General features: G+C 44.3%; 9 protein-coding genes across 16 annotated transcripts; 5 read left to right on the top strand and 4 right to left on the bottom strand.

The window, feature by feature from the left end:
* Positions 1-44,280: 44,280 nt before the first annotated feature.
* Positions 44,281-48,744, top strand: HTR1D (5-hydroxytryptamine receptor 1D). The gene is made up of 3 exons (XM_056330241.1): positions 44,281-44,323; positions 45,686-45,832; positions 46,199-48,744. The coding sequence occupies exon 3, from the start codon at positions 47,069-47,071 to the stop codon at positions 48,203-48,205; it is 1,137 nt and encodes a 378-aa protein (XP_056186216.1). The 5' UTR covers positions 44,281-44,323; positions 45,686-45,832; positions 46,199-47,068; the 3' UTR covers positions 48,206-48,744.
* Positions 48,745-48,816: 72 nt separating this feature from the next.
* On the bottom strand, positions 48,817-51,656 carry LOC130145461 (uncharacterized). The gene is made up of 2 exons (XM_056330242.1): positions 49,244-51,656; positions 48,817-49,149 (listed from the first exon to the last, which is right to left on the bottom strand). The coding sequence occupies exon 1, from the start codon at positions 51,654-51,656 to the stop codon at positions 50,706-50,708; it is 951 nt and encodes a 316-aa protein (XP_056186217.1). The 3' UTR covers positions 48,817-49,149; positions 49,244-50,705.
* A 284-nt stretch (positions 51,657-51,940) lies between these two features.
* On the top strand, positions 51,941-91,214 carry LUZP1 (leucine zipper protein 1). Of its 2 annotated transcripts, none has more exons than XM_056330237.1 (4): positions 51,941-52,092; positions 76,861-80,137; positions 84,574-84,738; positions 86,331-91,214. In XM_056330237.1, exons 2-4 carry the CDS (start codon positions 76,979-76,981, stop codon positions 86,367-86,369), a joined length of 3,363 nt encoding a protein of 1,120 aa, XP_056186212.1. In that variant the 5' UTR covers positions 51,941-52,092; positions 76,861-76,978; the 3' UTR covers positions 86,370-91,214. The 2 variants fall into 2 exon arrangements, with proteins under 2 accessions (XP_056186212.1, XP_056186213.1); XM_056330238.1 differs by lacking the exon at positions 51,941-52,092 and adding an exon at positions 76,375-76,586.
* A 719-nt stretch (positions 91,215-91,933) lies between these two features.
* Positions 91,934-129,569, bottom strand: KDM1A (lysine demethylase 1A). Of its 2 annotated transcripts, XM_056330239.1 has the most exons (20): positions 129,244-129,569; positions 126,292-126,457; positions 121,264-121,323; positions 117,458-117,591; positions 114,120-114,198; positions 113,338-113,430; positions 112,473-112,579; positions 110,532-110,613; positions 108,921-109,015; positions 106,709-106,851; positions 106,075-106,165; positions 103,439-103,573; positions 102,078-102,151; positions 101,275-101,386; positions 100,751-100,883; positions 100,341-100,528; positions 99,778-99,892; positions 99,148-99,275; positions 95,485-95,631; positions 91,934-94,340 (listed from the first exon to the last, which is right to left on the bottom strand). In XM_056330239.1, the coding sequence occupies exons 1-20, from the start codon at positions 129,526-129,528 to the stop codon at positions 94,155-94,157; spliced, it is 2,553 nt and encodes an 850-aa protein (XP_056186214.1). In that variant the 5' UTR covers positions 129,529-129,569; the 3' UTR covers positions 91,934-94,154. The 2 variants fall into 2 exon arrangements, with proteins under 2 accessions (XP_056186214.1, XP_056186215.1); XM_056330240.1 differs by lacking the exon at positions 121,264-121,323.
* A 2,216-nt stretch (positions 129,570-131,785) lies between these two features.
* ZMPSTE24 (zinc metallopeptidase STE24) lies at positions 131,786-152,068 on the bottom strand. The gene is made up of 10 exons (XM_056333856.1): positions 151,908-152,068; positions 150,229-150,375; positions 147,313-147,399; positions 146,552-146,668; positions 142,686-142,838; positions 139,738-139,879; positions 137,145-137,305; positions 135,606-135,710; positions 133,483-133,626; positions 131,786-133,171 (listed from the first exon to the last, which is right to left on the bottom strand). The coding sequence occupies exons 1-10, from the start codon at positions 152,022-152,024 to the stop codon at positions 132,947-132,949; spliced, it is 1,398 nt and encodes a 465-aa protein (XP_056189831.1). The 5' UTR covers positions 152,025-152,068; the 3' UTR covers positions 131,786-132,946.
* A 10,977-nt stretch (positions 152,069-163,045) lies between these two features.
* On the bottom strand, positions 163,046-204,851 carry RLF (RLF zinc finger). 5 transcript variants are annotated; one of them, XM_056333851.1, is made up of 8 exons: positions 204,655-204,851; positions 199,186-199,340; positions 191,185-191,266; positions 184,046-184,178; positions 175,500-175,702; positions 173,039-173,175; positions 170,708-170,849; positions 163,046-168,198 (listed from the first exon to the last, which is right to left on the bottom strand). In XM_056333851.1, exons 1-8 carry the CDS (start codon positions 204,805-204,807, stop codon positions 163,459-163,461), a joined length of 5,745 nt encoding a protein of 1,914 aa, XP_056189826.1. In that variant the 5' UTR covers positions 204,808-204,851; the 3' UTR covers positions 163,046-163,458. The 5 variants fall into 5 exon arrangements, with proteins under 5 accessions (XP_056189826.1, XP_056189829.1, XP_056189827.1 ...); XM_056333854.1 differs by lacking the exons at positions 199,186-199,340; positions 204,655-204,851 and adding an exon at positions 184,919-185,134 and having other exon boundaries at positions 191,185-191,241; XM_056333852.1 differs by lacking the exons at positions 199,186-199,340; positions 204,655-204,851 and adding an exon at positions 186,753-186,991 and having other exon boundaries at positions 191,185-191,237.
* Positions 204,852-208,773: 3,922 nt separating this feature from the next.
* Positions 208,774-216,312, top strand: GJA9 (gap junction protein alpha 9). 2 transcript variants are annotated; one of them, XM_056333484.1, is made up of 2 exons: positions 208,774-209,890; positions 214,018-216,312. In XM_056333484.1, the coding sequence occupies exon 2, from the start codon at positions 214,039-214,041 to the stop codon at positions 215,593-215,595; it is 1,557 nt and encodes a 518-aa protein (XP_056189459.1). In that variant the 5' UTR covers positions 208,774-209,890; positions 214,018-214,038; the 3' UTR covers positions 215,596-216,312. The 2 variants fall into 2 exon arrangements, with proteins under 2 accessions (XP_056189459.1, XP_056189458.1); XM_056333483.1 differs by lacking the exon at positions 208,774-209,890 and adding an exon at positions 211,856-212,722.
* Positions 216,313-218,217: 1,905 nt separating this feature from the next.
* On the top strand, positions 218,218-223,364 carry MYCBP (MYC binding protein). The gene is made up of 5 exons (XM_056331787.1): positions 218,218-218,345; positions 218,556-218,628; positions 220,022-220,070; positions 220,801-220,930; positions 223,266-223,364. The coding sequence occupies exons 1-5, from the start codon at positions 218,250-218,252 to the stop codon at positions 223,308-223,310; spliced, it is 393 nt and encodes a 130-aa protein (XP_056187762.1). The 5' UTR covers positions 218,218-218,249; the 3' UTR covers positions 223,311-223,364.
* Positions 223,365-225,301: 1,937 nt separating this feature from the next.
* RRAGC (Ras related GTP binding C) lies at positions 225,302-239,983 on the top strand. Its single transcript, XM_056331786.1, has 7 exons — positions 225,302-225,608; positions 231,601-231,804; positions 232,508-232,707; positions 233,562-233,676; positions 235,206-235,348; positions 236,784-236,932; positions 237,947-239,983. The coding sequence occupies exons 1-7, from the start codon at positions 225,342-225,344 to the stop codon at positions 238,096-238,098; spliced, it is 1,230 nt and encodes a 409-aa protein (XP_056187761.1). The 5' UTR covers positions 225,302-225,341; the 3' UTR covers positions 238,099-239,983.
* The last annotated feature ends 39,729 nt before the right edge of the window (positions 239,984-279,712 follow it).

The following is a 279,712-nucleotide window of genomic DNA, read 5'->3' as shown; positions in this document are numbered from 1 at the left end:
TTTCTCATCTGTGATGTATCCTGCAGCGCTGCTCTTCTCTCTGTTACTCGGATGCTATTGTTTCATGGGGATTTCTTAGAGATACTAGTACTTTCGTGCTTTTTTCCCTTGTAAATAATTGCTGTTGATTTCTTTCTGTATTAAAAATAAGATTATTCTGTAATTTTTCAACCAAGCCCACATAAATGTCTTTGTTTCTTATGAGGAGCAGTCATTGAGTTAAATTATTGATGAAGGTAACGGGCTGCAGGGTGAGGGCCATGGGCACGTGCCTGGGGGTGTTGATCGTGCTGGGGAGGGGGAAGGGGGGAATGGTTGGTTGGATCCAGCAAGTCCTCCCTGAGTTAACCAATCCTGGTCACAGCTCCTGGGCTCAGGTAACCTGGCTCTTAGAAGGCCTTTTCAATGCGCATCTCAGTCCCTCTTAAAGCCAGGCCAGGGTCTGCTGTGCAAAGCACCATTTCAAGTGCATCAGCATCAGTTCTGTGAGGTTTGCAAGCCATACCACACTTTGGTTTGTTTCATTCAAATATTACTATCTGGTTTATTTTAACATCCGTTTACTGAACCTGAGGAATACGGACTTGTGAGGAGAGACAAAGGTGCCGTGGGTGGAGTAGCTGGATGCAGGTAGTTCAGGAGAGACAGGAGAAGGGGGGGGATGCTCTGTGCAAAGCAGTGGCTGGAGAGCGTGGGACAGGCGAGGGGCCAGCCAAGGACTTATTGGTAAAGCTCAGAGGATGGGCCAAATACAAATAACCATTGCCTGGTCAAGGAGATGGAGCAAATGAAACCCTTTGGCTGGAAAAAGCCTTGGAATTGCAGGTCCTGGTGCTCATCATGAACCTCAACCATGTGGAGTGGGCCAGCGGGGCTGGGTGCAGGCAGTGCGGGAGACTTCTAGGGTGTGCGGAGACAATCTCTTCATGCTGATCATTGATGAACCAGATGTGCTGCTGGATCTGTTACTCGGATACAAGGAGGAGCTGGATGGGGGTGTGAAGGTGGGGATGAGCCTTTACAACAGCAACCATAGGGTGGTGGAGTTGAGCATCCTTGAGTGGGGCAAACACAGAATTACAGCTATGAGCAGGAGCCCTGTAAGGTCTTTGGACCCATAGGGCTAATTAAGGAAGGATTTGTTCCTAGGGATGAGTTTCGTTGTTTCTCATCCTGTTCCTGATTTCTTGGGTCAGTTTGGGAAAGCTCTGCCTCTCGATGATGCTCAGGTGTAACTGGGAATAAGGATGCCCATTCCAGGCAGGTGTGGGCTTGCACATGAAGGTGCTCCCAGGACTCAAGGCACCCCTAGAGGGAACCTCGGGCCCCAGCAACAAAGAAAACATTCGGCAGCTTGGCTGCTAAAGAAGGTCACTCTGGTTTTGCACTTCAGCAATTTCGTGTTGCAAAGCTGGGTTGCCTCAAGGGCTCTCCAGTATCTGACCGCTTCTGAAATAGGACCAGACACTTTGTGGCCTGGAGGTAGGTAGCACTTCCAATGGAGAACGGTGACCTTGGAAAGGCAGTGAAGGAGAGGTGGTGGAGAGAGCTCAGTAAAGCCCTGAGTGGGTTGGCTCTGTCGTAGTTTGTCCAGAGTAAACCTGGCTGAAGAGTAAAGGGCAACGCTCCCACTTTCCGTGCTCACACCCTCATCCCCTTCCCTCGCCAGGCTGTGCTGGGATCGGAGTCCCCCAGGCTGCAGGTGGGCTTGCCCCGGGGTCTGCCTCACAAACAACACCGGCTTTGGGGTCTCCCAGTTAGATCCAAGCCTGGAAAGCACTGAGCCATCGCTCGGACCCCACACGCCTCAGGTTATAGTCTGCGGATTAGCAGTAGAGAAGGTTAGCAGAGGTTGCATGGCCCAAGGGTCTGGGAGGGAGGGAGGGAGGGGACACTGGTGGGGAGAAGACCAGGCACCTGGTCAGAAGACAGCACCGAACCACTCCTGTGCTGACACATGAGCACTGAGGTCCAAGGTCCTATGTCTTATTTAGGGTAGAAATTCCTGTGCTGCACCCACCGTTCTCCCCAGAGAAAAACTATGACCGAGGCAGCTGTAACTGCCATGGGGGCAGAATACAGGCAGGTGTGTCTGGGAGCTGGTCAGAAGGTATTGCCAGTATCCCGTGCCTTACTGTCGCATGTTGATAAAACACAACACAAAAGAAATCTTTGCTTCAGTGAGCCCTGCTGAGTTTGTGCGGTTGCATTGATCCTTGTAGCCACCCCAGGGACAGAACTTGGTCATCACAGCAGATGACAGACTCCACTGTTTTTAGAGATGATGACCATCTGTATCCTCACTTGGGCACGAGCTGGATTTGTTTAACAAACCTTGCTGCTTTCTAGATTCGCTTCCTGAGTTAATGTGGACTCAAATCTGAGAAGCCGTGCCAGGAATTCACAAATATTTTGAAAGTGGTGCAGTCGGTGCTGGGAAAGACAGCTGCCACTCAGCAGTACCTCAATAAGCTGTAGGAACGGGTCGACAGGGTTCTTGGGAAGTTCAACACAGGCAGATGCCTGTTCTTGCCCCCAGGATGGAATAACCCCGTGCAGCCAGGACAGGTAGGGGACTGCTACTTGGGGAGCAAAAGCTCTCTGATGAAAGGATGATGTTTAGTCAGTGCTGGCTTTGAATAGTGCAGTCCCTTTGACTTTAAAAGAAATGAGGATTAGGAAAGGCATCTATTATTCTCTGAAGGCAACACATCCTGTATGCTGCAGAAGGAGTATGGGCTGGAAAAGGATGCAATGAAATGAGACAGCACAATAAGGTGTTAACAGATGGGTAAAATCTATGTGCTAACTGGAACAGAAGAGTGAGCAGTTCAGCTCGTCTGGCTGTGCTGCATACCTTAACTCCATTCTTTTCCTGCAGCACGACAAGCATCATTTTCCAGTATGTGCCCTATCGAGACCTGTGCGACTCAAGATCTAGTCTGATGCCTTTTCAAGGTGGGGTTTTGCTTGTATTTTAGGTAGTCCTATTCAGGAGGAAGACGTTTCTCAAATGCATCTAGTCTGCTGAAAAGCCAACGGCTAAATGTACCTAACACAGAGGCCATCAAAGTCTGGGATTTCCTGAGAGCACCCCTTGGCTCTCAGGCAGTGCTCCTAGCTGGCCCTCTCATAGTGATGTTGGATTCCTCTGAGTCTTCCCATTCCCACCTTGGGCAGGTCCCACCTAGAAAATCCCCTCCACAGCCTGCCCCTGGCCAGGCGCCGAAGGGAAATGCTTCAGGGGAGGGTATCAAAGGAGATGGTTCCCCACACTGACCAGCTACCCCCAGCCTGTCACCTCCACTTCTGTCTTCAGAGTCCCTGTGAGTGAACTCCTTGCCCGCTCTGCATTTCCTCTACAAACCCCCCATCTTCCCCAGCTTCATTATTAATTTTGTACCTTAACAAGAATTTTAGTGAAGTCCACACAGAGGATATTTACCATAAAGTCGAACAGTGGACATGTCAGGTTTAGCCAAAGGTTCATCTCCCTGAGACGCTCTCTCTGCCAAATGCAGATGTCAGCAGCTGGGCAGCAGCTGGGACCTGGTATGAGAAGGAGCAGAGTGATACCGTCATTCTGGGCTTTCTCCTGTAGTTACTGGGAGATAAAATGGAGCTGCTGGGGATTTCTGCAGGAATGGGGAGCACAGGAGATGGGATAGCACTGCCTGCTGCCTGCTTCCTCGGGGGGCTGTGGCTGCTGGCTGCAACGGGAGCGGCCGCCACTGATGTCCAGAGTGAGATGGATCCCACCACGGTGTATCAACATCATTTTCATGACTGTTACTGCAGGAACCACCCTTGTTATCTTGGTCGCTGCCAGGACAGTTGGGACTTCCCTGACTTTCAGCCAACTGCACAGAAAAAGGCTTCAGAGAGAGAAGGGAAGGCAGGGCCCCCTCCATCCACTCTTGGCTTTTGCTGTCCCTGTTTTCCCCTTCACTTTCTCCTCTGCCCTATAAAGGAGGCTTATGGTTTGTACCTTAAAAGGGGAGATACGTTGATCCTTACAGGTCCCTTCCAGCTTGAGATAGTCTATGATTACACCACCCTAGCCACTCATGCAGTTCCTTTTCCTGTGATTTCATCCTTGCTTTCCCCTGAGGACAATTAGCTGTTCTTTCTTGTCAGCCCCCATAACCATTCTGTCACTGGTGGCAGAGCCAAAGTAGCAGTTTCCCCCTTTTTAATCTCGATCACGCAGTAACAACCACAAATCTGTGAATCCCTCTGATGTTTCGCTCCTTTTGGCCTCTATGCGTTGCTCTTTCCTTGCGAAGTGCCAGTGCTGCCCTGAGCACACGAGGCCACCCTGCTGTGGGCAAGGAGACGAGGAGGGGATGGAAATTCCTTTCCAGACTCAACCTCCCTTAACAGTCCCTCCGTGTTCAGGTCAGTCTCCAGAGATGCTGAACACCAAGCCCGCAATGCAGGCACACCCAGGAAGGGACCTCAGAGCCTGGAACCTGGGACGTTGTTGTCTCCTAACGTGGCAGGAGGATGCAGGGGAAGAAGGGTAAGGACCACAGATGAAAATCACAGCTCACCACAGTGGCTGTACAGTGTTGCAGCCATGGGCCACGGCCCCTTCTTTGTGCTAGTCCCATCTGTGCAGAGGTTCCTGGCCAAGAGGCAGTGGAGAAGGGGCTCCCAGGGCTTTTTTCATCCTTTTCACACGCCTGGAAAAACTTGGTGGTCAGGTGTCCCTGAGCTCTCTCCTCTCTTTCCTACCACCGCTTCCCTTCCTCCTTCACCCACAGTCAGGAGTTTGGTCTCCCTACAGGACCCCCCTCCTGCCGGGGGGTGTCCCCCCATGCCACCCCTCAGGCTGCTGCCTTGGAGCACTGGGCAGACTCCAAGAGCACCCTGGCTGCATGCACTGAGACCTAAACATCTCCCATCTGGTAGGGGGTCCTCAGCCCCTCCCCATCCCTAGCTCCTCGATACCCTGTACCACCACTCAGCAGACACTGAGACCCCCACCTCAGCCCAGACCCCTGACCTCCCTCAGTGCCTCCAAGCTCATAATTTGTGATCCTCTGGAAGTGTCTTCGTGTCCCCTTGGGCTGAGTGTTAGGTTGGGTCACGTCTGGGGTGATGCTGTGCCAGGGTTTTATCCTATCGTTAACAGGGTGGCAAAGCCCAGCACACAGCCCGTAAGGTTATTTAGGAGAAGCAGCACCTTACGGTGGGAAGGAGGGCCCGTGCACCAAGGTGTGGGTCAGATGTTCAGTCTTCTGACATATTTAGAGGACTTTCATGGTTAGGGAGTTCTCCAAGGGAGGGTGCTCTCCTGCTTATCTTAACCAAAGATGAGGGGCAGAAGGACCAAGCCACCATGTGTGGCATCTCCAGAGCCACCCAGCCCCTATCTCTGACAACTCCACAGCCGTGCTCAGAGAGCCAGAAGGGAGCCCTGACTCATCTAAGATGTCTCCTGGCACCAGTGCTGCAGTATGCTCTGGATTTGGCTCCAAATGTCTTTCTGTTTTCTCAGCAGGGAGAACAAGAGATTAGCTCTCTTCACAGCACATCATGAGACTCGCCCACCTGTGTGAAGCGTTTTGGACTCCCTGTACTCGCAGCACTGGTTTTAGTATTTAATGAATGAGCCTTATAGGCAGCACGATGGTTTGGCTCCATTTGAGGGCTCCAGTTTTCTTTTCCTGTCTTTCTCGAAATGTTTTTCATCAGTGCAGCTCAGGAGGACAACGTTCCTTGGGATGTCTGCTGCAAGGAGAAACAATGCAGGAACACACTCTATGTTGGGAATACTGCTTGGTGTTTCAAATTATTTAAAGATACAAATTGAGATGACTGTATTGAAATTAGAGCTTAACAGATTTATGTTTTAGTCTGTTTATATTTCCTTTGGCAAAGCTGGAAGCTGTGGGGTGGCAGAAAGTCACCGAAGAAGTTAATCTAAAATGATGATTAAAATGTGAAATAGGGAAATGGACTTCTTGGGCAGTCCAAAAAACATTGCAGTTGACTCAAAATAAAGTGTTTGCTTTTGAAATATTTGTAACTAATTAAAAAACAGTGATGGGCTGAGTTCCTGCAAATGCTTAATAGCCCAGGTCTTCAGAAGGGACCATGGTCACCGTTTCTTCATGAGAGGCTGTCAATTTATTCCATCTCAGATGAGACAGGGGTGCTTTTCATTTCTTAGCAGAACTGCTTTCCACAGTGTTTATTATCCCTCTTTGAAACAGTAGTTTTCCATTTATCTTCTGCTAACAGAAATTTTCCTAAGCTCCCAGAGCTCGTTGGCCAGCCACTTTCACAATCAGGGTGTTCTTGCAGGGCATCCCTCTGTATTTCAGTAACTCTCTTTTGGGGAAGGAGATAAGAAAACCTGTCACCTCCTCACAGAAGAGCAGTGGCCTGTCTTTTTGATCCTGGCGTGTTCAAGCTGAGCTTTGCTGTAACCCCTTTTTGTAAATCAGATGTTCGTCTGGGAACACTGAAGTTCTGTGCCTGTGGATGACATCAGTGTGTTGCAGGAGAGGCAGGTTGCTAGACAGTCTGTAAAACAGAAAATAATCTTTATTAGGCATGCAAAGCCCCAGCCACTTACTAAAGCACCCAGGGCTTCCCTTCCTGGCCCACCTTACAGCAGAGTTTGATGACAATTTCTCAGATAGGGAAGTCTCCTCAGGATGGTGACTTTGGTCACACCATGGTAAGCCCATCAGTATGTGCTCTTCTTCTGCTTGGTAGATTCAGTAGTCAAAAGCAAGTAAAAAGTTTTAATATCAATAGCTCAAGTGAGATCATCAGCATAGCTGTGCCAGCTTCCCCTGGGCTCTGCTCCACTGTCTCCTGCCTCATGCTCATGCTGTTGCTTCCCACAAGGCAGTGAGCAAACACTCAGATCCCCTATGCCCTATGCCAGGCTTCACCCACTTGCATCTCAGAGTGTTTGTTCTCTCTAGATCTGGCCTGCTGGGCCCCCAGAAGGCAGGGCAGGCTCCACAGGGGCGGTAGGCTCACAGGACCTGAGGGGGATGTACACCGCACGTGGCGGAGTTCGCAGTTCTTATTTTTTAATTCAAAACCTGAAAGTTCATGTCCCAAAGACGAGCTGGGAGTTAAGTCTCATTTGTGGATCCTGTCAAGACCATGACACGGAAAAGGCACTGCATCTGACTCACTGCAGCGGCAGAGCCACGTATGACGGTCAGTGGGTGTGTAAGTGGTGAGTGATGCAAACCTACAGGCTTGGGTGCTGGTTTAGGGCATTTCAATGTTAAAAGCAATTTAGCACTAAGTGGGTACTAAAACTACACCCTGAATCTGATTGAACTACCACAGGGAAGGAAAAACAGTGTTCAGATTCTTTTGGACTCTTTGCTCTGGAAGTTTTAGGACCCTCCCCACAGCAAAATGCAAGAGCTCTAGTGCGTGGTGCAACCAGGATGCTAGGACGTCACTGGGAGGACTGAGCAAGCTCACTTTCTGTGGGTGGTCTGGAATTATGGCTGCTCCGTACTGTAGGAAATCAGGTGATAGATCTAAGTACTTACAAGCAGCTACTTCGAATCTTTATTGTGGGTATCTGAGTCTGACATGTTGGCCAACTGTTTCACTCAAAGACAGCAAGGAAGTCTAAAAGCCAACAGCAAGTTGTGTAGGGCTTCTCTTATCCATACTCAAGCTTCCAAGCTCAATTCCCAAATCTGAGCTGTCAACATGACATTGCTGGAAAATTCAAGTTACCTGCACTAGCAACTTTATTTTTCTTCTCTCACTTTAGCTAGGACAGTACAGAGGAAATAGGACCCAAAAGAAAATTCCAAAGCAGTGACTGCTGCTGGTGGTATTGGGATGGAGCTTTTGAGGGCAGTTTTCAAATCTGGTCTGTCACGTTTCTCATCAAAAGAAGTGATGCTGAAAGGGATCTTCGGGATGAACCGTTCAGTCCCAGAGCTCACAGATGGCAGTGACAGCCTCCTCTTCATCAAACCCTTGATCCAGCTGTGCTGTTCGTTGCTGTCTACCCTGTGGTAAGGTGGTTCTGGGTGTTTGCTGATCTCATGGTGGGGCATATTTGATTTCTAGTGTAAATTTATTTATGAGTTACAAACACGTAAGTTTTGAGCTTAAATCAATGAGTTCTGAGTCATCTTTGTCCTTTAGTTAAGGCAGCTCAGCCTTTCTCCGCTTACTCATTTGATGTACCCAAAAGAACAATTATGGTCCGGCTGCTGCTCTCTCCCTTTTGGGGCACCGTTACTCCCAGTGCTGTGATGGCTTTTTGGAAGCACAGGAGGAACTAAGCAGTGGCTGGTTTGCTAATCGCTGCACAACATCGTTCTTCCCGCTGGCACGGCTGCACAGGACATTCATGGCTTCATCTCCAACCTTGTTCACGGTCTGGCCTTCATCTTCCTGTCTCAAACTGTTCTCTTTCATTTCCTGTGGGAGGAAGAGACTAGTATGTGGAAAAATCAGATATAAGTTTATTGGATCCTGTTTGCTTACAGATTGCTGGCAAGATGAATTTTAAGAAGAGAGAAGTGCCCGGTGTTTCAGCCAAAAGGCTTGGCTCCATAAAGAAAGGTAAGAGCCTGATGCTGTCAGATGAATTAAAACCCTCCGGTATCTGCTCCTAATGCACCCCCCGTGATGCAGCCTGTTCGCTCTGTACAATGTAAGTACTTGTTCTGCTGCCAGACTGGAAAAAGATAATGCATTATGACTAGCTGATAAATAGTTTGTCTTTAGAACAGCTTGAAGTGGCTGGCCAAGACCGCCCTGTTCTAATCACCTTTCTAGCATTTCCCAGCCTTTAGCCAGTACCTTGCTCTTCCCTTTATACACCGCAGCAGGATGTGGAAAATCAATGACACGTTTCTCAAAAAACCCACCTTGGGAGAGCGAGCCCTAAGAGCTAACTGTGACCAAGGTCTCTGTAATTCACAGACATCAAGACTAGAAAAAAAAATGGTGATGATTTATTTTCCCTTGGCAGTAAAGTCAGCAAATATCCTGTTGTCTCATCTTGATCGGCTCCTGCCTGAACAGTCACGGTCAAAGGGAAAACCAAGCACGGCTGAGGACCTGTAGTTAGTGTGGAGTTGTTCCTTAGCTGTCCGTGCAGGAGGTTCTCTGAAGCGGAGGTTTCTAACCCTGCTGCCCAGACAGCCTCCTTTTACAGGGGTATTCCTAGAGCCCTGTGGACTGGAGTCATGGTTAACCCTGAATTTATTTCCTCTTTCTTGCCAGACCTGGACCATGATCTGTGACTCAGGGTGGGCAGATGAACATGAAGCTTTCAAGTACCAACCAGATTCTGCTTATTTTCAGCTTTCCCTGCTGGGAGTGTCCTTTGGCTGTGCTGTTAACACAGGGTGTTGTTTGTCTGGATTTTTCAGCTCACGGGTCTGTGCAGCACCCTGAGGGTAAGCACACAGCTCTTCACTAGGACCTGCCTCTGACTCCTTCACCAGCAAAGGAGCTTTCCCCATCTCCTTTCCTGGCTGTCCGGGTTGCCTTCTTGAACATGTCAGGAGCATTTCCTTGAAAGGGGGAGCTGTATCTCCGTCTTATCCCAAGGGAGGAAAGCAGCCTTGGAAGTTTAAGGATGCCATCTGCTTTGGCATGTGAGCTGGGCTGCCTCCCTGCTGGCTGGGGTGACAGAAGCACCCAAACTGGGTGCCAGCTGTCTGGCTTCCACACAACCCTTCTTCCAGTCCAGGAGGGAGTCACGGGTTATTTTAGTGCTCGGAGAGACCTAAGCCAGCAGGAGGCTGAATGCAAGAAGGTGGAAGTGCTGTTAAGGACCACTAGCTAAGAAGTTCCTTAGCAAAGGCAGGCATCACTTATTTGGGGGAACAGTACAAGAAATAAGGTACAGAGAGAGTGATGTCATCCTATATATCCTTTCCAAGCTTCTGGCAGCCATTGCTTTGGGAACACCCTGAAAAAGGGACCAAATTAGCTACAGGATTTATTTACATCTAATGGAAATTTTTTCCCCTCAAAATTTTACTTTTTTTTTCTGGGGCGGTAAGCTTTACAACAAAATTGACAAAGTGTCCCCTGTTTCTGGTTTTAAGCCCATTACCACATAACTTTAAGGAAAGGCCTCTGGTCTTGGAATTGCAAGAAGGTAAGTAATTGTTTCCCTGTTGTCTTCTCTGCAGTTGTTGTCTTCTACTCATTTGTCCAGCCTGATGGCTCCTAGTCTGCTGAGTCTCCTTTCACTGCTGATCTTTTGTCCTTCTTTTCAAAGACCTTGTACCCATTTGAAATAGGAGCACCAGAACTCCATCCAGCATCAAAGGTGTGTGCAGACAAGAGGCGGTGATACGTGTCACCACTTGTATTTGTTCTGTGTTCTTCTACTATCAATTCCGTAACCTGATTTTGAACTATAGCTGAGCACAAAGCTCCTTCTTGCAGAAAACTGCCCCCACAAACTGTGTGTGAGTAGACAATTTCTCTCCATCGCAGCTCTTCAGAATTATCACTTCTGCATCCACGGCCAATTAAATCCAACTGCTGTTTTCCTCATCTGCCACTCTGCATTGTGATGTGCTCTGGCAGTGTTCCTCAGCGTGCCTCCCCAGGATTGCCATCAGTTACCCTGCATCACCAGCAACTTTTCTCACCTTGTTTGCGAGCCCTTCCTTTCTCCCAACTTAAATTTATGGGACCTGTGACAAGATGCTGCTGGGGAAGAGGCTCAAGCAGTAGCAGAGTAACTTCTGTATTTTTTTATGTGCTTGGGAAAATTATTAAATCTACCCTTTCAAGCCCAGAATAATGTAATAAGAATGATGTAACAGGCAAGCCAGGACTATGGGTCACAAAGCTGGCTGAGCAAGTCAACCTAGTGGAGACTGAACGGGTCTTGGAGGCCTTGTGCTCCTACTTGTGACCTGAGGGATTTATCAAGGGACCTGAGCGAGGGATTTATCCCTTTCCAGCAAAGCAGACATGTAAATTAAGCAGTGCAGCTTGGGCCAAGTGTCCTTCCACTCCTTTGGCAGGCCCCCTCTGTTGAATGTAAAATGGTCAGCCACCATGCAACCATAGTGGCACGTGTTCTGACCATCAAACACTCACCCCAGTGCTGAGGAAGCCCGGTCAAAGTTGGAAAGGTGCTTATTTTGTCCTCCAGAACTGTATTGCACTGGGTGTCCTGTGCTGCATGCATACACTGCTCTGTGTTGTAATGCTGACATTACAATGCCCTGCCAGCTGAAATGCAGCAGGATGGAGCAGCAAGCTGTGGAAGGCTGTCACACATGTCCTTAGGTGAAATTTAGCTGCTTGATGAAACAATGAAAGCCACAGCAAAAAATGCATTTGAACCCCTCATGTCATCAGGGATTAGCACATGCACTAATTACTGACAGTTCATCAGGGACAATGATACTAGGAATCATATGAATTAATGGTAAGAACAGCATTTCCACACTTTGTCTTCATCTTCAGACAAGTGACGACAGCGTCAGTGCTAATCGAGACACTCTCCTAATGTGACTCAGGACTGGCCAGACAGCGGTCCCTGCGGTGATGCTCTCCTCTCTGACAGCAGCAGTACCCCTGGGGCAGCAGAGCCCACTCTCTCCCCATCCATCCATCTGCCAATATTTGGCTCAATTGGTTTCTCCTTTTCCTGGCAATGCCTATTATTATTAGTATAGTATTTCAGGAGGAAATAATTAGCAATGCAGTGTCTGTGGAAACATTTGGCTGAAGGACAGTCTGAGGCTTGGAAGCACTGGGGTTCAGGATTCAGGATGTTATTCAACTAAACTTCCAGCGAGAAGTAGGGACCTCCTCTCCTTGCAGCCTACCTTGACATGGGATTTTAGACACACGCTTAAACTTAGAATGTCAGGAAATGTTCCAGCTGTTCTAGCATCTGCATCACTCCAGGCGCTCCTGAAGGCTACAGAGAGGGCTGCTGCTGAGCCGAGCTGCGCTATTCCCCCCACTCCTTCTGCTTCCCCACTCAGCACTGCTGCTCTTCCCATCCCCAGGGAGCCAGGCAGGCAGCGGAACGGGCAGACGTGTAAGCCTGTCCAAAAGGCTGAACCATTTTCTGCAGGCTGGGCTTCTGCTTTCTCTCATGGCAGAAGCAGACCAAACCTGTGTCGACACAAAGAGAGAGGCAGCATCTCTGGTGGTGGCATGAGGTTTAGCTGGCCTGTCTGAAGCATCACATCACAACCTTAGTCCAAGGGATGGGACTGCCTTGAAGAGTGCTTCAAAGATGACCAGTAAGAGCTCCAGAAATGCTGATTGGGTGCCACTGGTTCATTTGGGTGGAAAATGCTGAGTAAGACCAGTTCTGAGTGCTACTTTATGTGAAAACAGTACGTTCTCAGTTGAGCACTTGCATTTTGCATTCTGTCCTGTTCCATTTTCTCCTTGCAAGGTTTAAATGTTCCTGTTTTGCTGATGTAAATACACACCAAAAGCATTAATTGAGCTGGCTTTAATGAGTACTTGGCTGCTTAAAATCAAGGATTGCATCTGAAATGCCAGCAAAAACCTCTGTCAGTTTATTCCATAAACTGTAAAGGGTTGTTTAATAGCTCATAGAATAACAGCATAATATAGGACGGAAGGAACTGGAAGGGACCAGTTTTAACAGTTTGCTTGGGACTTTTTCCTGTTGGGACCTCTTGAGAGGCCAGTTCACCTATGCAGCCACTCACTCAAGTAGCAGAGGAAGCATTTTACATATCCAAAATAAACCAAAATCAGTCGTTTCAGATGCTAGTCTTCAGCCTAAATTTAAAAGTATGTGTTTAACTGTAACTTCTATTATCAAAATGCTCCAGATGAGAAATCTCCCTAGAAAATCTATGATGTTACCTATTGAAGCCATTTCAGTACTCTCTGATTATGGCTGTAAAGTCCCAAGAAAGAAAAGAGCAGGTCCACCAAGGACATTATCAGGCTTCCTAGCATCCTGTTTTCTGAGAGTCAGGTGCAATGTATCGACTTCGGGAGATCTGCGTGCAAAGAGGAGTAGGAGGGTGGTTGTGCTACAAGGAAGGAACATGACTATTTGCTGATGTCAGTCAGTTTAGCAGATAACCTTGGTTCTTACAGAGCCCTGTGTATCGGATGAGCAGTGCCTTGCAAAGGAAAGTAGCACCAATTCCCATCTTTGGTGGCAGCTTGGATGTCATTCCCAGAATAACCACAACATAGTTTCACCCAGGTTTGGGTGGCAGGTCACTCTCCAGACAGTCCAAAGAAAACCCATCTGAGTTAGCTGATAACAGCTTCCTGAGCTGTTCTGGGTAGAAGCATCCAAGGATCCTACAGTCTCCAGAACTGCAGTTATTCTCTCCATCCAGTTCTTCATTTCACATGATCCTCTTCTGCTTCTGCCTTTGTCAGCTGTTGTAACTTACTATGCCAAGAAGGCACATTTCTAGTCTTACAGAGTTGCCCTAGCCGTTTTACTAACTGGCAGCTCTGCAGGACTGCTGAAACCAGCTGGGCTTTGCTCATTACTCTGCAGCGCTTTGGGCTTCCCTGCAGGCAGACAGCATAACTGATTGATTGAGCTGCGTCCCCAGCCACCGCTGCGTGCGGATGAGCTTCAACCTCTAGAAGCCCTAAGCATCTGTAATGTAAAGGCCAACAGCTCAACAACAGCTACAGATAGTACTCCAAGAGGAGATGATGTGTGCCCTGCCAGTGCCTCCATCTCTGCTTGGTGCTCAGGTACCCCAGACACCTGCCGTAGGCTGAGTGAAGGCTGCCTGCTCTGTCTGCCTTCCACCGCCTCCCTCCACTGCACACCAACTGCTGCGTTACAGCCGAGGCAATACGCATTGCAACCATTTAAAATAACGCAACTATAGGAACATGCCTTGAAAAGATTTTCTTTTACTTACCAATGATGAGTTTGTTATTTTCTTTGCTGAGAAAATTGCTGACAACTTTGTTGTCCCCAGAGCAGCTCTTAATGTCAAGAAAAGCCCCCAGGTTGCCTCTGAGGGCAACTCAAAGCCAAGCACAGCAGGGTAGTGCTTGTGCCTTTGCAGTGGTTTTTAACTCAGCTCTGAAAGTGCTTTCAATGTGTGTTTCAGTGGCAGGAAAGAGAATCAGAGTTGGATTACCTTGACTCACTTTTGGGGTTTTGATCAACAAAACACAGGCTAGATGCTGAAACTTTAAAAGAGGCAGCCGTAAACAGAAGTGACAAGGGAACACAGCAGAGAGGTGGCAGTCTTGCTTTTCACTTACAGGAAGACAAAACTTGCTGGGATGTACCAATAGTTGCTCCAGGACCAAGTGCTTGAAAGTCACCTGTCATCATCTGTTAGAGACACGTGATAACTGCTGGCACAAAGGGTAAAGGCTGCTTTGGATCAAAGAGCAGAACTCCTCTGAAGAGCTACTGGCAACACCAGGAGCGGATCGCAGCCCTCTCCAACCTGGCTAAGATGCTTTGGTGGTGAGTGAAGTGTAAACAGACTACAAGGCAATGGAAAAATTGGATCTTGGCAGCTGTGAGATAGATACATCCTGGTTTAGAGATTTGTAATAGAAATACAGGCTCAATCCGAATTAATGGAAATGTCTGTGTGTGAAAGCACCAGAAGAAAAGCAGGGCAAGGGCTGAGCGTACTGATAACCACAGAGTCAGATTTGGTTAGCACTGGGAAAAATGTCATTTGTAAAAGAAGATGCAGATGAGTTCAGCAGATCACAGGCACTGCGACAACAGAAGGATGGCAACAGAGTACCACACATCCCATACACCTTTCCTCTTCCTGTTACGCTGACGGCGAGAGAGGTGGTTGCTGTAAGATACCCAAAATGAGGGAGCGCAAAGAAAAGGGCAGCAACTTTGACTGACGTATAAGAAGAGCGGGGTCAGCACAATAACTTTTTACTCTCAAAGGGTGTAAACAACTACCCAAAACTCCGTTTGCTGTTGCCCACCAAGGAGAAAGGAGAGACATAGTGAGGACATAATAGTCTCACGTGTCCTCCAGCTCTGGACAAGTGATCCTGTCCAGACCACCTGGAGAGAAAAGATTAACAAAAAATTAAAATCTCCCTCCTCCGAAAGATCTCAAGCTGAGTTTTGTCACATCAGCCTCCAATACAAGAAAACTGTATCACCTGGCAATAGGAAATTCAGAGCCAGCACAGCCGATGTCCTGGGCGGGAGCACTGTGTTGGTGGGATGGCCTGGCAGGGCTGGGAAATAGCAGCTATTTCTTGGCGATAGCAGAAATCCTACTGTCTGAGAGAGCAGAGGATGATCCGAAGCCCGGGGCTGCCTCTCCAGGCAGGCAGATGAGATACCCTGTCCCACACCGGTGTTACTTGTCCGAGCTTCATCCACACCGAGAGCTTACTTGTGAAACACACTCTTCTGTGACTGGAGGGGTAAATCTCTACAGGTGCAGGTCTCTTGTGCTTCTGACATCGGATTATAGTTGGCACAGAGCCAGCCTCTTCTGCGCTCTCCTGTCTGTGTGCAGAGATGCTCCAAGGCACCCTGTTCTGGGCAGGGGCTTGAGGTGCATAACAGGGTCTTCCCTTGCCCAGCACGGTAGTTTGAGTTTGTGCTGTCTCTCTTGCATCAGGGCTCAGACCAGACACTTGAAATGGAAAATTAAGTGGCAAATTCTTACAGCTTCTAACAGAGATAAATTGTTCCCTTGGAACAGCACCTCAGCATGACAAGTGGATTTTTTCTGACATTTTGAAACAGAAGCATTATTGTTTGACATTTTCAGAATGAGGGCTTTTTTCCCCCATTTTTTGCATTCGAATGATACTTTTAATTAAAAATCAATCTAAGCGGAAAGCTAACTGTGTCAACAAAAATAGGCAAATAAGCCCCCTCCCCCTCTACACCTGTGCATCCTTCCCACCCCACCACTCCTACAGAAATCAAATACTATATTTCAGATCAAACAGAATATTTTCTGGTGGTCCCAAAAGAAACATTTCTCATTTTCCATGCTGCTGAAACTGGAGTATCTGCATTCCCTCCTGTGCAGGTGCAGATGTTTCAGAGAAAGGTGCAGGAATCTATTTATGGCAGCGTTGCCCCAGCCGTACCAGATCAAACCATGTGCCTTTGGGCTGGACCATGAAAGTCAGAGGATCTCTAAAGAGCAATATGCAACTTACCCCCATGGGCTGCACACAGCTGCTTCTAGAGATCCCAGGAGCGTTTCAGTGCTCAAGAGCTTCTCTGTTTTGCCAAACTGGTCCTCGGTCCTGTTCATTGAGGTATGTTGCTCTCTAATCCACAGAGTGAGCATCACAGCTGTTTGTATTTGCCTGCTGCAAAATGTCTCATTTCTAGCTTGGCCATGGTACCAGGGATGGTGTGATACTTGGGGCCAGGTGAAGGCAGCACAATGCACCTGGTAAAAGTGACCACTGATTCCCTCTTCATCTTGTCACTTTTTCCCAGTGTTTCCAGCCTGGCTGAATTACTGGCTGAGGCAGTAGGGATCTTGGTGCCACCTGCCAGCAAAGCTTGGCTGGGTTCCTCTTGAGATGACCTGCCTGCCTGGCACCACACTGACCCCTCCCAGGGCATGGCCACTAAGCCCCTTTAGAACAGGCTTAGGCTGGGTGAGAGAAGCCAGAGCACTGGGGGGGATGCAGACCCCTTCACGCTGCTGGGATAAGGCCAAAGGCATCCGCGGGTCTCACAGACAGGCATTTGTCAGTGAAAATCTTGCTGCCTAACTCCGGAGTGTCAACTGAGTCTTGCAGAGGAGCTTTCTAGCCGAAGAGAGCCCCATGATGCAGCACTTGGATCTATATTGGTGCACGGCTAGGAAAGTTCATCCACTCTATGTATAGAAAACCTAAATGTGTCATGTGTGTCAGCTGCTTTTTCTGTACGTGCTCACATACCCGCTGCGACAAATATAGGCTGTTACAGAATCATTCCTTCTCCTAGACATCCCAGACTCATGCTGATGTCTCATTCCTACAGTGGTTCTATCCCACAGGAGAGAAGGGCCAACACAATCATTCCCCAAAATGTGTCTACACCTAACCCTGCGTAACCCCCTATGAGTCACCGTCACCTAAATCTCATCATGCAAAAGTACATTTTTGGCTGCGTGGTCAATCCAAGCATCTGGTGGAAAATGCAACCCAGAAAGAAGTCAGGCAGAAATTTTAAGGAGATTTTAAAATGAGTAAACCTAGTGCATTTTCTCAGCCCATAATAAATATTCACCTTTGTATTCTGGGGTTAATTAAGCCTTTCACTTTAATAACTTGCATTGGACGTTGTGTCAATTTTTACATGAAGCTGTTTTTTCTAAGCAAATGTTGAATATTTTCCTTTATAAAATTTCTGCCCCAAAAACTTTCCCAGTTTGTCTTTTTGTGACCTTAGGATTTAATCTGTATATTAAATGTAATTAATGAAATACTATGTAAAATATAAAATTTAATCACACTGATTATAAGTTTAAATAATACATGTATTTAATAAATATTATTTTAAAAGCCTAATTTCATAGGCACTCCAGTAGTCATCAAGATTTAAGGAGCTTTTCCCTTTCACCCGCTCACATGAAGGGCCACGCTGAAATGCTGGTGGCAGCGCAACCACGCAGTGCTGAGGGACGGAGGTTTCTGTACAGGTTATTTTTCATCAGGATTTGTGGTGCAACCAGGGGAGAGGCTGGTGTCACCTGCACTGGCGTTGCTTCCGGGTATGATGCTCCTGGAATGACACCTCCGTCGCACGCTGTAGGTGCTGCAGACCTGCAGGTTTGACCCTGCGCAGGAGAGCAACCAGGAGCAGGCTCTGCCAGGACCCCCGTGAGAGGAGCAGAAGTTACGTTCTCTTTGTGGAGAGGTGGAAAATGAATGAAAGGGACCAGTGGGAAGGTCCAAAACGTAAAAGCACTGGAAGCATCTTACAGCCCAGCGCAGCCCCATCTCCAGCAGCAGCAGGAGCCGACACCGGCGGGGAGTGCGTGAGCCTGGGCACCCGCAGAGAGGACATCCCTGCCTCGTCCTCCCGCATCCACCCGCGCACCGGCCTCTCCCCGCAACCGTGTCCCGCCCCGGCGCGGTCGGCAGCTCCCGCCCTGCCGCATGAAGGATTCTCGGCTGTCTCCCACCGTCTCCCCTGAGCTTCCGAGCACCTTCAGCCCGCGTGCGGCAGGGCTGGGCGAGCAGCTCCGCTGTCAGCACATCCCCTGCCTGCAGCACTTTGTGCACCTCGACCACAGTACCTTCCTCAGCATTTTCCGCTTCAAACCGAGAGTCCTAGCTTTTTTAGCCTTCCTTTGGAAGGCAACTACTCCCTTCTTTAGACCATTTTTGCCGTTCTCTGTTCCTGTTTGGCATGCAGAGACCTGAACTGCAAAGTGGGGGCCTTGAAATGAGGGTGCAACAAGGCTTTAGGTAGGGCTGGATGGTGTCCTCTGTCCTGCTCTCCATGCTCTTCCTGGTGATGCTCAAGATTTACTTTTTTTTTTTTTCACTACCATTGCACACTGGATTGATGGTGTCAGTGATGCTCCCAACATCAGTTTCCTGAATTATAACTCTATGTTCCTGACTCCACGTTGTGTAAATATGGTTTAGATCATTTTTCTCTAGATGACTTCCTTCACATTTATCTGCGCTTAAGCTCATCTGCCACCTATTTGCCCAAGGTTGGTTTGTGAGATCATCCCATAGGTCCTCACCATTCACCATCAATGTAGCATTAGGTTACTCCAAAGAGGTTAAAACCAGTTTTCATTTTGTTTTGTGATATTTGGAGTTACGTCTCTTAAAAGAAAGGTGAGAAAGCTTTAAAGCTCAAATAATATGAAAGGACAAATCAGGCTTTTGAAATTGCTGAGGTAAGTGATCACCCTAACCTAACTGGTGCTGGGGTGCCAGTCTCCCACCCGAAGAGCAGGTTTTATGTGAGAATCATTGCTGAGGTAAGAAAGACTGAGTGTGGTCCTTTGTGTTGGGAAATTCAGACTAAAGGGTGGGTCTTTGGAGCATCCAGAAGGACTACTGGGAATTTTAGGCTACAAAGTCAGAGCAGTGAGCAGGTCTGGCTGTCTGGTACAGGCAGTCACATAGCTTGTCACCCATGAGGAGCAGGGTGACTCTGCAGGATGTGGGGAGCAGCTATTTTTCCAAATAGTTTCATAACCAACAGATCAACCAAGAAAAAAGGCTTTAAGTGCCACAGCTATGTTTTGGAAGATGAACAGCTGCTCATCACAGCACCTCATTTATCTTCCTGTTCTCCTTGTCTCTAACACACCGCTTTGTTAAAATCCTTGCGTCATCACTCCCAAGTACATGTAGTTCACAGAGCTCCCAAACAACTGAGTTGATTTTCTGGATGCGGGCTTGGGGCAATGCTTAGACATGAAAATATCGGTTTATAACCAAAGAAACCCAGCATGCACAAAACTGAGCTGGAGCTTTCTCAGGGAGAAGGATTATCAGTTCAGTCAGACCCAGAAAGAATCAATGTCAGCCAAACATCTTAGTTCTATTAAAAACAAAGACTTGGGAAAACCCATTGAGGTCTATAAATAAAGCTCTCAAGCTTGTAGTGGGGAATCAGCACAGCTGGGTGCCTCTCTGAAACGCCTCTGCGCTAACGCACACAGCGCAGGGATCAGCGGTGGGAATCAGAAGTGTGTGTGCAGTTACAGGGCTGTGACCCCTCAGGATCATGGAGACATGGTGGGATGGCTCACGCGACTGAAGTGCTGCGATGGATGGGTAGAAGCTCTAAGGAAGGACAGGCCAGAAAGAGGAGGCCGTTGCCCTTTATGTGGAAGAGCAGCAGGAACACAGGGAGCTCTGCCTGGAGCCAGCGGAGAGCTTGTGGGTCAGGTTTAGTGGACAGAGCAACATGGGCACTGTTGTAACATCTTTCTGCTATAAACCTACTGATGAAGATGAAGTAGATGAGGCCTTCTTCAAACAAACAGAAGAAGCCTCACGTTCACAGACCATGGTGGTCAGTTTTAAGGGTTCCTCTGCAACTGATCTTGCGCTCTCATCTTCTGCCTGCATCTGAAGAAGACACCCACAATTCCCCCCATTTGTGATGAACCTCTGTGATCCATGGTTGTAGAGCCTGCAGATGTAAGTCATGGGGTTGAAGGAAAACAGGGAAGTAAAGGGGTGCAGCTCCCAAAAGCTGTCCTGCATGAAGAGTTCAGTTGAAAGAGAGGCTGGGCTGTCCGAGTGCAAAATGAACCATTGCACAAGTGACCCCAGTGCTGAGCAGGAGACAGAGCCGACGGGTGGCAGGCAGAGATGGACAGAGAGACCTGAGGGGATGCCACATGGCAGGGGAGACCCTAAAACACTGCCACCAGCCTCATCCTCTCAGACAGCCTTGACAGGTGTTGCCCACCTGTCCCTGCTGGCTGGTAGAGTGGGAATTGTTTTGAACTTTTTGCAGAAAAATACTGCAGTTGTGCCAACACGGATGCAGCAGGGTCTCTTGGCTCCCCCAAAAGGCGATACTGTCCCAGGAGATAGGATGGCACCTTTGGCTCCAGGGAATCTTGGTGCAGAGCCTGCTTCAGCTCCCAGCTCTGCTCCCATGAAAGCTCAATCAACCAGATCCTGTAGGAGCCACCGTGGGCTTTCATTCCTTGCATGTGGATAGACCTCTGCACCCCAGAGTCTGCAAACGTCATTTCAGAGTGACTGGATCTGCCTAAGCTACAACATGTCTGTCTGCTCCTGTACTACTGGGCAGATGGGTATCTCGCACTGGGTGCGAAGCATCTGGCACCACTAAGGGTAAGTTACCAGATTCTGACTTTATCTGGTCACCTGCTGTAGAGGAATGAAGGCGGTGGGTTGATTAGCACTGATAACCTGCAGCTGTGGCCTTGCCTCGGAGGCAGTGGGTTGATGGACATGGATGATGTGCAGCTGTAGCTTGTTCCTGCTAAGTGGTTAAATAGCCCTGAGGAGTGTGGGAGGAGTAGGTGGTGGCACAGCACAGACAGTAGAGCCTGACTAATGGTAAAGCTTTGTTGCAGTCCACTAGTTTGATTGTGCTGCAACAATTGGCACCTGTGTGATGCTGACTGAGTTGGACTCTGACTATGACAACCTGGGATGTTCCCTGCCACAGGAGGGCTGTGATGAAGCTGGTTCTCATATCAACGATGCCTTACCTTGCATACAAATGTCCTCACAGGCTGGTAGGATAAATGAAAGAGGTGAGACAGCTGGCAAGTCAACTGGCCACAAGAGCTCCCCCAGCCTCTTCCAGCGAGTGAGTCACAGCCCATGGGCTCAAAGCTGCATTGGGCATCTCCAGAGAACACAGCAAGGAATGCAGGCTAACATGTTCTTCCCAAGAAGACTCTCTCTGATAATCTGGATGCGTGCTGCCCAGTTTGTGCTGAAAACCCCCCTCCACAACATGAGCAAAATGGGCTGTTTATTTAATTGCAATTTTCACAGGCTTTAAAGGAGCAGGAGGCTTTGATCTCATTTACTACTTTGAGTGCTTTACAAACTTTTTGAGTCTTGTAAAACAGCCAGTAGTCTGGAACTTGTGGGCTCAGGCAGTTAGAGGGAAATTAATGATCAGCTCCAGGTTTCTAAACTCTAAATCTTCTCACACTGAGGGGAGTCAAGCACCGGAAAAGAAGCACAGTGAGGCTGTGGAGGCTCCATTATTGAAGATATTCAATATGCAAGGTCTGCAGCGACCTGCTCTATTTCAAAATTAATCCAACTTCAAAGCTGGCCCTGCTTTAGGGAGTTGGTTGGACCAGATGGCAGCCCCCAGAAACCCCTTACAACTTACATTATTCTGTAGTTCTGCAATTCATAACTGAAGAGCAAACGATAATGACTTGGTCTTTCAGGTTTGAAGTCCCAAAGGGCTGCATGGGGAGAAATACGAGGCTGTGATGAACTTTACTTTGTATGGGATTTTTGCACCTGTAGTTCTTGCCAAAAGCATTGCCAGCATGCCGTGCGCTCATGCCAGAGCCTTCTCCGCACAGGCCCTTCCTCAAGCAGCATCCTCAGCTAAAGTTAAATTCAGCTCCCTCCTTGTGAAGTTAGCACATCTGACAAAACGTTGGCTTGCACTTCTCCCACCAGCGAAAAAAAACCACAGAACTGCCTTTTAAAAATGATTTTTTCTGGCATAGTGAAGACTGATTAAAATACGACATTTCTGTAAATTGGTCATTGTATAATTAGAAGCTTAAGGTCAATATATTTTTAATATAACAGATGCAGTCATCTCCATCGTTCCATTTAACAGTAGGAAGAAGACTGCACAACTGTGGGGGGAAAAAATGGGTTCTCAGGAATATTTAGTGCATTGAATGTTGTGAAAATCCCCCTGCGTTAAAGCAGTACAAATTCCCCACCAAGTTACCAACAGCTCTTGGGATAAGACAAGGACAATTCTGCGTCTACCAGCTGCACATTTCCACTTGTAGCTGTGTTTAACAGAGGTGAAAAATCCCACTTTTCTTCTCAGACATCTTCTGATGAACTATATACGTATAAGGAGCAATTTTAAGTCGGGTGGAGCACAGTTCTCTAAAGCAGTGGATCACCAAGTGGTCTCTGGCCATTTAAATGCTGGGCTTGTCATCTTCATAATAATCCTATGCCCTGACATCTTTTGCAACCAAAGTCTCTCACACTGAGGTTTTTGAGTCTACTACATCCTTTTATACTTCAGTTTTTTCCATATTTAAGGCAGGTAATTAAAGCTTCTGGTTTGTCCTTTAGGCTTGGACCCATTGGTACCTTAAAAATGGGAATTTCCAGGACATCCTGACACCACCAACTGGGCCTGTGTGGTCTGTTGCTAAAGAGTAATTATACGAGGACCTCGCATAACTTACTCTGACAATTCCCTTATGAAGGTCTAAAGTGAAATGAGCCCACGCTTGGTATGTGGCTGTTGATGGACTACTGTATTGCGTTTATAAATATAGTCATTCTTGAGCAATATGAGGGACAAGATCATTATAATGAGGCCCCACGACAGCTAAGAAATCACACCTCGGGCAAAACCAATTTTTTTCTGGTTCAAAGCCTTTTTTTTTAACTGATTAAAATAATTTGTGAAGTAGTTATTGAAGAGACTGGAAAATAAAAGGTGTACAAGTGGCTTTACAGGAAAAAAGCAATCTCCATGGAAGTGATAATGCTCTGCTGGGAAAGTACCTGCGGAGCAGCCACAGGGAGCAGGGAGCTCCTCCTGTCCAGCACCGGGCTGTTACATGTAACTTGGACTCACGTGCACCATGCAGGATGCCACGGCACCCCGACCTGGCAGATGACCAGAATTCAGTTTTTCATGGAATTAGAGCCACGAGAAGCAATCACAGCTGTGCCTTCTTCTCATTTCCTTCTCTACCAGGTTCACAGCCTGATGATTTCAGAGTAAGATGCTCCAGTCTGACTTTTAACTCGAGCTGATCATGCCTTTTTTACCCTCTGTTAGAGCAAAGGATAAGCTTGTCGCAGGAACACGTTTGCACTGCATAGGAAATATTCACACCCTGTTGGCAGTAGAGTGAATCAGAAAGTTTTGTAGGAGTGAGGCTCTGACACAGCTTAGGGATTGAGAGTGTGTGCAAAAATGATAATTTGAACGCTACTATCCCAAAACACTGAGATGTAAAAACTCTTCTTCCTATCTGCTCATGGAGAAACCCCCATGAAGTACACTGAGCCTTTGTGGCTTGTCACTCCAAAGTCAGGCAGAGCAAATGTCTTGATAGAAGGCATCATTCTGATAGAGGTTTATCACATAGCTGCATAATTATTTATAGAATCCCCTTCTTACACCTCTTAAAGGGGGAGGGGGTTTGCCTTATGTAACTCTATGTAATTCTTTTCATTACCAGAGGGACAGATCCACCTCGTCCTCCTGATGATGAGGTGCTTTTGCAGCCCAAGCACGACCCTCAGCTCTATTTGTTCCTGCTGCCTCCCAAGCAAGCCCAGAAGGCCAGCTCGGGCTGTGACACCCAGCTCTCGGGGGCTGGGGCCAGACCGTCTCTTGCACGGCTGCTCAGGGCTACCACCCGCAACGGAGTAAGGACCACCTGCCCCAAAGCAGGAACCTGGGTTTGCTCTGGCAGTGACCGCAGTGCTTAAGTTAGCGAAGGCACTGGAGGTGACGAGCACTTGCAGCTGATGACTCAGATCCCTCACCTGCCCTCTCCAGGAGACAGCTGTGCTGCCATGGGTGCTTCTGTCAGCAATTTACATGCTGTGTTAGTGGCAGTTCATCAAGGACCGAGTTCCCTCTGCTCCTTGTGAGCTGAGTGGGTTTTGTCCTGTGGGAAACAGCTTTGAACCCTTCTGCCAGCAAGAAAAAGAAAAAAAACTGCCCTGGGAAAGTGATCCTTGCGGGATACTCTTCCGACTGGAAGTGGCTTGTTCTGGCCTTGTCCACGAAGATTGAGGTGAAAGGGGGTCGGCGGAGGGGGAGCTGGAAGTTGTGCCAAGTGTGCACCCAGGAGGGTGGTCTGTGCCTGTGAGGAGGGGCTCTGCCATCCAGGCAGAAAGCGCAGCCCGTAACTGCTCGGCAGAGGAGTTATCACACATTGCCCTGTGGTGGGTTGACCTTGCCTGGATGCCAGGTGCCCACCAAGCCACTCTATCACTCCCCATCCTCAGCAGGATTTGGGGGGGGGGTGTGTGTGTGTGAAGAAAATAAGATGAAGAACAAGCCTTGTGGGTCAAGATAAAGGCAGTTTAACGAAGCAACAGCAAAGGTTGTGAGTGCAGAATTGAAGGAAAACGAAAGATGTTATCCTCTACTTCCCATCAGCAGGCGATGCTCAGCTACTTCCCAGGAAGCAGGGCTTCAGGACATGCTCTGGAAGACAAACAAGTAAATAAACAAACACTCCCCCCACCCTTCCTCCTCCTTTCTCTTAACTCTTATATCTGTCATAGGGCATGGGACATCCCTTTGGTCAGCCTGGGTCAGCTGTCCTGGCTGTGTCCCCTCCCAAGACCTTGCCCACCCCAGCCTGCTGGTGCAGGGGGGGAAGCTGGAGGGTCAGCCCGGGTGCTGTGGGAGCGCTGCTCGGCAGGAGCCCAAGCCCTGGGGTTGTCACTGCCCTTCTCACGCTGGTACGAGCACAGCGCCCAGAGGGTGCTGCCGGGCTCAGCCAGACCCAGCGGTGTACACTCAGCTCCCTCTCCCAGTGGAGCACATCGTGAGGGTGAGATCACTGGAATGTGTGTTAGGGAGAAGGTTTATGATGGGTGAGAGAGATTAACTTTTGCCCTTTCAGGTGTGCATTCTTATTTTTTTCTTAACTCTCTGCCTTGAATTAACCATTTCTCACTTTTACTGTTCTTAACAAATTGTATTATCAAGCTTCAGAGTCCATCTGAATTTGTCACGGCTCATTTTTATGGACTTCTTTAAAAAGAGAAAAATGTTTATATCCCAAAAGAAACTATCTATTAATATAAAAGCACTGTCACAGCCATACACAATTTCTTCCCTCCCCCACAGTATCTTCAAAGGGTGATCTATGGACAAGAAAAGGAAGTAGTAGTTGTGGAACAATTCTTTTCCAGCTCTGCTACAGATGGTCAATACAGAAAGAGATCTTTCCTCTCATGGAGGAATTGTTTTCAGCTAAATACCCTATTTTCAGTGGTTATCAATTACTCCACCCCTCAGCTATCTCTAACACTGTGCTGGCTGGACAAGGAACAGCAGACCCATTCCATGTTGTCCTTCAGTTCTCCGGCAGCTTCTCCTCTTCCAAGGACTACAGAGAAGCTCACAGTCATGGGAGACTTCTGATGCTCAAGCTACAGCCTTCTGCGAAGAGCTATGGTTTGTGCTGCTGGAGTTCCATTTGATGCCCCAGGGATCCAGCCTGGCAAATCAGCTCTTTCTTCTTCCAGAAGGATATTTGCTTTGCTCGTTGAAGATCTCTTCCTCTAGATGTTGACAAGTCACCTCAAGGAGAAAATATTTAGGGTAAGCATGAAGAACTGCAAATGCAAAAGTGTGACTAGTTTATTAGAAATTCAATGAAATTACAGAATAACGTCACCTGTCTCATAAAAGCCTTGCAATGGTACTTTATCAAGGTGACAATACTGCTTTCACTGAAGCAGCGTTTGATGCCAGAGACCCGTCAGTGACTTGCAGTGGCATTTGCATGCTTGGTGAAGTCTCGTTCTAGTTCTAATGATCGTGTAACACAGAACAGACTGGTTTGCATTTTCTTGCCAGTTGCTCCTCAGAGGAAAGTTTTCCTAGGCAAGCACAGGTGATTTCTACAGCTGATGGCATAATCCATTTGTCCCCACAGCTTCCCTTTGCTTTACCACATCCGAAGTGACAGCGCCCTGCCTGCTTGGGAAAGCAAATGCGACACACTTGGCACAGAAGCACAGCCCCAGTCTGACAGCAAGGTTGTCTTGACTCTTGTTCACATGTCCATGGATTTCAGTGAAGCTGAAGCTGAGAATCTCCGTGGAGTTCCCCACCATAATGATCTCTCCGGCCCTCCTGGGCAGCACTCCGTGCAATTTCTTGTCCTGGAAAATACCTGTTTGGGAACTGTGATTCCTTGAAACAGGGCAAGATTCTGGTACAGGCAGGGCAAGCTGCAGGCTGGGATTTCTGCATGACTATGCCAGAGGCTCTGCTATAGTTATAAAAAATGTATTTCAGAAGAAGAGGATGCTGACAAAGCAATTCCTACACATCCTAAACATTCTGACCCATTATTATAAGCTCACGGGTCCATTACTTGAGCGTCTAAATGAACAGCAAGCTCAGTTAACTTATTTATTAGCAGTCTCATTTGCACACCTTCTTTAGATTCTGCAGGTTTCACCAAGAAAAAACATGAAACAAAAGAAATGCAGGAACACGTGTGCCTCCTTGGAGGTCAGACCTGAATGAGTGCTGCCAGTTTTCCATCACAGTCCATTTGGGATCCAGACAAAGGGGCGGGCACGCTTTTCCCCATGGATGCTGAGAGGTGACCCAGGAGCCCCAAGGAGAGCTGGATGGCAGCTCTGTGGATCTGGGAGGGTCAGACTAGCCAAAATGTTCAATTTTAAATACCCAGATTCCTGCAGGCAGAACTGCTGGAAAGAGTCACGTTTAGCAGATGGCTGGCAGGGTACTCTGGCGCTCTGAGCCCTGGTCTCACCAGGAAGGCACCTTGAAAAGCATCCTAGAAATGGAGACACTCAGAGAGGCGTACTGCGAAACAGAGATTGGAGATTGGTTTTATCCTGGCTTTCTTCTTGTTTCCAGTGATTCATCTCCAAGTCTGACCTGAGACAGTACTAGAGCAGTCTTTTCTGGTAAGTCGTTTCCAGAGGCAGCAGATTCACGTGGAAAGTTGCACGTAGGCAGGTCTGAAGAAGCGGTAGAGAAAGAAGCTCAGGAGAACATTTCCCGGTGCTTTGCAAAGTGTAGTTTTGTTTTGCTGTCAGCTGAGATTTAGAAAAGCTTTTCCTCTGGTGGAGGCAAACCAGCACTCCTTCTCCAGAGAAGCACTTATACCTCCAGTTAAACCCCAAACGGCTCAGAAGACAGGATTATTCCCCTTAAAATGCAGGGATCATGAAATTATAAAAAAGTTAATTTTGTATGGCTTTGAAGGACAGGTGGCCCGGACAGGGCTGTGCAAGTCCCATCTCCCTTTATGATGTTTCCTGTATGATGGACCCACTACTACCTTCTCCCTCCTCACTGCAAAGCTCTCCCAACCTCTACCCATGGCAAAGCCAAATCAAGACCCCAGTGGTAAGGAAAAGCCCAAGAAACATCATGGCCAACAGCCTGGGGGATGGTAAAGGAAACTAAGCAGACTCTCCCACAGCCAAAGGAAGGTTTTGGTAGGTACTTTCAGCAGACTTGTGTAACAGGAAGGCATCACACATCACACCTGCCTCAGCTCACCTGGATTATTGCTCTTTTCTGTGTGTGAAGAGCCAGCAGGTCCAGATTGCCAGGCAAACACGCACCCACGCTCCAGGCTGAGCAGCATATTGGCACTCTGCTCTTGAACCTGCTCACTGGAGCTTTGCTTGCTGCCCTGCAGTGTTTTCCTGTCACCAGTGCTTGCTAGTAGATCTGGATTGCAAGTACAGGGAGAAGCCCAGCTGAGGTGGCAGTCCTGACTCGCTCCTCCCTTGCTGTGATGCAAAGGATGGTCGGTGGGCCATCCTCCCCGGCACGTGGTTCCCAGCTGGCACATTGAAGTGGTGCTGCAAACGCAGAGCTCCAAAGGCTGTTGTTTCTTCTGCTCTTCTGCAGGGCAGCTGCTGGTGGCAGAGGCGCGCTGGAGGGTGGCCCAGTTGCACTGTGGAAGTGGTGGGTGAAACTGGTAGTTGTGCCCGTTCCAGAGCTCCCCTTAGCAGTGAACTCAGTGCAGTTAGCCAAACCCGAGGAGGACCTAGATCAGACCAGTCACTGCCTGGGGGAGTCTACCTCCTGCTGACCGGCCAGGGTGGCTCGTTCAGACAGCTGCAGTGTAGAGGCTTAAATCAAGCGATTGAATCCTGTTTTATGAGAAAAGCTAAAAAAAAGGGAGAGCAGAACAAGGGAAGGTAAACGAGCAAAACGGGTGTGACCTCACCCCCAGCAAGGGTGACAAACTGAAATCTCTGCCGGGAGAGCTGTACTGACACTGGGCAGTACCGAGCAACATGCCACCGCTCACTTTGAAAGGAAAACTGATGGTAAGTCCTGGTGCTGGCTAGAAGCAGGAACCAAAAGAGGAAAATGGAGCACCACTCTTACTTTCTTTGCTCTGTGCAAAGTTTGTAAGGAAACTCACTGTGGGAGAAAGCCCTGCCCAGAGCCAGAATCTTTCCATTCTGAGAACAGAAGTGTCTACGGACTGCTGGGTAACCACTGAGGAGCTTTCCTGCACCATGGAAGAACTGAAGCATTTTCAAAGCTAGTATTTTCTAGGAATATGGGCCACTGCCACTGAATATGCATGACTGCAGCCTCAGTATTCCCACAAAGAAGGAGTGTGATGGGTGAGTGTCTGAGTCCCCCAGGCAGCTGCAGTGCCATTTCAACTCACCCACTTTTCCAGCAGATTTTGCTGTTGGTAAGGTACCTGCTGTGCATGCAAGTGTTATGGCAGGCACAACAAATGCAAGAAGAAAGTAATAATTAGGAAATATCCTTTGGGCGTTTACCTGGCAATGCTCTGTCTGCTACCTGCTCTGATTTGCTTTGCGGATTTCACCTTGCTCCCGGGCGATACTCACACGTTAGTGATCAGGGGAGCTGCTGGGCCAGGTTGAGTAACTGCAGTTCTCTGAGAGTAACACCTGGAGACCGTGTTCTGGATTACGGTCCCTTTAAGCTTAATCCTTAAGCCATGTAATATAAGGCAGTCCTTACCTTCATGCGTGTGACTTGAATGGAGAGGAGAAATGCATGCTCCATGCATCACTGCTAGTGCTTGCCCCATCCCACCTTTTTCTAGCAGAGACTAGCCCCACGGCAGTTCCACCTGTCCAGTTACAGTTTATCTCCTGACTGGGAAGTAGGAAGCACAGATGGAGTGCTCTGGGTTTGGAACTGGCCTGGGTTTGGAACCACTTCTTTGCACCAACTTTGTCTCCAGTCTTTGGAGCCTCCAAAAGCAGCAGCCCTTTGCCCTGCCTGGGTTGTGTAGAGCCAGCTGCTGCCATCACAGGGCATCACAGCCCTGTCTGAGAAGCTGTGGGCCAAGTGGTTTTATTCCTAAGGCAAAATTTGATATTTAAATGTTATTTTAATGCTGAGCTCTTTTTTTGCCGTGCTTAAAGGTTTCTGAGGTATTTTAATCCAGTGCTATGAAAATGAACAATGTCTTTATCTGTTGAACTTCATGAGCGAAGCATTTATCTACTCTAGCTGTCTGCAGAATTTTAGAAGAAGTAAATTACTAAATTCCTCAGGCACTAAAGCTTCATTGTGAACTGCCTCAGTATGGTTGGGGGCGCTTGCTAAACTTCTCAGGAAAAAATTGGATCAGACCCAGGGGAAACATCCAAAATACCTTACTTTAATGACAACGCCAGATACTGAAGCAATTATTTTGAAATCATGGAATTTAAATATGATATTAAAGTGAAAGTAGCTCCATAGTTATAAAAAGGGAGATGATAATATATAAAAACCTCTCTAAGCTCCATCAACAATAGAAAGCAGCCCAGACTCAGGTGTTATCTAAGGTATGATATAAATATAACACAAAAACTTAATAAATAGCCTGTTGGCCTTGTGTCAACATTCACCTCACAAGAAAAACAACCCGATGGCTTTGACTATCTCTTTGCTTTGTGAACTAAGCAAAGCTCTGCCGGCCCCTGGGTGGAAGGGGTCTGGCTGGCAGACAGCCCCAGTACAGCTCCCCAGTAGAGTAAAAGGCTGGCAGCTACGTGGTAATGTCATGTCTGGGGGCTACTGCTATGGCTTTGGAGGGAGAGTGGCTGCTGCCAAACGTTGGTCCCACCCTGTTTGGGCATATGGCCCTATATTATTCCTTTATTTTGCTTTTCATGGAGGGACTGACAAAAAATATTCTAATTATGGGCACATGCTTAGGCATGAGAACAGATAGCCCATGGCTGGTGTTGAAGCATGAACTGGAAGAGGAGAGGGGGCTGATGCCCCTTATTTTTGTTGCATATTCTTCTACGGGACTTCTAGTGGTGTGGAAGCACCATTTCCTCCTCAGCTGCCAGCAAAAGTCTGGCCAGCTCTGTAGATCTGGGAAGAAGCCAGGGCTACAAACGGTCTGCGTGTAGCCACGTAGTCATGAGTTAGCATGTTGCCCATGGACACAGCCATGAGCAGGCAGGTGGCTTTGTGCTGTGGGACTGCAGGGAGCCCCAGAAGGAGCTTGTGCTCTGATGCTGGGTGCACTGGTAAGAACTGGGCAGCATGGAACAACCTGAGTACTCCAAGGAGGGGTTCATTGATATAAATGAAGACGTTAGCTGTGCAGCCACATTAAGCTCTCCTGTCAGTAATACAGCCAATTAGCAACATCTACTCCCTCTACTGAGAAGGATCCAGAACCTAGAACTCATTTCATCCTTAGGCAGATGTCCCCAAGGCTGATCAATGATGCTACAGACCCTAACAACCACCCTATGCTCTGCTGGCTGAAGCCATTTGTGTCTGGAAAAGGAACCTGGAATGGCAAGATGTAGGTGTCTAAGGTTTTCATCGAGTATTGCTCTGCCTGGATGGGTCTATTTGGAATGGACCACCAGGTCATGCACAAATATTCTCTCACAGTTTTTAATCTCCTACTGGAGCAAACAGTTTCTGCAGTGAGGTCCTCTGTGGGGGCCTTTCCAGGGTGTGTTTTTTGCCATCTGTGTCTTAGTTGGCTTTGGTTATATTTTGAAAGGAATCAGCAATCGGTAAATCTCTAGAGCCAGGGAAGCAGGGGAGCTATTACTGCTTTTCCATTTCACATTCTGTATAGCCATTGCTAACTAATAGGTTTCAGTAAAGTGTCTTCAACATGTAATCCCTTAACAGTTTGCCAACTTTTTCAGGAGCTATGTCACTCAGACAGTCACATTTTCCACCTAGGCAGTCTCTTAAGGTCTGGTTAAGCTGTGCCTGGAAACTGGGAAGTATGTACCAAAGGAAAAGCTAAATAATTTTGGCTCCCTAAACTTCACATCGTTCTCCAGTTCTTCTTCTTCTCAGGCCCCCAGCGCCCTGACACATCCTCACAACACACCCAGGGCACATCTTTAACGTTGGCTTGTGGAACGGCCACCCTGGCACACGGCGTCCGAGCCCTTGCAGCTGGAGCGGGAACCCACACGGTACGTGCAGAGTCACCGGGTGGGCTCCTGTCCCCGTTTTGCGTGGCAAGGTTTTGGTGACTGGGCCGCTGCCGGGGCGGCTGCGGAGCGAAGCTGCCATGAGCTCCCCCGTGCCCCACGGAGCCCACGCAGCCAGCTCCCAGCCAGGCCCACCGATGGCCGAGCCCACCAGCGATGGTGGCAGCACCTCTGGGACAGCAGGGTGAGGGGGGGGCAACAAATGAACAAACCTGCACCAGCGGGAGAGAGCAGCGAGGCCGTGTGAGAGCAGCAGCCCTGCAGGCACCCAGGGCAGCGCAGGGGGGGCTCCAGGCGCCGGAGCAGGGGTTCCCCGGAGCCGTGATGAAGCCCCCGGCGAGGCAGGCTGTGCCCCCAGCCCGGGGAGCCCCCGGGGAGCAGATCCCCCCGCAGCCCGGGGGGGGACCCCCGCTGGGGCAGGGCAGGGTGTGAGGAGCAGCAGCAGGGACAGCGTGTGAGGGACTGACCGCAGCCCCATCGCCCTGTGCCGCTCGGGGAGGGAGAGGAATCCGGAGGGGAGTTAAGCCTGGGAAGAAGGGAGGGGTGGGGGGAAGGTGTTTTTTTCTGATTTGAATGGTAATAAACTAATTTTCCCAAGTCGAGTCTGTTTTGCCCACGACCGTAATTGCTGAGTCCTTTGAAAGATTGAGAACAAAGCTTTGTAAAGCCAAAATACACCCTCCGTAGAGAAGCAGTGCCTGAAGAACTCACCATATGCCAGTGTCTAACTGCGAGGTTTGGAATGTAACAAAAACATGGAATTCATTACTCGTGTAAGAAAAGTAAGTACTGTGAGCTTCCTCCGGTTTTGGACTGTCCGGGTCTTTAGTTCAGTTTTCAGTGTTAAAAGCGAGGTGACATCGAATACCAAAGAGCAGAGAGAATTTCTGAACCAAACAGGGGGACCTCACTGGATGCACCTGCCTTCCTTAGACAAAGTAAATTCCTTTGACAAGAAGCCAGTACATTTTGTTGACTCAAAAACCAGTTGGCTGGTTAATCACAAGGGTAAACCTCAAGGAAGGACATCGCTGGGCGCAGAAGAAATAGATGCAAATTAGCAATGGGCAAACTTAGGCTGAAAATGAGGAAGGTCTTCTATATTAGTGTTCTCACCGTAGTTTAACAGTGAGCAAAAGCAGTTTTGAGGTACTTATTGTAATTCTCAGAATAGTATCAGCCTCCCCGTTCCTCTCTAGTCTGGGCTTGGCAAGATTTACAGAGGGAAAAAGCATTATCTCTGCTCGCATAAGCAATGGATCTGGCTGTGATGCATCCGCAGGGAGCCAAGCTGCTAATGAGGAAGGAGGTATTTTTACTTGGACATCATCCAGGCCGTAGCCATTTTAATGTCATTTCCCTTCTTCCAAGGAGGATGAATTCAGGTGGTGGTTTCCACGCTGTTCTGAATTCACTTGTGCTGCTCTGCCTGCTGACGTCCCCATCCGTGGGGCCGTGTGGCCATGACAGTGTCAAGCTCTTGCAGAGTTTCAACCAGGGCAACAAAATAATTCCTGTCTCAGAGATTTGGTCTTGACTTGTGCGAGTGGTGCTGGTGTTCAGTATAACACAGCAGTCCAAGTAAGGCAGAAACAGATTGGTTTGTGCATATGCACAGTGCTGCAGAGCTCTATTACTGATTGCCACCCCTCCCATCAGCTCAAACAAGTAAAAACACTCCCCTAGCATGTCCGGAAAAGTTAAATAATTATCATTACTCTTCCCTGGGGAGTCACAATAGTCACAGCAGGGGAAGAAACGTGACTCTGATATATTTGTTTGATTTTGGGCTAGATCAGACCAGAGCAGGGCTCACAACCCAAGATCCTGAGCTCACTCCTAAGACCCGGCAGACAACACTCTCCTACCCTTGAGAAGGAAAGCATGCATTTTGTCTTTAATCACCTTCCAGCTACACCAAGGAAGGAAATTATTTCCCACACTAAAAATCTCAAGTTTTCTGTCTTTCTTCTGCAGCAAGGGAATAACACCCTGAGCCTTCTGAACTCCAACACCCAGGAGATGCACTTCAACACCTTAGAGCAATCAACAGTCTAGGCAATACTGGTGAGGCATGCACTCCAGGTTCTGAAGAATAGGTTTAATTATCCTTGTACATGTCTGCGACCTTTACTTCCCCCAGTGTCCCAGGGACCCAAGGCTCAGCTGCATCACAACTTCGGCTCAGACTGTTGAGGAAATTGTTAAGCTGTGACAAACAGTAGTGAGAAACTCTTAAGTTATGCATAATAGGAAACAAAATTAGAAAGGCAGGACAGTTGAAATGGCCTCAATTTGAAAAGGAAAACTGGGATCAGCCATGTGAAAGTCAAGTAAATGGATGCAAGGAAGAAATTCACAAAGAGCTGTGTGTGAAACCCAGACCTTCTCCAAAGGACCTGCCTCGGACAGCACTCAGCGGTTGCAAATGTACCCGAGCTACTGATGTACAGCTACAACTGCTCCAGCATGGGAGTCTATGGGCTGAGCATCACCACCACACTTCTTGTGACTCCGTCAACCTTGCCCATGCAGCTGTATCTTTTTTCTAATGTTAAACCAAAGAGTAGACTCACTTCAAAAGCTCCTTTATCTGTATATCTGTCTGCCTTATGTGCACATTCGTACTGTCTCTGGGCATATACACAAACTCTCTCTGTGCCCCTGCCCTGCTGAAGAAAAAAAAGATAACATATCTCAAAAAAGGACAGTTGCATTATTTTCTAAGCAGGACATTCAACACAGGATATTAAATACAACACTGATTTTGACCTTAGAAAGCATGAGTGAAATGAGCTATAGCTGTTATTAGGCAAGAGGGTATCTGGATGACCAAAGTCAGAGGGAGAAGAAAAATGTGTTTTTTCTTTTTTAAAAAAATATCTGAAGACTAGTTTTGCACCCCAAAATTCTTTCTGGTTTTTTTCCAGCCAGCCTAAGAAAAGCTATCAGAGACTTCCTGATAATAAGTTTCTGAAAAATATCTAACATCTGTGAAGCCCTGGCACATGAGAACGACAACTTTACAGAAAATGTTTCTCCTGTGCTGTGAGGAATCTGGCCTCTGCCTCCGGCACGTGAGTTCCCAGTGCTGAGTGACCGCAGGACAGCAGGAGCTGACCCAGGGTGGGACAGACCTCAGACCAGCTTCACCCTGCTGCAAGGTTCGGCAAGATCCCCTGAAGGATCTATTGCCCTCAGGATGGAATTTATTCCCCAGTTGGAAGTATAAAAGAGCCAACCTCTTTCCTTGCACATTGTCACACCAAACACATTTCCACCCACGAAACGACACCCACATTGTTTGGAAGGAAAACAAACTGAGAGGCATCTTCTCTAGGCTTTCGAAGAAAATCTATTCTAGCTACACTCCTTTCAGTCTGTCTCTAGGAAATTCTGGAGGCTTAAAAAATTCACCACGTGTCCTCTCCCAGTTTGGAAGTGATGCTGCAGGGAATTTTTTGGTTTTTTTTTTTAATAAGGTTTACACCATAGTGGTGCAGTTTGAAAAGCCCCCATTTTTCTCTCATCCTTAAGTGAGGCTGTAGCTTTATGACTTAGGTGATACCCAGCCTCTTCAGGCTGGAAAACATCTTCTGAGTCCTAAACTGCAATGGAGAATAGATTAAATGCTGCTGTTCCTGGGAGCAGCCAGCTGCTTGAGGTGTTGAAGTTGGGAAAAAACCCTCTAAAATATCCGGAGAGAGCAGGACATTTCTTCTGAGACTGACCTCGGGGCAGCTGCAGCACTCGGGCCCAGGCAGGAGCCTTTTGAGTGTTACCGAGTCTCAACCCGTCTCACTGAGACAAAGCGGTGTAGACAGCAGAGCCGAGTTGTCCGCGTTTGTAAGCGTTCAAAACCCACGCAATCATCTGCTTTTTGAAAATAATGCAATATGTGAATTAGCTGCCAGAGGGAAATGGAGACAGCTGGTTGCAACGGCTAATTTAAAATCTGTTGAAGGCCAAACGATGCTGCGAATGGGCTGTGCCTTCAGCATTGCTCTTTCAAGACCTTGGCTCTGTTTGAGTTGCGTGTATATAAATGTTTTCTCTAGCATGAGTGAAGTTTCTGCTTCTCTGAAAAAATTGCTTTTATTTCTCAGTAGCAACCAAAAGCAGTTAAGAAACACCAAGACAGTGGGAATTCACGGGCTGGGGCTCGGGGTGCGGGCGCGGGAGGGCTGCGCCGTAGCAGTGAGCTCACCGGTGCGGAGCCGGTGCGGGACTGATGCGAGCGGCCGCGCCGCAGCCCGGGCGAGCAGCCGGCGAGGCTCCCAGCCCCCCCCCCCCGCTGCTGGCCACAGGTGACGGTGCCTCCGCGGCCCTTCGCGGCGTCGCCGTTGTCTCGCTGGGCCGTTTATCTTCAGAGCAGCTGAAATAACGCGGCGGCCCGAGCGATGTGTCGCGGCGCCGGGGGCAGCGCGGCCCGGTGTCAGGAGCACCCCGGGGGAGCGCTGCCGTGCTCCCGCCGGAGCTGCCCTCCGCCGCCCGGGCGCGGGGGCCGGTGTCACGGGGGCCCCGCTGCCCCGACCAGCCCGACGGGCAGAGCCCCAGCCCAGCCCCCGGGGCTGCGCCAACCGCCGCCGCGCCGAGGAGCGCCCGGGCCCGTGGCGGAGCGGTGCGGAGCGGAGGGGAGCGGTGAGGTGCGGAGCGGAGTGGAGGGGTGCCGTGCCGTGCGGTGCGGTGCGGAGCGGAGCGGAGGGGTGCGGTGCGGTGCCGTGCGGAGCGGAGCGGAGGGGTGCCGTGCCGTGCGGTGCGGTGCGGAGCGGAGGGGTGCGGTGCGGTGCCGTGCGGAGCGGAGCGGAGGGGTGCCGTGCCGTGCGGTGCGGTGCGGAGCGGAGGGGTGCGGTGCGGTGCCGTGCGGAGCGGAGCGGAGGGGTGCCGTGCCGTGCGGTGCGGTGCGGAGCGGAGGGGTGCCGTGCCGTGCGGTGCGGAGCGGAGGGGAGCGGTGAGGTGCGGAGCGGAGCGGAGGGGTGCCGTGCCGTGCCGTGCCGTGCCGTGCGGTGCGGAGCGGAGGGGAGCGGAGCGGAGCGGTGGCGGAGCGGAGCGGGACGCGCGGCGCTGTCGCGGACGAGCCCCGCCGGGGCCGCCGGTATTTAGGGCGGTCGCGGGCAGAGCCGGGCGGCAGCGGGACGGCGGGGACGGCAGGTGAGTGCGCGGCCGCGGGGCGATGCCTCCCCGCTGACGGGGCGGGTCTCCCGCTGCCGTTCGGCCCGGCCGGGCGGGGGGCGCCGGCTGAAGTCGGTTCCCACGGCGGAGCCCACCGTGCCGCCCGCGCCGCGGCCCCGCTGGAGGGGACGGGCCGCTCGGGGCTGCCCCGCCGCTGTGCCCGGCCGTGCCCCCGCGGCTGCCGGGGGATGCTGGCCGCCCGCCCGGGGCGCGCCGCTGGAGGCCGGGGCGGGAGAGGGGAGCGGGGGGGTGGCCGGGGCCTGCGGCGGCATCTCCCCGGCTGGTGGGCGCCGGCGGGCGGAGGCGAGCAGAGCTCCCTCGTCGGCATCGCCCCCCTGAGCCCCGGCGGAGCGCGGCACCGGGCTGCGCCGGACGGGGCGTCCGTCGTGCAGGCTCGCCCTGCGGGGAAGCTCGGCTCTCCCGGGCGGTTTAGCGATTCAAAGGGATGTTGCAGGACCCTTCCCCCAGGTGTAGGGTGATGCGGAGTGAGGTGGCTGCTTTACAAGTGTAATTTCCTGTGGGTTGCCCTGGGGTAAAGCTTTGGGTGACCGTGGCTCTGAGATTTGTCTTGTTACAATTGTCGCATCCCGGTTTGTGTATCACAAGCCACCCAGCTGCCTGGCTTCTTCCTCGCTCCTGCTGCAGTTACAATGGTGACCAAATGTCACCCCCATGTAGGGGCTGGCGCAAAGCCAGGAGTCCCACTGTAATGTTGTACTCCTGGAGTCGTCACCCATCCATGCCTATGTAGCTGCTTGGATGCCAGCCAGGATTTCCAGGGCAAAGCCTACCATTTTCTCACGTGGAGCTAATGGACTGCCACCGTGTCACGTGCTGCAGCAAATGATGAAAGTGAACCGCTTTCGGGGTGAGCTTTGGTACTACAGCAAATTTGAGGAGCCGGCCAAGGATAAGGACTGCCAGCATTGCCCTGTGACCGTGAGATGGTCCTGATTTTTCTGGGATACTGTAGGCAGTGACACATGAGTCTTGAACAAGGAAAATAATATTTCCACAGAAAGACAGTCCCTTTCCCAGTTGTGAGCCTGACATAAACCCCAAGGAAAAAAACTCTTTTGCAAAACTAAGTGGACAACTGACTTTAGAGTGGTGAGAATTGCTTTGCCAGTAATTGTAACTTCCTCTTCACAGGAACTTTTGTCAGTGGAGTATTAAACAGATTATTCCAGGAAGCAATGCTGGGATCTTTGAGGTTTCTCAAGACAAATCTGCTTTTGTTTTTCATGTTCTCCCTGAAGTTAGGGCAGCATCATAACAAAGGATTTAGGCTGTACATCATGCATACTTTTCAAATACTAAAATGAACAAATATCAAACAAATTGTCAATCTGTGGTTTTTCATGTTGCCTGTAACACTTTCTGGGTTTTCCATTTACCCCCCCCGATCCTGACGGTCTCAGAGCAGCATCCTCACCGGTCATCACTCAGCCATTTTCCTGAAATCACAGATTTTCTGTCTCCCTTGCAGCTGATGGTCACTCCTGTGTCGCACTTCTGAAGGGCTGGGAGGAGATAAAAAATTGAGCATGTGTAATGCAGGCATGAGTGAGTAAATGGCAGAGAACAAGGAAATGAAAAAAAAAAAAAATCAGATCTTCTCTGTGGTGTGAACAATGCTTGTTTGCAGCTTTCTTAGAAATCTGGGAAGTGTATTTCTTAAATTGAGACATGTCAAAATGCAGGAAGATGTGAGGGGCCTGGCTACTTTTGGTGTCTAACACAGAGTAAGTGTGTTGGTAGTGCATTGTCCTCACCTAAATGTAGAACAAAAAACAGTGGCAAAGATTACTCTCTTCTGGCATGTGCACAGCAAGGCAGTGCAGTTTGCCTAGCTAGAGTTGTCCTGCATGCAGCTCTGAGGGGATGCATCTTGATATAAAAAGTTGGCATAAAAAGTTGACTGTGTTTTCCTCTGCCTTTTGAGTGAAGATTCCTTTCCACCCCCTTGGCGATGCACTTAAGAGATGCGTGTATAGAGAGACAGCCTTCAGAGTGCACACAAGTGAGGATCCACCCTCCGCGATCCCCAGAGTTGCACTGCAGTACTCATTTGAGGTGGTCCTTCTGCCTGTCCTGCCAGCTCCCAGCCTGCCCATTATCAACCCTATATGAGCACAGAGATATTGTGCAGAAGAGGATTTAGAAATTTTACCATCTCTGAGCTCACTGAAATTGGGGTGGCTAGGGGAGTTTAGAATAAACCAGGGAAAAAAAAAAGTATCTTCATTGCCAATAAACACTGTAGTCAGAGCAATAACTGTTCAGATTCTTATTTGCCTAGGTTTCTATAGCTGGAGAGCTCTTAACGGGTCATATATGGGAACGCTACTTCATAGTGCCTTACAAATATTCAGGAATAAAAGGAACAAGCATTCAGAAATACTGATGAATACATCTCAGAGCAAAGAAAGGTCAGGGAGGTGCAAACTAGCTGTGACTGGAGTATTAGAACTGTTTCTTGAAGTATATTCCAGTATCAAAAAGTTGTTTGGTGTTGATGCAAAGTACACCCGAGATCTCAAAAGCATCTGAATAGTCGGAATAACCAGTCTAGCAAGTAACACAGTGGCCTTGCTGCTCCCTAAACACATGAGAAGTTCATGTGCCAACTCATGCCCTTATTGATTCATCTCAGAGTCTGTTTAATCATTTATTTTCCTAACACAGGTACCTACAAAAACCAGGAATCGGGATCCTGGGTAAAATGTCTGGGTGGAATCGGTACTTTTTCATTTATGTGAAAACTACTCCCCAGGTGCATGGAGGTGTGAGTAGGGCAGGTTATGTGCCTGGATGTGCATGCCTGCGCTGGCCAGTGCCTACGGGGTGTGCACTACCTGCCTGGCACATTTGTAGGAGGAATTCACCCTTGGTAGGAAGAATTCACCCTTGGCGCTGGGAGAGCCTGCGGCAGGGGCAGGAGGCCATGCTGCCACCCCCAGCACGCAGCCCCGGGCAGAGGCTGCGGAGCACAGGGAGAGCCCGAGACCCTGGGCAGCGCCCGTTTCCTCCTGCAGTGAAAGTCGTCCTGTGCTCTGCAGAGCTGAACCTTGCTCAGTCCTCCGTGGCTGGGGCACAAGGCTGTGGAGGAGCTGGGGGCACAGATGTAGGAAACATCACCCTGCCGTGTACATCAGAGGGTGAGAAGAGGAGCAAAGGCAGACCTTGCTGTAGGTGTGGCGTGGCTTTCCTGCGGCCTCAAGGGTTGCCGCTTCCTGCTGGTGCTCTTGGCTTCTCCCCAAAACTGTGACATCCTTCCAGCTCCTGACCCTTGCTTCTGCAGAAAGCAAATGAGCTGCTGCAGTTTGCTCACCCCTTTCTCCCAGGGATTTGGCAGCTTGCCTCAGGGCAACTGGGACGATTTTGTAGATTCCCTTTGTTTTGCTCTGCCTTTAGCAGGTGTAGCCAGTGTTGAAATTATCTCCTCATCCTACTCTTACTCCTATTCTAGATTACTCTGCTTTCTTTTCAAGGTGCTGACTGTAAATTCAAACAGCACATTAGCTTATGCATGACAGACAGCAAATAGCCAAGCACCCATTACAATTCTTAAACTAATCCCTCCAATAAGTTTTCTTCTTTATTTGTCGTGGCAATGGGGCAGTCTTTTCAGTACATAGCACAGCCCAATCCTACTTTACTGTGCAAGGTGTGCATCAGGTTTATTCTGTTATTTACAGCTTTTGCAAAACATTGTGTGTTTCAGACAGCTTAATCCAAAGCTAGAAAACTGGTTAGATCCAGTCCTTTATACTGATGCATGCAAACCTACTGATATTAAATTTTAAAGATTTTTACTTTTTTTTTAAACTTTTACACACACCACCTTTTCTGTGGATCTCATTTTTCAGTGCGATACACTATTGGCATTGCCTTGGTTTTCTTCCAGAAGCTGCATCCTGATTCGATTATGATCTATGGACAAGCTGATTCCTACAGCTTACCCTAGATGTATTTCATGATGCTTGAAAAGGGTTCTTGTCTCCACGTTGGACTCCACTGATACTCTTATGCTGCATGCTTGAGTCAATTGTCCCAAATATGCGGGAACTTATTAAAAAAATTCTCCAATGAAATCTGTCTTTCGAGGCTGTGATTCCTTCAGGAGTGCCATCTGGTGTTTGTCAGCTTGCACAGGGAGTAGCTTTGTTACTGGCCAAGGTTTCAGCATGGTAGAATATACCTGGTTTATTTCGGTAAGATAGCAGATTCGACATCTCAGTGAAAAATTAGACTCGGCTACAGAAAGGTGGGAGAGAAAATGGATTTTCAGTAGCTTGCTGCAATTCAACTCTGTTCCCGGCCATGCCTTTGCGATTCCCCCGGGTTGTTACCCAGTGACAAGAGGAGGGTATGAATTCCCTAATTCCCTATTTCCTCTAACTTCAGCGTGAACCTCAAGGAGACGTTCAACTTATTAAAAGGCGGGTCATGGTGTGCTCCTTTTTTCCTGTTCTGTGCAGTGGAAGAGCAAATTCTGTGCTTGCTTTTCGACACGCGATGTCTGTACACACCCGCAGGGCCGCCCCGCCGTGCAGCGGTGTCTGCAAGCACCGCCCTGCGCTGCGCTGCGGCAGGGACCCTGTGCGCTCCGGGCGGGGTGTCTCGGGCAGCCCCCCGCCGCCCCCTCTCTCCCCCCGCCGCCCCCTGCAGTACCCGCAGTTCCCGCACGATGGCGCTCGGCCCCCAGCGAGCCTCCCGCGGCCCCGCTGGCGGGTGCGGCCGCTCGCCACGTGCCAGTGCTCGGGCTCCGTCCCGGTTGGCGCGCGCTGCCGGGGGGCGGGGGGGCGGCGCGGGGGCGCGAGGCACCGCTTAAGAAGAACCTGGCTGTTGGGACGGACCCTGAGCTGGCAGGCAGTGCCAGTGGTCGCCACCGACAGCCACAGCGTGTTCCCTTCACGTCGTGTGCCCCGCTCCACCTTCCAGAGCCACCTTCTGCCGGGTCACAGCGCTGCCCTTAAAGCCACGTTGCTGTGCAAAGGCACCTCCCGTCCTCGTGATGCGTGAAAGAGAATCTCTCCAGGGTATCCAGGCATGATTGCATCTCTCCTCACCTCGTGGCCTTACCCACGAACCACTGGGAGCTGAGCAGAGTGCCCGTCCCAGTGCTGCTGGAGCTGTGTGTCACTGGGGGACATGGTGGCCCAGGTCAGAGTGTGTGTCAGTGGGGGATGTGGTGGCCCAGGTCACAGTGTGTGTCACTGAGGACGTGGTGGCCTAGGTCACACCTGGGAGCAGGAGAGGGGCAGCTGCAGAGGGCGGCCCTGTTCTGGGTGGTCCTGCAGTCAGAGGTGCTGTTCCCTCGGCACTGGCTACAGAAGAGGCACTGGTGACCGTGCTCCTTCCTGCGACATCACTGTCAAGTGTCCCAGGGTCACTCTGTGCCTTGCTTTCTCACCATCCTCGCTGTGTGGGTCTGTTCACCCCACCCTCCCTTGACTGCCAGATCTGCACGCTGCTCTGGGCACGGTAGCGTGGATAAACCACAGGGATGGTAGTGTGGATTAAGCAAATTAAAATTTTTTTTATTACTTCCCCTTCCCCCATCAGGAAAATCATTTAACCTCTATTCAGGATTTTTTTCTTCAGTAAAAGGGAACTTAATTGAAATATTACATTATTGGGAAGGCATTCATTTTATCTAGATGAAGTTACCTTCGGTATAAGGTAACTTAATTGAAATATTACGTTACTGGGAAGGCATTCATTTTATCTAGATGGTAACTAAAATTAACTGCATCCTAATATACGAATTCTAACTGGAGTCCTATTACTAAACTATACTTATTATATCAATGGTAGTGATCACCAGCTCAGACAAATAACAGATTGTCTAAAAAAGGCATCACAGGGAAATACATTCATAAAAAAAATTTAGAAGTAGATTCAGAGTCCTTGATTCCTAAACACATATGTAAGCAATTAACTTTGGGTTCTCAGTAGTCCACTGAATTTAATGGTTATTTGTAGAGTATATGAAGTCATATCAATAAGCAGGTGCATAAGCCATTGCAACAGAGGGGCTATAGATGTTAAGAAACTTTAATGACCATCCCGTCTGACCTTGTGCACACCCCCGAGCAGACCTCTGCCTGCCCATTTCATTCATGCAGCCCAAGAGCTTCCAACCAGCTGAAGTGGGTTGCAGTTCTTTTCACATACTACACTGTTGTTTTTTTATTTTATTTTGCATATTTACAGTTCCATATATTATACTACATTGTGGCACCTTACTGATTGTAAGGGAAGGATTATTTTGACTAAGCATTCTGCTTAAGTTTATAGCCCCTGGTGATAATTTAGCACATGGGGAATGCGTTTTGGTGTTAGCACAGTGAACACCCAGGATAAAGCTCTAAGTAGGGAACAAAAATTCTGTCAGGCCCACGTGCTCTCATAACCTGTTTTAATCTGAAACCAACGAATAATACTGAGGAGCTGCCTTGCCAATCGGAATGGATAAGAGCTGCTTGATGTGCTACATGTATTTCTTCGTGAAAGACTCACAACCGAAAGATTTCTTCTGTGTGTACAAGCGTATGATCTTCTTAAACTTAAGAACATATGCTACTTTAGATTTTGAGGACCCCTGTAGAAATCCTACAAGATGTGTCTGTTGTGAGGTTTAGAAACCGGACCTGGAGTTACTCTTGAAAATTACTTTCAGTCGTGACAGCCTTATTGTGAAGCAGGAAACAGCCAATGCACTCTTTCCGAGTACGTGATAAATAGCTGACTTGGAGCATTTTTATAACAAACCTGGTTCTTTTCCTTTGGTGACCCCATCACAGGAAAACATCATTTGTTTATAAAAATTAATTCAGGAACTCAGTATCTGTTGAGTCATTTTTTGGTTCCAGTAAGACTTTCTCCCACTGTCAGGCTGTCCTCTTTACTGATGTGTTGAAGATTAGAAATTCATCCGAACTGTAGACTAGTTCGTTTGTCTGAAAATCCCATGTCTCACATCAGGTGTTTTTTTCCCCACAGTGACTGACAGCTGTTGGAAGCAATAGGACTAATGGGCTTGTTCCTGTACAGGTGGGCGGGTGATGTGCACTTCATTGCCTTTGACGTTGTTGGAATTGTTCTAACACTGAACAAAGCCAATAATTGCAATATATGGGAAAAAGGCTCAATACCGCTTTTCTCAGTAACTGAAATCAAGATTGGACTTGGCTTTAGTTTTTAAGTAATCCAGTCATTGTCTTCAATATTACTAATCAGTCTGTCTGGTGTTTTTGGTTTAGATTTTCTCCTGCGTGGGATGTGCGATCAGCCCAGTGTTCAGGTAAAGAGATTTCTTATGCTCTAAAAGTGACAGCTCTGAAGTGAGCTATTACTGAGTCACATCGTTAAAGGTATGGGGGAAAAAAACACTCCAGAGAAGATAAAGTAAATTTATCATAGAGAAACTAGATCAGCTTTAGCATCCCTGTTCACTGAAGAGAATTTGGAGGATGTTTACAAGTGGAACCTTTATTTCTGGCCAAAGTGAACACCACCAGCACATCTTCGCTATCAGACAGACAAAAGAGTTCGGTTCAGCTCGGGATCCAGGGTGCAATGGTATCAGCGGGGTGTTCAGCCACTGCTTAACACTCCCTTTGCACCTGCATCTGCAGGACACTGCTGCAATGCCCGTTTCCAAAGAGATCTGGGCATCTGCTTGTCCATAAGCCTGATGCCTGTACCTAGCCAGTCTGCAGGAATTGTAACAATAGTCTTACTGTATGCTTAGTAAATATGGTGTTTGGGGGAACAGTCAAAATGGCTTTTGTAAAGGTAGGTTGTGCCTCAAAAATCTGTTGAAGTAATTAAGAAAAGCTGATGAGTATCTGGATTGAGTGAAGTCCAACTGATGTAATTACTTGCACTCTCAAGAGGCTTTAAGTGATCTGGAAAGTACATGAATAGTGGGGTGATGACATCTGCTGATGAAGCAAAGCTCTTCAGGGTAATAAAGACAAGGACTGACCTGTGCAGAATTGCACAGAATCTTAGAAAGTGGGAGAAGGAATACAATACAGATAGATGCAAAAAGTCAACAAACATGAAAAAATGCTGATGTTACCACTCATGGCTTTGCAATTATATTAACTGGGACTGTGGGAATCTGTATCAGTGCTGTGTAATGGTTAAAAAAGCAAAGTAAATCTCAGGAATCATTAGGAAAGAAAGGAGAAGAGAACAGAAAATACCATTGTGCAGCAGTGTAAGTCTATGTTGCATCCACACCTTCAACGCTGTGGTTCTGGTCCCTCTGTCTCAAAAGGAACGTATCAGAGTTGGGAAAGTGTCAGAAAAAGGCAACAGGGTTGAGCTGAATGTGTGGGCCATTGTCAGAGACAGTTGACTTGATTTAATGGACTTTGGTCACTCTGGCCATTCTTATGTTCAAAAATTCTTAGAAGATGAACCTTTGCTTAGTGTCACAAAATGGTCATTAGGAAGTTAGCCTTGCAGGGGGTGGGGGCCGGGGATCAATAAAGTAATGGTGTGAGATCTAGTGTGAAATACGAGACTATTCTAGGTCCCCTGACTGGAAAAATACAAAAGAAAAAGTGTCTCTAAAAATAAGTTTGACTCACAGAAGGTGGATGTATTTAAAGAAATCAAACACGCAGAACTGAAGTGCTGTTTCTTATGTTAGGATGCAGGAGCTCCAGAGAGGCTGTCTGACACCAAAGTGCTGGTGTTTCACGTAGAATATGTGATGCTCTTGCTCCAGAGATCCCTACCTGCCTGACTCTGTTGTGTGTCAGATGGCATGAAACTGTACCAGCTACGACCCACAGAGGTACGTCTCCTTGGTGGCTGGGAGGAGGCTGGCCTGGTGATTATCTTCTTGGAGAAGTCTGGCATCTCTTTTTGGCCCTCACAGCGTGTGTCAAAGCAGTTCATGGCCCATATTCAGGATCTCTTTCAAGAAAGCTTGGGCTGGCATAATGTACGTGCCACGCTGGTACTCATGGGTGGATCTGAGTGGAAGGTCTCAAGGAAACCTGTCTTGGGATGTTTTCTTCAGGTTTGCAAAGATTCCGAGTTGCACTAAGTGATTCTAAAGAAAAGAATGGAAAGCTTGTAGATTGTATACTGTGATACATCAGCTTCCATAACTCTTGTATCACCATTCTGGACTGAAACTTTTGCTTTCTTTTTCCAGATCCCCTTAACCAGTCTATTCTTTCGCTTGTGAGGGAATCGCCACTCCATGAGTCATTACAATCATTCACCCCGTGTATGATCAGGAACATCTCAGTACTTGGAGCATGCTGTGAGCTTCAGCGCCAGTGCATTGAATTCTGGTGTCCAACACCTGACTTCAGTGTTTGAAGACTGAATGTTGAAGAGAAAACCTGAATGGTCTCTAGGAGTAAATGAAAACAGAGCTCTGCACTTTTCAAAAAAAGTCTTAGTTTACCAATCTGGCAGAAATTATGTTTACAGAAGGAATCCAGACAGTATTGTTTTATAACTTGAGTGCTCTTACTAATGAAGTGTCCCTTATAAATATCAAAAACATGACATTCAGCTGTTAGAGAGAAAGAGAAAACACACTTGAGGAATAGCTTTGTCCCACCCACAGGGGCATCAATCACATGCCCAGACTGGGTATTTTTTTGGCCTCTTGCTCTTCAGTATTGATTTATGCAGCTTTGCAGAAGATTAGTTCAGAAAGGAGGTGTGACTAAAAGGTAATAAAGAATGATTTAGTCATCTGCAAGATGAAAATGAAAAACACCTGAATTCCTACCATGTATAGTAGTGCTTGTATTGTTATACAACAGAATCATGTCTGGATGATTACGTTAATATTTTGTTTTAACAGTGATGCCATTGGTGCAATGTGATGGAAAATCTAGCTTAGGAGAACACCTCATCTACTGTGCAAGCTGAGGTTTTCAACAAGTTAATCTTTCTTCAGTGTTGGACTCTAGTATGAAAAGTTCTATTTCAGCAAAAAAGTAAGCATCTTTCGTCATCATCCCAGAAAGATTACCCTGGAAAGTGAAAAGTGAAATCAGAGTGGAGAATGACTCAGTATAACCATTCAGCAGAGCTCTTTCTCCAGAGCTCAGCAAATAAGACATTAAATTTCACTGAAACACCGCTGGCTTTGGATGAAAGGACACTATTAGGGCTGAAGATTTCACTGTCAGTCCTTCTCTCTGTTATAACTTTGGCAACAATCCTTGCAAATGTTTTTGTTGTTATTACAATTTTTCTGACTAGAAAGCTCCACACACCTGCAAATTACCTCATTGGCTCCTTGGCAGTGACTGACCTGCTAGTGTCTGTCCTAGTAATGCCCATCAGTATTGCTTACACTGTCACCCACACCTGGGCCTTTGGCCAGGTGTTGTGTGATATATGGTTATCATCAGACATCACATGCTGCACAGCCTCAATCCTGCACCTCTGTGTTATTGCACTGGACAGATACTGGGCTATCACAGACGCTTTGGAATATGCCAAACGCCGGACTGCTGGCCGAGCAGCGCTCATGATTGCTGTGGTCTGGATGATATCGATTAGTATTTCTGTGCCACCATTTTTTTGGAGGCAAGTGAAAGCTCATGAAGAAATTGCAAAGTGTACTGTGAACACAGATCAAATATCCTACACAATTTATTCCACTTGTGGAGCTTTCTACATCCCGACTGTGCTGCTCCTGATATTGTATGGCAGAATTTATGTAGCAGCTCGATCCAGGATTCTGAAGCCACCCTCATTATATGGGAAACGTTTTACTACTGCACACCTGATTACTGGCTCTGCTGGGTCTTCCCTCTGCTCCATCAATGCTAGCCTTCATGAAGGGCATTCCCATTCAGGTGGGTCCCCAATATTTATCAATCATGTTAAAATAAGACTTGCAGATAGTGTCCTGGAAAGGAAAAGAATTTCTGCTGCAAGAGAAAGGAAAGCTACCAAAACTTTAGGCATTATTCTGGGAGCTTTCATTTTCTGCTGGCTGCCTTTTTTTGTTATGTCCCTAGTCCTACCGATCTGCCAAGATGCTTGTTGGTTTCATCCCATCCTACTGGACTTTTTTACATGGTTAGGTTACTTAAACTCATTGATCAATCCAGTCATTTATACAGCTTTTAATGAAGAATTTAAACAGGCTTTCCAAAAACTAATACATTTCAAAAAATGTTTGTCTTGAGCCTCTCCTGTTATATCACTGACCCTTGCGCAATCTTGCAGCCTAGCTGGAAACTTTCTGTGCTTTTATTCCTAAGGTACAGAGTGCTAATTGCCGTCTCTGCTGCTACCCTGTGCTATGCATGTAACTGGGAACTTCCTGCCAATTTGGTACTTTCTGTCTGGAATTCTGTATCCCATAACAGAACTTGTCCGTGATCTCTGCAGTGATTGTTCGTGTATATAAGATCAACACCTGAAGTAAGCTTTGTAACAAGTGAAGGAGTGTGGACCAGAAAGCTGAGTTTGTATGATGAGATGACACATATTGCCCAGTTCTGCCATGCCTTTGTAACCTGATGGGAGGAAAATGTGTGCATAATTTGCAGGTCATTGGTATTTCAGCTGTACATTATTAACAATTTATGTAGGCTGAGAAATTTTCTGGAGAACTGGATCTGATGTCTACATTTTCTGCAGCATGTATCCTATCCATTTGAAATTGGTAAGACTTGTAACTTTTTCAGAAGTTGTGTGACAGCCTATGTATAACCAGCAGGGCATAGAAGGCATAGTGTGTATGTAAGTTCTGTGATTATTTCACAAATACTGCACTTGAAGCTATGCTCGTGGTGAACTGTAGAAAGACGACAATTTATTTGAAAAAAAATTTTAACACATTTTATCATTAATAGAATAGCCAGGGCAGAAATACTACAAAATAAATAGCATGTAAATTACTGAAAAGCACCTCAGTCTTCTACTTCTGTTACTTAATTTTTTGCATGCACAAAACTGAAACAGGAAAATACGGTTAGTGCCAGTGTGGAATGATTGTGACCTCAAAAAAGAGCCAGAAGTGTGCAAATCCTGTTGTTTATTCCCACCAACTGCCACTCCCCATCCAGATATGTCAGGTTTTGGCTTCTTATGAAGCTGGTGAAGACAGGTACGAAGATCCTCAGGCTGAGGAGGACACCACATTCTCACTGTAGTGCCATAGCATATGCTTTTTGACCAAGGGGAAGATGGCAACAGTATGAACTGAATAAGACATCACCTTGCTTCTGATGTTGCTGCTTGCTTCTCAGCACCTTTGTTACTGTACCTCGATGTGGCTGCAGGCTCCTAGGGGAGATAATGGTGGTATTTTTCTGATCCTAGAAACAAGAAACAGTTACACATGCACAAACACACAGACAAAACCCCAAACCCAAGAAAACTTACGTTGGTTGCCATATAGAGTGCTGATAATGATGTAAGACTAGCAAGCTATACAGCACTGCTGCCCATACAGGCATGTATCCATTTCTTTTTTCCTGCTTACTGTATTTAGTAATATTCCTAAACCGTCTGGCACCTAGCACAGCCAAGGCTCCAGCTCTGTCAAGAGCTTTTAGAAACTAATTCAGTAAATATCAGGATCTTATCATGACTCTGATGTTATAAATACTTAAAAGCCTGAAAACCTGGAATCAGGTAGTAACAGGAGAATCTTCACTGAAAAAAATTCTAGACTTACTTTACAGAGAGAAGCAAGAAATTTTGATTTGGTGGATACCACTGGCTCAGAAAACAGTGGGCTGATTGAACTCACTAAACTGGCAGAAAAGCTTTCACCATGCGTTAATTTTCTGCCAGTTTAATGAACTGAACAAATGCCAGAACTGGTACAACAGAAGCAGCACAGATGCACAAGTAGTTTCAGAAGGAGGGAAGCAGAAATGCATGTATCATCACCAGCATGCTGTTAGATCAACTTAGATGTCTCATTTGAATTCACCATAGAAACAGGGCAAGTACAGAATAGCAAGAATATCTGAAGAGTCAGTTCAGGGACTTCATGAACTGGAAGAAGACTCAGATTGACATTTTTAATAGCCACTGAGAAATCTGTTCTCTGTGAGCTTGTCTAATTCCTTTTCAGCTTCATGCCTCTGGTGTTTGTGGAATCCTATAGCCATCCACTTCTCACGTTATCAAGCTGTGCATAAACTGCATGAGCTACTTTTGTTTATTTAAACCTACTACACCCATATGGGTCCTCTGTTGTCAGATGTGCTGACAGCTTCTGTTGCTTCCCCATATTCTTCATGATTTTATGGGCGTTTGTCACCCCATCATCTCTGGTCACATTTGCACATATTACTTACACCCTGCACCTTGGAACTAAACCACCTTTCTGTCCAGTACCATAAGAAGAGGAGGCTGTCACGCCACCAATGATAACCTTCCAGGTAAGAAAGAGATCGCTGCTTACCTCCCAGCTTTACGCCACCCTGCTATTCATATCTGCCCACAAGCAGAGTGGTCTCCTCCAGCCCACCCTAAGCAACTGCGCAACACCAGCAACGTAACCTCTGGCATGCCTCCTCCTCCACTCCCCTGCTCCTCTACCCCTCTTCCCATTCCAGCCCCTGTGTAGTTTTCCCCCCTCCTGGTTTCCTTTTACTCTTCAGGGTGAGTTGGACTCGAAGCACCTTTGCTATTCTCTGAAACAGAACAGTTTTGGAAATATGATTCTAGCTAATGCACCTACAGGCAGCTGGGGACAATGTGTTCCAGGACCGCTGGGCACAGCAGCAGGGCTGGGAGGCTGGAAGTGCAGGGAGGCTGGAAGGCAGGGAGGCAGGCAGGGAGGCTGGAAGGCAGCAAGGCTGGAAGGCAGGGAGGCAGGCAGGGAGGCTGGAAGTGCAGGGAGGCTGGAAGTGCAGGGAGGCTGGAAGGCAGGGAGGCAGGCAGGGAGGCTGGAAGTGCAGGGAGGCTGGAAGGCAGCAAGGCTGGAAGGCAGGGAGGCAGGCAGGGAGGCTGGAAGTGCAGGGAGGCTGGAAGGCAGCAAGGCTGGAAGGCAGGGAGGCTGGAAGTGCAGGGAGGCTGGAAGCGCAGCAGCAGGCAGGGAGGCTGGAAGCACAGGGAGGCTGGAAGTGCAGCAGCGGGCAGGGGGGCTGGAAGCAGTCACCAGCCGCCGACTGGGCCACTGTTGGCTCAGCAGTGCGGCCGCAGCCCTGTGCTGTACAACACGCATCGCGCCATCGCTCCTCAGCGTCTGCCCCTGTGCACCCCCCGGCCAGTGCCGCACGCGTCCCGCTGCTGCGCTGACGGCCCAGGCAGACTCGGCGCAGCTCGGCGCAGCCAGCGCTGGGAGGTCTCTTCTCGCTGACCCCATCAAACACCCTCGGGCTGCACATACCGGAGGTGGGACCCACCCCCGCCGGGTCCCCGCTCGACGCCATCCCAAGTCCCAGACCGTCAGAGGTGACGCGGCCGGGGGACGCACCGAAGGCGCCGGAGGACGAGCCTCCCGGTGCCACCCGGCGTGCCGCGCCCTGCCCCGTTCCGGGGGAGCGGGTCTCTCGTACGGCCCGGTGGGACAGGGGGCAGCGCCCGCCCCGCCAGCGGCCCCTCGGAGCCCTGAGGCGGCGGCGGGGCCCGGTCCCCGGGGCTGGTGCCGAGCCCCCCGTGCCACCAGCCATCACAGGGCCTCACCTGCGCGCTGCCCCCCGGCCCGCTGCCGCTGCCCGGCGCCCGCCCGCGGCGAGCTGCTCGCCCCCTCCCCGCTCCCCCCCCACGGCCCTTCCGAAGGCAGCAGCCCCCGGCACTAACGCAGCCGGCCCGCCGGGCCCGGCCCGCTCCCCCCAAAATGGCCGACGCTCCCTCACCGCCCTCGCGCAGCGCCGGGGGAGGGCGCCGCGGCGCTGCACCGCGTCCGGGCCGGGCACGGCAGCCCCCGCCCCGCTCCCGTTGACGTCAAGCACCGCCCGGTACCGCGTCCCTCCCCTCATTGTCAGCGCCTGCACCCGCCGCCGAGCCCGGAGCCCCCTGCGGGCTGCGGCTGCCCGAGCCCGGGCTGTCCCGCCGGCCGGAGCGCGCCGCGGGCGGGAAGGAGGCCGGGCCGCTCCCGCTGCCCAGGTAGGCAGAGACGGGCGACGAGCGGGCGGGCAGGGGGTGCCGCAGCCCCGCCAGACCGGCCGGGCGGGGAGGAATTCGAGGCATCCGCTTTGTCTCCGCGGGCGGCAGAACCGCCTTCCCTGCCGGCGGGCGCCGCGGGGCCGGGCCGGTGGCGGCGGCGCAGTGCCCGCAGTCCCGGCCGCCGTCACACCGCGGGCGACCCGGCCCTGCGGCGCCCGCCGGGGCCTCGGCCCCCGCTCGGAAATGGGGCCGCCGTCGGGCTCCTTCCGACGTGACCGGAACCGCCGCTTTCCTGACCGGAGCGGCCCGGCCGGCGGCCGCTCCCCGCCCGGGAAGGGCACGGTCCCTGGGGCGCGGCGGCGGCGGGCTGCCCTCGGGGGTCCCACGCCCTCGGGGGTCCCACGCCCGTCGGTGCGCACCGCCGTGCGGTGGTGCAGCTGAGATCGTGGAGGTGTCCAAGAGGCGCTCAGAGCGTCAGATTTCTGTGAATACCCTTTTTTCTCCTTGCTGCAGCCATATACTCCTTTTCCTGTTGCTTATTTCTTCTGAATTCCCCCTTCTCTCCTTAGCCCGCTCACATTTATCGTACAATCAATACTGTCGTCCCTCTTATATGTGTGCTTTATCGATGCTTCGCCTTTGTTAATTGCTTCAGCCTTCTTTTCTCCCTGTCGTGAGGGAATTTGTTGATGGAGTGTCGCGAAACTGTTCTTTTTCTGTTAGTAAAATTTCTTTAAAGTACCACATTTGGCTCTGCCAGGTGCCCCACGTGCTGGTATGCAAAGCAAGTGGAAGAGCAGACCCTTGGTGGTTGTCCTTGGTGACTGCACTTCCATTGCAAAGCTGCGTAATTTTTTTTTTTCCCTTCCAATGCTACATCTGAAGCCCTTAAGGCAGTTAGACACAAGTTAAAGTGACCGTCCTGACCGATTGGCACGTTCCAGTTTGGCACAGTGGGATTAGATTTTAATTGGTGTGTAAATTCTGTTGAAATTTTCCACAGAAATCCCAGGAAAAGAGCGCTAGTTGTTGCAGTGCCACTGTTTCCTACGAGTCCCTGGCTGAGCCGCCTGGGCGGGCGGGCGCCTGGCTGAGCCGTACCACACAGCAATGACAGCGAAAGGGGGAAGCATTTTTACAACCCTGGAGTGGTCTCAGGCATTCAGGGTTTAGGGAAAAAATGCAGTTACTTACCACATTCCTACGTCTCTTGGCAGAGATACACATCTCCTGGCCCACTGGATAGTGAGGAGGGACAGTGTTCCTCAGTGCTCCTGCATTCTGCACGAGTACAAAGCCCAAAGCTGTGTGCCCCAGCCAGTTAATGCAGCCTGTGGCCAGCCGGCGCGTTTCGGCAGGGACGGCGTGCTCTGCGGCCGCTTTGCGTCCACGGCACCTGCAGAAGCATAATTCCTCCATTGTGGCAGCTCCGTGGCAGTAAGGAGGGCAGAAAATGCTCAGTGCTGCCTGCCACGCTGACTCCCTGACCCCAGGGCTCCAGAGGCCTGAGGAAGTGACGGTCAGGCAGGGGGCTGGGGTGCAGGACCCCTCCCAGGCGAGGCACTGCAGGGAGGAGGAGGAGGATGTGGAGAGCTGGTTGCTGTGTTTCTTTTGGATGTGTGGCTGAAAGTTCCTGTGGGCAGGAGTGAATTGGGGCAAGGGGGTGAGGGAGAATAGAGGAGGTCCCATTAACTAACCCCTGTGTCTCTCTTCTGGTCTGAGCTGCCCTTCAGCCTCAGCTTCCCCATAACCCTATAAACAGTAAAGTTTCTTCAGTGCAGTATAGGGCAAGTTAAAATAAGTTATGGCAAAGTGGGCTCTTCGCTAGCCCTCTGGATTTCTCTGTACCCTGAGAATTTGGCCCAACTGAGAATGTTACTGTATTTATTTATGTAATGTGAGTTAGGAAGTGTAGACAAAAATAGCTTTTGTTAAAAAAAGAGTACTGTCAAATGTGGCTGTTACCAGAAATGGTAATGTTTAAAAGCCCGGTATGCCTTGCAATCTAGACCACATTATTTTGTTTGTTAAAATGTGTTGGTGATCACATCTTTGAGTATGACCTTACCATAGCATTGTACACAGGCACTCTGAGGTTGTGCTTATCCTCCACGAAACCTTTCCCTCTCACGGAGGTCTGCTGTCAATGAGGAACCAGCCGATGTGCGCCGCCTTCCTCATGGAAGCTTTTCAGAAAGTGTGGCTGGTGTGACTGAGCCAAATGACAAAATAGGACAATTCTGATACAACTGTTACGTTAAAACGAAGCGAATAATCTTTTTAGGGTGCCATTTGGGTTGGAAGGTTCGCATGATGGTGATGATTAGTAGCCTGTAATATGTTTTGCACTAACTGGTGCAATGCAGGTCATAGGAACCTTTAAAACATACTGTAAGGGAGAATGCTAGTTGTGGTCATGGCTTTGTTCATTATGTCTTCGCAAGTCTAAGGCACACTGCTGTACAGTCTTTTTGCCTTGGGTAATGTTTGGATCTGCACATGTGAAGTTGGAAGCATGTGTTTTCAAATACTTGGTGACAGCTGATGAGCAAGTGCTGCTTGCCTGCACTTCCTGCATCCCTGGTGCTGGTGGTCTGCTTCATCCTTCCATACTGTATTCCCTTTGCTTTAGGCAGGCTGCATCTTTGGAGGGCTTTGAGTCCTTTAGTTTGATCTCTTCTTCTCTCTGTAGTCACCCAAGGTGGGTTTCATCTCCCTAAGCTCAGCTGTTTGCCAGTGTAACAGGAGAAGGCAGCTGTCCTCTGATGGCGGTTGCAGCCACCCACTGCAGACACTGTGGACAGTCACATCTCTCTGGATTTGAGGGTTTAGAGCTGGTGACAGAATCCATTTGGTAGAAAACCCACAAATCATTTGCCTTTAATTGTCCAGATTTAGGAGCCTTCATAACCACCCTGACTCTGGGAAAGCACAGTGGGCATGCCATTCCCATGGAATCAACAGGGTTTGGGTTGGTTCCAAAATCAGAGCACTTTTTGAGATGATCAAGTATGAAGTGTGGCATTGGATGTCAGCCACCAAAATGTGACAGTTTAGGCCTCAATCTTTTTGTCTCTCTGGCTTTGTCGTCTTAGGTTTTGGCAGTGATGTTTCCCTGCCAAGGCCCTAATCTCAGCTGATAAGAGGTTCTAAGGCGCAGTTCAGCCCTGTGTTCTTTAACCCCCTCCAGGGTGGAGTAAGATGTGCAAGGTGCAACAAGCAGCCTTACCTAAGCGCACCAGCAGTATGCACAGGAGCGTAAACACCATGCACAGGCAGTTTCTGTTTCCTTCTCTGTAAAACAGAGCTGAGACTATTTCAGCACTTCCTTGCAGAGGTTGTGCAGCAAGTGTAACATTTGCGTTCCCGAACATTTGAGATCCTCAGCGCAACACAATCTGGAAAGGACTGAAAGGAGAGAGGGTGCCTAGGAAATACGAGTTTTAATGTTATACTTGGCAATCAGCCTGCTATGCAACCTTTTGCATTGAGAGCTGGATAAGCTCTGGTGATGGTGGAACTCGTTAGGACCCACACCAGTAGCCCCAGGAGCAAAATGTATCATTTATTCACTTCGGAACAAAGTTGCCAAAATATCCTATAAAGTGTAAGGAAACATCAGCTGGTAAGTTTGTTTCTGTGTGACAGCTGGCAGATGAGAGCTCCTGCAACTCTGTCAACTTGGGAGGAGAGAGGGATTTTCACATCCTTCCCAGTCCGTTTTGGGAAGTGCCAAATCAGTGCAGGTGGGTGCTGTGGCTGGAGGAGGTGGGTTTGCCTTTCCCGTCATCCCAGCCATTCTCCTCTGGGTGCCCATTCTAGCCCTACTTCAGCTGACACAAACTCTGTTCAGCTGTGTGGAGAGAGCTGATCTGGGTGAAAATTAACCATCAATGTCCCCCCACCCCCTTCAACCCTGCCGAATTCCCACCCTGGCTGCAGGGTTGCTTTTGTCTGGCCAGGGGAGAGGAGCACGGAGCTAGAAGGGGGCAGGCGTGATGCAGGGCCACAAAAATGGCCGTAAAACTTTGGCCTGAGGATCTGGTCCAAAGTCTGTGAGGTCACTTGTGCAGTGATTGCATCCCTTGAGCATATCAAGCATTGCTGCCTGTGATTATATCTCTGCCACCCCCTTGGCTTTCGTGGTGACTTTGGACATGCTGCCTTAGCAAAGTTCCAGCTCATGCAAAGTGCTGCCTTGGTTTGGGCAGCAGGGGTAGAGATGGCGCGTTTGGAGGACTTCAGTGGAAAAGTTTCTGTATTTATTAAGTCCCAACAATTCTGGCCCTGTTTGTCAGAGCTTCGCTGGATTGGGCAAACCTCACATATCTTTTCAAAGTAACTTCTGAGCTGTATCATCCAGTGTCTGATCAGCTGTATTGAACTTGAGCCAGCCAAATGCACTGATCTTTCAGCAAAATGCACTGGTCTCGTGTGTGTAAACACTTTCTGTGAGCTGGAAATTTCTGTATTGCTGCTCCTTGGCCCGCTGCAGCTAACATCAGCCATCCTGGACTGCTTCATCCCCTGTGCTGCCCTGGCCCTTGGGGAACCAGTTGTCCACAGCGCAGCCGTGCTTGGTGCCAGCAGGCATGGGTGGGCTGGCCTGGCTCCCTGGGCAGATCCCACATCTCACAGGTGGGCTGCCGGGTGCTCCAGGATGAAGTAGGGGGGGACTCGTGCTGCTAAGTACAGGCGCTACCTCACCACCCCTCACCGTCTACCCTGGTTTGGGAGGAATGTGTGGTGGTTTTGCCCCTTCCAGTCTTGAAGGGGAATGTGTGGGCTTTAATGATTTTAATTGGTACTGGCCCTGCATGTAAACATTTATAGTTCTGAATTTACTTCACTAATTGGTTTCCAAGTCATAGATTAAGTCATAGTTTGACCTGCCATACAGCCCAGGCCATAGTACTAGACCTCATTTAGTATCAAATTAACTCATTAACTTAGCCGTTTTTGAGGTTTGCAATTTCAGACTTGATGGTGTGTGTGTGGTGAATACAAATAAGATTTCTTTTGCCATGAAACCCCATGTTCCTGGGTTGGATTTGTGATTGGCTCAGAAGCAGCAGGACAGATTTCATTTGGACACCCTGCAAACAGCATTGTGTCCAAGACCAGGCACACATCCTTGAGTGTGCACGGCATGCCTCTGAAAAAGCAGAGCAACAGGAGATGAGAATGGAGGCTTTCGTAGCCCAGGTAGGAAATGTCTTCAGTGGTTAATATTACAAAACCCCTGAAGCTTGGGGCTCGTGTGTTAGCCTGCATGGCAGGAGAGAAAAGCACCTGCTTCTGTAGGCAGGTGATGTGAGAGGGCTTCCTGACCAGCATCATGGCATAGCAGTCCTGCTGGGCAGCTGAGGAGCATGCTTTCTGGTGGCATACCACCCTGTCAGCAGAACAGCACCTCTCCCACTGCAGGAGCCAGTGGGCAACACATAGCAGGTCATCCTGTCAGCTGCTCACATCTATGCCAGCCGTGCAGGAGCAGGCAGCAGCAAGCACACTGCATTGGAAGTGCAAGAGCCATGGTAGGAAAAGGTGTACTAGGGGCAAAAATGTGAGCACGTTCTTGTGTGATGTGATCAGAGCTGTGTCTGTACTCCTCATGTATGTGTTGCAGTGTTCTAATTGACCTCTAAAGTGGTAGCTTCATCCTGAGCTGAAAATGTGCCTTTCTACACGACTGATCACAATGAACATAAGCTCAAGCAACTTTTTAATTAGCTCAGGCATGTTTCTCTTTACCTTGAATGTTTACTTTTCGTGTTTTCCTCTGTTGCTGCATGCAATCCAGGTGCTTGCAGAAAGGTAGAAAAAGCTCAGGGCTGTGCAGTGTGGGCTTCTGGCAGTGTAGCTCTCTGCTTCCTGGTGTCATCAGCTCTGCCACCCTGTGCTGCATGCAGCACAGCATCGTACAGCTGGGAATGACAGATTTTGCTGCAGTGCTGCATCCTCCTTACGTGTTGCAGCAGAATCTGACAATTTTTTCACATTCATTCTTAAAATTGCTTTTATATAGATTGCTTTCATATGCATTATCTGGGTTTTAAGCTACAGCACTGGCTTGTGGCTTCCCTGTTGGGCTGGTTTGAAAACACACAAGATACGTTTCCAAAGGTGAAAGGAGGCTGCAGAGGCTCCAGGCTTGTGCTGATCATCTGATTCCACTGCAGCACTTTCAGCTGCTTGTGCCTTTGAGGTGCTTGTGCCTCACGTGGGAGTGCAGTGGGTTACCTTAAAGGGAAAATGTGATGAAACTGCTTTAAGAACTTGTTGTTACATGTGATATCTTAGTGGAATTTACCAGAATAGAAAGGAGATTCCTGGCCTGGGATCTGGAACAAAGATGCAAAAACATTAATTCCCCAGGTAGTGTGAATCATTTGGAAATGTGTCTTTTTACTGGAGAACAATAAATAATTCCTATGTGATAATAAATAGCTGCTAGTACTGCACTGTGGTGAGAGTTTGAACTTGGAGCAGTCAAGAAATCCTAATGAAGCTTCTCACTCCTTTGTATACCGTTCTGCATAGCTACTGTTTGGGGTTGGGGTTTTTTAGTGGCGATATTTTTAGTGGTGTTGAGTGTGATTAATGTTTCAGTGTAGAGGTATCCTGTGTAATATGTGGGTGTTAGTGTTTCTATATGAGATTTGGCTTTAGTATGTTATAAACTGCTTGCTTTAAAATTCTCTGGATGTTGTCTCCAGGTAGCTTTTTGCATTGGGCAAAGCATAGCAACCAGAAGCGTAGTTTGGAATAGGGCATTGCTTTTTGTCTGAAACGAACTGTCACAGGGGGACTGTAAAGGGGAAGAAAGCAACTGTCATCAATGTTTGGGAAAAACTATGAAGCTGCGTGTTTGAAGGTAAATGCAGGAGCAATGCTACAGTCTGCTGTGGAAGCAGGGGACTTTTTTCCTGCAGTGATTGGAAGACGGGGAGCTCTTTGGGTGCTTAGTCTCCACAGAGCATAGAGGGCAAACGGGCTCCTCGTAGCTGGGTGTTAAATAGCTATAGATGTGAAGCTGGCTTTAGGCTCAGGCAGAGTAAAACAGCAACTGCTGAGTGCAGAAAAAGTTGTGCCCTGTTGACTGCCTTGATTGCCGTGTGGCGCCTCGATTGCCATGCGGCATTCCTTGAGCCTGGGTCACCTTCCTGCAATTTCCCCCAGCAGTAGTAGTGGCAAGCCCCATGCTCTGGCTTTCTTTCTCTGCCTTACAACAGAAATATGCTCCCAAGCCCTTACCCACAGATCATCTCCATTCACTTTTTCCTCTGCTGCCTACATTTTGAGCTGATTTGCAGAGCAGGGCTCTCTTTCCATGGTGCACATGCACATGTGCACACACACACACATACAAACCCACCCTTCTTTTTTTAGCGTTCTCTTCCCTGTGTGCCTCCAGTGAGCGCTGTGACTGCTGTAGCATGTGGCTGAGAGTGCTCAGGCCAGCCCTTGCCTTGGAGCCCAGCTGTGCTGCGTGTGAACTGGTGGGGCATGCAGAGCACCTCTCCTCTGCAAAAGCAGGTCTGGCAGCAACAAGCTGGACAAGGTCAGCAAAACATCATGGCAGTGACTGCACATGGGGCTGCGTGAGTAACAGCACAGTGGACAGGTCAAGGTTGTTCTGCTCAGTACTGGTGGTGTATGCAGTGTCATGAAAATCAGGTGGATCTTTCACTAGATCACATTGCTCAAAGCCCTATCCAACCTGACCTTGAACACTTCCAATGATGAGGCACCTACAACTTCTCTGAGCAACTTGTTTCTGTGTCTCACCCCCCTCATCATAAAAGATATGTTCCTTATGTGCAATCAAATCTACGCTCTTTCAGTTTGAAATCATTGCCCTTGTCCTGTCACTACAGGCCATTTGTCTGTCTTATAAATCCCCTTTATATATTGAAAGGCAACAATTAAGGTCTCGCCAGACTGAACAACCCCCATCTCTTACTGCCTTTCATTACCAGGTGTTCCAGCCCTTGGATCATTTTTATGGCCTCCTGTGGACAAGTCTGGGGTCTCCAGGGCTGGATGCAGTACTCCAGGTAGGATCTCACCATAGCAGAACAGAGGAGGGCAGTCACCTCCCTCCACCTGCTGGCCACACTGGTTTTGATGCAGTCCAAGATATGGTTGGCTTTCTGGGCTGCAAGCACACGCTGCTGGCTCATACCCAATTTTTCATCCACTAGTACCCCCAAGTCGTCCTCTGCAGGGCTTCTCTCAAACCATCCATCCCCTAGTCTGTACTGATGCTGGAGATTGGCCCAACCCAGGGGCAGGAAGTTGCAACATGATAAATGCTGACTGGATGTAAAGGAAAATAATTTTCATCATGCAATTGATTTGTCATGGGAACAGGGCACCAGGAATTGTGGCATCTTCAGCCTTGGAGATTTTCACAACGATGCAGTCCTGAGAAACCTGCTCCAGCTTTTGACACTAACCCTGCTTGGAGCAGGAGCTGGACCAGGCTGTGACACTTGGGGTTAACTTCATCCCCTTACTGGCAACCAAGATGAGACAGAAAATGTGAATTTCCCACTCCTCCTCGTCTCTGTAGAAAGAAAGAGTATGGTGGGGGAAGTGGTGTGTCCTATCTCAGTACAGCCAAGCCAGTCCTTCCTGTGAAACATCCTTCCTTCCTTCAGTCCAGGGAGTACAAGGGGAAAAAGGACACATAAATAACAGTGCAAGGGAGTGAGGTTAGCCACCCATGCCCTGGAAAAGTGCTGGAGGGAGACCCTCTGCTTCCATTTGTGGCTTATGCTCGGTTTTTCACTCTCCACTTCTTAAACGTGCTGTAAGAAAAGCGTATGTCCTCTTGGCTCTGATCTTCACTTAGGATGGGATTCAGATGAATTAACACTTGGCATTAAGCCTGCAGATTTCCTCATTAGCATCTTGTGTAATGCTTGCAGGAATGAGTGTGCTTCAAGAGCAATAGAATTTGTCTTTCTTCTGTCCAGAGTACCTGCTGTCCATTAGGTACCAGTGGACTTAAAAGCAAATGCAGGCTGCCCAGTAGAATTGCCTCTTTCTTGTTAATATAGGATATTTCAAGACTGCTGGTTTTCTAGCATCATGACACTGAGAATTTGGAACAAAGTTCTGCCATGATAGTAATGAGCTGGTTGGCATCTTTAACACTTTCTTGCCCTATGGACAAGAGGCTGGTAGGAGCTGGATGAATTTTGAGGTTGGTGATATATTCAACCCTGTCTATGGGAAAACTACGGCTCAGCACTTTCCTGCTGGAAGTCCTGTCCCATGCTTCTGACACCAAACAGCTTCTTAGCTGTGTGCTGAAGGAGGCAGCTGAATGCTCAGCGTGATCTCCTCCCTGGGAAGTTACGGCTATTCTGCTGCTGTGGCAGTGCCCACCCTTGTCAAAGGAGTCACTTTATGCAAGTGAATGGGGAATAACTCCGGCTCGTTTTTGGGAAGAGGGAGCAGAAGCCAGGTATCTCTCTGCCATCTCTTTCTGCATAAAGGAGAATCCCAACAGTGGCTGCTGAATCCCCTGGCCAGTCACCCAACCTCAGACCTCTAACTCGTGGAGAGTATCAAGTCTTGTTTCAGGGCTCTTTGCCCAAAGCAGGTTCTGCAGTGCAGTGTATGTGGCTGGTCTCTGCCTGCCAGTGCAGTGAGTTGTGCTCACCTTTTTGGCCCGTTTGCCCAGCTTCTGGTGCAACACTGTATGTCCCATGTGTGAAATGCCCGTTGTGCTTTTAAGACTCTCAGTCTGCAGGTGAAAATGGTCTGTCCATAAATTCATCAAGGGTTTTGAGTAGGCTGTTTTCAATGGCATAACTACGGTGTTGTAATACCATCCTTGCAGCTTGTCTTAGAGCCTCCCCATTGTCCATGGAGCATTAATTTTGAGCTTAATGTGTTGAAGTCCCCACAGCTACAGGCATGCTGACACAAAGGCAGCGTGTCCCTTAAAAGATCCAGGCTGTGATCTGTTTGTGAATGTTATTTTATTTACTTTTTTGTTACCTGAGGGTATTCAGCAATAAATTGAACACAAAAGAGTCCTGTTAGAGTTTCCAATCCACCCAACTGTCTTCATTGAAGATTTAAGAGACTCACATTTAAGAGAGGGACATAAGCTCCTGAATACCTCCTTTCATTTCACTTTGCGCTTGCCAGTGAGCAAAAAGGTATATTCTGAAGCTGCAGGGTGGGAGCTTGCAGGGAACAAAAATGCCTGTCCAAGATCACAATATTTGTGGTATAGCCAGGGGACAGGGTTCCTGGGACTTTGTGTTGGGAGGCCGTGAAGGATCTGGAGATTACTCGCAGTGTAGTTAGCCAGCCAGTCTTCATTTCCCCACACACGCTGCTGTGAAATGCTGTACCTGCAGTCCACCTAGTTCAAATGACTTTGGGGAGAAACCACACAGGCTTTGGCTGCGTTGCTTGTGAGTCAGTGCGTGCGGTGGGTGGGGTGTCCGCTGCTCCTGCGCAACTGATGGCAGGGCTTCCTGCTGCGGCATCATGCCTCGTCTCGCCTGCCTGCTGTCCTGCCTGCTGTCCTGCCTGCTGTCCTGCCTGGCTCCCGGCCTTTGAGGGGCTCGCTTGGCTCAGCTGGCTGCTCCCCGCAGGGCATGCCGAGCACTTGTGGAAGAGACCCCGGGGCCTGGGTTTAGTAAGAGCACCCAAGGTCTTGTTTTAGAGCAAAGTGTGGATTTCATGGGTTGCAAAAGAAGCAGATAGGAGACAGTCTCCTCCCTGTGCCAAAAGGTTCGCTTCAAGCCTACAATGATGCTGGATGCTGCTGTGTGGTGCCACAGCATTGTTCTGCAGGCTGCATGGTGTAACCCAAGCCGGCCAGCCTTCATGCCAGAGTCATTTCAGATGGCTGACCAGTTCTTCCTGTGCTTTTCCTGCCAGTGGGGTTAACCCTTGCTGTTCCCCAGCTAGCTGATAGTCTCTCCCCTCTAATAAATGCTTGTCCAAGAGCTACAGAGTCACGCAGTGTTTGTGGTGCTGCTGGGCTCCACGTGTGTGAGCTGCTACAGCCCTGCCGCTGCCAACCTGCATGCACGCAGCACATGGCAGGTTCCCACAAAGGCACAGCCGCGCCACTAGACGCTTACAGTCCAAGTCTAAACCCTGGTTTACTCCAGAGGCAACACCAATGGCACCTGTAACCTGATTGACCTTCCCTGCCTTCCTCAGGGGCCTTTCCACAAGCCTGAATTGCTGCTAATTGCAGCCTTCATTCAGCCCCGTGTGTGTTGGCTGCCAGCACAGTGCAGGGCAGGCTTCTGAGCGCGCCTGCAGAAGCACTGCTGTCCATGTGTCCCAGTGTAGTGTCCTAAAATGGTGCCAGCAATTTCATCTGCATCTGCATCAAGCAGGGCAAGTGTTGAATTTGCATCAGGGAGGCTGTGTCGGATGTCAGCCAGGCCAGGGCAAGCTTCTCAAAGACGAGCCAGGGGAAACAGCAGCATACCCTGAAGAAGGATCCCTGCAGCAAGAGCAACTTCCCAGAGACTTGGAGTAAAACATTTACTGGTTTGGGGGATTTTGATAATCATGTTTCTTTCTAGCGGCAGGGCTGTTCTGTTCGGTGGGTGGATAGCAATGCTGATGATTTATGAAGTGGACCTACAAGGGAGCAGTTAACACTGGCCTGTGCTTGAATATGGAGTTTTATCAGAGTAATTAGTCCTAGATGTCTGCTCAGGGTTATTGAGTTAAAGGGCTGTTAGTGAAGATTAATGAAAAATTAAAATCTAGACATTTATTTACATCTGAATGATAATTTTTTATTCAGGTCACATTTTATTTCCTTGTGCTGCTGTGCCATCAGTCTGAGGGTCTGTATGGTGCCTGCCATGCCTGCTGAGAACAAGTCCCTGTGCGCAGAGTGGAAGGAAGTGCAGGACAAGGTGTGCAGAGAGGACAGGGTGCCTTTGCTGAAATGTAGCTAAAAGTTGGCTGTCTAAGCTGTTCCTAAAAGATTTTCCCCATTTGTACTAAGGAGTGCTAGAGGACAGTCCTGAGCCACGGATCGCCATCACCAATGCTGCTTTATGTTTGTGTGGTCCTTGGCAGGGCTTGGCCTGGATGTTCCCAGGCATCTCCTGGCGATGGCTCGGGATGTCTCACTTGGGGGCAAAGTGGTTTTAATAGTGCGGGGGGCTTGTTCAATACTAGTTGGCCATGGGGCAGAGGGCGGACTGAAGCAAGGCTCATGTACTGATACAGGTGTAATGTTAAGTGCTCTCTTTGGTCAGCAGGATGGCAGTGCAGTCTCCAAGGGGCCATTTACCCACCCAGCCTTAGGCAGCAAACAGGGATTAGTTGAACAGTTTTCTGACAGTGCTACCCACTTTCTTTCTTTTTTTAATCTGTGGTGGATGCCTGGACCCTTTTATATTGAATGCATAGCTTTAGAAGGCTAAATTTTGTGGGGACAAGTACTGTCCAAGGAGATGGACAGTCCTCTCAGGGTTTAAAACCCCAATGACAGGAACAGGTCACCAGTGTCACCTTGTGAGTCTGCTTCAGGCTCAGAGGATTTACCAGCAGAGCTGGATGCTGGATTTGCTTTGGCTTTACCTTGTGGCTCTGCCCGCCTCCAGGAGTGTGTCGGAGGCCGATGTGTGGATGAGATGAACCCATTCTTTACCCCTACTGTTAAGCCGCGCTGTTGTGCAATGTGGGAGCCAAGGCTTTTACACCTGGTTGAAGTCATAAAGCAAAGCATAGCTGCTGCTTGGCCTGGCCTGCCACAGGGGGCAGAGACCGGTCAATGAAGAGCCACTATCTGTGGTTTCCGTGTTTACCATAATCCTTGTTTCCTCCAGCTCCTGATGCAGATCTAGCACGACAGATCTTTTCCTTTTTTTGTGATTGTAAGCTGGCTTGACTTTTCCACCCAAGGCCGTTATGTTTGTCCTGGATCAGACCACAAGTGTATCTAGCCTGGTGTTTTTGCAGTGGCCAAGAACAGGGCCCTAGGGAAGGGAATTGAAACAGGGAAAACCTGCGGTACATAGTTCCTGCATGCTCTCCCAGCCTCCGGCCCCATGTGGCACAGGCACTTACAGACCTGGATGTGGTTTCTGTGGATTTACCAACCCTCAAAAGACATCTGTGTTGTTATTTTATCTGTTCACCCCAAACCCATGAAAATTTTAGTGTCCACAGCATCCTGTGGCAGAGTTCAACAGCTTATCTCCACGCCATGAGGAGCAGTGTCTTCCTTGTTTGTCACTGCAGAAACAGTGAACATTTGATCATATCCCTCTTCTCCAAACTATTAATAATTTTATAGATATCTCTTATTCCTCTTGAGTAATTTCATTTTATTAAATAGTTCTTGGTTTTTGATGATTTCCTCTGCAGAAATCATACTTTTGACCACCTTTGTTGCATAGCTTTTCTAGCTGGCAGCAGAGGCTGAGATGGGACCAGAACTGCAAACAGCTTTGGAGATGCTGGTGCACTGTGGGGTTGATACAGTGGCAAATTAATGTTTTCTTTTTTGTGTACTGTACTTATTTACTAATAACTCATAGCATTAGACTTGATTTTTGACCAATGTGGGGCAATGAGCTGCTATTTTCCTGAATAGTTGTGGTAAGCTGAAAGCTTGTTATTTTACATGTAAAGTTAGGATGTTTTTTACCATGTCTGTAACTTCATGCTGATCTGCACTGACATACATCTGTCATTTCCCTGATGAGACTTGGAAGGTCCTTCCATAGATCTTCAGAGTTAGGCTTTGCCTCTGTGACCCTGAGCTCGGAGTGTCTTCCGCTGCTTTTACTGATGTGGTGGAGGAATGCATTGATGTGGGGTGGCAGTGAGGGCAGGGCCTGCATCGCTGGCGTCACATGGGGATACTAGCTTTTCCAGAAAGGTGACAGGTCAAAGTTGAAGTGCAGATCCAGGAAGCTTCCTGGAGGTAAACCTATTTCTGCTGAAGTGCTTGTGCAGGTGAGAGCTAATAGGAGCTCTGCCACTGCTTTCCTTAAGAAATGCTCCTGGCAGCTGTGGGCTGTTGGAAATCTCACTGATGGAGAAATGGTGCCGCTTTCTGCCTCTTCCTGTGCTTGCTCCTGTGCTGCTCACTTTCACCCTTGTTCGTACATTGTACTCCTTTGTATTGGGACAAGCATTATTCTGTCTACTATTTATTACCTTAATGAGGTTAGTTTTCAGCCCGGATAACTCCTGTGTGAGTGCTTGGGATAGGAGTGTGTGTAACAGCAGGGAATGTGCAGCTGGGAGTGAGAAAGTATCACATCCAACTCAGCCAGCACGCACTGCTCCAGCATCTGCAGTGTTAGGACAGTTTGGGACATCCCTGAGCAAGACCCAGTATTTGTTTAAATGGCTGAAGCAGAACAAAGTGTAGGAATCCAGATTGTGACAGAAGCAAGGAAACTTCTGTTTTAATGAGAGCATGGACATAAGGAAAGACTACTTGTAAACCTTGTAACAAATGGGCAGCAGAAGAAAGAGGACCTGAGGAAATCCTTGAACAAATACTAGCAACAGGTACCTTTTTGGGTAACTCAAAAAACCTGGGAAGTTCCAGCTTCCTTCTGGAACATTATCGGATAGTCTGAGGGCCAGAGAGCAATTTCAAATGCAGCTTTATTTCAGTGGGATGTCCAGCGCAATGTTGAAAATAGGCCATGGGACTAACTGGGCAGCAGTGCATCAGAAGACCGTCAGGTCTGCTGAGGAAACCCAGTAGCAGTGGGTTGGGGTCCAGTATAATGCCCTACAGCCTTTTTTTGGCGAATCAAATGTGCCACTGTGGCTTCTGGAGTTGCTCCCCAGCAGCCTGGAGCCCTGCACTTCAGGATGATTAGCAGAGCTACTGCTTTGTTCTGAAATACACTTCAAACACGAAGGCAGCAGCCCTGCTGGTCCTAGAGAAAAAAAATTGGGGCATGCATTAGAAAGCTAGGAGCACACACTTATATGTTGAATGCTGGGGATAGCTAGGACTGTGTGGGTGCGGATGAGAGGTGCATCCCTTTGTTCTCTGCACCGTTGAACTGTACACCGGGAGTTACTAGGTGGTGGTTTGCTGCTTAGTGTCCCCACAAGGCTTTGTCCTGCAGCCACCTTGCTGTTTTGGCCTCCAGACACTGGTGCAGGTGTGAAGTGTAGCTTCTTTTGGGCCTCTACGCTTCCTTTTTCCAAACTGCTCTGTCCTAGCTTTTGAGATCTGCTGGGAGTCTGCTGAATTGCGTTTGTCTGCCAAGGCTGGGCAGGCACCCACACACAGGCTGGTTGCCTGCTTGTCCTTTCATTTCTGTCCAAGGCAGAAAACAGATGGTTCAGTAGCTGCAGTAGTTCAGGGCGTTCAGTAGTTATGGCAACTCCCCAAGCTGTTCTTGTGGCAGGCGTAAGGGAGCTAAAAAGCTTTCGGTTTAGCACTTACAAACTTCATTGATTGAGTTCTCTCAGGAAGAAAGTCGCAAGAACGACCGGTTTCCTGGCTACTGGGTCCAAAGCTCGTTGTTTTGGGAGGGCCTTAGGAGCAATCCCCATTTTCTGCAGGGTTTGTAGGGACCTGTGTGGAAACATCTGAATGGCTGAGCCAGGCTTTTGGCCAGGAAAGCTCAGAGCAATCAAAGGAGTGTTCCTGCAAAGGAACTGGCTCGTATGTCCTTCCACCGCTCTGTTAGGAGAATGGAGTATCCTGTATCACGTGGGGTGCAGAGAAACATACAGCACCCTGTAATTTTCCTGCCAACTAGGATATACGAGTGCCCATGTGGCACTCTGGTATAATGCTAGGAGGAATGTGAGGGTTAAAGCTGCCCACGCCTTATGAGCAAGATGATTCAGAGATGGTTATGGGTACTTGAAGCTGATCTCATTAGGTGTATCATACCAAGGATGCCTTTCCCAGCTCTGTAGATGTTGCTGGACAATAAATTGTGTTGGTTTATGCTTTTGGGTACTTAGCCCATTTGTAGTGTGGCACTGGTCAGATGTGCAGTGTTAGTTCTGTCTGACCTGCATAGGCGCTTGGGATGGGACAATACAAGAGCTCAAGAAGATGATGAGAGCTCTACTGGATGAGAGTGAAGGTTTATCTACTCTGTATCCCACCTCCAGCAATGGCTAGAAATGGACTGCCAGGGAGGACAGGAACAGGGGGAATGTGCAACAGTGCAGGCCAGAGGATTCTCCCGTCCTCCAAGTTTTGGCTCAGAGACTTGTTGAGCTCCTAGCTCACTAACCCACTCCTAGTGGGTCCCTGTCCCTGTATGTATGACCTTGAGGGTTTTTTCTTCCATAGATTTGTCTAGTTGCTGCTTTATGAACCCACAAGGACTTTTAGCTTCCACAGCATCCAGCAGCAAGGTGTTCCCCAGCACAATACCACATACAAGCAGAAGCAGAGCATTGAACAGAGCAAGCCCAACCAGAGACTCCGCATTTACGTTCCTCCTCTAATACTCTGTTTGGTTTTTATACTGCTGTTAACACTGAACCCATGTCTTCATAAATACTGCAGTATCCATGAGGAGTCCAAGGCCTCTTTCCTTGAAAGGGGCAATGCTGGAGAATTGCAGATAAAAACCAATGACACCTGGGTACAAAGTAGAAAACACTAACAGACAAAATGCTGGCCTCATGGCAGGATAGTTGGGAAACTTCAGTTAGTCTGAGATTCTCCTGAAGTTTAGATCCCGTGGCTTTCAGCCAGCCTGTGGGTGGTTCAGCTCCAGGCAGCACCTTGATGCTAGCACAGGTTATGTGATGGTGACAGCCATGGCCCCTAAAGCCCTTGCCATGCGGAGCTTGGTGGAGGTGGGAGGGAGGGACTGAGAGGTGAAGGAGGTGGAAGACCTCCACATTCAGCAAATATTACAAAGGCACCACTGAGCTGGGGCTGCTTTTCCCATGCCATCCGCAGGATGCTGCCTATTTTGTGGCTCGCTGGAGAGATGCCCACATAGTGTTTGTGAAATCAAATGTGACAGTAAAATCTGTTTCTGAGGACAGTACAAGTAGCAGCATGGGACACTGAGTTAGAGAAGAAAAAATCTTCCTCAGCTTTGATTCTGCTGCAGAATGGGGCATTTTTCTTGAAACATTGTGAAGAAGGCAGGAAGGTAGTTCTTGAGGTTTATGATGGGATGAGGTTCCCAGTTGTCCCACCAACTCTTTTGCTTGTCTACAATACATAAAGATGAGTTGCTGAATTCAAATATAAGTCAAATCTAGAGCTTGTCAAAATGGGTAACCTGTCTGCTGCACATACAAGGTATTTTTTGGTACCTGGCAGATAGGAGCAGCATGCTGATGGGCTTTGAAAGTAAAAATCCATTTCTGATCAAGAGATCCGGAGTGCAGGTAACATCCTTCTTGCCATGGGGGTCCCAGGGCAAAGATGCCACCAGCTGCAGGGCTCTGTATGGCACTTGTGCGGGTTACCACCGTTGTACATTGCTGGAAGGAAGGTGCTGCACCTAGTCGCTGAATGCTCAGTCCTAGTCTCAGCAAGCCTCTACTTGCAAGTCTTTCCAGGGCAAGGCAAACAGTGATTTCAAAGGGGAGCCAGAGGAGTGCAGTAGCAGCTCTGTAGAGAGAAGCAAAATCTGGGCTGTGCACAGTACAGCAACAGCAACTATGTCTGCTCAAACCCCAGTGCTGCTCAAAGCATTTGCTGTGAGCAACTGGGGGTGGCTTTACGCTCTGCTTCTTTTACATTGGCCCTGCCAGATCTGTGTAGAGAAATTCCTTTTATAATGCCAGTAGCAGAGCAGCACTGAGGAGTTTGGTGGATGATTGGAGTGTTGGCGTAGGGTCAGTGTGACTTGGTGACATGCCAGATCCTCTTCTGCATCTGCAGAGTCTAGTGCAGTCTCCCACACTTGCTGTAGAAGTTACTTGGTTTCTTTGTTTTAGTCTCCTTGAATGTTGTGGTTGCTGTGGTTATTTTTGGCTGCTGTCTCATTATTTCACGTCTCTAGTCTAACATTGTATTAGTCAATGTTCAAACCACTTCCAGATTGTTTAGTTTGTTCTGACTTTGAGAATTTCCTCTCCCACGAGATGCAGACATTTCTGAGACAGTTCATCCCTCAAAGTACAGACATCCCTAAAAGTCACTTAACATTTTGCCTTTGTGTTCATGGGGTGAGGGAGGGTGCCCCTTTCCCCACCCTGTGTAAGCAAACACATCCTCTGCCTCCCTTCAGCTGCCCCAGGAGGTTGTTAGGTGCCTGCAGGTGGTGTGTGGGGTTGATGACACATGGTGGACTCTGGCTTTTATTTAGTCTGAGTATCTTGTTTTATACCTTTTTTTTTTTTTTTTTTTCCTGGAGTATTTTTCTCCCATTCCCATGACTGTGTATCATTGTGTGGGGTCAAGAACCAGGTGCTGGAAGGAACTCATAAAAGGCAAAATCAAATTAAGAAAAACTTTCCTTCCTTCTGTCTTCAACTGACTGAAGGCTCTGGCCACAGTATTCTCATCTGCTGCAATTTGTGACACCCATGTCCTTTTTCTATATAAATGGCAGAGAAATTTTGCTTTACAAATGAAGAATGACAGGCTGGACTCCCTCCAGCCCCATTCCACCCTGGGGCAGGGAAGAAAAATCCTGCTGATGCTGTCACCACGTTGAGCTGTGATACAAGCATGAATCGGCAGCAGTGTTACCACATTTGAGCATGACATGTTCACACTCCCTTGCATACGTGTACAACACCAGAAACCCTTTAATTAAAACTGCAGATGTATATGCACATGGAACAGAATCCAACAAACACATCTTACCTATACTTCAGATGGAATTAGAATCAGAGCGTATTGTAATCATCCCCCACCCACCCCAGTCCTGCTTGGCCATCTGGGACGGCTAAGAGGAACCCCCTTGCTGCCCCAGGTTCTGCTGATGTACGTCGGAGCTGTCCTTATGCCTGAAGTGACTGTCAGCCTCCTAATGCAATTTGAATACATCCTCTGGAGACCTGCATTGCCTGAGGCTCCCTTTCCCCAGGTGTGTGCAAATACTCCCAGCATTGTGCTCGGTGCAAAAATACAGTTCCCACGGGTATTCTGAGTAAAAATTTAGCAGAAAACAGAACAGGGAGGATCTAAGCTCACCCCAGCATTTCGAGAGATGGGAGTGAGTAGTACCAGCTGTACATCCCATCCATAAGAACATGGACAATAGCCCCACTCTGCTCCCTCCCCTGAAACTAGACTGCCTTTCAGCTGAGGAATGCAAAACTCTTAGCCTGTGTGGATTTGACAGTTCGAGGACCCCAAGGACACCAACTACAACGGCACAAATTACTATTCTTATCTCTGATTATAGCTGTGTTTGAATCTATTGATTTTCTATTGCCTGTGATGAATGCTTCTCTCCAGAGTCTACTGGAACCCCCTACAGGTTCAAGAGCAAAAGAAGAAATGAATAAAAAGTGGCTGTAGGCCAAAGCAATAATAATTCTCATTCATATTTAGGATTGGGTAAGGCTGAAACTTAACATGTATGATATGACGTTACCCTTTTGGTGATGGGTACTGTGGAAGACCAGCAGTGCTGTCACTGGGGGCTCTGGCTCCCGCAACCACTGTGAGGGATGTTGCATTATCAGTGTAAAAACACAAGCAAAAAGATTAAAAACCCCAAAGATTAAGTGCAAAATGTGCTCGTGAGAGATTGCAGTCCTCTAGCACTCAACAGGCATGCATGGCAGCTGGCAGCATTTTTATCTTGGCATTGCAGAGAAGGAGTGGGTGCCAGCAGTTATTCCCACATGAACGTGTTGGGGACATCATGAAACCCTGAGTAGGGGGTACCTGTGGGACTCCCACCAACCACCAAATCCAGAGCAAGGAACACTACATTAGGGTAAGATATTTCTGTGCGTCTGGAGGGGAACAAAGTCATGGTCCTAAGGAGTGCTGGCAGAGATTATCTGTGTAGGTCTCAAGCAGTACTCATTTAATTGCTGTTCTGAAATAAAAGATGGTTAACTCCCAATTCATGAAGTGTTTCAGCTAGCACAAATGTTTCTAGCTAGAGGGTTTTTGCCCCTGTGTCCAGCTGTGAATTGACTGTGTGTGTTTTGAGCATATGAGATGATGCAGTCCCAGTAGAAAGTTACATCCAATGATGCTGCTAAAGAAATGTTTTCATAAAACTAGATAATGATGAACAAACTTGAATGTGCAGAAAAAATCATATTTAAGAATGTGAAGGGTAATTGAGAGTTATGAAAGTACTACAGTAAATATCCTGAATACTGAATTCTCACAGCTGTTTAACAGGATGCCGTGGCCAAAACCACAGAGAGTCAGAGGAGCCCTGAAAGGCAATCTGTACTAAACAGAGGGAAGATGCAATTGATAATGATAAACATAAATAAAGCTAGGAGATACACACACTTGTTGAGGAAGACCAGAAAACGCAATGACAAATCCATGGGGAAAAGTAGAATCAGAATGAGTCATTTAAATAGTGAATCCTGGTAAATTCACTGCAGTGTTTGTTAGTAAGTTACTACTTTGAATCAGTTGTGTGCCATGTTTCTCTTGTGAAACTGGGTTTTGGCTTGTTGTGCCATAATAAAGAACCTTTTAGACCAGACAAAATCTTTTCTCCGTGTAGGTATTTACCAGGCACACCTTTTGCCTTGATACTTGCTTTGAACAACAGATGGTTTGAGATTCCCCAGGCTACCTATGTGTTTTATCAGAAAAGTATTTTTTCAAGAACTCAAATCCTAATGGATGTTACTGTGGCTTGTGGCTTAATGCAGGATTTCCCTTGTTCAGGTAAAATCAGGGATTTCTAAAGAGTTTTAAAGGGTAAAAAAGCACTCATGACTGCTTTCCCAAAGCTTTCCTCAGCTTTTCCCAAACTTTCAGCTTGTGTTTTTGATGAGTGGCCCCTGGAGGGGCATCATTCCCAGGGGAGACGACTGCCATCCAGGTATCTGTGCCTGAGCCCATGTCAAGGTTCCTTTCGTCATCAGTGGGCAGAGAGTATGATCCCTCAGAGGGTGATTCCTCTTCTGAAAGTCTTGTCTCTCTGGGAAGGAAGGATGAAGACATTTGAGTGTCTTTTTCTCTTTGAATCTAGAAGACTCAAGAGCAACTTGTATGTGTCTCTCTTTCGGTCTTCTGCGACTTAAGCAAGGTGAGATGCATCAGACTTGGCTGTGTAAATACACAGGCCGGTACTGCACGCAAAATAATGTCAGTTCTACTGTCCTACTTCTTGCTATTTCCTGCTGATAGAGCCAAGAGGGGCTGCCTCGGAGCTGCAGCAGTGCATCAGCTGCTTCTGTAGGTAAGATTTCTGCTGTGACCATTGAAGCCTTTTCAGTGTTTCCAGGATACAGCCCTTCAGTGTTGATCTCAATTTATTACTTGGTTCTGCTTAAGTGATCTTTCCTTATTACATTTGCCACTGCAATGGGGTTTTTTTGCTATTTGTGAAAATTATCATCCTCTTTTCTTCCCATTTTTTGCTGAAAATGTAAAATAGAGCTCGGATGAGACCTAGTCACTTTCCAAAAAGAGAGAGAAATCTGAAGTCCATACATCCACGTCAGATTGTTCAGTACCTTTACAAGCTGAGCGAGTTATTGCCTTACCAGATTCTTTTAACAAGTCCTGTTTAAACATCACACAACAATATTAATTAGCCGTAAGAATAATAGTCCCAGTGTCTGAATCCTGCACTGTTTCTCTGATGTTTTGGTATCAGTGATAGACTGGAGAAGAGAAGTCATGAACAGCCAGAGTAATTTTGGTTGGAATTACCCCTGGAGGTGTCTGGTCCAACCCCTCACTCAAAGGACAACCAACTTAAAGCACCCACTACATCTAACATCTAAGATAATATTTTCTATTGCCCGATTCCCCTCAGTCTTATAAATGTGCACTTTGTAATAGTAACTCATCTAGGTTCTGTTTCCAAGCACTGTGGTTAGTTCTGGCTATGTCAGGAAGTTAAAGGGCCTTCTGCTGGAAGACTTTTTCTCAACACGCTTGCTTGTAGAAGATGGGGGTCCCACAGCCTCGCTGGGACCCTGCGCCAGTGCTTGATCTCATGGTGGGGAAAAAAAAAAAAAAAAGCCCTCTTATCTACTTGGAATTTTTCTTCTTGCAGCTTGTATCTTTTCCTTCTTTCACTGTGTGCCTCAGAGGAGAGCCTAAATCTGTCTTCTCTACACTCTTCCCTCCTTCTCTACACCCTGGGTAGCTGCAGACAGCAAAAGGCCTTTGCGGAGCCACCATGTGGTGAGGAGCCTGTTGCTTGGGCAGCAGAGCCACCCCGCTCCCGGCTGGTGCAGTGCTCGGGGCCACACACAGCCCTGTCCCCCAGCACTGCAGCAACAGCCTGCTGGAGCTGTGGTCTGAGAACCAGCGTGGATGGTGGAGCTGTGGTCTGAGAACCAGCGTGGCTGCTGGAGCTGTGGTCTGAGAACCAGCGTGGCTGCTGGAGCTGTGGTCTGAGAACCAGCGTGGCTGCTGGAGCTGTGGTCTGAGAACCAGCGTGGCTGCTGGAGCTGTGGTCAGAGGACCAGCGTGGCTGCTGGAGCTGTGGTCAGAGGACCAGCGTGGCTGCTGGAGCTGTGGTCTGAGGACCAGCGTGGCTGCTGGAGCTGTGGTCTGAGAACCAGCGTGGCTGCTGGAGCTGTGGTCAGAGGACCAGCGTGGCTGCTGGAGCTGTGGTCAGAGGACCAGCGTGGCTGCTGGAGCTGTGGTCAGAGGACCAGCGTGGCTGCTGGAGCTGTGGTCTGAGGACCAGCGTGGATGGTGGAGCTGTGGTCAGAGGACCAGCGTGGCTGCTGGAGCTGTGGTCTGAGAACCAGCGTGGCTGCTGGAGCTGTGGTCAGAGGACCAGCGTGGCTGCTGGAGCTGTGGTCTGAGGACCAGCGTGGCTGCTGGAGCTGTGGTCTGAGAACCAGCGTGGCTGCTGGAGCTGTGGTCAGAGGACCAGCGTGGCTGCTGGAGCTGTGGTCAGAGGACCAGCGTGGCTGCTGGAGCTGTGGTCAGAGGACCAGCGTGGCACACCAGCCCTGCTGTGCTGTCCTGGGGACTGGGTTGCTTCCGCTTCCCAGCTGGCGGCCAGCGCCAGGTTAACCATTAACTCCGAGCCCCGAGGCCTGCTGAGGACAGGGCACTGTGAAGCTGCTCACTTTGGCCTTTCCCTGTGACGCTCCGGTGACGTCTCTTGAGGGGATCCTGCTGGTTCCTGCTGGCAAACAGCTGTACAGTAGGGCCATGGCCTATGGGCAGGTGGCCCTGGAGGGGGATGCAGTGGTGGTGGCGAGGGTGGGACGGGTGTGCGGCCCCGTGCGCAGGGCGCTGCGGTTCCGCCAGGAGCCCTGGCAGTGTTCCTTCCGCTGCCTGAGGTGTGTGAGGCCACTCCAGGAGGGCTGCTGAGCCCTCCCAGGGCGAGGGTGTCCCTCGGCACAGGGGTCACAAGTGCCTGGTGTGCACTGAGTGTCGGCAGTGCCCCCCGGGCCCGCTGCCCACAGGATATGAGTCACCTTCAGTCAAAGGCTTGGCATGGGGGCGCGCAGCCCCCCGAACCAGCGCCAGCTCCCCCCGCATCCTGCTCCTCGCCTCTTGGCACTGCGCAATGGGAAACTCCCGAGCGTTTCCTCTGCACAAAGCGCCACAGAAATGCTGGAGACCAAGTCCTGCTTCAAAGCAGACAGCTTGAACGAGGGTGCAGGCCCCAGAGCTGCAGTCACCTCCCTCCCCTCAAGCCTGCAGCAGCCCTGGCTCACGCGGGGGATGCGCCTCAGGCCCAGAACAGGACGATTCTAATGCTGTGCACCAAAGAGGGACTTCAGATTCTGCCACCAGCCATGGTGGCTGCTCAGGTCCCTCTCCCTGCTACTCCCTGCCAAGCACAGAGGGGCTGCTGAAAAAAAAAGCCCTGCCACCTCCGAGCTGGGCTGGGAAGAGATCTGCATTTGGTGCGTCAGAGTGTACCGGTGCGTTATACCCGCTGCTCACTGTCCGCAGCAGCAAGTAGGAGAGGCCTGAGCGTTTGCAACTGCTCGTCTGGGTGGGCAAGTGGGTGGCAAGCCAAGGGCAACGGCAGCTTTTGAAACAGGAGGGAGAAACTTGAAGCTGCACCAGCACAGTGTCCTTGGGATGTGACTACAACCCAGGTGGAGATTTCTGCTGAGCAGCCTGGGCTGCAGGGGAGACACTGGCAGCAGCTCTCACACCCTGTCTCTGAGCCAGTGTGGGGGCACTTACCACCCCCCCCACCCCCCAAGTGGCCACCAGATGGCTGGGGATTGCATTTCTCTAGTTTCCAGGTCTTGCTTATGATTCCTGAACCTTCATTTCTAAGGCATCTTCAGAAGACTGGTGTGCTGAGAAGAGGTGTTTGCTGCGTGGGCACATACGTGGGACCCCAGCCCTGCACGTGCACGAACCTCCACAGCTGAAGAGCTTGCACATGGGCAGCTTGTACCGGCTGTTGAGGAGTGGGGTGAGGGTCCGCTGCTCGTGCAGACACTGTGCAGGACAGCAGAGGAGGGCACTTCCTTCCCTCAGGTGTCGGGAACAGGCTATTTTTGGAAACCTTGTATAACCAAAGTAAATGCACCGTGGCTCCTCTCCACAGTTTCACTTCTCCTAATTTAGCACTCAGAAATGTGTTTAATTAAAAAGTTATTTATATAAACGTTTATAGTCAAACTTATACAGTGAGGATATTCATATTCTGAGCTCATATATTGATTTTAAGCATTTTTTTCTTTCAGGGTGAGATTGCCTCTGTTCAAAGAAACGGTTACGTAGCAGGAATACACAAGGTGTTGAAGACCTCACTATTCACCCAGACTAAGCAAAGCTTTCACCTAAAAGGAATAAAAAATAAACATGGCAGAATTTACAGGTTACAAAGAAACCTCAAATCGGCACCTACGATTCAAACTGCAGAGCCTTAGTCGCCGCCTTGATGAACTGGAGGAAGCAACCAAAAATCTGCAGAAGGCTGAGGATGAGCTGCTTGACCTCCAGGACAAAGTTATCCAGGCAGAAGGCAGCAACTCCAGTATGCTGGCTGACATTGAAGCCCTGCGGAAGAGAGTGCTGAAGATTGAAGGCAAGGATGAAGAAATTAGGAAGGCTGAAGAGCTTTGCCGGTTAATGAAAGAAAAACTTGAAGAGGAAGAGAGCCTCACCCGAGAGCTGAAGTCGGAAATCGAACACCTTCAGAGGAGAATGGCAGATCTGGAGAAGCTGGAGGAGGCCTTTGGCAGGAGCAAGAACGACTGTACACAGCTGTGTCTCAGCCTCAATGAAGAAAAGAACTTGACCAAAAAGATATCTACAGAACTGGAAATACTTCGAGTGAAAGTGAAAGAATTGGAAGCATCTGAGGACAGGCTGGATAAAACCGAGCAGAGCTTAACGGGCGAGTTAGAAAAACTGAAATCCTTAGCTCTGAGCTTTATCACGGAAAGAAAACATTTTAATGAAAGAGAAAAGCAGAATGAAAAAATAATCCAGGAGCTAACACAGAAACTAGAACAAAACAATAAACTAAATAGGGCAGATCAAACTAGAAATGCATCCAACTTGCTAGAAAGGTCATCAAATAATCTCCTGGACAGAAATGATTTGAGAATTGAAGATGACTTGACTTCTGCCTTGCCCTCTAAGGAGACCAGGAGGAAGGGAAGTGTGGATTACCTGAAACATGTAGAAAATGAAACCAGGAATAAATCAGAAAACCAAAAGAATAAAAATCAGGAAGACAACAAAGTGAAAGATCTCACTCAAGAAATTGAGAAACTTAAAACGCAGATCAAACGTTTTGAATCTTTAGAAGAGGAACTTAAAAAAATGAGAGCCAAAAACAATGACCTGCAAGACAGTTACTTGAGTGAACAGAATAAAAATAAACTCTTAACAGGTCAACTAGAAGAAATAAAAATGCAAATAAAGAAACAGAAAGATCTGGAGAATGGAGAGGTCGAAAATGAAGATACAAGCTTTTCGAGCAGGGGAAAACATGACAGACCTAAATACAGAGGTGTCACAGCTGATCTGACAGTTGCCAAGCACAAGCCAAGGGAGCTCTCACCACAGCAGCGCCGAGAAAGAGCAAGGAACAGAGATCTCTCTGGCAGTCATGACAGCTACAGCCATGGGGGTAAGCAGGTGCCCAGTCCAAGCTTAATGAGCAGAAAAGCAGGAAAAGCATCTGGTGCATCTGCCCTTTCAGACACTGCTGTGACAGACACAAAAAGACTGGAAGAGAAATCTTTAGTTTCCACTTTTTCTTCGAGTCAGAGGGAAGGCTGTGTCACCCAGAATGAGGGGAAGAGATCAAAAGAGCAGCCGTCTGTTCTCAGCCGATACCCTCCTGCTGCACAGGAGCAGAAATCTTGGAAAGCACCTTCCAAACCTGTTGGTGACACAGGCCTGAGATCAAAGGCTGAAAAACCATCTCATGTGCTCCGTGGCAACTGCCAAACAGGTGCTGATGCACGGGATGAAAAGTCAAGCAGAGGAGAATCAGTGGCTTCTTTGACTGAGAAGCTGAAAACAAGTCAGGCAGAAGTCGGTGACTGCTTGGGGGACACGGTGCTTGCCAGGGGCAATCACACCTCTTCCAACGGCACAGCTTCGGCGTACAGGTACCACCTCTCCTCCCAGGTGTCGGCTTCAGACTCCGCTGGCTGTAAAGCAGAAGCAGTGAACACTTTTGCTGCATCACACAGACAGCCCTCGGAGGCAAGGGCTAAAAGAGCAATAATCTCCCAGGAAAAAGAATTTGCAGACACATCACTTGAAAGTGCAAATACTTCAACACTAGCGAAGGTTTCCCATCGCTCCACGAGTCAGGAGGACATTCTGCAGATCCTCACAGGCCTTGATAAAGAAGACACGGAGCGGTCTTCAACTTCAGCAATGGATCATGTAAATGCGGGCTTAAAAACGGACTCCAAAACCATCCAGAGTAATCAGGAAAAACTTAATTCAGATGAAGAATCAGGAAGAAGCAAAAAGCCAACCACTCAGTCAGATTTGGAGAGAAGAAAGAAAGTTGGCTCCAAGCAGTTCTCCAATTCCAGGGGAGTTTTTAGAGCATCACTTTTTGAAAATGACAAAAACATTCTAAATGATGAAGACTCCACCAAGTGTATAAAACCATCAGATGCCAGCACTGGAGGATTTAAATCCAGGAGGCTGTTCAGCCCGAGAGAAGCTCTGAGATCAAAAGCTGTCATTAAACCTGCAATTGTTGAAAAGGATATGAAGGCAGTCATGGGAGGAACTGTTTCTGAGGCAGAGTCAGAAAAACAGAAGTCTGTTTTTAAAATGGTAACAAATAAAATGACAAGCAGCATCACAATCTTCCCTTCTGAGCCAACAGCTCCGAGGACCAATGCAGATATAGCAGCAAAAGAAAGGCATGTTACCACCAGCAACATCAGAGTTGCTCCAAATGAGCCTTCACCAATAACAAACAATCCCCCCCCACCCTTTGAGGTATCAATTAATAAAAGTGCTCTGAAATTATCTGAGGCAGACAGAATTGGAGAGGCAGCGCCGAGAAGTAAAGCAGAAGCAGTGGTCTCCAGAAGCAGCATTATGATAAAGACTGCTGAACTCACAGAGAGGAATATTGAGCCACCTTCGGAGACAATCAGCTGGAAGAGCCATGGCTCTTCAGATGTAGCTTCCTCTGAAACAAAACATGTCACTGTGAGAAGTTCCTGGAGAGCAAGACAAGGCTTACATTCCCTGGAGGACTCTCAAACCAAAGTGGAGAAAAGTGCAGCTTCCAGTACTACAAACATGTATAGGTCCTCGGTGGACCTCTCAGAAATGGAAGGGAGCGGTGCAAGAACAAACCTTCTGGAGCAGACCTCAGCAAAAACCAGTGCCACAGCAAATTCCTGGAGTGCCCCTGAACTGGGGTCTCGGAGGACCAAAAGTAACTTAAGTGCATCTGAACTGCTAACACGCAGGAGCTATGCAAGTGATCCTACAGCGGCTTCTGCTTGGCACCGGACCACACCACCTGTAAGTATCCTATGTTAAATGCTCCTATCTTTCAGTTGATGAGGTTTTTCAAGTTGCCTGTTAGTTGTAGGGTGCCTGATTTGAAATTCTTACAGCTTAGTTCCTGAAGTGCTGCCCTTGCCCAGCTCCTGCTATCCTCAGTGGAGCATCTGTGAAGTACCCGATTTAGACTTCTTGAAATGAGATCCATCTGCTTGGGTCTTGTAATGCCATATGAGTAACTATGTAGTAGCACTTGGTCTTGCCAAGATCAGAGAAGACATAGTCACAGCTTATGTAGGACATGGTATGCTTTTCAGAGTGGCTTTGCATGCTGGTGCTGTCAACTTGGAGTAGTAATGAAAAAATGATGGAAAAGAGCAGGTCTTCATAGGGCTGTGCCTCAGGCAGAGCTGTAGCTCTAACGGCAGCTGTAGAAACGGAGCTGCTTTTGGCAAGAGCTGCATGGTTTCCCCATGTAAAACCAGACTCTGGTCTGGAAGCGCTTCCCAGGCATCTCCTAAACAGATGAGTGGTGGCTGGTTACACAGGGCTGCTCCCTCCTTGGTCTGTGTCAACACGCCACCTGAAAAGAAGCAAGAGCCACAGGGGTGGCCGTGCTTTTTTCCTATTCCTTTGGCTTTTTTTCTGTTCCTTTGGCTGGTTCCAGTGAGGGGATTCCCTCCAAGCAGGTCTGACGTATGCAGACAGTTGGTCTGGTGAGCTCTACTCGCCCCTGGAGCTGCAGGCCTGGGCGTGTTTGGAGCAGGCTCACTGGCACCAAGTGCCCCTCCAGTCCATCAAACCAGACGCTGGTTCCTGCCACAGCCGCTGGTCTCCTGGAGGAGCCCAGCTGAGTAATCTGGCAGGGCTGGTGGCAGAGGGGACAGATTCATAACCAAATGCGTCAGGCATTGACACGGTTGAGGTGGTGAAGGTGTGAAAGCAGTTTCATATTTGCAAACTTCTCTTCCACTTCTCTGGCGATGAGAAGGACAAAATAATTTGCACCGTTGCTTTGCTCCACCTGGTGTTACGGAGCGCAGGTTAGCCCTCCAGCTACATTTGGACACTGAATCCATCAGCTCCTGGGCTCGGGTCACTTGTAGGGCACAGACAGTCTGTGCTTCCCTCTTGATGAATCCAGGCAGAACTCACTGATATGACTGAGGTTGTCCTTTTTTTGCATAACAGCAGCTTATGTGCTTGGCAAACACGAGACCCATCACTGGGCCTCCCTTTATCCCAGGAGCTTGAATTCACACCTGCGACCTTGAGCCTCACTGCTGAAGAGGTCTCCGCTTCATCCGGGCTCATGTCGCCAGTCACGGAGCCCTAAAGGTTGGGCGCTCACGTAGTTCTGTCCCGTCTTCCCCCAGCAGCCCTGTCAGGGCTGAGCGTGGCTCTGCACTGTGTTCTGCAGGGGGTCCCAAGGTCATTGTCACATCAAATTTGCCAGCTATGCAGTGTCCCTGCAGCAACAGCTGAAGTGTCCCTGGCAGAGCAGCCTTACCTCTGAGTGGCCATCCTGGGTATCCCTGCAGAATTAGCTGGTCTGCAGTGCCAAGCTGGGAAGCGGCCGCGTGGTTAGTTCACGCAGTTAGTTGGTGGGCTGTGGAGTACTGAGGTAGGTGTCTCTCTCGTCATATTTTGAAATAAAATCACCCTGAGACCACATAGTCACAAACCTGAATCCTTGGTCATAAATTAAGTATATTTCTAGCTTGTAAATGAGGGGTGTGAAGTTACCCTGAAAGACTACAGGTACACAGATATAGCAGTTATACCAAATTATATGCATTTGGGCAGCTCAAATTATTGCATGTGCCCTTGGGGAAAAAAAACCCAAGTACCTGCCTTTGAAAGGGTATCATTATAATATGCCTCATATCACAAATTTTGTGATATGATTTGCTAGGATTTGTGTGTCAGTTAAAGGTGTAGCTGTTTCTCTGGCAGGAGGCTTGGCATTGGTCTGTGCTGACTTTGCATATTCAGCTTTCCTGTGAAGGCATCAGTCACCTCTTGCCAGCTCCACTATGCAAACTCTGAGATTGCCTTAAGAATCCTGTTTGGGAAACACAGGATCTGTGCTCGTTTTGCCAAAATACATCTTCCTCTCCTCCACGAAATACTCGAAATACTCATGATGCCTAACCATTTGCTGCAGCACAGCAGGAGGCTGAAGCGAGCTGGAGGTTCAGACCCTGCCTCAGCCTGTCCCTCAGGACAGACACAAACTGAGCACCTGGAAATAATTCTTGCAAGGAGATGCCAAGGAACAAGGTGTCATTTCAGCCACCTATTTTTATACCGCTGATGTAGGCAAATGTCCCTAATGAAGCTACAGTAGGTATGGGTGGCTCTGAGCAACACTTGTGCTACAGAAGCGTCAGCTTCTTGGAGGCTGCTTTGGGAGGCCCTGGAAGCGGTAGGTGCTGATGGATGGATGGATGCTGCAGCCTGAGGACCAGCTCCCTCTGGTGCTTGCAGCTGGCCTCAAGCAGTCATTCTGCTGGGCTTCGTGCTTCAGGTTTTGGAGCTTGCATTTTTCTGGTGTGCACTTGGACTGCTGAAAATCTGCAATGGCAGAATTAGTCCAAAGGCACTTGCATTAAATGCAAGATGAATGGCTTTAATTCATTTTTCTTGTGGCTGTGACATTAATACGAGTGGAACTGGGCTGTGGGCTGCATAAGTTAGGTAAAAACCTAAAAGTTGGATCTCTTTGAGTGAAGCATTGTGTGGCTTCGTATGGTGGGCTGGTCTCATGGAAAAGAGATCCTGGGATGTGCTGCCTCTCCCCCCTTCTCTCCTCTGCTTTAGGGATGAATATAAAGTGCATCCATCACCATTTCACCCTGGCTGACTCCACATAAGCTTCTCCTTAAGCAGCCAGCTGCGCCACATCGATGTTCTCATCTTCCCTTGGACCTCAGTAACTTTGTCCAGTGGTTCTCTTCTGTGTGGATCCTGGGGGGGGTCACAGTCTGTTCAGAGCAGCTGCCCAGCTGCTTGTCCTGTGGACATGGAGCCATGAAGCATGTTGAGCTCCACACTGACCCAGCTCTGCTGTGGTACCAGGAGGTACTGGTTTGCGTTGCTGACATATGGGGAATAGCCAGTGTCACGGCTCCAGCTCAGCACTTGACCTACTCTTTGAGACCAGTGTGTCTGGGTTGCTAGTCATCAACTCGTGCTGCCAGACAGCAGAGACAGACTGACACTGTCGGAGGCCCAAGGGGATGGAGCTCCTGTATGCTCACCCGCTGGCCTCATCTCTAAAGATAACTACTGTATCAGAAACACAGAAGTGCCTAGCTATTGCTTAGCTGACCATGTCCTTCAAGATGACAGCCATTCATTAAATTAAAATTATCACCTGATTTTTCTGAGCAGTCTGGCCCACCATGGTTATCTCTGACCCATGTTTGGCTGGAGGTCCCTGTGGGACCTGTCCCTGTGTTGTGCCTATTCACCAATGTGCCGCTGCTGCTCACGTCTTTCTTCTGTTGTAGGGTTTGGATCACAAGGGGCAGGCCAGGTCCAGTGTCTGCTGGATGTCATCCACAGCAGGCCTAGCTCAGGGCAGATGTTTGCCCATCCAGACCCACCAGATGTCACAGCTTCTTTCTGAGAGCCCATCAAAGCCTGGTGTCCATCTCAGAGATGCTTTTCTGCCAGGCATGGGGGCTGCTGTCTCTCCCTTCCCTGCTATCCCTTTTGCCACAGGGCAGGGACCAAATCTGTTCCACCAGTGCCTGCACCGTGCGGTGTTTCAGCAAACACAATGCCACCCCCAAAGCACGCAGAGCTGATGAAGCCTTCAGTAGCGCCGTGCAGCCGTTGCACTTTGCCCGGTAGCTGATTATACCAGACCTAAGGCATCTGATTCCCGGGTATTATCCTCTAAATGTCTCTGCAGACATTCAAGAAAACATCAGGCAGTTTAAAAGTGCCATTTAGATGCCTATAGCAGGAAAACCAGTGTAGACTCTCCCGCATCACATCCTCGTTGCCAAGAAAATAGGAAGATTCAGGTTGATGGCCACCCTCCATTGATGGTAGCTGAAATTCAGAGTCAATACTTTTAAGAAACTGCTTCAGTCACTAAACTGTTGGATTTCCTACTTGTAGTCCCTCATAGATACAACCACCCTGGGCCGTGCGAGCCGTGCAGGCTGAGCACAGGTCTGTGCACAGAGGTCACTCAGCTGAACAGAAAAGTCCACTCCCATAACTCGGGTTAAAATTACTGGATGGCTTAAAAAAATGATCTTTATGAAATAGCACATACGTGAGGACAAGCCAGAGCTGGCCTGGTGGCCTGAGTCCCTCCTTGCCAAAGGGATTCAGGCCAGCACCTCACGCTGCAGAGCCGGGAGCAGGAACCCGGTGCTTTTCCAGACCCCTTCTTAGTCCCCAAGTCCCAACCCTTTTTATTTTCCTTCTCACAGGACGAAAGCAAGGATTTTGTGCCCAGTTCCAGAAGAAAACAATACAGCTCTTCTGAGTACCTCTTACAGGTTGACACACCAGGGAAAAGGCCAGCCACCAAGACGGAGCTGCAGGACCCTGAACCCAACCCTCACACACCACTGGGTCCCCAAGTAGAGGAGCAGGTACGTGAGTTCCAGGACCATCCAGAAAACAGAGTTACAGAACAAGAAGCCAGTATCTGAACTGACCCTCCCACTAACATAACTTAGAGAAACTTGTCCAAAATGAATGTAAACATTTTAGGAGAAATCCGGTCTTAAATTACCACTGCCCAGAGGTGGAGTGTCTACTGTATTGCCTCGGTAAATTATTCAATTCATTTCCTCTAGTGGTAAAAAAAGTACTACCTTATTTTTCTGTTCTAAACTTGTTTCAGGTAGCTTTATAGCTAACAACATTCTCCAGGGAATAAGAGCACTGCATCTACTCGTCCTCTGACACAGATTAGACAATCAGGGATGGGGGAAAAAAAACATTTGGAGAGACAAAATCGGAGCCCCTGACTTACCTGCTTCAGCTGGCTGCTGTACTGCTAGGGTGCTTGTCTGCTGCTACATACCTGTTGCTCTGCGTCCTAAAAGACATATTTCTAGACACAGAAAGAAGTGAAAGATGGCCCACATTATAGTGACTATGACTTATTGCCTGAAATATGAAAAAAACATGTATTTCAGTCTCTTCACAGGAGGCTCCCTTTAGAGGAGACAGGAAGGTGGGCAGACTTTAATTCCTAGGGGCACAGCCACGCTCGTGTCTGTACAGAAGACCTTCTTTTCCTCCTGGCATTCCCTCTTTACCTCTGCAGCTGCCCAGGGCAAAGCGCATCTTTCCATTTATGGATCATCCATATCAGGAAATATCTTAAGACCTCAGCCCTGTCACCAGTGTATCTCACTGGATGTACGCAGGAGTTGCTGAGTCTCGGTGTGAGAGCGGCAGGGCTGCAGCCGAGAGCCCTGCAGAGCCCGACAGCCCTACGTCTTGGTGAAATTGCACAAAACTCAGAGCCCGGAGGGATGTGGTCCCAGCTGAGCTCTGCAGTCTGGCATTTAGAGGTAGCTAATGTTTGCAGGAGGGAGCAGTCAAATGACACTGTCTTTGTTGGTAGCTGAGGAAAGGGACACCACAGCAATGCTCTGTGTGGTCACCGGGCGGTGTTACCACAGTGACGTTCGTCTGGCCAGATGCAGACTTGCGTACCTGGGGCTGTGCCGTGCTTCCTTTGTCTGCACAGACTGGGCCAGCAGCAGATAAAAACTCGGGGGAAGTCAGCTCCTGTACATACACACAATCATTTGAATCCTCTGCCTTGCCCAGAACTCCACCGACTGTAACAGGAGCCTGAACACCTTGCCAAAGGAGACGTGCTCTGCCGTCAGGTCAGCTCCCTCTCCCCTGTTGTCTGGCGGCATGCGTCTCGCGCGCAAGATCCGCACAGCAGCTGTGGAGGCGGGTACAGGGCACACTATGGCAGGGGGCAGGGGCAGGACACCCCGCTTTGGGCTTGCTGCGCTGTAAGCGCTGACAGAGCCTCCATCTCCCAAACAGATCCTGCCACTGCCCTGCCCTGCCCCACCATCAGGCTGGGATCCTGATGGGCTTCGGGGTGGCTGCCTAAGGGCGATCACAATACTCTTTCCCAGAGAAAAACCTGCTGCCAGAGGCAGCTGTGTGTCCCGGCCAGTCTGTGATGCTGTGGGTTTGTCTCTTACAGGGTGCTTCCCGTGCCTGCCGGACGACATCTCGGAGATGAGTTGCATTCCCTTCCCCTCAATGAACACGCTGCACAGCAGAGCAAGAGGCGGGATAGTACCAAGCTTACGGGCGTCACACCTGTTTGTAACCTCTCCAGAGGCTTCAGCTAGCCTGAAACCAGTTTTCTAATGCAATTTGCAAGGTACAGGAGCTTTACCAGTGAATTCTTTTTCTTCATTGCTGAAGAGGCAGCTGCAGAGACTTTGCTCAGGGGACTCCCACTTCTCATCTCTGTACCTGCAATCTTAATATTCTCCATAGGATGATAGGTCTGTGTCCACATGGAAACCTTGACCGCGCAGCCACTCTGAACAATGGTACTCCCTGGACAAGAGAGAACTTATTGTTAATCATTTGCATTTAGACAAGATCCCAGAAGTATCCTTGTGACTACAGTCCACCAGCCCACGACAGCTGTCCCTCACGGCTCCACATGGCTTTCAGTTCTTAGGGAGAGTTTGCATTCTCCTAAGACACCACTGTTGGCTTGGGTTGTGCTCACCTACTACCTGTGTTCCCAGTGTACCCAGTACCCTCTGTCTCTAGGCAGAGGTTCCCCATTGGTTGCTTTCCATGGCAAGAGGGAAAGAGATCAGAAAATATTGTTTAAAAGCAGTTTCTTCCCTATCACTGTCAGCCTGTGCAACAATCTTTGCATGACCTACTCATCACCAGCTGAGATCTTGCATCGAGAAGTCATCCACTGAGCCAAACCCAACAGCAGTTCACGCAGCAGTGAAACTTCCTCCTCGCTTGGACTGGGGTGCCTTTTTTTGACCTGAAGCTTTATGTCCATCATGCTCTGCAGGCAACAACTCAGCTGCTTGTTCTCAGGCGTTGAGCTTTAAGGGAAAAAGAAACAAGTGCTTTTCCTTGCAGACAAGCAGAATGTCCTTATTCCTTCCAAAACCAGGGTGGAGACAGCAAGATTAGACCCTAAGCTGAGCTTTAGTATGGCTACCTAGGCAGCCTCAGTCTGTGCCCCTCTTCAGGACCACATCTGCTGTGTCTGGGACCCAGGTATGGTCAGAGACTGCTTCACCTAAGAGGTACGTTACCCTGTCAGTGCCCACAGGCCACTGAGCGCAGATGTCATCACTGGGGAGACACCACCCCTGAAGCTCGAAGAGGTGCTCGGGTGTTAGAGCAGCAGCTGCCCTGAGCAGGGTGATTGCCTCTAGCTCACACACTTAGAGCTCCGCCAGTCCTTCCTTCACATCCCACCACCCAGCTGCAGGGCTGGCCCATGGTTTCCCCATCCAACCACCACTGACCTCCCGCAGTGCTTTCTTCTGCCTGTTGGAAACAGACGCCCCTCTCTGCGGAGGGACAAGGACAATGTTGCAGAAGGGAAAAGGTCCCCTACCTGTTTTGGAGGTGCTGTGGGAACAGCTGTGATCCAGCAGCTCCCACGTCTTAGTTGCACCCCAAACTTATTCCCACATCCCACCCTCCACGAGCAGCTACCACAGCAGCGCGTGTGTGACTGCCCATACATGCACATCTACGTGCCATATCTCCTCCCTGTCCCTTGGAATTATATGCCTCAATTATGAGAGGCAAATGAATCAAAAAAACGGAGCTGGTTGGAAAATATCTATGAAAACATTTATATAAAAAGGAAAGTGCTTCAATGACATGCATTTTTTTTAAAATAAAGATTGTTTGGAGGAAGGGAAAAATTATTTTTGAAAAAAAAAAGTGTTTCCTTTTGCAATTTTTAGATGTTTTCCCAAATTTATATTTTTAACCCTTCATTTTATTCTTTTATATTTTGTAACACTTATGTGTCAAGTTGCATAACAAGACAAAAAGATAATGCTTTTAAATTAGTACTAAGTGGCAGATCTAATAATCTTGAAATTCAATTATATCAGCTGCTATCTCTTTACCATTTCATGACATGGCAGTGCTAGTAGAGAATGGGACAAACATATCACCAAGTATAATGGGAAAAACTTTTAAACTCAAAACCCAAACTAAAAGTGAAAGAAACTGAAATTCTGAAGTTAAAATTCAGATTTCTGAAATTCCTTCCTCTGCCCCACGTTTATCAGGAATTAGTGCATATTCTGCAATCTGAAACCACAGTGGATTATTATTATTCTTTTTTTTAAACGAGCCTGTGAAGTTGCTCCCCCCTGAGCACCCTGCTTTGCTCAGGGTCAGCTGTACGGCAGGATCGCCACCACCACACAAGAAAAAGATGCTGCGGAGATCAATTAACGCTTGATTGCCATCCGCTTCCCCTGCCGAGCCACATTCCACCCTCACAAAGTGCAGCCCGACCGCAAGTGCCACATCCCACGGTGCTGCCACAGGGCTGCCTTGCTTGCCAGCCTCTGCCAGCTCAGGATGCTACATTCTGACTCTCTATCTTTATGTTAAATACTTCCCTTCAAAACAAAATATGCTGCCTCAGGTCCTCTTCCATCCGTTGCATTGGAGACCCTGCTGCAAAACCCCTCTGAGGCAGCGCAGCCGTGCCGCAGCAAGCAGCCCAAACGCGTCCTGCAGCACCTGCCCGCCGAACCCGGGAGTTCGCATCTTGGCCTGTCCCTGCCTCTCCAGCCATCGCCGCCGTTCACATTCCCAAAGCTGCTGCTGCGCAGCTCCCCAGCCGTGTAACGCCCCCAGTTACAGCCACTGCGGAAACCCCACTGCCGACAACTCGCCTGGCGTTGCAGCTGGGTCGGGCACAGCAGCAGCACTTGGAGGAGCCGCCCCCCGCCCGGGGTCACTGCTGCCCAAAGCGGCAGCTTCTGCCGCCGGCCGGACTGTACACACGCACTGAAGAGGACGAGGACCGCTTTGAGCAGCGACTGTACGGCTTTTGTCTCAGTGGTGAGCCCCGTCCTGCTGCAGATTGTCCACATCCTCCAGGACCCTCGGGTGCTCACACACATCCCCCAGCCTCATCTTCTCACCTTCTTGGCACAGATTCAGCTTAGCATGGTGCTCCCAAAGCTCCTTCCGAGGGAACTGGTTTCAGTCCTAGCGCTGCGTCCCTATGAGGTGACATGCTTGGTTAACACAGACTTCCCTGTAACTCCCCCAAACTGGCTGACCCACTGGCTTTTCAGCCCCCCCAGTAACACAATCCCACGTCTGATGTGCAAGGGAACAACCACCAGCAGCAAGAACTGTTGGTTCTCCCCTTCCGTCAGCCAGGACCGAGGCTTTCCTTGGCTCTGGGCAACCGCAGGGCTTCACCCCGCTGCTCAGCGGCTCACAGCACACGGCAGGAGCCCCAGCTACTGGCTCAGCCATGCAGATCTGTCCCACACTGCTCTCCTCAGGTGCTTCTCGCAGGTGACGTCTCTCCTTTCTCCAGCTGCCTCAGTCGTTTGTTCAGTATTTTACAGCACACACCTTGAGCTGTTGCTCTAGACTCAGTCTCGCTGCTTGTAAATATAGAACACAGATGTCACTCGGTAACTGCACACTGGGTTGTTTTTACCACAACTGAGATTAAATCTGAGAAAGAAAACCCTCCTTAAAATTGAAAGGGGCCTTGCCCTCTAATCACGAGTGCAATAGGAGCTGATTGTATTAAACTTATAGCAATGACTTCAGGAAACACAATGTGTTTTACTCAAATTGCACACTTTTTTTGAACAGCTGTAAAATAGAGTATATGTGTAAATATTGCCATCACTGAAGAAGTATTTGTAATTTTAGCATATAAATGTAACAGGCTTTTCAGTGGGCTTGATGATGCTGTGAGGCTGCGCATCAAGCACTCGGGTAATTCCAAAGTTGTAAATGTATTTGCTGTACAGAGGGAGTGTGTCAGTGCTCGCTGCTCCCAAGGAAACGGAGACCCTGGGCCCTTTCGCAGAGCCAGCAGCTTTTCCCAGAACGGCTGGCACCACCCTGCGGGGCCACCAGCTTGCTGCTTCATGGAGCAGCTTCCTTTGTGTCCTGTGTCCAGAACCACCACTGCAGCACGCGGAGCAGCCCCTGCCCTGCCCGGGTAGCACGGAGGGGTGACAGCTCCTCGGTACAACCACCAGCGCAGCGCATCGTCAAACCGCAGCTCAGTGGCCACGGACGAAGGGAGCCCTGCAGCTCTGCAGATGGTACCTCCAGGACAGGAAGCACAGGGCCAGGTGGTGCACCTTGGTGCTTCAAGAGACACTTGACATGAGCGATTTCCTAGCTGCAGATCGATGCAATAGTCACATTGGTGTCATTTCTGATATAGTAGACCTCATCTATGCCACCCTTGCACATCACCGGAGTGGTCGAAGCACTGCTCCAAGGCCAGCTCTGTACGGGATGAAACATGAAGCCATTGTTTGCAGATGCCTCGGATGGTCAGTAACCTACGGACCCAAAGCATCGCCCTCCTAGGCTGCCCAGCATGCAGTGCGGGCTCCTGCCTTGGGGAAGCAGCACTCCAGGCTGCATGGAATGTATTTTTAAGAGAATAAATATTTTTTTGTATTTGCAGACATATATTTGGGCTGGGGCAGCTTAGTCAGAAGACAAATAATGCAAGAAATCTTCTCATAATCACAGAATCATCCAAGTGAAACGAATTTTCCAGGGTTATAGTATTGCCTATTTCCCTAAAACAAACTTTGTGTCCAATAGAGCTATCAGCACTGTTTCACCCTCTCAGACTCTCCCCGTCTCAGCACGCTCCGTAGAGGGAAGCCCGCGCTTTCCTCCCCAGGCTGCCCATGCAGTGGATAAAGATGGTGCTTACCTCCTTCCAGTTACACAGTGCTCTTAGTCTGCATGCCAAATGTAAACACACACTTTATCTGCATGTCTCTCCTGACTCAAACACTGTCAGCTCTACAGTATATAACCAATAAAAGCTCTTCTCTTTTTACACATTTGTGATGTGGTATTTATAGCTTCGGCTGAACCCCTGCACCATGCCCGTTACTCAGAGGTACCGATGCCCCTTGGCGATGTGCTGAGGCAGCTCAGCTGCAGCACTGTGCGTTAGTGCCGGGTTTGAGCTCCTTGTCCTTAGTTTTTTGCCTGTATCCAGGCAGATCCCATACACCCATTCTTAGGCTGCATTTAAAGCACAGGCAGCGCACGCTGACATGACAGATCAAGTAGAACACTGCCACCTCCCACTTAGAGCGGGTGACACCTCCCACTTAGAGCGGTGACACGGACTTGGCATTGCTGAGGGGGGGGAGGGGGGGGGGCGGGGCGTTCTTACAGAAGGAAACGAGCCACTGCTTTGTTAGATTTTTTTTTTACTTAGCCAATATAGACTAATGGAAACCAAGACCCGTTGGCCATCTCCTGGAAGAAGATGGAGGATACAGAGGTCAGCACAAGTGGCAAAGTCACCTTCACAGTTCCTAACCTTTTGCAATACACAGGTACAATTAGCACCTATCACGTGCAGGACGACCCCTGTGACTACAACCACGTCATCTGAGGAGATGTGCGTGGTCCCGGGCACCACACTTCAATATATTAGACAAAGCTCTTTTCCTTATATCTGCTTTATTCTATTTGGCTGCAAAACGGGATGCATTTCCAGAAACTGCTACACCAGTTATTGGTACTGACTGACATTTGGCTATGTCAAGCTGAGGACTAACTTTATTTCCCAGTGGGCCAGAAGTACTTTTCTGAGTTTTTGACACTTCGCTAAAGCAAGTGGGATGACAAGTCCCCACGGTGAAACAGCACATCACTAATACCAACAGCAAAGCACCCCACAGACACGGAGCACCCGCAGATGCTAGAAGCCTGGTCACAGAACAGAGCATCCCAATTCTCCGATCATTCTCCCATCCTCAGTCAGACCAGCCAAGAGACTAGATCAGCTCTTGGTGGCTTTTTTGAAGGCCTGTCATGCCTCTCGTCCTGGAGCACAATTTCTCTGGGTAGTAGAGCTGATAGACTTTTACCTGAACATAAGGCAGGGAGTCTTGAGTCCCAAGTTACTCTCTGTTTACTCCTAGTCACCTCCTAGACACCCCTCCTCCACGCCCTGCTGGACTTGCAATTCCTGCACCACTTCAGTGGCCGTTTTCTGACCAACCATCAGTAAGTCTGTCTTGTCCCCTGGCAAGGAAAGTGAGGATGAGTAGCGTTGCCGAGAATATCCCTTTCAATAAAGGGCTCAAGTAGCAACAACACTGGTGAAGTCAGAGATACGGGGAAGGCAGCACTAAATTAGACAGAGGTTTGGGACAGAGGGTCCCCCATGGCCCCAAAACCACTTCAAACAGGCTCAGTCCTCGACACCTCAAGCCTGTGCCCCCTCACAGACTATCGCCGCTGCCACATCGAAGTCCTCCCCTTTCTCACAGCCTGTCAGAAGGGCTGCCTACGGAGACACCCCCTCAGACTGCACCATCTAATGAGAAAGCAACCAGGAGGTAACAGACAGAGGAAGAACGATCTCCAGCTACTAAGGAGACACAAGAAAACAGCGGAAGCAATCATGCTAGGAGATGAAGAGTCTGTGGCCAAAGACAATACAGCTACAGACAAGTAGGGGCTGCAGTCATGTTTGTGTGTGTACCTTCTTCAGCAAGAAGTGTGGGCAACGTAATTGTAGAGGGATGAGCATGGAACAAGAGGAGGTGCTGGTCCTCCAGCAGAGCAGAAGGTGCAAGGACAGAAGGAAGATGGAACGGACTGCACGTGTACAGACATGGGGTCAGAGAGAATGAGAACAGAAAAACTGAAAAGTAGACAAAACTGTGAACAGAGACCATGGGTAGATGAAATAGAAATAAACTGCAGAGAGAAGAGGATAAGAAAAGTTGGAAGAAGAGAAGTCTAATGCCAAATGGGGAAAGGAAGAGAGGGAAAAAGGACCTAAATGTTTAAATAAGACTGCTCTATGCAATGAAAGGAAGGCTCTGTGCGCTGAATTAATAAAAAGGAAAATATTTGGAAAAGCAGCCAAACCAGAGTTTTCTTCAGAACCGTTAACAATGTCTGCTGCAACATCACCTCACCACCCAGCAGAAACTAAACCAACGGGTACACAAGAGTGCCTACACGCGGTGTGCAGAAGTCAAGAGATTAGGTCCTTCAGCTAACTTACTGCCTAGGCCGCTTTGTTTCTATATAAACATATACAAATAATTTTTCTAATTTTTAACTTAGAAATACCTCATTCTGATGGGGTTTTTGTTGAAAGTATTTAATAAAATGGTATGCTTAGCACGCCTTTAGCGAGATCAGCTTTCTTTCTAAAACAGGATGCATATGGTGTAGCAGCCAACTGACCGTTATGGAGGGGGGTGATTTGCTGTTACTGGTAGGACAACAGTTGCAGCAAATTCCAGAATGCCAGATAAGAACAGGATTGGTCAAAAAATATTATTCTTCAAAACAAAACAATAAAAAAGCCAGCAACAAAGAAATTTACATAAATTCTACACTAAGCTACTATTCATAGTAACCAGCTTCTAGAGGGTGTTGTGCAATTACCGAATTGTAAATACATGTATAGGTAGAAAAAAAAAACAACGAAAAAACCTCTAGCTATAAGCTTGATTTTCAAAAAGCTATTTGCAGAGTCAAAAAAATCCCTGACCAGCTTGGTATTAAAGGTTTGTGTATGCTGACACTTCAAATAGCTATAACAGATTTTGTAAAAGGATGCCAAGGCAAAGGTTAGGTCAGTTTTTGTAAGGCCATCCTAACAGAAGTATTCTACAGCAACTCAGGGCTGAGTCCTTTCAGCAGATGCTGTTACAGACGAGGTGAGTATCTTCATCCCAGGATCCACAACAGCAGCACCACGGTCTTGTCACTCCTCTTCTGGTCCCTTCTACTTTTCTCACATGCTGGTAGCTTGTTGTGGGGGGACCCCAGGCGTTGGCTGGCGAGGCAAAGTATACATGGCCCCAAGGAACTGGTCTGCGATGCGACCGGCCTCTCTCAGCCCGCTCAGTAAAGCGCCATGAACAGTTGCAGGGTAGTTGCGAATTGTGTGTTCTCCTGCGAAAAACAGGCGAGGAATAGGCTGGGGGGAACAGAGAACACCGTTAAGGTTTGTCCATGGTCTTTCAGATTCTGCAGCAAACCAGTAATTTAAGAACGTTGAAAGTCCTCTAATCACACCAGTCTCCATTAACATGAAGGTGGTGCACATAAGATAGTCTATACTAAAAATATTGTAACTCATCCCCAAAATTACCAAGAAAATCTTTATATACACCTTTAATGTCACAGAAGAGTTTCATGTTTGTAACAACTGTAATATGAGGAAATATTTTCCAGTTATTTGCCAATATCTTTGGGTTGATACAAAGATAATGCAGCTCTGCTTGAAAACCAGTGCTTTCAGAACCAGATAAACAGGGGAGATCAATGTCCCCAGCTGTACCCTGAAAGACATTTGAATGTCACAGCTACAACTCTACAGCCGAACTGGTAATCCTGTCTAAGAATGATAGTTTCTGATCTTGGGACATGAACGCTAGCATAGTAAGCAAACAAAAACTTCAGCAATTCACTTAAATTAGCAGTTTCTCTTTAAACTGAGACCTAAACCAACTACTGACAGTGTCATAACAAGTAGGAGAAAAACAGACTTTCATATGTTATACTCGGCAGAGAATTATTTTATCCATAGCTATGTTTATTAATTACTTGTATCACTAGAAAACGAACCTAAATAAAGCCAAAGTCATACGTCCTTCTCTGTGAGTGCTTTCAGAACAATTACTGCTTTCAAAACTTCATCCTCTCAAAGTGAACTGGAGATGACTTACACCTTCCTTGTGTTTGCTCCCAGTTTGGGAGAGACCTTTTCATTACCGTTCCTCTCACTCTGGCCTTCACCCTCTTGCAAATTACTGCAACTCACTTAAATATGGCAATGGACAACATAAATACGGAGTATGAAACACAATGCATTTATAGTATTATGATCCTCTGTTCAGACATTACCGAATTGACTTTATGAATAAACCCGCTCTTTTTGCTAGTACACAAATGACACCAAACCTGGGAAGGCAGAACTCATGGAAGGAAAACTGAATTATTTTACAGGTTCTAATTATTCATCAAAAGATACATGTTATCTACGCTTGCATAGGTGTGCAAATTACTTCGAGAAGCCATCCTGTTCTGAAGCTTTTCTAGAAAACTCAGACATTTCTCACCTGAGGAGCCCCCGGAATGGCTGGCCCTGGAGTAATCGGCTGAGCCATCAAGTCATAGTCATTTCCAGAAGATCCAGCTGCTACATAGGAGTATGATCCTCGGGCCCACGGGTCAGCACGCCAGCGGGACACCACAGTTTCTTTAGGCTGAGACAAGACAGAAACTTCAGTTGTTGACACAGTGCAAGTTCTACAGCTAGTACGAAATACAAAAGATGCAAACTGCAAGAATAAAAGACACAAAGTCTCTTAGGCTAATGTTAATGGTGGAACTCCAAGTTTATATTCCACGACAACACATACTAAGGTAAAAAACTTGTCTTTGGTGGCGATCCCTTAGTTCTTTCCACTATATAAAGAGAAGAACCTACTGCACACAGTTTATGCATTGGAACGCAGAATTTGTAGTCAGCTGTACATGCACGCTGCGTACTGTTCGCTCTGTTTCTTCTCCTATTATCAACATAATGACAATGCACACTTCCTGCTGCTTTACTTTCTTTCAGCCACAGCTCATCTGACTCTCTCTTCTGATTTTGCTATGATCTAGGCCTATATGAGGTCTGTAACTCATCTGGGAAAACGACTGCATAAAGGGCGCTTGTACAAACACCTGCATTTCTCCAATCCATTTGGTTTGCCAAGGTAATGATCACGATGAAAGATACTCCATGGAAGGACACAAGAGCGAGAGCATCACTAGGATTCAAACCAGTATCACTCCAAGGCATAACAGCATTCAGGAAAAAATGGGACACCTTCATATCCTTGCATATGTAACGTGGAAAAGTGATGAGCGCGAACCTTGGAACAGCCCAGACTGTCCAAATGCCTAACCAAGTTTTAACGTGAATTGCACCCTGTCAAAATGCAAAACCCGTGACAACAGGAACCTTGCCTCCTCTCCTTGGGCATGAAGATATTTCATGGAATTCTTTCTACTAGAACAGACCCTCCCACAAAGGAAGACCAAAAGGCTCTACCTAGCAAGGGTGTTACCACCCAGAAACCAGTCCAGCAGGCACCGTGCCACACGATGGCAGGGGAAGTTTCCTGGACCCCAACACCAACAGACCCAAGATGACCTCTCTGAGGCTGGCCCCAGCTGGACTGTATGTGATGTCTTCTGCTGTGGAGAGGCCACAGAGGGCTGGGGCGATGTTCCCAGGTGTAAGACACCCACTAGGGGTTGGAAACCACATTTCCCAGCGTGGTCTGATGACTTAATTGAGAAAATTCCACACCATAACTTTCAGCACATTTTTATCCAACAGCTAAGAAACTGACCGATGAGGCAGCCCTCACACATTGACTGCTTCTGGAGAAAAAAGTAACCTCACATTTCCCTCCTTGTTGGAGGGAGACCACTGTGATGGCACCACGTGTTATCACAGGTCTGTCTGACAAAATGTCGAGACATTTCGTAAATTTCCTTATTCTCCCTAGTAATCATGTGAAGCATTGCAGTCTAACAGGGAACAAAGCCAGAGAGAAATTTTAATTCACTGAGGTAGTTCTGAAGTTACGGCTAACTCAGACACAATTGTAGAGGATAATACCAAAGTATCGGTTCCCCAGTACTGAGACTGCACAAGTCCAAAAAGCACCTGTGGTGCTCACGTGCCCATACAGCCCTGGATGGGTGTGAGTCAACGATTTTTTTCATCCTGACAAGCAAATGCTGTAACTAGGATCCCCTGTGAACAGGGAGAAGGATGGCTAGAGGATAAACCATGTACTACAACAGAAGTGGTACAAACCTGGAATCTCACTCTACAGAGGACATGAAGCGTGCAGAGGTTAGCTGCACAGCAAGGTGGATAAATTGTTCATGTGTTGAACAGGGGAAAAAAGTGGTTATGAAAACCAAACCAGAAAGAGAAAATATGGCAGGAACAAGAAGCAGCACAGGAATCAGGATTGCTCGCATTCCACTGAAGTCCCAATTTTGTTTCAGCTTTTCTACTTCCCTGTTTTGGACAGACGCAAGGAGCTGCACTTGCACAGCAAGCTCCACTTCAGATCAAGTTGTTCATCCAATACAACAGAGGGTGCAGTTTATCCAGACTGATGAATGGCTGTCCAGAAGACAGCTTCCAGCAAACCTCTCCGTTATCAAGTACCTGTAGTACGTAAGCGCCTGAACTGTGAATACATTAAAACAGACTCCCTCAGACATCTCGCTTATGACAACCTTCGAAAGATCTTGAAAGACTGACCAGATATGGAGGCATTCTATAAGAGAGGCTTATCAGTTAATGCACTGAAGTATTTCAAAAGTTCAAATAAGTTCTCTAAATTTGATGTTTATCTACAGTAGAATCCATATTTCTCAAGATTCTGCTATTTGCTAGTGTGTGCCTTCTCCTCCTGAAAAGCCTGCTAGAGAGCAGCCGCAGTAACACACTTTGCTCTTGGTTCACCGTGGAGTGATTTCTGCATGCTGCGCGGTTTCTACAGCACCAGTAGCCACAAGAGTCTCAAAGCTCCTTTGAGAGTTCAGAGAAGGAGCTGTGGATTTATCAGAAAGGCAAGGCTGGGGTTTTCTCCTCTTGTGTTCTCCAGTTTGAGACATAGAATTCAACTGATTAAGCATTTCCAAAATGTAAGGCCCACGCATTATCTTAAAACCCATGCTTACAGTCAGCTGTGAGGATTTGTCTATCATATAGAAAGCAGTAAAATACCGGGGATGATAAAGCCACATTCACAAAGAGCTCTACAACTATTCTAGGATAAAGACAACAAATTGATTCTATTCCTCATGTGAAATACCAAGGAAGGAAACAGTCCAATTTCCGCCTGGCCAAATGTTCAGAGAAAACCGGTCTATTAAAGTTACTGTGTACTTTTTCTGTCACTTCACTATAATAGAAATCCCAGTGGAGGAGACCTAGTAATTTACATCCAGTGCCACTTGTAAAAACTGCTTCCACTAACTACCAGTTAGAAGAGGTTAAGTATTCAACTAAGTCACACACACTGTATGTTGAACAGCTGTAAGACTTTCCAAACTGATGTCCTAAGTACACAAGCTTTCTTTTTTTTTAAAGTAATATTTAAGTATTTTCAAAACTCCTTCACTAACCATTCCATTTACACTTATTGTGCCTAAACAACCACTGGCTAGCTGCACAGGGAAGTGATCCAGGTGAAAGGCTGCCTTTACTCCCTTCCTCCATGCTTCAGTTATTTTCCAGCCAAACCAGTTTCTTTGTGGAGTTCACTGGTCAAGAGCTTTACTGTACTTTAGGGAAGGTGCAAAACGTGCCAGGGAGTATCTAAGCACTCCCTGTCACTAGCCATAGATAGCTCTGCTGTAATCCCAGAAATGTAAAAGGTAGAAAATTAACTGAAGTACTTGACACACAAAGAGTCTTACTTTGTGTAAAATAATCTTGCAAAAAAATGAAATAGAACAAAAAAACCCAAACAAAAAACAACAAAACCCCCAAAATCTGAACACTCCTCCCCCCCAAAAAACAACCCCTCACCCCCCTGCCTCCAAACCCAAACCCACAAACAACCCTTCCTCCCAGAAAACCCTGAACAAACAAAAGGTGGTTACATGTACCAAACAGCTCCACACTGCAGTCAGGTTATGAGAATTGTAGTATGTTCTGAAATCCAGAGCAGTTACCCAAATACATTGTCTGTACTGACCTGTGGCACAGCGCTGCTACCAAATATGCCTTTGAGGATGGCGAGGCACCGTCCCACAATGACATCATCACTGATATTTTCCATGATCCCTGCTGCCTCTCCTGCTACCAAGGCCAACAGAATTGGTGCTGGGGATAGTGGTGAAGGAGAGAGAAGAAACAACTGAATTTTTGAAGTTGAACATTTTAATCAGACAAGTTGGACTTGAATAGGCATGGATCTTCAGCTGAGTCACGAGGTTAAAAAACTAAACAAACCCAACAAAAAGTAGTCCTAGATCTTCTACCATCATATTGAATTACCAAAAGTAAAATGATTTAACATATGCTATGGTACTACTTAGAATTATCAAGGGAATCGATATATTAAAAAGTAAATACACACATTAGGAAGTACAGCATGCAGAAGAGAGAAAAGGTTTTCTTTAGTGAAGGCATCACTTGCTTCACAAAGGAGTTCCCACTGGGATTTAAGTCATCTGTGCTACATGAAGGAACTCAATACCTTCCAAACAATCTAATTTAGTACAATTAACATCAGCATAGAAGTTAAATAAATAAAGTGCTCTTTTCTAGGATCTGAAACTACACAAACAAGACACTGGCAAAAGTAGACATGCACCACAGCTACCTTTGTACAGGTTCCAAAACAAGAAAAGTTCTCCTCTGCTTGCAGTAGTGCTACCAACATGACCAAACAAATTGACACTTGGATCCCAGAAGACACGATCAAAACACAACACAACCTAGAAACAAAAACCAAAAAGCATCCAGATTTAGGAAGAGCACACAGAAAAAATAAAACCCAAGACAATCAGACTCATTGCTTAGCACTGGAAAGGTCAAGAAAGGAAAATGTGATGACTATACACTCCATATACCTAACACATAAAGGTGTATAGCTCTACTGCCTTCCACAGGTTAGTATGCTCTCCTATTTACAAACGCGCTGGTTGACATGCTACAGCAGACGTACCGAGTCAACCTACTTCTGAAATTTAACTACTGAAGAACTGTGTGGGAAACAGAGGTCCTTACAGTTCTTCAGGTGATTTTCAGCATCAAAATCCAGCAAAACGGCAGTGGGAAAAAACCGCCCATTCTTCCCCTCATCCACCACACATCCCATCCGCGTTTCAGATTCTACCTATGGCAACCCCTGGTCCGCTGCCGCTCCCGCAATGACCAAGTCACCTTGTTAAGGTTGCCAAACCCCATACGCTGCACTGCAGAAGTTTTCCACTCGGGAAGAGGCGGCACGAACTGTACCGCTGGAGGCTGCTGTTTCAATACGCCCAAGGGAAGAGTGCACAGCACAGCATCACATTTGTAAATGAAAGTCTGGCTAGTAGATCGGGTGTTTACAGCTATCACTTCACAGCCTGGAAAGGGGAGAGAAAAACAACCATTTAATAGGCCAGCAGGCAAAAGCATCCTACACAATTAATCACAATAAGATATGTGTCTGTTTATCTAACCCAAAATGCATAACGGGAGGGTTTTTATGGGATCAATATTCACATCTGCTTCCAGAAGCACTGAAATCTAATTTCTGTGATCATACTCCCTCAGAGCAGTTTTCCAGAGGAGGTGATTTCATTTACCTGATGCTGTATAGCGAACCTGTCGAACTGCTGTGTTTAATTTAATATCCAACCCTTCTGCCAAGGCTACAGGCACACAGGAATACCCATTCCTCACAGTCAAGTGACTGCCTGTGAATTCGAAGTCATCATCCTAAAATGAAGATGCACAAAATCATGTATTTATAATAAAATCACACGATTCAACAGAAAATAACCAGCAACTCTACAAAGTGGCAAAATTTTTTCAAAAACTTTTTTCCAAGAGTGAGTTGAATGAATTTGAAACCCTCTCTGTTTATTAGTCAAGCAGTAAGTATAGGAACTTTCAGCAGGCAGTATTAATAGAGATCATTTTGGCACTAACAAAAAGCTGTCTGGAATTTCATCAGCAAATAATAATCATGTAAGAGCTCAGCATCTACATAAAAACAGATAGCACTTAAGTGTTTAGAAACTGTTAACACAGAGAAGCTTCCATGAGGATGAAATAAACACAGCTTAAGCTTTTAGCGTGTTGCTGAATGAATACAGTACTTAGCTACCTGGTCCCAGTGCTTCAGTGACAGCGTAGATAGGGGTGTAGCATTAGCAAATTCTAGGTTTGCAAAATGCCAGTCGAGTATTTGCCTGTCTCTTGATGACAGATAAACATCACTAGAAAAAAAAACCAAAAAGCCAAAGTAAGACAACATTTAGTTTGCCAGAGCAGGATGTAGCACATGCATTGCTTTTGAAAATTTGTTCACAACCATTTTTGTTTGAGTCCCTCCCTCTTTAGTGGAGAATCAAAAAAACTTAAAAAAGAACACAAGCAGATTCTGTTTCAGACATTCAGACCTCCTTCATGAAAGCTGAATATCAAAACCCAACAAATTCACATTTTAAAAGCAGAGTTCACGTAAAATATTCTAAGTGAAGCTAGAAACTTAACTTTAGAAATAAGTTACATAAATAATGGCTTAAATGGCATTTATAATGAAGATGACTAAAAAGCTAGTATAATACACAGAGCACAAAATAATAATATTCTGCCAAAATATGTGGGATTAGTATGCTGTCATTGACGGGGATTTCAAATCTCAAAGCCTTCCTAAGATCAGGCACTGGTTGCAGTAAGGATTTCTACTGAAAGGCATCCTAGCCAAGAACCACCTTGTTTGTCCAAGTCACCTCTAAAAATGAGGATGATTTCTAAATCCAAGGGAGCTCAAACTTCATGTTTGTACCTTCCTAACCCCTTGAACTACCATAACTGAAAGAAAGCATATCACAGCATTTTTGAAACTCAGTGAAAAACAGTAAAACTGTTTTCCTGAGTATTTATTTTTATAGTTCGTATCTTTACCTTGGTGGATTGGCTTCAAGTTCTTGTAACTTCTCTTCCAGCTTTCCTTGTGTTTCAGCCAAATCATCATACTCCTTATAAGATTAAAAACTAAGATTAAAATCAGTTTATTTAAAAAAGGACTTAAAAGACATCATGTAGCAGCACACTAGACCGAATCTCCAGAGAAATCGGTGGAAGATTAATAGTTTTAGTGGAATTTAAATCAAGTTCGTTATTTTTTCAACAGTTGATCCAGCATAATTTGCCCTTCCGCCGTTCAAATATACAGAAGTCTGTGCCACACTGCAGAAAAGATTAGTATGCTAATATTTCAGGAATTTAAACACTCAGATCTGAGGAACATGAAGGTCTGTTATAGTCCTGGTATTTTAAGCATTCCTATGGTACTGGGAGATTTTTCATATTCCACAAAATCTCACTTCTATTCTTCCTTCTCTCTTAAAAGACTACAGCTAGTATCGAACATAAGAGACATCCAAAGCAGCAGCAGTCATGCAAAAGGCAAAGACATAATCCAATTCAAGCTTCTTTCAGAGGTGGGCTGTTTTTTTTTTTTACTTATTTTAAAAAGCATTGAAAACTTACTTTAAAAATGAAAGCAACAGACATTAGCTTTCCAGGCAGAATAATTCGGAGCGTCCAAAAATAGTGACAAGAGCACAAAGCTGTTCATTGTTGACAAAAGAGAAAAGCTACTACTTAAGTATACACGAACACATTGAGCTTCCAAATAAAGGTACCTATCTTCTGTTGAAATAGCAGCTGAAAAACAATCCTTGGTTCTACCTTGGGTTAGCAAGGTGTCTCTCATTATCATAGAAAGCACAGTTTTTAAAGGTTTCATTTGTAAGGCCTATATCTACATCTAGGTACACACAGGGGTTGGGACTAACTCTTGCTTGTCAAAATAGAGCTCTGTAAATTATAACCTTTGGATAGAAAGAAGTCTTTCACTCAGGAAACCACCTTTCATATCTTAGAGAAAGAGCATCTCTCTTCAAACCTAATTTTATTTCCCGACTATTGTGAGACCCAGCAGTACTATAAAGACCAACTCTGACCTAAAATTTAGCCTTCAAAACACTAAATGCTGTCTGACACGAGCCAGCACAGACTGTTACCTAAAATTAAGCCTTCAACACATTAATACTCTCCATCATGAGCCATCAAGGACAGGTACCTAAAGGTACTTAATGCAGCCCTGTTATCAGCATTAAACCCAGAGTTACCATCAATGACACTCTCTTGAGAGTGTGGGATTGGACTGAGCCAATTTAAATCGACTAATTTTATCTGGCTGCTGAAGTCCTCAGAAACCACTGACTTAAAAAATTAAGTCCTGTATGTATGTCCTTTACCTTGCAAAGTGCAGTCAGATCTCTGTGTTTGCTTTTCACAAGGAACTCTGCCGTAATATCCCGAGGTGGCTTCACTTCTGATGCTTCCTTATATTGTTGATGAAGTTCTTTAATCTTCTCTTTTAAATTCACCATCTTTTTCAGGTGGAGTAGGAAAAGGGAGAAAGAAAAGAAAAAAAGAAGTATGAGGGAAAGCAGATTTTGTGCAAGTTACTACGTTTAAGAATTAAATCTAGGAAGGGAGATCGAGGACAAGACGGGCTTCTTCAAGTACATCAGTAGCAGAAGGATGAAACGATGGAAGATGTGGGCCCACCGCTGAGTGAGGTGGGTGCCTGGTGAAGAAGGATACAGAGAAGGCAGTTACTGAATGCCTCCTTTGCTTCAGCCTTTACTGCCAAGGCCAGCCCTCAGGAATCCCAGACCCTAGAGGCAGGAGAGGAAGTCTGGAGAAAGGAAGACTTTCTCTTGGTTGAGGAGGATGGGGCTAGAAATCACTTAAGCAAACCCGACACCCACAAATCCATGGGCCCTGATGGGATGCACCCCCCAGTGCTGAGGAAGCTGGCAGATGTTATTGCTAAGCCACTCTCCATCTCTGAAAGGTCGTGGAGGAGAGATGCTTGAGGACTGAAGGGAAGCCAGTGTCACTCCAGTCTTCAAAAATAGCAAGGAGGAAGACCCAGGAAACTACAGGCAGGTCAGCCTCACCTCCACCCCTGCAAGGTGAAGGAACAGCTCATCCTGGAGGTCATCTCTAAGCATGTGGAGGAAAAGAAGGTTATCAGGAGTAGGCAACATGGATTCACCAGGGTAAATCACGCCTGACCAAGCTAATAGCCTTCGATGATGGAATGATTGCCTGGGTAGATGAGGGGAGAGTGGTGGCCATTGTCTACCTAGACCTCAGCAAGGTTTTTGATGCTGTCTCCCCTAACATCCTCATACATGCACTCAGGAAGCGTGGGTTAGAGGAGCAGGCTGTGAGGTGGATTAAGGACTGCCTGAATGGCAGAGCTCAGAGGGTTGTGGCCAAGGGCACAGAGCCTGGCTGGAGGCCTGTAGCTCGTGGTGTTCCCCAGGGGTCAGTGCTGGGTCCAGTCCTGTTCAACTTATTCCTGAGTGCCCTGGATGAGGGGGCAGAGCGTGCCCTCAGCAAGTTTGCTGATGATGCAAACTGGGAGGAGCGGCTGGTACACCTGAAGGCTGCGCTGCCATTCAGCGAGACCTGGGCAGAGGTCAGAAGAGCTGAGCAGAGGGACCTGCTGAGGTTCAACAGAGGCACATGTAGGGTCCTGCCCCTGGGGAGGGACGGCACCAGCACGGGCTGGGCTGACCTGCTGGGGGGCAGCTCTGCGGGGAAGGGCCTGGGAGCTCTGGTGGGCAGAAAGTTGCCCATGGGCCAGCAGTGTGCCCTGGTGGCCAAGACAGCCAATGGTATCCAGGGGGGCATGAGGAGGAACGTGGCCAGCAGGTCCAGGGAGGGGGTCTTTCCCCTCTACTCTGCCCTGGTGAGGCTGCATCTGCACTGCTGTGTCCAGTGCTGGGCTCCCCAGTTCAAGAGAGACAGGGAACTGCTGGAGAGGGTCCAGCAGAGCGCTACAAAGATGATTAGGGGATGGAAGCATCTCCCACATGAGGAAACGCTGAGAGAGCTGGGCCTGTTTAGCCTGGAGAAGACAGAGAGAGGACTCTATAAATGCATACTAATGTCTTAAGGGTGAGTGTTGAGTGGACGGGTTCAGGCTCTTTTCTGTAGTGTCCAGCGACAGGGCAAGTAGCAACGGGCACAAACTGAAACACGAGAAGTTCCATCTGAATATAAAGAAAAACATCTTCACCGTGAGGGTGGCGGAGCACTGGAACAGGCTGCTCAGAGAGGTTGTGGAGATACTAAAAAATTGCCTGGACGCCAACTATGCAGCCTGCTCTAGCAGGGGGTTGGGCTAGATGATCTCCAGAGGTCCCTTCCAACCCTGATCAGTCTGTGATTCTGTGTAAAATGCGTACTCATCTCAAGGTATGCCATTATACCAAAAAGATTTCCTGGTTTTGGTAGGTGTTACTTATATGCAAGAAACCATGATAAATGCCACCAGCCCCAGAAGAACGTGGCTTAAACTCAACATCAGATTTCTTATAAAATACACTACAAATAATTTAGGACATGGGAGTCATCCTATTTTTAGGACATTTTTAGGACATTTTTAGTCTGAGAAACTTCCATGGAGAATGTGTCATCTACCACAACGAAAAACACTGTAAGTAGGCCTAAAATACTGTTTCTACACTACAAATTAGATTTGTGGTAAAGAAGATAAACATTTTAAAGTAACCCCCCAAAAGCCTCACTCATTGTCAACGTGTCTAAAGGAAGCTATGACACAACATATCATGTCTGTCCTCCCCCTTTTCCTGTATTTGTGCTACAGTCTCCTGCAGAGCCAGGTATGTGCTCCTCAAAAACAGAGACTCCTTTGCCACAACAGTGGTTCTAGGCAGGTCTTAAATGAACAGATATGTTTAAGAACAGCATCAATGGCAGCTTTCTGATATTTTTCCATGGAAGTTTTTGTATTTTTTGCCTTTCTGAGGAACACAATGCTATCCTCTTGTTCTAAACGTCATCACCTGACCTTGTTAAGAAGGTCTTTCAATTCCTCCTGTGTTTTCACAATTTTTTTCCAGTGTTCAATCTGCTCATCCTTCACATGCTTCTCCTGCAACCTGGAAAAGGTGAGAAGTGAGAGTCAGTTCAGCATAAAATCCTCACATTATTGAAAAAACTCATTACCACAATCCAATTCGTGTAATGCAATATAAGCACATCAAGGGATATTTTAGTAAATGCTTGTATGGCAATTGGAAAATTAATACAAGTTTCTGTAAATGAGGCATACTTGACTAGCTAAAACATGAGTCTGAAGTTACCTACTATTATTAAAAGGTATGTTACTTGAAAGCTAATGGCATTTGTAATATAAGCGGTCTGCTGTATGTCCACCAATTCATACTAAGTCAATTATCCACTATCAGTTACTGTAGTAGTGACTTTCAGGAAGCTTTCAGGAAAAGATGTTTGCTCTTTTAACCATCTTTGGCATATTTTGCTTCAAAAACCAAGAAACATATACAAACAACTCAGCAGAGACCAAACAGCTGTGTTAAGTAGCTAATGCTCACTCTAAGAGCATCACAATTGTTTCAGGTATCTTTTGGAAAATCCTCCACAGAATAGGAAAGTCTATCACGAAGAGTAAAGTCACTTACTGTATGACAACCTCCAGAGCCTGACCTAGGGAGACAGGCTTATTATTGAGAACGTTAAAATCCAGCTGATGACTGAGATAGGATGTGGCTTCCAGCAGACGGTTAAATTCTTGCTCCACCATTTCATCTTTCTCTTTTGGAACCTAGGAGTCAAAAGAACAAACTTCCTTCTTAATAGCCTATTCATAAATAAGAGAATAAATACAGGCCACCAAACTCAAAGCCCCAGTGACAAGACATGAGCAGCACAGAGAAAATTTTAAAAGAAACCAGAGCAATGACACAGGTTACCTTCTCTAGTGCCGTCTAAATTCACGACACCTTATAACAAACTCAAAATGCTACTTTTTCCCAAATCAGAGAAATGAGAAAGGCAGAGTACAAATAAATTCTTAGACCAGTGCTCAGAAAAACCAAAGTATCACATACCCTAAACTAGAGCAGCACTTCAAGAGTATAGCAAAAAAGTACCTGAATGGCCTTTGTAAAAAGAAATGTAGTACCCTTCACTCTCTCAAACAGTCAGACACCAAGGTTTGCACGACACAAAGTCGCTTTGCCAGGATGTCAGGCCAAAGAGCTACAAGAGCAGCTGGCAAATCACAGTGACAACCAACCTGTGTTGCACGAGGAAAGTAAACCAATTTATGGGCACACAAAGATCGCCTTACTGGAAGGCATGTTCATCAAAGCTCCACAAGGTTGCCAAAGGGACAAAAGACCACTCTGATGGTAGGATGGCTCTACACAATCACAGGGCTTTAGAAGGCTTAGCATGGCTCCACGAAGTAGACAGACAGCAACTTATCTTTTGGTGTTTTCGGTGTGAATAAGAACTATAATGCAGCTTTCCTAGGATGACGGAGGAAGCACTGCAAGATACTTCCAGAATGATGGTATTCAATAGCTTGAGTGGTGCTGTTAACAGTGCTAAGCCTATCTCTTACATCGTATATATGGCTCTTTGCCAACTGTTATTCACCCCTAGCTCCAAGTATACCCTGTGTTGACTGGGAAGTTATATCAGCATCTCACTGCTCTATTAGGATTCCCTCTACCACTTTGCAGCTGGCCACTTATTCTGATGCCAATGGTTATCATCTTCTAGCTCTGTAGATCCTTCCTGTCTGACATCTGCCCAGACTGAAACACTGAGTTTCACAATTAATAAAAAAATCACACTTCATCTCTAGGTACACATAAATGTAAAAAGCCAACTTTTCCAACCGCCTATAGTAAGCTGTGGATTCTTCCACTACTCTTGCATACTATTCTGCAGGTAGCATCTCCCTGGAAACATACTGCATCATTAAAGTAATTTCCCTATCTGATGGCTCTGTAATGGAACTACCTTTCTAAGAGAATCACAGCAGTGCAGAGGCAAACATGTTGCATGCGAGACTGGCTTCACAACATGAGAGCAGACTGACTGCTAGAACAGTCTACAATGTCTTTGTAGTTCTCCCTGAGTTTATTATAGCACCCTGCACTTGCATACAGTTAAGAAAGGCTGCGGGTGCCAGGTTACAGCAGGTTTGTGCCAAGGATCACTTTTACAGGCCTCTAACAAGAAGCCCAGTATCCTCATCTGTCTTCTTTTAGAAGTTACTCTTGGTACCATGTTTTAACATTCAGGATGCAGGAACACTTCCAGTCAATGCACGTGTGAGATTCAGCAGTAAACTATGATCTGCCACTAAACTATGTTCTCTCTCTAACAGAGTTCCTTGACACTACAGTAGAAATAAAGCTAATTAGGTTTGTGAATCCCAGCTCTAGAATATTATTGCTGAACTATTGAATGCATTCAACCAGCTGGAATTGGTTAGTCAGTTCTTCAAAAAGCAGCAGATGAATAGCCAGAATGAGCTTATAAAAGGAGTAGCAGCAACAACAACAAAAGCTAGAGTGCCAGCACAGCAGTCAGTTGTTTCAAAGAGAAGACAGACAACTGTAAGGAAAAACAGTAATAAATTTGGGAAGAACAAATTAAGTTAAAGTTAAGAACATATTAAGTTAAAAACTCACACAGAAAGAACAGGTTTTAGAAGAATACACGCAGATATGCTAGGATATTACTACACTGCCTAAAAATGGACACATGCTTTCATTTCTCCTTGTCCCTCTTCCTGGAAGCTATCTCCTGCTAGTAACAGCATGGTAACAAATACACCTGAGATTAAAAGGTTGATGAAAACAGTATCAGACTTACAGCTTGTCCATTTGCTTCATAAAGTGGGCATTTTTGTTTGATCTTAGCCAATTCCATATTCACTTGTTTGCTGACCACAGCCATGGGATTTCCTCCTGGAAAATATTTTGTATAGTTAACAAAGAACTTCTGCAAAGTTTGTCAGCATTTAAATAAAAATTCCACAGCTAAAGCTATTTCAAAGACTAAACACACCAACTCCAGTGAATGCATTCCACTAAAGCAGTGTAACACTGCCAAAGGTCTACTCTTCACAGCCATCCTTGCAACAAGGTCATGGGGAAAAAAACCCAGCACACCTGCCCACCAACACTTAAAGGATAGTATGTAAAAAGGGCTGATTGTAAAAGCAGAGTCCTAAGGTGGCAGCAACCTTAGTATGATTGAGAGTTTATATCTATAAATACAACTTCAAAACATTTGCAAGCAGAGTGTTTAAAAAGCCAAGGAAAGCTCCCAGAGCTGCACAGTAACTTCAGGAGCTTTTGAAAGTGTGGTGACATGGAACCTGAAGAATTCAGTCCCTAAAAACTTAGTGGAACTCAGGCAAGTGAATTAGTGAATACAACTTATGAAGACAAACCATGTACACCAACTGTACCTGGAAGACATGTAACTAAACAGATTAGAAAACAATCTAGGAGATTCCATGTAGAAACACAAGAAAGGCAGAAAGCATTAACTTTAAGCAACCAGAACCACTACACATCAAAGCCTCTCTGTAGGTACAGCAGAGGGAAGGAAAAGACACACACTTCTTCTTAACAGAGTAATCAGTATCAGTAACTGATACCATCCCATAAACCAGCATTAAAGAGGAAGAAACATGGCTTGTTTGCCATTATTTTTACAACTATTTTTGAAGTCACTTAGAGAAAGGACTTTTGGGGTTTAAATCCTGACTTCAGCTTTATCTTTGGCTCTGCACTTCATCCCCCTTTCTCCCTTTTTTCCCCACGTAAATGAAAAAACATATTCCATCTCTTTGGGGTCTCTCCCATCCCATAACTTTGCTATTTATTTGCTCTTGTTTACCTTGCTCTTAGCTAGTAATCTAATCCCCTCACTACATTCCTACTGCTCCATGTTCAATTTCAGGTTGTACTTTGGAAGATCCAAGGGAACAACTACAAGAGTTACCAAGAAACTGAGTTCACAGACCTGAGCTGGGAAGCCACTGGCAGCTGGGTAAAGCAGCTTTAGGAAGGCTTGCTCAGCAAGTGTGGTGAACCCGGTTCAGATACCACCTTAAAGGAACCGGGCAAAGGAACAGACACACGAAAGGACAGCGTGCCAAGGAAAGACCAAAGAATTCCACCCAGCACAAGCAAAGAAGAATGGATCTACAACAGTCTGATGGCATGACAAGACGCCTGTGTGACTTCAGTGACCAACGAGAGCTCAGGCACCAACAAAAATCCCAGCTTTTAGTGCGGACTGCCATCTGTTCAGAAGATTCAGCCAAAGAGGCTGAACTAGAACGTGTTATTTTTTAACAGTTAAAAATATACAATTATTTTGGTCATGAAAGGAAATAGCATCGGGTTTCAGATTTGTAACATTTGTCCCACAATTTTCTTCCCCGCTGCTTTTTATTTGGGAAAAACTCACCAAGTCCAGTTACCACCATTGCTCCTAGATCAGCCACGTAGTTCCCTTTGCGAAAGGTAGCAACTCTTCCTCCTACTCGGTCCTTTTAAAAGCACAATATATTAAACTCCCTTAACATTCAGCAATATAACTCACTTAAGAACCTCAGCAAAGGAACACCTGATCTCAATTAATTTGCCTAAGTTAAGGAACAAAATGTTTAAGCTGCATTTTTAAAAAAAGAAACAAGGAAAGAAAAAAGATGCCTGACCTAATTTGGACACATTTAACTGTATCTACAGTAGAATTTACTACAATTTTAAAATGAATCCTTCATTGTCCCTGGATAGATTGTTACATACTAAATCCCTTCCACTTCCTACCACAAAATCCAATAGATACATAGGAAATGCCACAGCCATGCTTGAGAAAACTAAATTTTAGGGTTAGAAAAACCATCAACCCATTATTTATATCTATTCTCCACAGAAAAGCCAGCTATCAATCAAGAAGATAACTACAAATCAACTGCCCAACTTAGAAGCAGGAAAAAAAGCTTTTGGTTCTTGACCCACACTACGGACTTAAGGATAACATTAATTTTCCTACCATTTTAAATGTAACGAGGAAAAGAAAAGACACCTTTCCCTATTCTCAGTCTAGCTAGCAGGGTGATATTGGAGATAAGTATCAATTACAATTGGGCAAAGATCCCAAACAGCTACCAATCCATATAAAAATTTAAAGTTTTATTTTTAGTAATTAAATCAGCAATTCAGAAGATTGTAAACTGTCTAAAGGTTACAGAAAATGAGTGGATGCAAAGAAACTATCACCTGAATCACTGAAATCATAATGCAAGAAAACACCAGACAGCCTAAAAAAATAAAAATACAAATAAATACAGACTTTCAAGAACAGATGCAGCAGCCTAGAGAAAAATGACTGAACAATTAAGTCTGCTGCACTCTCCTTCGCTCTAGTTGTATGGAACCTGTGGAGCACAGAGACAGCAGCTCTGGCTCCCCAGCAACAAGAGCATCAGGTCTCAAAATTAAGAGCCTGAAACGTTTCTCTAATAAAATCTTAAGAAGATTATTTTAATCTGTGCTAGAAAAATGTCAGAAGTAAATATACAAAGGAAACTGAAGTCAGGAAATAAAACATAAATTCCAATTTAACTGGTGAATGGATTTATTTTAAATGTGTATCACACAAAAAATAAATATGTAAATACATATATGGTATCTATATTGAATAATATGTAAATAAATAAAATAAATGTAAAACACATTATTTCAAATGTATATCAAAATACATATTTAATGTATTTTAAATATGTATTTAACATGTGTATTTTAAATGTGAGAAAATGAGCTATTCTCAATTGATTATTGATTAGATTATATAAAAAAACCCTTTGACTTTAAAAAGAAGGAAATTCCACTTACAAATGAATATAAAAGAACACTATTACTGGAATCAGCTAGTTCACGCACTACAAAATATAGCTCTGTATAACTTTAAAGCCTCTGTGAAGCAGGCAGTAATAAACAAGGAAGGCATTAATGTAGATGGAAAAGATGCAAGAAAAATATCCTGCCTGATGTATAGCAATTCGAAACGATTCTATTTAATGGGCAAGTTCTTGAAACACAGACTTCCATTCTGCTTTCCAGTGAAAAACCAGCTCCAGTTAATGAAAGGAAGAAGATTACAGCCTGTTACCGGTGCAAGCATATGGCACTAGCACCTGACTTTACCTGTCCACCCCTGAGAAAGCACTGGCGAACACAGAGTAAGAACAGGTTTCGTACGCAGCAATACATCCCAGCTGGCTGTAACTACACACACGCTTACCCATCCTGGGCATGCTGCTGGGATACCCAGCCTCATCCTAGTACTGAATGTGGTTACTGGAGAAGTTTCCGCGTAGAAGTAAGAGAGCACAGAAACCCATACCCTGGCTTCCAGAACTGTGACATCCATTCCAAAACTCTGCAACTGGCGAGCTGCTGCCAAACCAGAGACTCCAGAACCGATAATGATCACCTTTCCGGTCTTCTTGGCTAAAGAAAGGGAAAAATAAGCTACAGGCTCCATCTATGCATTAGCACATTGCAAGCAGTCATGCTAAAGTTGCATTTAAGAGATACCAAGAATAAAACACAGCTTTCTTATCAGTTGTTCTGACAGAAAAAACTTTAACAAAACAAATACCACCAAAATAAATCTGGAGTAATTATGTGCATAATATGGCAACAGTAAAACACTTTGCCATTTCTCTCAGTGAGACAGGTACAAGAAAAATACAACAGCAGCGCATCTGTGACAAGGAAGAAAACAGGAAGAAAAATACTTCCGAAGGACAACTGATTGAAGAAACTGATTCTTACTACTGTGGGACAAAGTATCATAGTTTTATTTCTTTCTGTCCCAGAAGAATAAAACCTAGAAAGGACAGACAAGTTCAGCACTTGTAAAATTCAAGCATCATAAAAGCATGTAACAGATGCAGTATGGTATTCTTTTTCTGCCTTTTGTTATTCAAACGAGGAAAAAGACAACTTATTAAACAGCGACAGCCAGTCACCAAATTATCTACAGAAGATTTGCAAACATTTTCCCTCTCAAAGTGATTTACTTAACACAAGGCTTCTCCATGCCAAAATAAAAACCATGAACATCTATAGCCAGATGGCTTTCCAGCCCTTTCCCCCCCACCCTCAGCACGGCAATCCTAAAAAAACCACTCAAAAATTTGTCCTAAGAAATCACAGAACATTAAAACAAAACTCTAATTAGAAACAATTTTCAAGTTTCTTACTTGGAAGGGGCTTCACTCTTTTGTAGATACCAAAGTTGATTAGACCATGCCGCTCCAGATAGCTGTGTACTCTGTGAACAAGCACCGTATCACCTAAGAAATTGTAATGTTTTAAAGTTATTCTGTACGTTCGGCAGCATGTATGTACTAAAAACATATTCACAAGCATACAGAACACACCAGCAACATTTTTATCAACACAGTAATTAACTATTCTGCAATACTTGACAGTGTATCTGCGTTCATTTCAGCATTATATTCTTCTTTAATTACTTTCTCTTTATGGCTCTCCTCCATCCTTTTCTACTTTATTGGGATCTTTTTTGAGAAGGGTGGCATGGCCTACATTTGCACGCAGTATCTCCTTGCTCTTTTGCTGCCTTCTCTCAACACAGCCCTCATGTTCAAGCTGCCTGTAACTTTTTAATGCCTCCCAGAAAACTTATGCTCAAGAAAATCTCACAGCTGCAAACTATCATGAAGTTATAGTGAACCTTAAAAGCTGCATGAGAATTCACTCACAGGGAAGTACTGTAACGACCCACTTTTTACCAGCTTTTTTGAATTCTGCTAGGGATATGTTTCTTTACCAGACGAATGAACCCTAACAAATCTGAAACATAAGCATACTGCAATACCTATTCTGTACGCGAATGCTCACAGAACAAAAGGACGCATCTGAAGTCCTCTCTTGATCCTGAGCAGCTTTTCCCCAACTAAGACTGAAAAACAATTGCAATGATACATAAAGTATGGTTTTGGCAGTAAAAGACTTGACTTACTATTGTAAGGTGCTTCTAATTGTTGGATAGTTGCCTCAAATGTCAACTGAATCTTTGGGTTATCCAACCAGAGCTGCAGCTGTATTTAAACAAACAGTAAGACACATTATACTAAGCAATACCAAAGAGATGTTTTCCATGTGTGTGTGTTTTGTTACCAAATACATTTAAGGAGATGAAACCCTCTCATGAGTTAAACTCTGGCATTGCTATCCAAGCCACACTGAACTTTGCCTTCCAGCATTCTTCAAGGTGCATCAAGTTAGCAATCTCCCAATTACAGACACAAGAAAACATACACTGAAAGAACAAAAGCTACAAAATAGAAGTGCCAGAATGCCTGTATGTACAGCCTTCCTTCCACCTGCATGCTAAGTGCAATATGTGTGATATTTTAATTGGACATACAACATCCACCCGCAGCTGACTCTTCAGCATCAAATTTCACATTATTTTTGTAAAAGCTACAGAAGTACCTGTCGTCTTACAAAGTTTATTTATCTCAGACCTTTAATCATCTAATCCATCTTTCACCACTGATGTAAGACACTACCATGGACTACACTGGCCATGCATACACAAGAAAAAACATTTAGAGGACAGTTAAAGTTCAAAAACCAAGCAGGAAGAGCTGCCTGTGAAATATTATTTATGTCACTTCATGCTAGAAAAAAAAAGGCGGCACAGAATAATAGATTCACAGCTGTTTTCCCAACAGAACTCCTACTTCATGGCACGGACAGCAACAGTTAATAAATAACATTTTACTGTTCAATGCCTAGATCTAGGTCATACAGAGCATCTCCACACCATTTTACATTCCAGAATTAGTCATTTATTTGGGTATTTCTCTACAATTGCACTACCAAACTTCACAGCTCCTCACAGATACCAAGGTAGAAATCATACAAGTACAATGAATAGGCAAGATTATGGAGGAATTTCCATATAATTTGGGAAGCCAGTGGAAGCGAATTTCATCTTTAGCACAGTACTTTCTTCTACTCATTTTCCAAGTCATTTCAAACAATGTTCTGATAGTTTCCAAGTGTGAAACTAACCATTTTGTAGTACTAAGTCCTGTAACGTTAAGATTTCATTCTCAGTTGGAAGAGTGAAAAGCCCACAATCTGTATTTTTATATATAAATCTCTATGTGTATGTATATATATACATATAAACAAATTACTTCCATTATTCACATTAGTTTACTTTTATTTAAAATTCATTTTTATCTGCTATGTTGTCGCCCAGTTACTCGTAAGTCTTTATCTTTTGTAGTTCTCATTTTACTACCCAAAATAACTTTATATGTGCAGAAAATGTCCATTTCTTTACAAATTCTGATTTTTAGACCCCCTATGAATACAAAGAACAGTGAAGGCCTTAGAAGATTTTAAAGGCTTCAAACCACAACTACCCTGCAATATCACAACAGATTATTTATCCTACAGAATCTGCTTTGTAAATTTTTATTATCTGCTTTAACCAACAGTAATTTACCAAGAGCTTTTACTGCTTTGGGTTGTTTGTTTGTTTGGTTTTGTTGTTTGGTTGGTTTTTGTTTTGGGGTGGGGGTGATTCACATAGATCACATGAAGCGGATCTCCTTTGTTCACTTTGTCATGAGTCCTTTAGAAGAACCTGGATGGACTGAGATGAAAGCTACTGTGAGCCTTCCAAAATAAGTTTTTACTTACAAGGTCATTCATTCAATTCTTGATTCCATTTGTTACCAGGCAAACTGGAAATACCAGACTTACTAGCCTAACCCCTCTAACCTCCGGGAACTCTGGGTGGTTTTGTCCTCGTCAGTATTTTCAAATCCCTTGGTACCGCACACTGCAGTTCACAGCTCTTCCTGAGTTCTGCTGAGCACTGGGTTTATATTACCATCTGCTCCATCTGCCGTTTTACAACCTCTGGTATCCCAACCGGAGAAGATCCCCTCACAACTCCCTTGGAAAGGGGCTCCTGCTCAGGAACTGAGCTCGAAGTTCCTCCATAGTGAATAAGGATCAAAGACCAGCAATGCAGCTTTGCTAGTGCTAACCCTTTCCAAGCATTCCTTTAAATCCCAGTCCGTTACTAGTTTCAGTGGAAGGCTTTTCTGCTTCTAATGTGTTTGTAAAAGGATTACTCACCATCATTTTGAGCAAAATGTTGTTCAAACCTTCTGGCTTGACTTGGTCTGTTTTTATGCATCTCATGACTCCCAAAAGTTACAACTTAGGTTTAATTGGAGGGAGATTTCAGAGGAAAAGCAAAAAAATCACACTCTTAGCACAAAGATGTCCACCATGCATAAATTTCAAATAACTTCTTTAAGTTATTAAGCATTGGGTGCTACCATAGTTACACACTGTGATGCCCTTTGATTGTCTTAAGTCTGTGAAAAAAACTGAATGATACATAAGGTGTTTTAACTGTGGTAACAAAGCAATTTTGGAAATATTTCTTGCTTTCATACTGTTAATTTTTCTAACATGACTTAAGTTTTCTAAAACACTCTTTTTTAAATACAGGTAAAAGCCCTGAACCGTGTTTGTGTGCCAAGGAACCTAAAAGCACTGTCACAATTTAAAAGCATCATCTGCAAAAGCTACTACTGTTTAAGTTCTATTAAGGTTTAAACTTCAGGCATGCTTGCCTGAACTCAAGTGAATCAACTCCCCAGTGAATTATTTGAATATTGCCCCCTCTTTCTGTATTTTAAGTTGTAAGGAAGTTTTGAATTGGGAAGAAATGCTACAAACATTCAGAAGCAGAGTTTCATTTCTTTACTATTATGATTTCTTTTACGAAATCAAAGCTGGCAAAGTAACTATTTGGTTCTCAGAATAAGCCACATGACTGGCTTGATGTCTCAACATTACAGCAACTGTGTGCTATGCAAAGTGAAAAAAACCCACAAAAAGCTGAGAGGTTTGCCGTATTCTAAGCAACAATGTATTTGATTATTATTTTTAAGTATTCCACAGAGACTTCTTTAAGCTGAGATTAAGTAATAGAGCATTTGCAGCAGCTTTCTGTTTGTTTCCTTTTTAAAAGCTGTATTAGCTGAATCATGTAGTTTTGATGGCTGGTAAGACTGTGTTTTGGATACGGTAAATATACTACAGATTCGTCGTGCTGCCTCACAGCATTGCATCAATCAAGAACTGGGTAACGCCTTCCCTAGCAACTTAAAGAGTATGATAGGATGCCAGAAATGAAACCCCACCACCTCAAAATCAACAAACCTTCCAACTGTTAAGACATGAGAACTGCCAAGAAGTCTTTATAACATACACAAACATCCTACCCTTTTTTGATCAATACTTTCACAGTAAACTTACGGTGCGGTTCCTGATGTACAGAAACACCTTCTGAGTCTGCTGTGGCCCACTGATTATATCAGGGAAGCAGGCAGCTTCTTGAGATGTCATACGGTCATGGGGAAGTCTACTCTGGAAAGCGGCACCCTCCACACCTACAATAAAAAGACAAGTTGTCTACAGGCACTGCAAAAGGAACTGCCAAGTAAGTATTTTTATACTACCCTTCCTAGCCAGTGCACCTGGCCATGAGGTGATATAGTGGCCAATTTTGTATCATACTTTTAGTCCTTTTACCTACTTCTGCAAGACATGGAGGTTCCCAAGTCAACAGTTCTTTGCATTACAGGCATCATCTAGGGTTAATGAAAAAGCTATACTACAGAGGGAAAACAAAACAGAACAACCCTGAAGAATAAGGGGAGCTGAGGCACATATCAATATAATATATATTATTTCATAAAGAAAGTATATAATATAAATAAAACATAACTGCTTTAGATGCTGTCCTCCATTTGTATGGTTTCCAGTTTCTACCACAATATGAAAAACGTTTCTGAACCCATTCAAAGCCAAAAGATCTTTAAGATACAAGCACAATGCCTACAGTCCCCTCTCACCTGCTTTTCAAGGTTTCATTTGCACTGAATTCAAGCTAGAGGAAACCGTCTTAACCTCTCCTTTTGCATATTTTATACATTCACAACAGGCAGCGAAATGAAATACAATCCTACGTGTGCTCTTCCTGTGCCTCCTCCTCAAGTGCTGCCTACAATCAACAACTACAGATTTCTGACTTTTCCTTTTAAATGCTCCACATGTAAAAGTCTAACATTGAACATATACATGAAACATTTTCTTTATGGAAAGACTTAATTCATAAAGGCACCTGTATTTCTATCAACCCAAACACTAGCAATGGAGTAATAATACAGTACTCTAATGCTATGTAATAATGCACTCTACATTCCTCAATCTCATTTGAATGTTAGCCTATAAATAAAGCAACAAATCAAGACACAGCTACATAAAGTGCTACAGCACGAGTGCAGAAAGCAAATCTTGCAAGCACAGTGAGCAAAATGAAATACTGAGATGGGAAATACAGCAAGAACAATATAAATCTTGTACGTCCTAGAAAGTGACTTAAGATCAGGACAGACAGGAGAGGACGTTCTATCTGGAAAGATACAAGCCAACATATCCCCAAGGGGAAAAAAAAATACAGGTAATGCGGTAAGAATAAGATCCGATGTTGCTGAAACTGGAATTGTTCAAAAGATTATAATAAATATCAAAGATAACATAAGCTTGCTGTGTGTAACACTAACAAAGACAACTGAAAGTTTGAAGTTCATGTGCAGAGAGAGGTACACGTCGCTGTACTGAGGAAAGGAATTATCTTCTTTCAGTTCTGGTGCAACTACACACACCTTTAATTTTCAAGCATTTTTACAACCCAAAGGTGAAGAAAAAAAATTTAAGCACGGAAATAGTTGTGAAGCTAAAAAAATTCATTCACAAGCAAAGATTAGAAGATCTAACTGTGTGATGACTCAAGGTAAAGAAAACTGTCTATAGTAATTTACAGGAATTTTACAAGAGAAAAATAGAGGCTACAGAACACTGCAAGAAAGTAAAATAAAATTAACAACAGGAAAAGCTGACACACCCACACCCCTTCTTGACACTAATATTTAGCTATGCGAGAAGTTCAGCTTCTCCAGCAATAAACATCCCCCAGCCCTTTTGTTGTCCTTCGGTCTAAAATCGGACCAACTGTGTGAACACGTACATATGCTAAACTACGAACTCCATAAAACTGTGCCTGTAAATCAAACCAAAGTTACCAAATCTCTGATACTTCATTCATGTTAACAAATTTTAATTAAGGTTCTAGATCATCAAGCGTTAGCAAAAAGCTCACTCGGTAGCACAATTTTCGGAGAATGGCCAGTTAAAGATTTGAAACGCTGAGCCTCACTCCATCTTACAGGCTTGTACTAAAATGTGTGTGCCTTCTCCAGGTATCTGCTAAAAAGCATTAACTGTCACGCAGTGATCAACTACCAGGAAACTCTCAGACTTGGATTTAAGGCAATCCACCAGTTTCTTGAAAAGCTTTCTGATTTATTTCTTCAAACTGAGAACCCTGAGAAACTGGTGCTCCTAACAGCCTTGGAAAGAACTCCAAGGTGGGTTTTTTTGGTGGCTGGTTTTTTTTGCAACACCACATGTCTTCTATGGCAATACCACCACTTGAAAATCAAAATGTCAGAATAGCTCCGGATTAGCACCAGTATTTAGAAAAGACAAAAAAAAAAAAAAAAAAAAGAAAAAGAAAGAAAAAACCCAACACACAACCCCCCCCACCATAATAAGATTTAACACCAGAATTTAGAAATAGCTTAGCTGTTACTAGCGAAGATTTCATTGTATTTGGCCCAACCAACAGAAGATCCTATAAAAACTAAACGTCCTTGAATTTACTTCTGCAACTACACAACTCAAGGTTAAGTCATGTTCAGGCTGATTAAATCCAACCGACCCCACACCCTTACTGCTTGTGGTTCACAAAAGCAACACTTTAAAGGGAGCACCGGTTCAGAACTACACCTGCTTTCCTTGGGGCAGGCAGCTCTTTCGTGACTGCAGGAATGGGTCTGCCTGGACCAGGTTCTCATCTCCTCTTCACACACATTCGCACACACACTTGCCACTTCCTGACATTCAGCATTAGCAACTAATGTGTTGAAGTTTCATTGTCTTCCCAAGTGAAGAAATTTTAAGGGATGCTGCTCATTTAAAGACTTACTGAAACATGTGCAGATGAAGAACACTCTGAAGGTAAGCTTTTCGGCTGCTGAACTGGACAACTGTTAAAGCATACCCTCAGCATATATATAAAAATCAAAATATGCGGAATTTCCAAAGAGCCAATGCCTGCCTAAAAATGAAATCGGCAATGCATCATTAAGCCCGTAATCGATAATAATCAGAAATTCTCTGCAACTGGCAAGATCCAAAACATAACTAGGCTCCTTTGCTTAGAACAGCAAGGATGTACTCTCAGATGAATATCTTGAAGTTATATTTGCTCCAAAAAGAGCAACTTGGAGGTACAGAATAGGTTTTGGAGCTTTCAGCTCCTTTGCTTAAAACCCTAACCCTCAATCCTCAAGCGAGAGCAAAAGTGGCAGGGTTGGAGGAAGATTTTCAGTAGCACTCTAAGTACTTAAAGAGTAAAGACACCAGTTCTGTGAATTAAGCAATAAATGTATACTGCTAGCATCAGTACTTAGGTCAAATGTCAAATGCAATTCACAATCCAGTCCACTGAGCAGCAGACTATGAATCCCCCCAACAGGTAAATCTCCTGGGCTAAGCGCCGGCACCCAGCTCAGACAGACACCCTTTCAAAAGAAAAAAACAAAGGAGCAAAAAGGTACTCCACACTGTTTCTTCAGCAGATTAGAAAAAAGCTCTACTGTGCTGAAGCCCAGGGCTTTCTGCATCATTCTACGTTGTAGAAACTGGCTAGGTAAGAAATGTCTTTTTGCATGTTTGGACTCCTCTCAACCTGGAGAGGAGTGGAGGGATGAGAGATCGGCCTGAGGCATTTCAACATAGGTTAGCGTCCTTTTCCACAGTTGGTACAGACCTCAACTGAAATCTGAAAATACCCCTCACTTTTTTAACAGGTGGGTAAACAGCTCCTGCATCTCCTGCTAAATTCTGGACAACCACACCCATGCGCACTTGCAAGCATCAATCCCTAACTTGGCGGCTCTTGCTACTAAGTGGCAAGCATCAAATGCCACCCTCACCTGATGCTTGGCCGTCTCCATACCCTCCAGAATTGTCGTCTTGAAGTCCTCCTGCTTGCCCTGTGGAAGGAAAGAGGAGAACTGAGGGACCTTACTCCATAAGTTAAACCATACTGGACATAAAGGCCCGGCAGTTGGCGTTTTAGGTATTAAATTTCACCAACTAACTAAACCCATTTTCTGAGAATCCCATCTTCTGGAACCTAGATTCAGGGCATCGAACTCTGTGGTCTTCTAAAGAATTATCCATGTTACTGGAACGCTTTATATCAGACTTTATGGGAAATAAAGAAGTACACAATATGTAGCATTCCTGGTGGCTAAATATGTATGATCAACTTAATGGCTAGGATTTGAATAATAGGATTACATTTCTTACTGCCAAGATCTGGTGGATGGATAGCATCAGATTCTATGGATCTCAAACCATAAGAATTTGATAATCTTGCCCTTGGTATTCCCAAGTCTCTCCATGTGCAAGGGGATAGTTTGAACCACTCTGAAAAGCCTCTTTCAAGAGAGCCTTGCTTTTCCCCACCCCCCCCATAAACCCTTCCTTGACACTTGATGATGGAACTATTTTTCGAAAGGCTCAGACCACTTATTTTGGCTTCAGTACCCTTGACACACCAACAGCATTCTAACTATGTCCACGTTCGAAGCCAAGTACACATCAATACCACTGATCAGTGATGTGATCAATACCCAGCACTGAAAGACATCAGTCTTCCAATGTATCCAGGGCTGAAAACATGAGGAAAGGCAAAACACTCATTTGAAAGATCCGAGGAAGTCTCAAAATTACCTTAGCCCGCATTTAAGTCCTAAACAGCAGCCTTGACAGGACTACAACAACCAGGAGCAGGGCATTTCTAGAACAGAGATGAATACAGCTGCAGTGTCTGCAGGAACAAAGCTAATACAGGTCACCTCGAACACTGCTCATCTTCACAGGAGATGCTAGCTCTGAGTTTAGCTCCTAAGCGTTACTCTTCCAGTCAGATGTTTGCCTGAAGTCTTGTCACCTCCAGAGCGCAGGACACCGTTGAAAACTCAAAGATGGCTGAGCACTGTTCAGCAGCTGCACCTGTACCGAGGCTCTTTCAAACCAAGTGCTCCAATAGTCAGCAAAGTTTGTTTTCTAAAGTCCAAACAAACCCCCACTGAACAAACCGCTGAGGTCAAGTTAGCTAATTCAACAGTCACTTCCTAGAGCACAACTGCTCAAGGTGTCATCTCCAAACTGGGAAGAGTAAGGTCTAACCTGAGGCTGTGTTCACATGTACAACTACTCTTTAGAGTTTAGGACTGGGTGGACAATTTTGCCAGAATGTTATCTGAGGCTCTCTGGGGACACACTAACTTAAAAGAATTTCATCTGAACTACAAATTTAACTCCTAAAGCAAGACACAGAAAGCAAACCAAGCGTTTTCATACTTTGATAACCTGGATTAACATCTGGAATGTTGTAAGATTACACATCTACAGATAAATAGGAACTGAAACAAGAAAGACATTTTCACTCAGCTACAGTAGAGGAGCAATAGTCAGTACTTTTACATAATCAGTCTACCAAAAGGGAAGTTCAGAAACTTACAAGAGAGACTGTGACAAATAATTGTCTTCTGACAGGCCTCAGACAGAAGACCCAAAGTTGGGATTCTGTGAACTAACGTATCTGAAACAGCAAGAGAATACTCCTCACTTCATCTACACTAAGTACTTTGCTGGGAACATTACAAGACCTGCTTCCATTCTGGGAGAGACTAACACAACTCAAACATTAATATTTACACTCCACCAGAGGCCATAAATTTGCAGGAAAAGTTATGAAAACCTTCCATAAGTCAAGAAATTGAAAAAATGCTGAAATCAGCCTGTGGCATTCATTATGCCTGAATCAGCAGTCACAACGAGTACAAGGGATAAAATTGCTCTTGGTTTACTTACAAAAAGAAATCACTATTTTCCTCGTCTGTTAATAACAGCTAAGTCATTTTCAACGTTAAGTCAAAAAAAAAGCATCACTGTTACTGCTTGCTTGGATACCATTCTAAAAGCTACCCAGTCTAAGTACTGAAGTGTGGAAACAAGCCCTGCTAGTAGAGGTTGCTTCTCCTCCCCCATAAGAAAGTCATGTTCCAGCTGCAAAGGAACAAAGCAGCAAGCAAACTGCTGATCCACGTTAACATCAAATTATTGCAGCTGAACACAACATGTGCAGCAGCGGAATCTGCCGAAAGTCTCAAGGTAACACAGTAATGGACCATGAGCTGAACAGCAACCAGGAAGAAGGTTTAAAAAGGAGTCCACTTCATACAATCAACAATAGTCTTAAAATAAAGAATAGTAGGCACATGATTATCATCAAGTACTCAATTTAATTAGGAAAACAGATAAAGCCAGAAGAAAGACAGAAGCAGAGCACCACTACGTTTGACTGTTCACTTGCCCTTAATCTGGATGATCTTCAGTCTCAAACTTCCTTGGAAAAGAACAGCTAGAAACATAAGATTACCACAAAGTAAGAATACTGACAAAACTAAAAAGACAGAAGCTGGTAAGGAAAACATTCAGGAAGCTATATAAATGAAAATCCAATTTGGTGAGGGCAAAGAAAAAAGATCCTTAGAGGAGAAAAACAAAAAGAAGCAAGGTCCTTGATTTCAAAAGGGATATGGGCAACCACCACAAATGTCATTCAGCACTGGAAGTGAGTTTGAAAGCTTTTTGTTATCAGACAATATTTCTCAAGTAAAAAAGAGGGAAGATAATTTCTTTATAAAGTATCTTAATCGTGAAATATTGTTACACCTTTTAAAACTGCTCTGCGAAAACATCCAGTAAATCTTGCAAATCCAGACTATAACCATCTGCATAGCCAAAACATCTGGAATTCCCCGCAGCTGAACACATTCATGGAACCCACACCAAGACCAGCATTTCACTGTCACCTGAAGTGTGATACTTAGTAACCTCCTCCTACTGTAAACTGTCTGTGAGGATGGACTAATGAAATCCCAGCTACTGTCACTATTACATTTTTAAGTCTTTTCAACACAAAAGGTCATAATCGATAACGTGACAGCTTTATACATCTGCTGCATTACCTATGTGATTCCAGGCTTTAAACATAGAAAGGAAATTATTAAGGTCTGCAGTGAGAATAAATTAACATTAATACACAGCTAACTTTTTGGATATTGTTAAATTTTCAATACTAATCCTGCTCTAATATTACTGTCCTACTTAATATTTCTTACTGAACACTTGTATTTTCGCTTCAAAGGAGTGACAAAGAGAGAAGACCTCAGTTATAAACATTGCTTCTATATACAGCAGACTCCATGCCTCTTACTGCTAATGGCTGTTTAGATTAGAAGTTTCAATGCACCTCAACAGCCATATGATGGCTCAACAGCATAAGATGACCTGACGCTCTCGATGCTTGCATTAATAAAGATAGGGAGATCCACCAACGTATACAGTTTCAAGACTAGCTATAGAATGACAACTGAAAATCTGTTGTCTTCCTACATCACTGCTTCATACATATCACAGGATTTCTAGGAATGGAGAAAGGATATGACAACCTGAAATCGACTTATTTCTAGGCAGCTGAATAGAGCTTGTTATAAAATTGGTTATATTTAGACTACTAAACACAGTGCTTGCAAAACAACTGCTTAACAGACTGTTGTGTATATAGGACAGCATGAGTCTATCACTGCCTATCTTCCATGTTTATTCCTTCATGGGATAAAACACTAATTCACTGATTATGCCTCAAACTGATTTCAATAATCATTCTCAGAGGCGCAAAATGGCATCTGAGAAATATCAGAAGTGTGCTACTATTAGGTCTCAAGGATTAAACCCTAAGTCTAAGCTAATTCAATAGTGAACATAAGATACTTGCTTCATTACACCTATTAAAATTCCATTTTTGATAGATCAGCTACAACTAGGGGTAGGGAAGATTTTTATCATTGCAAGTACTTCAGTCAAACAGATGAGCTACAGCATTCCTGCATCAAGCCAGAAGCCAACAGCCACAACTGAAAAGAGATTACAGGGGCAAGTCCTAAGAGATAAAACACAACCGTGGCTTTTAATATATTTTCTGAAACTGAAGATAAGTATGCACAAACTGACATCTCAAACCTGCCAGCCAAAAAGAAGCCAATTAAGAGGAGAAGAACTGAAGACCAGCAGTTATTCATATCAGTCATGAAGCAGCCGAAGTTTACCTACTACTAGATTTCAGCTATTGCCTCAAATCAACTAGCACACACACCATCTCATGAAATCTCTCCAACAGCTGAACTTTGCAAAAGCATGATTTTGTAGATAGTAAAGTGATAGATCAACACCAGACCTAACTAACGGTGGTAGCTGTAAACACAACAGAGGTAAAGAATGGACAGGGTACTGCTAATACCATACATTTCAAAAGATGCTTCCTGAAAAGACCGATCAAAAAAAACTTTCCAATGTAAAGTGAAGCTTTACAACTCTGTCAAAGGTAATGAATGAGGAAAGCACTAAAATTTAAGCATACAGTATCCAACCAGAACTTGATTAGAGCTATAGTTTAAAGCCACAGGAATCACTGTAGATTAAATCTGTTCTCCTGCACAGAACCTCCCCCAGTAAGTCTAAGCTCTGTTCTCTCAGAGGAATAAGTGACTGTTGGTACATGAGCAGGTGTGGCAGCAAAGTGCCAAAGAGGCTATTCTGGTCAATAAGCTTCCAAAGACAAGTCAGTAAGGATTGTAAGCATCTAGTATGAGAGGTCTGATTTAGTTTAGAATTAGATCCTGCATATTCCCACCTTTATCAGGCTGCTTTTCTGAGGTTTTCCCCTCCTTCCACATATGGGGCCAGCAAAGAAAACACTGTAGAACAATCATTCAAAACCAGATCAAAACCAGACACGGGATCCATGATGCTGCACTTGACCCGGCTTAATTTCTGGCAATAGAACAGGTAAGTAGTGTCTGAGGAGAAGGTCTCTCTCTACTCACCAGATGGCTCTTCTGGCTCGCTTTCATTCTCTTCTTCTGCAGGAGCCGGTGGAGGTGGTGGTGGCAATTTTTTCTCTTTCTCAGCTTTAGCATTTCTCTCTTCTTCAGAGTAATACTCATCTTCTGACAGGTTTGCAAGACTCTCATCCATCTCTCTATACTCCACCTGTAAAAAACACAATAGAGGATAAACACACTGAAGACTCTTTTAAGTCTCACTACTAAAATGAACATTGCAAGCACAGAATTACTTACAGCTCAAACAAAAGGCCTGAGTTACCTTACTCAGTCTTACTACAGTCTCACCATATTATAAAACCTTCAACAGCTTAACAAGTGCCATGTTTTTACCTCCACTAAAAAAAATAATTGTTTTCAGTACCTAACTGACGGATAGTAGGAGCTTTCCAGTCATATTGAGCCCAGTTTATGTGTATTTGCTATATGATCGTTCAACCTTTCTACTTTTCTTCCCTTCCTTCACCTCCCTGTTGAAGTGAGGGATAACAAATCGCCTCTGTGTACAACCCATATATTCCAACTTGAATTCCAGTCAAATGTGGGTGACCAAAACTGTACACGAGATTTCCTGAAAAAAACCCATCTATGTACAGAGACTTATCTTGCACAGATAGTCAGTCTTCTGTTTACTGGAAATCTTGCCCTGGTACAGACGATCACATTTGCCTCCTCTCCTGGGTTATCACACTAGTGGCTCAACACAAGACTCCAAAAAAATAATGAAAAATTATTACCATATTTTTTGTTCTATTCCCCAGCAAAAATAAATAATATTACTGGCTAAAAAGACTCGCTCCAACTTAAAGGAACACAGAAAACCCCAAGAAATAACCTAGAAGGGATGTATCTCATACTGTTTAACAAACCAAGCTTTTTTCCAAAGTAAGAAAGCTTTGTATATTGCTGTTGAATTTACCTACCTACTGGAAAGGAAAAAAGCACTTTTCACAATATGCAGCCATAGGACAAAAAAAGAAAGCAGCTAGTGACCCTCCAACATCCTACAGTTCAGCTTCTACTATAAGATGACAAAAACAACTCTGCATTTCTCATCAAAAGAATAACAAATCTTTCACAGTTGAAGTTCAGTCATTATGAAAGGGCAATAATGGGGACGATTCAAAGTAGCACTTGGAAGCACAGGAAAGCCTAAATTCAGTAAACCACCAACACACTCCATCATCTGCTACCTTTTCAAAGTTTACATTCCATCCTGCCAAGCACATTCAGTTTTTCATGCCGTTGAGCAAATGTTGCACCACCAGCATCTTTTTTGAACTCCCTCTCTGAAGCAAGTTACAATGATCCCAGAGCGCTGTAAGCGCAGTATCACAGGTATTTGAAACCAACACAAACTAGTTCTGCCCTAAGGCCCTCTAAAGTCTCCCATCCTCCTTGAACTCACACAACTTCAGAAAACGATCAAGTCAAAAAACCCCTGAGCTTTTACCTAGGTTTATTTTTAACCTGCACACTCCCCAACTGAGCTCACACCACAAACATTCATAGTTAAGGTGACCCTGTGCTAGCCTGAAGCTACCATGGGGATATACCGTGCTAAAAAGAGATTAACATCCTTAGCAAATGGGTATGGTCAATGCAGAGAAACATCATCGCAACACAACCCACAGATAGTACACCAACTCATACTTGTTAACAGACCACTATAAAACAAGAAAAACCTAGATACACTGCCTCTGAAGATCACAGAATGGTTTGGGTTGGAAGGGACCTTTAAACACCACCTGGTCCAACCCACGGACAGAGACATCATTCAGTAGATCAGGTTGCTCAAAGTCCCATCCACCGTGGCCTTGAACGCTTCCAATGACGGGGTATCCACAACTTCTCTGGACAACCTGTTTCAATGTCTCACCATCCTCATAGCAAAAAATTTCTTCCTTATGTCTGATATACGTCTATCCTCTTTCAGTTTAAAAAATGCACCAGGCTGAACCATCCAACAGCTCCTACATGCAAAGAGCCAGTCCGGCTACCACATCACAGAACAGCTCTGAAAAGCAAGACATTCAATGCCACAGTACAACAGACAGAGCACCTAAAAGTAACTTCACCTTCCCTGTCAAACACAGCCAGCTCTGCGCACAACAAAGATCTTCAGTCTTCTGCAACAAGGTTACCAATGAAAAGTTTCATGAGAAAAGGTGATGCTCTTGCATGTTCAGAATAACCTACAAGAGTTACCTACCACTGGCCTAAATTACTAGACACTGTTTACAGCTTTTAAATTTATTGCTAAATCTCACCCTTCACATAGCATTGGCTCAACTCTCCAACAGTAGCTGGGGGAAGCCAAACAGCACAGTGAATGTGGGCATCACCTCTGTAACCAGTCTTGCAACACCAGCATCATTCCATGCACGCAAGCCTCAAGAGAATCTGCATCCGTACACCCGCAGTAATCACGAAAATAAGATCACGAGAACCCAGACGCAATGCTGGGGTGGTTTGGGGGCTTCTTTACTCCTTGCTATCTGACCAGGCAGCCCTGCAAAGCTCCAAAACCTGTTGCAGGCCGCTCTCCTTCGTGAAAGTGCGTTTCTGCCCCAACCTTGTAGAGGTACGGTATGACAAAACAAGATCCTGATCTGCATTAGCTTCTCCCACGCCCGCCTGCCTATCCTGGAGGCGCACCCGCCTCCCCGGCGCAGCACACGCACCGCCTAAAGCCGGGCCAGGCCGGGGAGCCCGCTCGGCCCCGCGCAGGGAGCGCCCAGCCCGCCCCCCGGGAGCCGGCCCCGGAGCGCCCCTAGCCCGCCGGCCGCGCCCCGCAGGAGCGGGCCCAGCAGCCGAGGCACGTCCCGCCCGAGGCCGCGGCCCCCGCCAGACCCCCACTGCGCCGCGGCGCCAGGCCGGAGGGGTCCGGCGGGGCCGGGCCGCAGCCCGAGCACCCCGCCCCACCCCACCTACTTTGGCCCGCTTGCGGCGGCTGGTCCTGCGACCCTCGGGGGTCTCGGCGATGCCGGTGGTTTCGGCGCCGGGTGCAGGTGCGGCACCGGCGGCCGGCGGCTCGGACAGACCGCCCGGCGGCGAGGCCCGCGGCGGCTCCTTCTTGCGGGGAGTGCGCTCCGCAGACCCGCCGCTCTCGGCAGAGGAGCCCAGGGCCCCCGCGGCGGCGGGCGGCGGCACCGGCGCCTCAGGCCCGCCCTCGCCGCCCGCCGCCGCCTCCGCGGCCTTCTTCCCCCCCGACAGCATCGCCCCGGCCGCGCCGCGCCGCCCCGCACAAAGGAGCCGCGAGCGCGCCGCCCGCCCCGCCCCCCGCCGTCACCTCCGGGCCGCCGCGCGCGCGCACTGAGCCGCTCGTGCCGGCCGCTGCCGCGCGTGCGCAGTGGGCCCAGCCGCCGCGGCGGGGCCGGGTCGCGGGCCGGGTCACGGGGCGGGCGCCTCAGCCCCGGCCGCCCGCAGAGCAGGCTGGGAGGCCGCCTCAGGCCGGCATGGCCCGGGGGCGGGGCGGGGCCCAACATGGCGGCCACGGCTCCGCCTGCTGGCAGTGGTGCCGGCGCGCTGCGGCCTTCGCTGTTCTACAGCCGCCATCGCTGCCTCGAGTTCCAGAATGACTATTTTTACCTCAGGCACTGCCGTTATCCAGGGGAGACCTGGTTACTGGCCTGGCCTCGCAGAGTTCGTTGCCAGGTCTGTGCCCTGCAAGCCTCCCAGGCGCCACCGTTAGCCACCTTCGCACGCTGGAATGATGCGCATCCACTCGCTTTCATGCCCTTAGGGAACCTTACCTGTGCATACATCTCCGCCACAATTCTGCGTACACATCAAACCCAGATACAAATGGCAGGACCTGTTGGCGACCAAGAAAAGTGCGAAGCCCAGTGGCCATAGCCATCCTCTGTGGACGTATTTCACAGCACAAGTTTCAAGTCCCCTGGGACGTGCCATGACTGCTGAAAGGGAGATGTTTGTGCCTATTTCCATAAAGCATTCCAGTCCTTGTCCTCCTTTCTCCTTCCAGGGTCTGGGACTTTTCCTCACCATGTCCTCTGTCAAGCTTCTACTTAAGACCACAAGAAAAAGCTGGTGAGGCAGGGAACAGGGAGCTGGAGCTGTCAGGTTTGGGCAAGCCACTGATCAATGCCCACCAGCCTCGCAGGTGCCTGCGTAAACTGCCAGAGATGCTCTGCTCTGAGTCCCTCTGCCTTGAATATTTGAACATTATTAACTAAAGGTAACATTAACTAAAGGTAAAATTACTGTTTTTACCTCAGGCACTGCCATCACTCCAGGGGAGCCCCCGCTTACTCGCCTGGCCTCACAGAGCTCTCGCTAATTTTCTTGCCTGTCTCCTCAAAACTGGTCATTAATCAGAAGGGATGCTTGGCTGATTCTAGTAGACCCACCTTGGCATCAAGGTGGTTTGTATTGGTTGGTCATGTAGCTGTGTGGACCCCTGTAGGAAGACTGAGACACCAGAGAAGGCAGCAGCTGCACAGAAAGATTCAGGTGTGATTTAACGATTCTCAGGAACAGAGGAAGCAACTAGTGTCTGTAGAAAGTCTGCAATGTGTAGGTGATGCATTCCAGATGTCTGCATAGGCAGACAGGCAGAAGGTCAACAGCACACACTGACAAACAGTGCCAGTGCTAAGAAGCAGCTGGAGCAGACTGGAACCAACTCTGAACCTTTGTTCACAGAGTTTGACAGTGAAATCCAGCTGAGAGAATTAGAGAGGTCAACTCCAAACAGTGACAAGGAAGAAAAGGAAGCAACAGGCAATTGCCATAACAGCATGATCCTCACCTGTAAGCCTAAGTATTGCAAGTATTTCATACTTCCATGGGAACTGGCATTTCCTTCATTATCCCACTTTAGTCTCCTTTTGTTTGTGTTTAGCCAAATTTCTGAAATAGCCACAAAATCAACTGTTGAGTTTAAGTTTTACCTCACGGGTGAGACAAAGGAAAGCCCATTTAACATGTTTTCCATAGGCTTACACCAACCAGCATCTCAAACTCAAATCCTGACATGGTTTTTTACTCTTCTGAATTGACAGATTCAAGTTAATCCTTTTATTTTTAAGGGCCATTTATTAAATGCAATTAACATGACAAATATCGGCTCCTCTATTTGTATTTGTATATATATTTGTCAAACTGTCTCCGAAGTCCATATCTATAGTTTAGCTTCATATTCACTAGGGTATAAACATAACTAGAATTAAGGCATATAAAGGGCTTCCAGCAACATCTTGTATCATGTCACAGCTGAGAATCATCATACCCATCATAAGGCATTTTTCCCTGTGATCAGAAGAGCAAATTTAAGCTAACAGTAAAGTCTGAGAATACTCTGACATCTCAAACAATCAGAATTTGTTTTGACTTCTCTCTTTGTACAGAGCCGAGTCGAACTTTTTCATTTACTGATATAAAATCTGATTTTTGTATGAAGTATGTGCAATCAGTCTGGTCCAAAACATTTGTATGGCACATACAAACATCCTTTTAACTTTTACCTTTATTTCAAGGAAAGTAAATTTAATGCCACCTTTCATCAGAAAAATATGAGCTAAACAATGCAGAAGCCATTTCCACAACCATTCACTTTGTCCTTCACTAACCTCTATGAACAAACTGTGCCTTGGGCTATTTACATGATAACAACGACAAGGAATATTTTCCAAGTATTCCAGCACTGCTATTTCAGCTGAATTCGTATTAATGGAATACCCTCCATGGACTGGAGGACAAACCCCCTTGGAATGAAAGTTTGGCTCTGATGCACTGTCTGAGCAACAGGATGCTTCCATATACACAAAGAATTTAGGAAAAGGACAACAGAAATTGAGGAACTGAGGTGTGGAAAAGATGATAACAATTCTGCTCAGGCAAAAGGGAGAAGAATAGAGAATTAGCAACTTTCTTGAACATGTAGGTCTTGTTCTGATTCTCCATATATCCTTCCATACCCCAAGCAGAACAGTGGAGAAGAGGAGGAGCCTAATCCCACTGTAACACTGCTGAATACCAACTAGTGCTCATTTTCCAGGAAGCCTTGGTATATTTCCTCAGCTGTAATTCATCGTTCTTCCCACACTTCAGAGAAAGGAGGTTTTATTAAGTAGCATTTTCAATTATGACAGACATGAGTCCAGGAGAAAGGCCTGTACTTCCATTCAGCTTTTTAAAACACAAAATAGTGACTGGTGAGTACAAGTATTATAATACAAGAAACCAAGTCACTCAGACTCTCTTCATTGTGAAGAGGGTTGAGACTGGGAAGGTTCACAGAACGCTGAGCAGGGGAAAAGGATCAAAAGCAATGTTCAAGGCATACACAAACTGAAGAGATAGGTGCTTTGAAGTCTATACTTTTGTTTTCTTCCTTTTACAAGTCTATACTATGATATGGAGATAAAAGCCAGTGGGGGGGGGTGGGGGGAAGGTCTTCACCCAGTACTTTTTCCAAATTAAGTTCCACAGTTTTGTTTTTGTTAAAAAAAAGTTATTTATAATTTAATACCTGTTTCAGGATTCTCAGATCTGTCGTGCTGTTAACATTGCACTCAATTGGCATTATCCACTTTTAAAAAGAAATTAAAAAGCAGCTCTGAACTTTGCTTCTGAGATGGAAGCATTGTCTCTGAACCAGCAATGATTCCTGTCACTCTTGCTTTGCATCTTTCAAGGCCTGAAGTCTTTCTAAAAGGGGCGGATGGGAGTAATGCCACATTGAAAAGATCCAGTCAGAAACAGGGAATCCTAGATTATCTTTGTTTAGCTTGATCAAAGCAGAATATAGGTCTTTAGCTTTTCCAAGTTCCTTGGCAAATGCATCTGCTTGAAATTCAAATCGTCGGCTTAATACAGTCAAACAAAATGACAGAACCTGTGGAGATAAATATATTGCAAATTATTTTAAAATTCAGCTATCTGCAAGTTCCTTATATTATCAGTAAATACTGCTGTTTCTGCCTTCCCACATCCCACACATCACTGTGGCTGTAGAATTATCTCACTAAGGTTTATCCAGGCCACACCTGAAACTGGGAGTCTTACCCAACATGGAGCACTAAGCCTACTTATGAAAATGAGACACCAGATAGAGCCCTAGAAACTTCAACCTTTCCCCTCAGTCAAAATAAAATCATTATTTAAATAGGGTGATACTTCAGCATCCATGCCTTGAAAACAATTTACCTCATTGTAAGGTGAAAAAATGAACTGGAAAATAATCATCAAGCCTATCAGGGTAGGCTGGGTGTCATAGAAACCAAATGCAGCAAAGAGTTCTTTTCGACCAATTAACACAGCAAACAAGAAGAAGCAGAGGAAGGAATTCATCTAGAGGAAGGAAACAACATTCTTAATTAAGACAATTTTTTCTTCTAAGTCTAAAACATGGCCTATACATATTACAGATTTGCATAGAAATGCCACTGAAAATACCCAAATATATTACTTTAGAACTAACATACAGTGAGAAACAAACAGCTGGCCTTTATCTGCTTTCTGTAAATGCATGCAGTAGAGAAACACTATTTTCTGTCAGTGAGCTAAAAAAAGAAAAAAAAAAAAGAAGTCTACATAATGGAAGTTGTGAAGGAAGATGAAAAGGCAAGAAGAAGATAAATAAGGAAGGAGTACAGGGTAGAATCCATCTCCTTGGAACTGAGCAGAACTTTCAAGAAGTTTAAAACTAAACAAAATTTGTCTGTGCTGTGTCATACTACTATTCCTGGAAACAGTCTAAGCTTCCATCTAAGCCATGCATCACTGTGAACAAGCACTGTGCTTGCCTGGTTTTTCAGAGTCAAGAGGTAGGACCATGCCATACCAAGTTTTCTAGAGAAGGTGACTAGTACCTTTTCAATCCATTCAAGTGGCTGTTTGGTCTTTTTAGAGTAATGTGGAAGGTGCCAGAATATTGTTGGTTACTGAAATAGACGGGACAAAAAAAAAAAAAAAAAAAAAGAGGGATGGCTGTGACAGCAAACAATCAACAGAAAAAGTAGAAGACACTGCAGAAGAATTTGTGAAAAATTCTGGAAGTGAAGATAAAATCTACCTATTAAAGTAATAGTTTCTAGAAAGTGAAAGACAAATGTTACATGAGTTAGCAGCGTGGCAAGTGTCATAATAGTTGCTAGTTAGTAGGGATCAACACTGCAGTTGGATCCACTGAGGCTAGAAAGCAATTGCCTTAAAGTAGAAAGCAAGAACAACGACACTGAAGTGTTCAATTACATGGATAAGAAAAAGCCAGTGTGGAAAGAATGATAGTTTCTTAAACAGGAACTTGATAGTGATGTTTACAGCCTGATAACCTGGTGAGTAGCCTTAGAAAAAGAACAGAACCAGCATTCCTGGTATGGGGCACACGTCTCAAGAAAGACATGATGGAGTTACAGAAGGTGCATAGGAGGGCAGCTAAGAGAAACAACAAATAACCGAAAAGGCTGGGAAACTTGGAGAAAAGAAGGGTGAGTGATAGGTGGAACAGATAGGTAGATCTATACCAAAGCATACAGTAGACTGCTGATTATTTAATAGAAGGCACATAGCTGTGCCTTGCAAATAAAAGAATTAGAAGTAGAAGGTTTGGGGGAGGAATTTCCCTGTACTGTGCAATGCCCAGAGGCATAAGTATGAGCGAACAGACCACCAGGCTCCTTTTCTTCAAAGGTGAGGCTAGACAATCTCTAGAGATTGCTTCAATGTTCACCCCCATTTGGGCATGCACTAAGAATGGTGCAATTAAATTATTTACCAATAATCAATGCAAAAGGTATGAGAATACAATATAAGTAAGAATGTCCTCCTCTGTCAGTTTTCATAATCTTCAATCACATTCCTTCTCAGCTCTCCAAGGAACAAGACTGACAGAAACTCTCAGACACATAGCTTTCTCAGAGATAATGAAAAATACCTAAAAAAATGCAGGCTGGGAGACAGGATACATCCAATCCTATCCCTAGCACAAGGATGGAAACAGACCTTCAGGGAAGGCCCTGAGATTCAAACAGGCAAGGACGAAGTGTAACAGAGCAAGAAAAATGTGTCCCAAATTCAGAAGGCTGCTGAGATGAATTAAAACGGCAGCAGACAGGCTTTCTTAGATGCTTTCTACCAACCAGATGAAGCAAGGAGGGGACAGAAAGGCTAATGCATATTCACTGTAGATACAGCAAAGAAAAAAACCTTTCTGTTGTAGAACATAAGTATATCATGTGAATGTACACTTAAAATATTGGAAGCAGGCATTTGGAAACAGCAGTAATTACAGCATCCTCCAGGAAAACCATCAGTTTATCATAACTTACCTGGCTGATGATAATATTTTTGACTGTGTGACCCAGTTTCCAGTGACCCAATTCATGACCAAGTACAGCCAGAACTTCTTCATTTTTACATCCTTGTTTCTTACTCTGAGGGAGTAACAAAGCAGTAGTGGTATCAGGTATGACTGAACACATCTGAAAAATTTCTTATGTATTAGTTTGTTTTTTCCTAGGTCATTTCAGTGTCCCTAGATCAAGCCATTCCCTTCCACCAGCAGATACACACACATAATTTCTTGTTTAGCCTTTTTCAGGAAGATAGTTACAAAAAACCCACCAACTTTTAAGTTCAACAAGATTTCTACCATGAGGTGGTGGTCTCTTATTTCTATGTATGCAGAGATGCCTATGCAAACCCGGAAGAAGGTGGGAAGATATGCCTTCCAAGCTGTCTCCTACCATCCCTTGAGCTCATCCTGTTTGTTTACTCAAGAAAAGGCATTACCATGGAAGCTGACATTTAGAGCCACAGACTTTCAATGGAGAATTGAGAGCAAAGTCCTCTCCGTAATTCCTTCAACACTCAACGTGTAGCCTTCCCCCCAAGGCACTACTGTTCCTTTAAAAACAATAACAACACCCCTGTCCTCTGCAATAAACTATGACACACCTTAAAGATCTAATTAGGAAAGATGGACACCTGTGCCTTCAAAGGTACATTAGCAAGTCAGAAGCAAGCATGTGGGCTTGTGTACTGAGAACACAGCTGAAGAACCTGTTGAAATGGAACAAATGATTCTCATTATGACTAGAGCAGCTGAGCTCAAAATCCCCTCCTCTCATACCCCACTTCAGCCGTAAGCCATACCAAATCGTGGATGAAGAGAATTTCACCACCTACATGGTCACAAGAAACAGAAGCTGAACTGAACAACAATCTATATGCTGGCCTAACCCTAGGCTGCACAAGGCAATTCTTTCTTCTCTGAATTACTCCTTCAGGCTCTTCAGAAGGTATTCCATCAGTCTTAACCATCCCTACAGTCTCCTGAAGCCACAAAAGCTGTTTCAGTAGACTCTTGATGTGCAGCTGCACATCAATGGAAAGGGCAGTGAAAAGCCATCATCCTGCTCTTGACCAGGGTCGGGGAGGATGCGCTTGTGGACTCTCTGTGTGTGTGTGTGCGCGCATGTGCGTGCCTCTTGCACCAAAATTCTTGTCTGTAGTAAAAGAGCGCATTTCCTTCGAAGGGAAGCTTTCGTGTGGCAGACCCAAGCACAGGAACACGAGCTAAAATCTTGAACAGGCCCCTTATTCAAACAATCACAAGAGGGCCCTACTTTTTATGTGCAGGGACCCAATGTTTTGCTAAAGCTCTGGTGGATTTCTACAGTCTCTTTGGTGCTATATGCACCACTCACACAGCCCCAGGAATTCCAATTAGCAGCTCAGCGATATTTGGTGTTGAAATCGTTTGGGTTTTAGCAGCTCACTCAGGACCTTTAAAATACATTCAGAAAACACAGCAGAATATCTGACCAAGAAGTTAATAACACAATGGAAAACCAAGATGAACTCACTTTAGTTTTAGACTTTGTCTCTTCATTTTCACCATCTTCTCCTTCTGCTGGCTCTTTGTTCAATGCAGAATAATCTTCCAGGAGGGTGTCAAAGAGTACTATCCGCTTATTCTTGAAGAAGCCATAGAAATAAGCATTGCTATGAGAAGAACGCTTAGAACCTGATGGGGAAAATTCACATTAAAGACCATCATCTGAATAATGTCATGCAGTGACGACTATGCAATATTACATAGAATAGATTCTTCCAAAGGAATTCTCCAAGTCCCCAAATGAACAGCAGACAAACTCAAGCACATGAGTTTGCAGGTTGAAGCATATTTTAAAATATCTAAGTAATGATGATCTCATTTACTGTCTTCAATAATTTTTTTCCATCTCTAATATGTAATAACTAAAATAACTAAAAACGTAAGAGCAGTCATGTGAGGATCCAATATCCAGAAAAAAAGCAATTTCTATTGCAATTTCAGGTTCACAGTGGAAAGAGCATTCTGCATAGAACATGTGCCGCCCTCCCGGCAAAGGACCTGTGACAATACATTCAGAATACATTCAGAATTCTTTCAATGTGCCAGCAAAGATCATTCAAAACAGATAAGGATGAAGATGTTAGAAACAGATAAGAAGATGAAGAGATGAACTACAGATATCAGGCAGTCCCTCAAAATTATTTTTATCTGAAACAGGCAAAATTTTACAGCTACTTTTATCTAGATCAGGTAAATCACAGACTGTTTCTACTATCAATATACTCAGGGCCAAGAAACTCATCCATTTCCATGGAACATGAACTGTTTCAGTTCACTTAAAAAGCTGTCTAGATCAAAGCAGCTGTTAAAACTTGGCCTATTTTTGCCTACGGACAGGAGCTGTTGCAACATCAGGACTGAAAGAGGTCTCTATGAGAGAAGAGGCAGATTGCTCTGATTTTTGCAGGAAAAGATACGATGCTTCAAAATTGAAGGCATTTGCCTTCAACTCTCACTATAAACGTATAAGCTGCATAAACTCCTTAGGACACAAACTATCCATTGTTCAAGACAACCCATGGTATGGTCATGGTAACCTTCAGCTCCAAACCAAGACAGATTAACTGAGGAAGAGGCTTGTCAGAGTATGAAGCCTCAGGATCCAGTCCCTTCTCAGTGAAGAAATCTGAACCACCATTGCCACAGGGTAGCGACGTTCCCTTTCATCTGCATATCACAAAAAACTTCATCTTCCACTAAGTGTTGGTAGAGAAGGAACCTTTGTCATGTGCTTACTACAGAATGAACCCTAAAATTAAAGGACTTGGTTGCATGTGTTACTAAGAAATCAGTTCCGGAGTGGGAAGTGCCATGACAGAGTGCAGAAAAACACTGGCAAAAAGATGCTCACACATCCAGTCCCCCATGTCCGAAGGGAATGCTGCCGGCTCAACATTCTTAAGGATGGCAGGAAGGAGAGTGGGGGTTTGGCAGCCTCCCTCCACTGCAGACCACTGCCACTAAATGCAGGCATGCTGAAGAAGCCAGTGAGTAGTACACTAGGCAGGTGCCAGAGTACCAACAACTGGCTCACAGGACTTTCACCATGGTTAAAAGCCAGGATACAGCCAGCAACACAGATGGGAAAAACTTACCTATTTGGCAAGCCTCTGTGCTGACTCTCAAGCTTGAAAAGCTTCAGCTTCTCTAGGAAAAAGAGAAGTTTCTTGGGCCCCAAGTATATCAATAGCAGTAGTTCCTGGCTGTAGTGAGGCAGAGCACCAGCTGGATTTGGCCAGCATGAAGTTTTGAAAGCCACAGCTTCCAGGCTAGACAAAGCCTTCATCACCCTCTCTTAAAGCAAAATTCTACCATTTCAGCTCTTTATGCCATATTATACTGCTTTCACCAAGGCAATAACAAAACTGCTGATCCTCACAGCTGGGGCACAAAACCCAAACAAAATTTGGGAAAGTCCCTGAAATCAAGTTCAGAAGGGAGCAGAATGAGCAACAGTGGAAATGTCAAACAATAAAACACTCCATGAACACGGAAGTGGAGAGTAACATGGCAGCTGGCATACTCCATGTTATATTCCATGACCTATGGAAAGAGGACGAGAAATTCATTACTAGGAAGTGAAAAAATTACAGCCTCAAGTAGAAGGTAGTCCAAGAGTCCATCCAGCCATACTATAAGAAACCATCCATGTGAACATTCTAAGAAGGAATAGGTGTTTTTAACTTCCATAACTCTTTCAACTGTTTCACAGTTGACACAATCAGTGCTAAACTGAGACTAGAAAAGATGAAAAGAAACTTTTCCCTCTGGTTTCAAGTTCTAAACTTGTAATCTTGAATGCTGCTTCCATTTCTCATTACTATGTATTTCCACTACACAGAGCCAAGACAAGGCTTCCAATGAGATGCTGAGTTAAGGCTGTACGATAAGCTTTCGTTTCTCTGACCTTAAGGCAAAAAAAGGAAAAAGGTACAGGCACTGACAAGTATTACAATAGCTGAGGAATATAAGCAACTGCCCTACTACAGCATCCACAATCAAAGCTAAAAATCCACAAATTCAAAATTACAAAGTGTTTTTATTAAAAAAAAAAGTCTCACCTTCAACAACATACACCTTAGTCAGTGGGAAGTCTATGCTCTTTGCCATTGTTTCAATTTGTTGCTTGAGCTCTCCCTCAGGAAGCGGAATGAATTTATCAAACAAAGGTGCAATGTAGTCTGCATAGATTGTAACAAGCACCTGCGAACAGATACAGATATTAAGGCATACAAATGTGTGTTTCCTACAAAAGGTGGAGCACAATTAAGTACAAATAGAAGGCACAACCTCAGAAAAAGCACTTGACAAAACCGTCCTGTAGGAAGTGTGATCTATGGCAAGGCTCTCTATAGGTCACCCCATCAATGAAGACAACTACTGAGTCTGTTGACAGTCAGCAATTCAACAGCAAGATGGGGGCGGGGGCAGGTTGATCTACAATCTACACTCCTCAGCAAAATTCACGTAAACAGTGCTTTTGCTCTGACAGTTCATGAAACTGCAGAAGGCAAAGCCACTATGACAGCTGGGAGCAGTGGTCTTATCAGTGACAGGCTGTCACTTTCACCCACTTCACCGATAATGGAAAGCTCTGAAGTGTTTCATAATGAGCAGTGGAGCCCACTGAACCAGGAGATAGTCCTGCTTCTTCGAATTCCTGCTAACTCGCAAAGCCATGGTCTAAAACAGGCAAGAAATTTCATGTTTTGTATTTTCTTCCCCCTCTTCCAGCTGTATGCAGGGCTAAGGAACTGCCTGATGGCTCTGGTCCCCAATGAGTAACAGTCATGTCCCCCAAATCACTATAATGCACCTGCATCTCTTCAGACCAGCAGCAGATGCAACCCAGATGAGAAAGCCAGGACTGGAATAACACTGTGATGGGGAGGAATGCTGAACTCCCTTCCCTCACACTCTTGACCTTCATGAAGTGGTTTTTATTTAAGTATTTTAAAGTAAAGGACTGGGAAAAAAATTAAATCCCGGTTAGCTAAAAAGGTATGGTACATGAGAGGCAAACAGATATCAACATTAACTACAAAACTATCTTGACAGGGTTTTTTCCACTGAAAACAGTAGCTTGACTTTTGAAAATACCTGCACTGTTGAAAAAAAGTCCAGTGAAATATAAAACTAGGGAAACTGACTTTTCCAAAGTCATAGCAAGTGAGGGCATCAATACAATACACCGCTAGAAAATAAAAGTAGCTCAAATGCTGAACTATGATTTAAGTGTATACTGCTACTTAAAAGCTTGAAAGAAAAAGAGCAATTCCTTAAGAAGTACTGATCAGAGTCTGCACAGATCTTTCTGTAAAAGTCATTTCAATACCCATGAACTGACATTTTTGAGACCTAACACCATGATTTTTCAGAACACATTCAGAGACAAAAAAAGGGAAGATGACAAAGCATAAGGACACCTGGACCACAGAAAGCAGGAGCCAGCACAACAAAGCAAGAGGAAACACTGTAATTAAGCCAATAATTAAAAACAAGCTTGGAAGAACTCAAGGTAGCAATTGCAAGCTAGACTTACCACCTAAGTGGGGCACTTCTGCTACAATACTATGATCACCGAGTTCCTCAGAAACATGTCGCTGGTAACTGCACTATGCCAGAATATGCCATACAGAAACCCACTAACCCACACAGGTTTTACTTCAGTTACACATTAGGCATCAATGAAGAAAAAATACAAGTAAGCAAGAAATACAATTGAGATAATGAGATCTGTATCCCAGAAAAACAGGATTATGAAAAGACTTCGCAGTCATGATTTCAACTGAGCTACATTGCCTTCCATGTTGCCACATCTGAGAAAGTCAATGCAGCTATTGGGTATGTAAGTGGGAAATAAGACTTTTCCTGTGTTAATTGCAGTGGCCTCCCGGGTAGCATTACTCTCTCGTTTTTGTACAAATGTGGCCAGCCAGTGCCTCTGCTTTAGAAAGGAAGCTGACAAATTGAGAGTCCAAGAAACTTAGAAAAGTGATCTGAATCTAGAAGCAGGGGGCAGAAAGAAAAGGAAGAATATAAAAAGCAACACTTACTTAACTCATGAAAGAGAAGCTTAAGAAAGAAAAAATAATCATGATTTCCTGCTTAGGTGTTCCTAAACATTTTCTTCTTGATGCACTCCAGTTCGACCAGCAAGTCTGAACTTGACGTGAGAATTAGGGATTGATTGATCCAAATTTATTCTTAGGCTAACATGGCAGGCTTTATTACATTACTGCGATGTAGTAATTCTTTTACTTATTTAGGTGCTCTTTTAATCTAAAAATGAATTAATGTATACAGCAGTACTATAGCTTCTTCTTGGGTGACCAATGGTTAGTATATTGAGCAAAATGACAGTAGAACACTATGCTGAAACAGAAAAAAAGTAACAAAACAGACCTCGGAGCTTATAGTACCAATAAAAAACATCAAATCCTTATGATGTATACAAAAAGATCCTTTTAATATAAGCCCTAAAAATGTCAGTGTATAAAAGCAGCTATATAAGCAGAACCAGAAATAAAAAATTGCTATCCATCTCAGTACAAAGCAATGCCACTGAGAATTGGTTGTTTGATACTGTAAGAAAAACCCTGTGGAAACACTACGAATCAAAGCACATTCTGCCTTGTCTTGCCAAACTGCTGGCAGTTGTCCTTGTGTCCTTTCTGTATTTTAGAAAAAGGAAAACCTATCACCACATAGTGCTGTATTTCCAGTATCGGTTCTAAATCTTTTTGAATGTTTATTTTTCGACTGATGAAGACACTCCAGTATTAAATAGATAAAATGTATCACGTTAATGTGGACAATTAATATAAGCAGTTATTCCTGTACAAGTACACTGGGAGCAAGACACACTGTTAAAAGCTGTAGATACATAAATTCCCAGAGGTTTGGGTTTTTCTCCTTTTCCTTTCAGTTATGTTTTCAAACTTCAGCATGCTGAGCCATGCAAGTAAGCTAGCATTTGGAAGAAACCCAAACATATTCTCATACTCACCAAGGAAACAACTAATGTGAAGAGCCAGGCATAGATGAAGAAGTAGTCTCCCCCTATTTTAATAATGTAGAGCAGAAGGGATGTCACTGGCAATAGAATACACTGAGTCACGATAAACTTCTTGATAGCGTCCTTAAAAAAAAATCCCAGCGTCTGTGAAGAAAGGATATCAATGATATTTTCAACATAAATACTGATGTGCCACAGGGGTTAATGAACTGATCCCTTCAGTGGATGCACAGAAACAAAGACAGACAAACTGCAGACCAGCAATACCAATGTGATAAGGAAATCATCGGTTAAGAAAAGGTGGAAGAAGCTTTTCACCTCCTCTCCTGGTAACTGCGGCTTTTTACATCCATGTGGACTTGAAGCCCATGCAGATATATTCTTCCTTAGCAAGATGAGACCCAAACCCTTATTTTCTGTTGCACATATATACTTCATTAAAGGAGGCAGAAAAAAAATTAAGCTTATCTGTCCCTTCATTCCTTTACAAATCTATATCCTAGACATCATGGGATTTTTAGAGAATAGGAAACTCTTAAAGAAACATAGCTGCTCTAAAATATTTTGTCCTTGAACAGTTGACTCTATCTTAACTTTCAGTTATCACTAAAGCTGATTGTCTTAATTTGGCATATATAGAAGTCCTATTCAAGATTTTTAGATACATATCCAGCATTTTACTCCAAGCTTCCACTGGCAGGCAGTTACTACTCATGTAGCTGTCTCAGGTTTTAAAATCTGTGTAACTTTAATAGAAGCAATAGAAATTTCAAAGACTTCTACCTGAATGAATCTAGTGACTCTGCAACATGGTCAGACACCCAGCCAGCTCTCTCAGGAACTGTTACCTCAGTACTTACAGCTATCTGCAAGCCACAGGAGTGAGGGAGTTATTATGTACAGATCCATCCCAACAAGGTCGTATCAAAAAGCCCATACTAAGTTAAAGATATCGAACTTGTCTGGAAAGAAAAAAATACTGGTAAAACAGATTTAAATTAAAACTAAGGATTTGGGTCAAAAATTTGGATAGAGGCCTCAGACTTCCATGACTATCAGAAAGACAAATCAGACATAAATCCACAATTTTTGACTATTCTTTATGTAGACATACTCGCCCTGGTCACAGTGAGCGCACTGGGGATATACTCTTGCTACGCAACCATTCGTATCAACAGTAACACAACTGTATAGAGACATGCCCAAACAAATGGAGCGCTCCTGAAGGCACTGTTCCTTGACTGCCTTTAATATTGCCAGGCGGTATGGGCTACCTATTCCAGCAAAACAGTTCTGTAACTAGAAAAACAAGACTTGTGGCTCTCATTCACAATAAGCAGTGCTCCTTTCCTGAAAATCGTAGGGAGGACCTGGACAAAAAAAAATGGTTTGTTTGATCAAGACTCTCAAACTGGTGCAAGCCAGTAGAGAGAAAACAAAATACACAGCAGTGTGTTCTTCCTTCCTTACTTCCTCAGCTCAGCCAGCCAAAGGCGTTATACAACCTTTTTATTTTTTAGCTTAGTAAACAGCTGAAGAAACAGTCTTAACAGAAAGCTTAACAGAAGTGTGCTGCCGCTGCTGGGAATCCATTTAGCTCAAGTTTTCATTTTAACTCTTCCTTTATGTCCAGCTCCACAAACTAGGAGTAGAGCTATAAACCTGCATGGTGTCTTTCATCTTTGCCCCACCTCTCTCCTGCTTTCCAAGGCAGATGTGACTTCAAGAGAAATACTAATTTTCAGCAAGCCACTCCCATGGAAGAAGTCGTCTATCTGAAGATCATTTGAGAATCATTGCTAGAAATTCCGAAGTTGGGGCTGGTACCAGGTGTGAATTTGGCTCATTCACTAAAGGACCTAGCCCATTAGTCTGAAATGAAAGAGGGAGGTTTGACATGTTTGTAAGACATTTGGTACCTCAGACTGGACTGGGGCTGGACTCAGCCTTCAACTCTTGGCATGCGGACCACTGTGGTGAAAAAAACCTTGTAAAAGACTTTCCTGGAAGAAAAGATTGCTTGACTCATGCTCTGGAAACACAGGAACACTCCTTCCTCCCTTGATAGGAACAGGATGTTAGTCTGCCAGTATGCTCACTCTAAAGTCTGCGGAAGGGAAGGGGTTCTCCAGGACTATGGCTCAGAGTCACCTAGGATATGAATAGCCATGTATGCCATCATTCTAACAACAAGTATTTACTTGCTGGCGAGAGAACAAGATTCTTAGAAGCTACACCAATGTTTTTAGAAGCACGGGGATTTTTTTTTGTAAGACTAGAGAGCTAAGTGGAGTCTAAGAAGAGTTCTGAGATGGTCACAAGCTCAAGGCTAATGACTAACCAGAACAATCTTCAGATTTGCTTCCCAAAGACTGGAGCAGGAGCCACCGCTGGCACAGTATCCAAATACTGGGGGCAGGGGGAGAAACAAAATAAGCTTTGCAGCTTCCAGAAATATACTCAGATGTCAAAGCAAAACTGTTCAGTGAGAATTTTCATAGTTGGGCTTCCCTAGAAAGAAAACAGTATGTCACTAAATAACTGAAGTGAATCAAAGGAATACAGGATGTGTCAGGATCTACACACTTCTGTTTTAAAGATGATTGAAAGAGGGTGCAAACTGAATCATTGCATTTAGAGCTTTTTTCCTCACTCATTTTCTTACTACTTTTATAAAAGAAGTAAGAATTTATCAATTCTAAGAAAAAGAAAGAAAATAGATTAAAATTAGGTATTAGGAAGAAATTCCTTACTGTGAGGGTGGTGAGACACTGGCACAGGTTCCCAGAGCAGCTGTGGGTGCCCCATCCCTGGCAGGGCTCAAGGCCAGGCTGGACGGGGCTTTGAGCAACCGGAGCTGGTGGAAGGTGTCCCTGCCTGTGGCAGGGCGTTGTAACTAGATGATCTTTAAGGCTTAAGGCCCCTTGTAACCCAAATCATTCTATGAATCTCTGAATTTATCAATTTACTAGGAATATAATGAGTTTAGAAACAAACTGATTCCACTTCTTTAGGTCTAACTGTCTTTCTGCCTCCATAGAAATTGGAAGACGAAATTGGCAAATATCAGAGCATCTCTACCCTGATTAAAATGAGCAAAGACCTTTATCCCACATCTGCTACCCATCCAAATTTCATTCTACTGTAAAAAAACACCAAAACTTCCTAGTAGACTTGGAACTGAAAGTACTGTAGACAACACTAGCTGGGTCCAAAAGCAGGAAACAAGTCATGCTCTGCCATGAAATGGCTAATGATGTGTGCCAGATTGAGGTTCCTCTCCCAAAACAGAAATCTGATCTCATGATAAACTGATACTGAAACAGGTTAAGCTGTGTTGGTGAAAGAAATTAAGAAAGCCAGGGCTGACACTGAGTACCTAAGAGAACTACAAATGAAGAGCTGAATTCTCTAATTTAGCTAAGGATGACAGAAGAAATCAATACATGAAATAAAATGAGGAGGAAAGTGACTTCTCTGTTTTGTTTCATCTGTTCAGTGTCCATGAATCAGAACTGCCCCTGTCAAGCAGTGATCCAGACTTCTCAGGAAGGGCATACGAAGGACAAAGAATAGTCCATTCAAAAAAGAACAACTGAGGTATGAAATGTTCTTTGTTCTACTCCTAGAACACACGCTTCTCTGTGCTAAGAGGCATGGGCTCACGCAGAGACGTTCTGGAGCGGCACAGGTACTTCTGCAACAGTCACAAACTGTCATTGCTCTTACCTTTTTGCAGCGCAAGTAGAAATGTTCCTAAAACTAATAATCTTTGGCACAGGTAGGGACACACCAGTCTGCCTCACCAACCAAACCTTTTGAAGATGTTACATTAGTACAAGTGCTATCTGCAATACCTGTTGATTGAAGCCATGTTTCTCTTCTATGACAAATGTGTTATACAAACTCCATGGGAGACCAGTCACTGCACTGAAGAGTGTTGCAAGCAGCAGAAATACCAATGATTGAACAATCTAAAAAAAAAAAAAATAAATAAAAGAATTTTTCTGACCTGTACTAACATTAATATCTGGGTGTTAAAAATGGATTTTATGTCAGTGGTTTAACTGTAACCAGTTAGGAAATTAACCTAGATAAATTCACAGAAATAACATTTGTGATGATTAGATTACTTATCACTGGAATAGCTTACTATGTTAAAGAAAGAAAAATATATACTGATTAAACAGATCTGGGACAAGAATTTGGATAGATGCCTCATCCACAGCACAAAGACAACATAAGCAGTACCCTCAAATTTCTTTGACTTTTATTGTGCAGGAAGATCACATCTAGGCTTAATAAAAAGACAACACCCAAACAAAAAGCTCCCAAAAACCCAACCCACCACCTCATCTGTCTGCAGTAGCTTTGAGACTTGTATGTTTTTAACATACAAGGCTATTTTAATTAGTAAGCTAATTTAAAAGTCACATACTGTTATCAGTTCTCAGACTCACTCAGTCACTGTGTCCACCAGAAAATATCTGTTGTTTTTAGTACCCGGTACCTGTAGCTAAATCCCACCTTAAGTAAATGCAACCTTAAAAAATATAAATTATTATAACAGTATAGTTCATGGACTAAATGTTTTCACTAAAATTTAAAGACTGCTTACCTCATATTCTGGTCCAAACCCAGCACGACCAGAGATATGACCAGACAGATTCCAAAGAAAAGGAATTCCTCCACAGAGGAGAATCATCTTGAAAACAAAAGCACAAACCCACAGAGGCAATATGAAACAGACTGCCACCTTATTCTACTACAATTTCAGTGTGATAAGGCCCTTTCAAGGGTAAATTTGATAAGTTTCATAATTACGCTTTTTGTCCCCCTCTGATCTTAGTGGTGCATAACGACAGCCTGGAATATTTGGCAATGGTTCATTTTTACTTTACAGAAGTAGAGATGGGATCAAACGTTTTTTTGGTGTTTGGGTTTTCTTTGTTTGGTTGGGGTTTTTTTGCACCTGAGATATACCAGCATATCTCCAAGCCTATTTAGTGTAGACTTTGCTGCTATATTGGCTCAGACACAAGGTGTATTTTTCAGAAGACCTCACTCATTTGCCCTGTGGCTGTATAACACACCATCTCCAGCAGGGGTATGCAAGATTCTGCAACTTGATTCACAACTTAATGATATTTAAGGTCCCTTCCAACCCAAACCATTCTACAATATGATTCTATGATCTCCTCTTCCATTAACTTGCTAGGGTAATGAATCATACTTCTACCTACTAAAGGCAAAATGTTGCAAAACTGTCACCCAATTTCATCAGCTTTGGCCATGACAGCCTCTTTGAAGTTCAAGCGGTTCCCAAAGACAACAAATGAAGCAGTTTACGTGCTAAGGAAGTGGCAAACCCAGACAGCACTGGTCATCTCACTTTAGCTCTGCTGGAATCTGATAATCCCAGGACAGATGCCGAGAAACAGAAAGACGCTCAGCATCACAGAAAGGAGGCTATAATGTCTCCCCAGAAGGGCCGCTATAATGTCTCCCCAGAGCCTTCTCTTCTCCAGGCTGAACAACCCCAACCCTCTCAGTCTTTCTTCACTGGAGAGCTGTTCCAGCCCTCTGACCATTTCTGTGACCCTCCTCTGGACCTGCTCTGATAGGTCCGTGTCTTTCTTGAGCTGCAGACACTGCTGGATGCAGTACTCCAGGTGGGGTCTCACCATAGCAGAGTGGAGGGGGAGAATCACCTCCTTCAACCTTCTGTCCATGCTTCTTGTGATGCACCACAGGATACAGCTGGCTTTCTGAGCTACAAGTGCAAGTTGCTGGCTCACACCCAATTTTTCATCCACCAGTACCCTTAAGTCCTTCTCTCCAGGGCTACTCTCAATATATTCATCCCCCAGTCTGTACTTGTACTAGGGACTGCCCTGACCCAGGTGTCAGATCTTGCACTTGGCCTTGTTGAACGTCACAGGGTTTGCACAGCCCACTCCTTAGGCCTTTCAAAGTTGCCTTGGATGGCATTCCTTCCCTTTTGTGTATCAGCTGCACTGAGCTTGGTGTCACCTGCAAACTATCTTGTGTTGTCGATGAAGAAATTAAAGCGTTCATGCAAGTACAAACCCTTGAGGGACACCACTGGTTTCCACTTGGACACTGAGCTATTGGCGGTAACTCTTTGGATGCAGCCATCCAGCCAGCTCTTTATCCATCTAACAGTCCATCTGTCAATCCCATCCCTCTCCAATGTAGGAGCTAGAATGTTGTGAGGGACCACAACAACACTAGACCTGGGTGAAGATAAGCACAGACTGCTGATACGGCTCTTTGTTCAGCAGGGCACTAAATCCAGTGGCAAAAGAGGCTCATTGCAATCGTCTGTATTTTCCTTAAAAACACCAAGGGAAGCTGTTTTGTTTAAAGCTTTTGAAATCAAGATAGAGCTTCAGAACCTTTTGGCTAGCTGCACTGGCTAGGCGGTACCACCTCACCCTGTCCGCTAATCCACTGTGAGAGGATAGCTTCATTTTTCAAATTAAATACTACCGCTATAGTTGGTCAAAAACATAGAAGCTTTTCAAATTCACACAAAGATTGTCTTGAGTTCTACTCGGCATACCAAAATACCCAACAAGAAGAATATAACATGTATAACAATATTTTTGCAATCTCATACAAAATGAAACAAGGCACAGGTTAGGCTGCACAAAAGAGACCAGGAAATGCGAAAGTTACGAGGGGGCATAATTCTTAAGGACTGGTTTTGCATTGCAGTTATACAGTTACATGACTTACAATATTTTAAAATACTACTTTCATTATCTTTTATAATTGACCTCTTTTCTTCCTTAAGTTCATCATGTAGTAGATCATATTCTAATTATATTTTGGAATGCCAGGCATTTCAGGATTTCTTTTTGACCCTGTGCTACCAATGAGCAACGCTTTTCAGCAGCAGGTCAGAAAAGTTTCTCTTAAGACTGTTTGTGTATCACACATGTAAATACTTTGTTCTAACTCAATGGCTCTGTTTTTTCATATATGCAAACATTAATTGTCCCATGTAATTGTTCTTACACTTAAGTAGTACCCATTGGTACTCCTTCTGTTCTCACAGGCTTTTCTTTCTACCTTCTACTTTAATTTTATCTAAAAGTGAAAGTAATTGCATTCCTCCAAACACAGAAAAAAGTCTGTATTTGTCACAATTTAAAATAATTCTTGTTACTAATTCTTAATAATGTTGCTTAATTATTTGGCAGTGGAAACCATAATAGGTCAGCTGTGCCACTAAAACATAGCAATATAATCTATGTTGTAGTCGTGCAGTATGACTCAGCTCTGCATGAAGGAATTATTCAGACAGCACATAATTTCTCTATTTTATATGGCAAATACAGCCACAAACAAGAAACACAGAATCCTAGACCTTCCAAATTTCAGTGTTTGATGTAAGATGCCAGAATGCCAACAGTGCAGCTGCACAGGATCACTAAGGAACAAAGTATTTCACAGTTTAAGCACATTAAAAGTATCATATGAATGTTAGAGAGGCTCAGGTACTTACAGTGCCCTCAACCTCTGAATACAGGCCTGACCAAAAGCTGAAGGTACTTTTGTCCAGCTGATACAGACGAGATTTTTCAAATGTTTCTGAATCCATGATCTGTCCTAATTCCCGTGGTACATGTGTTGTTGTTCTATACACCCGTCTCTGAAAAATTGAAAAAGAAACTTAAAGTCTACATCCCATATTTTTAAGGAGATAATTAAGATTTAACAACACCACAAACACGATCCCACAGGCCATGACAGTTTAAAAAAACCACAACAAACACCAATAAAAGCACAGAATAACAAATATTCCTAAATTCCTATTCTCTATCAAGTTCCAAATATAAAACGGAAGCATAGTTGCTACGTTATAACCAGAAACTGAATTGCCTACTTATTATTTCCAATATAATTATTATATGAAGATCACACAAACTCATTTTTCCAAGGATATGACTTACTGCACCACAATAATGACTAAGGAGATTTTGAAACTAAACACCAGATCCTCCCATGCACACCGTGCAACTTCACCAGAAAACACATCTGTGATGCAGTTGCATAAATGAGGTGCCGTTTCATTTTTGGTAGAGAACTCTTCAAAATTTTGGAAGGCTAACAGTCCTTACTCCATCCACTGCCTTATCTTGGTTCAGTATATGCATTCCTTCACGAAGGAAACGATCCTACCCTTTGTCACTTCAAAATACACTCTTCCTCTGGCCAGAGTACCAGGCGGCAGTTTGGCAGGAGCTTAGCTGACCTACGGGCTCACAGGCTCTGCAGCATTCCCTCCTGCCCTCCCGGCAGCCTTTCCCCGGCTGTGCTGGGATGGAGCTGATGTTTTCACCGCAGTCCGATGCATCCGTGGCCAAAGCGGTGCTGGCAGCACAGCGCAGATCTGGCTGTGGCTACACAGCGGTACGTCCTTGGTCCCCAGTTAGCAGGGTGGGGGTGGACAAGAGGCTGGAAGGTGACACAGCCAGGACAGCTGGCCAAAGGGATGCTCCGTGCCGTGTGATGTTATACTTATACTCGGCAATAAAAACTGAAGCAGAATAAGAAGAAAGGGGAGGGGAGGGGGCCTGACTTCCGAGGTAGCTGTTACTTGGAGACTGCCCAGGCATGGGCCTGCTTGTGGCAGGTGGTGAGCAACTGCCTTGGCCACGCTTGTGGGGTTTTTTCCCCTCTTTCTTCACTTCGACCCACCGGTGTTCCCACGTCTGCTCCTCCTGCTCTCTCACCTGTGCTGGGGGAGGAGCGTGGCGCTGCCGGGGGGTGCTGGGCTGCTCCTCACCCCACCGCAGGCGCACCCTCCGGTCCCGCCGTGCCCCCACCGACTCAGGGCCGCGCGCCCCCGGCCCCCCGCTGAGAGCGGCGGCACACCGCGCCCCGGCCCCGCAGCAGCGCGGGCACCGAGCGGGACGGGACCCCGCGGGGCACCGGGCGCCCCTCCCCCCGGCACCGCGCTCGCAGCCCCGCGGCGGCCGGCCGCTGCCACCGGCAGGCCGAGCGGTGTGGCCCCGCGCCCCAGCCCCGCCGCCCCGGGGCCCAGCCCTCCCCGGGCAGGCGACTGACTAAGCCGGTCCCCGCAGCGCCCGGCCCCGGCCCGCCGCCCCCCACGTGAGGCCGGCCGGGCCTGGCACAGCCCCGGGCCCGGTGGCGCCTGTCCCCGCCGAAGCCCCCGCCGACCTGCCGGTGCGCCAGGAAGGCCTCCCACAGGTACACGGCCCAGGAGAAGAGCAGCACGGAGCAGAAGATGCGCTTCTCGGCCGGCAGCTCGGCCCACAGCTCGCCGGGCAGCGCCATGGCCCCGCGCCGCTCCCGCGCTTCCTTCCGCCGCCCGCGCTGCGGCGCCGCCTGGCGCCCGGAGGAGCCGCGGGGGGCGCGGCCGGGCCGGGCCCTGAGGGCAGGAGGGCGCCGGGGGCGGCAGCGACGAGGCCGCCGAGGGACGGTGCCGGGGCGCCGTGTCAGCCGGCCCCTGGTGGCGCGGGGCTCCCTTGCCGCGGGCGCGGAGGCGGCAGGCCGGGGCGGCCTCCGCGCAGGGTGGGCTCCTCTGCCCGGGGAGCGGCGGGACGGGGTAAGGCGAGCGCGGCGGGTGACGGCCCAGTTAGGAGCCCGCGGGCCTGGGCCAGGCCTGGGCCTGGGAAGGTGTCGAGTGAGGGGAGGCCTGGCGGGGAGACAGCGGGGCAGCCCCAGCGGAACCCGCTGAGGCGAGGCGGAGGGGCGCACCGGTGAGGCGAGGAGCCCCCGGTGAGGTGAGGTGAGGTGCCGGCGGCAGGCAGGAGGGCAGGCGCCTGCCGGCGTGTTGGCCTGGACACCCCACGCTGCGCTGAGGCCTCTCCTGATGCTCAGGTGCAAGGATGTAGGGACCGATGTTACGGAAATTTCCTTCCCTAGCCTATATCCATTAGTCTTTATAGTATGACAGTGTATTAACTTTGTTAATGTATACAGTAGTGCACTGGAATGCACTCATTAGGTAGTGGAATTTCACTGGAAACTTTGGTATTTTCGTGCTTAGGTAAAACAAACTAAAGGACAGCCTAGCCCTGGCAAGACTTTGCTTCTTGGAGGCTTAGCGGTGTCCATGAAGGATAAAGGATACCCCTGGACAACCCCTGAAACCTTCCCAGCATCGTCGCTGTAGTATCTTGGTACCATCAGGAGATAAGTAACTCCAGCAAGACTGACTCCAGGTTCATCTGGATCAACAGACAAGTGGCAAGAACGATACTGAAATGTAGCTTTGCAAAGTTTTACCATGATTAGTAACTGGTACTGTGGATGATGATGATTAGTCAAATCATGTTGCACCTGAACATCTGAAAGGTGTAAGAACCCTGTGCCCCAATTTGGCTGGGTCACCTCATAAGCATGGATAAATATTTACCCTTGTAATTATACACTTTGCATCCTGATCTCTCCTCAGGTGGCACAGGCCAGTTGTAAATTTTCATTGACACTGAGGGGTGGTGCAGAGCAAGGCATCACTTTACCTGCTCTCCAGAGCGAGACTCGGGGGGGCCCTCAGAAACCCAACTGTAGCCGTGATCACAACAAATTGAAATACTTCTGGAGGCTGACCAGAGGTGCAAGGCTGGGGAAAAGGGTGTTGAGAGGCACAGTTATGAACAAGACCAGCGATCCCTCCTAAGGCAAGGACCCTTTAGGAGTTCTGTCCCATCTGTGCAGCCATTCTGGGACCCCAGCCTCCAGTTTGACTTAGGAAAAGGGATCACACACAGGTACCCTGAGACAGCAATAGGCTAAGGCCCACTCAGTGATGTGCAGTACAGGCATGAAAAAGTTTGTTTCCATCCGACTCCAACCATAAGGGCACAGTTTGACCAGTGTGGAGGAGGACACTGAGAAGATTTTTATTTTGTGGGCCTCCACATGCACTGGGTCTCCTGCATTCTGAATCAGAGAGAATATTGACAGTGTACACCAGCAGGCCCAGCTTGTGGAGCAACAACCCTACTGTCTCCTTCCAGAAGAGGCAGAGGAGTGGCTTGATAGCAGTGCAGTAGAATTGGTTGGGCAAGGGCAAACTTAATATAATTATCAAGTAAATCTGATCAGCTAGGTCAGTATACTTCTGAATGTGCCCAAGCACTTTCTAGCAGTGTGTAGTGTCCATAGGAGCCTCATATAATAGAGGTCAGAGCCAAACTCCTGCAGTTTTCCCATGGGGTAGCTGTCATCTGTGCCTATCAAATGTCTCTGCTGGAAGGCAAAGAACATACTAGCACTAAGTGGAGCAAGTTGTGAATCTGCTGCCCAAGATGCTCCAACCTGGGACCACCTAGGTCTGGTCAGGAGGGTTCCCCTTGCCTACAGGCTAGGTCAGTGAGGCGTCCCTGGTTGGGCAGGAAGACTGTGACAGCTCCCACTCTTGCACAGCAGGAGCCGCACATTATTGGCCTCAAACTTGACCCAGAAGGTGGGGAGCGACGGACCAAGGATGCTCTAGAAAGTGCAGTAAAACTTGATGTCAGCCCGTTGATCTCTGCAGTTGTCAGTACAGGTATGCGGGAGGGATCCCAAGCTGAGACACAGTGAGAGGGAGTTGCATCTATGGGGATGTCTCTTGCCAGCAGGTCGAAGGAGGTGATCCTTCCCTTCTGCTCATCACCGGGGGGGCCACACCTGGAATGGCCCTCTTGTGCTGGGCTCCCCAGTACAAGGGAGACATGGAGCTATGGGACAGAGTCCAGTGAAGGGCCATGAAGATGATGAAGGGACATCTTTAATATGAGGAAGGGCAGAGAGGGCTGATGCTGTTCAGTCTGGAGAAGGCTCAGGGGGCTCCTGCTGATGTGTGTAAATATCTAATGTGAGAGAGTGAAGATGAGGGAGCCGGACTCCCCTCAGCAGTGCCTGCTGGCAGGACAAGAGGCAATGGGCACAAATCAAAAAACCCATGACATTCTTACCTAAACACAAGAAAATGGTTGGTTTTTTTTTTTTTACTGTGAGAGTGGTCAAACACTGGGACAGGTTGTCCAGAGAGTTTGTGGAGACAGTCAATCTTCAGAGACACTCAAAAGCCATCTGGACGTGGTCCTGGGCAACCCACTCAGGCTGATCCTGCTTGAGTAGCAGGTAGGGGCAAGGGAGATGATACCAAGAAGTTTCCTCCAACCTAAATGATTCTTGGGGACCCTGGGGAGCCTGTTCTCACAGGTCTGGCAAGTGAACTCCAGAGAGCTATGTTTGCAGCCTTACTCCCTTCTGCATTAGCTCCAAATCCATCAACATTGCGTTAACCAAACTATCAAGGCACAGCTGTAATAGCGCTTCTGGGCCTGGCATCAGGGCACAGGCATTAATCAGGTTAATTAATCAGGTTTTCTCACAGTCCCAAAGATCCAGCAGGTAATCTGGTATAACCTTGGCAACCCAAAGAAAACAGGCTGGGGAAGAGCAGGGTCATTATACCCCTAAATACAGCTGAGTTCTGTAATTAGAGCAGGTGTATGTCCTGCAGGACACAACACCCTCCCTTCTGAAGGAAGAGGTGCACAAGGCTCCAGAGAAAACTCATCCTACTGTCTGTACTGTTACCCCGCAGTGCTCCTGAGGAGTCCTGGGCAGTACTGACACTTGTGCCAGTAGTCCCGTGCAGCAGCTGGCTCTCATCACAAGTGAGAGGTGTACAGGAGCTGTACATTCTCCTCTTTACCTAGTTTTGCTCCGCCTGTAACTATAAATCTGGAATCCCTTATTGCACTCATTGTTCTCTGGCTATCATTCTGACACAAGCACATCTTGTGCTGAAATTGCTACAAAGTTTTATCCATTTCATTGTTGTCTCTAACTTCATATCGTATAGAATCAAAACATCTTTTCCATGCTGTGCTGTTTATCCCACATGGATCTGAAATCCTGCCCTATCTCCAACTTCACCTCTCCCAAATACTTTTCAGCTGGCTCCATCTGATAACATTAGGAAGTTTTCCACCAGTCTTTGTTATTTTATAGTTTCTGCTGGTTCCCGCTGCTGCTACCCAGCAGTACTTACCTGCATCCATTTACATCTGCCATTCTTCCCAGCATTGCACAACATGAGCTCAGATGCTAGAGCTGAATTACCTTTCCCAAATGCAGTGTTCCTGCTTCTCTGTTCATACTCCCTCTTGCCCTCCCTGGTCCCCAGTACAATTAACAATTTCAGCAGAAGGCCTGCTTGCATAAGCAGGGAGTTTCTTAGTGACCTAAAATGCAAGAGAGTAGACTCCCGACTGCTACACAGCTCCTCCCTCTTGCTTTAACAAGAACGCTTGAAGGGTGTTCCTTTATTACTGGAGGGACGCAATTTTTGCTACCGAGGCCAGTCATCTCTGTTCCATCCTTTCACAGAGGTCTTTCCTCACTGCTTTTCCGATCTGGAAGACCAGAAAAGATCTTCCAGAACCACTCCAATAATTTGCAATATTTTTTTTTTAACTTTTTTTTCCCTTCTGATTTCCAATACAGTGTTCCTGTTGATTAGCTCTGTGCAATACTCTCTGTAAGCTCACACAGCTTCTCTGTGTTATGTGGGGGCAAGACAGAAGAGGCACTCCTCCTCAGCGTGCATTTGCTGTCCAATCAAAGGGTGGTTAGTTTTTCTTCATCCACTAGACTTTTAATTTCTCAGGTACTACAGTCTGTACTCAAGGTTTAAAATATTTTTCTTCAGTACAAGTTACCTAGACTAAACATAGTAATACATATAAAGCCTCACCAGTACTTGTCCAAATCCTTTCACCGGCACCCTAAAGAGAAGGGAAGTGCAAAAATTAATATTGACTAAACTTGTATTTGCCCCTGGTATAGCAAGCAGTCCCTTGACTGTCTCCTAACACTTTTTTTCTCCTTGCAATGCAGTATGGTTGACTGATTCTACCAGAGCAAGCTCTGTTAATTCCTTTTAAAATAAAGCAGTCTGGCACAACACATGTTCCATAAAGCCATTTGTTTGGCTGCTTGCTCTGGGACTCCTCATTGCAGACAGACAGGTATTGCTGCAGAGGAATTCCCAGAATATGGGTTCCTTCCTTTTTAAAAAGGGGGAAGAATTCAAGGCAATTGGCCCCTCCTAGTCAAGCCACCAGAGATCTGCCAGAGACAAGCAGCTGCTACAGACAATCCCTGGAGATCAGCTTACTCATGTGAAGGACCATGATGGCTTATAGTGGAAGAACTTGGCGTGCAGGGGACCACTGCAGAGCACAGTCAGGCACGTTCACATTAGGAAGGCTGTGATTCCAGTCTGACCTGTTATTTTTTTGTGATTCTGTTCTCCTTGAGTAAGCAAATGGCAGGACCTGCGCTTCTGGGTACGGAGATAAAGCCCAAGTTTACTTTTGTAAAGGAGGATGAGATGGATTATAGCATAGGAAAAAAACGGGAGTAGAAAGACCAGAGTATAGAAGAGGGGAAGCCTGCTTAGAGGAGTTTGGGAAATGGAGGGAATGAGATGCCACAACAGTTCAAGTGAACAGCAGGCCTGAGCAAGGATGCAAGTGCATCCAAACGGGACAGAAATCTCACACAGCAGTAGCCCCAACTGCATTAATAACTTCTGAGTTGCAGCCCTATTTCCTTGCACTGCAAGGGTAGAAAGGTACTTCATTGTACATCACTGTTGCTGGGTTTGTTTTCTAATGTTTCAAGGGGTTAAATACATGGAAGTTGGAAGCTCAGAGCTGGCGCAAAGGAAACAGCAGGAGATCACAGCTGGGAACAGAGAAGCTGAGACTCCTTTTGGTAGCACTTAGACTTTGACTGCCTCACTCATCACTGTGAGCATTTGAAGCTGACTTGTATCAGCACTGCCATCAAAAGCCCGCTTCTCTCCCTCTCTCTCTTCCTGTGCTCACACACGTGTGGTTTTGTAGTAAGGACCAAAGAATTCATCTGTGTTAAAATACTTCAAGCCCTTTTCTCATGGTTTTCGCCTAACCCAGTTTATTCTGAAGGTAAGCACATCCCTACCTTTCAGAACCAGAGTAAACAGCAAATGTTTTGGGGAATACAAGGTTACAAAGCCCTCCAAGGAATCAAATGTTTATTTAGAGTCAAAGCACTCTCTTGGTATTTGGTATCTCTAATGTTAAGTGAAGACAGCATAGGTGCTGCTGAAATGCACAGAGCTTGCCACAGCAGTTCCAGGGACACACGCACCATGCAGAGCACTGTGTAACCTTCCACGAGACACAGTAAGAGGGGTGGTCACGAATCCTCCTTTTTAGCCAATTCTTGAGACAGCACTTTAGTATCGGTCATCCATCTTATTTACACCAGCCTCAAGTACAACAGAACTTAGTTGTCTGGATTTTTCATCACTGACTTCTAATAAAATAATGCCAACTGAATTTTCTTGGTTTTTTATGCGTGACCATTTCTAACTATTAAGCAGAATGACCTGTCAAATACGTTAAAAACTAGCCTTTTCTGTAAGCTGGTATGGCCCCCCAGGAGAAATACAGACCTGCCACTGCCACAACAGAACAGGCACTGCTCCTCTGGGCGAGCTCGTCACCGGCTGTCACTTCTCTCCTTTCTGGAGGAAGCTCCAGCAATCCATGGGAGCTGGCCAGGCCAGATCCCTCCCCAGCACCGAGCTGAATCCAGACTAAGCCCTTACCTACTTCCTCCCCTGCAATCTTGACACATTTTCAAGGAAGAGCAACAGCTGCCTGTCCCACCCTCACCCCTCCAAACGCGCGTGGGCATCGGTAAAAACACGGGGGGAGCCCTGCTGGGGGGAGGCAGGAGCAGAAGGGCTCAAGGGCACCAGCTGCAAACTGTGGGGGGGAGGGAGGAGAACAGCTTTAGCACCTGACGGGGCCAGACAAGGGCAAGGTGGTTTCATTTAAGCCTCCCCTGCCCTCTGCCATAACCACGCTCAGATTCTTGACCAGACATGCTCGGACTTAACTGGAAGTTGAATTTCCCTTGAATAATTCACTGCAGCCAAGATGCAGAATTTGTGACGTACAGTGTCACAAGGCTTTATCAGCACCATAAAAATCAAAGATCTTACATGAAAAAAAAGACAGACAGACGGAAAGTAAGAAGTAAAACCAGTGAACTAACCTGCTGGCTCTGCTGAGCGCCCTGCCAGAAGCACAGAAGCCAGCCCAGGTCTCTGTAACAGTATTTACAGTATTTTACTACCCACGAGAACACTGCAGGGCAGCCCACAGGCTTGGGGGAATCTCAGCACGCACAGCCAATAAACATGTTTTTTCCCATAAAATCCACACACTTGAAATCGGTAAGTTAAAAAATGGAAGCGACATACCATGATTGTGAACTTGCACCTATGTTTTCTCAGGCATCTGCTGTTTGCAGTGAGAATCCTTTTTTAGGAAGTCAACATGATGGCGTTCCTTTGCTGCAGAGCAAGATGCTTCTCCTGTATGAAAATGAGAAGCTGGAAATGTTGCGTCTTCACTGTACAACAAGTACTGGTAGTCCTTGGAAGGGAAAATGATAGCCTACTCGATGACATGAAAACAGAAACTAAAACCTCTTAACTTCAGACCTTTACCCTTTTGTGGCCTCCCCCCCCGATACCCACCAGTGCCAGGCAGATTGGATAAACAAGCCCAGAAGAAATGGGGATCAGGATGTGGCTCCAAACTGTCTAGTCTGATGGTGTAACATCTATCACCTCGCTGAGACAGCGGTGCATTTTGTGGACGATAAAGAAGTGGGGTTCAAAGACTGAAACACACTGTCAGTATCTGAAATGGGCAAGACATTACTTCTATAACTAGAAATAGCCGATGGACCAGTGCAACACTGGTGTCTTTCAACAGAAATACAAATACAACCTGAGACCAGAGTATTAAAAATCCCAGTAGCTGCCTACTCAACAGGACCTACAAAATACTTCAGAGATGCAACGTGTAGAAGCTTGCCCTTTGTATATTGGTGGTGATTTACCACATGCACTAACTCTTACTTGTTAAGAGCAGAATACCTTTGAGGAGCTTCACACGTGACTGTTCCGTGGGACTGCAGAACTACGGTTGTCACAAAATTTATGCTTAATATGCAAATTTGTTTATACAACAATTGGCAGGATTAATTTTTTTAACAGTAAAGCTGAACAGCGAAGAACTTTAATACACAGCTTAAACAGTGGGATTGTGTAAGGGTAATTTTGTACAATTTTGTAGAGTTCTTTGGTGGCAAATTTGCAGCAGAGCTTATGTGAACAGCATACAAGGAACGCAAACTCATTCGAAGTCACAGCTTTAAAATGATCCAGAATTTGGGAGAAGGAAGGAGTAAGCCATGCTCCAAAGGGAGAGGCAAGGCTGCACCACTGTTTATTTTGTTAAGTCGTGCTACGCAGCAATTTATCTAGGAGTCTTAGACAAACTCTTACAAAGTTTTTATCTTTTACACAGAAGAGCTTCACCCATGCCAGGCAGAAACTCTTTTGTTCCTTAATTTCTGGACAACTTGTGGTCCCAGGTTTTTTTGGTTTGTTTTGTTTGGTTTGTTTTTTTTTTTGTTTTTTTTTTTTACATTAAAAAAATTAATTCACACATTCCATAATGTTGCCACTGTGAACATAGCTTCCTACTGAGCAGAAAGTTATCAGTCATCAGTGCCAACTCCAAGAGGCAACAGCAGAAAAGAAAGTAAACAATCTGAAGAAAGTTTAAGTACAATCAATCTTGAGAATTGGTCAAGTGTAAAAAAGAAAGGGAAACTGTGATGAGGGAGTTAAAGAGAAACCTTGTCCAGCTGCAGGTTACATGGGCACAACAGAGCATGGGAAATGGGGGGGGGGGGGGGGCAGCTCAGATCGGCAATCAGAGTGGTACCATTTGTGGCATTTCTAAAACCAGTGATGTCTCTAATCTCCAAGAGCCTCCAGTGTTCAATTAGAGGAAGGTCTAGCGAACGATGTGTAAATGAAGTCTAAAAGAATAAATGCAAAATTCTCTTGAAGGCTTTTCTTGTGTACATAGGTAAAACCATCACAGTGAACTATTATCCCATGTAAATTTCCATCTGACAGCTAAGCAACTGTCACCTAACCCAATGAAAATGGAATGCAAAAATTCTGTGTTTAAATACTTTCAGGCTTGCAAGGACATTGTAACTATTCCAGAACTACTACTACAAAAAAATAATCTGTAAGATTACATTATTTGCAACACACAACCTTAAATACCCCATTTACCAAAAGCTGCATCTACACCATAAAGCAGCCCCTTGGAATTAAAACCCGGTATTAATTTTTAAATTTTCCTCTGGTTTCTGGCTTACGTAAACATGTAGAGTAACACCTTTCAGACTTCTTATGAAAACAGAGCTGTCCTCACGTCACTCAAGACAACTTCAGGTCCTTGCACGGAGTAGACTTCCATCAGTGTGTGCTCATGGATGGGAGTGGCAGTCAGCATCAGACATGATGCAGTTGTCTCAGGAACATACAATTTTGTTACCTTCAAAGAGGAGTCAGCCTAAGGAGTCATCACAAAATTGTCTCCTACCTTTTAAGTCTGCAGGTACTTGCTTTGGTGGAATCGGTTTCTCTTTGCTGTTCCCCATGCATAAAGTTCTTCACTGGTCTCTTATGGCTCAGCTAATTTATTACCACATTTAAGTATCAGTCTTGCATTTCATAATTTCCATTTTCCTGACTGTACTTACAGCATTTTAAGTTGTAGGAAGCCATCAACCATATCAAAACTACTTTTTAAAAGGTGTGGTACATTTTTAGGACTACACAAAGCAGAAGCTTGCACACTGCCTTTGTCTCACCACTTCTCTGGTCTGTGGCATATATGTACCCTTTCTGTCTCGTTTCATTCCTGCATTCTCATCTGATTTTTCTCATTCCAAGTAAGTATTTTAAGTGCTTGAATTCTTCAATACTGTCATATCTGAAGCTGTGATTATCTAGTGAAAATAAAGCTGTTTGACCAGAAACTGAAGGCTCAAAACCTCAATGTATTTACTATTCATGCTGATCAATTTTCTTTCTTTAGGCACTGAAGGGGACGGACTGCTTTGTGGGATACTCAAAAAACCCCAGTACCGTACTGGTACCTCTCTAGGCACATTACCTTAAGCAGACATCACATAGAATCACAGAATCATTTAGGTTTGGAAAGATCATCATGCCCAGCTGTAAATTTTTATTAAGTTTACAGTTAACCCCTCTTCCTGTTCTGAGATCCTGAAAGATTCAAGTATGTCTGAACATGACACAAACTTGACATTAAAAGGTAAACTTCTTTTTTTTTAAAAAAAAAAAAAAAAAAAAAAAAAGACAAAAATTACGTTGGAACACACTTCCATCTACTTCAGGTATCTGACCTTTTGACCCTAACTTCCATTTTTAAAAGCCAGTGAGAAGATTCATGCACCATACACTTTTCATAACAAGAAGCTTACAGTTTACAGAAAGGAAACAACAGGAAAAGATACACAATAAACTATACTTCTCCTGCTTGGTGTACAACATTTAATTTAACTCTTTATTTTAAGAATGCCCCAAAAAGTTTTGTAGTATGAAGATGGCATTTCTGCCTAGTTTTGGTCATAATGCAGTTCCCCAGATTTTTTTTAATTGCCTTCTTCATTCCTGCACCCAGCCAATATTCATAGTTATTTTTAAACATTTCCCCAAGTTTTCTCCATTTCCATTCCACTGCTACTTTTCAGATCGCAGTATAAAACCCAAAACACTACAACAAAACCCATGCCCTCAATCAAGAAGCTGCGATTGCTACTTGCTCATTAACATCCTCACAGAGCCTGGGAAATAGCACTCACAGGGCAAACAGATTCTGGCCCTCACGACGTATCCAGAAGTATAGCAAGAAATGAGACACAGCAGAACAAGAAACAGATCTTAAAATATTAATTACTCTTCTGATGAATCTTCCAGCTAGGTTTTATTCATTATCAAAAAAGCTAAACAGGGAATCCAAAATGTGCTCTGATACTTTCACATGACACAACTGTCTCGGAAGCCTGGCAGCGCTCTTCCAACACTTATGTTGTACCATACGCTCTCTGAAGCATCTTCTTCCTTTAAAGGGAAAGGTAACTAGGACTTCCTCATCTCTACGTGGCAAGTGCTTTCTGCCTGTACTAATTCTAATTCTTTCAAGACTGAAAAAAGCACAGAGCATATTACAAAATAAAATGTAATACTTTTTCCTGTATCTATACTGTTTTATCAGTCTTATAAATTATCTACAAATGCATAAAACTTAAGCAACATTGTCCAATGCACTCAGAATGGTCCCAAATTCAATTACAAGTAAACCAAATTAAAGATTTATTGTACAGTAAACAGATGGGTGAAAAACTGTAATTTATTGAAACTCATAACTCAAAAAATATAAGATGCTGTAGTGTACAATATGTTACACAAAGCACCCTAGGGTGCACATTCAAGTCAAGTAATAACTCCATCATCCCCCAAACCCTGGTACCCTAGTACTTGTTCCATATACAATCATGCACGTTTACTCTTCAAGAGGAAGACCCCAGTATTCTGATGTGTTAAATAGCACCAATATCGGCATAGCCCACTGAAAAAAATGGGGAGCTAAATTAACTTGGCCAATAATTTTGACAGATAATATACATTCATGGAATTGAACAGTCTAAACTAACCTAAACAGTGTGTACTGTAACAATTACTGTTCTAATTTGAAGTTCTCCCCATATAGCAGTAGTGAAGGCAATCTGCTCTAAGCAAAACTACTTACGAACTTCCTACACAAAGCTCATCTGTCTTTTTTGTTGGAAATAAGTCTATGAGGGGTGTGGAAAACTTGGATCTTTCAAGAACAACTACTGGTCTTAAGTAATGAAGCTGTTTTAAGGCAAGGTCTCCACAGTCCGTTAGTGCCTTGTCCAAGATTGCCCTCAAATTTTCTAAAGAAGGGGCAGATGACGATTCTGACAACAAGGGCTGGATTTCTGTTAGCTGCCCATGATTATTTTGGGTTACGAGTACATTTTCATCATTTACAAAGTTATTTACTGGTGTCTCCCCTTGACCGTCTCCCTCTTTCTCCAAGGTTTTATCTGCTGGCAACTGCTCAGGAGACTCCCATTCTACTACCTCATCAAAATCATCGTCGTCGTCGTCATCTTTTCCCTCGCTTTCCTGAATAAATTTTAAAAATGAAGACTCAAACCCCATTGGTTTATATGTCTTTAAATCAAATAATTTGGACACTGGAGGCTTCTGAGTTTTGTCTTTTGTAGCACAAAATACATTTCTTTCTGCATTTTGATTAACTGCACTATTTTGACATCCTTCTGGGTCTTTCTCTCTTGGCAACTCTAATTGTAAACTGGAGAAGTACGAGCTATTCTCTCTTTCACTATTTTCAGGGAAATCTTCAGGTTTACACATAACTGTCTCCCTGACGTTAGACTCTTCAAAACAGGTGTTCTTTGAACTGTGGTTACATTTTAAAGTGCCGGAATACATAAAGGCACTGGCATCAAAACTCACACCACCTGACGGACATCTTTTTTGGTCGTCATTGCTCACATCTTGAGGATCATGATCAGTATTTGGAACAAGAGGTTTTTCACTTTCCTGCACACACTCGGGGTTAGCTGCTTTACCCTCTTTTACACCTTTTTTATCCAAGTCTGAAGCTGTTCCGGAGCAAGACTGTTTTTCAATCATTATGCCACATTTAACACAAACAACAAGTTTCTGAATCTGTTGCTCTATGTACATATTGGTCATCTGATGTGTGCGCTTATAGTGCCTCACTATACTGCTTTCCAATTTGACAACAGACAAACATCCCTGAACCATGCAAGGGTACTGGGTCTGGTTAGATTTCTCTTTGCACATTTGTAGGGCTTCCTCTTTTGTTTTGAAACTCATCAAATGCTTTTCTCTACTCCTGATAATTCGTTTAGATTTTTCTTTTACCTGCTTCCCATTCTGCTTGCTTACGTCAACACCGTCTTTCAAATAACTTTGTTCATTTTTATCTTTATCTTGATTATCTTCCTCCTCTTTCTGATTTCCAAAGAGACTATCATAATATTCACTATGTCGGAAATACACATGTTGAGAGTAGTGACTGTAATTAGTGAAAATTCGATCACAGCCATTAAGGTCACAATGGATTTCAAAATCTTTGTTTAATTTCTCTTCACTGTCATGTTCTTCTATTAGGTGCTGTTTAAGCTTATCAAAGGTATAAAATACAGCAGGGCAATGGGCTTGGTTACAAACAAATCTTGCAGATTCAGCTTCAGAAAGCAGTTTTTGATCCTCTAAGTGTTCATTGTGGAAGTCACTACAGTGCTTAGCAAGAGATTTGGAACATAAAAACCGCTTACCACACTCTTTGTATTTGCATGCAAATATTTTTTTACATTTGACAAGTTCCCTTTTTGTTCTTGCTTTGTCTTTTTCTAAGCAGAGCTGTTCTTTATTGTACTGGTGAACAGTTCTATAATGGCGAATCAAACCTTTCTGGTTGGTAAATGCAGAGTTGCAACTTTTATGTATACAATGAAATGGTTTGTGGTACTTATGCAATATGTAACATAAGTTTCCTTTAGCAACTGTTCTTTTGCTTCCTCTTCCCTGTCTTGCTTCCAGTTCTTCCCTGTGACTGTCCAGAGAAGCTGTATTAGATGTTTTTCTTGTTACATTATTGTCTGTCTCTTCACTGGACTCCAAATCTGTCTCAGAACTAGTGTCTTCCTTCTTCGGATGACACAGCTGCTCTGAGTAGTCTGAATGTTCACTGAATTCGATGCTGGTTGCGCAGACAGGTGTTGGAACACCGCTATTTTTACGCATGTCACCTGTACATAAACCTACAGGATCAAATTTTTCATTAGAGCAGACCTTGTGAGTGACCCTCTCACAGCCAATTTGATGTTTGTTTCTATAGTGAATTCTAAGGTGTGTTTTTCTTGTAAATGATCTTTGGCAAATATGACACTTAAACGGCGAGTACCGATGCTGAAACATATTTAACTGAAGAACCATTTCCTTGGAATAGTTATGCTTTTTAACGTAATGCATTAGGAGAGCTTCTCTGGTCACAAACTCACACGTACATCCTTGACATTCACAGAAAAAGGGTTTAGCTGCCAGCTGAGTAAGGTACTGGCTGGGTAAATTATCTTGTTGCTCTTGAAGCTGAAATTTTGAGGTAGTTCCATCTACAGATCCGGGGCACTTGGCATCCCTAGATGAGTAGGACTGTAAGGAGCCCAAGTAAGACTTGTGTTTTGAAGAATTCTGAATGTTAGAATTTTTCAAACTTAGGTGTTTCAAGCCTAACATTAGTTCCAACATGTTATCTTCAATATTTGATTCTTTAGAGCTGTCATAAAAAGATGTTTCTGGAGAAGAAGGACATGTTTCCTCTTTCAGGCCATTGTTTCCTTTACCATCTATAGTACAATATGAGCTTTCTGGAGAGTCAGCATTTGTGTCTGAATTATGACCTAACTCTGTAGTAATGTCTGCAGGGAATCTGCTGTCCTGAGTGTCACTCATCAGATCGAGAAAGTCTTTAGTTTTCATCTCTGTATGTTTTTTACCTTTAAAATTATACGGATGGGGTCTGCGAAGGTGTTTTTGGATACTTCTGGAATTTTTGTGTGTAGAACAGCAGCCTCCAAAACCACAGGAAAGATTTTTTTCATCAAAGCCAACTGCCACATTGGAACACTGTTGTTTCACATCTGCTGGATGGAAGACCTCTTCCTGGGACAGGAGAAAACCTGGGACCGCCTGATTGTGAACCATTGTTTCAATCATCAGAGGAGACACCTGGCCTTGGTTTACCGCAGCACCTGTGCTGTGCTCCCCACAATGAAGACTGCAATTACTTTCACTGTCTAGATCTTCACTATCAGAGAGAGCTTCTTCCTTAATCTGCGGAACTTCCTGAGAGCCTGAGGGATCCAAGTTATCATTCAGGCTGGAATTTTCAGATTGTTCAAGCAGCTGAGGCTCTGGAAGATAACTGCATTTGTCTTTTGAAACTGACGCCTCAAGTTTGAAAGTCTGCTTCACTTCCCCATTTGAGACTTCAATATTATGCACTGCAAGGTGATTTTGAAATTCAGTTTTTGAATAATAAAACTTTTTGCAACCAAAGAAGTTGCAGGTGTACGATGCGTCTCTGAAGTGCTGCGCCTCATGATGGTAAAGCTGCCCTAAGTCACTGAAAACAATATTACAGCCATTTAGCTCACATTTGTAACGAAGATCATCATGTGTTTGTTTGTGATTGAGAAGCTCGTTAACTGACCCAAATCTAGCGTAACAATCCATTGACACACACATATACGGCTGAGGCCCACAGTGCACACGTTCATGCTCCCGCAGATGAAAGGATGTCATGAAGTGTCGGCGACAGAAAGCACATTTCTCTCTCCTGTTTTTCATATCCAAGTAGTGTTTTGCATTCTCATCGTTGTTTTGATGTTCAGCTTTCAGATGTACACTTAAGTATTTAAACTGTTTAAATACTCTAGAACAATCTGTTCCGGGACACGGATATATGTCTCTGTCTTGTAGCTGGCAATTTTCCAGTTGGCTGAACGTGACATATTCGTGTGTGTCATTTTCGAAGTTTTCAGGCAGCTGTGGCTGATCTGACTTTTCCTGAAACGCTGGAGGCGGGCTGCTGGAAGCTGTTGTCTTTTGTGGTGATCTCTCTTTTTTCAGTATGATTTTCTTTTTAGGTCTGTGCGTTCTACTAGGTGGCATTTTAACATGTTCCATTACATGTGGTACAAAAAATTCTTTTCTCTTGAACTTTTTTGTACACACTGGACATGTATAAACACCATCTTCCATATGCATCTTAGAATGATGCAGTATTCTAGCCTCTATACACTCCCTTTTGCAGAGCACACAAAAAAATTTGTATTGAAGCCATCTCTGATACCTTTCTGAAGAACCAATGGGTTTTTTCACTCTCGCTTTTTCTTTAGGGTGGTTCATTGTGTCTTTTCCATCATAATATTTATGTTCTTTTGTCTCATCATAGTCACTAAAGAAAGTGTCTAACATGTCGGTTTCATTGATTGACATATTACAACTTGCATCATCCTCTGAATCAGAAGCTACTTTTCCTAACAGTTTAAGGCAATGTCGCTTTAAAGTCTTCCAGTCCCAAAATTCAGGATCAAATGGCCAATATGCTTTTAAAGCTAACAGCAGCTCACAACGGAGTGAATTTGGAACCATTGCATTTTCTTCATCAAATTTTTGATCTGGTTGCATATAGAGCTCTTCTAACACATTAAATCCACTCAAAGTTGGCTCGAGCAAAAATTCCGTGAGCTGACAAGCTCTCCTAACTTCAAGGTCTTCTGGTAAAAGGCATGCAATTGTTTTACATACTGATGTCTTCATTTCATCACTTCCGTTTGATCTGATCTGAAGGGCTCTCACACATAACAGAACAGACACAGCAAGTCCTGCTTCTTCTGCCTGTTATAAAAGAACAAAACAAACCACACAAAAAAAAACCCAAAAAACAGCCACAAAACAAATGTTACTTTTCTTTGATAAGTACATTTTCTCGAGAACTGTTCTATGAAAAAAGTGTGCAATGAGAGCATCCAACAGACTACAGCCCACTCAGAGTGTACTCAGGCTTCTGAGAGTTAAGTGCCCAAGTCACTTGCACACTCCAAAAAGTTGTGGTTTATTTCACATGAGGAACCTGCTCTACCTCGCAAGCGAGGGGAGCCACTTCATGTTTAGGGCACTCTGTGGAGGAGTCACACAAACGAGTTTAGGCATTAGATGTTGCAAAACATCCTTCTGACCCCTCTCTCTCTTCACTGAGTGACTCTCAATCGTAACTAAAGTAAGAGAATTGTGTAAAGTCTCCACATACATTCCTTCTGCAGCACCCTAACAGGATATGGATTCAGAAGGTGCTGTACTGTGTAATAAGGAAATTAATGTAAATTTACACCCTGAAACAAAATAACCTTCAATAGCATAAGCAGTACAGTACCAGAAATGATTCATGAAGGTAACTGGCATTTCACTTCCAAGCATTTTCTAAGGAGTCTATGCAACTTTAAGGTGCTGCTCAATAGCACCAGGAAGATACCTACGAATATAACTCAAATGCTGATTTAAAAAACCCCGATACATTCCAAATTTTACATGGACAAAATGGAAAGTTACCTTGTTCCAAAATCATACTTTACAGCATAAACAATCTGAATGCATTAAATAACTATTTAGTCATTATTAGTGAAGATAAGTAACAGTTAAAATATTTATGAATAGTGCAGAGAGATGACATGTGGCTAACAGAACTACGCCCACACCAGCTCAGATGGTAAAAATCCAAAAGAACTAAGAACAAGTTAAAACAATTAGCAAGCTCTTATACTCGCCGTGCACGACCTATTGCAAGTCATGCAATACTTCTTTAATTCAATAACAGCATTAATTTGCTAGACAGCAATAAAAACCCTACTTCTCCAGGAGAAGAATTTTTAATATGGTTTAGAAGGAAACACAGAAAGAACTGTTACATAATTAACAATGTATTATGCTTTATATATAAAGTGCCCATTCACACACATTTTAAAAGCAGAAATGGGCCAACTTCAGAGAAATTTGGAGCAAACGCTTCTCTGTGCCATCACTGCTGGAATTCACCTATGCCAAATTAGAGTTCCAGACTCTCTATGGTCTGTCAAAAGGACAATCATGTAACGTTTCTCATCGCTACTGTGACTACCATAGGGATCTGATACTTGCTTTTCTCTTATCAAATCACACTTGATAACTCATTTCGTTCACAGCATTAACTCTAGCCAGTGAAAGACTCCCAGGCAAAGGAACCTGAAGCTAGAGAGAAATTTAATTGAAAAAAGGAACCCTGTCTGTTTCAGCCATAATCCATTTGATGCCTTAACTCTGAATTAACTCATCTCCATATAAGAATGCAAAAAGATGAGCAAATCTGGGATGGTACTGTTAACTGAAACATTCATAAAACTGCAATTCATGTGGGAAATTCTACTCCACATGTGCAAAACTATACTGTTTTTCAGGAAGAAATGTCTGAAATCTTTTGGAAATGGTGACATTCCTAAGGGAAAATCCCATATCTAATTTAAGGCCTGTGATCCATCTAATACAGTTACTAAAACAGTTAAAATCCTGTTATTATCAGCTTACTTATTTTCTCCTCTGTTAAAGTGTGCCTGATTAATTCTCATTCATAATTGCCTTCCACGAATCTGGCTTCATATAGTGACCAGACACAGGAAATTTCAGCCTAACCAGTTCCAGGAGTCAGAGCAGCCACCCAAGGAAGACAGATACATCCTACTGAGCAGCTACCCAGATTTAACCACAGCTACCCCTTCCGCTTTGCTTAGGAAAACATGCTACATTTGCCTCCTGGGTAGATGGATCAATTAAAGTCTTTCCATTACTGCTCAAACAGAGGTTGCAGTTTTATAAAAATTTCTGCTAAGCATCTCTTGAACCTTCCTGCAACTGTCTAGATATGCATTAGGACAGAAGGCACAAGTCCAGATGTGATGGTATCACACATTTTAAGGAAAAGATACTTTCTCAGAACACAAAAATACGAGACATTTTAGCCAAGTCTCCATTTCTTAGAGATGCTGCAGAAAATTGTTGCTGTGCCTCGCTTCTAAACGAGGATCGGATCAAAACACAGCCATGTTTTGTTTGCAAAAGACTGACAGACTGTATTTTTGGAGTAACAACCAAACCATTCCACATTGTTTGAAGGTCACTTCATTGTGTCAAGCTGACACAAAACTAAAATGGCAGACATTGCTCAGAGATTTTTATTAGTAAGTTATTAGGCACTTAATCAGAAAGTATGAATAATGAAATAAACTATATTTCATATAAGTTCAGTAGACCTATTAACAATAAATCAATGTAAACAGTTCTGTCTGCATCCAAAAACTCTGGACTGCAGCTTACTTACTTCAGACTGTATGACTCTTATCAAGAAAAATAAATGCTGTAGTGTCTTGGCAATGATGCCAAACTGACGACATCTCTCCAAAAAGGAATCTAAAGAAGGATCTATTCTTCTCTGCAGTTTGCTCCAGAAAAGCGTCAATTCCCTGCAAAGAGTTGAAAGCTGAATGTAAAAAGAAATGCAGATATACACAATTTGTCCACAGTCTACACACTTTAGTTCAGAGTTGACCACAACAATTTAAGTGTTATTAAAAAACAGAATACACTTCAATTGGGTCTTGATCTCAGAGAGATGCTGAAGAGAACTGTGCCTTACTCCTACACAAGCATCAGATCAAAACACAGTGTGTCTCCTGTTATTTAATGGGGAAAGACACTGGCAACAGGATTAATCTCGCTTACTGCAGGCATCTATGGCTTAGCTGCATAGACTGCCTTTCTAGACAAGAAAGGCACCACCCCACCTTAGAGCCTTAACTTTTCACACAAAAGTTTAAAATAGGTAAGATGAACCATAATGTAAAGTAGCCACTTCTCTCCCACTAGGCAAGTAGCTTAGATGTTGACATCTACATTTAAATGATGTAACTGCCACTCACTGCTTTAGAAGATTTAGAAGATGACAGTATTTTATCTCTCCTTGGAGAATAAAGCAATCAGCTAGCTCAGAACTACTGCCCAGAGCAGTATTACTTCAATAAAGTTCCAAGCACGACAGATACCTCCAGTCTTAAAAGTAGCATTACATATTATTTTACGATTATCAGCAACAATCATTGCAAAATCTCCAGTTTTGGTGAGGAATAACATATATAAACCCAAAGTTTGCTTTCATCTTCAGCCGTGAGTTACAGGACCTGAAAGTTTCATTGAAATTCTAACTAGTTTCAGTTCAGTCTTTGTACTGCAAGCAAAAAAAATTGCCCACAGTTGTCACAAAAGAAATAAATGTTATTCTGTAAAAATAAATGCCTCATTGGTGAAGTCTGTTCTCCAGTCCCAATAGTACAAAAGTCTCAGCTACAGGTGAAGGTGAAGTTCAACTCTCTTCATTTCCACCCTAGGGATACAGCTTTTAGACAGAACTGCTTAACAAGTCTCCTTGGACAACAGCAAATCATGTAGTTCACCCTGGAAGAACGTTAGTTGTTGTTGGGTTTTTTTTTTTGGTTGGTTTTGTTTTTTCTTTAAAAAGAGAACAGGGGATGGACTTCAGCCTTGTATCTCTTTGGACATGGCTCTAATCTAATCTGTAATGACATTTTGGTAGTGAAAAACAGCAAGCCCCTAGAACTTCCAAGTGTGCTGGACTCTGCTGCCTTGAGTCTTCCACAAGTTCGTTTCCCTCTACAAGGCATGCTTTTGCTTAAAAAGACATTTCTAGCCTGAAACAGAAGCAACATGCAAATACTTCTGGCCTTTTTGTACAGCGGATCAGACCAGGGTGAACTGCATCAACCTGCTGACACTTCAGTGCTGTGAAAACTTTCCTTAACGGCTTTAAAATGTGGAGTAGATGAACATGCCACAGCTGACCAAGTCCCAGTTCCCAAGATAAACTCCAGACGTTTGGTAACATCAAGCCTCATGTAGAACATTCAGCCATGCCTTGAAAGCTGAAACTACAAATTCATTTTTTAAGGGGCAGAAAATAGCTTCCCTACTTCGGCTCTAGCAGTTTGCCGCTGCTGAAACAGAGATGCAAAAAAGTTTTGGATCTCCAGCTAGTTATGAGGGCAGAGATGTTTTACAGTGGCTATTTGGCCAAGATCTAGTACTACAATTCCCAGAGTTACAGAAACTGCAAAAATATATGAAGAACTATAAGGCGGCTTTTAGGAGCAGGGGGGTGGGGTAGGCAGGGAGAGAAAAAGTTAAAGGATGCTGCCTCTGCACATTGGTACTACTTACATCTCTACAGAGGAAGGGGAAAAAAAAGGTATCACACTATCATGGGTCTAAGTACTCAAGAGGGAGGAACTTAACTACAACCACAAAGCTTAGGAGTTTAATATCAACCAAGACAGCACTGATCCACTACTCAGAGCTACTATATCGCTGAAGCATTACTATTAATGCCAACAATATGAGTACTGTCTCATTTTTCAACAATTTAAACATTACTTTTGTCTAGCTGCTCTATTACTGTAGCAAGATGAATCCTTATTTATTTTTTTCACAAGTTATCTAGAAAGTGCTTCAGTCTGACGCGCTTCTCAAGTTAAAGATACATCCACTTTCTCTACATATTTTTGTACCATATATTACTCAACTCACTTGCACTGAAGCCAGTGAGGAACAGTTAGGAGTAGCAGTAATACTTATTACTTACCAAGAGCAATACACATTTGCTGTTTGAAGCTGATGAGTAAGGTATGTTGTACAAAGAATAAATGCAGTGTTTTCTTGTCCCTCAGATTCCAGATTACATATGATGTCCAGTACTTCTTTGCAATCTACCTTTGCAATCTTAAAGAAAGAAAAGAAAATTAAAAGAAAAGGCACTTTACGGTCAGAGTGTTTACAGAAGAAATGCTTGTCTACTGTATTCAAAGGAAATGGTCTCACAAACACGTAACAAAACACTAAGTCTCCTTTTAATACCCAGAGCTCATACCACACCTTTCAGCTACAGAACGGCACAAGAAGTTCACGTATGTTAGTTCTGATCCCTTCTCAGTATTAGTTTTCTCTGGGACCATCTTCCATTTTGGGCAGCTCAGCAAAATACTTACATACAGGGAACAGTATATCTAAAACTTCCCAATCCTCCTCTGCACTTGAAGGCACCCGTTTTCTTTCTTTTTGAAAACTGAAACCCAGGTCCAAAAAGATCAAGAGATGTGAAAAAGCCAGTGTCTTGTCCTTTTTGTCCGTACGTGCCGATTCTGAACAATCACACTCCAAAACATGATGTTAAAAATAGAAGTGGTTAGAGAAGAGAGAAATCCCATGGAAGCTCTGAAAAGCGTACTTAAAGGTAGTACCTCGTCATGTATCAAACCAGGGCACTAGCTTGGTTATAAGTCAAGTATTTTAGACCACAACAGTAACTACGAAGTGCCTTTCATATTAAGCCAACGCTGGTTTCAATACATGTTTTCCACTGGATCTATTCCACCTCACAGAACAGATTGCACTGCAGCAACATCTACTTTAATCAAGCTGTTGCTACTATAAACAATTCAAGCCTCTTATTAATCATGAAAAATAATGATCCAGAAAGAACAAAGGGAAGTTAAAATATACCAAACTCATTTTCACAGCCATCTCATCCAGCAGGAAGAGCAGAAGCAGGTATATTACCCCAGTTTTCTATACAGGCCTGACATGCTTTTTTGCAATAGTACAAGCATTTTATTACCTACTTGTTAACTACTGTGCTGGAGAACCTCTTTAATTAGCATTCTAATTGATTCAATAAAATCGACAAATTCAAGCCAAACATTGGAATCAGTAAGCCAGACAGCAATTCTTTATTCTGTTACTTTCCATGTCTCTCGCTGAGCAGCAGCATTTCTTGTGAACAAATAATTTCATAGTCACATTGTTACATGTGTGTCTTAGGATCAATCCAAGGTACCAGAAATGCAAGAGGTTTAATTAGGTGCTTAGCATAATTTGATTCGATTAATCAATCTGTGTTCTGGCTTTGATACTTGACTGGCAAGTAAAGACTTTTTTGAGTATCCAGGTAAAAGACACAGCTACACCGTAACTCTTACATGAAACTAAAAACTGAACACAGTCTAATGTGATTCCTCTGCCACTCATCGTTAGCAGCCAACCCCACCAAAGCACATGTTGCAAGTTACCCACATAACCCCAACGCCTCCAGTACGATCCTGCCTGCAGTGAGCTGTTAAACGCATTCACTGCTCCTACAGCAAACTGAAGAGACAGTCTGAGGCTACACCTATCCAAATATTTATTTTTCAAAAGAAATGTTTTTAAAGGAATGCTTTTAAATAGTTTACATGTGTAACAAGAACACTCCAAACAAGTCTGCCACTCACTCAGGAAGCACAGACATCAGTTGCATTTGTGGGGTTTTTAATAGATATGTGAAGCTCCCCCAGTTTATCAGAGTCTTACTCAAAATGTTCAAGTCTCACATTTAAAACTGCACCAAACCCCCACAACTCTAAGGAGAACAGTGAGACTGATAAAGTAACAGATGATGTGTGAGATCAAGAGGCAGAGGCAAGAGCCCTATGACTGCTGTTATGACTGCAACGTGTTAACACAAATTATTACTATGTTACTGTAAAATGAAGACTAACTAGTTTGAGTTCTGGAGCAACAACTCTAAAGGGGGTTTTGTCTGTTTTGTGGGTTTGGTTTTTTTTAAACTTCTCTTTACTAAGTCAGAACAACTAGAAGACCAGTAACTGCTCTAGTACTAGTATTTGAGTCAGAAAAGACAGATTTTCAATCATATTCCCCTTGTAAGGTGGATGATTTATTTATAGAAATTCTACTTCAATCATAAATTACTAATTATTATTACTTAAATTTAAATAGTTTAATTTACATCGTTCAATGGAAATAAAGCCAGTTACAAGCTTTATTTAAGCTTTCAAACACATCTAAAAACTTGAATGCAAGCATAGAATACGTACTCATCTACACCAGCAGTTCATACAAATGTTCTTTCCTACTGCAGCCTGCAACAGATCATCTCTTTTCACAACTCTGCTGCAACAGTTTCACTCTTCAGCCTCAGTTCTTAGTACTGCAGAAATAAATTTTCAAATGCTTGATATGTTAAAAAGGGACTATGGATTACTAACCTCCTTAATGGAGTCTTCATTAGGCAGCATAGAACACACACATGTGATGTAGGCTTGGCGAAAAGATGAAACATTTGCAATTTCTGGAGAATCTGCACACAATTTTGACAAGAAAGTAGCTTGCGGGATGCAGTTTGACTTCATCAAATGTTTTATTCGCATCTGCAGAAAGGAAGGCCCTTCTCGTGTAATCAATTTGTTAGCTTTGGAAAGAAAAAAAAAAATCTTTGTGAATACACCAATTTACAGCTGACAACTGAAACTGGCTCGCTGTACAAATCAAAGTGACAGCAATGAACAGAATATCTTCTCCCGAACAAATTCAGACCACCTATGTAGAGAGAGAATGCTGGGGTACAGAAGACAGACACCCCCTCCCCAACCAAAAGCTAGCATCCAGTAAGGAAGTATGCCACAGCAGCGGCTAAAGGACACCGATCAGACCATACAGTGTTTTGAACAAGTTACCAGTAGTTTAGATGACATTCAAGATCTTCAGCTTTTAATTGTAGCTTCATATTCCAAAGAACCAAAAATATTTCAAACAAAGCATTATGGTCTTTTCAACTGGAGATTTTTCTACCCAAGTTGTTAAAGGTCTTTTCCAAACTAAATGATTCTATAATGCAAAATATACAAAATGAAGTTGAAATTGAAAATGTTGTCTTTGCGGGACTTTGGAAGAATTGTGTTTAATACATGCTAGGCTTAAGTTCTAGATCTACCAAATAAAGCTAATCATTATAAAACTTGATCAACTAATTCAACAGTAAAAATGTAATTTCAGCTTATTTTTGTAAACAGTTAAAATTCACTTCATCAGATTAAAAACTTGGCAGATTTTGTTTGATTCTCTTCCCAGGTACTTAACAGAACCACGGAATTATCTCAAGTTGGAAGGGACCTATAAGGACAACTGACCCCAGCTCCCTGCTATCCGCAGGATACCCAAAACTAAACCGTGTGCCTAAAAGCATCATCCAGACGCTCCCTGAACTCTGACAGGCTTGGTGCTGCGACCACTGCCCTGGGGAGCCTGTTCCAGAGACTGCCCACCCTCTCGGTGAAGAGCTGTCTCCAGGTGTCCAGTTCCGAACGTCCTTATCTCCTTTCCTTGTGTCCTGTCGCTGGTCACCAGAGATCAGCCCCTCCCCACCGCTGCCCACCTTGAGGGAGGTGCGGCCCTCCAGGAGCTCACCCTTCAGACTCTCCTGCAAGCTGAACAACGCAAGCCACCTCAGCTGCTCCTCCTGAGCCTTGCCCTCAAGGGCTTTCATCATCCTGGTCGCCCTCCCCGGGACACACCTAACAGACCAGCGTCCTTACACTGAGGTGCCCAAACCCGCGCACAGCTCCAGCTGGGGCCATGCCAGCACAGCGCGGGGTGGCCGACGGGCGAGCTGTGCTCTGCTCGCTGCACCCCAGGGCATGGCGGACCCCTTTGGCTGCCAGGGCACGTTGCTGACTTGTATCAAATTCGCCATCAACCCCAGCCCCCAGAGCTCTTCCCATGGGGCTGCTCTCCAGACTCTCGTCCCCAGGTACGCACATATAACCAGGATTACCCCGTTGCAGGTGGAGAACCTGGCACTCGCTCTTGTTGAATTTGAGAAGGTTGGCTATTGCCCGGCTCTCTAGTCTACCCAGATCTCTCTGTAAGGCCTCTCTACCCCCGAGGGAGGCCACAGCTGCTCCTAGCGCAGTATCATCAGCAAACTTACTTCACGTACATTCGACTTCTGCACCCAGATAATTTATAAAAACATGAATGAGCACGGGCCGTAAAACTCAGCCCTGGAGAACCCTACTGGTGAGTGCCTGCCAGCCTGATGTGAACTCATTTACTATAACTCTTTGAGCCCAACCCATCAGCTAATTGCTCATCCAATTATCATGGACTCGTCTAGCTGTACGCTGGACACTTTATCCAGGGGGATACTGTGAGAGACAGCTTCAAAAGCTTTACTAAAGTACACGCACTTTGCCTTGGCTGATGAAATAGTATCTTCAAGACAGCTACGGTGCTACTTCCAGCTTAACGAACACCTACAGAAAGGCTTGATATTAGTCTCCAGATTGTACATATTTCCGAAGACCCTTGAGAATTAAGGAGTTGTCACTACATTCCTACACTGCACGCAATAATACACATCAACCAAGGAACAAACTGTCTGCTGATTTATAGAAGAAATTATGGAAATGCCTGAAACGTTCTGAATAACAGCTTAGTGGAAGAGCCATAGCATAAAAATATTTTCACTATGTTAGTATCTTATTATTACTGTGTGAGATGGGTAGCTAAGAAACCAGGAGGATGTAAATTTCTGAAAGAGGGGATTGTACATAATACAAACCGAGAAATTCTCATGCTTTCTGCCCTTAAATTATGTCCAAACAAAAAAAGAACACATTCTAACAGACACGAGACTGGCTGGCAGAAGGCTTACAATGTGCACCTAAACAGAAAACTCATTTCAGGGGCCAAGTACATACTACATGCTTATAGTGAGACTTACCAGTATTCTGCAGAAGTTTCATTAGTGGACCATTAGAGATAATTTTAAGATTCATGTCTCTGGTAATGGTTTCCGTTTTTCACAGGAAAAACCTCTGAGCAGTAAACTCTTGACATAGCTGACACTGACATTTCACATTAAAGTGACTTCAACGAAGAAGGTAAAAAAAGCTGGCTGGCAAAGAGATAGTCTGCAGTAAGACCTCCAGTTGCTAGGAAACAAGCCTCCTCTCTTCCTTAAAAATTACATCTGTATATAACACCGTGCTCGAAAATTTATCAAAAATAACAGTGCTTCAGTGTCCATCCTACTTGTAGATGTAGAAGACTGCTACCCCAACAAGGTGGCCAAGAGGTCAGCGTAAGGAAGAACCCTACGAAGGCTTTCTTACTCAGCATCAGGATAAAGTCATCCACCCAGGTGAAACACGCTATTGGTGCACATGTCATTAATAGATTTTAGCACCCACAAGCATACAAAGCAGCTCTGTAGTCCCTGCTTCTACAGCTCCTGGCTCACAGAATAATTTTTTTTTTTTTTTGAACAGGCCCGTAAGAATAACAGAAGTAGTGCTGGGAATAAATAAGATACTCTATTTACCTGCTCTAAGAATGATCTAGATTCCTCTTGTTTCTTATTGCACAGCTAGACATGCACCCAGCAATTGCTCAAATGGAGTTTTCAGCGGCGTGTTGGAGCCAGCTAGTCAAGACATGGGGAGTGTTTTAAGAGTATGTGCAGCGAGTCAGACAAATTTGATGTTTTCAGGTCAACAGTCACACATTTATCTTTAAGCACAGCTGAGAGAAACTTGCCAACGATACAGGAGGGACTCACTGCTGGTATGGACAAGAGGGTCTCACCTTGCTGCGATCTCTGGGAGTGGGCAGTAAACACGCACCCCCTCCTCCCCCAGGGGTGGAAGGTCTGTGCCCCGGGGCAGATTCCTCCACACCAAAGTGAGCGTGTATGGAACCATGCAAGGGAGGCAAACGACCCGAGCTCCTCTGTCACCCAGATGTAAGTGATGAGGGTAGGAGTAACAGTCAGATACCCGACTAGCGATTTATTTCTGTCTTAGCACTCAGTTTTCCTCTGAAGCGTCTATTCTTTTCCAGCAGCCTGCCTGCTACAACTTCCCTTTCCCTGAAAAGGGAACAAAACCCCATTTTGCTGCCTGTTGCTCAGAAGGGTTGTTTTCCCCTCAGAGAGCCTAACTTTGCACTCAATCCTAGATCCGTTACGTTTCCAAACATGTCCATGAACAGGTTTTCTCCTTCCTTTTCTTCCTAGGACCTCCTGCTGTTGTCTGTTCTGTCCCAGTATTCTACCAAACATCTCAGTACTAAACCATCTGGCCATAAAAATCAACGCAAAGACATGTTGAAACCCTCCCCTCCTCCAAAGCCTTTATAATAGTAACGGGTCGGTGCAGCTTCAAACCCCACACATACCATGGGCTCTCTTATCCTTGCTCTTTGGTCCCGGGATAAGAGATCCCCCTCTCACCCAAAAATTCATCTCATACTGCAAGTGTTTAAGTTATACCACAATATTGTATAACAGCCTTTATAAAGCACGGATGGCACTAATGCATGAAAACACTGCGATCAGTATGAGAAATGTTCGAGAGAAAGAGCATCTTGGGTGAGCATTTCCATTGAAAGTACCCCTGAAACAGAACAACAACGTGCTAAAGTGCAGTACAGCATGTTAACTACACACAAGTGACACTGAAGGCTGTACATTTTACAATAGCAGTGTGGTGGAGAGTTCTCCCGGCTTTCCTACAAGTCAACTCATGTCAACAGAGATATACCAAGATGTTGGCATTGATCTGCTGCACACAGCAAAAACGCTCACCCTAACCTCTTTGTTCTTCCTGCATGACACTACTTGTTAAACAAACAAAATATTTTTAAATCAGAGAATTAAAGCTAGCTTCCTTAGGCATAGAAGAATGTCAGAGGTCAAGGTTGCTGAACAGCATCTATTATGTTCACTTTGGGATGCTCATAAAATTTAGTCATTTCAAAGGTGTAAGCAACAGTGATTTTTTTTTTTTTTTGTGTGTGGCCCCTTTCTCCAGCAAATATTCATGCCCAAAGTAAACATCTTGAGCCAGCTGACAGTACAAAACAGCAACAACCACCCTAGACACATGGCAGGTTTATTTATTAACAGCATAGAAGCAGCAGACAGAACCTAAGCTGCTATGAAACTTTTGCTGAAAGAAATTTGGTAAGCCATATTTACAGTTGATGTCAGTTCTTTTTCAGGGCCAGTACATTAAAAAAAAGTAATTAAAACCCCCTTTAATCAAGAGAGACAAGAACATGTCACATTTTCACCATCTTTGATTCAAGTAAGCATCTGATGATCATTAACAGGCACTACCAGTTCACAAAACCAAGCTGGGCACACTGGGCTGCTCTCACATCTGGTTTACCAGTGGCCCACAACAGCAAAAACCAAGAATGCTTTTCAGACACACCCCACAAAGCCCAAAAGCATGAAATACAAGCAATTTAAAGAAACTAAGTTTTAGGTGACTGAAATAGCACCCATTTACAACAACACTTCAGAAGACAATCTGTGAAACTGTTGTACTGAAGGATAAAATGGCAGTTTCACCAAAACAACTGAAAAACAGTTGTGCTAGAGCTTTCTGCAGCCCTTACTCAAGGTGCGTAACAGCAGCACTGCCATCCCTGCTGGGACCTGTGGGAAGTGCATTTTGATTCCTGCTGTTTCTGTCAAATGGAGCCTGGTAGTCAGAAAAGAGATCAAAGTAGTGGTACAAGTAAGAGAAGGAAGACAAATGTGATAACTAATCAGTGACTTGAGATCTCCTATTATAGCTACAAGCATTTACGTAATATGATTCTAAGGTAAGAAAGCATTAATTTAATGCAGTAGACATCCAGAGATAGTTGCTTAATTCCAGCTCCAACCACGTTCTGCACAAGGCCAAAAGATTAATTCCAGCTCCCCAGATAGGCCAAACGATACTACAGCAGCATCCGACTTCCTAGCACAGAGAAAAGGAGGGACTGAACAAAGATGTGGAAGTAAGCCAATACCCACAAGATTTTTACTTACCATAATACATGGTACGATACACCTTCATGAATCAGTTTTTTCAGCAGTAACTTCTGTAGTCACAGAATTACACTTTGATGATGTCATGAAGATAAACTAAGATAAACATTAGCAGCACAATTTAGGAGTCAAAAGATTTTCCATGCCAGAATTTGTTGCATAAAGAGCAAGATTTCTTTAAGCTCTCATTTTGCCTTGCACCAGAGTGTAGAGTATACAAATCTGGTGCATTCACCTTGCATTTTGAGAAAAGAGCAAGGCTTATGTACACCCTCAATCTACTTCTCTCTTCCTGTAACATTTTAGAGTTTTGTGACTCACAGTGACTCATCATATGCATTACTTTGACTTCTCTGGAGTCTGTATACTCCAGATATACTCTGTGGAGTATACATACAATTACAGGACACTGAATCCTATGCCCTGTGATGTCTTTCCCAGCCTTACGTTCTCACCTACAATCCCCTGCAAATCTTCAATACCTGTTCAGCATGCTCTTATCCTCCCAAGAGGCTAATAAGAACAAAACCAACCAAATAAAAACCCCTCCATCCTCTGTCATGTAAGGGCACGGAATTATTTAACTACTGAAACACTACCTCACAGTATTGGTAGATATTAAATATCCCCACTCCCCCTCTCGCTATTTTCCCATTTCCATTACTAATAATGCTACTACTTTAACCTGCCACTTTCACAGTATTTGCTGCAAACCAGAACAGCGGGAACAGAACATTGACATGGTGCTCTCACTGTCCCAGATGTTGACAGATACCACATGAGCTCTATCACTGCTTACTGTTCCCTGCACTGTCAGTTGAAAGCACTCAACCAATACCTAAAACTTCTTGCTTGGGTGCTAAGATGTCACATGCACATAGCCTGGAAAGCTCTTAGAAAAATCTTTCAGATATGTCTAAGCAACTACGTTGCATATCAACAGGCCACAGGGATGACGCTTTTCTCAGTTTATCTGCTCTTAGATACCCCGAAAGCAAGCAAAAAAAATCAAAGCAAGATTTCCAGAACTGCCATGAAAGCAACACACTGTAAAAAGCCACGTTTTAGGCAGATACTTGGTGTCTTAGAACCGCCCTTCATTTAAAATGTCTAACTCTTTACCTTATGATTTACTTCAGAAACGTTCCTTTGACAGACCGGTCTAACAAGGGATTCCAAAGTCACAGTCAGACCATTTAAGTATGCCTGCGGATTACTCCAGCCTATATGAGAATGCACTTGTTCAGTTACAGAATTCCCAGAAGAGCTCCAATGCATGTCCCGTTGCCTCTGCTTGCATCTCATGAAAGGCCCACTGGTGAAGACCACTCTTTCGGGCATGTATTCAGATCTAGCTAAACAGATAAATATGTACTAAATAAAGAACACCAAGAAATCAATAGTTTCAAAGTTGCCGAGTGACCTCAGAAACGCTCAGCCCCATCCAACATGGCCAGAGATGTGTCAACCAATCAGTTTGCCAAGAGAAACTTCAACCCAAACTAAAAGCCAAAGGACTGAACAAACCAGTTCTATCCCATTACTGCTGAAGCCAAGAGGTAGTCTGAACCACGTCAAGGTCCTGTGCAGGAACAAAGAAGCGTAGCAGCATTTAGTAGGATAGCCACTGGTAAAATCAGCCACGTGTGTAAGAAGCAAATTAATCTATTAGAATCCACACAGATACGTAGGAGGAAATCACTCCTACTGGAATTCACACCAGTCCTCCGCAACAGTTCTCCTGCCGCAGCTAAAGGGATTTTGCATAGCTAGCTAACCATTAGCCCGCACCGGTACACCGCCCTCCGAGTAAGGGATTCTTCAATGGCTGGAGGTTTTCATTAACATGGACCAACTTCGAAATGCAAGTTCTTTTGAGTAGAAATACACTAAGAGCAGTAACTGTGCAACTGCATGGCCTAACAATACTATAAATGAAAGACTCCAAGACAGGATGTTAGTATGGAATGCAATTCTTTTCAAGACACACTGGAGATGGCATTAAATGCTGTCTGGAATTCAAATGTTTCTGCCATACTACTGAATACCTGAAGCAAAGACTGCAGTCCAGCCATGGCTGCTTTTTTTTTTTTTAATGCTTACTAGCACAGGGAAGCAACACATCTTCTCAATAACCTTAACATGTTTCTCAGTTATGTAGCAAAATGTACTAACTTAACTCAGAGAGGCTACACAACACCAGAAAGGAGGAGTCTGCTATGGAAGAAAGCTTGACTTAAAATCCCTTTTTGTGCTCCTGTAATTTTTAAGAAAATATCTTAAGCTTCTCTTCCCCTCAACATTATTTTTAACTTTGGATTACTACTGAGGCAAACTGCGGCCTTGTGTACTGTTAATGGAACAAGTTAAAAGAAATACCAGCAAGTACTTAATGGTATCACCAATAGATATGAAAAAATTTCAGAGAGTAAAAAAAAAAAGTATATAAAGAACTCCTTTTCCTCACCTCATATTCTCTGATTCACGATCTTATTTTCATAGCCTAAACTCAATGAGCTTCCCAGCCCAGAGCCTAATAAAAGAAAATGTCCACACTCATGTTTCCCCTCCACGTGCATTTTACACCTCTGAAATGTTGGACATACACAATTCTTCCCTGTCTCAAGGGAGCAAAATTTCTGTATTTTTATGAGGGAAAAATAAATGATTATTTATAAAAATGGAATTTCAAGATGTTCAAACCAATGGATAGTACAGCCCAAGCAGAGATGCATTAGCAAGGACACATTATCCACAGTGTCAGTGAGACAGTTTCATAACAAATATTGTTCAGCAACATATGAATACTATTGTACAACACAATTTAAAATACAACTCTCTTCCGACTTCAAAACATTAGTTCCCTACCAAAACTTCACCAAGTAACTCCTTAATAACCACGTATCATCTCTAAAATCACATTCTTACCTTCCTCAGTTTCTACTGGTTGCTGGGATAGAATTTTAATAAGAACTGGATTTTTCCATACTCCTTCCCTTGTGATATCCACCAGTATTTGGAGATTGTTATTCCCAAATTCCAGTAAAGCATCATGTGAATCCTACAAATTGCAAAAAAAAGGTCATTAAAAGTCTTCGCTAAATATTAAACCAATGTAATTTTGTATTACCTGTCCTAGTATTTGACTGTATTCTACTAGTTTCACACCATTCTAAGTCATTCATGTTTTAACATGTTTGCACTGGGATTTTAGAGTACATCCTTTCACTTCTCTAATTCTACAGCAAAACTTCCCAATTTCAAAGTACTGAAAGTTAACTGAAATGGCCTAACTCAAACAGCCCATCTGTAGTCCTAACTCTTTTGCAATTTTTACATTTCTCCAGGCACACATGTACATAAATTATATTATATATAAATAATATGACAGAAATAATTGTATAAAAGACAAAGGATGATTTTGTATCAAAGCATTCAGTGCCATTTAAGAAAACAGAATGAAGACTAAATAGTTTTCAAAATGAGTTACAAAATGCCAAGAGTGTAAAATTTTACATTTAGGGTTAATGGCAGTGAGATGATCCGGCAACTCCCATTTCTGAGAACTATTAAAGGCGTCACTCACTAGTCTGAGGGAAGGGGGGGGGAACATCCTTAAACTACATGAGCAGCAGCACAGCGGGAAAGGCTCAGAAACAACCCTCATCTACCAAAAGGGCGAGGCTGGGGTCATATGAAGATGCAGGTTTCCTGGTGGTCAGAGATGCAAGAAGTCTCAGGGAACTTAAGAAAGAGAGAGCAGCACGCAACACACAGCAGAGACTGCTGCACACCACTCACAATCCAGACCAAACCGGATTATAAATCATTTCCTTTAAGATGAAAACATCCTCCTACTCCGGATACAGATACAAAATTTCCTTAGAAGCCAATATATGTCCAGTGCATTTCCTTGGAGATTCAGGGATCTCCAGCACTGAAGTTTTGAAGCTGTGAAGGCTGACCCAGATACCCTCCTCACTGCACCGGCCTCCCGCTGAAGTTCATCCACCAAACCTGTATAAATAGCAAAATACTCTGAGTGACCCAGGCCCTACTGCTTTTATTTCTGGAAATCTGAGGAGGGAAGGGAGGGGGGTGGGAAAGTAATGTTACACATGGAAAGAAGCCTGAAGTCTAACACAGAAGAAAAAGCAACTGGAAACAGATTCCAGCACTTAATGTCCCCCGCAGGAAAACCAATCTGGGGTGACTTGCACTGAAAAAACCTAAAATATCATCATGCAGAATTTTCTAACACTAACAAACTGAAGCCAACTAACTGTAGGCAATTTGTAGCTACACGTTCAGTAAAAATATCTTAAACTTAAGAATGAGTTTGATACATGACAAGATCCCCTAGTTCTAGTGAGCTGTTTTAGGTGGGCAGTACTTTTAACACTATTATTAACCTCAGGTTTGCTTTCAATGGCCTCTGATGTCTCCTCTATATACACCGGAATCAATTCAGTGTTCTGATTTACCAGAATTAAATAGGGCTAATATTATGACCACTGAGAACACCACAGTAACCGAAGAGCCCTGTAGAATGGGCTGTCAAAAGATGGCAATAACCTGCACGCCACAGTGCCACGCAGAAGACATGGCTTTCAAATTCCCGAGTTTCCTTCTATAACCAACTGACTCTGCTACGAAAAAACCCCAAGACTTTCTCATCTACCGTACACAGTAGAAGGCATCTTTGCATTTAATGATTAGACCCTTTAATAAATAATTTGACTTACGCGCTACGCATTTTTTTCAATACAGTATGTTGCCAGAGCATCGTCTCCCATACTAACATTATAGCTTTAACCTGTACCAGTCTCAAGCAATAATCAGATCATAGATCAGGTCAAAGACTAAGTCCAAAAAGCCATCAGCATTTAACAGCTTATGACTTCAAATATCACATGGGAGACTGAACTCAGTGAGCTTTACCGAGCTACAGAGCTGTGAGAAGGCATTCAGCACATGTTAAGCCTTGGAAGGAGGTGGAACTAACCAGCAAAGCCCTTCCCATCAGCCTGTATCAATCAAGTAAAGGCAAGAAGTGCCAGGTTCCTTACACTTAGCACATGTAAGAGGAGAAAGGACACCACATCTTTTAAACAGCACGTTTTCTTGAAGAAAAGCAACAGCCGAATCAGTTCTCGTTATCAGAAGACCTTTGGTAATCAGGCTACATTTCCTTTGAGGCTATCATTTGTATGTTCAGATTCTTCACTAAGAGCTTCAAGAAAGCATTAATAACCCATACAAATTTAACAACTGTACTGCAAATCTTGAGAATTTATGCTATTTCCTGGCATCACTTCAATAAAAGCATGTAACTGACATTCCCGGCTCTTACTGTTGAGAAACAGCTTAACAAATATGACCCAAAGAACCATCTCTCAGATTACTGATGTTTTACTGTACTTAAATGTACTGCAGTACTGCAGAAGACATAGCTTTAGGAAGCCGCAGAGAGCTCTCGGGACATTACATATAGTGCTGTCACCCAAATACCTGTTCCAGCAACTCAAAGATACTTATCAGTGAAAAACACTGAACTACAAACCTGATCGTCAGCTCTGCACGGTTCTGAAAGGCAAGGCAAGGAAAACACCAACTCCCGCCTGTATGAACTCACCCTCTCTACTGACAAGTCAGGGATATTCCCATCCTGGCCCCAGCAAACACTCGCCAACCAAGTGCCAAAGACCATACAAGCAGGTTTTGTAACACCACGTTGCACTAGCTGAGATCCATTGCCTCTTAGTGATACTTATCCCATGCCCCTCTGCTACTGGGCTGCATGTTCTGAGGAGCTAGAAGCCATTGCCTCAGAGGAAGACACGCTTTTCTGCTGCCACCACGAGAACGATGCAGCTGAGGAAAAAAAAAAATCATCACACAACCTGGACAAGGGTGAGGTACTACTACTGAAAAAACTGCAATCTCTCAGCCTATGACATTCTGCAATCCAGACATTGAATGTAAACACTGTTTTCCCAACAGCAACTCTTTTCTGATCCGAGGGCTTCAGGATGTAGAACAGAGCTAGCAGAGCCCAGTTCAGTTGTAAGGATCATCCCCATTTCAGCACCTTCATATTAAGAGCTGAAAGAACCTTGGAAGGTCAGAAAGAAGGGGCCTATTATACAAGTCAACCGCGATCTGCTGAGTCAGCACCATCTTTACGATTCAGGGTATCAATACTGAAATACCAAATATAAAATTCAGCAACGCATGCACCATAAGTGACCACTGACAATACAAGCCACTTCTACTCTAACACTTAGCTGAATCCTTCCTTATTGGACCTACTGAAGAGTATAAGGCTAATATTAATGGAAATACTTATGAAAAACTACTACAATACTTCGGAAATCTTTGAAGAAATCTAATGCAAAATTTAAGTATACAGATCTCATCATGTTGGGACAACACCATGTTCTGAAGAGAAGTACACAAAGCATTTAATTCTACATGAAGTCAGGAAAGGATATTATAGTAAAAAGCTATGGACAAACTTAAAACAATCCTTGGAACAGTTTACTGAAGATACCAGGATTTTTCAGTCCTGGCAATTTAAAGCTCACAGCAATCACTACAGTGTCACAAAAGTTTTCATTTTATGCTCACCCTCAATACACAACTTTTCTAAAGAAAGCATTCATGCTCTTTGTAAGGCTTGAAGGGAACCCTGTTCCACAATCCGTATTCAATTCCCACGACAATACATCTCTACTGCCACTAAAGCTGTTCTGAATGCACTGCTTTATCACACCCATCCCCACAGTACCTCTCCACTGGGTTCCTCCCCCAGACTACACGAGCTTACCTGTAGCAAGGGCCCTGCCGTAATTCCGACCCAATCTTTTTCTCATATTTTACAGTATTTCCCCACCCACATCCGCTGCCATTGCATAAAACCCACGCTGGGACTCCTGCCATACAATCTCACTCTTTTCAAGGTTTGTTTTCAAGACCACACGCTGCCTCTGATCTTGCTTAGAGATAATGAAAAAGTGGACTTATGGGGGACTGCGGGGCATAACTACTCTTTCTTAGGATCAAAGAACAAACAGGTTCAGACACCAAATAAAGTTTTTGATAACATTTTGTATGTGAGCTGGATATCAGCAACACTCCCATTTTCAGCTTCAGAACAGTCCCTACACCTTGCTGCTTTGAAATGCAAGCCCATACCTTCTTCACTCCTGTGATGAAAATTTATTTGAAGTTTCACTGACTCTCACTACCTGTGCAGATTGTTAGAGCAACAATTACTGCAGGCACATCTGGAAGAATGCCTCTGTCCCACATTTGCTACAACCACCAGTTACATTTGGAGTTATATTCCTCAGCCATACTCTCCTCTTTTGCTAGGAAAGGAATAAGCATATTCACACCTGCCAATACAGGGCATGTCCTAATATATAATTTCGCAGTGCTTTGCTACTGGATTTGCCTGGAAATTGGCACATCAACATGGTCACAGGCTTTAAACCTGCAAGTGTTCACATGACTGCCTACGAGTGAATCCTGTCTAAAGTTGTATATTGCCCGCTGTATTCAATGCATACTCCTTCTCTGTTACTCTCCTCTGATGACAAGCGAGTTCCTACTGTACTCCAGGGCAGCGTACAGATGTTCTCGTTCTCATATTTCTGCAAGAGTGCTACCTCAAAAACACATTAGAGGCACCTGTTTGTAAAGGTTCACAAACCTCTTCAGCAAGGTTTCAGAGTACTAATATGTGTAATAAGCTTTGCACAAATCTTTTACTATCTAAACTATTGGGAGCATTAGATGAGTGCTATACCTGGAAGCCACCGTTTGAAAAACATCAGTACAAAAGCCAAGTACATTACTATACCTGGCAGCAGCACATCTTGAGCTTTCCTTTAATTCTAAAAGTTGACATGAGAGATCTGGGCTTGCATCACCCTTCTACCCCTGGAACTTAACAGTTTTCTTCCAATATATTCAGCCTGAATAAAGTCATCTCATCTGACTAAAAACTTGCTCTCTATTGACAAAAGTATCAAAGCTTGATCACTTGCTTCAGAAACCTAGAAATGCACATGTTTATTGCACCACAGAAATTATTCTCCTTGGTATCAAGAATTCTCCTTGCAGATCCCTCCAGTTAAAAGCTGGGAATTCTAGAGCTACTTTGTACCTCTTGTAACAGGAAAAAGCCTGTAGATGCCATCCCATTCTCTGAACATGAGAAAACATACTGCTTTAATTCTAGGCTATCTCAGTTACAAACTTACTATATGCCTTGTAGTGTATGATAAGCTCAGAAGGCTTAGGGGAGACCTAAACATGTTACAGTGTTTAAAGGGTGGCTACAAAGGAGACAGAGTCACACGGAAAAAATGAGGTGCAATGGGTACAAGTTAATCCTGTGGAGGTTCCAGTTGGATCCAAGAGGAAAATTTTTCACAATGAGAACAATCAGCCACTGGAACTAATAATCTCCCCAGGGAAGTGGTGTATTTCCCAACATCAGACACTTTCAAGATTCAGCTGGACAGGATGCTGGGCCACCTTGTCTAGACTGTGCTTTTACCAAGAAAGGTTGGACCAGATGATGCTTGAGGTCCCTTCAAACCTTGTATTCTATGATTCACTCCCCTTCCTCCAATGATGACTGCATTAGTGAATTAATGGGAGCACAGACCCAGCCTCTGCAACACAATGGCTAATAGATACAGACTATGTGTAATAGACGGCGTAGCTGGGTATTGTCAAAACAAACAGATGCACCTTCAGACTTGGTTCTGGAGTGCTGCAGTGTCCACTGTCATCTGCTGTAGTCACAGGACTTATGCTCCAACACTCAAAATAAAGGACAAATCTTTGACACCACTAAGACCATAGGATTTAAACTGTACCTACTGCATTTCCTTCTGCTACCAAGTACATGCCACATCCAACTGTTCTTAGGGTTACAATGATAGTACGTATTCCATAGTACCTCAAGAAAAGGAGGTCTATCCACACCTGAAGTCACCAGTCACAGACCAATTCTGTCGCTTCCACGACCACCAGGACTACAGAGCTCTACTAGTCCGTTTCTCTCAGTTTAAAGTGCTGGGTTTATTCATCTTCAGCCTACCTAAGAGTTTCCACACCTGCAATTTCCCTGACTGCAAGTGAAATAAAAGTAAAATTCCAGAACCTCTACACCTACACCTTCAGAGCTACTGCAGCAGCCAAGCCAGAGGGACTGAGGAAATCCCCAGTCACAGGGGGATAAGGTCTTGCGATAAGGTCTGCACGAGGACAGCTGCGATCTCTAAGTTTACTTCCTTCCAGCGGCTTCCTGCCAAAATCTTCACTTCATTAACTTAAAACTGATACTAGCTTCCTACTTCATCAGTCACAGTTAAAGCCAGAACAGGAAACAGCAGCAACAGATCAGTCCCTGGTCCTGGAAGGGTCTATTAGTTTAAAGGCAGCAAGACCACCACGCCTGTCCTTCAGCTCCATGAGGAACACAACTCCTTGCAGACACCTAGGTACTACCTCCAGACTAAAACCTTGAAAACATCTCTCCCTCCTAGGTAGTCTACAGGAGCCATCTTCATCTGAGTGTACGACTAGTAGTATTATAAGCTTGTTTCTGCACCACCTCAGAAGAAACACTTATAGAAACCACCTGGACTAAAGACCTGTCCTACATTTTCATCTCTCTCAAATCAGGTATAGACACTAACTTTGCCACTCAGAAGCTCTTTTAGTCATCTTTAAAGTAATGCTTTGGAGCCGTTACATCACTCCATCAAAATCAGTCTTCCTCTCACACGAACCACTGGATAGATCAATATTTGCTACGATTCTCTTGCTGCAGCTGCTGTTGACTGTGTAGTTATAAATCTGCTGTTAGGCTCAAGGCTCCCAATACTGTTGTTGCAGTTAGTTTTTTGCTGCTCAGAAATTCTTGCTGCCTAGAAAACAGCAATGTAGGACAGGCAGAATTCAGTGGAAGGGTAGAAGAGGAGGAGCACAACAGCAGCCGCCTTTTTTAAATACGTAAGCTGGTAAAAGAAATTCAGAACACTTACCTGTATGGATTGATGGAATCCTAACCACACCTCATGCGGCAATTCACTTTCAGGAATTGAAAGCAGTAGCTCAAAGCAGCTCCTGGAAAAGTAAGAGGCAAGTAAGCAAGCTACCCGAACACATGCTGTTACTTTAAATAACTCTTGTGGCACATATTACTTAGCATTCAGATAACAAATGACATAACATTGAAATACATTTGACTGCAAAAATCAGTTAAAGGCCAGAAACAGGCAAGAGTCATCGTATGGAGAGTGCTCCTTTTTACTACGCACAATCTTGCTAGGATAAGATTGCAGCTACTTTTATAATCCAAGATAGTTTGTTCAACATTGCTCAGGAATGTTGCATTACAGAATTTCTGCTCTTTCCTCTCACAAAAAATTCCTAACATTCATTCTGAATAAAACTCTTTTAACCCCAGCATGGCCTCTGTGCCTAGAGTAAGAATGAAAACCAGCTCCAGCTAACTTAAAAGTTTCAATGCTGACATACAAAGATAGGAACATTAAAGAACAGCTTGACAGAAGACACATGCAGCGATCAGCACAGAAATGGACCTAGAGAACAGATTCCTAACAGCATCCTAAAAGCAACAGACTGACAATCTATTTCAAGAGGTGCACCAGCACAGAAACAGACCCACAGAACAGATTCCTAGAAACGCCTTAATGAGTCTTTGATAACTGGGAGTGGTAGTAGTGGACTCAAATACCTATGGTGCCAACTGTAACAAGCTCAAGAGCTTACCAAATGAAAAGTAAACCCCCACCCACGTTGATATGCCTATCAAAAATGTTCAGATTAAGGTCAGAGTTAAGCAGATCACACTGTGAAATATCTAGTTCATTAACTCAGGGAACTGCTGAATTTGTGTAGCTCAGTTATCTGCACAACACAGGTGGAAAACATTCCCTTATTTCTTCACTAAGCCAAACTCCTGCTTAAAAACAGGACACTAGTCACCGACCAGTCTTGATTTATTATACCCAGGAAAGTTTGTTACATCTCATTTTCAACTGTGTCAACGGTTAATGTTAGTATCAGTCAGCCCCATCACAATGGCATGTGAACTTCTGCTGTGTATCTGCTTTTCCAAATAAAAATTCAGGAAAGCAAGAAGGGTTCAGAAAGATTTAATATTTCTGAAACATCTAGCAAATTTGAGACCTATAAATTCCATACATAATTTCAGGCTCCAAGAACAGACAGGGGGAAAAGCAAGACCTACTTGATATTCCCTCATTTAGATCATCAGGTCAATGCTATCCCTTTTCAGAAACAAAAAGGAAACGACTGTATGTATTTAGCACATCCATGTCTTTTCAGGGAAAAGTCCTGGAGAACAAGAATCACTGTTTTCTAGGAGATAAAGCACTGGCAGGACTACTGCCTGTATTTTTCTCAAAAAGGGCTATCTAAACTTGTATGGGACACGTGGATTACCTAAACCCCAACTACTGCACAGAATAATTTGACCTGATCAAATGAAATGTGTTAACTATGACACTGTCTAGAGATTCACAAAATCTACACACAGCAAAAATGTCTCAAATTGTAACAGGTCTAAGACTCTACCTATAATACATGCACTGAGTAACTGCTATAAGCTACACCTACATTATTAGTTCCAACTCATGCTATTTTTTCTTCAAAACCTCCACTCTCAAACGTTAAACAGAAGAATGACAGGATGACACGTTCCGTCTTACCGTAGATAGAAGAGCTGAGCTTGGGGAAGGGGACAAGGAAGAGATGACCATAAAGCAAACACAAGTTTCAAAACTGCCTAGTACCCGAAATGAATGATTTTCCCCTTTACTCCTGACTTCTGAGAAATACATTGAACAGTTGCCTCCAAAATGCTATGGCTAACCAGTTTTTAGCCAGATTCAACATAAACAAAATCAAATGGACAAATACTTAGTTAACATCTGGCCAACCTTTTAATATTTCATTTAATATTGGGCCTTCACTGCCCAATCCTGTTCCTTTAAATAGAGGTTTATATAGAGCAAAAGCTCTAAACACTCCTACTAGGCAGAGAATAGGATAGCCTTCATCACTGTCATTCAGTAATTATTCACATCACCAGGCAATGAAATTTCACTCATTACTATACGCATTACTATACGTAACAGGATTGCCAGATACTCCAATTGTCATAGGTGTTGATTTTATATAATAACCAGGACTTACTTTTCCCTTTTCCTGAATTTACAAGTTAATTCACCAGTTCAGATGTCTACACTGAGGAGGTTGCTACTGGACTATCAAAAACAACTTTACAAGGTCTCATAGCAGCTGAACTCTATTTTAACATAAGAAGAAAAAACCAAACAAAAACCCCAGCACCCTAACAAGACAAAAACACCCACAAAAAAAACCCTAGGTATGTGTCCAATTTTCACGCATGTCACACAGACTCTATTCATCAAATGAAAATTTGCAAACGTCACAGTCTATGTGCTTTTGAAAAGTCTTTTGATGTACACCTCAGACAAAATCAACCAATTCTATCTACTACCACTTTTAATTCCTGGAAATACTTTTTTGTATGTATGATATTGGTTATATAAAACATCAGGTTTAAACAAAACGGCAAAGCAAGATTTTAAAAATAATTTTCCTGTACTTAATCCTTAAGGACTGTGAAAAAAAAATATCTGAAATTAGACTTTCAAAGCATTGTCTTCATAGACTGTTATCTCACTCTGTATAGACAAGAGGGCTGAATTTATGCCTCAAGAGTTATAGTCTGCTGTAGTAACATAGCACTGAGCTGAACCAAGAGCCAAAAATTATTTTGTTGTGAGTTCTTAAGTCTTCCTCAGGACCCCAACACCAAGCACTCTAGTTTGGAAACCGCTCCAGAAGAAATCTGGAGCTCCAATTGTATAGCCAGCATGTAAAACAATGTACAGCTCAACTGCAAAAGTAACATCCAGGATATTCCAATTAAGTTTTCCTAGGTAGAAAAATAAGTAGAATTCCAAGTCAATTGCATACGTTTTTGTTGTAAGAACTGACTCAAATGCACAGCTGCATAAAGCCTAGCCAGCCTTCCCTACTGGCAAGGGGGAAGAAATGCCCATTTAGCTTAATTCTTCCCTTTGCTTCTTATTATACAATACCTCAAAACACAACTATAGCCCTGAAAGCCCATTTCCTCCTTTACTGTAATGCAACTAAACGGAATTTAGGTATCAAGGCAAAGACCACAAATCAAAATACCAGCATCACTTAACTAAGTCAAGCCTTTTTAGCCCACTCTACCAATACCACCACAATACCTACCTATACAAACTTAATTCCAAACTTAAATCACAATTTTTGCAAATAAAACATAATGGGTGCTTGAATGCTTCCATTATTAAAATAAAATAATTTCTCAGGCACTCAACTTCAAAATACCTTTCAGGAGGAGGTCTCCTAGACTTAAATTTCTTAATTTTGGGAGGAATAACTCTAGGCAAAAATCAACACATTATCTGCATACAATTACTCTGTAATAATTTTATACCTCATTCACCATTATTTTTAGACAGAGATTTTAAAAAGTAAGTTTGAAAAGCTTTCAGGATTGTGTTCACCTTTAGATTGCATTAGAAAACTTTTCTCATCCTAAGCTTCTTAAGAGTTAAAAAGATGACTATACATTGGATGATCAACAGGAATAGTTCACTTGTTGCCAGGAATTATCCTGCATTTGTTAAGAGTTAAGTCCTAATGACAGAGTGGTAAATGCAAGTTAGTAAATCAAAAGACAAGTTTATTAGGTTGAGAAATTTTTAGAGACAGAGCAAGCAAACCATCCCATGTGCTCCCTCACAGAGGCGTTATGGAAAGCAAGTACATTCTTCCTGGAAGCAACGTGTTACATTCAGTAAGTACAACTAGTAGGCAAGATACAGCTCAAGAAGTCTGAGGTAGACTGGTCTTATCAGTTGAATCCAGTTTTGCTAATTAGACCAGATAACATTCAGATCTTTCCCAATATTTTTTTTAAATTGAAAAAGCGCATAAACACCTTCTCAAAGATGCAGAAATGGTAAACTCCCTTTCAGACCAATGCCATCGCAGAAAAAAGTAGAAAGGTGCCAAATACTAGCTACTGGCAAACACTATGTGAACTAGGAGCAATTTTTTCTACTTTTTAAAAATCTAACCTATTAATTTTAGGGCCATATAAATCATTTTTAGACAGAAGTAAAATTTTCATATTGATGGTAACATGAATGGCACCTTCCTCCTCACACAGTACAGAATCACAAAATGGTCTGGGTTGGAAGGGACCTTACATACCACGAGTTCCAACCCCCTGCCCTGGGCAGGGACCCCTCTCACCAGCCCAGGCTCCTCCGTGCCCCGTCCAGCCTGGCCTGGGACACTGCCAGGGATGGGGCATCCCCAGCTGCTCTGGGCAGCCTGTGCCAGTGCCTCGTCACCCTCACAGTTAAGAATTTCATCCTAAGATAAATCTGCCTTCTTTTAGTTTAAAACCGTTACCCTTTGTCCTATCGCTACAGGCCCTACCAAAAAGTCTGTCTCCACCTTTCTCATAACCCCCCTTCAGGCGCTGGCAGCTGCTGTAAGGTCTCCCCAGAGCCTTCTCTTCTCCAGGCTGAACCCCAACTCTCTCAGCCTGTCTTCATAGAGGAGGTGCCCCAACCCTCTGAATCGTCTTTGTGGCCCTGCTCTGGACTTGCTCCAACAGGTCCATGTCCTTCTTGCGTTGGGGGCTCCAGAGCTGAATGCAGTATTCTAGGTGGGGTCTCACGAGAGCAGAGTAGAGGGGGAGAATCACCTCCTTTGACCGGCTGGCCATGCTCCTTTTGACGCAGCCCAGGACACGGCTGGCTTTCTGGGCTGCAAGCCCACATTGCCGGGTCATGTCGAGCTTTTCATCCACCAGCACCCCTGAGTCCTTCCCCTCAAGGCTGCTCTCAATCCATTCTCCACCCAGCCTGTACTTGTGCTTGGGATTGCCCAGACCCATGTGCAAGAGCTTGCCCTTGGCCTTGTTGAACCTCAGGAGGTTCGCACAGCCCGACCTTTCAAGCCTGTCAAGGCGCTCTGGATGGCATTCCTTCCCTTCAGTGTGCTGACCACACCACTCAGCTTGGTGTCACCAGCGAACTTGCTGAGGGTGCACTCGATCCCACTGTCCATGTTGCCAAGACAGACACTGAGCAGCACTGGTCCCAGTATGGACCCCTGAGGGACACCACTTGTCACCAGTCTCCACTTGGACCTGAGCCATTGATCACAGTTCTTTGAGTGTGACCATCCAGCTAATCTCTTCCTTATCCACCGAGTGGTCCACCCGTCAAATCCATGTCCCTCCAGTTTAGTGAGAAGGATGTTGTGTGGGACAGTGTCAAAAGCTTTGCACAAGTCCAGGTAGGTGACATCAGTATCCTCAAAAACAAACACTCAGAGAAGCTCAAGTCAACAATCAGCTTCAAAAGCTTCCTAAGATTCACAAGGATGGCCAGCTAGCTAAATCTCAGTGAAAGACATCTTTGATATGTTTATTAGACACCTAATTCTTTACTAATTATTCAGTAGAGGCAACACCTTTGGCATAGTAATACTGGGGGGTGAGGGGAATGTGTTGTGCTTTGTGGCTGTGGAAACAAGCAGTCTTGAGTTCTACATGACCAAAGCAGGTATGTCCCTTCATGGCCATGGCCAAGAAGAGCACTCCTGTTCCCCCACAATCATTTGCCAAATCTGGAAACTACGAGAGCAACCACTCCAAGCTTTCCTTTTATTTCCTAAGGTTACAGACAGTGGACAAAAAAAGTCTCACACTGCATCAGCATCGTGCTGCTTATGGGGGGCACTGTCTTTAAGTCATGTCAGATTTACTGTGGACACACGACTGAACTGGTCAGGTGGTAGGGAAAGCCACAGTGCACTGATTTTTGTTGTTACTGGTTCACCTTGCTGAGAAGGATATCAGGAGGAGGATCTGGGATGGATGTTGGCAGGGAAGGAGAATTTCAATAAGTAGAACTCTTTTGCTTTAAAACAGGAAGCTTGCTCGTTTCATTTCTCATCAGGGTTCAAATCAGAGAATACATAGCATGTATGACAGCTGTGGGTAACCCAACAGCCTCCCCAAAAATCACAGTTACATGAGAACAGTACACTGTCATGTCCCTAACCAGGTAACAGTCTTCCTCCTCCATGGAACTTAATTTAGTCTTTGGTTCCCTGCTCTTAACTTCTCTCTCCCTCCCTCGGAAAACCATATGTAAAAGAAAAACACGGGAGAGTTGAACCAGGTATGCCATTTCCCTCAACCTACCCATGACCTTACTTGTTATCTTTCTCATTCTTTAGATTCCTCTCAAAGGTAATCATAACAAGAATAGGGAGATTCCAGAAAGTCAGCCTCTCTGCTGTCCTCCACAACATAGTTTTCTGGATATAAGCAACAGCAAACAAACTCCTCACACTGCAAGATGGAACAAACCATACTAGCAGAAGCAAAATATTTTGATTTTTCTCAACAAGAGAAAAGAATTTTGATAAACAATTTTGACACAGAACTGGGATTCCCACCCTGAAGTATGTAACAGTGGCAAAAAAAATACAGAAAGTACTCCAGTTACGGGTGACCTGCATACAGAGACAGTGAAAGACAAACTTCAAGCGACATGAGTAGGGAACTGCAGAATACACAAGCTAATTAATATGACGAAGATGAGAATACTCTCATCCATAAATGGACAGTCCACAAAACCAATTAAGATATTTTGCCAGAAATATATGTATTATGTACCAGGTAAGCGATTTAGCAGTTTAAGTCTTCAGTTTCTATATTAAGATGACAAACTTTTCCCGATTTTACACATTTTCCCTTCTTGACAGAAGGCTTAAAAAAATTACTCCTAATTCACATGCTTCTCATAACTAAAAAAAAAATAAATTCAAGGCATCATATGGAGACACCCGTTTCTGAACTGTTGATCAAATGCTTTGGATTTTTGTAATGTATGAACTCGCAATGTAAATCAAGGAGTCCTCTGCAAACCCTTCTCAAAAAGAACACCTGACTTCAGACCACAAAGCAAGCAAGCAACTGGTAACAAATTAAGAATAGCCCATTGAAAACCTGTCAAGAGAATTACTTTTATTCTATGGTGATCTTTATATTCAAGGTTCTAGAAACTTCACCCTGCCCCCTCGAATAAAACCTTACCAGCAAGGAGTGACCAGCACATCAAGTTATCCTTCTCAGGCTAAGGGTAGTAACTGATAAAACTCCAATGTATGTGAAAGCCCTCAGGTTACCTCTTCAATTACAAATAACTGTTTGCACTTAAAGCGGACTTTGAGGAACTATGAGTTATTCCAAATTAGCTGAGACTGTAACAGTTCTACCTCTTATCTGAAGAACTGCTGCATTTTAAGTCACGTCTGCCAACACCTGTCAAAGATTTCAGGTTTAATTACCCTTTGTTTTGCTATTGTGTAGCAACAGTCCACATGCACAATATATTACCATAAATACAAAATAACTCAGCCTTTTCAGAACGGGACATGCTCAGAAGTACCCTGCATTACAGGTGAGAGGACACATGAAAGCAGCAACTGCACAGCAAGGGATACAGGTTTATTAATCCATGGATGAAGGTCTAATATTAAAGCTTCTGTTTAACAAGGACCACACTAGGCTTTTTCTACAGAAAATAATTTTCAGAATGTTTAAGAAAGAACAGAACTTTCCTAATAACTGCACAATTATCCAAATACAGAAGAACAAACCCTTACAACTTGTTCACATTAATTAACAAAATGCTCAAGTACATTTTTGTGGTATAATTAAAAAAGTACTAGAGACATTTACTAGACAATAAATTGTAAATACAGTTGTCAAATTACGCATTACACTATTTCAACAACTTTCCCTTTCATTTATAAAGCACATTTTGGTTCGTGTTTGTTTGGGTTTTTTTTTAATTATAATGTACCAACTTAAAACTTACAGCACTAGCCTGCCAAGTACCAAAAGAACATCTTCACATTCTGTAGTCAAGTAAGGTCGTGCATTAGCAAAGCTTTGGATGGAGATTCGATATACTTCCAAAAAAGGTAAAATATGTTCCGATGCACCCCGACTGCCAGCATACTGAAGTAGCGTCTGAAAGAAAATGAGTTACCATTAGAAGTTCTCATAACACACTTTTATCTAAAAAAACAAATATCAATATAAAATATCAAGCATATACAGTAGAATGTTTCTGGAAGTGATAAGTTTTTACTCAGAAGGAAATTTAAAAGTAGTAGCTTTTCTCCTCAATAGCAGTTGTCCCTTTTATTCAAAAATATTTTTATTGTTTTGATAAAATCATCAGAATTTCTACTGGGGAGCAAGCTAGATGGAATCAATAGAAATGTGAACTGTTAAGTTACAAACTCAGGGAGATCCACACTCTGCTTCTTTTGCACAACTGCCATGGAGACAGAACCACATACACAACACTGGAATCTTTATTACTAGTGAGAATGCAGAAAAATAAGCAAGAAGTTCAATATTAGGAGCGTAATTCCAGCTGTAATATTTTAAAGATACGTGCACTACCTGTACAGCAAACATGAAGCCATTAGGAGGGGATAAAAAACCCAGATCAGATCGTTATAGATTCATTTTTCAAATGCAAAATTACCCTAGACTTTGCTACCTTGACCACAGCAATCCCACATTACCCAGGCACAGTACTGAAGCAGCAGTGTAAAACCTAGCCAGCTTTAAAAGAAATCCAAGTTTCAAAAATCAGCACAGGGACAACAGCAGTATCTCTCAACCTTTTTAAAACCTCACTACGCTCCCATGTTCTTTTCCTACAGGTCATAAAGTAATACTGAGAGCAAGCAGGGCACTTAGCTCTACTGACAGCTCTAACATCCCCTCTCTGTATGCACACCCGCGAGCTCCAGACCAGTTATGCCTGTGTTCTCACCAGTTACAATCCCTCTCTCATGCTGCACCCTCCTAGACCAAACCAGGTACCAATCTTTATTAAGGGCAGCTGTGAAAAAAACAAAAAACAATGAAAAAGGCTGTACTCTGTGGAACCCTTAAGGCCAAGGCTGTATGAAAAAAAAAACCTTCAGTGCCCTACCTTATAACTCAATACAAGCCAATTTGTTCTAAGAGGATCATCAGGTCACATCAGGCTTCAAATTATTTCGAGCTGGGACTCTTGACACAACCAATTTATTTTAACAGCTTAAACAATCACATGATCATATCAGATTATGACTGGGAGGACGCTACTGAACAGACCCTACAAAGAGCTTACTAAAAATCAAGTGTAGTCATTATAACGGCCATTAACTTCTAAGATGAAGCCTAACTTCCAACACACCAAGAAGTAAGTGGCCAGATACATGCTATTTAGTGTACTATCTGGTGTTATGTCAGTGTTCTAACTGTACAATACAATTCCTAGGGTAAAAGAAAACCAACAAAACAACAAACAGACATCTACTAGTCTGGCACAACCACCTGTGATCTTTAAGGAAAAAAAAAACAACAAACAAACAAACCAAAACCAACCATCCAAGAATCAATAAAAATCAAGAACATTTTGTAGATTATTCTCCTAGAACTCAGTAATATTAACTCCTAGGTGAATGAAAGTTACAAACTCTCAAAAAAAAGACACAATATTAATAGTTATGAAGACATAAGGAGGGTAGAGAAAGGGAAGATTGGAAGTTTACAGAAATCATCCTTAAATGTCATTATCAGAAGCAACAACTGCCTAGTAACTAACCAGTCTAAGTGCTTCTCTAACAGATTAATGAAGAATTTGATAATGTAACTCAAATTATATATGGCATTAGAAACATTAAGTGACATTTAAAGGCTGTCAAGCCTAGAGATAATCAATTGATTGCTACCATAAAGTCATCTGCTTAGTAAACCCAGCAGTAATGCTGCTGTTATAGTGAGTATGGAAACAGGTCAAACATACAAATCCCTGCACTTTTCTTAAAAATACGTCCCTTAAAACCAATCTACTTAAAAAGCGAAATTTAGTGCTCAATTATTTTGACAGACACTTAGATCATTAACTATCTGGTCTCTGTAAACCATAAAACATGGTAAAATATTTCCTAAGATTAAACAAAATTACTAGAATACTCTGCATCCTTGCCCAAGTGCAATCCTAGTGTTGAGACAGAAGTCTTACAGCTAATATTAGCAATTCGTTGAGGAGTCATTTATCAGAAACTTCTCCCCAAACAGATGAACAATGATGCTTTCTGCACATAAGGCAGATTCAAGGCAAGAGACTTATTAATAGCTTGAAGTTCAAAGATACATAGCTCTGAACATTATGCTATTAGTATTAGCACACTGACAAATAAGCAAAATGCAGTAACTGTATGAGAGTCTCTTAAAGCCCTTCTGCTAGTTCACAAGCAATGTAAGTAGAAGTTTTATTAGTTCACTACAGACTTTTCCTGGCAGTCTATACACAAGATTAAAATTAGACAATTTTTAACTTGTTAAAAATATATAGTCTACATGCTTAACCAATAGCCAAGTAACAACTTTCTAAGCAATTGTTACCTTACCATCTAATTACCTGAAGAGAGTATTCAAACATTTTAAGTCTGGTTAACACACATCCACTTATACTTCATCCGACCCTCCTTCCTTTGACTACAATAACATATCTAATTGGAAAGTGTGTGAGAAGAGCAGAGGCTACACACATCCACCTACTGTGTAACCTACAGACCAGCCTAGGTCCTCAACACTGCATGATGCTCATGTTCTGCAAGTCTGGGATACCTGCTTAGCTGCATTTCTTCTGAAGCATCAGGGGTTTTATCTCAGAACCAATTTAAACATGTGAAAGCTGTAATAATGGGTCAGGCAACTTGAAGCCTCTAAGAGAAAACTTCCACCTCTTCTTAAAGATACCTGATGGCAACTGACAGTCCTCAACTGTGCCACTATTTCAGAAAGCCAACAGGTGCTGGGTATTTGGCAGGTGGAATGCTTCGATGTCCTACCACCTCTGCTTCACCGATAACTGTTCTTCGTATTTACGACAGCACAACATCAAACACACACACTGTTCATTCTAGTTGGCCTTTCGGGTACATACTGAGCTCTCAAACAGACATGCTTCTCCTAAGGTGAACATGCAAAGCATTCACAGTTGTACAATATAAAGTTGCAAGGTCGACCCACCGTTTAGGCTTTATGGGTTTCTCTGTGTTACCCTGGACACCAATCTTACTTCCTGGCTCAAAAATAGGGATCTTCACGGAAACCATGTTACCCAGCATCACAGGAAGAGCTACTGGAGAGCTGCATGTGACAGCACAAGCTTACATGTGGTAAAACACAGCAGCCAGACAGCTCAAAGCACAGGAAAACTGCTGATTTGGTTTTGTTGTGTTCCAACAGCCTCAGTAACTTCCACAGCAAAACGGAGCACCTTTTCAAGACCATGCCATAGACATACACACAGGATGGCAAATCCATTGCTGCCCTAAAACATTTCAGCTACCCTCATCACAACAACTTCCCAAGATTGTATTTAGGCCCAGTTAAATTCAGCTTCATTCTAGGCATTTTCTGCTGTAGCTTAATAACGTTTATGACAACATACCAGTGGTAGCCTCCAAGTTGTTAATACAAAGTAAGTTGAGCTCCTTAAATGTCACTTTGGGACAGACCTTAAGTTATTTTTAAGTTTTACTACTGAAACTCTGTGCAACATTCACAAACATCCCGTCAGAAGGGGAAACAGAGATGTAAAATTACATCCTCACCAGTGTTTTGACTGCACAGTGACATCACAAATTCATACTCCATTGAGGTTGCCACATGACCGAATAGCAACTTCATGCTTTCCTCTGAATCTCTTGGTGTACAGTCATGACAATCAGCATGTCCCAATCTGACGGTAACCCAAGATAATTTATTTTTTTTTAATCTGTACTATCTATCACAGTGTTCTAAAACAAGACTACCATTCCATAACAGCACAGAGACCTAAGAAGGTCTACGTTTTTGTGGGACAGCGTTTGGAGGTTTGATTTTTTGGTTTGTTTTGTTGGTTTTTTTAACTGTCTTCCATCAAACTCCATTGAGCAAGCAACCGCTAAAGCTTTATCTGTACCAAACTAATCTAGATGACTCGATATCTATATATACTGATCATCTACCTCTACTAAGTCTTAGCTGAATATTTGTTTCAATGTTCTGACGCAGTGAATGCCACTGGAAACAATTCTAGCAAAACCTGAAAAACGGAGAAAATCACATACATATACACTAGGCTTCATGTAAATGCAAGGTTGCAGACCTTACAAGTGTGCTTAACTTGGGACACACACAGCAGTATGCAGCAGCATCCTGCAGTTTGAGAAGCAAGAGTTTGGAAACCTAACAGATTAACTCCTTCTGTTGTTTTGGTAAGTGACGAGCTAAACATCCTCCCAGAATGGTATAGCGAAGTACACAACCTATGAATGTAAAATGGAAGACTATGAAGGGTAACACCTCGCATCTATCATGCACCAGTAGGAGCTTTTTTTGTCTCAGTACCAGATTTTGCCATTTACCAAAAACCATGGCTGTATCTCCTAAGGTGTGGTTAAACTAGCTTGTGAAACAGATTTTTTTTTTCCCATTTAATTTAGAAACCACAATCTCTTCCGAGTCAACATGGAAGACTCCAACAGAGAAACCTAGCAACAATTATCCAGCCTTAGAGCTCACAGTAAATGGTGCTGTGGGGGAAGCCAGAACTAATAAACCCATCAAAGAGTTTATTTACAAATAAGATATCTCCATCACTGTGGCTTTAATCAAGTTCAGCTCTTCTTCTGGAAGTCAGCAGTTCAATTCAGGAATCGCTGATCCTCAGCCTGAGTTACATTAAGCGAGTATTCAGGAAAGCTCACTGACCAGAGCAGCTCACTCCGTGGGATAAGTGAGCTGCGGGCCTCTGCAAACCAGCACGCGTCGCTTATTCCCCGGCACATTGCAGTCACGGCAGGACACACAGTTCTGATCCCGAGACAAATAAAGGACAGGAAGGCTGAGGTCTAGGAACCGAGCCAAGGCCGCACTGAGAAAACGCGGAACGCGGCGCAGCCCGCCTGCCCCAGAGCTGCTCCCGCGGGCCACCGGCAGCCCAAGGCGCTGGCAGAGCCCGGCGGCGAGCGGCTGGCCCGGCCGCGGGGGTGTCCCTCCCGCAGGCCGCGCACGTCCGCGCCCAGCAGCGGCCCAGGCCGCACTGCCCGTCCCCCGCCGCGGCAGCGCCGGAGGAGCCGGCAGCGCCCCCGGAACGGCCCCGCGCCGCCCGCAGCGCCGGGCGCGCCCCACGGCGGGAGAGGCCCGCCCCGGCCCCGGCCCCGAGCGCTCCGCCCGGCGCCCGGCCTACGGCCCGCACCGCGGCCCGCCGCCACCCGGCGCCTACCTGGCAGAAGCCCCGGCAGTAGGCCCGGGACGAGGCCTCCGACACCTCCTGCTCGCGCAGCTCCGTCTGCAGCTGCCAGAGGCGGGCTCGGAGCGCCGCCACCAGCCGCTGCATCTCGGGCCGCGGAGCCGCCTCGGCCTCAGCGTCCGCCATCTGCGCCCGACCCTACTGCGCGTAGGCAAGGATCACGTGACTCGCAGCCACTGACCTCATCGTCCTGGGACGCCGTCACGTGACGCACTCGTGACACAGCGCGCGTGTCGCAGCCCACGCGACCCGCCGTCGGGGGCGGCGAGCGGGCGTTTCCCGGCGACTGGCGTCACGTGGCGGGAGTCCGTCACCCGCGTGCGCGTCTCTGCGGGGGGAGCGGGCGCGCGGGGCTGCCCCGCCCCCCGCCGCGCGCCCCGCCCGCCTCAGCGCCGCCCTGCGCGGGAGGGTTGAGCCCGGCGTTCCGCCCGGCCTGGCGCGGGGTCCCGCGGGCCGCCTCCCCGCGCGCTCCTCCCGCCCGCGGAAGCGCGGCACCGGCGCCCGGCGGCGCCCGGCGGCGGGGAGGTGGTCCGGGGCGGGCTGCGCGGTTTTGTCCCGCAGCTGGTCCCCGCGCTGGCACCGGCGGCTCCCGCCTCTTACAGGGCGCATCGCAGAGCGGGAGCCGCCCCAAAGGTACCGGCGGGCACCGGGGAGCGTCCGCCTCCGCGCTGGGGCTGCGCGCCCGGCGGGCCCGCCTCACCCGCGCGTGGTGGGGGCGGGGCGGGCACGGGGCTGCGGTCTGCGCGCGGCGGGGCGGAGCGGGCGTCCCGCTCCCCTGCCCGTGTCTGATCCCGCTCCGCTGCCCGTGCCCTGATCCCGCTCCCCTGCCCGTGCCCTGATCCCGCTCCGCTGCCCGTGTCTGATCCCGCTCCGCTGCCCGTGCCCTGATCCCGCTCCCCTGCCCGTGTCTGATCCCGCTCCCCTGCCCGTGTCTGATCCCGCTCCCCTGCCCGTGTCTGATCCCGCTCCCCTGCCCGTGCCCTGATCCCGCTCCCCTGCCCGTGCCCTGATCCCGCTCCCCTGCCCGTGTCTGATCCCGCTCCCCTGCCCGTGCCCTGATCCCGCTCCGCTGCCCGTGCCCTGATCCCGCTCCCCTGCCCGTGCCCTGATCCCGCTCCCCTGCCCGTGTCTGATCCCGCTCCGCTGCCCGTGCCCTGATCCCGCTCCCCTGCCCGTGCCCTGATCCCGCTCCCCTGCCCGTGTCTGATCCCGCTCCCCTGCCCGTGCCCTGATCCCGCTCCCCTGCCCGTGCCCTGATCCCGCTCCCCTGCCCGTGCCCTGATCCCGCTCCCCTGCCCGTGCCCTGATCCCGCTCCCCTGCCCGTGCCCTGATCCCGCTCCCCTGCCCGTGCCCTGATCCCGCTCCCCTGCCCGTGCCCTGATCCCGCTCCCCTGCCCATACTCTGCCTAATCAGACGTAAGCAGCGGGAGGGCAACAACCCCCGTCCGCCTGGCCAGAGTTACCTGCTCTTTTCCACCTCAGCCTCTGCAAGGTGAATGGGAAAGGGGGAGGGGTGAGGTGGGGAAGACGTGGGGTAAATTGAGGTGGAAGCATCTGGGAGGCTTGCCCATACGTTCACCTCATAGTTTTGCAGTATGAAGCAAACGGAGTGTCTCGTGTGCTTAACGCTTGGAGAGGTGGCTGAAACCTAAGATGGATTAGGAATAGCAAAACTACCTGCCTGCAGATTTAATGCTGAAGGGGTGGCCTGGGAAGGAGAGGAGATATGTACAAGAAGAGCGTGGAGCTCCGGTGCCACCAATGTGCTTGTGAGCTTTTGCCCATCCCCATTATTCTCCAAGTTAAATGGTTCTGCATTTTTCCTGTTGAGAGCAAGTGTCTCCTAGATACCCCTCTGGCTTGCATGATAGGGTGAACAACAGTCTGTACGAGAAATCGACTGCTGCGGGGGGGGGGGGCAGGGGCTATTGTTCCCTCTTCAGAATGGAGCCTTGCCCCTTTCCAAAATGTGGGAGAGTCCTCTCCTTGCACAAGACATTATATGGGGCCATGGATGTATGGAAAAAACTTTTTACATAAAAGTATTTATTACATAAAAATAAAATGTGGCTTCACATTTCTACAAGTCTGCCGCAGAAGCTTTAACGGGTCTGGGGTGAGCGTGCATTGAAGAGGTAACGGGGCAAAGGGACAGTCCTGTGAGCCAAAACACGGGACCACCACCCAACCCTTGCTCATCCAAAGGCAAGACCCACCTGTGAGTCTACCCAAGAGCCCCAACCACCCCCACTCCCGACTCCTGCTCTGCTAAAAGCGGTCTTTGTCCTAGCTAGTCATACGTGTTTCACTGGCACAAGGTAGTGTGTTAACGAAAATGCATTTTGAATTAAGAACTTTAAAGTGCTGAAGCTGCTAAATGGCAGAACCAGGCCTCAGCCCTTGCATAGCCCTAATCCAAGGCTGGTTTAAACTTCGTCAGGTTAATCAGTGGGAGAACAGAGAAACAATAGATGATAAATTGTATGCACAGGTGCTCTGAGAAACACAGCTGTTTTTAAAAAAAATAGTATATGTGAATAAAATTGCTTGTTCAAAGACTAAGTGTGCTTAAAGGATTGTGTGAGTTAAAGCTGACAGAAAGGAGATCATGATGCGAGGAGGAGACTGGAACCGGATAGATGAATCAGTTGGGACAGGGTCAGATGATGCATTCACAGAACTGACAAGACCAAAGGAAACTTCTAAAAACTTCAGACGTTGACTAATGATTTGATAAGCGTATATAAGCTGTGCTGTATCCCTTGGTTCTCTGCCACTCACTGGGGTGGTGGCCCAGCTCTGAGTCATGACTAAAGCAAGCCCAGTGGTACCCAGGGCTGTGTGAATTTCTCCTTTTAACAGCTGCAATCACTGGGGCTTATCTGTAGGAAAAAACCTTGCACCAACAGGTTCCTTGTGCTGCTGCTTCTGCCTCGATAATGGGTGGGGCACGGACAGAAAGAATTGTAGAGGAATGAAGCTGGGTTAATTAACATTGATAACATACAGCGGTGGGCTGGCTTCAGGGGCGGGGGGCTTGGCTGATGTGGATGAGGTGCAGCTGTGGCTGGTTCTGCTGAGTAGTTAAATAGCTGAGGGGGGGGATGGAAGAGGTGCATGGGAGGAAGAGACCTGAAAGAAGCAGAAGAGAGAGTGCTCTGGATGTGGGGGAGGCGAAGAGGCTGCAGCAGAGGCAAGAAGCAGGGTGGACCGGCACGAAGAGGATGAAGACAGCACTGGCAGTAGATGAACTGTTGAAACCTCGTGGGGGATTGGTGGCCGTGCCGGGGCAAGGTGTGGGAACTGCTGTTGGAGTTAACCTGGCGTGGGATGGTAAAAGCCTCGTTGCAGCTGGTGAGTTTTGCTGGTGCTACGATAAAGAGCTACCCGATTTTTCAAGCCGTCAGACGTGATGGAAACGCTTGAGCCACGTGCGTGCTTCTTGGTACGGAGGCAACGGGCAGTATCGCCTGGGCTGCGACGGGAGAAGGGCAGAGCGCTGCGAGTCCCGCACCCGCAGCTCCCGCGTGCGGGCGGCGCAAACCGGGGGGGCTGCGACCGCTGCGCGGCGCAGGTTCGGTGGGGCGCTGCTGCCACCTGGCGGCCGAATGTTGGTGCTGTACCCCGGGCGCCACCCATGCGCTCGGAACTGCATCGTGGCGGCGGGGCAGTGCCGGGAGCGCGGGAGAGGCGAGCGAGCCGTGGGGCGGAGGTGGGGGGGCGGCACGGGGGGCTCCAGCCGCCTGCGAGCCGGGGGCTGAGGGGAGGGAGGCGGTGGTACAGTGAAACCCCCCCAGCTCCGCTGCGGGCGGGAGCTGCGCAGGTAACGGAGACATCAGCACCGGGAGGGAGCGAAGGGGGGAGCTCAGCACTGGGCACTTGGGGAAGGGGCGGTTAAACCGATGTGGATGAGCTCAACGAGAACGTGAATAAGGAGCCTTCGGACCAGGACGCGTCAACCGCTACAAGAAACCAAACCAGGGTAAAGTAATTGTGGTAGCAGGAGATCAGCGACCTCCGACTCGCACGGCCCCGTATAGATTAAACCCAGCCCCGCGGGCACGGCTGGGCTGGGCATGTGTAGAGGGGGCAGTAAGGGGGGGCTCGGTCAGCCAGCGGGTGGTACACACTGGAACCGCAGTAAGAGAACGGCTGATGTCTAAAGAACTCCGGTAGGTAACAGAAACTAAATGAAGATGGGTAACGTACGCCGAGAAAAACGGGAACTTCAGGTACCTGCCCACGAAGGTGAAAAGGAAATCTGGAAGGGGCGGCGGGGGGAGGAGATCCTGGATGCTCGGAAACCTGGTGTGTGTGTGTGTGTGTGACTTGTACCATAAACACCCGGCTGCTGGTTGGAGCGCTGTGCAAGTCCGGAGGAGCGACCCCCCTCGCACCCGGCGCCGCAATGAACACACCTGCTTTGTAACTCTCCTCGAGGTGTAGTTTGATTCCAGACCCGGTTAGTAATTTGCATATCATTATAGCATCTGCTGTGCCATCCTCTTCCATTACTACACCTGCACAGGGGAAGGGTCTTCACCTGGGCAAGGGTCGTCTCGACCTGTGGGTCTGGGTTTTAGCGTTATGGTGAAGGTGCTTCACTTCAGGACACCTTAAAAGTGAGTCTTGTTGCCAGGCTGGACGGCTGGATATCGGCCTGGCCAAGCTGTCCGGTGACACCCTGCACCGAGCCCAGGTGAGCTGGTGATGGTCTAGGGAGTAGGGTCAGTATGGGCTGTGGCACAGGGGCTTCGGGTAGCACAGTCTCCGATAACAAGCACCACAGCAACTCATACGTGGCTGGTTAACAAGCGCTAACATAATTCTAACAGGGAGGTTAACTCCTTAAATTCAAGATGGTCCTATAGCAAACTGTTTCACGAACACAAAATATAGAAAGATTCCGTAAAAATTTAAGATAATCTGCAACACCCTGGAGAAGGTGCCAGGTTGGAATTGTCTTGTGCTTCTCACCCTGCCCTGGCAGCCACGTGAAGGACATTGCAAGAGTTCTGCTCCCTGCTTTCTGGGGTGAGAAAACTGACCCAACACTTTTGTACTCGTACAGACTCCAGTGCTCCATGGAGCCACCCAGGCACAGCTCAACCAGAGGCGGTGCCAGGAAGGACTTCTCTTGGTGGTTCTCACCCTGCCCTGGTAGCCATGTGAGGGACATAGCAAAAGTTCTGCTACCTTTTTTCTGTGGTGAGAAAATTAATTTTTCACTTTTACACTTGTTCAGACTCAAATGCTCCATGGAACCACCCATGCACAGCTCCAGCAGAGAAGGTGCCACGAAGGCATTCTCTTGCAAATTCTTACCCTGCCTTGGTAGCCATGTGAAAGACATCACAAAAGTTGGGCTCCCCACATTCTGAGCCAACAACAGGTTAACTAAGTGTTCTCATGGTTTTTGGCTTTTTGCACTGCTAGAGCCAAAATGCTCATTGGAAACATCCACTCGCTGCCCTTCTGGATAAGGAGGTGCCACCACCAGGCTTCAGGCCTCCGATGTACCTGCCTCTACTTTGGGCAGGTACATGGGACACAAATCTGCACCAACTGATTTGCATGTACATCTTTAGCAATCAAAAGTTAATCTATAAGCCAGCACAGAAAATGGGTGAATGTGAAGACTGTGCACCTCTATCTCTATTTTCTCTGGTCTGCCTTCAAACACGGCACCGTTGGATTTTGCAGCCCTAAATTCAGTACTGAGTAGTCCAAATTGCTCACTATTGCAGTTTATCATTTGTGATCCGAACTGCACAAGAGAACTGTGGGTGTGAGTCCACATTACTCAGCCTGTAGGACGCATCGCTGATGTTTGTGCCTCTAGCTGGCCGTTGTGGGTCAGACAAATACAGTAGAAAACAAAAATCAATTGTACACATAGAGTGCATGTTATTGATGAGTAGGAATGAAAAGGTCTTGATCTTCGCAGAATATTTCCACAATTGAATGATTTCTGTGGTGTTTGACCCTGAGCTAAGAAAACATAATATAGTCCTTAAAGTCTGGGGGATGTTTTGCAGCAAACCCACCACCAATGAGAAGCCGGTGAGGTAGCTTCGAGATCTGGAAGAAAAAGTATTCTCTCATTACATCACTAAGTGTTTTGTTACTAAACACTGAATGTTGGTCCAACAGTTTAGGTCAATAGTCGCATCCACAAAATGTCTGCACCAAGGTAAAAGGCAGCATTAGCACTATAAAATTGCCACTGGTGCTCAAATTCATTTTCCATCCTGACTCATCAAGTTGTCATTTGACTTAAATACCATTTTAAATTATATAAATGCATCCTGGAATATTATGTGCAGATCATTAAATATCTGTCTTAACCTTTACCTTTTACAGAAAAGGCAGATCCCCAACCATCGTAGCTCAGTCCCACCAAATACGTAGGCTTTTCAAACAAAGCTTCAGTATCTTTGCAGGAGGTTGTGTTGGGGGGTCTGTGGACCACTTCGGTGGATTTAGAGAATTTTTTTCACCAATAGCAGAAAAATGTTTAGAAAATTACTTTTAAGTACTCTACGGAAGTGATATATGTTTTGAAAGCTGCTTTAAGTATCTAATAGAAATAGTTGGCTGTAGACTGAGAGCTTGCCAAAACGATCGAATACTGTCATCTAACTATGAAATCGGACGTGACCTATTGACTGATCCTCAGCACCAAAATTAAAAGATAATGATTAGCTTTTTGGAGTTCTCAGCAGAGAAAGATTATTTAGCCTATACAGGACACTTGGATCAGCGATAAGCATTTGCAGGGAGCCGAGGAGAATCATCTGAAAGAGGATTATAGTACTAGATACACTTCTTAACTCACATTGATCCTGGCAGCGGAGTTCCACATTAATACCAGGCATTACCCTTGGCCATTGCACTGCTAATGCTGACCCCTGACGATCTCTGTATACAAAACAAGTGTATTTCTGCCCCCGTCTTTCCTTTTGTAAAATGAGGTCTCTTTCCATCCCCTCTCCCCGGAATTTTTTGCAGGCATTTCCTAGAGTTTAGAGTGTTTGAAAGGGTGTTCCCCTGCCTACCATCAGTCTACAAAATGTACTGTAGCAATCTGATCAGCTACAAAGCCATTTGAGCAGATCTTAAGCATTTTTCATGTAATTTAAGTAAATAAGTAAGTAAGTTTCATGCATCAGCTTAATTTACAAGCTGCAATCTGTCCCCAAGTGCTGGGTGGACTTTTTTTGATACATAAGTATAGCTATTAAGAACAATGACTGCCAACTTCAGTCTGTCTGACACTTAGACTGGAGTAATGACTTGCTCCTAAAAAGAAATACTGAATTACATGCACGGGGAGAATGGTGTAACACAGTTGCCACGTCCAGGGGTGTTTTAGAGAAATCAATGCAAGTAAGATGGCATGAGGAGAATAAACGACAGGTATAGAATCATAGAACATAGGGACAGATGCTCTTTTTGAAGAGGGAGTGAGTTTGGAGGGGCCAAAAGTACTAGCACTGGGTTTTTACATCGGGAGTGTGATGCTAAGCCATTCCAGGAGAACAGACTGCAGAAATCTGCAATGACAGTATTTGGAAGGATTTACCTCCTTTGCTTTTGCACAGGCAAACCAAGTCTTTGCTGCTACTGAGATATGTAAACTACAACTCGGTCCAAAATTTTTCTTCTATTCTGTTTGTCAGAGGCTGAGATTATTCGTGAAACTTGGAAGGTGCTGGAGAGGCAAAAGGGAAGATAATCTGAAGGAAGTTAGAGCTGCAGATTTTTCATTTCTAGCTTTTTTTTAAGGGGATTCCTTTATTGGTCAGAGTTAAATTTTGCTTGCAGTGGTAGCAGACTGCACAACAGATTGATTTTCTCCTCCCTCCATCCCTAGCAAATATAAATTCAATGTGCGAACTTGCACTCCATCACTTGCTCCTGTAGCAAAATAAACTGCTGATAATGTGAAATTTACTCACACGGACAGAAGATGGCAGGGGTTGTAACTTTTTGTCAGACACTGCAGATCCTTAATGTCACACATTTTCATAAAGAAAGGTATGTTTTATTTTTTAACTTACCATTTTTAATTTGTTTATCTTTAAAAAATGTCTATACTTGCCTATTTGTATCCTGATTTGCAAGAGTATTTCTCTTAGTAGGCTGCCTTAACATAAAGTTTCCTCTATTGTCGTTAGTATTGTGGCTATAAGACTGCAACTTCAATTTGATTTCTTAACACTCCCATTTTACGGGGTGAAAATGAATCCCCTCTGAACAGAAAACACTGTTAAACCACCTTTATCCTAAAAAAAAAAAAAAAAAAGGTCAGATTATTCTGGTTTTAGTATAACTGAATTCTATTGAATTGTACTGTATGTACAACCAAAGGTAAATCTACGGATGTACCAGTTATCCTCACACATTTAAAAAAATATTTTTTTGTTAGTGTATACAATAAGATGGACATTGAAAAGGAATTTAAAATCTCGTCCACAATGCAGTTGGGGAAAGAAACACAGGAAAAAAAGGCAAGATGTGTGAACACATATATTACCAGTTCATCTGTACTCAGATGATAATAATTTAAGAAAATGCTGGTAGAGAACTTTTGTGTAAATAATTTATTTTTCAGTGAACTGGGGCAAAGATAGCAATGCTTCACACCTAGGCACTCTATTCTGTATTTCAAGTGCAGGTATCATTGATCAGAGGAAGCTGGACCAGTTATGGTCATTCTATTTATTTGTTTATCATTGACATCTGTAAACAAAAAGCAACTGTCTGCACCAAATTATGTGCTTTTAAACATATTTTTAATTTAACAATACAATTTTAGTGACGTGTTTTATTCTCTCTCGAGTTCCTTTGTATAAACATTTTTTGCGGTGAAACAGTAGTTGGACGTTACCTTAACTTCAGCTGCGACATGGGGCTTGGAACATCTGAACAGGAAGACCAGGAAATATTCCTCTACCTTCACAGGTGTCCTAAATATAAATGTACCGCTCTCACGCTGCTATGGGTGATGGTTCAAATGGACCAAATAATGTTCCTAAAACCCCGCTACCAGCCAGGCACCTTAGTTTCCACTGATTTGATGCGAACTGAGGGTGCTTATTACCTCAGATCATTACCAGGGTGTCTTTCACTGATAAATTAAGACACAGGTGGATGATGCACTTCATCTTGCAGATGAGAGAGAATAATACCTAGATTATTGACGAGTCATGTTGCCATGGTTACAATGTGACATACCGTGGTTTTTCCCAGAGTCATGTTCTTCGTAATGCGTTAAAGGACTGCAGCTTTTATGGTGTTTGTCTGATACTTTTCTCTCTCATACATTTTAGGGTTAAGATGGCAGAATAACCATGGGAGACTGGAATTTCCTTGGAGGCATTTTAGAGGAGGTCCACATTCATTCCACTATTATTGGAAAGATTTGGCTAACGATCCTCTTCATATTTCGAATGCTTGTCCTCGGAGTGGCAACTGAGGATGTTTGGAACGATGAACAGTCAGAATTTATATGCAACACTGAGCAACCTGGTTGTAGAAATGTGTGCTATGATGAGGCCTTTCCCATCTCTCTCATAAGATACTGGGTCTTGCAAGTCATATTTGTGTCTTCCCCTTCCTTGGTGTATATGGGTCATGCCTTATACAGACTAAGAGCCTTGGAAAAAGAGAGGCAAAAAAAGAAAGCTCAGCTAAGAGTCGAACTGGAAAGCACTGAATTAGAAATTCCGACTGAATGTCGGAAAAGGCTGGAGAGAGAACTCCGGCAACTGGATCAAAGAAAGCTAAACAAAGCACCCCTGAGAGGCTCTTTGCTCTGCACTTACGTGATACATATTTTCACAAGATCTGCTGTGGAAGTTGGCTTCATGATTGGGCAGTATCTTCTTTATGGCTTTCATCTAGATCCCCTTTACAAATGTCAGAGAGATCCATGTCCAAACACAGTTGACTGCTTTGTGTCTAGGCCAACAGAGAAGACAGTGTTCATATTATTCATGCAATCCATAGCAACTGTATCATTACTTTTAAATATCCTAGAAATTATCCACCTAGGATTCCGAAAAATTAAAATGGGACTCTGTGGGCAGAATAAAAACAAGGATGACCCTGACAATTTCTACATAAACAAGTCTAAGAAATACTCGGTGATACCACGCTCCTCTTTAGGAATATCCACACCCCCGCAAAAGACTCTTCCTTCTACACTCGGCGGTTATGCCTTTTTAATGGAAAAGCAAACTGATGCTTCTGTCTACCCAGTTCTAAATTCTCCTCCCATGTTTCAGTACGTGCAAAATAACCGTGCAGAAAGAAGCAGCAATTACACCCATTGCAATCAGGAAAATAAATCGCCAAAGAAGAGGACAGCTACAAATGCTTTAGACAATCAGACTCAAAATACTAGCATAAATAATAACGAAGACTTGCTTGGGACTGAAGCGCAGGATATGCAAAAAGAAGCTGAAAAGAAACATTTCCTTGTTATTACTCAGAATGCAGATACAGCTTCAAGCACGTGCTTGAGAAGCTCTGCTGAAATGCCGTCTCAAACTTCACTGCAACACGACACAACTTTTCCTGTTACTGGTTTCCGAAGACAACACGGAATCAGCTCGTCTTGGAACTGCTCGGCAATGGCTGAGAATGCGGGAGCTTCAACAAATTGTCTTCCAAAGAACAGAAACAGAAGACAAAGCAGTTTCAGTACAACCAAAGCCCAACCACCCTACAATGCTGACATAAAAAATTCTAGCCGACCAGAGACTCCTGACTCTACAGGGGAGGTGAGCTCAGAATCTAAACAAAGTAGGAACTGCGACAGTCCTAAGCCTTTCCCCCTGTGCAGGCGCCTGTCGCTGTCAAGTAATGCCAGCATCAGGCGTGCCCCCACCGACCTTCAAATATAGTGGGAATATAGCGAATATATGGTGGAACCTGCCAATTGCACTAGTCACTTCTGGGATAATTACTGAATATTGCGACATAAGCAAGACATGTACGAGAGTAGCTAAATCATCAACTTTAACCAGCTGTTTCACAGAGATAGAAAAGATATGTAGCCCTTTGAATATTAGCTAAGTCATTTTAAACAGTCTCTTTGCTTCCTTTGTAATGAAAGGGTGGCCAGGACCTCAGCGTATAAACTTGTATGCCACCTTTCCAGCTACAAAGGCAAACACACTGTATAAATCCACAATATGCTAGGAAAAGTGAGGCATAAAATCACAGCTGACTATTTAAACTGCAGAGAAGTAGAAGACAAAATTTACAGTCTAACAATATATTTTGTGACGACCAGTAAATTAAATTAGGCTAAAGCGGCCACTGGCACTCTCAGGAGAAATTAATTATCGGTAAATATGTTTCTGCTTAACCCCTCTGAGAATTCCAACAGATATTTGACAGCTGCCTGAAAGCAGGGTGTCAAACGTATTCTGCTGTTCGAACTGTGTTAAATGAAAAAAAGAACAAAGCATTTGATACTTGTATCGCTAATTCTTTGACCCCCATGGTACACTTTTTTTTTCAGTGTATCTCCACTGACTTTCTCAGCAGAAAAAAATCAAAGTGAATCTCTTATTGTGTACTGTTACTGTTAAATACATTATTACATTTTTAAAGCATCATGAATTACAAATGAGTTGTGAGCCTTAATTTTGAGATTTTGCATAACACTAATAAGATAGCAATTGTATTTTTTTCAGTCAGAAAACAAGTTACTGAAATTTATTAATGAGGAGTTTTGGATTTCACAAACCAGAAGACTTACAATAGTAGAAAAAAAATGGGGGGGGAAAAAAAAAAGTAGTACCCTCTTACTTTCAGTTACAATGTAAAAAAACATGTAAAAGGTTTATCAAACTGTAAAACTTCTCCTTTTCTGTCTGTCTGTCCCCCAAATTCTGACAAACTTCTAAATCAAAGAATGTTTATAATTGTTTAGAAGGAGATTTCTATTTATGCTTTTTATGGGGGTAATAAAACAGATAAAAAACATTCATCCACTTGCTGCTCCAGTCCATGTAGTGTAAGGCAAGTTCCATGAAACAACCTGAAATAATAAAGGAGGGAAAGATGAACAAAATATGATGTTCCATTTGTTCATCTTGACTTCCATGAATGTATTAGATTCACACAGCACCAACAGGCTGTAAATATTTGGTGAGGTGGTCACATCGGGGATGCGTTGCCATATATGCGTGTATTTTTTACTAGTGGATCTGACTTACTGTACGTGTACTGGAAAAGTAATTTGTGAGATGTTACGGCATCATTAACTTCTTAATGTGTGTTATTGTTATGTTTATGAGCCAGCCATGTGTCAGATTGGCTGAAGGCTGCACAATATTAGGAAAAAAAGGAGCCCCAAATCCTAAAAGGCTCTTTTGCTTGCAGCAGCTGCCTTAATTTGGCCCTGTCCACCTAAGAAACACACATTAATCCTACTAAACCTATTCACTGTAGATTTCTCTCCAGCAGCTTTTCTTCTTGGCTTTTGTTTCTCTCTGTGTGAACACGTAAATACAGCCCTATGTAATTCTGCTTACACTGTAGCATCTCACGTGGTGTAATACACAGGAGTGTGTGTAAATGGTATAGCGTGATGTACCCAAGTCCATACTGCTACCGCAGCTTTAGTTCTTGCATTTCTTGATGCATACGTTTCTGTGGGCAATCACGGTGCTAATGCCTGGTTTGCATTTAATGTCTCTGTAATAAAAATCCCGGTGTTTAATGCACTCTGCTCCCACTGTCTAAATAACAGAAAAGCAGCGTTTACACGCGCACATACGGGACGGGACATTTGCGTTTTGGTTGGTTCAAGACAAGATACAGAAGAATTTGTTTTTCCTGCTGCTGACCGAGGATTTTTGAATAACTTTTTTGTGTGTGTGTGGATGTGGGTCAAACATTCCAGCTCACCTCAGCACCTTGCCAAGAGCAAAGGGCCACTTGGTGCCAGGAAAACCGGAGAGGAGCACGTGCAGAGGAAGGGTGAGCAGACCCCAGCAGCGCAGCGCGGGATTAGGTGGATGGGTCTTTTTGGTTGGTTTTTTTTTTTGGTTTAATGATAACCAGCTTCGATCAGCCAGCAGGTCCCGCAGCGCGTCACGAAACCACACCGGTGCCGCCGCTTCCGTTCTGTGAAACGGGCGAAGGCGAACGGCTTCCCCGCCGCTGCCCAGTGCCGCGCACCCCCGCGGGGCGCCGCTCCGCAGCCGCGGCCCGCTGCAGCCCCCCGCCGCCCGCCGGGGCCCGCCCCCCGCTGCAGTGCCCCCCCCTTGAAGCGCCCCCCGCCGGCCGGGGCCCACCGCTCCCTGCAGCGCCCCCCAGTGCAGCGCCCCCCCGCAGCGCCCCCCGCCCGCGGGCCGCCCCCCCGCAGCCCCCCTCCCCCGAAGCCCCCCCCCCCCCGCCCGCCGGGGCCCCCCCCCAGCAGTGCCCCCCCCCGCCCCGCCCCCGCCCCGAGCCGCCGGGACGCGGCGCCGCCCCCGGCCGGGAGCCCCCGCGGCGGGGGGAGGGGCGCGCGGGCGGCCCAGGGCGTCGCTGCCGCCCCGTCGCTATGGCAACAGCGGGGAAGCCCTCGCGCCGCCAAAGCGCAGGGCGCAGGCGCGGGGCCGCGTGCAGGCGCGGTGCGGGTCAGATGGCGCATTGCAAGGTAGGGGGGAGCGAGCCGGCGCGGCGCGGGTGCGGCTCGTCCTGCCGGGCCCGGCCCGTTGCGCGGAGGGGCGGCCCGGCGGCGGCTCGGCCTTTCCTGCCGCCCCCGCGGTGGGGACGGGGGCCCGCCCGCCCCAACGAGCCGCCCCCGTCGCTGCGGGGAGTGGGGGGAGGGCGCCGCCGATCTGACCGTGTGGGCGTCCTCCCTCAGGCCGCGGACTCCAAGCGGGAGCAGTTCCGCCGGTACCTGGAGAAGTCGGGGGTGCTGGACACGCTCACCAAGGGTAAGTCCCCGGGCCGGGCCGAGGGGCCTGGGGCGGCTCTCGGCGCGCTTCTGCGGGGGGGAGCCGTTCCCCTCGGGGCGGCCCGGCCGCTGCCCCGGCACGGCTGCGGGGCCGGGCGCCCTGTGGAGACGCGGCCGGCGGGGGCGGGGGTCCTTGTTCTCTCACGGGCTCCGTGTGCTGGGGACACCCCCACCCCCCCGGCCGGGGGGCTCCTTCCCTGGCTGGTCTCGGGCCGTGGCTGGGTTCCCCGGGGGCCGCCGTTCTGCCGGAGCTCTCCGGACGGAGTCACGGCCTGGGACACGGAGCAGCCCCTGCGCCCCTGGGATCCCCGTTCAAAACCAGCGTGTCTGGAGCAGAGCTCGGTGCTTCCCCTAAAACGAGCCTGTGTGCGCTGTGAGAGCGGCGATCCGTATCAGCGGGGAAAATAACGGGGCTAAACTTGATGCTTTTGGCTTTCCGTGTGGCTTAGTATCTTTTAAATCCCTCGGAAGACTTTTTGAGAGCTTCCAGTTGTGCATGGAGAAAAATCTGTTAATATTCCTGCTTGAAAAATAGGCTGCCAAGCGAATAGGTGCTGCGCCAAGGCCCCTGGCTGGCCGTGTGGGTGCCACTTGATTTCTTTCTATTGCAACCTGAGGCATCCCATGGGATGGCGAAACAAGGCATCCAAGCAGCGTGGCATCCTAAGTTTGTTCTTAACTTCGGGGCTCAGCTTCAAACAGATTTGGCTGTGCAGCTTGGACATCTGAAACTGGGAGAAGGACCTCTAAGTATTTATGAAACCAGATGTCTCCTGTAGCTGTGTGTGTGCCCTGTGGGGAGGGAGGGGCTGCTTAAGTTTGGGAATTCTGTGAGTGTGACCGCCCTGGCTGCTAGGGCCCCCATCCATAAAGATTAGCTCTGTCACCTACTCTGGTGGTAACCATTTAGTTTTGTACCTGTAGTTATCTGACAGAGGTTTGCTTTTCTGCTGGAAGTTGTGGAAGTGCTGATGTTGGCCTGTGCCTTAAAGGTGTAGCTTAAGTGGAAATAATGGTGTATGAAGGAAGAGTCTCAAAAGAGTTAGAATTTCAATGTTGCTGATAAAAGCCAATACTAGGGTTGTGTGTGGAATATCTTAAAACAGTCTAGGCTGTTTTGTGTTCCTTGCTAGAATAGTCAAACACTGTGGTTAGGGGATCAACAGAACTCTCTACCTGTTACTGGGTAGATTGTTTTGTTCCCTTCTGTACAGCAGACCTATTTTGCATCAAAGTATATAAGTGAAAATCTTGTTAAACAGAAGAATGTTCTATAAACATGGCATGCAACTTGTATGCCTTCTGACTGTTGATACATGTTTTAAAGACTTAGTTACATGGACTTGCAATTGTTGAATATTTTCTATTTGCAGTGTTGGTAGCCTTATATGAAGAGCCAGAGAAACCAAATAGTGCACTGGAGTATCCTTTTTCTCTTCCGTGAATTGTTTGTAGAGACTTCACGCGAAGCAGCAGCGCTGCTTCTGACTCGTAGGTGAACTGGAGAGACTCATTTAGAAGGCTTGCATTGAGAACGCAGCTTTTATGGTTGCGTTTTGGCTAATAATTGTGCTCTTACAAGCAAACAGGAAGCCTGACAAGGTGCAGAGGAACTGTGCATAACAGTATGCCAGCAATTATGAAGTTAAGTTAGTCTATTACAGAATGTTGTAGGCCTGCAGCATTAGATTTGAGTATTTACAGTATCTGTAGCTTCTGATGTCAGCTTCTTCACACTTCCTTTTTATTTTTTTTTTTTAATAATAGGGGAATGCAATTTAATGTGTTTGTTTCTTGCTGCAGCCTCCCTTTTTGGCTATTGCTTCTATCTTTTGGTTATTCCTTCTAACTCCTCAAAACTGTGTTAAGAGAGGAAAAGAGGATATAGTAAAACATGAGAATTTGTCCTGTGTAGACTGATGTCTTGTGGGTTTTTTTGTGCTTTGGTTTTTTAAAGGAATATACCAATGGACTTGAAAAGCTTTTTTATTTTTGTAACTTCATCCTGTAGGATGAAAAGCACTGTAGGAACCTAAAGTGGTTTAATGCAATTTTGGTCGCATGCATTGCAGCACTAACTTCAGCATAAGTGTTAAAGCTATGATGCGGTTCTGCTACCTAACTGAGGAAATACTTAACATCTAAATATCAGCTTTTTGAAGCATCATCTGGGAGCTTCAGCTCCTGAGAATCCAGAAATAGAGGCACTTCGCTTGGAAGTGGCAGAGATGAAAGAAAAATATGAAGCTGTGTTGGAAGAAAATAAAAAACTGAAAACCAAGGTAAAAATCTACTTGGTGTTCCTCAGTAGTTCCATATTACACCACAAAAGGAATACTTTAATACTTGGAATACAGCTAACTTTCTTCTTTCTTCCCTTAGAGTAACTAATAAATGTTGTTGCATTGTTTAGCCTCATGGCTGTGGAATGCTGATAAAATCTTTACTATGATGAATTCTGTTTTTTTTTTTTTATGGAACACTTCTTATATTCCATAACATAGACTAGTATTGCTAAACTAGGGATTTTATTCAGTGAAAGTATGTTATTGAGGCTAATTCCATGTCTTCATTCAGTCCTGTCTGGATATGTTCAAGTTGTCTGATGTTATGTAGCTCATGTTTCCACAGAGTTTTGAAAAAGAAAAAAAGCTAATGTATCTAGTATAAAGGCTTTCAAAACACTAACTGAAGGAGGAATATTATACATCAGTTTGTGTGACCTGGCAGACCTACACGTGGCAGGATGTTACCAGTAGAGGCACCGATATCCATGTGGGACAGTAATTTGCATTTTTCAGCTAAAATGACTCCGGTGTTCCTTTATCTGCAGTAGCAGTGGATCTGAAGTGCTAGCTAAGGCAGAGCCGTTCTTTAGTGGGCCCGCAGGCTGTCTCTGAAACTGCTCCAAGATGTGAAAACTTCCCCTTACGAGGGAGCACTGACTATAAACTTCATAACACTGAAGAAGGAAACATTTGAGAACCTTAATAAGCTAGTAGCTTATATGCTGCTACAAGTTTCCATGAGTTTGTTGGAAGAAGGTGGCTGTTGTTGTATGTGAACATCCCTACAGGCTTTTTACTGGGAGACAAGCACCTTAGTTCTGGGAGAAGGGACACTTGGCCATTACCCCTTTGTATTTCTCATCTGAAGTCCCCTCTTGCTGTCTTAGTAATTCTCCTCCTCTATTACCAACAGTCGAGTCCTTACAGCTACGTTTATTATTTCTTACTAGGAAATATGGCAAAGAGCAGAATTTTAGGGGGAATAGCAATAGACCAGCAGTTCACTCGGCGTAGCCGACTTAAAAATACAGCTGATAGTAAGTAGACACATGAAAGCAGAGTAATATGGGTCTTTGGTTAAAGAAATCTCTTAAAGAAGTCAAAACCTGTTCCAGGAAAGTAAGCCTTTCCATAATCGTAGGTTTATTTGTGCTTTCATCTTCTTTAGTCTTCAAATGATAAGTCTTACCTTACTGTGCCTTCTAATACTGATGGTTTTGTTTTTTCCCTTTCTTTCCTGTACAATCTTCTGCCTGTCACTCTTGACATACTGTAGAAGTTCACACAAAATGCAGGGAGAACACTACTGGTTAGCTTTTTTTTTTTTGTAGCAGTCCACACGTTTAACAGTGCATTTGTTGGTAACTTGAGCTGTGTCCAAATAGGTGGTGTTCTTCTGTTGCATTCAGGTGTGGAGATCTTGTTCTTTTTCTTTATTACTGAGAATGTGGGTATTTGGGTGAGGGGCAGAAAGCAAACAATTAGGTACTTTGTGGAAAGAAAATTGACTTTGGATTGTGTACTGGCCATTTTTTGTGGTAAAATCTACAAGAATGAGAAAATGCTATTTTAGTGGTGCTTGTTACTTGGCATAGTGATTGCTGTAAATTAGTGTCGCTATGAGGAACACATGGGCATTTTATTTTTTTCATGTACTTTGTTTTTAACCTACTCTGCAATTTATAGGAGAGAGGAAGAATCTTAGCTGAGGAAACTGGACTGGTATATTTCAGAGACTCAGTCCTAATGCTTGAACTGTTTTTGAAGCTTGAGCTTATCTTTAATGTAACTGAGGTCAAGTAAACACCTTTGTATGTTTCTTTGGAAGTAACTTTCAAAGTAAATGTTGTGCTTCAGTGCATAGTTGCCTAGGTCCTACCCTCCAGAAAGCATAATAAAAGAACAATTACAGGAAGTGTTAGTTTCGGTAGTGTTGCTATGAGTGACTATTTCATTTAATCATTTTTCAGTGACATCAAAGCTTATAAGGTGCTGATCATTATCAGCTGCTATTTGAGATCAAAAGTACTTAATGAAACCTACACTGAGAAACGGAAAAACTTCAGAGCAAGACCCATGTGCTTGAAAGTGCATTTTAAAAGCCCCCTTGTTATAGCTGCAGGATTATACAATGTGACAAATTGATGTTTTGAGGGAAGGGTTACTTTGTTGCCTGACTTGAAAATGGATTTGCATAAATACTAGTGATGGATTAAAATGCACAAAGTAAATGGAACACTTCCAGATGAAACGTTTTCCTACATTCCTTAATGTAGAAAGTGTTTCTGAAATGTTGCAGCTAACTAAATTCCTCTCTTTAAATCCACAGCTGGCTCAGTATGAACCACCTCAAGACGAGAAGCATGGTGAATAACAATAGTTTCTTCTTTAATGCCTTGACTTAATAAAGGGCTTCCTGAGAACTGCAGTCTTTTGTTGTGTGTGTGAACTCTGCATGTCTACTTTGTTAGCTCGTCATCTAAAAGAAAGGAAAAAAAAAAAAAGCAGTATCATGAGTGTGCAGCTGCAGCAGCAACTGATGAGTTTAAGCATGCCGGTTAACTTTCTTGCTTTCTGTGCTTAAGAAAAGGTGATAGTTATGATGAATTTGTAGGTAACTGCCTGCCAAATTTGTGTAAATTTCGCATTGTTGCCAATGGTCCTGTTAAACCACCAGTGAGATCAGCAGTTTCCTTTTAACTGGAGAGGGTGAGGTATCACACAGGGACCAAACTGTAAACTAAAGCAGGACCTCCAAGATATGTTCTAAATTGGTACCCAGTGCTGAGGTTAAGCTTCTATTGAAGCTGATGGGATAACTGTCTACTCAGAGGGGCACAAAAGGAGCGAGTATAGTTGTGATGGACATAACACAATGTTGGAGATGCGTTGCCTACTGAATTTACACTTTTTAATTTACATGAGATGTACCTATTTCCATGTAGTTCATGTCTTGGGTCCTTTTTCACAAACTGGGCCATGGAGAGTTGATCCAGATATTGCCTGCACGGTTCTGAAGAGAATACAAAATTCTTGCCTGTAATGGATGTCTCATGTAATTAGCGGTGCATGTGAGAGTACAATGTGGAGAGTTCATCCAGTGGGGAAAAGAAAATCTAGGCAGGGCAGAAAATCCAAGGGAGATGTGTGTGTGTGTTTAACTTGTGATTTTTAATTTCGCCTCTATGTCATGTGGCCCCAGTTTCTCTGAATCAGCTTTGCCATCCTTCTGAGATGCCAAATAGGCCTTTATTTAAAAAAAACCAAAAAAAACCCCAACCAAACCAACAAAAAAAAACCCACCCCCAAAAAAACCCCAACCCCAAGATACATTTTAAGGAGATGCGTTTGTCTCTAGGTACTTTAAAGGCAACTGATGACAAAAAACAAGGAGGGGAGGGTGGAAAAAGTGCAGTAGTCGTCTCATGTATTAGATCTACCGGCTCTTAGTTTAACTTCTTTGTTTCTAGGATGGGTTTGCAGCTTGTCTTACAGGTGTGGTAGGATGGATCAGAACTTGTACTAAAGCCAAGGTACAAACTGAACTCAAGGGCTAATGAATGTAATAGTTGTCTACTTCAGAGCAATAATAGGTACAGTAGTAAAGAGACCAGAAGAGAGGTAAATAAGGGGAAAGTGTTAAGCTGGTAAAATATCAACCAAAAAAACCCAGACAGAAAGCGTCCCACCCTCGGCAGCAAAGGCGAGAAGGCAGCTGGTGTGTAAGTTAGAAGATACACCTGGCATGAAGTTGCAGCGTGTGGCAATAGGGAGGGGATAATGCCGCAGAAAACGCATCGCAGAGCTGATGGTGTGGCCGTGGGAGCGTGACCGGAGGAGGACCGAGCTGAGCCCGCTGGGGCACACGCTGCCGGGTCGCGGGGGCAGGTAAGGCGTTGGGGGCAGGGGCGCGGGGCCTAGCCGTTGCTGCCAGGGCGGCGATGCACCCGCTCTGCGCTTCTGCCAGTACTGCCGCTGCGCTCGCTGCCCGCTGAGAGCAGCCCGGGCGCCCGCACCGAGGGTCGTGGCGCAGTGACGACGGTGGTTAGAGCTGCGGGGGCGACGCCGGCCGCCGCCGCCGGGCACCGAGCGGCCGTGCGGAGCGCTGCCGCCTGGGGACGGGTGGCCGCTGCTCCCGCGAAAGCGCCCGGGCGGGGGCGGGGCCGTCCGTGGAGCCCCGGGTCCCGCCCCGCCCTTGGCGCCGCTCGCCCCGCCCCTCCCGCTCACGTGCGGCGGCGCCGTCAGGTGACTCGGGTCGGCTGACCGGAGGCACCCTACCTCGCTGCCCCCGCAGCCAATCGGCGCCGCGGAGCCCGGCGCCAGCCAATCCGGGGAGGGCCGCGAGGTGTCGGGTTGGGTTGGCCGCGCAGGGGGAGGCCCCGGGACGGGCCAGGCTCGGGCGGACATGGCGCTGCAGTTCGGCGGGGCGGGCGCGGCGGGCGCGGCTGAGGAGCCGGCGTTGGTGGGGGGGAGCTTCGGGGCCGCGGACTCGTTCCCCAAGGACTTCGGCTACGGGGAGGAGGAGGAGGAGGCGGAGCTGGAGGGAGGCCCGGGCCCCGGCGGGCCCGGCGGCGGCGCGGGCGGGCCTGGCGGCGGCGCGGGCGGGGCAGACTCCAAGCCGCGGATCCTGCTGATGGGGCTGCGGCGCAGCGGGAAGTCCTCCATCCAGAAGGTGAGGGGCAGCCGGCGGCTCCCGCCCCCGCCTGCCGCCCTGCCTCTCCGGGCCGAGCTCTTTCTCCTTCCGATGTCGCTGTCTAGGCAGTTCGTGCTTTGGAGCGGGGGGCGACGCTGGAGCGGGGCGCAGCGGCCGCGTTACGGGCGGGCCCTTCCCGGAGCGGCCCCCGCCGCCTGCCCTAGGGCGGGGGGGTTGCGTAGCGCAGGGCGTGTAGCCTGTGTAGTTCTTCACTTTAACGCTCCAAAAATAAAAAGTGAAGATACTGGTGTGACAGTTGTCATGAGGCGTTTTCTTACGGATGGGAAGGCGCCGTGCGCGGCCCGGTCTGCGGTGCCAGCACGGTAAGAGGCCCGGTGTGCGGTGTTTCGCTAGTGCCTCCGCTCGGGAGGGGGCTGGAGCTGTTGTTCTGCCTTTGATGCTGTGGAAGAGACTTCTGCTTTCCTACGGGCAGCCTCGGGTTTCCTTTGGTCCGCCAGACCGAACAAGCGAGAGTCGCTGTTCGTTTGAGGAGGAAATAAAACAGTTTCAGTGCCTCAGGGTGGTTGGTAGCTTCATGAAGTCGCTAGAGTTTCCTAATAAAAATAAGACAAATCTGACTATTTTCCTTTGCCACGTACCTCAAGGGAAGTGAAGCGCTAAGAGTGATCCTTGTTCCTCAGTGCCGGTTTTGTGTTTGTGGTCGCTGTTAGGAAGTTTGGGGGTGATGTTTGTACGGGATGCGTTCCTCGTGAAATGTGGTTCTCAAGCTCTAAACTCAGGGGCCTCAAACCTCCTTCAAGTGAAGTGTGGAATCCTGCAGAGATTACTGGAAAGGGCTTATGCAGAGAAGCCTTTTGTGGACATTGCAGCATAGCAGGTATGAATCTACTTATTTTAGCCACCTTTGCGGGCTGCTTGGTAACCCATATGGGTTCCAGACTGTAGTCTGAAGGCTCCTAGATTTTGCTGTAGGCTTGCCTTTCTTAGACAAGGTTTGCAAAAGGTACTGTATCTGTTAGTGGGAATCTTTTTCCATTGTGCTGTTCTGAAATACAGTGGCAGACTGGGCTGTCATTGCTTTTCAGTATTTCCAGTTATTCCCGGTTATCGATAAGGTCTAATCCCACGCCCTGCCCTGTGTGTGCAGGTGCAGTGACTGCACTGAAAGTCTTTAAGTCTTTGCTGACATGAACAGCGCTCGTCGTACTCTCATTAGAGGTCTTATTGTACTGTCTGCTGTTGGAAAAAGTGAACCCTGAAAGCTAGAGGAAAGCAGTGACTCCAAACCGCAGGTAGATTTTGGTACCAAAGTGACAGCCACAAGTTGTCACTTTATGGATGTAGCTTTTGGATATTATTTTTTTCCAATGACCAAGGTTGGTAGCATCAGTTTTCTGAGGACCCATTCAAGTAGTTGTACAAGAAAGGAACAGTGTGATGTTGTGTATGCAGTAAGAGGATGTAGAATTTCTCTTTTGCTGATCAGTTGCTGATCTGGCTTGGGAATTGAAGCTGTGGTTCTGTTACCTAGGAGCTCATTGTGCTGCTGCCTGAGCAAACTGACTGTGGCAATAATCTGAGACATTCTTGGAGTATCAAGAAGTTTCTCTTCAACAACGTCCCTGCTCTTAGATCTGTCTAGTGCAAAAATGGTCATAACCTGACCCAACCCTTCTGTCTGGGCACTGCTTGTTGATTGCCTTGCCAGAGAGTAGGGGTGTGCACAATAAATGCTGTATCGGGAGAGGTATTGGCTTTGTGGGAATCTAGAAATTTGCATGAAAAACATGAATTTTAAACCATTCCAGCCTTCTACTGAGATCAATGTTAACAGGAGGCTTGTCAGAAAAGAAGAAAATGATGGTACGGGGGAGGAAAACTTTTTTTTTTTTTTTTTTTTATTTCCTTTGGACAATTGGATTTGCCATACTGGGTATAACCTCTGAATGTTCAGTAGCAAATTGAGGTTAGAAGATTTTGGGAATGTGACTATTGCTTCAGTTTATAAAACAATTTTTCTGCAGACTTACGAGTCGTGTAACTGGACTTACTGTACTGTCCTTATGCAATAGGAATTTGGAAAGAGTTCAAGCAGAGTACCTCATTTTGGGGTTTTTTTTGGGGTGCGTGTGGGGTTTTTTGGGGGGTTTGGGGTCGGCAGGTTTTTTTGGTTGCTGTCACCAGACTTGCTGCTCTGCCTTCATAAGATTAGCATAAATGTATTATTGGGGGAGGAATGTGTGTGTGTGTGTTAGAACCTAAAGTAGCCGCTTCTTTGAGGCTGCTGTAAACTTTTCATTTATACTCATTTTTCTTTAAAGATGTTAAATAAATGAATTGGATTGGGGGAGCAGGGAGTCAGAACGAGCTGTGTGTCACGCTTCTGTAGCAAGCTCTAATACTTAGAAATATCTTAAAGCAAGATGTAACGTGCTGCTGCTAATAAGCAGTGAATTTCTTTAAGTCTTTGTCACTTGTGTCTTCCTTTTGCTGTACTTACCCTCTTTCTTTGTCACCCCACAGCCCCCAAATCTCTCCTCTGGAAAAAAAAAAGCAGTTGCTTCTTCTAAGACCATCTTGTTCATTATAGCAGCTTAAGAAATCCACAGAACTGAAGCAACGATTCTGGAAAGTGTGAAAATGACAAAACGATTGTATGACTTACTGCTGTTAGAGAGTCCTTTAGAAGTTGCTTTTCATTGTTACCAGTGAAGCAGCTGTTCATTTCCAATTAGTAGATTCTCAAGACCATCTTGCAATACCGTACCTTTTCTCTCTCTTTTCAGGGACTTCCTTCCATGTGCCCCTGCAAATTCCTTTCTGGACATCGGGGCAATAGAATTAATCTAATACTACCTTAGGATAAAAAGGGGGTTTTTATGACTAGGGGAAAAAAAAAAAAAAGTTTGAAAACCCATTCAAAGAGTTTGAAAACCCATTCTGCATTTGGACTTGTAGGTGAAGGTGCCTGTTTTTATGTCCAGAGTGATCCTGTGCTGCAGTGGGGAGATGCTTGCTTATGAAGGCCAAATTGCCTGCTTCGGCTGTACAGACTTCGTTGGGACATGCTTGGTGGTGGCTTGGGACAGCTCCCAGGGAAGGGGTCTTCCCTTCAGGTTACTTGCACTGTGAAGGTTCTTAGAAAAAGTTCTGGCTCTGCTCGTTGTTTCCCTTCTGAAGCAAAGGATGCAGATATAAAACAGTTATTCATGTTTGCCGACAGTGTCAAAAAAAAGGGAAACTGCACTAGCTTTGTTACTTTCTCAGCAACTTGCAATTCCTGCCTTAGATATTCCTCTTGCAGTTTTTAGGTCTTGCTACAATGTACCCAATAAGGTGTCTTGCTGTGGCAAATTATATTTGATCATAAGCTCTTGTAGTAGGGATGTTGTGGAAGTCATGCTTGTCACTTGGTGTATAGGATTATTGTTTTGTTGTGTGGGAATTTTTGTTTGTATGGATCAGGCCAGTGTTTCAGCTGGAAGTGAAATCCCTAATATGGTTGTTTTCTGATTTGTGAGAAAAAACACACAGACACTCAGACGGACACTCAGACGGACACTCAGACGGACACTCAGACGGACACTCAGATGGACACTCAGACGGACACTCAGACGGACACTCAGACGGACACTCAGACGGACACTCAGACGGACACTCAGACGGACACTCAGACGGACACTCAGACGGACACTCAGACGGACACTCAGACGGACACTCAGACGGACACTCAGACGGACACTCAGACGGACACTCAGACGGACACTCAGACGGACACTCAGACGGACACTCAGACGGACACTCAGACGGACACTCAGACGGACACTCAGACGGACACTCAGACGGACACTCAGACAGACACTCAGACAGACACACGCTTCCATGGAGAGTCCATTCAAAGTTCAAGGTAGTGGAAATGAAATACATTGGACAAATTCAGCTCATGGATCTAAGGAAGGGTGACTACTTGAAAACTGGGACAGAAACGGTGAGGTTTTAAGAGAAAAAACAACCACCACCACCCCCCAAGCAAACAGAGCCATCCAAAAACATGGAAGTGGTTCGGGAATTTAGTATTAGGGGTGCAGCTTAACAGCTGCAGTTCGGAAGTAAACCCAAGTGCCGCTGTAGAGAAGTTATAGAGAAAAGGTTGACATGTCAGGAAATTAAAAAAAAAAAAAAATCTTGAAAACTAAAGAGATCGTGGCAGGTCAGATGTGAATGGGAAATTCAGAGGGATTGAAAAAAAAAAAAAAGAGTAAAAAAAAAAAAGTGTACTGCTGACAGTGCTTAAGCTGAGAGTGACAATTTCTTACAATACAGTAGAAGCAGGAAGTCGCCAGGTACTGTTGAGGACATTGGATGTTGAATGTGTAAAAGGAACGCTTGGGAAAGATAGAAGCTATAGCAAGGCAACTTCGCAGATTCTTAGAATTTTACTAGTTTTGTCTGCCTTGCCTTGATATGCCTAGCCAAAATTGCTTGGTATCAGTGTTAGCTGCGTGCTTCTGATCAGATGCTTTTGCAGCCTTTTTTGTTTGCTGCATTGAAGCTGTGTAAAATAAGTAAGAGTGGGGGTAAGATGCCAGGGTATAGAAATGGAATTTAATCAAAACTGTCCTGGTTCCCCTATTAGTGTGAAAAAATAGATGGGGAACATCAACCCAAGGAAACATGCTGCTTTGGGAAGATGGCATTGCTTCTCAGGGGCTCATCTGCTTTTAAACTGGATTCGCTGATTCTGTCCTGCTTCCCATGGGAGATGCCGAGTTCCAAAGATGAAACACTGATTTCAGAATGCTTTAAAATTGTGCTGCAAACCCTGAGGAATTTCTAGTCCTTGCAATACAGCCTCTGCGTATCTAGAGCTGTGTTTACTTTTCTATACAAATGCTCTGCTGTTTAAAACCTCATTTATATCCTGACTTCCTCAAATGTTTGCCTTGAGGAACTGATTTTTTTTCCTTGGTCTTAAAAAAATCTAGGCTGACGTACTACTATGAACCTCACTAAACAATCCATTTACCATGCTGGGTATATGCTGGAGTTGTTTGTCTTGCAGTTTTTTTGATGGAGACAGTTACACTAGGTCTCTTTAATGGATTACTTTTGTAACTGTGTGAAACATTAAAAAAAATAAAATACCAATACCAAGTGCTATATAGGAAGCTTTTTCTTTTTGCAGTCCTAGCATTCAACCACCTTATGTTTGTTGTAACTTTTGCAATATATATGGTTGGGTTGCTTTAGTGCAGTGTTCTCTGTTGAAACTGTCTGCTTTTGCTACAGGCTGCTTTGCGGGGGGGTTACTTGCTAGTTCTGTTTGTTCAGGGAAGGGCTAAAATCCCAGCAGGGCTTTTGGAGTACTAGCAGTGAGTGTGTTTTTAATCTCTGCAGCTAAACCGTTTATCAAACTAGTTTGAAAGCTTCCATCGTTTCTTTAGGGTACTTGAAAGGAGAGGGTCAGCAAACGTAATTCAGTTGTTAACAGACGGCATGCTACGCAGCTATTCGGTTCTCTAAAACCGGGGTGTTGTTTTTGTACACTTTTGTTGTAGTTTAGGAACAGTCTGATTATATTGTGTTGTAACACTTGACAACAGACTAAAAGCAAAGTTTCTTTTCGGAATTTCTAGGACTGGAAGGGAACAGTTCTTAAAAGCTTGCAGTTGCTCAGTTAACACAGTGGCTTTATACCACGTTTGAATTGGCTAATATAGCAGAATTTGAAAGTACTGTATTAGACTTGCAAGGAAGAAAGAATAACTGGGATATCTGTGCCTTTAGGCAGCAGTGTTATTTAGAGTTGTGAAAGTGTTCAACTGTATTTGGTTGCTTGCTTCTGGGGGGAGGGTAAGTTATTTCCTTAGCTGATGCAGAAAGCTATTTACCAAAGGAAACAATACACTTTAGAATGTATAAACCTATTTGTAAGATTCAAGTGGCAGAACTTCTACCAATCTCTTCTAATAAGACAAAGTGAAGACTGTAATTTGTGTTCTTTTAACAGGTGGTGTTTCACAAAATGTCTCCCAATGAGACTCTGTTCTTGGAAAGTACCAACAAGATCTACAAAGATGATATTTCCAACAGTTCATTTGTGAATTTCCAAATATGGGATTTTCCTGGACAGATGGACTTTTTTGATCCAACATTTGATTATGAGATGATCTTCAGAGGAACAGGTGCTCTAATATATGTTATTGATGCCCAGGTAAATACACATCGCTAAGAATCACAGGGAAGTTTTCTTTTTGCTATGTGTGCAAGAGGACTGATCGAGAAGCTAATAATTTATATATTTACATAAGTTCGTAAAACATCTGTTATGTAGGAAAGGATGCATGGGCAATCTTAAGTTTGGTGTGTGGTTTTTAGTTTTGTGAAATGACTGGAACATACGCTCCTGGTGGAGAGAGTGGAAAGGGGCTGAACTGAACTTTTCTACAGTAATAGCAAGAACCTGCTGTGCTAGATGTTTTGAATTATCCCTGCCGCTGACTGCTATGGAGATCATTTAATAACAGCACTCTTCTGACCTCAGTTTCAAGTACTGGTACTATTTAGTATCTGATAGCTTTTAATCAACCTAGGAATTGCACCATGGAAGATTATCTGGTTATCAAGATAGGCAGCAGCAATCTCCAAGACTTTTCCTGCAGTTGAAGTGTAGCCTGCTTTTTTGCTCTGCAGGCTGGTTTTGTGTAGCTGAGCCTTGTATAGTTAATGCAACTTAATTTACATTAACAGAATCTAAGCTACTTGGATTTCTGACACTCCAAGGTATTCTTTTCTCTGTAGTTCTGTTTAGTTGCAGAAGTGAAGTTCTTGCACTGAAATATTTTATCCTTGTGCAGAAAGGAATAGTTACCAGAGATAAAACCTTGTTGTTCATTCCTGCCAAAACTGATTTACAGGATGACTACATGGAAGCTTTAACAAGACTCCACATTACAGTTTCAAAAGCCTACAAGGTCAACCCAGAAATGAACTTTGAAGTTTTTATTCATAAAGTTGATGGTTTGTCGGATGACCATAAAATAGAAACTCAGAGGGATATTCATCAGAGGGCTAATGATGACCTTACGGATGCTGGGCTTGAAAAACTTCACCTGAGGTGAGTTAAAAGATTCTGGCCTGTACACAGACTGTTGGCTTTTAGATGTAATAGTGGCTGGACCAGAGCAAGGCCTTGTTAGTTCCTTAATATTGCACAAACTCTTTGTTATAAAATACACCACTGAATTTATGGTCAAGCCTCAGCTGTTAGACTGACTAAAATAAGGCAGGCTACTGTATCAGATTCCAATCAAGAGATTTTTTAATGAACTCACTAGTAATGCAAGTGTTTTTTTGCATACTTGTCGTTCAGCATAACAGGCTGAATTTGTACACATGGCCTGCAGGGGCAGGGGCAGGAGAGGGGAAGCTGGCTGCCTTCTAGTTCTGGCTAGCGCTGACTTTTCAGTGTGAGTGGTTTGAAAAGCTTAGTCTCTTCCTTGGTATTTGGCTTGCTTTTAAGGTGTCTTCTACCAACGCCTTTATAATGAGCTAACTTTTCTCTGGTTTTACTGCTGTTTTGATTCATATGGAGCCTTCAAGTATTACCGGTATCTCTTGGTGTTAACGTGAACAAAGTGGAAGGCCAGGAACTGACCCGAAGATACCTGCTTGAGTGTTTAATGCCTTTGTGATAAGCATTCTCTAGGCTGTGTTGTGAAAGCATGTTCAGATTTTTCTCTCTCTTCTCCTGTCTCCCAGGGACAGGGGAAGTCTGTTTCATGTTTACTCCAGTCACTCAGAAAATTAGGTTCTTGGTGCAGTGGCCAGGTGTATTTTTGATAAAGGCATTCCAGCTAAATCATCGAGCCTAAATGTTAAAAAACATTGCTTTAACATTACTATTCCAATTCTGAAATACTCTTGAATCTTTGTTCTGTTTTCTTCCTTTCCCCTCCCTCCGTATCTCAGCTTTTACTTGACCAGTATCTATGACCATTCAATATTTGAAGCCTTCAGTAAAGTGGTACAGAAGCTCATTCCACAGCTGCCAACGCTGGAAAATCTACTAAATATCTTTATATCAGTAAGTGTTAATCTAACAGAACTTTGAGTGAAATACATGGAATCGTAAAGCAAGTCCTTCGGCTAAGGAGCACTAGCTCGATCTGCCCGTGGGAGATGCAGGTGGCACTCCTGTTGGTGTCCTCTGCCGGCCCAGTTGTCTGCATTAGCAGCTCTTTACCACAGCTAAATTGTGCTGGTGTGTGTTTGTGTGGGTTTCTTTAAATACTGACCAAGCATAGTTTGGCTAGTTATAACTGTTGATACAGAAGTGTTCTGCCAGCACGATATACTGATTTGTCTGCTAAGGCACTTCGTAAATTATTGTAGTTGTATTGGCAAGAGACTTTTTTTTCTAATGTGAATTTGGCCTTGAACCAAGGCCTTGAACAGGCATGTGCCCTGTGAGACTTTTGCCCTGATTTTTTCGTGTTTGCATTTCTTACAGAATTTGTGACACAGACATTTGCTGCTTTATACTTTAAACGAAATAGTACGTCACTCTAGAGAAAAGGCTGAAGTAGCCTGTCTCATTTAAGTTAAGTCTGTGAGGCTGTTGCAGGCATGTGGACAACATGAGGGAAACCGGTTGTGACTGAGAGGAGCCGCGTGGGTCAGACGTGTTGCCCCATGCTACTGTATAATGCTTGTTTCCAGTGTTAGTCGAGGACTGTCTGTAACAACCTGGCCCAGTGGATAGAGGACACGTTAATGCTCACCCTTGCTTGGTGCTGTGAGGATATGGATTGTGGCCCTGATGCCAAAAGGATGTCCTTGGGGCACTGCCTTGGATGTTCAGGCTAGCTAGGAAGAAGCAATAAGGAATGCTTCTGGTGCATAAACAGAAATTAAGCTTTGCCAGAAATCCATAGTGTTCGCGAGGTGACTTGCTTAAAAGCAGAAGGCTCCTGAACTTGCAATGTGTGTGCACTTTGCCAAAATGCTCAGTTACAAATGGGATGGTACAGTTGGCTCAGTGCTTTTCCGTATCCGTAACTGCCATAATGTGATACTCTTCATGTGGTTGTAAGTTTAGAAGCTGACTTTATTTGCTGTGCATGTTAAACTACATGGCAACTGCCTCACACAGAAACTAAGCTGCCATGATACTACAAGTGTAAAGTTTTATGTGTCAGGATACTACTATGTAGTAAGTAATCTCTGAGCCTGGCCCATCAGGTGGGTGTAAATATGTGGCTCCTCTGGAGTTAATAGAACCACAGAAGAGGAAAACTGCTGCATTTGAGTTCTGAAAGCATATTACAATGTAACCCAAACTATGATCTGGTAAATAATAAACTGCAAAGAATTCTAACCAATCCTCAGTTTTATTTTTTTCAACTAGAAGGTGATGTTGATATGTACTATGGCAACAAGGGTATTGTATTTACGAACTATATGCTCTAAATCTTGATTCATTCTTAAGCCTCTAAATTGATAATGTTTAAACCATTTCCTGCTATTAAGAATGTGAAAGTGTGTGAATTCTACTTGAGATTTAAAAAATTGAGTTATTTCTAAAATTTATCCAAATTCTTTCTCTTTCTGAAGAATTCAGGCATTGAAAAAGCTTTTCTCTTCGATGTAGTCAGCAAAATCTACATTGCAACAGACAGTTCCCCTGTGGACATGCAGTCATATGAGTTGTGCTGTGACATGATTGATGTAGTGATAGATGTTTCCTGTATATATGGGTAAGTGATGAATACTCTTAGGAAAAGAGTCCTTAAATGTTGTAGAATAGGTTGCAAACCATGCAAGTCATGGTGGCCTTGTCATCCGGCAAGATGCTATCGATTGGTCTGTAAAGCACATTGGTTCTGTAACTAATTAGAATGAAGCCAAATGACTTGGCAGCTGGATTGAGCATTTGTACTCTGTTTCCACTCACGGCCTCAGGCAGCCATCTGACATTTGTAAAAGCCAAGTGTTTCATGTGTGGTATGAATGAATACTGCTGTGTCTCACTTGGCATGGTGGGTGCAGGTATTGTTATTATGATTTATTGTTATACCTGCAAATAATTGGAGTCGATAGCATGGTATAGCTCATAAATGTAACTTGCAGTCACGTTGCTTTGAGACTTGCCACTGTCTAAACAGAATAGCTTTTGCCAGGTCAGCTCAGCTCTTGCTGACTTTCTCTGAGGGATGCACATGGTACTTGTTTCTCACAGTTTATGCCTGAATTATGCTTCACAATGGGTTTTTGAATGGAGAAGCGGTAACTTATTTTAAAACTGTGCTCATAGCCTGGAAAATACAGTGCTGGCAAGAAGTACCGCAATGTTTAGTAGTCTGTCTTCTGATGGGTCAACCCAGGGTTGTGTAACTGTTTGCTTTGGTTTCTTTTCCAGGAGTGAGTGCGTGGAAGTAGCTTGCGATACAGCTCTTGCTTCTACAGTAACTTAACAAACACTACTAACTTGCAGATAGAAAGTAGCATCCTAACCTTCTCTTGTAAATGCAGGCTGCTTTAGCTGCAGACCAGAAAGTGTCCTGCCCCCTCTTGCACTTCCTGCACTGGCCTCGCTAAGGAAGCCTTTGTATTAATTTACCAAAAGTAATTTTGCTGAGGTGTTACTCCATTGACGTTTCTGTCAATGGAGTAACTTGCATTACGAGTAACTTGCAAATAGGAGGCTTGCATTAGAATCTTCAAACGAATCACTTGATTCCTTACTCTGGCACTGTGAACTCAGTGAGACGCTGAGTAGCAGTGACTCTTTGAAGGTGAGCTGTGCTGTTACTAATGCGCTGTACTATCTCCTGTACTACCTCCATTAAGAATGCTCAGCTGTAAGCTGAAAACAGCATCGACTAAACAGCCACAGCTATAAGTCTGATATTGAAGGAATGGATGCGGATAGCTTGCTCTTAACTGCTTGTCTAAGATAGCCAGTATCTAGTGAAGGCCTCTACTCTCTTTCGATCTAGCTTTCCTGAGAAACTTAAGGTGGGATACTGGTCTTTCTGATGCGATAGTATTAAGACCCGCACTGCAGGTTCTTCATTTGCTTACCATTCAGTATGAGTAATATTCTTCTAACTGCATTTAACAGTTATTTGTCTTGAAGTTACATATGCATGCTTATGAGATTATGTCTTGGGTTAACTCCTTCTTTCTTAGGTTAAAGGAAGATGGCACTGGAAGTGCTTATGATAAAGAATCAATGGCAATTATCAAGCTCAATAACACAACGGTCCTGTACTTAAAGGAAGTAACAAAGTTTTTGGCATTAGTTTGCATTCTTAGAGAAGAGAGTTTTGAGCGCAAAGGTAAGGACTTTGCCCCCAGTGAATGGCTTTTATCTAATGCGTTTTATCAGCTGTGAAATAGTCATATGACTTAAATCAAGGTGACTTGTAAACTAAATTTGTTTCATTTCTTTTGGGAAGAATTTTCTCCTTTCCTTAGAGGTAGGTATAAAGAGGTCTTATTTTTATTCTTGTGAATCTTCTCTTTAATTGCTGTTCTCCTGCTGAAATTACTTGTGTAGCTAATGAAGCCTATTTCACTACCACCTGCTACAGTGGAATCAGTAGAATGGAGTAATGCTTACTACGTTTTGCTTGACAGCTGTTGCACTGTGAATAATATTCTCTATCACATGTGGCACTGATGTAATTTTTTTAATGTATGACTGAAGAAATCAACAGTGGTAGGCTAGTACAGTATGTGGTAGGAACTTTAGAACTAAGTGTTTAATATGTTGCAGGTCTAACCAACTGCATAGCTGCTTGGGCCTGTAGGACATGATGGTATAAATGGTCTTCGTAAGTTACGGGGTAGAAATGGCAGCATAGGCCCTAATTTGAGTGTTTGATGTAAATGGTGACAGTACTTACCTTGGCATTTTAAAAAGGGAAAAAGCAGATGTGTTCTTTTAATGACTGTACTGTATTTGAACTCAAAAGTTTTTCTCACCGTGGGTAGGATATATATCAGTGACATAAAGTGCAAGATAACATTCAAGTGATGGTCATGCTGTAATAGCATGTTTTTTGGGGGTAGAGTCTTGTATTGTCCCCTCACCTGCTTTTTAGTTATGAATATACACCTTGCACTCCAAATGAGTACCCTTTTTTTCTCAAAACTGAGACAGTCTAAATGAATACTGGCATCAGTAAAACTTTGTTAAATCCTCTGTATCCAAGTTCATACTAAAATAAGTAACAAAATAGCTGTTGGTTAAATGAAACATTTTATATCGATTTTGAAGCTCTGTTTATTACTGAAGTGTGCCAAGCTGAGCACAGTTTTTCCTCTCCCCTCCCCCTCCCTCTTGACAGGTCTGATAGACTACAATTTTCATTGCTTCCGCAAAGCCATTCATGAAGTCTTTGAAGTAGGTGTTGCCTCCCACAGAATCTGCAACCATCAATCAAGCGCCTCAAATATGAAAGCAGTGACTCACAATGGCACGCCTAGGAATGCAGTCTAGAGGAGAACTAAAGACGTTGGATAGACTTGTCAGCTCTTCACTCCGAAGCTTTGTGGAACAAGAGAAGAGTAGTCTGAAAGCCTGAAGTATGTTTCACAGGAGAAGAGTGGCGCTAACTGTGGAACAAGCAGCTTGTAACTCATGTTGGACAACTGAAACTACTGTAAAAATACTTCGAGGCCAGTGGAGTTAGAAATGCCAGTTTGAAACCAGCCCTATTGCTAGTGCAGTGGTTTTTCAGTTTGGAGTCCTATTCTCAGTCTGTCTCTGACCGATTGCCCAGTCAAAACTTAAAGTGATTGAGTTGAGTTTTGGGTGAAACACTGAATAGTCACTTGCTCAACTTTTTTTTTTTTTTTTTTTTTATTAATCTGTAGGATGTCTACTTTTGCTTAAGTTTACCCTTTTGTAATTAAAAAAAAAAAGGTGGTGTCATTATTTAGGCTTGTGAAACAGTCTTTTTGTTTGGTGAGGCTGGTCTCACAGATCATTCCATAAAGTAGTTCTTGCTCTCGCCAGCGTGCTCAGAGTATGCTCATGAATTTTGTACTTGTTAAGTGGATGCAAGGTAGAGCTCTGTTCTAGTGATTCTGTATTTGTTTGGAGAGCTGACCTGAAGCTTCATTTTAAGAAATTGTGATACTTTGCTTTCAGACCACACTTCTTGGTTATGCCCCCTTTGATGGAAGGGAAGTATTAAAACCAGAAATGAACTACCTGCTCTCTTCTGCAAAAACATGGATGTCACAAATCTGTGTGGTTGATCCTATTCACAAAACAACTTCATGGCTAACTAAACTGAAATGTCTGCCATCTGTTGCAATAAAGCAACCACTTTCAGCTATTCCCAAGAGAAGAAATGCCAAAGTTACTGACTTATGGTAGATCTCTCTGCCCTCTGACTGATAATCGCAACAACTCCTAGGAAAATGTTTGAGGGTGTTATCCTTGCACAGCAATTAAAAATCAATGTGTCACAACCTACTAATAATATTGGACATTGAAAGTGCGTTGATTCTGTACTGTGGCAAACACCTTCCTGTTTGTCGCCATGCAATCTGAAGAGAACATTGTTTTTTCTGATTTTGTGGATGCTGGCTTTCATACTATGGGAAGTATAGCTGAATTCTTTTAACCTAATTTCTCGGTGTTGGTATTATTACTGCAGATGTCGTACTGTACGTCAGCCTTGCTATGCAGTAGGCTCAGCTACTGGCCTGTAAAGATCTTGGCTCTTTTTACCTGTCCCTATGTGTGTATAGGTGTTGCGAAGCCACTGGACCAACTGACTATACAAGTGCCACTATAAAAGTTTCTGCGAGAAGATCTGTAACTGTAAGCGATCTCTGCAACCGATGTATTTATGTGGTCAGAAATAACCACAGGATTGCTTCTGCGCTTATAGAATGGATTTTCCTTGAACTATGTAAAAATATACATGCATTAACATTAGGGTGTATGCACATATTGTGTAAATGTTTCTCCTTTGTTTTAAAGATGTTGTATGTTACTAAATATATAAAGGATCTGATCCAGAAGTTACCACAGTCAGCAGCAGACTTGGGAATTCAAGTGGTCTAGTTCAGTTCTCTTAACAGCAGTTACAGCTCTGAACCTAGGCTGAGCTCCTTTTTGGTCATGGAACTGCAGGGGTTTTTAAGGAAGTGCTGGAGGCTTGTAAGGTCGGGGTTTGTAACTTGCAAACTGTCGCAGTGTCCTAGTACTCATGGGGAGAGGAGAAGTAATTGGCTAGATCACAGGAAGGAAGAAATCATTCCCACTTATGCAGTGAGTTTTCCATGTTCTGAGTACATGTGTATGTTCCTCCTCTCTTTCTCTTCACTCCCTACATGATTTTGTGCTAATAAAATGAAAAAAGGTCAAACTAACAGTATTGTTTCTGTTGGAGGGTGAGGTGCTTCAACAAAAGTCTATGACGGCCTATACAGTTAAGCAAGTTTTAATAAGCCTTGCGATGTTCACAGTATTTTTTAAAAAGTTAAATACCACCTCCCCCTGTGAGGCTTTAAAAATTTTAGTCAGCCTTAGCTTTCCTCTGAATTAAAAACTGACTCCAAACTGAATACTCAGTTTTCAGAAGATGTCTCTAGACTTTAAAGGCATATAAATGATGAAGTGACTTGTTCACCTTTTGATCAATGGTGAGCCTTAGGCTGTGTTCCGGAATTCTGCCTTCTGGTGTGGGTGTTGTGGTTTGGGGGTTTTTTGGGTGGTTGGTTTGTTTTTTTTTTTTTAATTATTTTTGTCAGCATTACCTTACTCTTGAACGGTTGCATTTACCTAAGGTTCATGGTAGCATTTTAAAACAGAAATACTGATTATTTTCACTACTACCTGAATGATATTAGCTTTAGAAGTTAAATTTGTCTCTAGGAAGGAGAATGGTATTTCTTTAATTTACTAGAACTAGTCATAACCTTCCTTAAATTGATTAATGCAAATCGGATGCTGCACTTCGAGTTGTGTTACTTAACCTCTCGCTGCTTTAACGAGGCAGTTTTTGGTTTCTGCTGAAATCTTGAAGGCTGCCAGAGAGAGAGGGGGAAGGGCAGTCATAAGGCTTTACCTTCTCCATCGCGCAGGGGCCCGACCCCTGGTGCTGAGCCGGGGCAGGGGGAGATGCTGGTTAGGGGTGAGGGAGGGCAGCACCGTGGTCTCAAGGAAAGGGGGACCATCGGCTCGTGCGTCCCCCACCCCGCAGCGGTACAGCTGCCCCGCCGGCTTTGTGCTCCCGCGGGAGGGTACGGCGGGCTGAGCCGCTCCGGACCGAACGGAGCACCGGGGCCGCGGGGACCCGCTCGGCACATCCCCCGCCCCGGCCGAGCCGCGTCTTCCCCCGCGGTGCCCGCCCCGGCCGGCAGGAGGCGCCCAGGTGCCGCTCGGTCCGCCCGCGGTGTCCTGCGCGCCGGGCTCGCCTGAGGGGCCGCGCGCTGCCGGGGCCGCCGCCCGCCGGTCCTGCGGGTGGGCGCTGGGGCGGCCGGGGAGCCGCCCGCCCGGTCTGGCAGCGCGGGCCGTGAGGGGCTGCGGGAGCTGCCCGGGGCCTGTGCGTCTGTGCGCGGCCCTTCCTCGGTCACGATCGCTGCGGTGTCCCCTGCAGCGCGGCACAGCGAGGGGCTTTGCTGCTGGGCGCCTGCTGGCGGTAGGTGGCGCTCTGGTCGCGTCGCCGCAAGGGGACGTTAAAGGCCGCTCCCGTCCCCAAAACCGCCTCCGCCGCGGCAGGTCTGGCGCGGGGGAACGGGAGGCGGTGGGTTCGATTCTCCCCTTGAGCACCGAGTGCGGGCGGAGCGGCCGCGCGTCGTGCCCCGGTTAAACTTTTCAGTTTTGTCTCCCAGGTAAAGTTGTTTGTTTTGTTTTTGTCGCGCTCCACGTCTCCACCGACTCCTGGGCGGCGCGTACGGCCGCCCCCAGCCCCTCTCCTCACCCCGCTGGGCCCTGAGCCGGGGGCGGCCGGAGGGGCAGGGCCCCTTCCCAAGGGATTTCTGAGAGGGGTCCCGGACGCGCCTGTTCGGGAGGCTGGAGCGTTTTTGGAGTCAACTTTCCCTCGGTAAAATTCTGTTATGTTGTCTGGAGCAGGGTTTTGTCCTCTTGTCAGTTCATACCAGCGTAGAGTAAATGTTGCTTTTTTTTGCCCGGGATCTATCAGGTTAGGATTTTTTGCTTTGTGTTATGAACAGCATATTTTTCCATGTCTAGAACTGTTGGTTGTTTTTTTTTTTTTTTTCATTTTTGCAACTACATGTTTGCCTTTTTAACATCCAGGTTTTTCGTGACGGGGGCTGATGCCACGGTGAGGGCGGGTGACACCAAGCCGCACCTGGGCAGTTCAGGTTAGATCCTACAAAAAAAAAAAGTCTTCGCTGAGGAGATCCCTTATCTTCTAGAGGTGAGATCACATCCCTCCTTTGTTTCTGTCTCGTCCAGGTTTCTTCTCATGCTCCCTCAAAGTTACTTACCTCTTTGCTGCAGGGCCACAGCTGCAGGTGGTCGGAGCAAGGCCACAGCTGCACATTGCCAATGTCACAGCCCTCGGCTGCCATTCCCTGCAGAGGTGATGTGGTACTTGGAACAGGTTACCCAGAGACTTCCAGGTCTCCGTCCTCAGGTGTTTTGAAGCATCGTCTAGGAAAAGCTTGGGCTGACCCGACCTAGTGGTGGTGGCAGCTTTGTGAGGCTGCTTGGGCGTGATGGTGTTCAGGGGTTGCTTATATCCCACAGCTCTGTGGTGCTGCTGAGTATTTCCAGCTCTGCTGGCTGAAGAGTGTAAGGAACAGATGAAACCTTTTCTAATTTGCAGTGTATATGTAGTTCAAAATACAGTAGCGCTGAAGGGGGATCGGTGGTAGGGCCACCAGGCATGGGTGTGCGGTCTGTAGTGTGCAGTGCATTTAAAAATAGTGAGAAAAATGCTTTTTTTCCTCTCTGTGAGTGGTTTGGTGTTATTCCCTGAGGGAGTGTGAGGTGAGTTAGCAAATGCTCAAGTACTATTACGAATCAAGCTTCACTCATTGGTGTAAACATTGCACAGGACCAAGCAGTAAAGACAAAATAAAACGTCTGTCTCTGTTTTAACTGACTGCAGTTTTAACAGACAGATCATCTAAGTTTAGTGGGAACCAAGCGAATCTGCTGAGCTTTTCTGAACACATGGCTCTACTAGCTGTGCTTCTGTCTGGATTTAAGACTTACTTGTCCTCCACTGTTCCTGAGCTTCAAAGCTGTATGGTGCTGCCCAGTTTGGTTTTAATGTGTGAACAGGTATCCCTTGAGAACGAGAAGGAAAGAAATACCAGTGTCTTTATTTTTAATTAACCCTAGCTTGTTTTCTGTGTATGCTCTGATATCCCTGTGAAGGTGATGCTAGTGGGCATTGGTGTGTCTCCAGGTGCACTGCTTTATTAATGGCACCATTATAAAAATACAGACCTTGTAAAACTAGGAGGGAGAGCCGTATCACAGAGAAGGTTACACAGTTTTGGTATGATTTTATTTAAATTTGTAAGTTCTTCCCAATTTTAGTCAGGAAGTAGATTGGTTTTTGAGTATAAGAGTTTGTTTTTTCTAATACAAGCATTTTTGTGGTTCTAAATAGAAGTCAGAGCTGCTACTTAGCAGTTTGGGTATTATCCTCCTTTGCAGTCTGCTCTGATACTTGTTTTGAAAGCTATAATTCTTCTGGGCATAAGCAGCTACAGTTTGGTTTCTGTGATTCACCTTCCAGATGGTTGTGTTTGAGGTGAAATATTAGTTAAGGAATTTATAACAATATATTCAGCATGAAAAGAAATGTTACTGAAACAGCGGATAACTTGATACGCTTTTTAAAAATTCAAGTTTCATTATTTCACAGAGGAATAGATCAATATTCCATCATTTAACAGTTGAGTTTAAAAACCTGCTGTGAAGTGAAGCAATATATCTTATATTGGATGTAAGCTACTTTCATGTTAATTCCCTGGTTTTGTGTCACTTAGGGGCAAATAAGCCTTTCAGCTCCAGTCGTGACGCGTTATGTCATTATGCTGGGCACTTACTGTACCTCCACAGCTATGCAATTTGTGTACAATAGAAAGCATGAAGGTGTTTTTAGCTACTTTGTTATACTACTGATTTCTTGGTTTCTTAAAAAAACCCACCTTTTATAGCTTCAAGCAGAGTTGTCATAGTTTGAGTCTATAACATTGATTGGGTCCTGCCTGGAATGGTTTTCACGGTATTTTAGATATATAAATAAAAGTACTACCATTTTATTTTTCATTGTGGCTGTAACGGCATTGATCCCAGAAAGAAAATGTGAGCTGTATCCAATAAAAAAAAAAAAAAAATCAAAACAAACCAAACACCCAGAAACCAAAAAACCCTCAACTAAACCCCTAAATATTTAGTGATAATAAAAATCCCCAAGCATCTCCTTCACTTTAATGAACAAATATCCACAACACTTCAGTCCCTTGCATGGCATGAATATTGGCTGTTTACTGGGCTAAAGATTTTTGTGCATCATTTGGAAAATGCTTTCCTCTGGGTATTCTTGAGTGCATACCGTCATGGCTCGTTCACAGGTGTAAGTACGAGGGGAGGACTTCCATGTGCCATGAGAGCATTCCAAACTGCGGCTGGATTGGGATTACTTCTGCAGTTACTGAATTACTTGTGCAGCCTTTTGAAGACAAATGAAAAATAACTAGAGTGTTAACTGAGTACAGCTGAGGATCTTCACCTGCCCCTCCTCCCCACTCCCACTGTAAAGGTTCCATATAATGGAGGAAAAAACAGACGATATTTCAGATTCTCTTCCTCCCTGTTTATCTGGTGCCTGTTTCTTCACTGCACAGAAGGTGTTGAGCACTCACTGTTTGACACTGCTAGCCATGCCCTTTAAATTACATTTCTATTTATAGAACTTGCCACTGAAATAATAGACCATTTTATATTTGATAATTAATGCTGACAATTTCCCAGTATTAGGTGACAAATAGATTGCTCATTATTCCCAGTCTCTGTGCATACACAGAATGTGATCTCTTTGAATGACTGGGTAACATGCTAAACAGTGCAAACCCATTACCGAGTAGGATACTTCATGTCAACTAGGAAAAGTAGCGTAGTCACTAGCTCATGCCACAGCAGCTTTTCTCGGTAATTGTGCTCAGTGTAAATACAGAAAGATTTAGCTTTAAAATAATTTGCTTGTCAGCATCAGAGCCTGGTTGCTGTTTTACAGTTCCTAGTTGTGTATCATTTCTAAATCAAGTCTAAGAGGTATTGTGAAAACGTGTTCATGTGAGCTCTGGGATGAGAAATTTGATTTGAGTAAGTTGGAAGCAGACTCTTTAAGCCAAACCTTTGTTCTGTGTTGTAGGTGAAAACAAAACCAAAATACAATAAAATAGAAAATGCAACGCTGGGTACAAAACGTGCCCGATAGTCAAGAAAGGTCCTTATGTGGGCTTACATTCGATACCAAGTGCACAGAAGTGTGGTTTGTTACCCTGCTGTCGCTCAAGGGGACGGCTGGCACGACTTTCCCTGTGACCTGCCTTTCGACTGACACAACTCAGGCAGGTTTTTTTCCTCCTGCTCTTTCAAACATCAGTGTCTTCAAAAGTTCTAGCTTGGATTATAATAATAGCACCTACTGAATGTGAATACATTTTCTGTCTTTGTTGTTGTTTTGTTGCCGTTTACTTAGCTAAGACATTTTTACAGCATAACCACAAATCATATAGAAAGTACATTCACAGCTCGTATTAATAGTTTGGTGCAAGCTAAGCCAGACCAAATCCATGAAGGCGTCTTGCAGTTTGTTACAGAGCAAACAGGCTGAGGGCTGATGAAACCTCCCAAAAACTGGCTGCTGCTTTCGCTCTTTTACTGGCGGTGAAGCTATGGTGGTCGGTCATGTTCCTCGGATTATTGAGGCTGCAGTCAGCGAGCGCTGTTTAATTGCTACAAAATAAGGCTTGCTAATTATGTTTATAAACAATTGATTTGTCTTTGGTAGAAGGGAGCATAACCACATTTGCTAGCTTCCTGGGCTGGATGGACGACCAAAGATTGTTCTCACTCCCGTCTTCCTTTATGTCTTTAATAAAATGTGTGTTACATTAAAAGTTTTTTCGCTTTAGATAATGTCACTTTTTTCAGCCATCAGCTAGATGACTGAGAACTAACTATCCTGATCTACCTCTCAGACACCTGGTGAGGCAGGTGAAGAAAAGTAGTTGGGGACCATTGAAAAGGAAAAGGACCAATTAAGATAAATCTGTTTTTAAACAGGAGGTTAGAAAAATGCTGGAGGCTGCAGGTGAGGCATTTGAAGAGTGGACTGTTTGCAAGATCCTGACCAAAGAATTTGCATTGTAACTTTTCTGGAAACTGTTTTCTTTTCACGGTAAAATAGATGGTATTCTAAAGGCAGGAGCAGAGTTCAGCTTCAGGAGAAAAACTTTTTTTTTTATTACCTAGACCTAGAACTCATGCAGCCTATTTAATAAGCTTTTCATATGTATTTCTAGCAACCACAAATATCTACAATTACACACTTTGCTTTCACAATGGAATTGTATGAAGGTGAATTAACTCTTCTTCTGAAGTTTGTTGCAATCCGAAGGTAGGACTTTCTTTGATTAGAAAGTGGCAAATGTGTAAATGAGGCAGCTGTTGATTCTTTAATGTTCTTTTTTCTTTCCTGCCTTGAGAGGAGAAGCTATTCTGGTCTGTCTGCATCTTGATTCTGACTTGGATTTTCACAATAGAGATTTTATTGTTGATGATGTGCCCCTCCCCCCAATGTCTTTCAGGCTGCTAACTGCTTATTCTTTATCTGAAATCTGTAAGAGAAAAGCAAAGAGGAAATATTTGCATTTATAAGCCTATATAATTGTATTTTGAGAGACTGATAATTTTGATTACTATTGAAAGCAAGGAAAAATCTCACTTGCCCATAAGCATATTCACTCTTCAGAAATTCTGTGAGCTCTGTGTGTCACCCTTCCAGTGCCTGGTGTCTCTGAGGGAGCTGTTGTCACCTGGCAGGTACCTGCGGGCTGGAACCCAGGCACAGAAGGTGCTCCTGGGCTGACGGAGCCCAGTTCTGGCAGGGCTGTATGAGTCTGTACGAGTACAAAAGTGTTGGGTCAGTTTTCTCACCCCAGAAAGCAGGGAGCAGAACTCTTGCAATGTCCTTCACGTGGCTGCCAGGGCAGGGTGAGAAGCACAAGACAATTCCAACCTGGCACCTTCTCCAGGGTGTTGCAGATTATCTTAAATTTTTACGGAATCTTTCTATATTTTGTGTTCGTGAAACAGTTTGCTATAGGACCATCTTGAATTTAAGGAGTTAACCTCCCTGTTAGAATTATGTTAGCGCTTGTTAACCAGCCACGTATGAGTTGCTGTGGTGCTTGTTATCGGAGACTGTGCTACCCGAAGCCCCTGTGCCACAGCCCATACTGACCCTACTCCCTAGACCATCACCAGCTCACCTGGGCTCGGTGCAGGGTGTCACCGGACAGCTTGGCCAGGCCGATATCCAGCCGTCCAGCCTGGCAACAAGACTCACTTTTAAGGTGTCCTGAAGTGAAGCACCTTCACCATAACGCTAAAACCCAGACCCACAGGTCGAGACGACCCTTGCCCAGGTGAAGACCCTTCCCCTGTGCAGGTGTAGTAATGGAAGAGGATGGCACAGCAGATGCTATAATGATATGCAAATTACTAACCGGGTCTGGAATCAAACTACACCTCGAGGAGAGTTACAAAGCAGGTGTGTTCATTGCGGCGCCGGGTGCAAGGGGGGTCGCTCCTCCGGACTTGCACAGCGCTCCAACCAGCAGCCGGGTGTTTATGGTACAAGTCACACACACACACACACATAAGGTTTCCGAGCATCCAGGATCTCCTCCCCCCGCCGCCCCTTCCAGATTTCCTTTTCACCTTCGTGGGCAGGTACCTGAAGTTCCCGTTTTTCTCGGCGTACGTTACCCATCTTCATTTAGTTTCTGTTACCTACCGGAGTTCTTTAGACATCAGCCGTTCTCTTACTGCGGTTCCAGTGTGTACCACCCGCTGGCTGACCGAGCCCCCCCTTACTGCCCCCTCTACACATGCCCAGCCCAGCCGTGCCCGCGGGGCTGGGTTTAATCTATACGGGGCCGTGCGAGTCGGAGGTCGCTGATCTCCTGCTACCACAATTACTTTACCCTGGTTTGGTTTCTTGTAGCGGTCGGCGCGTCCTGGTCCAAAGGCTCCTTATTCACGTTCTCGTTGAGCTCATCCACATCGGTTTAACCGCCCCTTCCCCAAGTGCCCAGTGCTGAGCTCCCCCCTTCGCTCCCTCCCGGCGCTGATGTCTCCGTTACCTGCGCAGCTCCCGCCCGCAGCGGAGCTGGGGGGTTTCACCGTGTCAGTTCAGAGCCACCTTCTGAGCCATTGCAGTCCCTCAGGTGTTGAAACCTCATCTGAAGATCAGCCAGGTTCTAGGCCAGACAGTTTTTGACCTGGAAGGTGATCAGATTTGTAGTCTTGTCTTCTCCCCCATCGCCCCTCACCCTGTCTTGGTCTTGTTTCTTTGTTGGTTGGTTGTGTTGTTTTTTTTTTTTAATATAACCTGGATGGTATTTGATACAAATGCTGATGTGAATGGTTTTTGGAAAACGACCAATTTTGAATGACAGTGTAAAGAATGGCAGTGTTGAACAGAAATGTTACCTTTGTGCGGGATGATCGAAATGTTAAACAGACAATAAACTTAAGAAAGTGTCTTGGTCTGAACTTGTAATTTCAGTTGACGGTGCATGAATTTTTAAATACTATTGTCATACTGATGAGAGATTAAGAAAACCAACCAACCAAAAACTGAACGAACAAACAAAAAATCCCCACCCAAAACCAAACCTCAAAGAACAGAAGACCACCTAAAATAGTCCTGTTTAAAATGACAGAATTTATTTGAACAAAATAATAATGGGCAACATCTATCTTTCTCTTATCATCCAAGTACAAGGTATACCTTTTACCAGACTGTCTGCTGAAGGCACGATTCTGTAGCAACCTTCCATTAGCTGATAGATCAAAAACCTACCTTTTATGGTTCCTGAGGGAGTTTAACTTCTTCCCATTAAAAATGAATAATAAAATTTCAAGCTTTCATCATAATGGGGTTAGGAGGAGGTGTTTTGCTTTTTATAGCTATATCAATGATCGAAAAGCTGGTTGAAACCATTGCAAAACTAGGGAAGAGGTCACCATTAGAAGGCCAGTGTGAAGAATCTTTTTAAGAACACTTTTGGATTTAATTCAAAGATTATTTCTTGCTGGTGTTCCACACTTCATGTCAGATATGAAACAAAGGGAAAGTGTGAAATGTCTCGGGCTTATCCAGAAATGTAGGGGATGAGGTACTTCAGTGTGAATGGCCTTCCGTAGACTTTTTCCTTAATCAGTATGTAGGGGAATGAAATGTGCCTCCACACCCCATGCACCCCCCCGATTCTTGAGTGACGACTCAAGACCTCTACTCCGTATGGAAATGGCAGGAGATGGGAGAGAGTTTTGTATGCATTTGTCCCTGTACAATGAAAAGTATGCCAGGTACCCATGACAGGCTTAAGAGACAGCCTGCAGTGGCCAGGGTGGGCTCGATGAATTAAGAACCATTACCTCTCTGGTAATGTAGAAATTAAGACCATCAAAAAGGAAATTGGTTGAGGGGGAGAAAAAAGCATTGCTGATGAGTTGTTTCACCCCACAATCTTCCCTCTTCCCAACCTGAATCAAAACTCTAGAAATATTTTTCTCTGTACTTTCTTCAGATGATAATCCGGTTCTTCTGCACATTTTTCTTAATTGATAACATCTGTTCCGGAGCAGCCACGCCAATAGAACTGCATTAAGCTTTCCCACTGCCAGGAACTGATCTGAATAAATGGTAGGAGTTATCCTCAATCCTTTCCCACTGGGCTGGAATCCCCAAATGCATCCAATTCTGTGATGCGCCAATAAATACTTAGATGCATCTCTTGGAACTCTTGCTTCTATGACTTACTGTGAAAGTTTACAGCTCAGAGTTCTGGACTGCTGTGGGCGTTGTGGCCATAGCTGCTGGTTTACGGCACCGTAGGAAGGAAGCTCGCTGCCAGTTTAACTGCCTTTTTGTGCCGTGTTTTGTTTGGCACCAGAGCCAGTCACCCTGTGAGAAGGAAATTAGGAGTACCGAAACGTTGTTAATAAGGTAGAACTGACGTCTTTATCCTTAATTATGGATAATTTTAATTTCGTAGATGTCTATGCCATATAGTGAAAAACATGTTGCTTTTATAAAAATACGTGCTCTCTGCATAAGTTATCATCCTAAAAGGAGAAAACTGTCACTTTTGGGGTTTGGGGTTATTGATTAAGTGAATTACATTGAATAGCAAGTAAAAATAAACTCCCGGGTGTGTAGCAGGGATGCGGATTTTTTTCAGTTAGGGACACATCTTTGTGGCCGGGGTCTTTTCCAGCTTACAGGGAGTTGGGTGCTCCACTGACCTAAAGATAATTTATTTTTCTTGCCCTCTAGATGGCTGTCTTGTTCTCTTCTAAAGAATCCTTTACACAGAGTCTAGTAGCGCTGTAAGGGAGAAAGTTTATTTAAATAGCCACCGTTTTTACATGTTTGTCTATTTGCAGCGTACTTAGGCGTTTATGAGCAAAAACGTTGATATGTGACTATTTCATTGAAAACCTGCTGCGAGCAACTGTGAGACAATACGTCTTCTGCTACTGGGCAGGGCGAGAATACGTAGTAACTTGTTTCAGAGAACTGAAAATATTTCCTAATACATTTTTCATTATATCAAAAAAACTGGTAATTTATCATGGGAAGAAAAATTCCCTCATGGTTCTAACAGGCACAGCTGTAGTAGTATTTTTCCATCTACTTAATTCTATAGAAATTTTGCTTAATTAATTTATCTTAGAAACTTCTTTAAGTCTTTTGATCATAGCCAGAAGTGTGTGCAGAGTATAATAAAGACACTGAAGGAATGTTCTTGCAATATTTCTAATACATTAGAATACAGGACATACAAGAAGGATTTTTGAGCGTGTTTTTTTTTTTTTCTGGGATTTTTTCTGGTTTTGTGTCTCCACTTCCCCCCACCCCCCCCAAAAAATAAAAATCTGGCTTCATCTTGCGAATTTGTATGCATATGAGCTAAGTCTTCAGAAGTAACTTATGTAGGGGATTGTCTTTAAATGGACCATTGTCAATTAATTTTTAAGATGAATAGGTGTTTCACACACTTTACATAAAGGAAAGCCAGCAATACAAAAATCTGTTTATTTTGTAAGCATTTTTTAAAAAAAATAAAACAACCCATCAGAGGAAACTCCTGAAAACCCTCAAATGAAGCAGTGATCATATGTCTATGTCTGTTTTGCTTAGTTTAATAATTTCTAAAACGTAAGATTTGCTTTATGGATAATAATGGATGCTCATGACTCTTTGCGTGGGAAGTCAGCATTTGGTTTATTTGCGTTTATAGGACAATATACATAGTTGAGTGCCATGCCACACCCATTGCTCAAATTGTTGATTTATTGGATAATTGTAAATTTATGTAATTTGGAAGAGTTGTGATTCGTTTGGGTTTTTGCATATGCGTTTCGAAGAGTGCACTGAGGCTCTGTTGCAGTTACATGTGTAGCTTATGGCCAAGGTTCTAAATAGTGACTCCTGAGTGTAACTTTGTGGACCTGCAGGATGACTGAGTCTAGGCATTCTTACTCCAATGCATTTTTTGAATACCCAAGTCATTACTTACAAGTCAGACATTTAACCGTGTTTTGGGGTTTACAACTACTTATAAATCATACAATAATTGCCCAACAACAGCTTAATAAAACCAAATCTTCAGGAATCACCCATCAGAGGTGTGGAGTGAAAACTTCCTGACATATTCAGCTCTTCATTGGTAATAAACCCAACATTCTTGGGTTTTGAAGTCCTTCATATATTTTGTTCAATATAGCTGCTTAACACAGGAAGGAGCCCGATGTTTGCTATTCAGTTGGCATTTATCTTTATTCATAAGTAAATCAACCTAGAATGTGGCTTTGGTATTTGCTGTGTTGAAGTAGAGAGAGGCAGAAGGATCTTATTCTGCGGTTTTCTGAATAGTGACGAAGGCATTTAATTCCTACAGTGATTCCTTTGTTTCTAAAAGTCTTTACATGTATGTTTTTTTTCTGCTTCTGAAGGACTGAAAACGGAGCTTTCTCAGTAAGTGGCACACTGAACAAGCAGTGCCCTCCTTTTGACTGCAGCACCAGTCTTGGGGTGTTTAGAAACAACTGTCTAGCTAATTGCTTTTAAAGACAATTGTTAAGGAATGATAACTAATATGATTTAGCATTGATTAAAATAATTGCTTTCTGGAAAAAGACTCGTCTATTAAGTTAATGCTTCTGAAGGGGCGATGTTAAGATTATTAAGCATCCTTCTACTGTCACAAAGAAAGATGGCAGTTTCCGTAAGTGACAATTAGCACAGTCTGATAGTAACTTTGGTTAGGAGGTGACTAGCTTAATCTGCCTTTCCTGCATACAACAGATCATAATGTGATAGATAAGCAGTTATGCTTACTCCATGATTAATGATGAATCACGTTTGAAAATCATGATGTAAAGCATTCAGTGATCTTATCAGTCATTCATAATAACTCCTATGTCACGCAGACTTTTTATGAAAAAGAGCAAAGTAATTGGTATCCGTCACATGCACTTGTGTTAAGATCACAATTTCCATGACAGTACTGCACTTTAATAGAGTCTGTCAACTTAACTTAGCCCGTAATGGCTCACAGCACATCAGTGTTAAAGAATACATGAATCTATTAGTGAAGTTAACTGTAATTTTACACAGAATTGTACCACAGAACTCTCTTAGGGACAAAAAGTTAAATACAGAGGAAATCCAGTGCAATTAGGTCACACAGCTTTTCAAATAGTAAGATGAGGATAAATGGTGAGTTCACTTAAAAAAAAATAATCAAAAGGCAAATAAGAGTCTTCTGAGGTTAAGAAAAAAACATTATGAAGTTTAGATTTGACTTAAGTTATTTTTTTTAATAGAATTTCCAAGGCTATCTAATATAAATATATTTCCAACCAAGCAGATGACTTGGTAACATCATTAAAATTCAAAACCTGCATTTGTTTTAACTTTCAGAAATGCATGGTCACCTGAACTAGTTGTTGTGAAAAAAGTATCAGAAAGCTGAAGGAGCAGAGGCAAGATTGCCGTTTGTTCATTGTCCAGCTCTGTTTGTATGAGGATGATGTGTCACCAGGAGCAGTGACAGTGAGAGAGGTTGTGCTTGAAGGACCGGAAGATCCCTGAAATATGTCAAGAGTAAATGGGTGCTTCAAGGAGTTGTTGCTATGGAACAGCCGTTTTCAAGACAACAGAAAGGTGCTTTTTCACTTCGATGCAGACAACAGAAGTTGGATAATCTTCTTTCTGTTTTTTCTGATAGTGCGTGTTTCAAATGATACTTGTTGGAAATGTCAAAATGCCAAGTAAGAGCATATCCTTTTCTCAAACTTAATTGAAAATACCATAAAGACACTGGAAATTTTAATGAGGCTTTGAATTTCCTAGTCTGGCTGTGCACCTTGCAGACCAACACGCTCTCCCAGATTGGGATGGAAGAATTGCCAAGCTGATTACATCTTTTTCAGCTAATTTTTCCCCCCACGTTTCTTCCTTTTGTAATGCTGTATACACAATGTGAGAAAAGTCATACTGAAAATATCAATGTTGAAATGCTGGCAGTGTCGGACAGGCACGCTTGGCATTGGCTGGCTTTTTCAGAGTCTCATTGTTTCAAGGCTTTTTCCCCACGTGTATTTGATTTTGCTTTCTCATGTTTTCTCTGTATGAGGCTTCCTCCCATTAGCCCAATGCCATGTGCTGCTAGGGTGAAACTATGCTTGATACCTAAGGGAATTAAAAAAGGGAAATGTCATGGGTACCAGTTACGCGTTCCGTTACAGTTTAATGGCTTCTGTGACTGCAGCTCACATAGGTACACCTGAGCTATCTAAACTAGTTCACTTGGATGCTGCTAACGTGGCAACAGCAGGATGGAGTTGCAGTGTACATCAGAGAAGTGGAAAAAATACTTATGTATTTGGAATGTGCAAAGATCCATCCAAACTATGTAGTTCAAAGTCCGCTTAAGTAAGCTTGATTGATTTGAAGCTAGCGATGTCCCAAGGAAAGATGCATGATTGAAACACCTGAGGTTTCCAATCATGTAAAATTAGGGATGATGTGAGGTTGTGCTGTCATATTCAGTGTTTTGTAGTGCGGCTGTTCTCTGATTACACAAAAACCTGCTTGAGATTGTCGCTAACTTAAGCTTTTTCATTTTTAACACTCCCATCTCATTTTTTTTTTTATTCTTTCCAGTAACAGTGCTGAATAAGGTCTGTATACAAGAAAATAGAAAAAAATTTAATGCCTGTCTCCTTTAATTATTTTTTTTTCTTTTTCTGCTTAGCTGGCAAGTCAAAGACTAGACTTGTAGCATTTGCCATTATTGTGAGGCAGTTAAGTGGGGTTTGCCTTATTCTTCTCTATCGGCCAGGACACAAAAAAATGCAAACACAAGAGAGGGGAGTGCTCAAAGACGCCATATGTGAATGTTCCACATGCATAGTTCTGAAAAACTTTGTTTTCAGATTATTTTCTTATAAAGTAAAAGCTGGAGGTGAACTTGGAGAACTTCACTGCCTTTTTTTCAGATTAGCAGTGTACTTTGTGTGGATGTTTGACTCCGCAGTGGGTCGGAATGTGTCTCATGGGCCTTTGTAGTCCGTTGGTCAGTTTGGTTTTCAGGTTATTGTAATCTTGTACAGAAGCTACTGCGTGTAACTCTTGATAAAATAGGATGGTTACTGCAATTTTATTGAAGTTCCCGTCTCCTGCTCTTGCTGGATTTCTTTTTTAGTATCTGGTCTATAATAATAAGGTGTGTATATCTTAAGTACATAGGTCTGTAGAGGATTGCTTGTAGCTCCTCTCTCCGTTTAGTTGTAAACATACAGATAATCTGTAAGGCAGCTTCAGTGTTCCTGACATGATGGAGTAGTCGCGCTGTCAGTTTTCTGTCTGCTCTGAAATTACTTCTACGGTTCCCTGTATCTTTTGGGGATTCAGTTGAGCAGAACTGTATTTGCATATTCTAAATCTTTAATTTTTTACCATCATGCTTCCTCTCTAGAAAAGTAATGATAAAGTTTGCTAGCACTCAAGTAGACCTAGACCTTACGTAAAGAACATTAAAATAACAAAAGGTTTCTAGCTACACAAAGAAAAAGAGCAGTAGCAACACCACATGACACTGCATGTAAACAGGTACGTCCCAAAACAGTGGGGTGTTTTATTGGGGTGGCATAAATAGCATGAGAAATTTTAAGTCCAATGGCAAGTTTGTCCAGTATGTTTGTTGAATTGGATATTGCCAGATGATAGTAAATGGCAAATTAGTACCACTCTCTATGTGTGGAAGATGTAACTACATTTTTGCTTAAGTAACATTCATAAAGTTTTAATGGAATTGGCCTTTGCAACAGTGCGTAAGAATATAGGTAGAGGGGATAAAAAAATAATTTTTTTTTTCTTATACTAGCTGCCAGGGTGGAACTAAATAAATGAGTCACCTTTTTTTTTTTTTTAATTCTGCATGATATCATTAATGAAAGAGAAATGTGTAACATGTTTTACCTTTGTAACCTCTGTTTGTTGGAAGAAGGGTGTCTGTGTCTGTTTATTAGGATATGATAGAAGGCTGTATCTTATCTTATTCTTCTGCATAATACTCAGCCTTATCTTAAGTTTTATGACTACCTCACACCAGAAGGTTATTAAACATGAGCATATGGCTTCTGTCCTGGTGGTAGCACTAAGTACTCTCGCTGAAACGCACCAGGCATTTGGAGGAAGGAAAAGGAATACAAAAGAACAAATAAAAAAATAAAAAAAAAAAAGGGAAAAAAGCTCTAAAATGATAATGAGGGAGCATGCAGTCCCTCTCAGCAAGCAGCTCACCAGAGCAGAAGTGTGGCCTCAGTCACGGCACTGTGAGTCATTATTAGAATCCTTTGCCTAAAGGCTTGGAGCAGTGATGCAGGAGAAGCTCACGCTGGGAAGCTGATAGCTCCTTGGAGTGGCTGTGAGACTAATCAGGCAGCCGCGCCTGCTGAAGGCTTGCACTTGTTTCCTGACAGACATATTCACAATCAAACATTAAGACTATCGGGTTTTGTGCGTTTCTGTGAGGGCACAAAGCATCCCAGCTTATTTGGTATGAAATGTTGTTGTCGTCGTTCCGATAATAAAAATTATTATCATTATTACCAGCCTCAGTTCTCTGGGGAATAAGAAAATGTCCTTCTGGAACTGCTGCAACTCTGACATTTTGTTTTGTAAAATATTTCTCTGACTTGGACAGGGCAGGATGTTCCTTTTCAACATTAGAATATTTTCCTATTAGCCTAGGAAAGGCATAATAGAATGGAAAATTCTTCTGGTGCTGCTCTCCATCATTATACGTGGGAATTATAATATTTGCCTAATTCTAAAAATTTTCTACCTTGTGCTTATTTTCTGTTCCTGATTGCTTCAGCATCTCTGCATAATGTAGCTGGCACACAACTCCTCTTTTGTAATGATAAAGGTATTTTATCATATACATCAAGGATACAGCCTTGGTCACCTCATAACGTTGCAGATTCTTTACTGTAATATCTAAAAGCCTGTTGAAGTTTGAATAGCATTTGAGTTTCTTACGTTCTTAACTGTGTTGGGGGTTCTGTAACTGTTCATAAACACCAAAGCTGGGTGAGATAGACGCGTCAGAGACCTGCAGGAGAGGGAAGAGCCAAGCCTGAGGGCCAGGAATGCCAGGTGACGCAGCAGGCTGTTACTTCAGCACTGCAGCTTCCACCTCTTACATCTTACCGCACAACGCAGTATGCTGTCCTTCCTCCAGTGATGATGCTGGGACCAGTTACCTCATGTGTCTTTATTTTGACACGGGGAGTCTGGTCTTAGGCATCTCCTTTTTGTTGTACCACACAGAGAAAATACCCAGTGCCCCAAATTGGGATTTGCAACAGCAAAATCAAAACTGGATTTTGCTTACTGAATTGCTTTAACTAGCAAATAGAAAATTCCAAAGAAAATGATGGGCTTAAGATTCAGCTTTAAGGATTCAGATGCCTGACTTCATTAAACCACCAAGGCAGGTCAGTCTTTTCTTCCTACAGAATACAGCAAGAAGAAGGTTCACTTGTACGCGATATTTATAGGCAGGAATTCAAGTGCCTCGGGAATCTGCCCAGTGGAAACTTAGACACACAGGGAATTCAGATGCCCTTCGGAGCTGACTGGCAACCGGGCAAGACCTTTGGGAATTAGGCTTAGAAGTCCCACTTGTAAATTTATTGCTGAATGGTTCTTGTGGTTTTTTTGAAGATCTAGGAGAAGGACATGTGGTTCTTTATGCCTACGTACATGACCAAACCAATAAAACTTATTCATGCTCACAGTGGTGTTAAGAAAAACAGTTGTGGGTTCTTGGGACTTTTAATTGTCTTGCTTGGAAACATGAACTGTTGAGAGTCAGAAAATTGTTTTCTAAACCAACTGGTCACGACGCATGCTTTTGTCATCTCGTTTCCTCCATTGATTGTATTTGAAATGTATTGAATCCAGGAATGGTTTGAAGAAAAGCGCTGTAGGTCGAGATGTGTTAAACCGGAGATGGTGTAAAGGGGGGGGAGTGTCTTAGGCTTTAGTTGGCCTCGTCTAGCTGGAATGAATTTGATATGTAGGATAAACTTACACCCTCATATGTTCCAGTGACAACCTACTTGACATAAACAGCATTTATACAGAGCTATGAATTTGACCTCCTTGTGGCTGGGTTTAAATATAGTTCAAAATCTAAGCAAAATGAAGACCTACATTTGGATGCATTTTTATGAATTTGCATTGTTGCAGTATAACTCTATGGAAGCCAATGGACTGCATATGCAGACTCAGATGCATACAAGTCTGAACCTTAAGTATTTTAAATAGTATTGGGTAATAATTATAATGGTTTGGAAGTTGGAAAATATTATTTCCGTCTGTGTGTACTTTGTTTTGTTTGAAAATTTTGTCATGCTTTGGAATGCTAACTCACCAGGGCGTTATACCGGGCCAGAAAGTATTTGTTTATCTGGGCTTGTTGACTGATAAATAGCAAATTGCAAGCTGTTCAGCCAGAATATTTGCCAGTGATTTGTAGATTGCACTACACATACTGAAGAAATATATAGAAAACTGTAAATTCAAGGATTTTGAACTTAAATACATTAAGTAATTGTCTCTGCTTCAGATGTAGTGTGGCTGCAGGTTGATATGGTGCAAATGGCATGTTGGCGGCACCAGGTAAAAGCAGTTGTTAGAATGTTTTGTTCATCACTGAATATTTACAAGTAGTGCCCTAAATAAAATCAAATAAGGAACATAAGTACGGTGTTAAAACCTAGGCTTAATGCAAGTATAAAGAAACAGTGTAATTCTGTATAACTTGAGAATACAGTATTTATCGATTGTGCTGGTTTTTAGGTAAATTATGTGGGGCTGCTGTCAGACCTTGTGTTGCAGTGACTATCATGTCGAATTTTTCTATCTTGATAATATTTTAGTTACTTGATAGGGTCACATCACCACTGACCACAGAAAATAACGTGACAAATTTTGCTGTTTCTTCTCTGCACACAATTCCCAGACACCTTGATTGATTGGATTTGTGTGTTCAGTTGGGTTGGTTTGAATTCTCTAATCACTAAGCGAACAGTACAGGCAATGTGATTATTATCTGTGCTGCAGTTTTCCTTTTCAATGTGGTTTGTTTCCTGAAGGATTACACTGCATGTTTCTCTTTGTTACTGGCTTCTTACGGCAGGAGATGCGATAAATGCACCATCTTCTGCCATCTCTTCACTGTATCGGTATTCCCTCACTAAGTTTTCTACTCAGTCTTTCTAAAGAATTCCTTTTTTCATCTCTTAAAAAAACCAACTTTATAAAAGATGGTTTAAATGTCGTTACAGTGCATGTCTGAAGCCTCTAAGTGGCTAAGGCATTAGCTAAGGCTTTTTGACTTTCCTTCTGTTCTGTTTATTGCTTTGGGCAAGTAGTTTGAGTGAAAATACGAATGCTTTAGTGAAGTGCAATACGCTAAAAGAACATTATCTCTTAATTTTAAATATATTCTGAATACAGGTAGAATGTGAGACTTGTTTAACATAATATTCCAGTTTAGTTATTGTATAACAGAATAAGAAATCCCAGAGGAATTTTGTTAGCAAGGTAAAATAGAATCATATACACTCTTTATTATTGCAAAAGTTTCCTTAATCACATTGTTTAAACTTTTCAATACACTGTAATGCTTATTAGTGGTTTTTCATTTTCAGCTGTCAGATAATTCCTTTTGCTGACTCTGGATAAATAGTACTCTCAATACTTTTGGTTTTAGTTATAGATGATTTATATATGACGAGACAGCTGATATAATAAAAAAGTATTGTGTTTTCCACTGTGTTGAACTTAGAGGTTCAAATGTGTTAATGCAATTGATTTGATTGTAATATTTTATAAAAGTTTCTTCAGCTAAAATAGTGTTAGTGGTTCTTGTCAAAGGTTGTGAAAGGAAATGAAATGTACTTTGAGCTGTAATGACAGCAGATGGTCAGGGTCTAAAACAGAGGAAGAAGAAATAGTCTCATGGTCTCTTTTTGTTCCTATTTTCCAATGAAAACTGTACATTAACAAAAGTTCTTATAATTAGAGGCACTGAGATGTATCTTCTTTTAAAGGGGCTTGTGTGAGGAAAAAAATGAAAATTTCCCAAGATTTGAAATATCAGTTTGCTATGTGCTTTCCAGGGATGGCTCCCTTTTTCAGCTGTTTTCTATTTATTTCTTTTGTTTATCAGTTTGAAACCTGATTTGCATGTGAGTCAGAAGTATTCTAAGAGTGAAATGGGTAAGGATCTTGAATAGACCTATAAAAGCCGTTGTGAGCTTTTAAAAACAAATACCTAGAGAAATGTCATTTTTTGTTTGGTGGTTGAGTGGTTTTTTTTGTTGTGGGGAGGTAAGTACAGAACCTCAGGCTGGTTAGGATCTGTATCCTTTGGTATGGAAAAGTCATTTAGTATTCAAAGAGAAAGATAATGAATGAAGAATCTACTGTTTAAACTTATGAGTGCACGTGTAAGAATTTTCAAGTCTAGCATGGGTCTTCAAATTTTGAACTTTATTGGTTAAATTTATTTTTTTGTAATTCAAGTGAAGGAAATAAAGTGGTGTAGCTAACTATTGAGTTGTTATAGTCAGACTAAGTGATAGTGGATAAGGGAGTTCATAGAATTTAAGATGACAACAAAATCTTACCAATTCTGAAGTGCTTAAAATTTTAAAACTTGAAACTTAGTAACTTCTTAGGAAATTTAAAGACAGAACAATGGAAATGGGACAGGCTAATACTGTTGTTCAGCCATTAATGTCTTCTTGAACCCATTAACTTTTCTAAAAATGCACTGTACTCAGCTAAATTGCATTGTCTGGAGAGGAAAATGTTCAAAATGTTCAAGAGACTGTGGACAATCCACTGTGTAAACTGGATCACCTTTACTTTAAAAAGTGGTGATGGAGGCATTTGGTTGTTGTAGTCGTGTGTGTCGTCCGTCCGTCCCCCCCCGCCATGTCTAATTTGTACATGTTTAGCTCTTTTCTCTCTCTTTTCAGACCAGTCTTCAAAAGCCTGCAGAATATTTGTCATTGTCTTTCCATGATGAGCCTTATATGTGATGATGAAATTTGTACTCAGAGTCTTTTCATTCAAAAAAACCCCAACAGAACAAAACCAAAAGCGAGTTTTGCAAGTGTCTTGTAATGGGGAGGTTCTTTCTTTAAGTCTTTGTTATTCCTTTGGAATGGGAACACCAGAAAAACTTGCTCTACACTTGGATTAATTGATGCAAACTGCAGGAGTGGAATAATTTCCCCTTGTCTTCTCTACCCTTAAATGCACCCAGTATTGCTTTTAGCCATTTTCCCACATTGCAGTGGAAGCTTAAACAAGAGTACTTCTGTAAATACTTCTTGGAAGCATTCTTCTTTCAGGATCTTGTCTCCTAATCTGTACATGTGGCTTGAATCCATTTTTGATATTCACATTTTTGCATTTTGTTGTATTAGAGTATGATAGAATACAAGATATTGGAATATACCAGTAGTAGTTTGTTAAAATCCACACCAGATGTTTATGCCTGAACAAATCTCTGCATCGTTAATGACTTTGCCAATCCTAAAAGCGATGAAGTGCTTAAGCCTGCAGAGGGGTGTCTGTGTTTAAATAGGTCTGTGCATAATACTCTTCCCAAAGCAGAGATACTTGAAGAAATATTATTACATGTTCTAGTTTTATAAAAAGTGTCTGGAGTCTCTTGGATTTATAGAATTTTAAGTACTGAAGGCACTATGATTTTTCTCATATTATAAAGTCTGTATAATAAACGTTCTTGTGCAGCCTTGTGATACTGCATTGGGTTTGGCTAAGCAGAGTTTCTAGAGGGTTATCAGGTGTAAACTTGAAAATATAACGAGGGAGAATATGCTTTTCCTGCAGCGGTATGTTTCAGTTATTGATCCTTTTCCTTTAGTGACCGCAGCCAGTGTTGTTACATGGAATTTTAAATAAAAGTACCCCTAATTCCAAGATAGAAAATCCAGTCAAATGTAAGATCAATCAGATATCACCGATGATAATTTCTAGTCATTTTTCTGGCCAACAGAAAAGGAAAGGGTGATCTTTCTTGACTGGTCTGCCCCCCCCCCTTGACTTTACTAATGGTTGTAAATAATTACCATTAGAAGAAATTGCCTCTTTTCAGAGTAAGTCTTCTGAGATAGGGTAACTAACATTTTAGCGAATTACGAGGGGCAGCTTATGTGAAAATTTGAGTTACTTGGCTTGTGTTTAGATTCTTCTCCTTCCCCTTGTTTAAAACTTGGGAGGCCGGTATTTCTGAAAGGTTTATGGACGATGAGTGACCGCTGCATTTGAAGGCAGAGCGTGTCCTTTGTGCCAGCTTCTCCCTGTAATGCTCCGTGGCTAAAATAGAATTCCGCCGAACACTGAGTCACAGGGCTGACCCAGCAGAGCGCCGTGTGTGACACATAAAGGAAGGTTGAACTGCCTGTCTCTGAGGTGGCGTAGCAGATCAAATCACAGAGGATCAGGCGGAGATATGTTGCCTTGCTCTGAGTGACAGAAGTTAATAATTAGTGACAATGATTGACAGATACACTCCATCTGCCGCTCTGACGCCTAGGAGCAGTTATTCCACAACTGTCTGCAGGCACAATGAACTCCTCTGGGAGAGAAGGATGGTCTGTGATTGACAGCTGCCTCCGAGAGAGACAGGCCACTGACAGTAAAGTCACTGTCAGCAGAAGTGTTGAAGTCTCCCCCTGTTCCCTGAAAGTTTCACTAGCTGTATACATTTATTCTTTTTCATTTATCATGTCAGGTGGGGTTTTAAATTTATTACTAGCCAGCCGTTTGCTTAACTGCAGGTTTTTTTCCGGTGGTAGCGTAGAGATCCTGATACGGTGAGGCGGCTTCTCCAATGTTTGGAGGGATGTGATACCGTATAGCAGCATACTGACATAGTTATAGCTAATTAATCTGTCTGTCTCTTGGGAAGGAAGAAATCTTGCATTGCTTTCTCTGCATGTTGATACTTAAATGCTCACTTACCAAAATACTACCTTTTTAATATTTCCAAATGCAGAAAAAAATGCTTGGGAAGACTCTGTAACTTATCCTAAGTCGTGTGGTACTATCCCTTCAGATTTGCAATATTATAGTAAAAATACAGGTGGTTTTTGACAGAGATTGTAATCTGTAGTTCCTGCAGTTTAGTAACATGTGCAGCAAACTGATAACTGATTTGTAATGTAAAATAATACTTAAGCAATAAAGTAAAACTAAATTTATTCTGAATTCTGTAAGGTAGAAACGTGGAGAAAATGTATTGTAGCATGCTTAACATTTATTTCATCACTTTACCTAATTACAGATAATTTGTTCTATGAAAATAAGTGCAAACAGCATTAAACTTCTGTGAATCTCATTTCTTACTGCAAGAAAAATTCTGTGCTCCCTTTGTAATTGCCCACTTGCTTCCTTCAAGCATATAAGACCACAGCAAATAACAGAGTTGCTGCTCCAACAGATTCCCACAGATGCTCCAATAGCTCTTTATAGCGCATTTCTTTTACTGTGAGGATGCTATTTTTGCACTGCTTTGTGAAGCTCTGAGGTGGGGTCTTGTTTTGTTCATTAAATACTCTATATGAAGTAGGGGAGATCTATGCTGAATTTTGTTCCCACTTCCTTTCTCATTTTGAATCTCCCTCTACAATTTTCTGTAGCTATACATTTTGGATCGCCTGGCTAGATAAAAAGCTATCAAATTTACAATCAACAAAATCCTGGAAGAGGCTTCCTCTTTGATTCTTTTTTGTAATAACCCTTATTATGGTCTGTAGTGGTAGATACAATGCTTAAATTTTGAGTTTGCCCCCCCCCCCCCCTCAGTTTAATAAATTTGTGTTGTTTTTAAGCAATCAGCTAATCCTCATGCCCAGGTTGTGTGTTGTGACGGCTGGAGAGATCTAGGTGCATTCAGTCATGATGGAAAGGTGGTCTGTGGAGAGGTCTGGTTAGCTTCCAGCTTTCTGTTACTGTCCTCTTGCTATATTGTGGTGCTAAAATCACTGCTGCTGCTGCTGCTGCTGTCAGACCAGGAGGGATGTACATGCAATGCTAAAAATGCATACTAGGTTTGGTGGAGCAGGTCAAGAGCCCATACAGAGCAAAGTTGGAGGTGAAGGGTTCTGAGAGCCCTCGGCTCCCTGCTCGTGGGTATTAGATTGCTCTAGATACAAGCATCCTCAAATTGTATTTTAGAATAGTTTCTACCAAAATACATGTGGAGACGTTAATGTATTCAGATATGATGGTAGTACTGTCCAATGCCAGTTATAACAAGGAAGGACCTTTTTTTTTTCATACCTGATTTTTATTGGCTCCAATTTCCCTCTAAAACGCCATTTCTATCACTGATTTTTCTGATTCCGACTCCACTGACCTTTTACTGTGTGGCTCTTTAAAGCTAAAGCTTCAGAAATTCATGTTTGACCCACACAGTCACTTGAAGAGTAAGATGAAGCTTTTGAGGGTTCAAATGTTAGCCATGTTGCAGCTTCGCTTGACACAGGTTTGAAGAATACTTTCCAAAGAAGCCAAGTTAAAATGTCTTTTGAATTGTTCTATGTCTGTAAATTAAAGGGTTTGGTAGAATCGAACTTTCTACTGTTTCTGCGTAGTTAGGGAAGTGATTTGTTATACAATAACACTTATTTAGTCTATGTTTATAACAACACAAAGCTAACAAAGCTACTTTAGTAGTTAAAATACAAGTGAATTAAAGACCAACGTAAAGAACTTGCTGAGCTTCTATTTATTTTTTTTCTCTAAAATCATCTGGTTTACCTCTTACCTGATTTTGGATTTATTAAAAAATATGTTTACCTTTTTCTCTTTCTAAATTTAATGATTGTGTGAGATTTATCACCATCTTTGAAAATCGTATCATCTAGGTTTTTCATTTTCTAACCTGTTGCAATAGGGAAGCAATACTTACAAATAGAAAGTTATCATTTGGAGTAAAATTGTCAAAATATTCATCTTGGTGCTTACGGGGAATATATGGAATTATAGGACAAGTTAGTGTTTACTCTTGCACTGTCTCTGTAGCCCAAAGGGGTTTGCTGCTTTGCTGTTTTGGGTTTTTTTCAGCCTAAATCTGAACGTGTTGGGTATGTCTGATACAGTCAAATGCTTTCATTTTAGAGGAATGCAGCAATGTCAGGTCTTCAGAATGTGAAGCAGGCACATCTTCAGCAGGTGGATAATTTACAAGTTGAGTTTGTTTATAATTTACTTTATAATTTCTTCCTTTCTTAGTCTAGGTGTTTGGCTTAAGTTTTCATTTTAAGGTTGAATGATTGGTTTCATTTTGTTGCCTCGGTCTAATTGTTGTCATTGTTGGACTGTCTTAGCAAGTGTTTGCATCTGAAATGCATATGGGCCTGATGCTACTGCATTGTAAGGGAAGATTCCAGCTGATATTAGCAACAAGAAGCCAAACATAAAATATCACAAAATTATCAAATAAGGTGTCTGTATAAACTAAAACGTCTTGGTTTCAGATTTCCCAAATAACAATCTCTTGGTGTCAAACATTTGTTCTAGATCATCCTCAAGTAAGGAAAAATAGAGGGCAATCCCAAACCGTTACTTTTTTTTTTAGTAGCACCAAAATACGGGAAGAGGCTGAATTTCTAACTCTAAAGTACGACAAGTCTGGAAAAGGTACCTGCTTACAGGAGGAAATAAACTTTCCTCAGCTTGTTTGAAACTGCACCTTGCTCTTCAGATCTGGAGACCTGCAAACCTTTAGAAAAAATTGATGACAAGAAAGTGTAGTATTGCTTTCCTGACGGTTGCAGGAGCTTTTCGTGTTCTGGCTTTCTGCAAGGGAGAGAAGATCCTGCGGTTGATCGTAGACATCTAGTCAGGAGGTGGGCTGAGCTGGAGGATGGCAAAAACATTTACACCCACAGCTATACATGACTCTGACTATAACATGATATTAAGTAAATGGGTGAAATTCTGTCAATTAAGACATTTAAAACAAATCTGCATGAAGGATTCAGGAGTTTGACAGTTGTGAGACAATACAATTGTCAATAGGCAAAACGAAGAGATTTATACTGTCTTTTAAATCTAAGCCAAGGTATCCTGTAGAGGAAGTCATAATTTGTAATTACTAGATTAGATTTTATTAGAGCGATTGCAAATCTATAGAATCTTTATGTATTTTACTTATTGTCTCTATCTTGCCTTTAAGGAAAGAGATTACCCTACAGTCAGCGCTATCTATCCATGCCTTCCAAAATTCCAGGAGATTTTTTTGCTCTGTGGAGCGGCAGTGTTGCCTGAACAAAGATGAAATGCTTGTTTTCTTCCAAGTTTAGACTTTGTCAGCCTGAAAATGGCGGTAAAAGAATGGTCCCAGCCCCTTGAGAAGGCGTAGATTAGAGACATGAACTGATACAAGGCTGTGAAAGAGGAAATCTGTTCTCCAGTAAGAACCATCCTTTGTTTATGTAATTTTTTTTTTTTGTTACCATCAGGTGCTAATTCTACAATTTGTGTTGTTAAAAAAATAAAATTCTGACTCTAGATTTCTTACATAACAAATTCTGGTTTTAGGAATCCCATAACCAGAATGTCAAAGACTAAATGGACGCTAATTGGGACTGTAAAGTAATTTACTTTGTTTTCAGTATTGAATTTAAACCCTAGTGGCAGTGTTCTAGCAAGCCAAGTATTCTGGATAGTAAATGGAAAAAAGGCTCAGCTTTATTTCTGTTTTCTTCATTAGTATTAGTTTCTTAATACCTCAATCAGTAAACATGCCACATTTCCTAACGATTTGCTGAAGAAAAGCAGGCCAATCAGTTTGCCAGCAAATGGAAAAATGAAAGAAAGCCCATCTGTGTGTGTGTGTGGAAAAAAAAAAGGCATTTTCATGAAAACGGAGAGATCATCATTTATTGCTTGTCTTGTTCTTTGTTACCTTTTTTTTTATGCTGTGCTTATAATAAGTCTGCATGAAGATTTCTATAAGCTTTTAAATCGGCTGGGTTTTATTATTTGTAAGTGAGAACCCAGGGGCTACCATGCTGTTTTACAGAATCCTTCATTTTAAGAAGCCTGATGCTGCAGTGTGTGTGTATGTTCTTTTTTTATTTGTTTTTAATTTGAATCCTATAGGAAAGGACTTATACTCAAGAGTAACTACGGATAAAAATACATTCCAAACAAATCAATATGCAAGTTAATAGTCCTCACTTCTTATGCGTTTATGTACTGTAACCTCAGTACGTAGGCTGGTGGTAACCAGTTCTTGGATGCTCTAAGCTCTTTCCTTCCTCTGCCCATGCACCTTACCACTTACGTTAACTACTAATGGGGTTGGGGCAGCACAGGATTGTGACCAATTCAAACCAGCCATACGTAGATTTGCTGCCAAAAGATGAGCAACTGCAGAGTTCACAGTGTAGAGTTTAATTCAGTGGAGGCAACAAACTGGATGGTTTTTCCGCCCATCTAGCTGTTGGCTGGGGGGGGGGGGGGGGGGGGGGGGGGGGGGGGGGGCGGGGGGGGGGGGGGGTTTCCTTTTGGCTGATTTGGCTGTGATTTTTTTTTTTTTCCTGGGTTTTGTTTTTGTTGTTTTTTTTTTTTTTTTTAATTAAAATAACTAGAACTTTGGATCTTAACTCTTCTGCCAAATTTTCTTGCAGTTGACTAACCAGGTGAAAGCAATCATTGGGCATAGATGGATGACCACTGTTATTTATGAAACTATAAAACTCTACTGAAAAGAAAGATACTGTTTGCCCTCCCTCCCTTCTGGTACAGCTCTGTTCGCTTCCAAACTTAAGCCAACTTACACGTGAATCCTACACTGGATTCCTCTGAATTGCTCTTGGTTTACACTGTGGTAAATAGCAGAATCAAATCCTGTTTATATATTGTGCTCTGAAATATCTAGAAGACACACTTCTTAATGTCTTTTCTTTCTTTAATAGTAGCAATTTTAGATAATTGCTGACAAAAAAGAAATCCTAACATGGTTTTATTAATTTATTAGTGAACGGTTTTGACTAAAGAACTTACTCAAATTTCCTTAAAGCTACTAAGCATAATAGAAATCTTTCTTGGGGGACCAGGAATGCTGTGCTGCTTTCTCCTGGCTGCCTTTTTCAGAATAAGCCTTTTACCAACTGTGGTGCGAAAATTCTTTCTTACATAATTTCAGTGTCCTGAAGTACCAATGGTTTAATGACTTCTTTGATTTTTATTATGATAAATCTCCAGAAAGTGCATATCTATAGGGTAGAATTGGCTGCTGGCACTTGAAAAGAACTTCCATGATTCAGCTTGTTGGGCATCTTTTTTTGTTGTTTTAAGGTCTCATCAGTGCTCAGGCTCCAGTTATCTTAAGTAATGGTAGATACAAGTGCACGTTTGCTTGTCATCCTTCTGGTTCTGGGAAATAAGTCCTTGATGTCTCCCTGTTTATCTTCCGAGTCATTATTTAGGGACGTTAACTAGGAAATTCGATGTTACTCTAAAGAAATAAAGTTCATCATACAAAGTTATTTCAGTTATTCTGAAGTCTATGTGAGAAAGCTCTTACGTGATATAATGATATAATATTGGAAAACTAAACCAAACCTGTTGTCTCCATTTTAAGGGAGAATCACATGACTCTCTTCCATTAAACAAAGGATATAATAATTTTCCAGAATGTTGCATTTTTGACTGTCAATAGTCAGGTTGTGTGTCTTTCCCCATTTCAAATCTTTCCTTGATTCACAATTTGAATTAAAGATCTGGAAAGGAACAAGGCCAACTGAGAGCTGCTTCCATCAAGCTGAGAGGCACAGACTACAACTTGGAGTCTGAAGCTCTGGGCTTTTTTGGACACATTCTTTCGGTCTGAGGCTTCATTTGCAGAGTTCAGTGTCTATGCCTGTTAGCGGTGAAAGTCAAGTCTTGTTGAGTGTCTGTTTGCTAGCACAGCAGGAGTACATCATCTGTCTTTGAATAGGGCTGCTGTCGTTTCAGCTGACATGTACAAGAAGCAGGCATGCCTTGCAGAAAATAAGTGTGTGATAACTATACAGTGAACAAAATATTCTTAAGGCATTAGGAAAACCGAACATATCTCACTGTGTTATACTTCATCTTCACAATTCAAAATGACACGTTTTTATAAGTTCAACAGTCATAACAGAATACATGTGTCTGGCCCTGTGAACATGACCCTTTTAAAAACCCTTAAGTTTTATGGACTGCTTTGCAACACAGACCTCTGGAGATATGGTTTTAAAGAGAGGGGCAAAAAAAACCCCTCAATCTGCTAAAGTGTGATAAAAAAGAAGCTCCCCACCTCACCCACCGCTCACAGAACTTGAAATACTTAGTGGAATGAATAAGTATCAGATGAGAGCATCTTTTTTTTTTTTTCCATCTTCATAATTTTCTTTCCTTCTTTTTTGTATACACCATCTATTCTAGTATGTGCTATCTCAGCATTATTATTTCTTGAGTTGATGTCCTTACAAGCAAGATGTGTCTAGCTGTGATCTTTGTCTCGTCATTAGCAGCCTGCTGTGAATGTTCTTCAGTTGCTGACCATTGAATCAGTAATGGGCATTTCCTTGGTGATACTTCCCCCTCAGAGTGTTACTGCTTTTATACTTCCCATTGTAGAATAATTAACCCGTTTGACCACTATACTGAGATCACCTCAAGTGCTACACATAAGCCCCGCAGGGACCGAGGAAACAGATGCTACCAGCACTTTATAATTTAATTATGATTACAGATGTTTTTGCACTCAGGAGACTTGTCTATCTTGGCAGTACATTTCCCACAATTCAGTCAACAGAATGTGAAATATATTTCTGGGCTGGTTTTGCAATACAGTACTGAGTTACTTCCCAACAGGAACAAACCCCACACCAATGTAAACTGAATGAAGCAGATCAGGTGGGTTTTTTTCTACAGAGCAGTGTTAAATTGCCTAACTCTGTCTAGGGTTGATTTCAAACCTTTTTTTTTTTTTTTTTTAAAGTCCCGGGTTACGTGAGGATGACTGTCTAGAAATATAGCTGTGGTGTTCGTATGTGTTGGAAAGCGTGGGAAGTGCTGAGCGAATTTAGTTCATCCCTTGCAAGGCTTTTTCTCCTCTGTTTTTGTCGTTTTAAAGCACACTTTAATGTTGTTCTGTGTATTGGTCTGTGCCTTTGGTTTGTTTTTCTGAAATTCAGTTGAAGGAGTTATTTCATGCGGAGAGTGGAAATAAGCCTGTGGTAAGGGCAATCACAGCAACAGCGAACACGTGAAATGGCTCAGTTTAAACTGAGAGGCAGCTGGAAAAATAGAAGAATTTCACTGTACTTTTCTAAAACACGTATGTGGTTAAGCAGCTTCTAATTTTATTTCTTCAAGACACTAAGTGCCAATTTTAAAGCCATTTCAGTATTTTAGCAGAATTTTCATTCTTCGCTAAGTTGAGATGCCAAACATTATCGTATCTGTGCTTCACTCCTCAAGACAGGATTTCAGAAAATGAGGGCTCTGCTGATGAGGATTGCCTGATGGTGATACAGCTCGGCAGCCAGATCTAACCCTCGCAGAAATCGACTCCCATCCTTCACCGGAGCTCCGTGGTGTGTGACCCCATGGTAACGTGCGTACTTTGCTTTATTGGTGGTGTGGGCTTGTCTCTCCTGACCAGTGGTTGTTAATAACTTCCTTTTAAAAGTTTTCACATACTTTTGTTGACAAAACTTGAGCAAAGAGGTACTTGTGTGTGTATGCGTAGTTCCCATGTGTGTAACAAAACGTATTCATGAAAACATTTTGGGGAGCAGGAATCTCAAGAACGGCACTGCGTAGAGATCAGGTTCTCCATCGGAAACCCTGCCACAGAGCCTGGGGCTCGCTCTGGCGCTGGACCTGGCAGGTTTGGGGCAGGGACGGAGGGTCAGAAAGGTGCTTTGGCAAGGGACTTGATCACTTGTGTCTACTGTTCTGCTAAGGCACTGGTAACTAGGGCTCTGGGTACGCTGGTGCAGGAGGGAGGGAGGATGAGATCTTACTTCAGTGGCTAAAGCGCCATGCACCTGACTTCTTCTGATGATCCTCAAGTAATTAATGTTTGGATACTTGCAATTCCAAAGACTTTCTCAAACACATCTTTGTTGTTGTTGTTGTTTTGGGGTTGTTGTTGTTGTTTTTGTTTTGTTTCATTTTGAATGAAAATATAATCCATCACGTAACTGAGGCAGTTCACCAGAAGACCTTCATAGGGGACTTGGCTCTGCAAAATTTATCATATGAGAATGTTTTGCTTACATGTAGTAGTTCTTGCAGTTATTTGGATTGCCCTTGTGGATTTTTGTGTATGCTGATAATTCCTAAATATTTGACACATCCGTAATAAATTTTGAACATTTAGTAAACCTAGAGCTAGTATTACTGATAGTCCTGTTTTGTGAATTTTCAAGCCTAAGGCATCAGGGCAAAGACACTACTGGATGTAAGTGAATAAATAGCTTTTTTCTATGTATTGTCTTAAGTTGCTAACAGTTTTGTTTTGCTTCAGGGAAAAAACCACACTTTATAAATAAACAAAAGAAACCGTAAAAAGAACAAACAAACAAACAAAACTTCCTTATTTTGCATCTGTTGCTTCATTTCTGCTAGTCAGTTAAATCTGTCTTTGCTACAATGAGATTACAAATAGAGTTTAAAAAAACCCAAAACACAAAACAACAAAACCCCCCTCCTCAATGGCTTAATTCTTAACACAGAGGACTACAAAAGTTTGATCTTTGGTCTTGTTCTGCTGATACTGAAGTTAATGATGAGTGCTGTGGAAAACAATCTTGTTATTCCCCTGTGTTACTATCTCCAAAAAATACGTGATTTCTTGAGAAGTTATTTTGCAGTTGCTAATTGATTAAGCCTGCAGTTTGGGTTTTGTTCCTGCAGTTTATCGTAGGTACAAAATTATAGGCTTTGAGAAAAGTTTAAAGAAAAGATTATATTTTCTTTTTACACACCCAATGAGAAAGCATTTAAAGAAACTGAATGATTAAAACAGCACTAAATGGTCTTAAAAGAATGTAGACGTACTCTGAAATGCATTGGTACAAATATTTCTAGTTTATTGCTTTTGCTTACATATATTTACATAAACTTTTTATGAAGATACTTAAAATTTCTAAAGATATCTTACTGGCACACCACTTCTACAAAAATCTTTATTTTCACTTTTACAGGCAATATGTTTGATATTTGTTTGAAGGGGAAGTCCTAGCTATTGGGGTTTAGGTTTTGGTTGTGTAACCTTAAGTAATATATTTGGAAGTAAAGCAGATAGCTCACAAAGTGTCCTTAAGTTTTGCTCAAGAGATGTTAAGAGGTAATTCGGATGTATCCTAGCAGTTAAGTGTTTTTGCTTATCAAATAGCAGGAGGATGGATGGTGATTAAATAGTTTTAGGGGCAGATCATGGAATCATGGAGTGGTTTAGCTTGGAAGGACCCTTAAAGGTCATCTAGTTCCAACTGCCCTGCCCTGGGCAGGGACACCTTTTCATTGGACCAGGGTGCTCAATGACCAGATGCTGCAGGCTACAAATATTATTAATTTATCTTAAAGTAATTTGTGAGGATTTTTGGTAACTCCGTGCATCACAATAAAAATGTTTCTGATCCAAGGTGTATTTTCTTCCAATGCTCATGTTTGCAAAAAGTACATGTCTGCATAATAGAACCAGTTGTGAAATCTGTAGCCTCTCAACTCCATCTCAGGAAGGGAAATAAACAAAGATTGCTTTCAGGCTAATGTTTTTTATTTGATCAGGACAAGAATAAAAGCAGAACCATTAATTTATCTAGACAGATGAGTTGGGAATGCCTGTGAAAATCCCCTACATTTTCGGGTAAGACGTGTTGGATTTTTCTTTGAGCTGGAAGGGCTAGGGCCCAACAGCTACTCCAATTGGAAATAAAGCTTCCTGTGAATCCCATCAAAGTCACTTCTCCTATCGTTAGCTTCTCCCATGCAGGGGGAGACTGTTTCATTAAGAGCAGGAAAAGCACACTGTTTCCAGAAGACAAGCCTGATGTATAGCGTGCAATGGCTGCCATATATTTATACCACCTTGAGCTTATCTGCCACAGGAGAGCACTTCAGCCATCATGGGCTGGCTCCTTGGAAGGGGTGTTCCCTGGAAAAAGGATGCTGTGGTTCCCCTTGTTCACTTTCCATTCGCTTTTCTTCTCCAATTAGGTGGTTACGGATAGAGCAGTAAGTTGTAAGTTGATGTAAAACAACATAACTCGGTCTGCAAAAATAGCTTCAGAGTGATGTTGATTAAGCTGTACGTTGTGAGAAGTGTTGTCGTACTGCACTATTAAATCCTTGTTCTTATGGGACTTCCATACTTTTGATCATTAGGCCAATGTTTGTCTAACTGCTAGGGATATTTTTACAGAAACTGTACTTAAGTAATGATGCTATAATTATTACAGAACCCTATTGTTACTGTGAGATTTTTTTCTGAAAGGGCAGAATGTTTATACATGAAAAAATATTCCTGGTTGGGGAAATAGAAATCTAAATCACATCTGATGTTGGGTTGGTTGGGTTTTTGTTGTTGTTGGTTTTTTTTTTGTTGTTGTTGTGTTTCTGGTTGGTTGGTTTGTCCCTTAAACTCTCCTGGGTACGACTGTCAAAGGGGAAGCGCATGGTTCTGTTCATCATTAGTATGTCAGTGCAGGCTGGAAATTTGGAGCTAGACACAAACTTGTTTTGCTTGTTTTTCACAACAAGTTATCAGATCTGAAAGATCGAGTACTATGGCGATAGATAAATAAGTACTTAATTCTCTGTATGTAAGTACATAAAATGCAAATCTTGGTGTGCGGAATACATCAAACACATGAGAAATAATTGCTTTCAGATGGATTGTTTCCCAGACGTGGATGATCTGCGAGTCTTTTGTTGTTGCTCTTGTTGCTTGTGTGTGGTCATTTTGATATGCTTTAGGAGGAATTGAAATCTGATTTATTTGGACTTAATTTCTGTTCTGTGTGGTTGATTTGTACCATCAACAGTAACGTTCTCAATGGAATTGCTTAGTGATGTGAACTAACCAGTTGTTAATGAGTTCACAAGCCTCTTGAAGACAAACCCATCCCCATTCTGATGTTTAAAATAGACGAGCCTTGTGTTGTTTGACAGATCAGATCTCTGGTGTGTTTGTTGAGTAACTCTTGTAATATTGGTTATATTGGGGTGTTAAGCTGATATTTTGAGAACTAGTTTAATCTGTAGATTTTATGATGTTCCTGCATGCTGAGGCGGCTGACACTGCTGACCTTGCACAAGCAGTATCCCTTTCTGTCTGGTGACTGGAGTTCGTACCCAGCATTTTAATGAGAACCAAGGTGCCCACGGTGACCGCCAGGGCCGGCTGGCGCAGCCTGTTGTCAGACTCCCCGTCTCTCCCCATCCTGAACTTTGTTTAACCACATTTGTTGCTTGTATGAAGCCTGTTGGAAGACCACCTTCCTAATTTACTCATAATTTTCTTTGATGTTTTTCATGGGTTTACTGAATCTGCTGTTAATTTTGTAATTAAAGTGATGCAGGAAAAATGCAAACCCTGATTTTGCTGTATTCTGCGTACTTGTGGGTTATCACTTGCCAATCCCACTGAACTTTTAATCAGGATTTTAAATGGGAAGGGCAGAGTTCTACTAAGCATATCAAGCTGATTTTGGCAGGGGTGGGTGGAGGGGTGGTTGAAGTGGCTTTTTGGCTGGGCCAAATAACGGATGCTGGTTAGCTTCTGATCAAAACTGTCGCTCCTAAAGACAGCTGTACTGCAACATGACTTGCATGTCTCAAGGTTGCTGTAGTTTGGTCATAATTACATGATCTTATGAGATCATAGCCTCCCACTCACTTTTTCCTATTTTTTTTCCTCTGTTTAGGTCATTAGAAGCTCTCTGATCCTCCCGCAGGAGTAACTGACTTCCTGCAACATAAAAGCTAGTACTTTAGGAATTGGGATAGATTGCACTGTTGGTATTTTTTTTTTTTTTGTTATTTTTTTTTCAAGGAAATGATGCTGTAATATAAGAATGCTCTGCTGGTACCTATTAAATCTGAAAATGCCATTTTTAAATTTCATCTTTGTCATGTTGTATGTTTGCCTTCGTTGGTTTGGCATTTGAAATCATGAAACTATTTTTATTTCTGAAGTCCCATACTTCTTGGTGATTCAGTTTGCTTTTTCAGTGTTAGCCTTCCTCTCTCTAAACCCTTCAAGCTATCAGCCATTCTGAACCATTAAGCCTATATTCCTCTTCAGAGCAGTAATGAACAAACACACATAAATTCTCAGCATAAGCAACCCCTCCTGGCAAGGTTTTGCCTGGTAAGCAATTCTATCTTCCTAAGTGGGTATCTATGGATAAAAGCTGTAAAACTTTTCTTTTTTTGTAATTGCCTTGGAAGACGTATGGAAAGGAGAAATTTTGGAAGAAATTTGAAGCAGCTTGTAAATTTCTTGTATATATATTTTCATTTATAAATAACTTTTAAAGTTCCTTTTCCATTCTTTTTAGACAGGCTTTATTTACTCTGATTATTGTTTCAAGTTTAAGGTAGACTTTCATATTGCACTTTAGGAAATAAGCCTAAAACATATGATATTCTCTTGAGGAATCATGTAATGATACTGTATTTCAGTAAATTCTGTGACTGTATGAGGTTAACAAATCTGGTATTTTCAAACAATCCAGATTTTTTTTGTGGTAACGGGGTAGAATTGCAATTTTACTCCTTCCTGATGTGTTGTAATCCTTTATCTTTTTTTTTTTTTTTTTTTTTTAATCTGGGTCTTTTTGGCTGGTGTGATATTGCTGTGCCTACTGGCATAATAGTAATGAAAACCTACATCTCTGGCTGGTGAGGGGGTAAGTTGCAGGTCTGTGATATTTCTGACTGCACAGCTGATTGTATTACCAGCCTTTGTTATAATGACTTTTTCATGTATTTACCTCTACTTAAAACTTCCTAAGAAAAAAGTGAAATATTTTAAATGTCCTGTTTCTATACTTCCATGTTTCTCCCTTTACCATACAAATATTTTAGTTCTGGTTTAGTGACTTAAAACCCCTTAAAAGTAGCCTTTACTAATTTAAAAATTAATTCTTTTCACCAGCCCTTTTAATGAAGAAGAGAGATCTGAAGTGCCTGTTTCATTTGCAGGGTGTTGGCCCCGCTTCATTCAGCATAAACTGTAATGCAGAGGTCATGGAGATTAAATAACATATTTAAAAATGATAATGATGCAGAGAAAATAGTAGGGTTATGTCACATTTTTACAATCTAAAATTCTTGACTAATGTAATGAATCAAGAATTGTGTTTGTTAGAAGATAGAGGTCTTTGACCCTTCTTTGACTTGATTAACTGAGAGGGAGATGGTAATTTTTAAATTGATGGGACTAGTATTTAATTTCTTCCAATGTTTTGTTTATAATTAAACAGTAATACTTTTAATGGCCATTTTAATCAGCCCAATCTAAAAATCTATTGCAGCACTTTTCCAACCATTGGTTCAAATATTGGTACTTGTGGTGCAAGAAAAGGTATATTTTATTTTGCCATTTGAGGACCTAATTGTTTTGTTGTTGAATTGATGGAGACTTTGCCTAAGACCAAAATGAAGAAAGCGAGATATTAACTTTGGTTAGAAGGGCTTAGTATGGGCAGGCAGAACGTTCGACAGTGGCGATCATGAAAGCCTTGCCTGCAGTATTGGCTGCTTTCTGGTTATAACAAACCTTTCAGAACATGACAGATGTGATTCGTTAGAGATGAGCACGCATCTGTAGCATGCGACGTGTGTACATGTAGCTCCTGTTTTCAGCACACAGGGGTATGAATGGTGGGATCCAGTTACCCGAAGGCAGCCTCTCGTAGAGTTTTAGGTGCCGCTGCCAGCGGGTGCCTCTGCAGAATGGTATGGCTTTCCTCTGTCCTTTATTGCGTTTGCAAATCACATACGGTTCCCTGGTGAGCCTGAAAAGTTCAGAGCTTAGACTGTGTAGTATCAGAAGTCAGTTATTTTTGAACGATGGCTATCTTATTTTTAGCTTGTTGCCTGCTAAAGCTGATGTATCCTCATGATGTTTCATGGATAATGCTTTTAATTCCCCTGAAATTGCCTGAACGGGTCTGTTGCATCTCCAGATGCAGGTACACATTGCTGTTGGGGACACTTGGGGTGCTAGCTGAGGAGTGGGGTGGCGGTTCTGAGCTGGGTGCAGCTGCACTTCTGACTGCAGATCGCTCGTATCATCCTGCCTGGTGCTCTCCTGCATCCAGAACCTTGATCAGTGGGAGGTGGAGAGATGCCACTGGACCAGTTGCATGCTGTGCTTCCATAGAGGGTCTCCATATGCAACTGGGCAGGCGTGTTGTGCTGCAAGTCCTCCCCACCTCCCTAATAAGAATGCGCTGACTGAAGCGTGTCTGCCCTTACGGCTCTCCTGGAGGAGTCATCTCCTCACCTCTGCTCCGTCTTCACTCACCCCTTTGGCTGCGAGGAAAGTTCTTAGAAAGACTGTTTCTCCCTCTGCTGTTACAATCCACTTAGTGACACGAGAAATGTCACTCATGATGATTAACATTTTAAAGCAGTAAATCTTGAAGGTCAGTCTGAAACATAGGACAGGGAATGCTTGTGGCTTTCCTTCCCGGTCTGCCTCCCATGAGGAAATGTATTGCATGAAAGTAGTGTTGGCAGGGTAATAATGGCCCCTTGCTTTTCCAGTGCTTTCCATCAATAAAAAAGGTAGAAATTATTTTAGACACATTTCATGTAAATATAAAATAAATAAACAACTGTGTTTATCTTACAGAAAATGTGCTACTTATTCCCATATTCTCAGAAAAGAGCTGCTGCTTAATCCAATGCCCCTTCCTCTAACACAGTGTCCTTCAGGACTCATTAATTAGACTATTGAAATTATACAGTAAACATAAAGAAAACCCAATAAAATAAAAGAGGGGTTTTTTTTTTAAATAGCAAAAAATGCCCCCTCTATAAAACTACCATATTAGCGAACTTCTCCCTCACCCCCCACACCCCCAGGTTTCTTGCTAAGTGCATTCTGATGCTACACTGAAACATAAAATAGGTAGAATCAAGCAGCCACCAACGGCTATTTATATGCTAATATATAACCCCCAAGCTGAAGTAGGCACCTAAAGCCTATTGCTGTTACTAATGATGGCTATGCTTTAACCTCTATGGAAAAAATAAAAGTATTTTTCCTTAAGAAAACAACTCAGTTTCTTTAAGATGAAATGTAATTATCTATTATCAGATGTCCTTTAAAAATGGAAGGCCTATTTAAGCTGCTAAAAATATTGAAGCCCTAATTCCACCATAATAGCATTATAATTTCAGCAAATCACAGCTCTATTGTTACAGGACATTTTGCTGTAGGAATGTGGTAAGAGGTCCATCTTAGCTTTTTAAAGAAACATTTCCCTTTCTTTTAGACGTTCAATTAAGTCTTTGCAATCATCTAACCTTTTGTGACACAAAATTTGACTTACTAAGTGAGAAAACAATGGCCATTAGCATCTAAAAGAATTTGTTTTAAAAAGTAGTTGAAGTTTAATTGCTTTATGTATTCTCATCAGAATATTTTTTGGCTGTAGGCTTACTCATTTACTTCAGAAAGCTACAGTTTAATTCATTACTGTTTTTCATTTAAAATACTACTTTAAATTGCTGGACAAAGTTGGTGTAAGCTCACACTATAACTGGGTCTCTAAATTGATGCTGATCATTTAAAGAGCCATGCCAACGGCAGGAGTATACAAGGGCGACTGTTTTCTGTTCTCATCAAGTAAATTAACTCCTCTCTTTAAAACTGCTTATTTATCAACATTTTTACTGTTACAGTGCACGTACATGGGTGATACAATTTTAGCATCCTCATTTATGTTGATATTTTGTTCTGTGCCGAGAGTAGGTGGCTTATGCAAAGCGATGCTGCCAGCAAGTACTTCAGAAGTCTTCTTAGAAAGTTGACGCTTGCTTCGCCTTTTCCATTCCATACTATTCCCACTTATCATTATCATTTGGGATTTACAGGATCAGATTAAAAACTTGTGTACTTGCTTCATTATTATGTCCAGTGTGATTATATGATTTTTTTTTTTTTTTTGCCACAGCATTCAGTAGCATAGGGGCTTCTGCTACGGTGGAACAGTTATATTAGCCCTGGACCTGAGCCATAATGGCACTTACATTTGAATGCCAAAATCTGAAGACAGACAGGTTTTTCTCACCAGTGAAAACGATGATATATAAGGCTATTTCCCCACCTGTTTGTCTCATCTGAATTTTATTTGGGCGTAAGATCTTTAACTTCCGATAGTCTGTACTGCTTTAGCATGGAATTCTATATTTAACAGGTTAGTTGCTCTGGGTTTTCACTTTCTGGCTTTTCACTTTTAATCAAAATAAACTGGAAAATATTGTTGGGTTACTAGTAATGCGTAATGAAATGCTAAACCTCCTGTAATGTGCTTAAAAACGTGTTATTGCAGTTATACAATCAAAATCCAGCTGTGTGAGATTTGTTCTCAATATTGTGAGAAGTGCATTAATGAAAACTCTTGCATTGTCAGAACTGTGTAGGTCACATGTAGTGCAAATGCTTCTCTGTATTTCCTGAATAGTGATAACAATACTAGGAAGGCAACAACAACAACAAAAAATTAAAAGTGTTAAATCTGAGACAAGCTCTGCTACCTGGGGTGGAAAAAGAGCCTTGAGAATTACAATTACCCTGATGTTAAATCTGTGGCTATTGATGAAGTGTTTCAACTTGATGATTTTTAAAAATTTTTTGGAAAAGAATTTAGGAACATAGTGAAGAAAGGTGGACAGTACTAACTACATGATTTCTTTGTTCAGTAGCAGAATTTATTGTCTTTTGTACATTTCTTTATTCTTACCTTTCATTCACTTTTCAGTGAGGTGCCGTATTTTCATGTGCTCAATGGATTATCTTCTTTTGGGTTAGACTTGTGGGTTTTGAACAGTGATCGCATTCGTACTATTGATAGGCTTCGATATCTGTTATATTGATATGAACTGAAGCAAAATGTCCTTGTATGTGCTCTTAATTTGTGGTTTTTTTTTTCTGGCAGTAGGAAAGAC

This window comes from Falco biarmicus, chromosome 3, assembly GCF_023638135.1.
Source record: "Falco biarmicus isolate bFalBia1 chromosome 3, bFalBia1.pri, whole genome shotgun sequence".
Lineage (NCBI taxonomy): Eukaryota > Metazoa > Chordata > Aves > Falconiformes > Falconidae > Falco > Falco biarmicus.
This window is presented reverse-complemented; position numbering and strand designations above follow the sequence as displayed.

Coding starts and splice junctions, on each gene's coding strand:
- LOC130145461 (XM_056330242.1), bottom strand. CDS start 51,656: ATGGCTGGTGGCACGGGGGGCTCGGCACCAGCCCCGGGGACCGGGCCC.
- MYCBP (XM_056331787.1), top strand. CDS start 218,250: ATGGCAACAGCGGGGAAGCCCTCGCGCCGCCAAAGCGCAGGGCGCAGG. Junction 218,346..218,555: donor GTCAGATGGCGCATTGCAAG/GTAGGGGGGAGC, acceptor GTCCTCCCTCAG/GCCGCGGACTCCAAGCGGGA. Junction 218,629..220,021: donor GCTGGACACGCTCACCAAGG/GTAAGTCCCCGG, acceptor TTCTATTTGCAG/TGTTGGTAGCCTTATATGAA.
- ZMPSTE24 (XM_056333856.1), bottom strand. CDS start 152,024: ATGGCGCTGCCCGGCGAGCTGTGGGCCGAGCTGCCGGCCGAGAAGCGC. Junction 146,669..147,312: donor GGTTTGGACCAGAATATGAG/GTAAGCAGTCTT, acceptor TTTTTTTTTTAG/ATTGTTCAATCATTGGTATT. Junction 135,711..137,144: donor AGACAAAGTCTAAAACTAAA/GTGAGTTCATCT, acceptor TTACTCCCTCAG/AGTAAGAAACAAGGATGTAA.
- GJA9 (XM_056333484.1), top strand. CDS start 214,039: ATGGGAGACTGGAATTTCCTTGGAGGCATTTTAGAGGAGGTCCACATT.
- LUZP1 (XM_056330237.1), top strand. CDS start 76,979: ATGGCAGAATTTACAGGTTACAAAGAAACCTCAAATCGGCACCTACGA. Junction 80,138..84,573: donor GGCACCGGACCACACCACCT/GTAAGTATCCTA, acceptor TCCTTCTCACAG/GACGAAAGCAAGGATTTTGT. Junction 84,739..86,330: donor GTCCCCAAGTAGAGGAGCAG/GTACGTGAGTTC, acceptor TGTCTCTTACAG/GGTGCTTCCCGTGCCTGCCG.
- HTR1D (XM_056330241.1), top strand. CDS start 47,069: ATGACTCAGTATAACCATTCAGCAGAGCTCTTTCTCCAGAGCTCAGCA.
- KDM1A (XM_056330239.1), bottom strand. CDS start 129,528: ATGCTGTCGGGGGGGAAGAAGGCCGCGGAGGCGGCGGCGGGCGGCGAG. Junction 112,580..113,337: donor AAGAGTGAAGCCCCTTCCAA/GTAAGAAACTTG, acceptor CCCTTTCTTTAG/CCAAGAAGACCGGAAAGGTG. Junction 95,632..99,147: donor GTAGCAGCGCTGTGCCACAG/GTCAGTACAGAC, acceptor GTCTTGTCTCAG/CCTAAAGAAACTGTGGTGTC.
- RRAGC (XM_056331786.1), top strand. CDS start 225,342: ATGGCGCTGCAGTTCGGCGGGGCGGGCGCGGCGGGCGCGGCTGAGGAG. Junction 233,677..235,205: donor TACTAAATATCTTTATATCA/GTAAGTGTTAAT, acceptor CTCTTTCTGAAG/AATTCAGGCATTGAAAAAGC. Junction 235,349..236,783: donor GATGTTTCCTGTATATATGG/GTAAGTGATGAA, acceptor CTTCTTTCTTAG/GTTAAAGGAAGATGGCACTG.
- RLF (XM_056333851.1), bottom strand. CDS start 204,807: ATGGCGGACGCTGAGGCCGAGGCGGCTCCGCGGCCCGAGATGCAGCGG. Junction 191,267..199,185: donor GTACTTGGCAGGCTAGTGCT/GTAAGTTTTAAG, acceptor TTACTTTTCCAG/GAGCTGCTTTGAGCTACTGC. Junction 175,703..184,045: donor ACCAGTAGAAACTGAGGAAG/GTAAGAATGTGA, acceptor TTCTTTCCAAAG/CTAACAAATTGATTACACGA.